Consider the following 288,358-nt stretch of genomic DNA (forward strand, 5'->3'; position numbering starts at 1 on the left):
CTGCTACCTCAAGGTGATTTCAGGGCATGGGCCCCCTCCACACTGAAGACTGGGTTGGTGGTTAGGGCTGAAGGGATGTGTGTGTATTAATACTATGCCTGCCGGTCCTGCGCATTTTCTGGAGCAAGGCGGAATATGACCCACCCCGGGACCAGTACTGGGCCAGGACCCAGTTCAGAGGATTAGGGGCACCATGGTTGGCTCTTGGGGGAAAATAGACCTGTCGAAATTCCTTCATTCCTCACTGGCTGTTCGCAGGAGACCTTAGTTCTTTACCAAATGGACCTCTCCACAGGCTGCAAGATTCTCACAAGGTGGCAGCTGGCTCCCCCCAGAGCAAGTGAGCCAAGAGAGTAAAAGGGAGAGACCAAAACAGAAGCCACAGAGTCTCTTATAACAGTCTGAGAAGTGTCATACATCACTTCTGACACATTCTGGAGCTCACATAGACCACCCTGGTTCAGTATGAGAGAGGCTACATGGCGTGTGAATACCAGGGGGTAAAGATTATTGGGGACCATTTGAGAGGCTGGCCACGGAAAGACTGGATGTCCTTATAATTTAGCTATCTCGAACTTAAGGCCAATAGGAGTGCAGAGATTTTTGTCTGTTTGGTTGATAGATAACAGTATGTCCATGAAAATAATCAATAAACAATCTATAATAGGAATAGAAAAGAGTTTTATTTCAGCCAAATTAAGGACTATAGGCCAGAAGACAGCCTCTCAGATAATTCTGAGGAACTGCTCCAGAGAAGCATGGTTTTCAGCACAGTTTTATGTCTTGTCAGAACAAAGAACATTAAACAAGTCTGGGATACATTTCTTCAAGGTTTCAAAAAACAGATCAGCACGTACATGGTGAGTCAATATGGCCTTGGCACCTGGGAAGGGAATCTTATCAATGAAGGAGTACCAGTATTGGCATCCCAGGAGGAGAGAGATTTAATTTTTATTTTTAACATGGACATTCTTTACTTCTGGTCAGTGCACCCTTTTCTTTAATAATTAAAGCAGATGTACAATGTACATATGATAGGCCACAAATAGGCTGTTGTAGTTAGCATAAAATTCAAGTTAACTCATGTATAAGCCAGAATGACTTCCCCATACCTCAGTATGTAAAAATCTCTTTTATCCAATAACTGGCACATACTAGATGCCCAATTCATATTAAAGGAATGAATTAATTTTAATATTAAGGGAAATGTGAACTTCTCTTGCAGCCACAGGCTGATAATATCTGGGCATTGGTTTCCGTTTGTTTTCCTTATTATATTTAGTTCCAGATTCAGTTCATTGCATATGGCAACTGACCTTAAGACAAGGGGATCTCCCTTTTTTTAGTGGAAAATAAAATTAGATTGAGAGTAAAACATTTACTAGATAAAATGTACTCCTATGAATATCACGCTTTGGTTTGCCTAGTTCTCTGGAATCAGCAATAAGTAAGGTATCTTCTAGGGTACCATTTAATTGAGAAAAGTCAAAAAGAGTTCATCACAGGATCTATTCGGAAGCAAAATAGCAAATAAACCAGAAACAGAGTTTTAGTGTATGGCCTGACACCTGAGAGGCAGGTAACCAACGCTTCACTGGTAGACTTGGCCACTTCTTCTGACATGTCATAAAGCTCTCAGATTTACCTCATGTTGAAATTGGACTAGCAGGGCCTTTTGGATGAAGAACTAAGACGGACTCCTTAATGGAGACAAACCATTCAGACTCCTTGAAGCCATGATTTTCATATATATTACTAATTATAATTGATACAATGATTTGAGTACCTAATTAGAGCCATGTGCTTTTCCTCAGTTTTCACCGCTTATTCTTAGAGTAGTCATGGGCTGTGTCTACCTCACTCACTTTAATCCCCTTTTACTGAGAACCACGCTCATCCAGAAACAGGTCCTATAAGTATGTTGCTACCACATGACTCCACCTTCCTGGTCACAAATGATTGGATGAGGGATGGTCACCTGAACAAAAAGGGCTACTCAGGGGCTTCCCTGGTGGCGCAGTGTTTGAGAGTCCGCCTGCTGATGCAGGGGACACGGGTTCGTGCCCTGGTCCGGGAAGATCCCACATGCCGCGGAGCGGCTGGGCCTGTGAGCCATGGCCGTTGAGCCTGCACGTCCAGAGCCTGTGCTCCGCAACGGGAGAGGCCACAACAGTGAGAGGCCCGCATACCGCAAAAAAAAAAAAAAAAATGGATCTGATTCCTGCATCAAACCTGTTTTACACATGGGAACACTGAGAATTTGAGTAACCTGAGCTACCAGGTTAGAAAGAGGCAGCCGAGCTGAGATCAAACCAGTATCGCAGTGACTTTTCAGCTTATAATTTATCCCTTATACCACTGGAAGAAACTGTTTCCCTTTCTCAGCTGTCTAAGGGGGTCCACACCCCTAAAAGTTAATTGCAGTCATGTGACTTGCTTTGGTGGAAGAAACATAAGCAGAGGTGACATGATTCATTCTTAGTGGAGACAGTGATTAACTATCCACTTCACTTCTGCTTCTGCAGCCCTGAGAGCATCAGTTTGGAGGAACTGTAGGATCAAAGGAGCATGTGCTACTGAGCCAGCACCTGGAGAACACGGTGGGAAGCCATCTGAACTGATGGTGGACCTCCCATGAGAAGGAAAGAAACTTTTGTTGTTTTAAGCCACTGAGATTTTGGAGTTGTCTGTTTATGCCAGATAACCTATTTTATCCTCATGTATTCAACTAACCACACGTTATTCTCTAGGCCTACTTCTGTCCTTGATTTCATATCAAATCAATTCCAACTTCCCATCCTCTTAGAGTTATTATTTCACTTTATATGGCCGCATAGCAAACCACTCCACAACTTAAAATGACTTACTGTTTCTTATGACTCTGTTGGCTGATTGGTCTCAGCTGCATGGTTTATCTGCTACACATAGGGCAGGAGAAGTTCACTTATGTGGCTGCATTTGCTGGGGAGCATGGCTGGGGCTGGAACGCCTAAGATGGTCTTTCATCCTTGGGGTCCTCTCTCCACGTGGCCTCACATCATTCAGAAGGCTAACGCAAACTTCTTTACAACGTGAAGCTTTCTAAGAGGACAAGTCCCCGGTGCAAGTGTTTATCAAGCATCCAGTTGCATCACATTTGCTACTTACTATCTCACTGGCCAAAGCAAGTAACATAGCCAAGGCCAGAGTCAATGTAGGTGGGGCTATGTGAGGACATGAATTCCAGAAGGTATGGTTCTTTGGGGACCTTCAATAGAACAGTCTATGACAGCCACTAATTAAGCATTAACAACTAATATTCGCAGTTTTAAAAGAATTTTCACATTTATTAGTTCATTTTGTTTAACAGTAACCCTTGAGAAACAAATAAATGCCACCCCTATTTTACAAAGAAAGAGACTGGGGCTCAGAAATTTAGACACCTAAAATCACACGACTAGTAAAAAGCAGAACTGAGACTTGAACTCAGGTCTTTTTACTGCAAAACCTGTGTCTTTCTATATCACCGCTACCTTTGGCCAGCGCAACCTGTGTTATCCAGCTATGATTTCCACGTCTGATCTTTAGAGTTTTTGAAAATTTGTTGACAAGTAAACGAGAGAATCATTCACTTTTTCCAAATACTTTTTCTAGAGCTTAGATTGTTTATTTATTTATTTTTGACGTGTTTGGGGAGAAATGCACCCAACTCTCAAAGACTGCTATGTTGAAACAGAGTTATTAGCAATGTTTGCTTATTGCAAAGCAAGCCCCAAGTAAGCCAACATAGCTATTGCAAAGGACACCCTGAAAGGATTTAGACTTCATAATGCCCAAAGTTTCTTTTGAGGAACAGAGGGTCCTTTTCTGCACCCTTGCCACGTGACAAAGAGTTTTCAGCCTAAAACTCCTGTGCCCAAGTTCCTTAAGGCATTTATACTACTGTGCAAATGTCAATACTAGTAGCCCACAACTGACGGACAGGACTTATATCACTGGGGTGGAGTTGGGTTGCTGGGCTTATAAATAAAAATTTACATTGAGAGAGAATCCACAATTGTTCTTATGGTTGTTTACAATTCCTGGCTGCTGGAGAATAAATCACAAAGAGATTGAGATCAGATCTGGCTCAGAAGTGCTACCTGTGGTGCTGTTGCCTTGGTAATCAATGACCGAGGATGAGAGATCCAGGGGAACTATAGCCCCGCTGCCCATTAGGAGCTGGAATCTGCCATCAGGCCCTCGCTGGTTGAGATACTCCACCGAGGAATGCCCTCGGCAATGTCCTGTTGTCTCGTTCCATACTCTCGGGCCCCAGCCTCCAGGTGACACTTTTCATTGGGAACATTGGCTGGTTGGGCCTTTGATCCATTCCCTTCACTTTCCTGATACAGAGAGAAATAAGGAAATGTTTAACAGTAAACCCAATACCTCTGATCTCCCCCTCTTATAGAGACAGCCTTATAAGAAGCCTCCCCTTTATGCGATCTCAGGCTTCACACTCGACTACCATCTACGAACTATCTCAGGACCTTCTAACTTCACACAAGAGAGGCAAATACGAATAAGCATCATGGGGTGAGGGGCATTGGAAAAAGAAAGTCTGACCATGGGAGCTCAGTGAAACTGCAGTTACATGAATTACCAGGTGGGAAAATACTCCTCTGTAAGGGCCCAAATCAGGAACAACCAACATTCCCATCTCAGGGCTCTTGGTGTCCCCAGCGGGATGTCACATACCTTATTTTGTGTTCTATAGTACTCATTTAACACATACTGGTATTTGGGTTGATTAAGACCAAAGAAGAGAGCAAATCTTCCACCAAGGAATTCACATGCTAGAAGAAAGAAAAACGCTTTGGTAAACTGAATTAATAATTAAAGCTTAGGGCTTCCCTGGTGGCGCAGTGGTTGAGAGTCCGCCTGCCGATGCAGGGGACGCGGGTTCGTGCCCCGGTCCGGGAGGATCCCACATGCCGCGGAGCGGCTGGGCCCGTGAGCCGTGGCCGCTGAGCCTGCGCATCCGGAGCCTGTGCTCCGCAACGGGAGAGGCCACAACGGTGAGAGGCCCGCGTACCGCAAAAAAAATAATAATAATAATTAAAGCTTAAACTCAAGTTTCAACTTGCCCTCAAATGGTCTATTACTATACTTAACTTCAAGGCTGACAAAAGATTTCAATTGCTCCAGACCCTCAAAAAGTCCTAGGACTCAAAGGGAATTTGTTAAATCTTCTGTCTTCACATAGGATTACATGTAAACTATCCTTTCCAGATGAATATATCAGGGGAGATTTTCAAAATACTTAATAACAGGTACAGGTCCTGAGCAATCAGAACAGATGTTGCTTATCCCCATGTGTATCATCTGATCATCAGCTGTGAGTATGTTGCAAAGTATACCCCAAATTAAATCCAATGTTGCTGAGACCCATGTCAGAAATTTTTCCATGCATCAAAACAAACTCCTTCCTAGCAGCAATTTAAGACCTTCCTTGTCTGCCTTCAGTTACAATATCAAGGTGGCCTGCAGCCTCAGGGATTGTTAAGAGTTAGGGATAAAGGTTTAGCATGAATAATGAGGGGTTTCCAAAAAGGTCTCTCCTAGAGATGTTCTCCTGTAAAAGTATAGGGCTTCTGATGTGCCTCACCCCGTTATAGGACTTTCTGATTCCCATGATGCATTCCACTTCTGAAGAAATTGCTCATACAGTGCATCAAAATGATGCCGTCTATTCTTTTTTAACGTGCTTTATCCTTTCAAAAATACTCTAGCTCTGTAATCTGTTTGTTTGCCACAGTGCCTAGTACATGTGCATAAGAGAAGTTTCTAAAACATTAGAATAAATCTCAGGAAGTTTTCCTGTTTATGACCTACTAGAATCTTACATGGAAAAAATTAATTACCAGTGTCGTCTGGGTTCCAGCTCTAACCAAAGTCTCTGTGTAAAGATCAGACTGTTAGCGTATTTATGCCTTCACTAAAATCTGGAAGCCCCCGGCAGAAGCCCTTTCAGGCTACAGTTCCATTTGGAACCCTGAAGGCAGACTGATTCCCTGTGTGTCCTGCCCCTGTCATCTGAAGTCAAAGCCCAACATAGAAATCACTGTAGTCCCTGTTCTCCTTCACACGCTCATATTGCTGTACTGAGTTTTGCTTCTTTTACCTGATCTAATCTCTAAGGCTCCCTCCCTCCAAAATATTTCACCTCTTCAAACAGTCTTGCCCTAACTAAAGCATAGAAGTCTCTGGAAGGCAGCATTTCTTCTGCCAACATATTTTGGTTGAGGTAAGGTCAGTATTCACCTGGGTCTCTAAAGTAACTTCCAAATTACAAACCTTCCACCTTGATCAAAAAGCACTTAGGGCTCATACCATCTGACTAAATCTCCCTTATCATTACTTTTAATGTGATTTAAAGACCCCCTGGTCACTTTCATGGTCCCCAAGCTGGCCTTGGCCAGACATACTTTCATAGCATCCTTAAGATGTCTCCTCTGTACATCAACATTCCTGAGTATCCCAGTCTATAGTCCCTACACTCCTCCTGCCATGGAGGTTGTAACAACAAATTATCATCATGGGCATGTTTACCGGCCTATATTACCCATTGACTATTAAGGCCCTTGAAAGCAAAGACTGTCATTTGTCTTTGTGTCCCAGGGTCCTGCACAGTGCTGAGCGTACATGAGGACTCAATAAATGTTTACTGAATGAATGAATGAAGATCAATTCCTAAGAGCTATATTTTATATTTTCTCAGATTCTTAAAGTTGTTTCCCCCCATCACATACACAAGCATATGCAAGTTAGAAGGAAATGAGTAATTACATGTTGCCAATTGTGATTTTTAAAAAATTGATGAAAGTCAAACAAAATAAGATTTAGTATTTTGTCTCTTGTAAGTAGCCACTTAGGCTATTCATTATGTCCTTGGGAGGGATCACTAAAATTGTTTATAATAGAGTGATTATGAAAAGGGAACTTGGAACTGTGTCAGGTAACAGTTGAAAAAAGAAAAAACTTGGAAGTTTATTCAGGTGAAGAGTCACCTCAGGGAGGACTGACTATTGTCTTCAAATATTTGAAATTCTATGAAAGAGGAATCTGGACTGGTGTTGTCTGGCTTTTAAAAAGACAACTAGGACAATGGGAAGAACTTTAAAAGAAGACAGAATAGAAGATAGAATTTACTAAAAAGAGTTGAGAAAAGATGGCAGGGTCTGCCTGAAGATGTGAGGTTCTATGCCTTCGGGAATGTTCAAGCGTAGATATGGAAGCGACCAGTTCTTCAGAATGCCACGGAGTGGATTAAACCACTGGAAGTCCCATCTAACTCTGAGGGTCTGTAAGTCTATATTTAGGACAGAAAAAAATAACCTTAGCAGTACTTACTAGAAAATGAGGTCCTTGCTATTCGCCCTGCCCAAAACCATAGGTAGGACCCCCATGAAAGTTTAGACTGAAAAAAAAAGAGAAACCAAATCAGCATAAATTAATAACAGGAGTGGTGACTGCAGAGTCTGCAGTGTAGAAGTTTCAAAATACTTTGTAATAGGTTCCATTTTCTCCCATAGATGAGAAACCTAAGATTATCAAAATTATAAGTTGATTGTACTTGGCTGTAGAAAGCAAACCAAGGAGAGCAAGGAATTAGCTTAAAACTGTGTTTTCCACAAACCTCATCTGCCTTAATTTCGCATTCACTCAGCCCCCATGTTCGCTAATAATGATATTCTAAGCTTACAGGATCAAGTGTTGAATTTGTACTCTGTTCCTCTTTTTCTTCCTCTTCCTCTGTGCTATATTCTTCCATGATGTCACCATCAACAAAATGGATAACTCTTTTGGGAGTCCTCCTTTTGGAAGGTCTACCCTTTTCTAGTTCTAACTGCTGGAAACTGTCTTTTTCCATAAGGAAAAAACTGGTAAATGAAAAACAGGACGCTTTAAGACAATCTGCCCAGGACAGTGTTTATATAGCAGAGACGTGTCTAATCATTTTCAATGGATTGTAAAGACAGAGAGTTCAGAGGTAATTGCAGCTATGATCTCGTCAGTTCTTCAAATCCAAGAGAAGACAGTTTAGTTCTGTACCAAAACAGAAAAGATTCAATTAGTAGTGAAAATGTGAACTTTGGGTCTTCAAACAAAAATGTCAACAGGATTCCTTATTAATTGCAAAAGCTGCAGTTGCTGGTAGGGGTAGGAAGGGGCCATCGCCCTACGGAAATTCCTCAATCATTTCGATAAATACTGAGGAGCAATATAAGTAGTGGTAAAGAGTACAGGCTTTGCACAGACAGGTGAAAATATTAGCCAAGTATATGTCTGATAAGGGACTTATTTTCAGAATATATAAAAAATAACTGCAATTTATAAAATATAAACAACTCAATTAAAATAAGGGCAAAGAATTTGAATAGACACTTTCCCAAAAATTTACAGATGCCAAATAAACTTAGGAGAAGTGCTCAATGTCATAGTCATTAGACAAATGCAAATAGAAACCATATGCGATATCACAACATAGTCACTAGAAGGAGAAAATTAAAAAGACTAACAATACTAAATGTTGAGGGGTAGGTGAAGCAACTAGAACTCTCATAAATTGCTTGCCAGTGGGACTGCAACTAGTATGGCCACTTTGGAAAACAGCTGGACAGTTTCTTAGAAGTCAAACATATACTTACCATGTAATCTTGTAATTCCATATCTAGATATTTTCCCAAGAGAAATGAAGATATATATCCATCTAAAGATTTGTATGTGAACATTCATAGTAGCTGTATTTGTAAGAGCTCCAAACTGAAAACAATCCAAATATCCATTAACTGGTAAAAGATAAACAAAATGTGGTATATCTATTCAGCGGAATACTGCTCAGCAATTAAAAGTAATGGACAACTAATGTTTGCAATACCCTGAAGGAATCTCAGAAGCATTATGCTAAGTAAAAGAAGCCAGACACTGTATGATTTTACTTATGTGACATTTTAGAAAAGGCAAAATTACAGTGGTAGAAAACAGATCGGTGTTTGCTAGGGGTGACAGGCTGTGGGAGGAGATTAACTACAAACGGGCAAAGGGAACTTTTTGGGGTGATGGAATTGTTCTAAGAGATAGTATGATTGTAGTAGTGGTTACTCGACTGTGTATATACATTTGTCAAAGCGAATCAAAATCTAGACTTAATTTTATTTAAGTTAAATCTTAATAAAGCTGATGAGCTTGGAGCCAGACTGTCTAGGTTCAAAATCCTGTTGCTTAATATTCCAGTGTCTTGGTTTCTTCATCTATAAAATAAGAATAATATAATTTGAAAATGTGTGTGAATATATACCAACCTTGTAAAATTAAGGAGTAAATGAGTAAAGACACATACAGGACTCAGAACAATTCTTAGAAAACAGTAAGTATTTAATAAAAGCTAGCTATTGTCAAGTACTTATCACTTACTTAATGATGTCTATATATCAGGCACTGTTCTAATGTAGTAAGTACACTCTTGTCTTAATATATTTTAAGATTATATCAGCAAACATGACAGGCCGAGCTGATGTGGAAGAGTTTTTCTTCCTGTTCCAAACACACAGAAATGCGGGATAAAATGAAACAAACAAAACATTCAATCAGGCTGCACTAAGGAAGTAAGAAAGAGAGTCATAGAGAGGAAGGGGAAGGAAGGGAGTGAGGGAGGGAAGAAGGAGGGGAAAAAGAGAAGGAAAGGAAGAAAGGAAGAAAGCTAACCCAGGTGCCAGAAAAAGAGAGGAAACTCAAAATCATACGGGTGAGCTGAAGCGGAGGTAGTTCCTGGGGTTTCAGAACCAGGTACAGGCCTTGGGGCTAGAGTTTTAATACTGGCGCAGAGAGGAGAGAGCCTAAATCACAAATCCCATGAGTGTGGGGAGCTGAAGTAAAGCTACCTGCATAACACGAAGATAATCAAGTACTATCTTAGCTACAAAATATGGACGAGTAAGACTACCTGTTGGCCTGCAAAAGTGGCAAAATAATTTGTCATCTCCTGGCAACTTGGGTAGAAATAGTCACCTGAAAAAAAATTGGAGCCCGAGGCCAGGACCCCATACTGGTACGTGGCCCAAATTCACAGCCCTCATACGGTATAAGGACCTATAAGGACCTGAAGCGAAGCTGAGTAACCTGGAGGCAGTGCAGCCCACAGAACTCTCAGATGCAAACGCAAAGTCACCCTGGAGGGAGGCTTCAACAGGACAGGGAACACTGGACCTCCACTACAAATAACCCTGGCCAAGGATGCGCTCATTGCAAAAACTTACAAATCACATGAGGAAACCAACCATCATGAGGAGGGTTCAGCAAATGAAATGAAAAAAATGGGAGAGTCCTCATCCAAGAATTAGGAATAATAGAACAACATGAAACTTTAAAAATGAACATGGTTGGGCTTCCCTGGTGGTGCAGTGGTTGAGAATCTGCCTGCCAATGCAGGGGACACAGGTTCGAGCTCTGGTCTGGGAAGATCCCACATGCCGCGGAGCAACTAGGCCCGTGAGCCACAATTACTGAGCCTGCGCGTCTGGAGCCTGTGCTCTGCAACAAGAGAGGCTGCGATAGTGAGAGGCCCGCGCACCGCGATGAAGAGTGGCCCCCACTTGCCGCAACTAGAGAAAGCCCTCGCACAGAAACGAAGACCCAACATAGCCATAAATAAATAAATTAAATTAAAAATAAAATTAACATGGTTGATATATTCAAAGAGATAAAGGAAGCAAAACATTATAGTATCCAAAAGGAACAGGTTGATTTGAAAAGGAACCAAACAGAAATTCCAGAAATGAAATATATGGGAACATAGGATAGGTTGGATGTAGATTAAACATAGTGAAGAAATCTGAGGAAATCTCTCATAAACAGCATAAAGATATATATATACATATATATATATATATATATACATATATATATATTCTGTTAACATGAAAGAAAAGTTATGAGCTAAGAATAGATGAGAAAGTTCAATATACTTTTAATGGGAGTTCCAGAAGATGTGAACAGAAATAATGGGGGAGGTGATGTTTGAAGAGGTAATGGCTATGGATTTTCCGTATTTGAAGAAAGACACAAATCTTCAAATATGAGAAACATGAAGAATACTAGAGGGATAAAAAAATAAAATCAAACCTAGATCATAGAAATTATAGAAAATCTTAAAATTTATAATAGATAAGGCAGATTAGGCTAAAGGCTAACTTCAAATCAGCAACAACTGAGCCCAGAAGACAGTTGATTATTGTCATAAAGAATTCAATATCCAGTTGAACAATTTTTGAGAGTAAAACAATGACATTTTACGACCTATAGAAACTGAGTTAAGCATTCCTGCATCTTCACTGAACAATGAATAATATAAGATTCTGTGTCAAATAGAAGGAAAGTGAACGCAGAAGTAAGAGTGAGATGCAAGAAACAAATGTAAATGAACAAGTAAACAAAGTGAAACTCTTAATAGTGACTCTTAAAAACACTACTTTGGTAGGGCACAGTATAAAAACAAAGAAGTATTAAGTATTAGCTAACAATAACAAAAATATGAGGGGTTGACCTCTTTAAGTATTGTTTTGGAATACTTTGGAGAGGATAAGTATGCATGCTGACAATTTAAAGGTGACTAGCAAAATAATGGAATTAGAATGTATGGCTTCAAAGCCAGTAGAAGAAAAATAAAAAAGGAAATAAACACTCCAACAGAAGGCAGGAAAAAGGGGATAAAGAGAGCAAAGGAAAAGCATGATTAATGAAAACACCAATAAAATATTAGAAATAATTCCAAATAAGTCAGTAATCATAAATATATATGAGTGAATCAATTATCAGCCATCTATCAAAATGAAGACCAGCAGATTGACTTTTTAAAAGTTTTATGGGCAATAAACACAGGATTGAATATACATATAAATATAATTCATACATAAATCTTATTTGTACAATGCCATTGTTAAAGGTCAGAGTTACAAAAAGCCTGTCAAGGGTTAAATTTGTTATCCAAAGCAAGGTGATGTGAGACCTTCTCAGCCCAGGGTCCCCTGAGGAGTCTTAAAGGATATATTCATGGTTTTCCCTGAGTGACTTAGTGGCAGTGTATCACAAAAGAACCTTGGTGAGAAGTAAACTAAAACTATTTGGTGAGAAGTAAACTAGAACTACTTAGTTTCTGATGCCAAAGAGCAGAAAAAAAAAAAAAGATCTTAACTTGGTGTTTAAAATATGCCGAGTATAACAGTATTGCAAAAGTAAATATTTTCAATGCCATGAGAAATAAAATATGCTCTATAACAATCAGAAGAAAATAAAAACATTTTCAAAAAACAACTCACCATTATTCCTCTGCTTTTTCTTTCATTGCTGTAATTGGCTTTGGTTTTGAAAGTAGTGCAAAATTTGGTGTTAGAATTTGTTCGGTAGATGACAAATTAATACAACTAGCCTTTGTGCTGACGTGGAAAGGTTCTCTTGCGTGTGTCTTACAGGGTGGAACAAATTCGAGTTGTGGGAAGGTGAGTTATGTTTACACGTGCAGCATTAAATAAACCCAGTGGCCCTCAAACTTGTCTTCATGTTAGGATTACCTGGGAGTCCTTTTTTAAAATTCCAAGGCCAGGACACACCCGAGACCCACAGTCTATTGGGGTGGGACATGGGCCTCAATTATTTTTGAGGCTTCCCTGGTGATTGCAATGGGCAGGCCAGTTTGGGGACCAGTGCCTGAAGGAGAGCAGGAAGAAATGTGACTTCTAAATTGAACAGACTTGTGGGATTTCTCTGGTGGCTCAGTGGTTAAGAATCCTCCTGCCAATGTAGGGGACATGGGTTCGAGCCCTGTTCTGGGAAGATCCCACATACCCTGGAGCAACTAAGCCCATGCGCCACGACTACTGAGCCTGCGCTCTAGAGCCCCCGAGCCACAACTACTGAGCCCGCATGCCTAGAGCCCGTGCTCTGCAACAAGAGAAGCCACCACAATGAGAAGCTAGCACACCGCAGCGAAGAATAGCCCCCGCTCGCCACAACTAGAGAAAGCCCGCGCGCAGCAACGAAGACCCAACACAGCCAAAAGTAAATAAATTTGAATTGAACAGACTTGTGATTTAGTCATGTGGTGTACTGCAGAAAGCTCCAATAGCCAAGCTTGGGCTAAGAAGTCTTGCTTATTTTCTTACAGGAGGATTTTTTTTTGCTTTCTGCTTTCTGAGGCCTCCCTGCTTTGCCCCCAGCTGAAAAGCTTACACATCAAAAGTTTAAGAATAAGGCCTAACAGTCTCATAATAGTCAATTTACTCCTTTCCAGACCATCTCCCAAGTCATACATTTCTGAACCAAATGAAGTACCCCAAGCCCCCATTCACCTGGCTCATCCCTGTTATATTACAGACTAGTGATATCTGTTGGCTTTCTGAAGAAAACAGTGGTTTGTTTTGCAAAATAGTGTTGTGCATTAAATTGACATATTCGTCTTTAAAAGAGAGTGCTAAAGGAGCAGAGTGGGCAAGAGAGATGGGGGAGGAGAAAGGAGGGGAGAGAGAGAGAGAGAGAGAGGGAGAGAGAGAGAGGAGAGAGAGGAGAGAGAGAGAGAGAGAGAGAGAGAGAGAGAGAGAGAGAGAGAGAGAGAGAGAGACCTACCTGGCTTACAGTCGATTTAGTGAATGCTTTTCTGCCACCTAATGGACATTTCAGGATATGCTATGCAAAATTCATCTTTGTAATCACAGTGTGTGTCAATATAGAGGGGGCTCAATACTGAACTGCGTGGAATCTACTTATTTTTTATTTACCAAAATCTTGGGAGCGTTGCCAACTTCACACCAAGTACCTAGACTGGGATGTTTTGGAAGTGATATTTCAGAGGGTCAAGTATTCCCCACAACATGCTTTGTACCTCAGTTTAATTCGTAGGAGAACCTCTAGTTTTTTCTTTAAAAACCCAAATCTAGTTTATCAAGGATTGTTCCCAAGTATATAATGTAATTAACATACCGTATAATCTCCCTGACATTTCAATATTGGAGTACACCAGGGCTCAGCTCTTAGACTCACCTACTCCTCATTTGGCCCTATGGCTTTTTTTTTTTAATAAAGTTATTTATTTATTTTTGGCTGCATTGGGTCTTTGTTGCTGCTTGCAGGCTTTCTCTAGTTGTGGCGAGCAGGGGCTTCTCTTGTGGAGCACGGGCTCTAGGTGCACGGGCTTCAGTAGTTGTGGTGCACGGGCTTCAGTAGTTGTGGTGCACGGGCTTAGTTGCTCTGCAGCATGTGGGATCTTCCTGGACCAGGGCTCGAACCCGTGTCCCCCGCATTGGCGGGCAGATTCTTAACCACTGTGCCATCAGGGAACTCCCAGCCCTATGGCTTTAAATACTATCTACACACATATTTATAGCCAACATTTTTATCTCCCTGAATCTCAGATGCACAGATCTACCGTCTACTTGAAGTCTCTTCTTGACGTCTCTTTTTGGACGGCTAATAGACAACTCAATCCATGTCTAAACCTTTTGCTCATACTTTCAGTGCACCCTTCTCCTTCCTGAAACTACCCCACCCACTCACCCAGCTCCCACTCACACACTCACATCTACTCCTCTGGCAGTCTTCCCATTTCAATAAATGGCAACCCTATTCTTCCAGATCCTCAGGCCAAAAACATTGGAGACATTCTTGATTCTTCTCCTTTAATCACACCTCACATTAAATCCAACAGAAGTTCTCTGGGTTATTGCCAGAGTCTTAATACCACCATTCCACTGCCACCATGCTGGTCTAAGCCATCATCTGTCACCTGGATTATTGCAGCAGTCTGCTAATTGGCTTCCTATCATCTACACTCAAAAAGCAGTAAGAGTTGTTAAATGTTAAATCATACCATGTCACTTCTCTACTTAAAACTCTCCAGTGGGTTCTCGTCTCACCCCGAGTAAAAGCCAAAGTCCTTACAATGGCCTACAAGGTTGTAGATCTGGCCCCAGTACTTTTCTGGCCCCATTTTGTTCTACTGATATCTTCCCCCTGAGCTGCCCCTGTCTCATTCCAGCCACTGGCCCTCTTACTGCCGTTCCCTGACCACACAGGCTCTCTGCCCTGCAGGGACCTTGTGCGGGCTGTTCTCTGGATGAGTCTGTCTTCCCTTAGACTTTGTTCCCTCACTTCCTTCAGGTCTTTGGCTCGAGGTCTTCCCGGGGCTCCAGTCGTTCAAAGAACCAGCTGACTTCATTCACCACCACCACCACTCGACAGCTTACGTCATTGTTTTGTCTCCTTAGTACTTATCAACATTGAACACAATCTATATTTCACTTATCCTGTTTTTGTTTCCCTCTTCCCTTCCTTCTCTGACCCGCCCACCAGCCAGGGTGGAAGGGGTTTTACCTGTGTGCTCCCTGCCTTATTTACTTCCTGCCACTACAGTACCTGACACAGCTGGAACTCAGTATTTGTTTAATAAATGAATCATACGGTCAGTTCACTTCAATGGGTGGGGGAAGGTACTATATAATAGATTGGAAAAATAAAGAGAACAGTCTTAAAAAAAAGTTTTTTTTTCCAAATGAACCAGGTTAACGGAACCGGCCCTGGGTAACTACCAAGAGTGCGTCAGCCTTGTCTGCCTGGGCCTGCGGTGCCCCCTCCTCCCTTTCCCTCTTCCCCTGAGGGCGTCTGAAGGCTGAGCCTCTGGTAAAAGCAAGGATGGGACAGCCAAAGCCCCACTTCACAGCTTCACAGGGCAGCATTCACTGGCAGTTTCTCCACGCCATTTCACCTGAGGACATGGGCCCACTCCAATTGGTGACTCACCCCAGGCAGGCAGAGTGAGGCATTCTGGGGAGGATATATGTGAAATCTGAATAAACAAACACATGTATAAACAAACCACTGCTCCTTGAGAAATGCTGACAGAACATCACCTGGCCGGACTCTTCTACCTTTATTTTCAGTATTAGACCATAAACCTGCACCCAGCCACCAGGAGTAAGAGTGACATTACTGACATGCCTGTCCTATTGGGGTGTTTCTCAACTTTTCCTACATCATAGCAGATGATCTAGGAAATTCATTGTTTGACATTCTGGAGGTGACCAGCCTGGGAGCTCCAGCCACCTTAGGCCCTGCCCAGTCAGCCCCAGAAGGCTGAGATTAATAGCTTGAGGCAAACGACCAGAGAAGCTCTGGACAATATCAAGCTGCTGGGTGATCTAACATTTTCTCTGGGGAGCACTCTTAGAGGGAGCTATGAGCTTACACCCACCTCAAGCACATCACAGTCATCAGATACGCTGAATCGCATAAGTGATAGCTCTGGCCTTTTGGGTAAATACAATCCAACACCGCTTTCTGTTCTACAATTCAGAGTAGGCGCCCCCTCCAGATTAACTATTTTAATCCCTTTAGTTTACTACAAAAACATTTTTTAAAACAAGAATGTAAATTCGAAGCAAATTACTCAAATATCAGATTAAAGTCTTTAAATACAAAAGTATAGTAAACCAAATGACACAAGTTTATTTTTACGCACATATCGAGACAAAAATGCCTCATTTTCTAAAGCATGATTACTCTAGAAGGAAATATTTCTGAATATGATTTTATCTGAGTATATTTATATAGTACTGAAAATGCTACCTCAAAGTTTCCAAAGTACAAAGTTTTCTGCAGAGTACTGTACAGCAATAATGATAAGGTCTCTAGCTTAGCTCACCACCGTATACAAGACTGCAGCATGCTGGATAATACTGTGAATAAAAATATATGCAGGCTGAATGAAACCCTACTTCAAGATTAACCAAACAGGTCAAGGAACGTTGAGTGTTTAATGAATTCATGTAGCATAAAACAACTGATGCAAATGCATCTGTCATTTTAAAATACAACTGTGAAGAAATACGATTTTACATTGTATTAACCTTGTTACTGGCTTAATAAACATAAAAATATTTATTGAAAAACAAAAATTCCAATGAAATTGGAAGTAGAATCACTTTTATTTTCATAAATAGATAATTCAGTATATTAACAACACTTTTAGCAGGATATGTTAGTTGTCATTATCTGGTTTAAACTAAGTATGCGATAGTTAACAACAAATAGTTATTACGTCTATGACATTCATGCAACTTCTTTACATTTATTCACTTCCCCAAATTTCGAAGACGATTTCAAAGAATATTATATATAATGGGATAGTTAGTCAAAGTGTCACCTTTGCTGAGTCAACAGAATATTTACTATCTGCTTATCTTAAAGTTGCCAATTATTGATTAAATGTAATACCAGTATTTACTGCACTTTATAGAAGCACTGAGCATATTAGATGTTTTCATTCCGTATGACCCATAAAAATGTCAATATGTGAAACTGACACATATTGTGTCAATAAATTTAGGCTAGTTACTAAATTTTCAAATGTGAAAATTTAGTAACTAATAAGCACTTGTTTCTAAAATAAATAGATCTTACAGGCCAAGAGTAATAAGCTCACATCAAATACAGTTTAAAGTTTTGTCAGTAAAAGGCATAGAGCACAAAAATACAGGGAAATTAAAGTGTTTTTTCTATAAACAACAAAATAAATGTCTGTTCAGTTATTACTCCACTGATTCTGAAAACTGCAGCTTCAAATATTAAATGTTATATAGCAAGGAGTAATTAGCATTTCCATATATAAAAAAAAACCCCTCACTGATTCTATGTAGCTTTTTTTCCCATGAGTATAAACTATGATTTAAGTAATCATTTATTTTAGCACAATATTCAGATAGGTATAATCTATTTTTCACAATGAAATGTTTATTCCTATCTCAATACTTTATGCAGGTTTTACTTATTTGTCACAGAGTTGCTGTGTGGATTCAAAGGTTTATCTATGTAAGTGCTCAGCACAGTGCCTGGCACAAAGTAAGCTCTCAACATACCCTACTATTACTACTTCTATTATTTGAACCAATCTGTCATTTACAAGAGAAAAATTAGGTGATGCCCCAGGAGAATAATCAAAAGAAGATAAACCTACATGTGTGATTTTTTTTTATTAAAGTATTATGTATCCACTATTTCCCAGGTTTGTGTATATACTAAACTATTTCAAATATTACAACGTATTTTTAAGATATACTGTACCTGTTTGCTCTCTAAGTTTCTGCTATGGCCTTTGGCCTAAAGCAATACAATTCTGACAGGATAAGTGTATTAGAAAACTATATAAAAACATGTACACTGAAATCAGGTTAACAAAGGCATTTTACTCTAACTTCTGTAACAAAGTAGTAGAGATTTACCAGTGTAATTCAGGACAACCGATCTTGTTTAGGCTTAAAGTTCTTTCTTTTCATCATGCATTATTTGACTTCTGCAAAAACATTTTCACTGTCTTTTCACACAAATACTAAGAGCTGTTACCAAGTTCTGTCCCCTAAGTAAAAAATCCATTAGAAAAAAGTACTTTAAAAAATATTGCAGGTTTGCTTACTGAGACTGAAATGAAGTACAGGGCTATCAGCATAAGAGTAAGCTCTTTAATGGTTTCAACATACCTATAAACACTGATTTCTAAGTAAATTATAGATTCTAACATGTATAAGGGATTTGGTATGAAGATTTTTTGATCTTTAACTAAAAGTGATTTTTTTCTTCCCCCAACCAGAAAAGGTAACTGACACAGAAGATAACAAGTCTCTGCTACAACTGACATATCGGAGAGGGGTAAAAAACCTTGTCTGTTAAAAACTGACTCCTGTCATCCTTCTGGTATCAAATAAGAGGAAGGAAAATAAACTTTTTTTTGTGAAGATAGAAAAACACACCTGAAACCACATGATTCTGGCCTGTAGTGTATTAACCTGAAACTTACTACTACCCAGAGTTCAGGAAGAAAAACCCAACCCCCAAATATGCCCTTTAGAAGCACAATAAAAATTTTTCACAGGTTGTCCTGATTAAAAAGGAGTTCGGAAACAAAGCATGAAACACTTCCACTGTGTTAAAAATCAAGAACAAATAAACTGAAGGCAGATTCCCTCTGAATGTACTAAATTAATCTATAGGCTTCAGAGAAATCATTTCAAGAAAGATGAAGTTCCATGGTTTATCTTATCTGGAAGAAAATTCAAAGTGCACACTGTATCAATGTATTTTAGGAGATGTAGCACCCAGTGTCCTTCTGAGGTTTGATATCTGGTTCTTTCATAGGTTTCACCGCTTCTTCTGGTTTGGGTTTAGCCTATGGAGAAAGAAAAATACAGTGTAAGTACATAAACTAAGATCTGGAAAACAAACACTAGATCTATTCCACTTCAGACTAATATAAAGGTGATATACTAAAATACACAGCACGGAGACTAACAAAGCTGTGCCAGAAGCTACATACAAACCAATTCAATTAAAGACATAACAGGAACGCAACATTTCAGTGAAGATGCAAACCTGATGGGTAGGCAAAAATCAAGCTAACGGTACTCTTACTCTTTCTGAGGAGGGAGAAACTGAGCCATCAACCTGTGCACATGGAACCCTCAAGTTTGAAGATTACTTGTGACAGTAACAGGCTACCTCTTAGGACATTATTTAAGAGGCTGAACAGGATGCAAAAACTGTTATTTTAAGGAATAATGGTTTTAGTATGGGTAGGAAATTATATTAAAAAAAAAATTTCAAGGAAGCAGCTATGGCTACAAAATAATTCCCATCCCTTTTTCACAGACCCCCTCTCTTTTGGTAGCCAAACCTCAAAATTTCCACTTAATCTACCATTTGGTTTAGTACACTAAGATGTACTTAGATATAAATGAATAAAGCAGTCTAATTTTACCCCTGGATGATGTCACAGAATGTTGAAATTAGGTCAAATCTTCAACTACCATGCACTATGCTGAATCAAAAACAACATTGCTATAGCAATATAAACATGGATGAGCCATCCTTTTTAGACCTGTCCTCCCACACTCTTCTTAAAGGAGGCTCTGACGAATTGTAAAAAGGCAAGATAATGTGTTGAAAACAACATCACTCAACTATGTAAAAAATCAGAAGACAATTAGCGCCTAGAGGTTTACCTCTGAAAGAGTTCAGATTTTACACCAAGCACTGTAATTAGCTAATTTAACATTTAGACAAATACATGCATCTATTTAAATAGAGGACAATATCAAACTGTGAAGTCTGAATTCTCTTTTGAAATTTTTGTGAATGAATGGAAAAAACCCAATCCCGTACACTGTCATCCTTGGGTCTTTGGGTGAGATCAAAAGCAGCCAATGTTTCTGGTGTCCAGTGCACACTTGTAGGAGGAAATTCGAAAGGTACAGGTTCTACGAGACCATAAACTGCTTTGAGTTCCAGTTGTGGGGCTTCTGTTGGAACTTTTTGAAAGTAACTGCAAAAAGCAATGGAAACAGCAATTCATTCAGTTATTTGTTAACTATTTGAGTGTCTATTTATGTCCAAGACCTTGTGCAAGGAAATGACAATTTAATGATGAATTACATAGAGAACAATTTCCTGTCTCACGTAGTTTACAGATGAGTAGGTGACAAAGTCAAGAAACCCTGTCAACAACTGTGCAATGTAACTGAAGCTATGAGGGATGTGGAGTGCCGTGAGAACACAAAAGAGGGGCAATTAAAAGAGGGGCAGATTTGGGGGGTCAGGGATGCTTTCCAAAGGAAGTGATAAAAGTTAAACTGGGCACGTTCAAGGATGTGAAAGCACAGCATGACCAGATGCAGAATATAAAGGGAAGAATGCAAGACAAAAAGCAGGGACAAAATTAATTCTACAACCTCCATAGGTACTGATCTACAGTTTGAACAACACTGATTTAATAACGGAAAACTGCTTGACAGGCCTAAACAGAACTGACAGAAAATTAATTTCCCTGCTTTATACGTGGCTGAAAAGAGAATGAGATGAGTATGCCAAGAGCAGGTATGTATATATAACACACAGAGAAGGAATGGCAGGGAAACAAAGGTAAGAGAAAGTTAGGACAGTAGAAGTGGGCTATATATTAATAATTCATGTTTGAATTTTTAAACCTGCTTTTATATGTTATCATCAAAAGCAGAATAAAAGTTAGGTCTAACACAAGTGAATTCTATCACCAATTTAAATAGAAAATTAATGCTCAACTTCAATGCAACTTGATATAAAATGTATGGGAATAGAGACTAACAAACTGTGATATTATTAAAACGATATTATTATTTAAACATTATAAATACGTTCAAACCTCAGTATCTTCGGCGGATTGGTTCTGGGACCCCGGCAGATACCAAAATCCAGAGATGCTTAAGTCCCTTACGTAAAGTGAAGTAGTATTTGCATATAACCTACGCACATCCTCCCGTAAACTTTAAATCATCTCTAGGTTACTTATAATACCTAATAGAATGTAAATGCTATGTAAATAGTTGCTAGCCTGCAGCAAATTGAAGTTTTGCTTTTAAGGACTTTCTAGAATCCCCCCTCCCTGCCTCCCCATATACTTTCAATCTGCGGTTGGTTGAATTCCAGATGTGGAACCCACAGATTACAGAGGGTCAACTGCACATACCATACCGACTACTAAAATCATACTGAGCTGTACTCACATAAATCCATTTTCTCTCTGACATTTTTCAAGGGTGTTCTTCACAAGATTTCCAAGTTTCCTAAAGAACAAGTGTCCTGAAGGTTTGACTGTTGGTCCAGGGCCTTTGGTTTCTCCATATTCTTTGCATAATGCTTCTGCCTTTGCATAAACTGCATGTGAAAGGGATATACAGTCATTTGATTATAATTATTGATTATTTATACTAAAAAGGCTATTAATCAGAGATGCTCTTTAACTAGCATAAGAGCACTACCAACAATAGTATAAGGGGTAGGTAGGTATTTTCTACAAGTTCTAGGTTTTCGAAGCACTTTTTTCTTTCCTCCAATTACTTCACTGATTCTCATTCCCTTTCATGAACTCCGCCAACATCTCTTTTAACTGCCCATTCCCTTTATGATTAAACATTAGTTTTTAAAAGAGGAGTTAATATTCTGGCAGGAATACTTACATTTTTCTGCCTCTTGAAGAGACCTGATTGCTTCACCACATTTATCACTAGCCAACAAAGTCTGACCATGATAACAATAAGCCTGATAAAAGAAACAAATTTTTATTCATTCTCTCCTCAAATGATGCTTTCCACTATCATCGTTTTCTATATGCATCAGACAAAGAAATGCCTTTGTCCATTGTTTGAAGTATCAATGCAGTCCCTTACATCTCTTTACTTGAATAAGCTTCCCCCCATCTCTGTTGCTATATAAAGTGGAATTATGTCAAGTCTTGAGCCAAACTAGCCTTCTAACCATGGACTGAGAGCAAAAACTATTTGCTGAAACCTGTTTTTAAAATTAGGGCAGAGGGGATAAAGGAGGGAAATTAGTGTGCTAATACAGAGGGAGAAGGAGGAAGGATTTGAGGTTAAAGACTAAACAGGTCTTAAGAAAAATGTTACCAGGCTGGAATAGAACATGCTTATTCTTTAAATGTCTATCATCAATGCAGGGATTGCACATGGTCTTATGCAGTGTGTTTGAAAGCAGATTATAAGGTATAAGAAATCTTATTTATGATTCTTCACCAACCCAGGTGATACACTGTATGGCTAAGTCTTTAGATTAGCATTAGTAAATATCTTTCTCAGTGAACAGGATGAAACGAGAGAATTCTCATGAAGTTTGCAGAAGGTTCCAGCTTAAAAGTGGGTTTGAATCAAACAGTAATTCCATTGCTATAACCCAGCTCTACATCATCTCCTTCCACTCGCTTTACTCCACAATGGCTGCACTGACTATCAGGGAACATTTACTGAGAGCTGTCCATTATCTGTAAAATGCTAACAAAGAGTCAGGCGAGATGACAGAACTGGTGCTCGAGGGGCTGGAGAGACAGTAATTTACATTGTTTCTGGGCTAAAAATACTTACATAAGCTGTGTAGAAACACATTTTCAAGTGAAGATATTTTCTCCATTTAGCAGAGTATGCAGGCTCCAAACTGGATAAAGCATGATCTAAAGTTACATTTTAAAAAGCAAAATATAATTTCACCCTGATTCACTAGGAGACTTATAGCTTATGTGTTCAGATGCTAAAAGACCATTCAAGTCTAAAACTCAAGCATTCACACTTTAAAAACCTTGCTTTGGGCTTCCCTGGTGGCACAGTGGTTGGGAGTCTGCCTGCTGATGCAGGGGACACGGGTTCGTGCCCTGGTGCGGGAAGATCCCACATGCTGCGGAGCGGCTGGGCCTATGAGACATGGCCGCTGAGCCTGCGCGTCCGGAGTCTGTGCTCCGCAGCGGGAGAGGCCACAACAGTGAGAGGCCCGCGTACCACAAAAAAAAACCAACAAAAAAACACAAAAAAAACCCCCTTGCTTTATTTAAAGTGATTTATTTTATTTACTTATTTATTTATTTAGATTTGATGGTTAATGCAATTTAAGTTTGAGATAATGATAAAAATAGCAATGACTAAGAACTTCAAAGTAAATATGAATACTATTATAGTATCTCTTTCCAACCTTTTTCATAATACAGCAATGCCAAGAATAGTCTAGTCACCCAAGTCAGAAGCAAGGATACTCTCCTAATCCTCATTCACAACCCCATCCCTGCATCTTGTATAAAACACACATGCTCATATATCCTGCCAAACACCTTTCGAATGTATTTCTTCCTCTCCATTTCCTACTCTGCTATCTTTATCAAAACCTTCATCATTTCTTCCATAGTACTTAGGAAGAAATGATTATAATCTAAGTAGAGTCAGCCTACTACTCCTTCACTAGTAAGCCCATTTCTCATCTTGCAATGATAGGGACCTTTCTTAAATTCAAGTCCAGTCAAGTCAGATCGACTTTACTATACCTTTTAAGGGGTCCCAAATACCTACCGAATGAAGGCCAAACTTCTCAGACAGGCTTACAGACCAATTCATAGCCTCACATATGCACACTTTCGTAACCTTTGCTCCTAGCTCTCATCCTGTTTCAGCTAAAACATGTCTCAGTCCCAGAATGTGCTAAGTTCTTTCTAATCTTTGTACATACTACAGAATGTTCTACTCTTCCCATATGCTAAAGCATCCCAGCAAACCTAGAATTTCTATTTCTATTTCAAAATAAGGCTAAACCACCACCTTCCTCTAGAAAGCCTTCTCTAGCATGCCCAGATCCTTTAGGTTTTTACTTCACCCCTGTAACCACACCTCATTTCATACTATAATAATGTGGTTACATGTTTGTCTCCTTCCCTAGACTGTGAATCTGTATACCCAGCAACTAAAAGAGTAACCATCTGATAAATAGAAACATATGCATGTTTCCTAAATAAGTGACTGAAAAGAATAATACGTTAAGGAGAAGATCTGAGTGCTAGTCTCAGCCTCCCACCTGCTAGCAGTTAAATTACAGATTAGTTATGTTAATTCTCTGGATTTCAGTTTCTTGTCTAAATAAGGATAGTAACTACAAGGTTGTTATAAAGACCAAAAACATTTCAAAAGAAAAACAGCTGTTTAATTATTAGATGTAACTGGTTAAAAAGGATAGCATCATCCTTTTCACTACAAGTTATGGAGCATATTAACCGTGAACAGCTCTAATTCTTTTATTTTCTTTTAAACAACATTAATAAAATAGTGCAGCTATTACTACAGCTTTGCAAAAGATGAAACAATCTGAGAGTCCTTTTGCTTTGCTTGTTCCCTACTAAGCCAAGAGCTTAATGTGAAAATCTAAAGACTAAAAATAGAACTTACCAGCTTTTTGATAGAAATTGGCTGTTTCATATGCCAGGGCAGCAATTAGTACAGGAGCATGTTTCAGTTCAATTGCTCGAGCAATTGTTACTATAACCAAAACACAATGAAGTGAATGTATGATTAAGTTCACTTGCATTTACCTTAAGTTCAATTATAATAGCAAAAGACAGTCTGATATCTATTCGGGACTTTAATACAGTTTGTTGAAAGTTTTAACATGAAAAGTAAGCTACAGAAAATGCAAACATAAACAAGCAGAAAACACTGAGCTTGTTGGTTCTGATACCACTTCCTTAAATAAATCACTAGCCAATTACTAATCACAGAAAACCCCTACTACAAAATCGCATGATGTAAGAGGAAACAAATACTTTCAGGGCACTGGAGTTTGAAATAAAGAAAAACAAAAGCCAACAAAGTTTCTTTATTGTTTTCACATAAGTCTTCATTTATTTCCTGCCACTGAAAGGCAAAGATTGCAAGGTAAGCCAAACAGTGGAAGCAGAAAAGAAATGAGCAAGGTAGAGTGGGGGGAAAGATGAGTTATAGACTTAATTATGCTGCCAGAAATGGCATGAAATCAAAACCCTCTTAAAAAGAATCATTAAACTGTAAGGCCTTTTCCAGCTAATGAAAAATGAAGGCAAATGCTAAAGGTAAAAATCAATTTTTTAAATTCCTCACTATAAATTTCTCAAATCCTGAAACTCCAGCAATTCCAGCTAATTCTGATTTTAAAAAAAAGAACTAAATGCCAATATAGACTTTCTTAAAAAAAATCTTACAATATTTAAGATACCTTCTTGAGCTTCAGCTTGACATTGGATAATGTAAGCTTCTATGAGTCGTGCCTCTAAATCCCTCCCCTTTTCTGCGGGTGTAATTAATTTTGGGATATGACTTTCCTGAGAGAGAAAGAAAAAAAACAACAAAGAAGCCAAATTTTATTTTAACTCAGCTGTTAGAAAGAAAACTGAAGTTACGAAATATTCAATTTGGGGTTTTTCAGAAATTTAGGGTACAAACAAAGTGTAAAATGGAGCAATGTTAAGCTTACAGAGAATAAAAGTTCCTGTACACTAAAACTTTTAAAGCTTCTTATAAATTTTTGTAAAAATAAGAAATTCAAGAGCAAAATTTGGGTCATAACAAATTGCTTAGATATGCAAGTCATATTCTCAACTTAGAAAATGTTTAACTGAAACGGAAACCAAATTTCCCTTTTGCATGACAGCCGAAACTGTTCATTCACATTAATAATAGCAGATATAAAGAAGACTACAGTTCTGTAGCTCACTCAGGATCACAGCTTTTTCATCACTGTAATACTATCTTATCATGAGAAAATGCAACACTGGCCTCCAGGAGCCTTCAGTAAATAGTAGTTTAATTAGAATAGGGTGGGGTTAATTCTGGTTGGAAAATACGTTAGTCTTTCCCCTAATTCTCATCACATCTCCAAGCAATTTAATGTAATTAGTGTGTACTGATTGCCCCGCTGGCATTTTCAATGAAATACAGAGAATATACTCAGAAAATCTGGTTTTGCAGAATCATGATGGCTCCTGGCAACTGCTGCATACAGCAAGGGAAATGCTCAGAACTATCAATTTTTGTGCTTTGTTTTCTCTCATCTTTTCAGAAGAGACTGAAAAATAAGCAGTGAAGTACCACTTGCATCGTCTAATTGTAAAATTCACTGATGATTTTCTGAAGTGGAAACACTTAATATTCTGTAATTGGCTGCACTCATCAACAAGGTACTTAACATAAGGAAAACAGAACACATACTAGTTCTTTCTACATGATGAAATAATTCCTTCACCCCACCCCGCAAAGAATTAAATAAAAATTATTCAAGAATTAAAGCATTAAGAATATATTTTATTATTATTATTTTACCTTTAAATGTTTAAAAATCCCAGCTGCAATTTTTAAGCTTCGATGGACTTCTTTTGCTTCATCCTCTGTTATGCTGAAAGATAGTGGTTACATTAGTTACAGGATGAATCCCGTTTCTGGTATTCTCATAAATCCACAGAAGTTAGTCATTTGTGTTTTTCACTACGTTTTCTTCTTTTTGACACTTAAGAAACTAACAAATGCACATGAAAAATATCCAAAGAGAAGATACTACAAGTGAAAAAGAGAGCTCCTGTTTAGGGGTCTGGAAAAGCCGCCTTGTTTTTCCTTCCAGATAACCTTCTGTGCATAAACAAGCATAAAAATCAATATACATTTAATGCATGCACATACTTAAAAAACACATACATACACAATATTCACCACTCTGCTCTTGTTTTAATCACCTAAATTACTTCAGAGACAATTTTACATCAGCACATAGAATTCAACTCCATTCTTAAATGGCTGCATATTATTCCCATGTTCAGGCGCATCACAGTTGGTAGTTGCCAGTTTCATATTGCTAATATCCAATTGTACTATTATAAAAACTGTATCTCATTTTATTTCACAGTTCCTTAATCCTTCAAAACATCTTTCACAAACTTATAAGGCTTTGTATTTTTCTGTGAATTGCCTGTTTATTTTCGATTTGTTGATCTTTTCCCTGTTGATTTGTAAAAGCATTATAAAAACAATTTGTCACATGCACTGCAATTTTTTTGACCAATCTGTCATTTGTTTTCTAACTTTGTTTATGGTACTTGATGTGGTCAAATAGTCAACCCTTTTCTTGGTTTGGGGTTTTATTCAGGAAGACCACCCCCATGACAAGATTATTAAAAATTTTTTCCCTTTTAACAGTGGACTCCATAATTCTGATACTTAAAATATTAACTTTATGAGGCAACCTTACAGTTATTAGAAGTGATACTTTTTATCAGTAGCCTAGACTTTTTAATAATGAAGCTCCATACGTTTGAAAAATAATAATATGCACATAACCCTTCCCTTTTAACTTACTTTTCTTTGCCAGCCAGTCTTGAAGCATATTTGGTATACCATAAAGCTACATTAAATCCCATGGAAATTAATTCAAAAACAGCATCCTGCTGGGCACTAGAATTATAAACATGATCGTTAAGTACCGTCAATGACTGAGACATCTCTATATGAAGCCTGCTATACATCTTACACAAAATCATAAAGAGCTAAATGCTAACTGAAAAAATGAAGAGTTCTTGTGTTTAATATAGGTTGGGAGGTAAGACACAAGCGCACACACACACACAATTAACACTGAATGACTAAACATAATGGTCCACGATGTACTTCATAATAGTAAACATGAGAATAGTAGTTCCCAAAGGTTACAGTACGTTGAATAGTTTTAAAAATACAGATTACTGGAACTTATCCCACAAAGAAAGTCTGGGAAGTGCCCAGAATCTGCATTTTTAACAAGTATCCAGTTGATTCTGGAGCAGGTGATTCTTACACCACATTTTAAGAAAATGGATTTCAGAGGAGAGATCATTTCAGGCTAGAATGGTTAAAGAAGGCTTAATGGTATAAACAGAGTTTGAATTGTGCCTTGAAAGATGGCTAGAAGGGAAGCAGAAGGACATCCCAGATGAGGGAATGATGCTGTTAACGCACAAGACAGGATAAAGATTTTTCTGGTGGCAGTAACCCAACTAGCTTGATTGAAGTTGCCAGTTCATAGAGAGAAATCGAGGAGCAGGAGAGCAAAAAGCCAAGCTGATGTGAAACTGTAGAAGATTCTGAATGCCAAGCCAATTGGTATACTACAAAGAAAAAGGTCTCAAAAATAAGTGTATTTTATATCTTATTTGTTTCCTTCAGATTCTATAACTAAACATGACACAAAGATGGCAAAAAGCTCACAAAGCAAATAATATTTTTATTCACTGTTGTTCTGATGAGACCCTGAAAATTCTTTATACACATTATCTCACTTATCTCAAATGATGAAGTAAAAAACCTGAAGTAATACCCTTATTACACATATAATACTAATAAAGATACAGAAAAATTACCCAAAGGGAAGAAACGAGAATCATGATTCTGCTTTGTATTTTTTATTTAATTGCTGCCTCCATCTTAGAAGGAACAGAGACATGGAAACTTTTTAGATTAAAAAAAAAAAGATTTGTTACAAAACATGTAATTAAAAAATACCTTATGAACTATCCTGTTTAATATACATTATAACATACAAAAATATGACAGTTATGAACAAACTTCTTAAAACAGTTTACCATGCCAAAAAAATTTAATGCATAGTTTAACGGCTTATTCTTTCCACCACTGGGAACTTTCCAATGAATTACATCTACTAATTACATCTAGTAATTCTAGTAATGGTGATCTAAGAGGCATATCTAATTTAAAAGTTTATCTTTAAATAATAAGATACTTTTGCTAATTTTTATGGGGGTCTCATGAATAGCTCTCTCCTGTTTACCCTTCGTTTATTTCAATCTGCCTTGCTCCCAAACACTCCATTTCTATTGTACCACATCTAGTTAGTAGTTAAGAGTGTATACAGTTGAAAAAACATCTTTCAGAAGATATACTCACAGCACACTTTTCATTGAGTAAGTAGCAATCAAGGATTAAATAACTTAAAAATCTCAGATGTACTGAATACTCAACATTGTAACTTAAGGCCTTTATCACATAATTCTTCACTGTCTCATAAAACTATGCTGAGAAATGCTGTCACAAGGAATGAAAATTTAGCATGGTGGGGAACACTGCCAAATTTATGTAATACAAAACACTTTAGAATCTGCCAAAGTTTTGTAATGTAACAATGGTAGAGGTTTGATTCTTTAAAAAAAGTTTTTAAGGAAAATATTCCTTAATTTTAGATGAAGTACAAAGGAGTACATAAAGCAAAACAGAAAATGAAGACTTACTTGGAAAACCTTGGTATCCCAGAATATTAAAATTTGGAAAGGACCCACAGTCCACAACTTCCTACCCAATTTATGAATTCTATTATATACAATATTCCCAAGGAAGGAAGGAAGGAAACTAACATTTATTGAATGTCTATTAATGCCTGGCATTATATCAGCCCCTTAATACAAAATTTCCTATTTTGTTCCTCACAAAAGCCCTATACCTGTAACCCCAACATACAGCTGAAGAAGCAGATGTTCACACAGGAGAAGCTCTGAGGCTGATCTACGTGTGTATGAATCCAAAGTCCACACTCCTTCCACTGTAATGCCTGCCTTGGTTGTTTGCCAATCCCCATTTCCTTCCCTTCTGATTTTATAAAACGGTTAATTCTAAAGCAAATTGAGATAAAGATATATAACTATTTAAACAACCCAATGGTGTTTAAAAAAAAAGTAGTTAAAAATTTAGCACCATTATGATTGGTTTCCTGTTATAATTAGATCTAACTAGTTTCAAGTGAATGATGAGAAAGTTCTGAGGGGAAGTTGTTAAAAAGAGCAGAAACAGTGAAATTAGGAAGAAAAACAAATACAGTACTGTCAGTCAAAAGAGTATGGAACTGGGGTGGAACTGGGGAGAATGAAAGAAGGAGACTGACCAGAGACATCTGAACTATCCATCAGAAAAGGAAAGTAGTGGAGAAAGCAAAGTTCTGCTCTGCTTGGATGGAGGCAAAGACCAAAATCTAGGTTTGGGTTTCAAATTCCCAAACCATTCTTTGTGTGTTATTAAAAGTCAAGGCTGCTCAATCTAGTTAACGTTTATATTGATTATCTCAAAAATGATTTGGTCCAGAAGAAACAAATTCTGTTTGTACTTAATAGACTGCATTAGGAGTTTAGGTCAAAAGTTTTACATTAATTTCCTGATAAGGCAAAATGCTGATCAGACTTACATTTTACTTCTTCCACACAGAGGCTATGAGTTAATCGCTAGCTAAACAGTTACAAAAATGGCTTGAATTTAGTACTGTTGGTGCTGCTTACCTTGGAACCTGTCCCTGTAATGTATCAGTCCACTTGAAATTTTGAATATATCGTAACTTGCTTTCTTGGGTAGATTCATCCAATGAGTTAATGAAACCTATAAAAAGGTAGAAAACATTTTCAGTTTTACAGGAAATATCACGTGTCTGTTTAGAACATTTTTCGGAGAATGACTTTTTCAGATACCCGAATGAAACTCCCAGCCCCTCTATACCCTTCTCCTAAGGTAACATAATATGAAATATGCACACATTTAATTTTCAAAATGTTAGAAAGACCACATACTACCTTTACATTCTCACATTTCTGATACTCAAGCATACTGAAGAATATAACCTAGAAGACTAAACTATTCAAATCTGAAAAGTCTAAGAATCAAATATGAACTTCTACATAGTTGACTTTTAAAAACTTAAATTGATTTAAATAACTAACCTTGTAAAAGTGAAAAATATGAATCTGCTGCATTCTTCATCATTTGTGGATTACAGTTCAAATCAGTGAACAATTCAAGCAGTCGTGCTCTAGATGATCTCAAGTCACTTAAAGGAGACAGAGAGAGAGAGTAATGTGAAGTAAGCTGTATTACAATGAATCTATGTAAAAGTGGCTTAAAAGTTTCAACTGTAAAAGCTTAAACACACACACACACACACACACACACACCTTCCTCTAAGATATTACTAAGTATACAGGAATGAATTTAATTGGACTAACACTGGAGGTAAGTGAAATTTCCAGTAACAGTTGTTTTAAAAGTTGTACTAAAATAAACTCAGTCCAACTAAAGGAGCAAATCATGAATACAATTATATAATAAAGATACACAGCAAGTTTTAATTTTAAAAAATCAAACTAACACAAGCTTTTAAGACAGGAGGAAAGAATTACGAATGAGTAAATTAATCTGACCAGTTCACAACAGAAGTTTTTTGAAAAATGGAAATTTAACATTTGTACATAATTTTAGTATCCCCTTACAATGTCAAAATTTGACATTATGTCAAAATGTACTTAAGTACAAAACCATATTTTAAAATTGCATTCTATAATACAACACACACACAAACATGCAAAAACACGTGACCACTAGTCATTTTAAAACTGCTCCCTCGTCTCCATTCTCCTTTGCTTCTCTGCAGCAATAAATGTTGCAGACATTTATTGTTTCTTTCTCAAAATTCTTTTCTCCCTTGATTCCAATAATGCCAAATTTTCCAGATTCTCCTCTTCTCTCTAAAAGTTCCTTCTCTATTTTCTTCCATGTCCCCTTCATATTCCCACCTCCAGCAATGTTCAGTCTTTGGCTTTCTGCTCTTCTTTCTTCTGAGGTCTCATCTACAAGTATAACTACATCTAATCCTAGATCTACATTATCAGCTCTAACTTGGTCCTGTTCCAGTTACACATGTTCTTTCAGAAGGCAACTTGCTTAGCGAGGGATCCAGAAATCATATTACATGGACCATGACTAAAGACAATTGGGTGTAAATGACTAAAGACTAAATTTAAATTGTAAGCACCAAGACAGTAGGAACTGTATACCCAGAACTTAGTGTCTGGGATAAAGCATATACTCAAATTTCTGTATCGAGTGAAGTAATACTAACATTTCAAATATTTTAAGATTTAGAAGGACTGTAAGTAGCACTGATGTTTACAAAGGAGTACAAACTTAAACCTGAATGGTCTAGATGGAATGTCTATTGGTACCAGCTCTAAGGAGGCTGATTCCAAGAAAGTATATAGTAACAACTATATACAGCTGACCCAAAATGGGATGGGCTACCTTATGAATCTGTCATTGTTGAGTTATTTAATTAAAAGGTGGGAGGGGTAATTCTTGGACTCGGAAAAAAATCTGAATTTTTTTCCTTTTGGCCATGCCACGCAACATGCGGGATCTTAGTTCCCCAACCAGGGATTGAACCCGGGCCCCCTGCATTGGAAGCGCAGAGTCTTAACCACTGGACTGCCAGGGAAGTCCCCAGAATTTGAATCCTTAAGGCCTATTCTAGACTCGAATACTTTGCTAGCTATTTCCAAGTAGGCATTCAATCATCACCTGCAAACCAACTTGTGCAAAATTATATTCATATTAAAATGACAGAATTCGAGAAAAGTGTACCTTAGAAGTATCTAATTTAGGCTATTAATTTTACAGATGAGTAATTTTACAGATGAGTAATTAGTAAGAGACTTGCCCAATGCTACAGATAAAACAGTTAAGCTGGGACCAATGTCTAGGATTAGGGGTTGGCAAAGTACAACCTGTAACTTGTTTTTATACGGCCCATAGCTTAATTTTGCAAAAATGAACAAAGAAGAATATCCAATAGTGACTGTGTGTAGCCCACAAAGCCTAAAATATTTACTATTTAGCCCTTTACAGAAAAAGTTTGCTGACCCCTGGTCTAGATCAACCTTTTACTCCAATTACTTCTTTTCACAAAAAGTAGCAATTCTCTTGGTTTTCCTTTACTGGTACCACCAATGTCTTGATCATCTAGGTTCTGTATCTCATAGACTAAATGAATCCTTTTCAACTTTCCAGAGCAATGAGACATCTGGCCAGTTGATGCTTCCTGCGAAATCTCTCTTGCATCTATCTCTTTTGTGCCAGTTAAACTGCTCTACTCATACTCCCTAGAACAAAGGTTTACCTAACAGAAATGACTTTCTCCTCTCCCTTCTTACTATCTTAAGTCAGGGGTCAGCAAAGGACCTGAAGATAAATATTCTAGGCCTAGTAGGTCATAAAGTCTCCCCTGGGAATACTCAATCTTACTGTAGAGAGGAAAGGCAGCCATAGACAATATGTAAATAAGGGGGGGGCGGCGTGTTCTAATAAAAACTTATTTTTATGAAAACAATCACTGGGCCAATCTGCAGGACACAGTCTGGCAACCCCTGATCTAAGCCATACAATGCATTTAAACCCTAGCTCAAGTCCTCTCTGCTACTGAACACTCTGAAGGCTATTTCAGGTCATAGGGACCTCTCCCTGCTCAGAACTCAATTAATTTACTATCTGGCCAATGAACAATATCCATATATGACTTTGTGGAGTCTCTTGTACTGTTGTAACATATAGCTTAACTCTTTTAATTGTGACTGTTTAGCCTCTCTGGGACTCACTCACTGACCTAAACTTGAGAACCCAGTTTAAATAATCTATGACTTAACTTTTCACATGACATTTGTAAGTTTATAAGGAGTCTAAGGTTAGGGACAGTGTGTTACATACTTCTGCACTGTGCATGACCCTAAAAAAGTACCTCATATCCATGGGGGGCTCAATCAATACTTGTGAAGACTGACAAACTTACCTGCAAATTTTTGAAGCAGCAGGGCCAGTGACTACGCCATAATAGTTAAAAGGGACAGGAGCTGTGGCTTTTAATGGGTTCCTATGAAACCAATGTGTCATTCTCTCCAGGTGTTTCCTACTGACAAAAAACAAATGTATAAAAATTAAACATAAAACATTTAATAAGCAGTGTAAATCATATTAAAATATTTTTTAAAGTAAAAGTTGAAAATTACTACAGGATATATACATTCTAATATAAAACATATATAAAACAGACATATACATAAATAAAATGCTTCACTGCCATACATCAATCTCGCTTTAACTGTTTATAGCAGCCTATGCTTAGATCAGGCCTATTAAAAAAACAGCATTTGTAAATGTGCTCACAGTAACTGCAATGCTGAAGATACTGGAGCAGTAATGTTTAAACTTTAATGTGTATAAAAATCACGTCGGGGCAGGAGGTGGGGGCTTCTTGTTAAAATGCAAGTTCTAATTCAACAGTCTGGGGTAGGATCTGAGACGCTGATGCTGCTGGTCCCCAAACTACACTTTTGAGGAGCGGAGTACTTGACTTTGGTTGGAAAGCTGCAAATGAGAAGGGCACAGGAGCAGAGGAACGTAATTCCGAAAGAGGTTTAAATGGTGACCCTTATTTAGACTGCTAAGATTACTTGATAGAAATAGGTTTTAAATTAACTGTATCTCCCACATGATATTGCTGATGCCAACTGCTTGGCTGTAGCATGTGTTCTATAATAAATATACTTTCCACAGAATAGCTAATAAGAATCAATATTTTCATGATAAAAAACCCCACATGATACTTGATCAATAAAATCTATCCTTAAAATGGTAAAAAATGGCTGAATTATGAACATATTTAGCATGTGTAACTGAAGAAACCTCAGGTAGAGTTGGAGTTGGGACAGGCCTGTAGGGGGGGCTCTCAGGTCCCGCTAGGAGACCTCAGTTAACAGGAGAGAAGTAAACCTACATCTCTGACAGGAAGGTACCTCTAGGTTACTATCAGAAGGAAGAAGAAAACTTCTCTCCATCCATGGCAGCTCAGCCAGTCAGACTGTAGCAGGCCAACCAATGAGAAGCCTCCATACTCTGGACTCCCAGGTTCCTCCAATGGACTCTCTGGTTATTACAGCCCCTCCCAACTCTCCTCTTTTCCCTATAAAAGCATGCTCCCCTTGCTTGTTCTCTGTATTTGCTTATGGTCACCCATCTTTGCATGTCGCTGATTGTGATTTCTCTTCTAGTCCCTAATAAACTCAGTTTAGTTGGTTAAAAAAATAATAATAATATCTATCCTTAGAACATACTTGTGGTTGACACCCAGGGGGAGGGCAGGTAGGGGAGGGAAGGACTGGGAGTTTGGGATTAGCAGATGCAAACTAGTATATACAGGATGGATAAACAACAGAATCCTACTGTATAGCACAGGGAACTATATTCAATATCCTGTGACAAACCATAATGAAAAAGAATATGAAAAAGAATGTATATATGCATAACTGAGTCACCTTGCTGTACAGGAGAAATTAAACACTGTAAATCAACTATACTTCAATAAATTAAAAAGAAAATAATGTCTATCCTTAAAACCCAAAACATTTAAAAAACTACCTAAGTGAAATGCCAACTTAAAAAAATTAAGTTCCACACCTTTCAGGTTAAAAAAGAAAAGAAAAAAGGAGTGTGTCACTTGCTTAAAAGTGGGAAGATATCGAAGATAATACAGGAAGGTGTAGTTGAAGACTTAAATATGGCAATTAGATTTCGGGAACTGGGAGACAAAATCGGTAAGATTTAATTAATTTGAAAGCATTATATACAATGTTGTCCATGGATTTTTCTTATCGGGGAAAAAAACGTGGGCTGCACAGTGTAAAAAATATCTACTTTATGCACCTCCCTTACCATACTTATTCATGGCAAAACCGGCTTTGGAGAGCACCAGCTATTTAAGGATGAGGAAATGCACTGTGTATTCAATGAAAAATTGAGCAAGTTCATTTGAGTAACTCAAAACATTTAACAAGTCCTTCAAAAATATATAACCTTCTAAATATCATCCACATAAATCTCCTTTATAACCTAAGTAAACTAATACTGCATCTCTGTGCATATAAACCAAGCCTCCCAGAGATAATGGCACACAATACACTTGACCGTGACAAATTTTCCACAAATACTCTTTTAAGGCGGCCTCCCACGTCCTGGATGAAAATGTCTTAAGTTCTGCATATCTTTACTTCAGGACCGAAGACGGTAAGTACCGTGTTCTCTACCCCTCCCTACCCAATCTGTCCGGTCAGAGACCCGCACTCCAGTTTTCAAGAATTCGAAGGGCGGGGTAAAATGACGACACACCCACCTGCAGGTGCAAGGAAGGGTGCCGTTGAAGCCACCAGCACAACAGTCGGATCGAGGCTGCCACCTAAGCCGAGGCCACAGGAACAGTCCGATTACCGACAAGGGTTCCCCACTCCGGAGACCCTGGGTCCCGCGACGAACCTACCGCCCCCGAGCTCCCAACGTCCACTTCCTGTTTACCACCCAGCCTCTTCCTCCCGGGCGCCGTCCGGTTTAACGCCGTTAAGACCTTGCGCAGGCGCACACCTTAGCGTGCCCCTCCTGAACAGGCATTTTCGTGGAAAGCCGATACTATCTACCCGGGAGAGGCGGGCAGAAGGTGCCTAAACAAACTCCTATGTAGCCATAAGACCCTCCCCCCGCCCCCAACCGCTAGTGGAGACGCGGGCAAGGCGATTCAGTGAATAGAGCTGTTAATACCATTGATTCGTGGGGCTAACGTGAATTTCTTTCTCTCGTTTGTTCCAAGGCACTTTTTACACAAGTTCCATAGACTCCCGGATAGTGGTCCCCAAAAATCTCCTTCTAGTGCCTTGAAACACTTGAAGGAGTCTTTTGGGGACCACTATCCGGGAGTCTATGGAACCTGTGTAAAAACCTTGACCCTATTGCTTGGGACTCCGGGGAGACAACAGGGGTAGGGATAGTACTGGGAAACGCCCATCCTCATGACATACTTACCGGATTTCTCGATGTCTGTACAGCACCCCTCCAGAGGGAAGAAAGGCAGTGTCCGAATCCGCAAACGAGAAAGGGAGGGAGTCGCAGAGCCCGGATTACCGAACTTGAGCGACGGAAACCAGGCCTGCGGGAGCCGATCACGTGGTCAGGGCGGCCATGACAGCTACCGAGGCGGCAGTGCGCGCCGCTCTTGGGTTGAGGCTGCCGCGTTGTCGCAGTCCCCTTAAAACACTCCGTTCCTCAGCCCTTTCTTAGATATTCCTCCACAGTTTTCCCTCTTGAGCTACGGTCTCCTCCAGAAACAAAGAGCAGAGATGGCCGGGCCTCCCACCCCGAGGAAGAATGCCGCAATAACAATGGCGGCCGCTCGGTGGAGCGGGGCGGCCTCAACCTAACACGAGGCGGGGCCTCGGGGGCGGAGCCTCGGCGGGGCGGCCGCTTCAGAGCCGCAAAGTTTGGCTGTGGCGGCAAATGGGCTTGGGCGGCTCCTTGGCGGGTGGTGGCGGTGGCCGTAGCGGTTCCTCTTGGCCCTGTTAATGTCGGGGCCAGGCCCGGGGAGGATGGCGCCCTAGAGCCCGGCCTTGCTGGGGTAGGGGCGGGAGGGGACGGGGTGGGGACCGGCCATGTCGGAGGTGACCCGAAGTCTGCTGCAGCGCTGGGGCGCCAGTTTTAGGAGAGGCGCCGACTTCGACTCTTGGGGCCAGCTGGTGGAGGCGATAGACGAGTATCAGATGTGAGTGACTAACCGCGGGAGCGGGCCAGACCGGCTCCAGTCGGCCGCCTCCCGCTTCTTTCTGTCGGTGTCTCTCATCACTGTATCTGCAGCCAAGGCTTCTCAGGGTGGGGCCCCGCAGGCGCTGGGGCTGAGATCCCACTGGCCCTGGAGACCAAGGTCCAGTCTCTGGGGTTTTTCGCTCTCCGACTGAGCAGGGCCAGTTCCGTGCAACAGGTAGCCCTTCTTTCCTGGGGCGCCAGCCCATTCAGGCTACCTACTGAGTTCCTTGCCACCGTCTCATGGGTCCCCCGCTCTGCAGTCAGTTTCCTTTTCCCCTCTCCTCCGCCTCTCTCAGGTTGCCGCCCCTCAGTTTCTCTTTTAGAATCTCGGAGGAATACTTGTGTGTTCTCCGCCCACGTCCCCGGGATGAGGGGCCTCGCTCTGTGTACGGTGCCTTCCTCCTCCCCTGTGTAGGGCAGGAGGGAACTGGTGGCGATTGAGGGGAGGGGAGGGGGTGCCCCCAGGAGGCAGCGAGGCCGGAGGTATCTCCTCAGCCCAAAGAAAGGTCTCCTCTCGCGCCCCTTCTCCACCCCTCTTTCTGGGGAGCCGTGTTTTCCCAATTCACCTCGATTCCGTTTCGGTTTCTGGGACTGTTATTTGCTAGGCTGGGTGAGTCCCACCCACCCCCTCGCTCGGTTGCTCTGGGTGGAGTCCCTGCAGGATGTGAACAGAAGAGAGCAAAATGTGAATTAATAGACCACGCACAGGAGTCACCACCGCCTCCTTGGGTCCCTCCTCCTTTTCCTGTGTATAATGTATAGCCGCAGGGTACATGTGAGCACCAGGTTCTTTGATCTACCCAAGTCCGATTTCTTTCCCTTTATGGTTTCCTCCCAAAACTTCAGCGGTGTTTTTAAAATTAAAAGACAAGGTTTGCGTATATATTAAACCTTGCTTATAGTTTTCTTGCACATTTTACTGAAAATAGGAACTGCCTGCTGAAATGCTGTTGTTTGCAAACTGTTGCCAGTAATTACTTACTGGTTTAAAGCAAGTTATTGTTCGAAACCATGTGTAAGTAAAACCCACCCCCCCTCCCCCCGCCCCAGCGTCTTTTGGAAAGAATACACGATTAGTGCTTGGAAGATCTAAATCCTGTATTCTTTTTCTACAATAGTTACTTGTGTTTATCTGGCCATTAAGATAATTTAAATGCGTGGATGTTCTCTATCTCATCTTACTGACTTTGAATTGCCTGTAGTTTTCAAAAGCCCTGAAAACCACCATGGTTTGGGCCATTTTGCCATGTGTAGCAACTACTGTCATTTGTTTTGCACTTTCACTTGATTTCACTTTACTCTTGCAACTGCTCGGTGAGAATATTATTATTTTCATTTTGCAAATGAGGAAACTGAAGCTCAGGTTAACCGGATTACCTAGGGTCACAAAACTATACTGCTGAAGTCTGGGTTGTTTTTTGTTTTCCCAGTTCCAAATCCTGTCTGCTCTACTATGTAGTGTTTAAGGCATTTATTAAAGATGTGTTGTATAAGTGAATTGGACAAATTAGAAGACTTCCTTCATTCCCAGAGAATGTATCCTTCATACTGTAGCCGGTTAGATAGTGAGCACCCATGTATACTCATTCTGCATTAACTAAACTTGCGTAGCCTGAAATCTAAAGCTGCCTCTCACTTGTGATGGTGGGACATCGCAGCTGTTGGCACTCAGCAGCAGACCTCACAATGGAAAGTGAAGAATACCATGTCCAATTGAAATTACAAAGGAAAATTGAATATGCAAGCTGTTTAGCTGGAATTTCTAAAAATATCTCAGCAAGAGAGTAATAAGCACCAACAAATCTATTGTTGAACCTCATTACTAACCTTGAACTTCATGATTCAGAGTAATTCTAAAATTACTATAAAAACCACCAGTGTCAAATTTGAATAGAAATATGTGATGATTGGCTTAAATTTTGTAAACATACAGGCTACATACACGATGTTGAATTTAAAATTAATACACTCAAAAATGAAGGCCAGTTGTCTTTTTTTAATTTGAATTATCTGTGAGAAAAGGAGACCATTTGGGGGCCACTAAATGATGTGACAAAGAATGGATGGGATTTAGTAACTGACTAGATACTGAGCGAGAAGAAGAAGTCTGGGAGAACTGGCCTTTCTGACCGCAGAGGCAGCTGTGTCTTTACAGCTGTGCAACACACAGGAGTGAATTCATGGGATGGGGACTTTGTGGGGGAGGGAGTGGATGTGTTTGTACTTATCGTAAGGTAAGAATATCACAGCTTAAACAGTTTCATCACTCAGCAAGTGAGAGCTGGGCGTATAGAAATGAATAAGATTTGATATCCATCCTCAAAGTATTGAGTCTAATGGAGGATTTTATTTATTTATTTATTTATTTTTCATTGTGAGAAATGCTGGAGGATTTTAGAATAAATGGGTATTGCTATTACAGAAGTAGGAAAAGAGTAAGTGCTGCCACACTCCTTGCTGTTTCCTGAAGCATGCTTCTGCCTTAGGGCTTTTGTACTTTTTCTGGAACACTCTTCCCCCATTATCTGCTTGGACCGATTGATCACCTCCTTCAGGTCTTTGTCCAAATATTATCACTGCGAGGCCCTCTTTGTCCAGTTAAGTATGCTGTCCACTCCCACTCCCTCTACCTCAGTCTTGCAGATCCAACCCCCAATCCTGCTTAATTTTTTCTATAGTATTTATCACCATCTAAAGTACAATATATTTTATGTATTCATTTGGTTGGTTGTCTCTCTCCCCACTTGAACGTAAGGTCTTTAAACAGGGTATAGGAGGGGTTGTCTATTTTGTTCTCTACTGTATACGTAGTGTCCAGAGTAGCACTAGACTGTTATCAAGTAATTATTTATTTAGATATTATATAATTGTTGTATTCTAGTGAATGGCTTGATTCAGGAATATGCTGTGGGAGCATTAAGGAGTTGATGCCACAGTACTGTTGGAAGATTTCAGCAAATTATGTCAAAACTAAAATTGCTATCTAAAATATACATGATCAATTAAAAACAACTCCCTCTAGCAGGCCACCTCTTTCAGCAACCTGGGGGTACCTGCACCCTAACTTAGGGTAGAGTGGCATGGACTCTGCTGCCTAGAATCAGCTATTTCACAGGATCAGTCCTGAGGCATTAATCTGGCACACAGATGCTCAATAAGTATTTGTTAAATGAATGGGTGAGTTTGAAGATTGGATAAGCCTTGTTAATCATCCTTATTATGCCTTGTGTCAGTGCCTCTCAAGGTGTGGTCCCACGTCCTTGCTGGTCTGCAACGAGATAAATAAAGAAATGGGGATGTAAAATTTAGGAATTTCATTGTGGTGTGACATCTTAATGATAGTTTTTATTTTATTTTATAAAAGTATTAGCCTGGAACAGATTGCAGGGGAAAAAACTAGTTCTTCACTCTAAATAGTTTGAGAAGCACTTGTTTCTGTCATGGATTGCTGTGGGGTTTCTGTGGGTCACTTGTTTATGTGCTTTAAGGATATTTAAAACTTCCCCTTGAGAGCAGTCCTATATTACCTGTAGGCACCTTGGAAACTGAGGTTATTCTCTAGAGAAAAATATTTGATAGGTTTTTTACCTTTACTAATAGAATGTCAACTCTTACCTGCTCATCTGATACCCAGAGCAGGTGGATTTTCCCTCAGTGGACAGATTTATGTCTCACTTTGTCTTAAAATGGTGCAATCATTTATGGGCTTAAAAATTTTAAATTTTTTAAAAATTAATTTTATTTATGCATTTATTTTTGGCTGAGTTGGGTCTTCGTTGCTGCGCCCGGGCTTTCTCTAGTTGCGGCGAGTGGGGGCTACTCTTCGTTGCGGTGCGCGGGCTTCTCATTGCAGTGGCTTCTCTTGTTGAGGAGCACAGGCTCTCGGCACGCGGGCTGAAGTGTAGTTGTGGCACGCGGGCTCAGTAGTTGTGGCTTGCGGGCTCTAGAGTGCAGGCTCCGTAGTTGTGACGCACGGGCTTAGTTGCTCCGCGGCATGTGGGATCTTCCTGGACCAGGGCTCGAACCCATGTCCCCTGCACTGGCAGGTGGGTTCTTAACCACTGTGCCACCAAGGAAGCCCTAGAAAATTAATTTTTTTGCCTAGGTTTTACAAAAAGTTTTTAAAAATAACTTTATTGAGGTATAATTTATATACAGTGAAATTCAGCATTTTACGTTTACAATTCAGTGAACTTTTAGTAAATTTACCAAGTTGTGCAGGCATCATTACAATCAAACTTTAGAACATTTCCATCACCCCACAAAGATCCCTTATGCACATTTGCAGTCATTCCATGTTCCCACCCTAACCCCAGGCAGCCGTTAATCTATATTCTGTCTCTAAAGATGAAATGAAACTTTTTCTGGACATTTCACGTAAATTGAATCATATGATATGTGATCTGTATGTGGCTTCTTTCATTTAGCATAATGTGTTTGAAGTTATCCATGTTGTTGTATGTATCAGTACCTTGTTCCTTGTTACTGCTGAGTAGTATTGCATTGTATGGGTATACCACATTTTGTGTATCCATTCACTACTTGGTAGACATTTGAGTTGTTTCTACTTTTCGACTGTTATCATTAACGCTGCTGTGAACATTCACGTGTAAGCCTGGGTGCACGTATATTTTCATTCTTCTTGGGTAGAGATGTAGGAGTGGAATTGCTGGCTCATATGGTAAATTTATGTGTAATTTTTAAAGGGAAACTGGTTGGTCAAACTGGGTGCACCATTTTACATTTCTACCAACGATATATGACAGTTCCTGTTTCTGTACATTGATAGCATTTGTTATTGTGTGTCTCTTTGATTATAGCCATTCTAGTGGGTATGTAGTGTACTTCACTGTGGTTTTCATTTGCTTTTCTCTTACGACTAGTAATACTGAGTGTCTTTTCTTATGATGCTTATTTTCCATGTAAATCTTGTTTGTAAAGTGTCTCTTCATACCATTTGCCTATTTTTTTTTTCCTTTTGCCTATTTTTAAATTGAGTTGTTTGTCTTTTCCCTGTTGAATTAGAAGAGTTCTTTGTATTTTCTGGATATCAGTTCTTCATCAGATAGGATATATGATTTGCAAATATTTCCTCCAGCCTGTTGCCTAATTTTTAAAAACAGGATTCTGTTTGAATTTAACATCATTGTCTACTGACTGCTAGCATTTGAGCAGGAGTTTAGAGCTATATCCTTTCTTCTGACAGTGACCTGCTTAGGTTTACAGTCACTATTGGCATATTGTGTGTAGAACTTGTCAAATAAAGAAACTGTGCAACACTGTAACTTCCCTGAATTCAGGGATGTGTAGTTGACATTGTTAAGTGTAGACTGTGATTCCTGAAGAGAACTCTACGTAGATGGTAGGCCAGCAAGAGTTAGAAAGGAAACCAAGTACGGGACAAGTATGGCTATGGCTATTTCTAATTGTACTTACTCCTGTATAAAATCCACAGAGTGGGTCTATGAATGACATTTTAGGACAAATATTCTGGGGTTTCCAGTTTTGGGGGAAAAGAAATAAATGGATGGAAGCACTTTGATTAAGTAACATGGTGGAGCTATCCTGGCAAACGTTATGATTTTATGTAGGAGTTTCTTGCGTTATGATAAGGAGGATGCAGACCTTTCATAGATTAGATAGAGGTCATCAAGTGAACTTTACTCTTGATCTTTAAAGACATGATTGTATAGATTAAAACTTCCATCTAAGGCTTTTTGGAAACTTGGTGAACTGTCTTTTGCAACGGCTTGGTGGGAAATCTAGCACTTGCTACCCTTTGTATCCCTGCCTCCGTTCCCCACCTAGGATAGTATAGTATGCTTGGGAATTATAGTTTAAAATTCTTTTGTAGTTACAAAATGTCTCACCAAAAAAATCCTTTCAATACTTTGTTTTCTTTTTTCCCCCCTGCAAGTTTTTAAAAATTAAAATAAATATCACGTAACATGAAACTTATCACTGTAAAGGTGTACAATTTGTTAGTTTTTAGTATGTTCACAATGTTATGCCACCATCACCACTATCTAATTCCAGAACATTTCCATCACTCTCAAAAGAAACCCTTTACCTGATATGGGTCACTTCCAACTCTCTCATTTCCCCAGCCCCTGGCAACCACTAATCTGCCTTCTATCTCTATGGCTTTACCTATTCTGGATATTTCATGTAAATGGAATCATATAATATATGATCTTTTATATGGCTTCTTTCATTTAGCATAATGTCTTTGAGGTTCATTCATGTTGTAGCATGTATCAGTATTTCATTCCTCTTTATGGCCAAATAACATTCCTTTGAATGTGTGCGCCACATTTTGTTTATCCGTTCATCAGTTAATGGACATTTTAGGTATTTCCAGTTTTTGGCTAATCACGCATAATGCTGCTCCTGTGATCATTCGTGTACAGTTTTTGTGTGTGTGAGTGTGAACATGTTTTCTGTTCTCTTGGGAATATACCTAGGATTTTGAAACTGCTGGGATATATGGTAACTCTAAGCTTAACTTTTTTTTTTTTTTTTTTTTTTTGCGGTACGCGGGCTTCTCGCTGTTGTGGCCTCTCCCGTTCTGGAGCACAGGCTCCGGACGCGCAGGCTCAGTGGCCATGGCTCAGGGGCCTAGCCGCTCCGCGGCATGTGGGCTTTTCCCGGACCGGGGCACGAACCCGTGTCCCCTGCATCGGCAGGCGGACTCTCAACCACTGCGCCACCAGGGAAGCCCCCTATGCTTAACTTTTTAAGGAACTGCCAAACTGTTTTCCACAGTGACTGTACCATTTTACATTCCTACCATCAGTTCCAGTGGTAGGGTTCCAATTTCCACATCCTTGCCAATACCCATTGTACTTTTTCTCCCTCTTTTTAAAAATTATACCCATCCTGGTGGGTGTGAAGTTGTATGTCATCGTGGTTTTAATTTGTATGTCCGTAATAACTAATGAGATGATATTCATGTACTTATTGGCCATTTTTATATATTCTTTGGAGAAATGTCTGTTCAGTCAAACCTTTTACTCATTTTTAAATTGAGTTATTTTTCTTTTTATTGTTTAGCTGTAAGAGTTGAGCTTAGACTTGTAACACAGATCCATCCTTGAAAACTCATCCGAGGCCTAGCTGCTGTTTTTAAGGATGATGATAACTGAGCAAACAGTGATTTCCATGTCTGATTGGTAGAGGATTTTCTTTATTTGCCATGAAAAATACGTTCAAAAGTATAATTTGATAGAGTATCATCACTTTGTCATGGCTGTAATTTGAACTAATCTTATCAGCAAATTAATGATAGACTGATAAAGTACCTCTGGCTGGTACTATTAATTGGTGCTCACTGGAAGTGTTTAAGCTGAATCTGGACAAACTGCTCTTGGCTTGTTGTAGAAGAAATTTGTGTGTACTAAGGAAAGTTGAATTCGATGTCATTTGAGATTCTTTCCACCTCTATGATTCTGTTTTTGCTGTCTCGAGCTGAAATTTGTCCCAGTGAAATGGTATGAAAAGTATCTTATTTCCATTGTCATTGTATAAAGAGTTAGATTCTAAAGATAATGTAGATTTATACTTTGAAAACAGAAGAAAAGTGTTATTGTACTTCACTCTTTTTTAAGAATTAAATTATTTTACCGTGTTTCACTTGAAATAGTTTGCTTTCCTTCAATTTTAAAGAATGTTTTTTTTCTTCTTACAGATTAGCAAGACACCTACAAAAAGAGGCCCAAGCTCAACACAATAATTCTGAGTTCACAGAAGAACAAAAGGTACCATAAAATAATCTCTAGATACATCAGATTCCAAATGAAAAGGGTTCTGTCTTTTGAGTCCATTAAGCAAAAACAAACAACAAAAACTGTTATACTTAAGTACAAAGAATGATACTGATTATGCTTCGCTGAACATTAAGTAATTACTTTAGAGATACCACATGATTTACCATGTAATGAATTTCTCACTTAATGAATTTCTTTACTCAGCCATTTAGACATTTAGTGGAGACCATCCACACTTTGGTTGGGAAGGAAGGGGTACCAGAGACTGGAGTTTGATTGTGAGTAATTGCATCCCACCTCAGTACTTACTTAACTCAGAACTTCCTTACCTCCTTCTCCACCTCCTCTGAAAACAAACAAAAAACAAAACAAACGAAAAACAAAAAAAGCCACCACTGAAAAATAATTAGTTCAAGTCAAGAATTTAGCATAAGAATCCATCAACAAAATAAATGCATAAAGTTGCAAAATGTTTCAAGGGTGCTCTTTCTCCTTGAATTAAAATTTTAATGTATCAAATTGATTCCCTGTACTGCTAGAGATTGTGAAAAATGGGATATTTTAAGAAGTCTTACTGTAAAACAGTGGGAAGAAATGGGAGGAAACAATTCTTATTTTTCCTGGCTCAAGGTATCTAATGTTAAGTTAAATTTTAATCTCGTAGATAATGAAAAAATTCATGTCAGTTTTCCTCCCATTTCTTAAGACATTGTAAAAACTATGGTGACTTAATTTGCTTTTATTCTCTTTTTGTACAAGGAGTGGGAGTGGGAGTGATTCTTTGCACACTCTTTAAGTAAGCCTAAACAGATTGGTTTTAGTCTTTAGGCCTGTATTCATTTGATTCATCTTTATAAGTCTTTGAAAAGAAAAAAACACCAAAAATTAGGGTCAGTCATATTTCTTATACAAGTTAGTATGTTTGCATTTTAAAAATATTTGGGGTCTGTTGAACGGGTTTGCAGGGCAGAAATAGAGACACAGATGTAGAGAACAAACGTGTGGACACCACGTGGGGAAAGTGGCAGGGGCAGTGGTGGTGGGACGAATTGGGAGATTGGAATTGACATGTATACACTAATATGTATAAAATGTATAACTAGTAAGAACCTGCTGTGTAAAAAAATAAATGAAATTCAAAAATCAAAAAAAAAAAGAACCTGCTGTACAAAAAAATAAGTAAGATAAAATTAAAAAAAAAACCTAATAGAACGTTTTTGGGTCTGTGTCATCTAGTGTATCTTTATTTTGTATTTTAAAGGGTAATAGAAGTTTTAAAATTTTAAAGTGTATTTTTCTTTAATAATTGCTAATATCCACAATAGATTTAGGAAACTTAGGATTTTAGCCCTGGAAAATAATTACCACAGAGGAATTGTCCGGTTTGCAAAAGGAAAGGAAGAAGGACTATATGCTTTATCACCTCTAAGATTTGTGAAATCTGTCTACGAATTGCTAAGGAAGTGATCAGCTGGCATCACAGAATTGAGAGTTTAAACATCTATGTTTTGAAACAATCTCAAATATCTGAGTATGTAAATTAACAGCTAACAAACTGTGTTATGACTATGGAAACAAAATGAAAGCTTAGGAAATTAAAAAGTTTAATGACAGCCATATTTTAATCACCTGTTTGCCTTGTCTCCAACATCTGTTGCTTAGGTATAGGTTCTATGAGCAACACGACCTCAAATATAAACTGATTTGACCTAAAACATACTAAAGTTTTTAAAAATGTCATCAAGAAATGAGCTTTGTCGTATTCTGATGATTAGGCTAACCAGAAAAAATTAGCTTTTACTTAATTTTCTTTAACTTTCTAAGGATGAAGCTGGGATGTTTGACAGTGCTGTGTATTCAATCTTTAATTTATAGCTGTTCTTAGTAGGCACCCGGCTGCTGTCATTTTCAGCTTACACAGATCTCACCCTCCACAAGGCCCAGGAGGCACCATGACCTAAAGGAATGAGCCTGAGATGTGGAGTCAGAAGACTTGGTCTTGAATCCAGTCTCTGTCTCTGGGCCTTAATTTCCTTATGTATGAAATGAGGGATTAGATAACCCTAAATGATCTTGAAACGTATCCCTAAATCTTCAAATGACCTCTACCTTTGAGGTAGTCTGTTCCTCCTCCCCTCCTCGAGGCCTGATTTCTGAGGTATTTATTATTTATAAACCTGCTTAGGAGGCAAATGTGGCTGCCAGTAGTGACTACAGAGAGAGGTTGTGCCTGCCTCCCTATTCCTTGGGCTTGGAGAAGGACCCCCAAATCACTCTGTACTACATTATGAATATAAGGCAAGTCGTATGTATTTACAAATTCTTTAAAAAAAATTTCTTTAAAAATACAGGTGAAACATTCACAATGGGCCAGAAACCTCATATTGACATTGTAGGCCTTATTTCAATGTCACATAAGGAAAAACTTAGAGGCTCTAAGTTAATAAATGATTAGAAAAACAAAGATTTCCCAGGCATTATCTGGAGAACATTGACTCTGAAAAATTAATAGATGTTATATGAACAGAGTTTGTGACTTGTCAGGGCTTTTAGTATGTTAATGTGTATGTTGGAGTTTTAAAGAGTTTGGGTAATGGAGTATTTCTCAGATTTGTTGGCTTTTGAAAGTCTCCCTCCTCCTCCCTTTATAATATTTCATTGGATCTAAAGAACATGTTATGGGAAATTTTGAAACCAACTGTTAGGTCTGCAAAATTAATTGAATGCCAGACCTGGCATGTAAGCCAAAGGAGAAGAAATTCGATTGTGTTTTCCTTAAAAGAGGAAAATGGAGAATGTTCCTTACATTATTCTAAGCAAAATTGTTCTATATGTTTTCTATTTGGAATTATATTCTTTATGCTTTTACAATTTTAAATGTTTTTGTAGCAGTGACAAGTTTTAGAATTATGCCAACCATTTAATAATTTGTGGAACTTTGAAAGAAGATTTTTAAAAACCACTATATTTCTAAAGTGCTTTCTTTATGAAGCTTTCTACTGTTAGTTCACAGTAAGATTTCAAAAATATTTGATGAATAAATGCTTTGTTAGATCTTAAGTTATTGATATTTATTTGTATATGATTATTATTTTAAGATTAGAGGAATCCTATTTTTTTAGAGAATAACATATATATCTTCACAATATTTATTTTAAATCTGAAGAACTCTAAAGCAGAGCTACTGATCTCTCTAAAGTTTATTAGTTGATGGTAAAAAATCTTCATATGGCTTTTCTATTCAAAATATTCTCAAAGATTTCTGGTGGAAAAAAAAGCAAGTTTATAATTCTTATTTGATGTTCCCTCATGATCAGTTGACATAGCTTTCATTTCATTTCTTAATAGTTTTGTCATTATAACAACAGGGTTTAGTAGCCAAAAAAGAGCTGCCAAAAGCTTTCATTCCGTTGAATTCCCTGCTTTGGTGTAGTAGATTTTCTCATGTAAGTTTCTGGACAGACTAGAACATCCTGTCTCATGATATGCTTAGAAAGTTTTTCCCTGTTTTGAATCAAATTTAGTGGTAATGAGAATTCCAGCACTATATGCTTGTTTTACATTTTATAGGTCCCCACTTTCCACTGCCTCCTCCCTCTCTTCCTTTCTTTCCTCCCCACCCCCGCCATCTAAAGAGTAGACGGCTGGCTGTCTAAATGTAAAAAATTAAGTCTGGATTGAGACTCTACTACTTTAACAATGTGTATTTTTTCAACCTATTTTTCCTTGATATGTTTTAGCAAAATTACTTTTGCTCTTTATTTGTATATTTCTATTTCATCTTTTCCTTTCACCGCTCTTTTTGAGTTGTCCATTTCCCCAGCAAGTGACAAAGTAAAGTAGCCAGTATTCTGAAAATGACATTTTCCATTTCTATACCACAGTAGGTATAAGCAGTTAATTTGAATGAAGTGCTAATTATTTAAATCTTTCTAAAATTAAACTTCACTTTGAGTGCTTAGTCTTAATGTGTATTAGTTAATAGTCAATATTTATATTCTGACACATATGACTTTGTGCTTCTTAATAATTTTTCTGAACCATTTCTTTCTAAGAAAGTTGAAATAATTGCAGTAGCAAGCACTTGATTTTGAAATCAATAAATGCTGCATGTTTTGCTACAGCTGAAAATGATAGTGTTTCACTCCTTTTTTAATACTGATGTTGGGTGTGGTCCCTTAAAATAGTTATGAATAATGCTTATTGGTATTTTGCCATAGTTCAGTAGATTCTGTGTAAAAAACTGTTGCTTCTGCTTAACGTGAAGAAATATTTAAATTTAAAATAGATTATTAGCGGACTTATAGTTGTTAAACTACATTTTACCTTAAATGTTAAAAACATCAAATCAGATGGATTGTATAGTAAAGAAGGAAAAGGAGTTAACTAGTATTTTTAAAGACTTACTCACTAGTACGTGTCCCTTAATACAGACAACCCTTTTTCAAAACCATTTTTTAAAGAACATAAAAAGTATGGCCAAATGGTATTAAAATAAGTGTATTACTTTGTTGTATATATTGCTATTGTATAGAATACACTGATGTCCAGGGCAAGTTGCTTAACCTGTCTTCTGTTTTCACATCTATAAAATAGTTGTATCTAACTCATAGGGTTGTAGTCAGGATTAAATGACGTAATGTGTGTAAATCACTTAGCAGAGTCTGTCATTTAGTAACTGCTCAATAGTTGTTAGCTATTACTATTACTATATAATTATATATATATTTAAAATTATTTACTAGTTTTGTCAGATTTGAGTGATATATATGAACAATGATCTGAGGTTATTAGATTTTATGTAGAAAAGATTGTTGCTGGTTCCTCCACAACAGCTCTTTCAGAGGGTAAATAAATCTGTGAGTATCTTGATTCCTTTTGCAGCAGTTCTATTAAATATAATATTTAAATGTAAAATTTCAAAATAAAATTTGACATTTTCTAAACTCTTATATTAAGATTAAAAGAAATTTTTAAAGGTTGTGGAGATAGTTAAATATTGTTACTTGTTCCTTGACCAAGAGTCATGTCTTTTGCTCAGTTGTGGTTTATTTATTTATATATTTTTAAATTAAAAAAAATTTTTTATTGAAGTATACTTGATTTACAATGTTGTGTTAGCTTCTGGTGTACAGCAAAGTGATTCAGTTATACATATTGATATATATATCAATATATACATATTCTTTTTCATATTCTTTCCCATTATGGTTTATAACAGGATACTGAATATAGTTCCCTGTGCTGTACAGTAGGACCTTATTGTTTATCTGTTTTACATATAGTACTTTGTATCTGCTAATCCCCAGCTCCTAATTTATCCTTCCCCCTTTCACCTTTGGTAACCATAAGTTTGTTTTCTATGTCTGTGAGTCTGTTTCTGTTTCATAAATAAGTTCATTTGTGTCATATTTTAGATTCCATAAATGATATCATATGGTGTTTGTCTTTCTCTTTCTGACTTACTTCACTTAGTATGATAATCTCTAGGCCCATCCATATTGCTGCAAATGGCATTATTTCATTCTTTTTTATGGCTGAGGAGTATTCCATTGTATATCTATATATATATATATATATATATATACACCACATCTTCTTTATCCATTCATCTGTTGGACATTTATTTACCTTGCTTCTGTGTCTTGGCTATTGTGAATAGTGCTGCTGTGAACATTGGGGTGCATGTATCTTTTCTAATTATAGTTTTCTCCAGATATATGCCTAGGGGTGGGATTGCTGGATCATATGGCAACCCTATTTTTAGTTTTTTAAGGAACCTCCATACTGTTTGCCATAGTGGCTGCACCCATTTACATTCCTACCAACAGTGTAGGAGGGTTCCCTTTTCTCCACACCCTCTCTAGCATTTGTTATTTGTAGAATTAGTGTTTTATTTTGTGAACTATCCCAGCTGTTTGTGGTCCACATGATAATTGCGTAGTGCCATCTAGCCTGGGTGCCAGGTACCAGGACGATAGTTGTTACTCCTCTTTGCTCCTCATTTATCTTCCAAAGAAAATTGATGAAAGAGAAAACCACCAAATCTAATTGACTAAACTTTTGCAGGTCGTCAGTATGTATAGAAAAACATCCTTTTTTTTCCCAGAATATTTTTTTTGTGAAGGCATTGCAAATATTGTACATATATATTCACTTTTATTGTCAGGATTTATTCCTTTTTATTAGGAAGGATTTAAAAGTCTTGATGGGCATAATCCAGCTGCTGCCTGCTCTCGCACATATTTGTTCTATGGGTCTCCTCCTTTTCATTTCAACCCTAGTCATTCATGTTCTTGTTCTGATTACTGTTTACATAGACAGTTGAAATAACCTGATTGATCTTACCTTTATTCTTTTCCCTTTTCTCCTTCACCCTATGGATACTGTTATCACAACAGTCTTCTTTGTTTTTTTTTTTTTTTTTTTTTGCGGTACGCGGGCCGCTCTGCGGCACGTGGGATCCTCCCAGACCGGGGCACGAACCTGTGTCCCCTGCATCGGCAGGCAGACTCTCAACCACTGCGCCACCAGGGAAGCCCACACAGCGGTCTTCTTAAAGGGCAAATCTGATAGTCATTCTTCTGTCCAGAAACTATCTGTATGATTTATTGCTAAAGTAATAACAGATTTTGCAGCTGGTCCTAGAAGATCCCCTTTATAATGACCTCCCTCCCCCAACACACGCATTTCACATTTCAAACCTTTCTCCCCCTGCTTCAGTTTGGGACTTCAGACAGATGAACCATGACAGTTTTCCTAGTACGTTAGTTTTAGAAATTCTCCCAGTCACTGGGGCTTGAATCCTAATTCCGATTCTTGTCCTGTTTCTCCAGGACATATTACCGCTTAGTTCGCTGAAGCCCTATAGAATCAAGTGCCTCTGCTTTATGTTACAGTGATTCTGAATGTGTCTTATATAATAGAAACATGAGCTTATTAAAGACAGGGACTACACCTTATTACTTGTATCCATTTTATAGCTCAGATCTGACTGTAAAATTTACCACCATTTATCACAAGTATTGATTCTGCTTAATATTGTTGATATATTTAATTGAACAAGTCAAGATTGGATTTGAGTCAAAATTAAATTATACCACTGTGCTAACTTTCAGATATTTTTGTTTTTAAGTCTTTTAGTGAATATCAGACTTTATGGAGAAGAAGAAAAGGTAAAGCTTAGGAGGGAAGATGCTTGAAGTCCTTTTCATTGACCTTTAAATCACATCTAAAGCTATCATCAAAGCAAACGATTTAAAATTGGTTGTGGCACATTAGGTTAGGAGCGAATACATACTCACCTTCTCTGCCCGATCCCAGTCCTTTACCTCCTGTTTCTCATCTCCAAAGTCTGCAAGATGCTAAAAGAAGTAAAATTTAACTTATTTTTTAAAATTATAGATTGCTTACCAATGAAAATTAACTTGATGATTTGGACAGCTAACAGTTATGATATATTTGGTATTTATAGCTTTTTCTTTTTCCTTCAGAAAACCATAGGCAAAATTGCAACATGCTTGGAATTACGAAGTGCAGCTTTACAGGTAAATAGGTCCCCCCCTCCAACTTTTTAATATAAGGAAAAGAAATTATTGTGAACTATTCTGATAAAATATTAGCATTCATGCCAAAAGCAGTATCGTCTCACAAAGGTTTTATAACAGTAAGAATTCATGGGTTAAACTCATATTAAAAGATTTAGTTCATATTATATAAACTGTAAAAATAAAAGATATGACTTCAATTTTTTTCTGTTATTTTTAGCCTGAATGTTCCAAAAAACACAAAAACAAAAACCAGTTTGGAATTTTTTTTTTTTTTTACCCTGAAAGCAAGAAATAGATTCATTTATTTTGGCTACTTTTTGAATATGTCGTCAACCACTTAAAAGACATAGGGTGCAGTGAAATCTTTGTAATAAAAATATGTAATGCACATGTTTTAAATTCAGTCCACACAGTCCCAAGAAGAATTTAAACTGGAGGATCTGAAGAAGCTAGAACCAAGTAAGTTTTGTTTTATATTTTTTAGTGATACTCCTTTAGAAAAATATTTGAGCTGTTATGGATATTAAGGTTATTTAGCAGAATGCTGATTTGAGTCATTTCTGTTAATATCTAGTCCTATGTAATTTTTTTGTGCTTTTATAATTCCTATAATATTTATAGTAATTATTCTTTGGTTCACTTTCATTATAGAATATGAAAAATTATTTGATTCTATGTCGTACCTCATCTATCTGTTTTAGCCTTTATTTTGTTTTAATCTCTTTAATAAGACTATAATTAAATTACTTTGGTAAACATTTACAGTAGAGTCTACTGGAGAATATAAAGTTATAGTCATTGATGCCTATTTATACAGCATGTCACTGAAAACTGCAGTCCAGCTGTTTGATCTGCTCTATAAAATATTTCCTTGTTGTCCTCGTTTTCCTTCCTGAAAGTTTTTTTGAGGTAAACAATTCCTTCAAATATTTTGGTGGTTAGGTTGCTGCTAGATGAAGCTTTTTTGCTGGTTCAAATGAATGTTCTCTTAGAGGAAATGTTTGAAATATAAGCAAGGGCACAAGTATTGAATATCACCACAGTCAATTTTAGGACATTTTTATCACCCCATAAAGAAACCCTTTATCCGTTAGCATTCAGTCATTTCCCTCCAGCTTCCCCCAATTCCCAGCCCTAGGCAACCACTAATCTACTTTTTGTCTCTATAAATTTGCCTGTTCTGAACATTTCGTATAAATGGAATCATATAATGTATGGTCTTTTGCAACTGGCTATATATAAGATTATTTTAAGAAAAGCACATTGATGGCTTTAAAAAAAAGATTTCAGCTGCAGTTGGGATGTCTGAGTCGTATAATGTTTCTAAAGAAAATCATAACGTTCACTTTTAAATGATAAGAATAATTTGGATTTGGGATCCTTACCTAGTCACTATTTTCCATTTCTTTTCAGTTTGTTTCCAAATAAAACTTAAGAACCTGTTAGGTATGTAGGGTGACTGTAAAGTTTGTAAACGCTTATACTCAGATGTTTATTATCTCTTTACATAGACTCGCTCAGTTATTCCTCCTATGGCCTCATAGACTTTCTCGTTGGTAATAACGGTTGCCATTTTTTCGAGTAGCAGCAGTATGCCAAGCACTCAGATAAATCGTCTCAACGGCATTTTGCTTACTGACACTTGCCCGTGATCTTACAGCTTGTAAATGCCAGAACCGGATTTTGACCAGGGTTCTAAGTGATCTCAAAGCCTGCATTCCTACCACTGCACTCTGTTATTAATACTTGGAATGGTGCAGTATTGGCATCAACCCTAAATATCATGGTTCTTCAGGTCAAGTTCCTGAGAGATTTTTGGCCCATATCTTAGTGGAAGATTGGACTAAAATCTGCATTAGTCTTCTACTTTGTTTATTTGTTTTTGTTTTTTTTTAAGATTTGGTGTGGGAATGGAAAGGAAAGAGTATTATTGGGATTCATTTCGTTATAGTTTGAATTTATATAGTGCTTCTCATTTGGACTTCTCCCTTCCTGGTACTTATTATTTTTTTAGATGATTTTAATTTGCTGTTGCCTCTAAAAGGAACATAAATGTGTATATTGTATCTCAGTAGGATATACTCTGTAATTAATTTTGAATTTATAAAATCTAGGCACTTGTTATGAGTTAATTATTTTATCAGAATTAAACATTTTCTATAAATTGGTGTTTGACTATATTTCAGATTCAGTGTTCTTAGTCAAGCTGACCTCTGCCTCTTCTAAGAATGTTAAGGAAAGGAAAATTAATGAATGACTGTGTCTTTCAACATGTTAGTCCTAGTTGGTTTATTTTGCTAATGTATTTTTCCTTCAAAGTTTTAAAAATATAATCCTGTCTGAAATTCATACTAAAACTAAGATCTTGAAAGTACTAGTTACTTGATTTTCTTACGTTAATCCTTAGTAGCAGACTACTTCTTACTCAAACTTGTTCCCCCGTGACAACCCCATAAACTGTGAAGTTCCCTTCCATTAATTCATCTTTGAAGGCCCCGAAGAAATCCCACCTTTCTCTGAAAGCTTTCCGTGCTTTCCCTAGCCATAATTAAACTCTACTTCATGTCCTTTCTAGGAGCACTTTTTATAGCCCCCATTGTAGTCTTCCCTGTATTTTTCTCACTTATATTTATTTCTCTCCTCAAGATTGTGAATAGCCTCTGTATTTTCCCCACAGAGCCTCATTCAACGCTCTGCCTATAGTATGAACTCGGCAGATTTTTAGGTTGAATGTCTTCAGGGAATCTTCTCACATAATTAAAAAAATAACCTTTCAGATGGGAAGCACTTGCTCATTTTTGCCTACCACAAAAATGAAAAATGTCAGCCACAAAAGAAGAATACATCTGGGGTGTGTGTCTGTGAGATTTTTAGAGTGTCAGCTTCAGGAGGTTGCAGGGCCTGCTCCATGACAGCAGGCTGAGACTGCTGAGTTCTTACCAGTAGAGGGTGGGCCTGTGTGTGTGATTTCTACTGGATGAGCCAGTTACTCCCCAATGGTGGTAGACTCCATGCTCATGCTAATACCTTCCATGGAATTATAAACTTGCTTCTCTCTTCTCTAAATTCTCCTAAAATATCAATATTAGTGTCAGAAGAAAAAATCCTATGTAAAATTTATGTAGAACCCTATTTTAAAAGGACGTTAGAATCCCTGTTATTCCATAGTTGGTGAAAATGGAAACCTATCCTACATTTACAGAAAGGGAGAAAGGAGCTGTTATTTTTCTCCCAAAGTTATTCACACAAATTAAATATCTAATATACTCTATACTTACAAATACAAAATAAAGGAGAGGCTATTACTGCAAAACAGACATTTCCTTTTCAAAGCATTGATGCCTAAGGAAAGAAAATACTGTTTAATTCTTCTATTATAATACAAATTTAAGATATTCTTAATGACTAATATGATTTTCAACTTTTTAACTGATGTTGTTTTGTACATATTTTAAGGTTTGATTTTTCCTTTTTATTATTAAAATGTGATCATTTCTGATATGGATATACATGATCTTTTTTTTTTTTGTCACCCATTCCCTGTTCTCAGTATCTAGCATAATACTGTGTAAGTGATTAATTCAGGGGTCCCCAACCCCTGGGCCGCAGACCAGTATTGATCTGCGGCCTGTGAGGAACCGGGCTTCACAGCAGGACATGAGTGGCCAGCGGTGAGGGAGCGAGGCTTCATCTGCTGCTCCCCATCGCTCCCCGTCGCTCCCCATCGCTCGCATTACCACCTGAACCATCCCCCCTCCCTCACCCACGGTCTGTGGAAAAATTGTCTTCCATGAAACCGGTCCCTGATGCCAAAAAGGTTGGGGACTGATGAATTAATTGATATTTGCGTTGAATGAATAGCTTACAAGGAGCATTCATGCACCAAGTTTAGAGAGGATAGTCTTATAATTTTAAAAATAGTCCTTCTTAGTGAGATCTGAAACAATAGGATTCTAGTCAGCCAGATAGGGAAAACTATGGAGAAATAAATTACCATATAATAATGTAGACTTATACTTTTATGGTACTTTAAATGTTCCCATGCAATGTCATATACTGTGTTATTTAATTTAATTTTCTCAACAGTCTGGGAAGGAAATGGTATTCTGATTTTAGAACTGGGGAAACGGAGATTCAGAGTAGTTATGTGAATGCTCAAGTCATTAACATCCTTGTAGGGCTAAGATCTGATTTCAGAGCTTTTGCTACTTCCCCCTTGCTTATCAGACTTTAGCTCTACAGTCCATTCTACTCCTTGAACAAGCTCCTGCCCCAGAGCCTTTGTTGTTGCTCTAGCTTGTTCTCTAATTCTTGGAGAGCCCTTGCCCCAGAGCTACTTGTGGACATTTCCTCTCATCCAGGTCATGGCTCAAATGTCTTCTAGTAATTCAGGTTTGAGAGGCCTGCCCTGTTCACCTCAGCTGAAGTTATCCCTCTATTCCATGTACACAAGCATCCTCTGTGTCCTTCATTACACTAATTGCAGTCTTAACATTATCTTGTTTATTTGTTGCCTTATTATTGTCTGCTTTTCCTGACTAGGGTCTAAGATCCACATATGAGGGCAAGAACCCTCTGTCTCTATCACTGCCATATCTTTAGCACTCAGTGCACGTTTGTTGAGGAGAAGAAAAAGAGAGGAAGAATGAGGGTAAGAGTTGGAGAGGGAGCGAGAATAAGAATGAGTGAGAATCTAGACCCAAGTCTCAGACTTCTCTCCCCGAAGGGCTTAGTAGGAGTGCATATGTTAGAAGAAGTCTGATAAACACATCCAACTCCGATTGGAGTAAGGCATATAATTGCAACCTGTACACAGGGATTTCCTTTTTGGGGATGACAACATCCATACCTATTTTAGCTCTCAACTGCAGGACTCCAAACTTAGAGAGACTGAATAAGTTGAGTATAAAATCATAGAAATATTTTGGGTTGCCCAATTAATGCTATTACTTCACCTTCATATAGTTGCAGGTAGTTACTGGGAATCCATAAGACCAGATATGAAGCACTAAGTTACATATAGCACCTCTCTTTAAGTTTACATGCCAGGATATAGTCATTGACCACAACCATAATACAGGAGGTGGTACCATGTTGTTTGAAGACTTCTCTTGAGGATAAATCCCTCTTTGTGTTTGTGTGTGTGTGTATGTAAGAATGTATGCACATATATGTATGTATATATTACACATTTGTAATAAACTATGGTAAAATGCGTATGAGAATTATAACCTCACTACTATAAACTTTACCAGTTTTATGGAGTTGAGGGGAAGTTTCATCAGGACATAGAATAAGATATGCTCATGTCCCTCTCATTGGTCATCTTTGACACCAATCTTTTAATTTAAATACTCCAGGGAGGAGTTACTCTCTTCTCTGGTGCCCCATGTCTCACCTAGGACTTTGTACATAGAACTATTTTGGGGTTCATTTTCCATAAGGACTCTGAGACTCTAGAAATAACTCTCCTTGGAGGTCTAACAATACTCTGAAATTACTGGTACTTGGAGTACGGATATTTTCATTTTGCTAAGATAGTCAATGGTTTATGGCTCTGGATGATGATAAGATTGGGAATTTTTAAAAAAGTATTAATAGGCGTAGTAAAATTGACTAAAAATCAGTCATTGACAATAAAATTGTTTATTTTGATTCATGAGATAATTCATACGTCTTTCTCTTTTTATTCTAGTCCTAAAGAATATTCTTACATATAATAAAGAATTCCCATTTGATGTTCAGCCTGTCCCCTTAAGGTAAAATAAATAAGCACCAATATTTGTCTTCTTATTCTATCATCTTATTTTATACCTGTTTTTCAGAGATTCTGGATGTTTTATATCAATGTTGGTATACTGATATCATTAGTAGTAACATTAACATTTTATGTCAGCATTTTTTATATCAACATCTTACCTAGGAAATGAGTAGCTATGAGGCTTCTCTAGTATATTTAGTTTTGTAGCTCACTCTTTTCTCTGTCCTTTTGCATGTAGAAGAATTTTAGCACCTGGTGAAGAAGAGAATTTGGAATTTGAAGAAGATGAAGAAGAGGGTGGTGCTGGAGCAGGGTCTCCTGATGCCTTTCCTGCTAGAGTTCCCGGTGAGTATCACTTGTTAAAAATATACATTACTTAACTCAATACAAGGTCAAGGTGTTTGGAACTTATTTTGGTATTTGCTAGTAGAGAGTAAAACCTCTCCAGGGTTCATGCCAATCTTAAGCAAATGGTCGTGTTTTGGGCAGTAGCTGTTTTATAAGTATAGTCTGAAAGTATCTTACTATCTGTTTTGGGGTTCCAAAGACCACCTTCGCATTTGGAGATTCACTAGGAGGACTCACAGGACTCAGCATGTGATTGTACTCACAGCTGTGATTTATTCCAGAGAAAGAATACAAAAACAAAGTCAGCAAAGGGAAAAGGTGCATGAGTGAAGTCTGGAGGAAGCCAGGTGCAAGCTTCCAAGAGTCCTTTTCCAGTGGAGTCACATAGCTTGTGCTTGATTCCTCTAGTGACAGATTGTAATGACACACGTGAAGTGTCCACTAGGGAAGCGGGATGCACATTAGAGACTCCATGCCCAGAGCTGTTACTGGCGGCTGATCACATAGACACCCTCTGCCTAGCACTGACCAAAATTCCAGACTCCTAGAAGGAAAGCAGATAATTCAGCATAAACCATGTTGTTTGTAAAAATAACTTAGGCACAGTGACCATTCTTATCAGGGGATAGTAGGAACCCTCCTAAAATCCAGATTCCCAGACTCTAGTCAGGGGTCTACCTTGTACTCAGGCCTTTCTAAGAGTAACAATCTCAGACCTGCTATGTTAACTCTTTTCTGTACACTTTTGTAAGTACTTCTTTAATTAATCAAATTGTGGTCATTAAAACTGGACCCAGGGGCTTCCCTGGTGGCGCAGTGGTTGAGAATCCGCCTGCCACTGCAGGGGACACGGGTTCAAGCCCTGGTCTGGGAAGATCCCACATGCCGCAGAGCAACTGGGCCCGTGAGCCGCAACTACTGAGCCTGCGCGTCTGGAGCCTGTGCTCCGCAACAAGAGAGGCCGCGATAGTGAGAGGCCCGCACACCGCGATGAAGAGTGGCCCCCGCTCGCCGCAACTAGAGAAAGCCCTCGCACAGAAACAAAGACCCAACACAGCCAAAAATAAATAAGTAAATTTATTTAAAAAAAAAAAAAAACAAAACTGGACCCAGGGAGAATGAATACAAAGCAAATGCCCTTTTCTTCCCATCTTGTTTTAGGAAAGCAAATAACGTATGGCAAGGCATTTTTGTTTACAGAAGATCTTCCCTCTCTGTCAGTAACCTAGGCAGCCACCCTGGATAAATTTCTTGCCTCTCCCAATTACTGTTTTACTCTGTTCTGTTCTTATACAGGACACAGTTTTCATTTCTGGTAAACTATAATAGTTCACTTTAGTGTACTATGCTGATATATTGTGATGTATTTTAAAATAGACGCCAGAAGCTTTAAAATACAGCTAGATACAATTTATGTGTTATCCTGATAACTTTCTTGGTAATAAAAGTACAGGCAGACCTTGGAGATGCTGCAGGTTTGGTTCCAGACCACCGCAATAAAGTGAGTATTGCAAGAAAGCAAGTCACACAGATGTATTGGTTTCCCAGTACATATAAAAGTTACGTGTACACTATAGTCTGTTAAGTGTGTGATAGCATTATGTCTAAAAAAACAAGGTACATACTTTAATTAAAAAAATACTTTATTGCTGGGACTTCCTTGGTGGTCCAGTGGTTAAGAAACTGCCTTCCAGCACAGGGGACTCGGGTTCGATCCCTGGTCAGGGAACTAAGATCCCACATGCCGTGGGGCAGCTAAGCCCACGCGCTGCAACTACTGAGCCCATGTGCCACAACTGGAGAGCTCATGTGCTGCAACTACATAGCCCACACGCTCTGGAGCCCACACACCGCAACTACTGAGCCTGCACGCTCTGGAAACCACGCTCCACAACTAGAGAGGAGCCCGTGTGCCACAGCCAAGACCCAACACAGCCAGAAATAAATAAATAAACAAATATTAAGAAAAGAAAAAAACTTTATTGTTAAAAAAATGCTAGCCCTCATCTGAACCTTCAGCTAGTTGTAACCTTCTTGCTGGTGGAGAGTTTTGTCTAACGTTGATGGCTGCTGACTGATCAGGTTGGTGGTCGCAGAAGGTTGGGGCAGCTGTGGCACCTTCTTCAAATCAGAGCACAGTGAAGTTTGCCACCTAGGTTGACTCTTCCTTTCAGTTTCTCTCTAGCATGCAGTGCTATTTAATGGCACTTCACCCATAGTAGAACTTCTCTCAAAATTGGAGTCAAGTCTCTCAAACCTTGCCACTGTCTATCAACTAAGTCTATGTAATGGTCTAAATTTTTTGTTGCCATTTTAACGATCTTCACAGCATCTTCACCAGGAGTAGATTCCATCTCAAGAAACCACTTTCTTTGCTCATCTGTACGAAGCAATTCCTCATCTGTTAAAGTTTTATGAGATGGCAGCAATTCAGTCACATCTTCAGGCTCCACTTCTAATTCTAGTTCTCTTGCTATTTCCACCACATCTGTGGTTCCAATGGTAACATCAAAGATCACTGATCACAGATCACTGTAACAATAATGAAAAAGTTTGAAATATTGCAAGAATTATCCAAATGTGACAAAAGAGACACAAAGTGAACAAATGCTGTCAGAAAAATGGCACCAGTAGACTGGCTTGCTTGCTTGACACAGGGTTACCACAGATGTTCAATTTGTAAAAAATGAGATATCTGTGAAGTGCAATAAAGTACTACAGTAATAATAGTGATATTCCAGTGTTTATAATGCCCCTTGGGGAGGAGGCATTATGGAGTTGGAGCAACATAGACTTGAACCAACAGACACTGGGCTTGAGTCTAATCTCTGTCCATTACTAGTTGCACCTATTCTTAAACCAGTTTAACCTCAATTTCTCTATTTATAAAATGGGATGATAATCATGCCTACTCATAAGGTTCCTGTGAAGACTAAACAAGGTACAGCTTATAAAGCTTTTAGCACAGTACCTGTCACATGCTGAATATTAGTGAGGTGATTATTCTCATCATCATCATCTTTCAATGGAGATAACAATACCTACACTATAGGATTATTGGGACAATTACTGTAGATGGTAGCTCTTATTGTTAATAATGTTTCTTTGGTATAGGGCATTATTCCTAATGTACCTTGCTTTATGAAAAGAGAGATGTATTTTTCTTGTTTTTGTCATATATGTAGGAAATTTCAAAATTGCTGAGATGGTGAGAGAACTTATCTCGCTGTTTTACTAACTGAATAGTTGTTATTCCCTTTGCAAACCACGTATTATCATTGCCGTAGCTTCCAGTACTATAAATTTCTATCTCACTTGGTTGTTTGCTCACTTGCTGTACTTCTGTAGCAAACAAGATCTTTAAAGCAGATGATGTAAGCCATGAAACATACAGATCAAGGTTTTTATGAGGTTCAGGTTGCTGAGTTGAAAGGAAACTTCTGCCATAAATTAAATCCATTTGCTATGTAAGAGTAAGCCCAAACTGAATAGATTTTTGTAAACTGATATAGCATTGTGATATTTCATTTCAGAGGTACAGAAGGCTTACTGAACCCTTCTATTCTCTGAATTTCTTTTTTGAACGAGTACATGTAGTTTAATTAGCTGTTTTTAGTTTGGGGTCATTATTGTCCACGACCTATAGGTGTCATTAAAAAATGACTCGTAAAATTATATTCATTGACATCATCAAAATAACAAGATGGCATTTAACCTTTAACTTAACTGTAAAGCAGGAAACGTTTTATTTTCCTTGTTATTCTGAGAGAATCCAAGATTTTAGTTATGCCTAGGCTGTGTTTGCATTTGGTGGCAAGATAGTTCTGGGAATTGTTGTGACTTTTAATTTATTATCTTTGTTTTTATATAAGTTACTGAATTGTAAGTTTGTTGTGACTTTTTTTGAAAGTCACGTTTATTGAGGTGTCACTTACATATACAACATTCACCCTTTTTAGTGTGCAGGTTTATGCATGCTGACAAACGCCTACAGGTCTGTAACCAGCACCACTGTGAGGCTGATGAGGAATAAGGTATGGTGTGCAGATGTGGTAGGACCCAGAATTGTTTTTTCCCATTTAAAACCAAAAACGACTTTTTAGCCAGCCTTTAATGGGGGGAGGGGGGGAGGTAGATATTATCTTACCTTTTTTGATATTAATCTTTTTCCTCTTCAAAATTTAAAAAACTCATACGGCAAACATCATAAATTTTTGTTAAATAACTGGATTAAGCCAAAGTAGGATTTAATTCTTCTAAAGGTAGGCTTGGTAGATTTCATTTAAATCAAGGATATAAATTTATAACGTGTTTTTTATGGCCTAAAAATGTATTGACATTGCTGAATATAAAGCTCTTAAAATCATAAGCCCAAGAAATATGAATAAAAAAATAGCCAAGACACAATTTTCAAGATTTTAAAAAACATTTTTTTACTGAATGACGTGATTAAACTCAAACATAGGCTTAGCAGGTTCAAAATTATACAAATGTGTTGGTGTTTTGAGCTCTTATATAGGCTTAAATATGCATAAAACGTGTTTATTTTTGAAACCGAAAATAAAGGATGAAATTTACTTCTTCAGCGTGAAACCTGTGCTTGGGTTTTCCTGCACAAGTACTCAATTCTGAGTTGAACTTGAGAAATAAGCAAACATGAATTTCATTTTCAGCTGAAATGAAGTTTTTTCTTGCTCACACATATAAGAAGTTGAAAATTGCAGCAAAATGTTCATTGCTTTCTTATGACTATCAGGGCATCCTTCTTTCACGGAAATCCAGAGCATGCCTAGGAGCACAGCGGTGAATCTCATCTCAAGGGTACGGTTAGACCACAGCTCGCCAAGTTCTTTTTCTTCTCCCAAAGTCTCAAGTTCTCAGGCTGTGCAGAGGAATCAGAGAAAGTGTTCCTCACCCAGGCATTTATTAGTATGTAAAGGGAAGGAAAATACTCTTTGATTTTGTTCTCTTGTTCTCCAGGCTGGTTTTTAATAAGATGTAAGACTTATTTATATTTTTTCTCTCTCTCAAGCCCAAGCAGTCGTGGAAATATTTCAGGATTTCCTTTTAAAGTTAGTTCTTTTTCTTTTAAATCCAAGAATCCTGTCACTTGAAGTTAAAGGGTTTTCTTCAGAGCTTTGCAGAGACTGGTTCATATGAAATGTCTGTTAAGTATGCTACCTCCTGCAGCCCTCATCTTCAAAGCACCCGGCAACATCTGGCCTCCTCTTTCTTGAAAGTACTCTGGCAATTCAACCTTGCAACTCAGACACCTGTGGGGAACTCTCCCTTGTTTGTTGTAGGGAATGATGGATTGCCCTTTTTAAACTAGCATTTCTAAATGAAGCACATGCCCACTGACTCCTTCTAGACTTTGTGGATGTGTGTTTATTAATTTTTTTTCCAAAATGTGATAGTGACGCTGATATACTCTTTATGTATGCAAACAACTTCAATCAGCTATAATTTTAATTTCATAGACCTAGATACAATATTATTTAAATGATAATGGCCCCTAAGATTTTTTTCAAACTTTTAAAGCAGTTTTAAACACGAACAAGCATCTTAACAGTTTTTCAAACTCTTTTTCGTGAAAGCTTAGAGGAACCCATTTTCCTCAACTGCTAGACAATAAATTACTTGCTAGGAGAACTTGTATGTGTATTTTAATGTTTTACCACAATTTCTACCTCTAAATTGAATTCAGTATTTCAAAACAAATAAATGGTCCCTCCATAACTTTTTATCTACCTGCAATGTCAGTTGCAAATATTATCTATTGCCAGAATTTGAAGACACATTTAATATGTTACCTATCTATCAAATATTGTGACTGGTTTGAACAATATCATTATCTTAAATCGTGTTTATAATTATCCCAGAATAACTAAAGTATTTTTCTTGAAAGAAAGAAAATGCTACTTAAATGCAAAGTATATCATGTATGTCCTTTTTTTTTTATCATGCTTTAGCAGCACAAAGAAATGTGCACTTAAAAAATATTGGATGACAGGGATTTCCCTGGTGGTCCAGTGGGTAAGACTCCATGCTCCCAATGCAGGGGGCCTGGGTTTGATCCCTGGTTGGGGAACTAGATCCTGCATGCATGCTGCAACTAAGAGTTTGCATGCCGCAACTAGGAAACCCATATGCTGCAACTAAGAAGCCCACTTGCCACAACTGAGACCTGGTACAGCCTAAATAAATAAATTAATTAATTAAAAAAAAGAAAGAAATTTGGATGACAGATAATCTGTGTCAATAGTACTAGATATGTGAGTTTAGTTACAAGTATTACAAATTTAAAGCGATGAAAACTAACAAGATTATATGTATTATCACATATATATGATATTGCTTAGTCTACATTTTGGACACCTGACTGAACTCTGCTGTAAGTGTGGATAAAAAATTAATATACTCCTTGTTAGTGATGTTTAATTTCCGAAGCACTAAGGCAAAATAAGGACCAACTCACCTCTTATTTTAGAACCAACACCCGTGGGAACATCTGTACAATATCACATAAAATGTCAAGCAAATAAAGTTACTTAATAAGCAAACTCAAATCACAGGGTTTTCAAAAGAGATAATTCTCAGTAATTATCCAAAAAGTCATTGCCTCTTTAGGAGTCTTGTCTAGGTGATGATATACTACTGTTTTGGAACAAAGACCATCATGCCATTTTTCATTATAGACCAGGAAGAAAAATCATGTGAGGACAGAGTCTTAAGGGATTTCATTGACTTCAGTTTCCATGTAACCTCTGTTTTCTTCTGTGGACTTAACACGCAGACTCCTGGTCTCTGGGCTGGCGGTCCATTCCTAGTCTGGTTCTCCGAAATCTCTCTCTTCCAGAGTGCCTTGGCCCCATTACAGAGAACCAAGCAGTCCATGTGAGGAGATCCTCCTTACGGTAGGTTCTGCAGTGTTATCAGCTTCCCTTGGAACAGAGGAGTTGTAGGTGAAGGATGAGGACTGCAGCTGCTCCTCTGCTTCTGCCCCTAGGTTCTTCAGAACCATTTTTTTTTTAGATACCATATATATGTGTTAGCATATGGTATTTGTTTTTCTCTTTCTGACTGACTTCACTCTGTATAACAGACTCTATCCACCTCACTACAAATAACTCAATTTCATTTCTTTTTATGGCTGAGTAATATTCCATTGTATATATGTGCCACATCTTCTTTATCCATTCATCCGATGATGGACATTAGGTTGCTTCCATCTCCTGGCTATTGTAAATAGAGCTGCAGTGAACATTTTGGTACATGACTCTTTTTGAATTATGGTTTTCTCAGGGTATATGCCCGGTAGTGGGATTGCTGGGTCGTATGGTAGTTCTATTTTTAGTTTTTTAAGGAATCTCCATACTGTTCTCCATAGTGGCTGTATCAATTTACATTCCCACCAACAGTGTAAGAGGGTTCCCTTTACTCTGTTTATTTTAAATGGCTGTTAGAACCTCAAAATATTAGCACCTTGTCAATGGTTGTGATTTGTAGTTAAGTGATGTTTTTTATGTTTGTGGAGCCATAGCTGCGTTCATAAATTGTCTTCTACAGTTGATGTACTATGGAATAGGACAACTTGGATTACTGGTCCAAATACAACATATTGATAAATAGTTTTCATCATCAAGGTGGACTTTGGTGTGTCCCCTATTGCCCTAGTGCAGTAAAATGACCCTGGAGCTTGTGATTCGTTTTTGTTACCTTATCAGAATCATCTGTAGGCTTAGGTTTGGAATCCTCCTCTCCTAGCTCGTACCTCTTCTTCAGAAGCCACATTGAATCAAATAATTCCCCCCAGTTTTCTTTGACAGCAGTAGGACATGTTTGCTCCAGTTGGTGGTACACTGGGGAGGTAGGGCAGGTAAATCAGAAGAGGCTGACAGCACCAGGCGGCCTTCCTCCATGCGCTGTAGAGCTTACCAGCTGCCAGTGGCTGCCCCTTTCTCGCATGAAAAACTAAAAATGGATCCAACCAGATGAACGTGGTCCTACTGCCCATTGCCATATGAGACTTAAAGACCAATAATAGAGTTGCTGTAGGGACTGCCCAGTCTCTGGCCCTCACAGTGAACACGCATTGCTCAGTGCACAAAGTTCAGGTGGCGTTTATTCCTTCTTAATCACTGTCTTTTGTGGAGCTCCTAGCCATAGCTCCAGCACACCCCTAGGATTCTGCGGAAACCTGGTTGAGAAATCCTGGTTTAGGCAGTTACCTGTATGGCTCCCTGAAGACATCCATATTCCAATCCCCAGAGCCTGTGAGCATGTATGTTACATGGCAAGGGGACTTACGTTAAGGACCTTGAGACGCAGATTATCCTGCAGGTCCTTTTTAGGCTTTGTGGACAATTAAATTACAAAAGTGGCAAATGGGACATGGCAGTTAGAAGCATGGACTCTAGGGTCAGACTGCTGTGTGATAATGGACAAGTTACCTAACTTTTCTGTGCCCCAGTTTTCACCTTCTGCTAACTAAATGGGACTGACATTAACACCTATATCATAGAATTATTGTGAGGATTAAATGAGTTGACACATATAAAGTTAGAACATTGCCTGGCACGTAGTTAAGTGTTCTGTAAGCATTGATTATCTGTTGTTTATGCAGTGCTACCACATAGAAGAACATTTGTTATTTTTGATCCTTGCTCTAGATTTAATAGCAAATTATTCTAGCTGGAAAAGCTTAGTCTATACCAGATCATGTACGATCATTTCTTTTCTTATCCTGATTATAGTCTTCAAGTTTTACAAGTGTAGTTGCTTGTTCTCCTGTTACTTTATATAGTTGAATATTTTAATTGTTCATTTAGAAATCTTCTTTTAATGTAGTGCTTTGATTTCTGATTATCGTATGGTTTTACCTTTGGTACATAAACATGCTACCTTTCTCACCTAACCCAGGAGCTGCAGGTGGTATGGTATTATGCTAGTATTTTATCTTCTTTCACGCACATGTCATATAAGAGAGTGCATCGATACATATATAATATATTATCTAGCCATTTGTTTACTAGAACATAATATAACCTTTAGAGCTGTGAAATTCATTTATTTATTCAACAATACATTAACTCAAAAAGGATCTGTTTATTACTAATGCCAAACAATAAAAAAAATGAGTGGTTACCCAGATTTGTCTTTCAAGAAACTTACTATGTAGTCAACAAGACAAAGCCAACAGTACATAATTAGGGTTAGAGATGTGCACAGTGTGTTATGGATAAGCAAAAAAAAGAAGGCTAAGGGAGTTCAGCACAGGGAATCTAGCCTGAACTGAGACTCCGAGTGTGTAGGAGTTGGTCATACAGGGAGAGAGCACATTGGAAACCATCATGAAATACCTTGAATATTCACCTTTTTAAATCATTTGTCGTCTTCATTTTATTGTCAGCTTGCAGATGCTCTTTAATAGGTGTAATGAGGGTGAAACTGAACCTTCATGATGGAATGTTTTCATACTACCTTGAATTATAGAATAATGAAGCTGAATAAATTAACTTGCAGCTTGAAATCACTGCCTTTATATTGAATTGTTAGAAATATATTTAGTGGTTAGATTAGATTTTAGTGTGGTCTGAGGCAAAAAGGTTTGTTGGTAATGAGGAAAGAAATGTCATCCCATTCATTCATTTCAACTAAAAGAGCTAGACAGTTATAGATTATGAACTGATTCATCCAAAGGTAGAAACCAGTTTTAATGTTCACTTGGGAAAAACATAGTCTCATATCATTGACTTTGAATATTGGATAAGAAATTACCTTTTGACTGTCAAAGAAAGAAAGCCATAGTCAAAGTAAAAAAGACAAGGGGCTAACATCCTTAATATATAAATAAAAATTTTAAGTTGCAACAACAAAAACCAACAAGCACATTAAAAGACTGGGCAAAAGACATGAACAGACAGTGCACACGTACATACAGACACACAAAGATGTACAAATAGCCCTTAAACATACGAAAAGATACTCAACTTATAATAAGAGACATGCAAATTAAAACTACTGTTGCTTAGGCTGTGACAGATGCTCATTCATCACTGGTAGGAATACAAAATAGTACAGTCCCTTTGGGGGGGAATTCAGCAATATTTAACAGTAACATCAGAAGTACACATTTACTCTTAGGCCCAGCAATCTCCTTCTAGGAATTTATTCTCAAGATACACCTCTAAGAATATGAAGAAAATATTTGCATATGCGCCAGGTTGTTTATTATGGTGTAATCTGTAATAATAAAATATTAGAAACAACCTAACTGCCATATGTAGGTTAGCTGAATAATACTGTAGAATACTATAGATAATAATCAGGAAAATCTCCATGAACTGATGATTTTTCAGAACATATTGTTCAATAAGTAAAATATGTCAAGGCAATTCACATTAGCAGATTAAGGAGGAAAATCTCATAATCCTCTGAATAGATGCAGAAAGGTTTAAATTCTAAATCTCTTCGTGATTTTTTAAAATTCTAGCAGACTGAGAACAGAACAGTTCTCTGGGTGTTCTCTAAGGGATGCTTTGAGCCAAAATCATACTTGAAGCATTCCTTTTCAGATCAATAACAAGACATAGTGCCTACTATGACCTCTTTTCATCAGTGCACTAGGACCAAAAATAGAAGTAAAAGATAAAAATTATTTGTAGATTTTATGAATATGTGTGTAGAACATGCAAAAGCGCCTATAGGTAAATAATTAGAAATAGTAAGAGAGGGGCTTCCTGGTAGTCCAGTGGTTAAGAATCCACCTGCCAATTCAGGGGACACGGGTTTGAGCCCTGGTCCGGGAAGATCCCATATGCCGCAGAGCAACCAAGCCTGTGGGCCACAACTATTGAGCCTGCACTCTAGAGCCCGCGAGCCACAACTACTGAAGCCCGCACGCCTAGAGCCTGTGCTCTGCAACAAGCGAAGCCACTGCAATGAGAAGCCCGTGCACTGCAACGAAGAGTAGCCCCCGCTCGCCACAACTAGAGAAAGTCTGCGCACAGCAATGAAGACCCAATGCAGCCAAAAGTAAATAAAAATTAAAAGAAAAAAAAGATAGTAAGAGGGTTTAGCATGGTTCCTGGATGTAAAATCTGTACATAAGAATTGATTCTATAGGCTTATTGTGATCATTTTGCAATATACAAATATCAAATCATTATGTTGTATACTTGAAACTAATATAATGTTGTATGTGAATTGTACCTTGATTTTTTAAAAATTATGTACCAAAAAAGAATTGATTTTATCTTTATAAACGATCAACAGTTGCTTAGAAAATGAAATAACATTTATGATAATATCAGAAAATATCAATATAGTTTAATAAATCCAATGAGAAGTATAAGACCCATGTGAAGAAAGCAGTAAAACTTTATTGAGAGAAATTAAGAAGTCTTAAATAAATGGAGAAATATATTCCAGTTCATGGGTTGGAAGAAGCAATTTGTAAAGATGTGACTGTTTCTAAAATTGATCTGAACTTCACTGCAGTCCCAACAGTGTTTTTGTTATTTGATGTTTTGTGTTTTTTTGTTTTTTTTTTTTAAGAACTTGACAGCTGTTATAATTTACATGGAAATGCAAAGGGCTAAAAGTAGTTAAGACTCTTGAAGAATAATGTCAAGGCGGGAGAATTTGCTTTACCGAATGTCAAGACTTTTTGTAAAATTATAGTAAGACACTTACGGTAGTGGTGCAAGGGTAAGAAATAGTCCAGTGAGAGAATGCGGAGCCCGGAAAGAGACCCACACTTGATTTATGATCAAAATGCCACTGCAGATACATGGGTGAGATGACAGTCTATTAAGTAAGTAGTGCTGGGACAATTGAGTGTCCATGTGGATTAGAATGGGATTGGGCTCCTACCACACACCATAGCCCAAAATTAATTCTGTGTGGATTATAGAATGAAGCGTGAATGGCAAAACAAACAAGCTCTTATAAGAATACCTTCATGACCTTGGAGTGGGGAAAGATTTCTTGAATAGGACACAGAAAGCACTGACTCTAAAGGAATTTAGAGATTGAGAAATTTGAATACGTTAACATTAAGAACTTACCATAATCAGAAGACACCATAAACAGAAAAGGCATTCTAAACATGCAAAGACTGATCTTGGTATTAAAAGTCAAGAATAGCTGTTATCTCTTGGGAGAGAGTGATTTGGGGGCACAAGTCAAGCTCCTAGTATGCTGGTAATATCTTTCTTTCCTGGATATGGTGCTAGTCACACAGGTGTGTTCACTTTGTGAAAATTCATTAAGCTGTGCCTAGAATTTGTACACATTTTAATATGTTACCCTTCACTATACAGATTTTTTTTAAAAAAGGAAAGCCACTGATAAATTATTTGTAAAACATGTATCCAACAAAAAGCTTATGTCAAAATATTAGAGGACTCCTACAAATCACTAAGAAAAAGGTGAACATTTCAGGGACTTCCCTGGTGGTCCAGTGGGTGAAACTCCATGCTCCCAATTCAGGGGGCCCGGGTTTGATCCCTGGTCAGGGAACTAGATCCTGCATGCATGCCACAACTAAGAATTCTGCATGTTGCAACTAAGACCCAGCGCAGCCAAAATAAATAAATAAATAGTATATATTTTTAAAAGGTGAGCATTTCAGTAGTAAAGTGGGCAAAATAATTGAATAGGTACTTTAGGAAAAGGGAAATACAAATGCTTATTTTTAAATGAAAAGGTGCTCAACTCATTAATCATTGGCAAAATGAGCTTAAGACTAGATTGGTATTTCTCTACACCTAAATTGGCCAAAAAGAAGAACCTGACAACTCCCAAGTGCTAGTGAGGATGTGGAACAATGGAGATTGTACTAGGAGCAGAAACTGACACGACCACTTTGGAAAATAGTTTGTAATTACATAGCAAACATGAAGGTGGTATATCATGTGACTCAGTAAGTCCTCCCTTGGGGAATGTGTGCATAGGTGGAGCAGAGCACGTATCCAAGAATGTTTGCAGCAGCTTTGTTAACAATTTCCAAAAACTTGAAGCAACTCAAATGCCTGTCAACAGAAGAATGGATACAAAAACTGGTGTATTTGTACAACCTCTATATTATACTAATTCTGGAAAATCATAAAAATGAACAAATTACAGAAACTGACAACAATTGGATAAATCTCAAGTTCAAAAGCAGACAAAACAATTATACAGGGTTGCTTTTTAGTAGTGATTTTAAAAGCCAGGGTAGTGAGGAGGAATTCAGAAGAGCATTGGGTGGGGATAGAAGGGGACTCCTGAGGTCATGCTTTATTTTTTGACCTCATTGGTGGTTACATGGATGCTTGCTTTCAGGCATTTCATTAAGCTGTACACTCGTTTTATTTGCTTTTCTGAATATGTGTTAGATTCGCAATTTAAATCTTTTTTAAAGAATAGACAGTGGGTGCAGTAAAGACCTTTTATCTTTAATGTAAGAAAACTTGTGAAAATTGAAAATGTGTTGAAATATGGCAGAATATTTCATGTGAAACAGTATAATTTTGAAACCGTATTAAATACTGCTTTGAATGTCCCATTTTGGTTTTTCTGCTTTTTATACTTCTACCTTGTCATTAGTCAAAAAAAAATTTTAACAGGTATCACCAGTTAAGACTCTTGGATTTCTATAGTAATTTTCAGGTCATAAAATTCACTCATTCTAAGTGTACAATTCAGTGACTTTTGATAAATCTATAGTGTTGTGCATCTATCAGTGTGATCCAATTTGAGAACATTTTCATTGCCCCCTGAAATTCCCTCTAGCACATTGCAGTCAGTTAAATGTATTGATAATATATTTTGAACATGGTAAGTTGATTGATTCATGTACTTCAAATACTTCCTCATTAAAAGTAGAATAACACATTGTTGGATAGAAACTTGAAGAGTGTCAACCAAAGTCCTTTATAAATGTTAGATTCTGTAAGTTGTGGTACTGTATACATATTAAATTAAAATCAACTTTTGTTTGCATCTGTTCTTCATCAGTTATTTGAAATAAATGAACAAACTACAGTCGATTTCTTTTTTCACGTCATTTTCTTGGTGGGGAATGCTCTTGTGTGGTTCTGGGTGGTTTTTCAGTTTTAAAAAATTTAATTGATCTATGGAAAAGATTTCAAACATACAATTACTTTTGTGGTTTTATGTGGCATTCTCAGTAGGACTGATTTCTGAGAGGATAGAGCATACAGAATAGGATGAAGAAAGGAGTGGGAAATTACACTGTAAAGTTATTCAATTAAATATATAAATATTAAGTTACTTCCTGAAAGGTTAATAGTAGCTGAAAGATTTATTGATTCTGGTATTAAATTTTTCAAACTTTAGAAATACATAACAAATGTTTATAAAGCTTTTTGTGTCCTTGTTCTACCACTTCATGTTGAGATATGGAGTATATTATATAGGAGTAAATGTGAAGCATATATATTATCTACATTCTCAATTACGTGGTAATTTGTAATTGGGCTTCCTGGATTGGAATTTTAACAAACTTGAGTTAGTAATTTATGCTTTAGTGTTGAATATGAAGTATGGAGGTGTAGATGTATCTTGTGTCTAATTAAGCATTTGTCTGAGAAGAATAACATCAAGTGTCTGTACGTTTTGGAAACCAAAATGATGCCTGGCTAGTTACTAAGCCAGTTAAGAGCAAAGCTATATCTTCTCTATGTTGTTAAAATATTTACTTTGAAATTATTGGTGGAGCTCATTTTTATTGCTATTTCTCCGTTGCCAGGTACTTTATTACCAAGGTTGCCATCAGAACCAGGAATGACATTACTCACTATCAGAATTGAGAAAATTGGCCTGAAAGATGCTGGGCAATGCATTGATCCCTATATCACAGTTAGTGTAAAAGGTAAATAACTATGTATATCTATCTTCCCTCTGGGGAATTTTATAATGTTGCTTCTCATTTGGAACTTTTTTGGTGGGGAGAGGGAGGGGATGTTTTATATCTGTGACAACTTATTTTAGTTGATTTTACAGTGAGGCGAAATCCCTGGGAAGAGGTGGTCATCATTCCCTCACCAAATATTTCTGAGAGATTTACTAAAAATACTTCCCTATCCATAACTTACACTCATATTTGCTTTTAGCTTTTTCTTTGTGTATATCCTTTTATTCTTAAAATTCTGTCAAGGGTGCTGACTAGACAGACACACTGTCTTTAACAGCAGATGCATCCTTCAGAAAACAGGTTTAAAAAATGTCCCCCACCTTCCAAGGGTGTGTGGTTTTCTTTGCAAAGCCCAGTGTTCCGTTTTCCCACGCCTCCGCTTCAGGTCCTCTCGTTCCTGTCCAAGAGAGGTTTGTACATAGGACAGCTGTGCAGAGGTGGATGAGAATCAGGCCTTCAATTAGTCATGAGTGGAGACAGGGAAATAGGACGCGTCCATAAACATCCGTGCCCTGAACATAATCCTGCGGGACATTAGACGAGTGATGTATTTCTTATACTTAACTATGTTACCGTCATTATTAAGCATGATTACTCTTAGGATTTGTTTTTTTCTATCCAATGGCAAACCATTTTTTTCCTTGAAAACAACTTTTTTGGTCATTGGTTTAAGAGGGAAGCCACAGTGATTGAACTGTTTTGTCGTTGCCAAGCATTTTATACAGCACTTTATTTGTAAAGCACTCAGCAGTCTTTTAAAAGTAATTATTGGGTGATTGAAGATGAAGTTGTCATGCTATTATTCAGAAATAACTGCACAGTTAATCCAGTCTACAGTTAATAAACCTGCAGTTTGAGACAAATCAAACAGGTATGGACTGAAATTAAATGGAGGGAACTTTTACCGATCATAGAAATATTCAGACCCATGGGTTCATTAGTACCAAATAAAAGAAAAAGGATTTTGGCCACAGGCAAAAGTTTTAACATGGAGAGACCGTGATCCATAGCACTAATGCTGTGATACTTTAACTTCTGATGTTACTGGTTCTCAAATCCATGGTCTACTGGAAAGTATTTACACCCTACACAAAACTACATCTCTCATTCAGGAGCGAACACTGTAAAATACGAAAAAATGTAATGAAATGTAGATATTATGTTACCTTTGCATATGGTTGAACTGAAACATGTTTTATTTAAATATCTTTAGGAACTGAAGTAATCAAACATACTCTCTTGCTTTAAGGTCCCTAGATGGGTCTGTTGAATAATACATGAACACTGAGTAGTCATTAAATGAGTCTGTGTTGAATTAGATTAAACTGGATGATTCCTGGCTCCAGAGATTACAGCAGTATACCATGCATAGTGTGCCATCTGGTTATTGTAAATCAGCTTATGTTACAGCAAATGGAACCAGAATTTAAGTAATATATGTAAGAAGTGTTCATTCGTGGAAAGGTTTCCTTGGCAGCTGTCGTGTCCATTGTTTGGTCCTCTGACTTGAATACAGCAGGGGAATTCTGATAATGTTAGATTTATAGGCCTTTCCGTGTCATGCACGCGATCAAGGTTGGGAAACGGGTAGGAGCACCACTGTGGTATATTACGTCCCCAAATGTAATTCACAAAACTATACTGGCCTGTGTCATCAGAAGACACCTCTTAACCAGGAAGGATCCAATTTTGTGATGTGTAAGGCGGCTTCCTCCTCCTATCCATGGGGGTCTCCCACCCTCTCTACTCCGTGCCCTGCACATGACCCTGGAAACCAGCCACCTTCAGGTACCTGCTCACCCCAGACATGGGTCTTTATTGGCCTCAGAATCTCCTCTCGGCTTTTGCCTCTTCAGGAAACACAACCCTTTGCAGTTTTTACGTCTTTGTATTTGAAGGCTCGAAGCAGAAACTGTTTTTTCCTCTCTAGATCTGAATGGCATAGATTTAACTCCTGTGCAGGATACTCCCGTGGCTTCAAGAAAAGAAGATACGTATGTTCATTTTAATGTGGACATTGAGCTCCAGAAGCATGTTGAAAAATTAACCAAAGGTTTGTGATGCTAAAAGTAGAACTATATTCAGAATGTGACTCTTTATTCTCCAGCTTTGAATCTGTTATGTACAGTGACTGTCATTTTAACTGAGACTAATGCTAATGAGTATACTTTATGTTTATAAGCATTTAAGTTAATCTTCCTAGGCTATTCTCATTTTACATTTTGTCCTTTCTTATAAATGCCATGAAGTATAGAGCTGTGCATACCAGCAATGCAGGAAATATATTATCTACAGATGATGCAGATGAGTAATAAAATTTTTTTAACTTCCTTAAAATGATGGTATCATATTTGGACTTTAATGCTGTTTTCAAATGTGACTTTATTTTCACATTTATTCAGACCTCAGACACAATCACGATGACAAGGAGATGGGTTCCATAGCTGAAGAGACTAAGAAATGTGATCTGCTATCTTAAAGATCTATGAGGTTTTTAAATAATAAAATGCCTCTGTTATTGCCGTGGAAGGGAGAAGAGAAGCTACTCTTTTGTGGACATGGCAGGGTCATACACCTGGGGACCGAGGTCACCGGTAACCTAACAATTGTAATCCTTTCGTGTGTGTTGGTAGCAGATGCTAAATATGCCCATCTCTGGAATTCCCTGGCGGTCCAGTGCTTAGGACTTGGTACTTTCATTGCTGGGGTCCGGATTCAATCCCTGGTCGGGGAACTAAGATCCCGCAAGCCACGCGGCTCGGCAAATAAATAAATAAATACGCCCATCTCTCCCTCACGCACATCCCTTTGTCTCCTAAGTGATTGGCTTTTCTTTCCTTCCTTGACATGTGAAGCGCTCCGTTTGGACCCAGGTGCCAGGGCTGCGCACACATTTCTGAACATTGTTAAACTTCTGGTCACTTGTGAGTTTTGTCATCAGTGAAAGTATTAGATGTATGTTAGTTATCTTTAAAAGCAAAGCAAGATCCAGCACCGCTCTGGTTAAGCCTTTGTTAATAAGGAGCCAGATAACAGGGAGACCCTGACGTCCTTCCGTCTCTTTCGTTGCCTTTAGAAATTAATTGTTCTTGGCTACACAGAGGAGGCGATTTATTATTCTGTTTTTAGCTTTTCTCTGTGGGGAGGGGGAGAGAGCTTATCTGTTGGGCTTTGGGGAGAGAAAACTATCTACATGTTTCATCACCATTTGTTCACTGGGGGAGGGGTGGGATAGGCGTGCTCTCTAAGCCCTTGTCTTGCTCAGCGCTGTCTTCACACAAGCACATGTCATTCCAGGAAAAACAAAACAGGGCTTTGGACACTGAGAAAGGTATTAGGAAGCAGTTAACATTTAAAAACTGAACCAGCTGTTGTTCAGACTCCAAACTCCAAAAAACTGAATTTTTGAGTTTTTGTTTCGAGAAACTATTTGAGTTTGGATTTTTTGATGAACTCTTTCACATGCCTTTTCTACTTAATGCGTTTCTATGAGTAATGTTAATACTTAACAAGTATCTTCTGTGGGGGGTTTTTGGTAGTATTTAGTATTTTCTATTCTTAATATTTTATAATTCTACCTGTGGATGAACTTATTTACATTCTTGAGTCATTCTGGCTCGAGAAGTTTTGCTCTACTCTGTAGAATAGGATGATACGGAGACATGTCCCTCTATTCAGGTCCAGATGAAGTTTTGGGGTGACAGCCATAGTCAGTCGTATCATCAGAGAGATTGTTTGACAGAGGTTACTTTGTGAAATTATGACAACTGTTGCTTGTTCATAGGCTTCTGGTGATCAAAGAAAATTTATTGACACTAGAAATGTGCTGTCTGTGGCTAATCTGCTTTGCTTTAATTCCTTAGGTGCAGCTATTTTCTTTGAATTCAAACACTACAAGCCTAAAAAAAGGTTTACCAGCACCAAGTGTTTTGCTTTCATGGAGATGGATGAAATTAAACCTGGGCCAATTGTAATAGAACTGTAAGTGATGCACGTTCAGAATCAGTACTAATTTAACGGTGACTGCTCTCTCTTCTTAATATGTCACCTTGGAATAGATCAGTTATCAATGGTTTTTCTATTGTGGTTACAGATACAAGAAACCCACTGACTTTAAAAGAAAGAAATTGCAGTTATTGACCAAGAAACCACTTTATCTTCATCTGCATCAAACTTTGCACAAGGAATGATCCTGACATGAATACCCTGGAACTTCTGTGAATCTTACCACTCAGTAGAAACCATCCTAGCTCTGTGTAGCACATTCGCCCTTCAACAGGCAGGAAGCAAGCCGTACCCAGGCCAGCAGGCCAGAGTGAGTCCATTACACAGCTGTAGCACAGAATTCAAAGTCCAACACCTCACTGATGGAAAAGACTCCTTTGGATACAGGCTTAATTGTAGATCTTAAAACATTTTCACTTTTCTATTAATTGTGCAATGAATAGCCTCTTTTCTAATTTGCCACTATTCCTGCCCTGCTTCCTGGAACGACACTGTTGTGGGTGGAATGTGCTCACCTTCACACTTAATACAGCAATAAGAGTGTGCTACAGTTTACACACCTGTCCACTTCTGCTCCAATATGCTCTTCGGTTTTTTGAGTTAATGTCCAACTTTGGGTTGATGTGGGTAGGACAGTATGAGACTGCTTTGAGAGGAATTGGACCAATTATGCTGCCCAAGGTCAGTCTGGAAATTTATAGGCTGCTCCTCAGAGACGGCCTTGATTCACCCTGATCTCATGGTTCTCCTGCTTAGGAATAGTGTGCCTTGGCCAAATCAGTATCCCGTATGGGCGTGTTCGCAGGTGGTAGCTGTGATTTTTCCAGATGACCGGATCGTTTTACTGAAAGTGAGCATATTTTTAGTCATGTTGATTAGCTTTTTTCTACATCACATCGTTACTCTTTCTGATAGTGATTCTGGGGTTAGTGATGGAACCATCTCAGAATAATTACAAATTCTTGGTGGGTTTATAATGTCTTCTAAATCGTGTAATCTAAAAATAATTTGAGTCAGATGCTAACAAGATACCGCAGGAATAACTGCTGTTTTTCTGACAACTGATTGTGAAACCTTAAAACCTGCATACCTCTTCTTGTAGTGATGAGTATGCAAATCTGGAGATACTCTATTTTTTTTTTATATAGGTAGATAGGATTGCCATTTATTTCCTATGTAGATATACTGACATTCATCCATATGGAAATATTGCAGGTCATTAGCTTTTTATAATTTGACTATTTACATTCTTTTGACTTAATAATGGGGCATAGATAAAACTTTCATAGAACACACAAGGTGGATATTTGATACACAGAACATTTAAGATTTGGGGTGGGCATTCTCTGGGTTAGGTGTGGAGCCCACATATTTAATATTCACTATTTTAAATGACCAATGCTAGCATGAGGGGAACGCAGTGCCAGTACTTGGCCTACTTTTAAACTCGTGTAATAAGCCTAGTCAATACCGTTCAGTATGTTTGCTTTTTAAAATAAGTAACCACAATTAAGTTCTAGCCCTTGCACTTCAAGAGATCTAGTCTCCACTTTCAGTTGTCTGTTAGGTCAGTTCTGTTTACTATGATGGATGTTAAAAAACTATATGAGCCTGAAGAATTCTCAACCCAATTTAGTCTTGCTTCCCTCTTGATTAGTTCAATTCCAGATGATTCCATCCACAGTAGCTTGAGGGGATGAGGAATTTGCCTTAATAAATTACTTTGTTGTTCACTCAACTCTTAGACTGTGAGTTGTCAGCCCCGTGCCCTGCCCGCCCCAGACTGTAAGCTCCTCAGGGGGCAAGAACCACACGTTCTCCATGTCACGTCCATTTTCTGAGGTGCTTGGCAGCGCTCTGTACCCTGTGGAGTACTCAGTACCTTTTGTTTGATGTTGCTGACAAGACCTAAAAATAATCCCTTAAAAAACCTACCATTAAAATGTAGCAAAACTGATACATTGTTCTTTCTCTTTTCTCATAGACCATAAGACATGTATATCAAGGTGATAGTTTGTCACATCTGCTGTCATTCACAAAAGTATGGTTTAGATGAACTACAAATGCCTTTCATCAGTGTTAAAGAAGCTTAAATCGAACACGGCTGATTAGCTTAGCTTTGTAATTCATACCTGAATGAAATAACAAAACGAGCGACTGTCTCGAAGCAGTAGACGCAGAATACTCCACATCCAACAAATTATTTACTTTTCGATGAAAAGATCAGCCATTGAATAGTAACCACAACCACAGCAGACTTCCAGGCTGAAACGCTGCTGCTCCGTAACTGAGATGACTTTAGCAACTAAGCCCAGAAAGACAGTCAGTTAGCTGGAGATGACTTCTGAAACAGACGTAATTTTCAAGCCAGTTGGGGCTGATGTGACTCAGGGTGATGCCCCCCACACCCTCTCCAAATTGGCAGCTTGCCTGGGCTGGGCTGCCGAAGGGGTGCAAACAGAGGGCTCTGAGAGGCGGCAGGGACGGCAAGTCTGGGGCCGCTCGGCTAAGCCACAGGTGGCAGTTCTCTACAACTCGATATGAAACGCAGAATAAACACCAAAAAGGCTTTAGAGGTTAAAAAAGAAAAAGAAAAAGACTCCAGGATTTGATGTTGAAATAGATTTAATTTACCTTTGCTACTATATTATCTTCCTAACTGGTGTAATCTATATTTAAATACTATTTAAAAAATTTATCTTAACTTCACTATTATTTCACGTCCTAAAGAGATTGATATACTCAAAAGCTGTATTTGTGACTTAATCTTTTTATTTTACATGGTTAAAAATAACCTATGCTGTTAACTATGGAGTTTTCCTCTTAAATTTCTTCTATTCTTGATAATAAACAGGACACAGAGATGGAATTCTCTTTTCCTGAAAAACTCCTTATGTATTCGTTATGAACTTTGGAAGCGTTGTCTTCTTTCAACGGTCCGTATCTTTCTAAAGTGGCATCTTTTAGTTTAGTATAAAGAAAAAATTTTGTTTCACAGTGAAGCATTTGCTTTATCTTATAAGGTATTCTAAGAGGATTAAATATCCTAATGGTGACAAGTCACGGTGCAGACTTCAGTAGTATCATTACATCACAGAACTTCAGAGGATGCGAGAGTATGATCTAGCCGTGAACAACAATATCAACCTTTGTAATTCTGATTTAATTGAAATCTTAAACTTCTTGAAATGTGCTACCAAGTTACTATAGTTTAAAGTGTCTGATGAGTTAGTTCTTAGAAACACTGTTGAAAAGACCTGGTACAAGTAATGGGTATAGCAAGTATGATGCAATCCTAGCTTCTCAGATTTACTGATTTTTAAATATAAGTGCCAGTATTCAAACATGAATTTTGGAATAGGATCAATCAACAAAAAGAACTGAGTTCAGCCCATGGTTGCTGACCTAGGGCATGTTACAAGCCTCACAATCCTAAATCATTCTTTCTCATCGTATTACCTACTCTTTGCCCTTTTTCGCCATATTCCTTGAAAGTCAGCGGCAAGGTATAGGAGAAATAACAGACTCTCTACGTTTTTTAAAGAAATTTTCTTACTTTTATGGTCATGACACATCATTTTCATTTTTCTGTTATGCACCCTAACGCAAGAACGGTAAAAGCAACAGAATATCAGGTCAAACAATTCTTGCTACATGTAAACGCATACTCAGAAAACCATTCTCAACCAGGCAGAGCCACAGAAAGCACGTGAATGCTGTCCAAATTGGCGAACTGACTTCTCTGAAGTAGAAGGAAGACATATCAGTTGTGGTGCTTCCCGGTGACTTTGAGGTTGAACTCAGGAGCGGTGAGCCAGGGAAGTGTGCTGCCAGGTCACCGTCTTCAGTTCTGGGAGCTTGAGTTTACATGTTTCCAAAATGGTACAAGTCTCGTGAGAAAACAATGAATCAACAGACACTTGGGAAATATTAATAACCAAATTTTTATGAACTGTTACTACAAAGAACTTCAGCAAGAGGGGAGATAAAAGTTTAGTGATCTTTTAGTAAACACTTTTAGCGTAACAGTCGTTGCGACCAGATATTTTTTAAAAATCAAGCTTATAAATACGGTTGCTCTGTATTCAACTGGTGTACACTAAAAATAGGATAATAAATGGAAATACATGTTCTTATAGCATTTCCACAGGAAATGTTCATATTTTTCACGACATCCTAAATCATTTAGCAGTTACATATGCTACATTAACTAAAACACAGGTATTCTTTATTGCACATTTCAAAGTTTTAAGGAGGCTCTAGCTTACAAGGTGATTTTTACTTTGGGGCAGGGGAAATGATACTTTTTAACTGTTTGGCTCAAAAATGCACACTGCCAGGGCAGCTTAGTTCTAAAAACAAACCTTTTAAAATCAACTTTTGGATTTTGAAGCCAGTGAAAATCCTCTACTGTCATGAACAGTGCACAGTCCACTTTCTCTCAGACTAAATGTCCAAGGTCAGTTACGGGCTCTGTTTGAAAGCCTGCGAACAGCCCTGGCTAGTGCTCTGAGAGGCAGGCGGGGGCTCACCTCTGGAGCCGGAAGCCGGTGAGTCTCTTGCAGCAGAGGAAGGTGGATAATCCTGGGGGCCGTGGGTTGGGGGTGGTAATCGGGTACCAGGGATAAAGTACTCTCTTGGGCCAAGAGAGCCTAAAGGTCTAAAAGGTGCGTGTCCTGCTAAGAATTCTCGAGGGTCAAGAGGCAGGTCCCGTTTTCCTGGTGGAACGCCTGGTGCATATTCTCTTAAGCCTAGTGGTGGACGCAAACCAGGACCTGGAAAAATTAAAATTCAGTCACGTAACTACATATGAACATATCTAAATTTAGATGATTCCATGTATGTTAATCTTTAATTCCTCATACCCCTGGAAGTTAGGTGGTGGCATCCCCACTTTATAGATGAGGCAAACTGAGGCTCAGCAAGTTTAAGTTACATGCCTGTAGCCAGCCAGCCATGAAGCAACATAGGCTGGATTTAAACGTGGCTCTACCTGGCTTGTGGTTTTTTTCGACAACACAATTCTGCTGTCTTTATCTCACAAGAGCTTGATTTGTACTTAGAAGTACTATATATCATACTAAGACAATAGATTATGAAATAAGGGCTTCACTGTTAGTAAATTTTGATAAGGGAAATTCCACTGTTACTGTATCAATTAAAAACTCATGCAGTAGTCAGCATGGACCTACATATGCCATCAAAATCAAGGTGTCTGCCCTGCTGGGAAAGGCCTTCCAGCTCCACCTAATTAAATTCAGCAACATTCTACCTAGTAGCTATTACATTCTACCTTCTCTTTAACATTTCCTTCCTATTTACTCCCAAGGTGGGGAGTGATGGATTAATCTTGCCTTCTTTTATACTCTGTGACCCGTTGCTTATACTTCCATTATGGTGATTACAAGTTTTATGTTGTATATAATGTATGTATGTGTCCTACAGGACACCTTAAGCTCCTGGAGTTAGGAGAGTTAATTCCATCCATTACGGAGCCTAGTATGTAGCCAGAGATGTTCAAGAAACATAGGCAGAAATAATATTTCTGACTTTCTATGAACCGCCCATTTTCCCTTGTCTACAAGAGATACCTACTGCCCATCTCAGTACAGGGAGATTATGCAGCACCCCATGTGTCCTGAGAAACTGGCAGAAAAGTTCAAATGTACTCAGCCACCTTTACCCTTTCATTGCACAGCCCTGCATAGCAACTGTTAAAATTTCATCAAGGATTAGAGTGAAAAGATGAATACACTTCACAAGTCCATTACTACCGTTCAATCATCGTACCAAAGGGCGGAGGAAGTGGCCGAGGCCCAAAAGGCCCGCAGAGTTGAGGAGGTGGTCCGTATCGAATGGGCGGCAGTAGAGGGCCTCCCACGGGGGAGCTCATGAGGGGTGCCCCTGGAAAAGGCGGGGGCCCTTTTGCAGCCGTATTAACCTGCAAAGGAGAAGTAATGAAAGTTCTGAAACGCTTGGATATGACAGATAAAAGCACCAACACCAGTAAAAGCTAAAACCCAATGAAGCAGATGTCAGGCACTTGTCCAAAGAGCGAACTATGGCAACAAAACTCTACCCCTCCTATCTGTCCCACTGACAGCTCAGGCGGGTTCAAAGAATGTCAGAGGAGTGAACACTTCCACCATAATCATATTATTGCTCGTATGGGCAAACAGAAGAGGATGCAAGAGGACTGTCAAAGGATATTAACAGAGGCGATTCCCAACTAAGAACTAACAATCATACCATACACACAGTAAACTGCTTCTAGGGCAGCCCCTCCCTCCCGTCACCACAATAGCTCATTTCTCCATATTAAGAGTGGAAAGAACAAAAGGGAATGAAAAATCCATTTTCTACATGTAAGAAGAGCTAATATTCAGAGTACCTTCAATTTCCTTTCATGTGTTGTAAGATCTCACCTTGCTTTAAACATGAGGGAACAGAGGCACAGAGAGTATTAGATACCTTGCCGAAGGTCACACAGCACATAAGAGGCTGGGCTGGAACCCACTATCAGCCTGACTCCAAGCCAGTGCTCTTCCTCCTCTGCCCCTGCTATCAGAGGAGGCTCTACTCTCTTTGAAGTCAGTCTGCTACTTCAAAGGGGTCTTGGGTCTTAGCCAGGCTGCCCTGGGACACAAAGAGCTCTCAAGCGATGTGTATTCCTGGAGTCCTGTACTGGAACTCGCAAGTATTTCCCAACAGAGATAACGTTATATATACAAGTTCAGCAGGCACAGCTCCAGCACCCACCCCCATTCACCAGTAATGCCGTCCTTCACATTACGAGGTGCTGACCAATCCTTCTCTATAGAAGCTGGGTTGGAAATTCTCAATAATGAAAATATGTATCTTGATGTCAACACAGTAAAAGCACTGTGAGGTACAATCAGAGGACTTACCAGCTGTCGCAGCTACACAAGTTACAAGAGAATACACTTATGTGAACATAATTTAAGGCTACTGCTGGGAACTAGCACAACAGGTAATTAAAGATTTCCACTATTCAGTACTTCACTTATAGCAAACATCCTCTGTTACTGATCTGTAATTTCAGATTATTCAAAATAGGGCTTGCCTGGTATACCACTAGAGATATTCTTTTTTTTTTTTTTTTTTGCGGTACGCAGGCCTCTCACTGTTGTGGCCTCTCCCGTTGCGGAGCACCGGCTCCAGACGCACAGGCTCAGCGGCCATGGCTCACGGGCCCAGCCGCTCCGCGGCATGTGGGATCTTCCCGGACCAGGGCACGAACCCGTGTCCCCTGCATCGGCAGGCGGACTCTCAACCACTGTGCCACCAGGGAAGCCCAAGATATTCTTAAATAGCACACTTCCAAACAAATACATAATAATGATGAATTTACACAATATATGATGAACTGATTTGCCTTAGAGCACTCAACACCGAAGCACACAATACAGAACTGAAGTGATGACTTTTCACATTTTAAGGTTAACTACAACAGATGCTCTAAAGAGATTAATCACCTAACCAGAACAGGAAAAAGGAGTGAAAACCAACCAACCAACCAGACTTCAGCAACCCAGCAACACTTCCAAGTCAACAGTAAGGTCAGTATTGCCATGCAATTTAAAGCAAAGCAGATTAGTGTCATGCTCCTCAGCTCCTCTCCAGAAACACACCAAGTAAAAAGCCCAGTTCAACCTACAAGTACTTAGTGCTACTGGATGCTCAGCCAAAGACATAATGCTGGGAACTGAAGGGCCTTCAGGCTCTTGGGGAACAGTCTGCTTTTTCAAAAAGTAAATGAGATGGTATAGACATAACAGAACACACAAAAGGGAGATGAATGAGGCAAAGAGAGGGCGTTGTAGAGAAAGTTAGATGTTTTCCTGAAATACCTAATTACAACTCAAAATGACCACAGAATTTACCTTGCCCTCATCCATCACCTTAGAGGGGGAAGAGCTTCTTGAGCTACTGTTCATCATGGGAGCTGCACCAGATTCTGGATCTGTGGGAGGCCAGAGAACTGATTTAGACTTATTCTGATTTGTATACTCTGTGAAGAAGAATACAAAGTCCTCTACCCACCTCCTCCACAATTTGAGACTCTTTGAACACACTTAGGTCCCTTACCAGAGGCAGAGGGTTTCCCAGATGCCTCAGATGACCATCGAGGACGAGGTAGAGGCCCATCCACTGACCCTTGAGAAAGAAATAACAGCCCTTGCATGAATTTTTCAGAATAAACCAATTGTGGACAGGTCAGGTTTCAGTTCTACCCAGAAAGCAAAACTTAAAGCGGGTCTCCCAATACGTATGAGGAGAAATCACTAACAATTTATGCACAAACTTAAAGAATTAAAATAAGAACTATCTTGGATTGAAAGACCTGCACGTTAATAGCACTGGTCAGGTACTTCAAGCTACAGGCAATTGTATAGGCTGTTTTTTCAGTCTATATGTAATCTGACTTCCATATCTTACCAAGTATTATATTTATGATTAGAAACAGACTTATAGCATTTCACATTAATGAGAAACAGATGTACACTGCATAAATTATATAGTTTTAAGGCTACTTTTATATAATTCAAGAGAAGAACTCAACAGAAGTTTAAAGATAAAGGCCTATACTTCACAGCAAAAATCTGAAAAGAAACAATATAAGAATAAATGATATTTATATATTTGTTTTACACATACACTTATACATGACAAATAGTATTGTTATAATAATAAGTGCTTTTTGTTCTAAAGCAAATCTAAAGTAGACTATCCACCAAGACAAAATTAAGAAATCTCCTTCTTTATATATTGGACAGACCCAAATTCTCAACTGCTGCTTGCATCAGAATTCTCGAAGAAGGAAAAAGCTCTTGAAACAGTTTACTGCAAGGTAACACGTCAATGCTCACCAAATTCACTTCGAGGCATCTCTCTTCGGTTAAGCGTAGCAGACAGAGGTCTTGCGGGTGGGTCTGCTGTCAGTGGCGGAGAGCATTCTCCACCACTCACAGGAGATGGGCCAAAAGAGCCATTCTGGCTCAGAGGACCTGAAGACAACGGGCAATAATTACCACTTTAAGTGAACCTTCTTTTTCTAAATTCTTGGGATTATTTCTAGGGCATCATAAATATTACACACATATTCAGAAATAAAAAGTAGTTTAAACACATTTTCCACCAAAAAATAGACTGCAGCCCTTTAAAAGTGCTCCCTACCTCTCCGTGGAAGGTTTTGTGTGTTGGGTCTTCCTGGCATTGGTTTTATGATCACAGGTTCTTCTTGCAGCATTGCCATCTTTTGGGTTAGTTCCAGTAATCTTGAATATAGAGAAAGAATGGATTTAAATATGAAACAGAAAATTAATTCCTTATTGGATACCACACAGCACAGCCTTTAGAAACTCTAAAACACACTGAAAATATGTTTTAAAATCACATACTTGTGTCTCAAGTTGGCAGCTTCTCTTTTCTCTTCAGCTATGGCTCTTTCTGCAGCACGAGCTTTGAGCTATTGGAGAAAAAAAATATCCAAAATAAGCCGTGGTAGACAACACACAAAATAAAGAAAAGAAAAAAAAAATCTTACCCAGTTATCGTGAGCTTTTTTCTCATGAGTAGCGATCTGAAAAAGATAACACATAAAAAAATATGTTCAGAGATTCATTATAATATGTATTAGAAAGCAAAGAAGTCTGCTGCTGCAGGGCAGTATAATTATTACCTGGTTTTTAAATGAGCGCTCTGTTTTCTGTAATTCTTCCTCCATTTCTTCAATTCTCCGCCTAAGAATTAAACTTGCTTTTATCATTTAGAGCACAACTGAATAATATTTTAAACAATCTCGCCATGTTCCCTTTACTCTAACAGCTACAGCTGTACCCTTTCAGACTTCATCCATATGTATAAAAACACATTCTACATGGCTGTAATAAGAGTACAGTGTGATCAAAACTAATACTGCATAATTTCCTTCCTTATTATTTAATAGCTGGAGATTCTGAACTGATACCTTATAATTTCCTTAACTGTTCTCTTCAATATGTTCTCAAACAATCCCACTATAAATATTTTTCTCCATAAAGCTTTTTCTTCCTTTAATTATATCCACAGAAAATTTCCCAGAGCTATGATTACTGAGTCTATCAGATGGCATGATCATTTTTTAAAAATTAATTAATTTTATTTTTGGCTGCATTGGGTCTTTGCTGCATGCGGGCTTTCTCTAGTTGCAGCGAGTGGGGGCTAGTCTTTGTTGCAGTACAAGGGCTTCTCACTGCGGTGGCTTCTCTTGTTGCGGAGCACGGGCTCTAGGCGTGCGGGCTTCAGTAGTTGTGGCACGTGGGCTCAGTAGTTGTGGCCCACGGGTTCTAGAGCGCAGGCTCAGTAGTTGTGGCACATGGGCTTAGCTGCTCCGTGGCATGTGGGATCTTCCCGGACCAGGACCTGAACCTATGTCCCCTGCCTTGGCAGGTGGATTCTTAACCACTGCGCCACCAGGGAAGCCCCGGCATGATCATTTTAATGTTTTTTTAAATACATCATACAGCAAACTGCCTTCCAAAAAGAATTTCTCTGATATATAAAACCACTCAGAACTGTTGGCATGAACCAATTTCCCTTACAGTCTTGTCAGTATTGGGTGTAAGGAAATTTCTGTGAATTTAACACTTTTTCCTTTGTTAACTTAAAATTTATTTTTTCTCATGTTAATTAAATCTTTTGACCACTTATTTCTGCCTCTGTGCCATTTTGTTCTACACAGTGTAAAAAGAAACAGTTTTTTTTTTTTAAAGCCAACAGTAGTTTCATCAGCCACTGACACCCTCCTCAGAAGCTGAACTCACTTGTAAGTTTTCACTTCCTCTGCCGCCAAAAGTGCCTTTTCATCTGCAGCTGACAGCCGCTGCTCTTTTTCTTGCCGCTCATACTCTTCTTGACTCAATTTCCTAAGATAAAATCAGTTGTCAAATGAAAGTGTTTCTCTTGCTCTCCCAGCCATCTGTCTGAATGCCTTGTTACTTCCCATCCTCTCTAAAACACACATACAAACAAGTCATAGGAAGGAATTCAAACCTGCCACTTACGGATAAAAATCAGACTCTGGCCTGTTGGCAAATCACCTGCATTTTAAAACTTTTCCTCATAATTCTCTATGTGGAAAGCCAGGGCTGATCAACCTAACACAATTAAACTTATTAGGATAGAGCAGGGGATAATTATTGCTCTTATTTCTACCATGGAAAGACCTGTAATTACTTCTCTTACTTCAATCTTGGAAGGATTATTTTTCAATCCAAGACTGGTACCATGATAATTAGCCCCCAAAAAGCCTTTTAGAACGTCTTCTAATTGTGGAATTAACCATAGATTAATTCCACACTTCAGATGTGGGACTCCTACTGCCTATTTCAATAGAATTATGATTAAAGGAAAGAGAAAAGTCTTAGAATTGGCCATGTCTACTGGATAGAAAAAGAATCTAAGCTGTCCCATAATCAGAGTATCATCTACTGGAAACTGGTTTTAACCTACTAACCTTGGAGCTCAAGATATCAATCTACCATAACAGAGATTGCAATGGTAGCAACATGGCTTTAAAATGCTATTTTCTTGTTACCCTTGTACTTCTTTGACCATAGTTCTGATTCAAAAGAAACCTGAGACAATTTCTATGAAACAGAAGCATAATCAGAAGAGCTATAGTAAAAACAGTTAGTAATCAAAGAGAAAAAGGGTTGTATATTCTTTTGTAATTGTCCATTCAATACTCAGCATGTCTTATGAATAGCTATAACATACTTTACCTAGTAAGATGCTAAAGATAAAAATAAGGGCAAAGTACTATCCCTACACTGAGTTTGCAGTTTAATGTGTAAACGATGTACCTAACAACAGAACAATCCCTAACTCAGGAAGAGATGTGAGAAAACTGGGTCTTGAAAAAAGATCAGAGAGAATTTTGCTTCCAGGAATGAATGAGTTAGTCTGAGAACACTGAAAATAAATAGAACATTCGACAAAAATATAAAGAACATGCTTGAAAGCATCAGAGAGCTAATATATTAGCTAGTAAGCTAATATATGAGGCCAAGATCTAGTAAAAAAAAAAAAAAAAAAAAAAAAGGAATCTCAGAATTACAAATAAGCCTGGCATCTGAAGCCACTTTTCCCCTAGGTTCACCCATGCACTTAAGACAATGTAGAGATATAAGGAGGCTACTGAATAGAGTTTTCAAAATATTCCTGGATCATAGAAAATGAAGTGGAGCTCAGGGCTACCACTGAGAGGGACCCTAGTAAAAGCCCTGGGCTTTATGTTGAGGCTAGAAAGAGTACTTGGAGTACCAAATGAGCAATGCAGTGTCCTTTGAAGGAACTAAGACCTTTTTTTTTTTGACTGCGTTGGGTCTTCGTTGCTGCATGCAGGCTTTCTCTACTTGTGGCGAGCGGGGGCTGCTCTTTGTTGAGGTGTGCAGGCTTCTCACTGCAGTGGCTTCTCTTGTTGTGAAGCACAGACTCTAGGCATGCTGGCTTCAGTAGTTGTAGCATGCGGGCTCAGTAGTTGTGGCTCACAGGCTCAGTAGTTGTGGCGCACGGGCTTAGTTGCTCTGCGGCATGTGGGATCTTCCCGGACCAGGGCTCGAACCTGTGTCCCCTGCATTGACAGGTGGATTCTTAACCACTGTGCCACCAGGAAGTCCGGAACTAAGCCATTTTTGAATGACCTCTATTGCTGACTGGATTAAAATAATGACCACCTGCTAGAAATAAACTCAAATCTTTTCTCTAGGAAAACAACACCATTCTAGGCCTCCAATTCCCTCTACAGTGTTTGCCACTCAATCAAAACTGTCTAGGCACTGTCTAACACCCACAAGACACTGTGATTAAAATCTAAAAGACAAGAGGAATGACCCATCGAGGATCCACATAATGGAATTATCACACAGACTTTAAAATAACTGTGCCTTATATATTCATGGACGCGAAAGTCAAGATTACAAATTTCAGCAAAGGATTAGAAACTATAAAACTGAAACACAGTAACTGGAATTAAGAACTCAATGAATGATTTTAGTAGCAGATTTGATAACTGAAGTGAGATGTTAGCACACTGGAAGACAGGTCAGAAAAAAATCCGGAATGAAGCAAATATAGGTAAGAATGTAGCAGACATAGGGGAAATTATTTTTAAAAAGGTTTAAATGTAATCTCAGAAGAAGAGAGAATGAGGCAGAATCAACATATGGAGAAAGACCCCAAAATTCAGGAGGTGCTGATGACCTCAAACAGCATAAATGCAAAATAGTTAGGGAAGGGGAGGGGAAGGAGAAGAGAAAGCCAAACCCAAACATCCACACCTAGGCACCGCCCAATAAAACTGCTGAAAAACTGAAAGCGAGCTTTTAAAGGCAGCAACAGCAGGGGTGAGACATCCGAACAGGGAAAATAAGAGTGACACTGGATTCCTTAAACTTCAAAACCAGAAACTAACTGGTTATCTTTAAAGTGCTGGAATTAAATAACTGCAAAAATCCCAGAGCCAGAAGAATATCCTTAAAAAATGAAGTCAAAATAAAGACGTTTTCACACAAAGATAAGGTGATGAAATCCGTCAGTAAAGGACATTCTTCAAGTAGAATGAAAGTGATCCCAAATGGAAGACCAAAGGTGTAGGAGAGGATAAAGAACTACAGGAACTACAGGCAGACCTCAGAGATATTGAAGGTTCAGTTTCAGACCACCACAATAAAGCGGAGAAAGAAAGTGAGTTTCGGAATTTTCTGGTTTCCCAGTGCATGTAAAAGTTATGTTTACACTATACTGTAGTCTATTATAAAGTGTGCAATAGCATTGTGTCTGAAAAACAACATACAAGCCTTAACTATCAAATACTTTACTGCTGAAATATGCTAGCCATCGTCTGAGCCTTCATAATCTTTAAAGTAACATTAAAGATCACTGATCACAGATCACCATAACAAATATAATAATGAAAAAGTTTGAAATACTGCGAGAATTACCAAAATGTGACAGAGACACAAAGTGAGCAAATGCTGTTGGAAAAATGGTGCCCAAAGACTTGCTTGACACGGGGTGGCCACGAACCTTCAATGTGTAAGAAATGCAGTATCTGCAAAGCGCAATAAAGCAAAGTGCAATAAAACCAGGTATGCCTGTATAAATATGTGTGTAAATCAAGTGAATATTGGCCGGGAAGCACTGTAACAGACAATAAAAACATCTTGTGGAGTTTAAGTATACAAAGAATTAACGATGCAGGAGCATCTTAACTCAGGAGGGAGTTAAAGCCCAGAAAGAGGTAAATCTATTGACTAAGTCCAGGATACATGCTGTGGTCTTTAGGGTAAGTATATGAAGACAAGTAAAGCAACCAATAACTACCAAGTTTACACAGGGGAAAAATAGAATTATTAAAAATATTCAAATAATCCAAAAGACAGAAAGAAGAGAAAAAGGAACACAGAACAGGCCATCAAATAGAAAGCAAATACCAATATGTAGATTTAAACCTAAATATACATTTAGGAATTACATTATAAGGAAAAAATGAGTACTCACCTATTTATTTATTTATTTATGCCACAACTCACTCTAGAAAAGATTTTAAGGAACATAAACATTTGAGTAGGCAGGAGATTGCCAGGTGGAAATAATGTAAAAGGACATTTTTACTACAGAAAAAGCAGCATGCATAGCTACACAGAATCTCAGAGTGGCATGAAGGAACTGTGGTCAGGTCAGGCTGCATCAGAAGGAGCTGCAGGAGATGCACCTGGAGAGGCAGCTCAGGACAGCTGAGGGGCCCTGTGTGCTTGCCAAACAGTCGGAAATTGACCCTGAAGGGAATGGGGGGGGCTCCTCGACAGATTTTAAACCACATGATGATATACAAGGACTTGTATTTTAGAAAGTTCCTTCTAGCAGCTGTAGACTTGGAAGAAGAGGTTTAAGAAAGAGAAACTGGAGATAGGTGATTAGTTAAGGGCTGGCAGAAAAGATGACTTGGGCCTGACCACACACAGTGGCTTTGGGGATGAAGTGCAAGCAATTTGTGCCCGGACATGGTGACTGAATGGATGCTGGAGGAATTGAATAAAATATTGCCACACTGACTATATCATAAAGAAAGACAATTGCCATTTAGGTGATTCAGATGACTACTGGTGGCAGAGAAGTGCCTTTTTTCCCCCCAATATTTATTTATTTATTTATTTGGCTGCGTGGGGTCTTAGTTGTAGCTCGCGGGCTCCTTAGTTGTGGTTCACAGGCTCCTCAGTTGTGGCATGCAAACTCTTAGTTGTGGCATGCATGTGGGATCTAGTTCCCTGACCAGGGGTCGAACCCAGGCCCCGTGCACTGGGAGTGCAGAGTCTTATCCACTGAGCCACCAGGGAAGTCGCCAGAGAAGTGCTTTTTAAAAAATAATAATAAATAATGAAATGGAAAATATTTATCTGAAGCAAGTCAGGTATTTAGAGCTAGCCTGAACAAAACTTGGAAAATCTAAACTAATTTCTTGGTGAGCAAAGAATTAGAGAAAAAGTTAGTGGTATGGTTCCAATGTTTAATGGCATCTGGCAATAGCAACCTAAGCATATGAAAAAGATTAAATTTGCTTAGCAAAATAAGCCTGCTCATAGACTGCTATAAATGCCAAAGAGTGAACTATAGGAGCAAACACAAATTGCAACCGCCACCAATAAACTATTTTAGAGGATTCAGGTATTTTCGGTGGAGAAAACTGGAACTATGAAAGTATATCTTTCAAAAGATATCTAACTCCAAATTTGAGATGTATATTTCAAAAGATTAATACCTACACGTACACATGAAACAGGTATTTCTTTTTTTTTTTTTATGGTTTCCATATGGTTGTCATGGAGAACACATGCAGTTAAAAAGTTAGGGGCATGTGCTATAGAGTCAGAAAAACCTAGTACAAGGCCCTGCTTCACTACGATGTGATACTGGGTAGGTTACTTAGTCTCTCTGAGCCTCAGCCTCCTATACTTAATATACAAATAATAATTGTACCTATCTCATAAGTTGCTCTGAGGATGAAACAAGCATTTCTATATCCCAAACTCCCAACAACCTTGCCACAATTACATATTATACATGTATAGTCTGAATATTGACTACATTAAGTCCAAAACTTACAATACTGTCAGTAACTAAGTACTCCTTTTGAAGTATTTATTCTATTTAAAATCATGTCATACAAATCACTCAGGATTTTTAAAGGCTATGTTAAAAACTAGTAGAACAAATGCAAGACAAATCAGAATGATATAACTAACAACAGCAAAAGAAAAGTGGAGTAAGTGGTGGAGCCTCAGAAAGGGTATGAATCGTCAAAAGAAGCACTTCCAGAACAGCAACTCTTAGTACCTGTTAGTTAGCAGCATAACTACTATGGGGTATCATAACTACTACTACTACTACTACTACCATTATGCTACTATAGTAGCATAACTACTATGCTTCAAGTAAATTACAGGCAATAATTGCTGACAATTAGTTAAAATGGAAAAAAAAATTGCAAGTTATGGGAAACAAGGCAGAAAGGAAGAAAGACAAATCTATACTAATTATAGGCAGAAAAAACTATAAACAGTCTTTAAAAAAGACAAGATTATCTATAGTAGTACAGACATTTAGCTAGATGACAATATTGTTAACAATGAACCACGAAAACCTTACTTTTGCAGAGCCATCTCCTTCTGCTGATAGAGCTCATTCAGAATCTCCACTTTCTGCCTCAGTGTTTTGCATTCATCTTCCAGTACAGCTTTGGCAGACTGCAGGGAATTGCGATCCTCCTCTAATTTCTTTATTTGGTCTGTAAGGGATAAAACATTAGAGCTTTGTGTGCACAAGAACTGGAGAACTTACTGAGGAGGCCAGAGTTAAGGGGGGTGAGAACACGGAAACAGGAAGCCACTCTTTATTTTTCAAGTGGCAATTTCTTTTCAAGAAGCAACCTACCTTCCAGGTTACATTTAGTGGACATGGAGGCTCTAAGTTTAAATTGTAAAAGTTTTAGATCCTCTTCAACTACTGATATTGCAGTCTGTGTCTAAAATTTGCAGAAGAGAGAAACAGTCTTAAAAGTGAGGCATAGTAAGAATTCACAGGCACTTATAGTACTCTATAAAAAGGATTATACCCGAGAAATGTCCATCATCTGCTTAATCTGCTTTTTCACCTTCTCACTCCGGTCACCTAAGAAACAAAAGGATTTCAGTGCTCTTTCCTTCCTTGCTGTTTAACTATATTTTCTTAATTTCCCCCAAACAATTATCATGTTCAAACATTCAATGAAAAAACAAACTAACGAAAAGAACTGATTCAGCTATTTGACTTTTAAGAGATGTGCAAACTTAGGTTGAAAAAAAGAATTCCCAGTTTGTACAATAAAAATATTATCCATGCTGTACTTGAGCAAGAAGGGATATGTGAAGTAAAGCTCTTTCTTCTCTCTCAGATCTACCTGCCCCCAGTCAAATATCTTATTTAGAAAGACTCATTCCTCTGCTTTCCCCTTGAATCTGCTACCAGGTGTAGGTTAAAACACCCACAATGTGAACAATCTCCAACTTGAGATAGAGTGTCTACAAACATTTCTCTCATCAGTAAACACTCTTTCCCTTTAGCCTACACTCTAACTGCTTAGTTAAGTTTACGGCTCCAACCACTCGATACTTTTGAAATTGGTTGTGGCCCTAAAACCACAGAACTACAGAAATGATAAAAGCATGAAGTTCAGAAAGAAGTTTCTCCTACTGAGGATTGTTCAGTACACAGAGCTGGGAGACAGGACTGATGCTGCTCTGGCTCCAGTGCATACCTACTGCTGTACCACAAACCAGCAACCCACCTCTGCCCAATGCATACAGACCTGTATCGTCGTCCCTCGGTATCCACAAGAGATTGGCTCCAGGACCCCCTCCCCCACCCCCCACAGGAAACCAAAATCCGTGGATGCTCAAGTCCCTTATATAAAATAGCACAGCATTTGCACATAACCTACACACATCTTCCCACATACTTCATCTCTAAGTTACTTATAATACCTTAAACAATGTAAATGTTATGTAAACAGCTGCTGGCACGCAGCAAAATAAAGTTTTGCTTTTTTGAACTATCTGGAATTTTTTTTCTCCAAATATTTTCAACCTGCAGTTGGGTGAATCCACGGATGTGAACGCACAGATTCAGAGGGCCAACTGTACAAATTCAGTGACAGGCGTCTACAGCTTTAACCCTAAAGAGGAAATTCAGACTGCTGAAAAAAGCATCCGTGTACTTAGAGACTAGAAGGCAAAAAGAGGTCCTACCTCCCTGAAACCAATCTTACCTCCCACTTCTCCATTTGCTAATTCATCTGATTCATTTCCTCCTTTATTTTGACCCTCAGATTCAGATTCACAATCTAACTGATTCAACTGTGTAATGCAATTAGTCAAAGCCTAGAAAAGAAGCAAAAGGATATTTATTAGGAAGAGCCTCTCAATTTCAATTACCCAGATTCATGAGAATTCATGAGAATTAAGCACGTATTCAGGAGAATGAACTCACATTAATATTAACATCTTTGTGAGTGAGAACCACTTCCAAATCTTTCTGAGACTTCTCAAATGATCTGATTTGTTCACTGAGCTCAGCATGTGATTTACTCCAGTCTTTGATTTCTTGCTGCAACTGCAAAGTTAAAACACATCAATTTCTAAACGTTATGGCTTTTTCACTGGAGACAGCAAGACCACAAAAAATGAGCCAGGGAAGCAGGGAGCCATGCTTCTCCTTGGCTCGCCATTAGGGACTATACTATGGCCTTGGTTAAGGGATGGAGAGTGACTCCATCCCTCAGAACTGCAATGAGAACCTAAGAGCTGTCAAGGATACTGATCTGGTGTATCGCATCCTTCAGAAAATTGCAGCCAGTTCAAATAATTCACTTCCAGTAGGAATAAAAGAGCACGTCTCCCTGCCTACCAAGCCCAGACTCCAGATCATGTAACCGTCCCTTGGTCAGAGAAACAGTAACTGCTCAAAGGAGGGTAATAAATACCTAATTCTTTGGGTCTAAGAAGCAAGTCCATCGCCCTCTTGAGGCTATTCAAGTTAATATTTGGCTGGTGCTGGATGAGACAAAGACTAAACATTCTGATAGCTGCAAGGAATTGTACAAAAGAACAGAAAACCTAGAACAGATGGAGAATGTACACATGCACTCAATTTGGGGAGCGCAGTTTAAACTCTGCATATCTAAAAATTGAATCCTGCATACGTACTTCATTTCCTTAAAAACCATATCCAAGAAAAGATATTCAAGCGGTAATGATATCTGGTTTCCTAGTTACATAATCTATGATGTTAACTTTCCTTTACCTGCTCCTTCTTCTTCTTAAGTCTAGCATTTTCTTCTTGAACCCGATGGCATTCAGACTTCACTTTCTCTTCACTAAGTTTAGCTTCATTAAGGGCAATTTGAACCTAATGCAAAACACTTCTATTAATGCAATAATTCCAAAGAAAAACACATAAAAAGTTACTTTCCCAATTAGACATACGGTTTTTGTCTTTTGCATTTTCTAGCACACATCAAATGTTTGCTCCTCAAAATACTAAGACATCACATTAATGTATCTTGCAGGAATTGTACAGAGCTTTACCTCTGAAAATTCTGAGGCATTCATTGAAATAACATCTTTTAACTTCTCTACAGATTTCTTGTTTTCTGATATCTGCCATGGGAAAAAGAACACAAAAATGTATTAGAATTTCAGTAGAAACACTGGGATATATGATAAAAAGAAGAAACATTAACAAAACACATCGCAGAGCCATCCCCTAGATAGCAGGTAAAAGCAGATGATCCAGTCTTGGCCTAGGAGAAAAGTCAACAATGTAAAGACATGAGGAAAGAAAATACTGAAGACATAAATATTTCATACCATCCACAACTTTCCTAGTTATGAAATAATGTGGTACATGATGAGACAAAAAAGTCAAAGGAAAGAAAATGAAAAAAAATTCAAGTAAACCAGTTCAAATCAATGATTTTTCCTAGTGGTAGAGAAAAAAATCCCAAGGTCACTTAAAAATTCTCTTGCTAAACTAAAAATGGCTGGACTTGAGGGGGAAGAGCCAAATCTCAGATACAGAATTCCAAAACTTATCAAGGAATATGTCAAGGAGGTGGAGCATAACTCTTCACTCTTTAACTATGGGTTGTGCACGGTAACTTCCTTCCAAAGAGTACAATATGCAGAGGATGGAAAAAGGGTAACTTTATAGCAGAGAAACCTGGCAAATACTACCTCAGCCAGGTGATCAAGCTTAACTGGGTGTGCAATATATGGGAACCCTCTCTACTATCTTTCCAACTTTTATATAATTCAAAAACTGTTCTAGGAACTTCCCTGGTGGTGCAGTGGTTAAGAATCTGCCTGCCAATGCAGGGGACACAGGTTCGAGCCCTGGTCCAAGAAGATCCTGCATTCTGCGGAGCAACTAAGCCTGTGCGGCACAACTACTGAAGCCTGAGCACCTAGAGCCCAGGCTCCGCAACAAGAGAAGCCACAGCACTGAGAAGCTCGCACAACACAACGAAGGGTAACCCCCGCTCGCCGCAGCTAGAGAAAGCCCGGGCGCAGAAATGAAGACCCAACTCAGCCAAAGATAAATTAAAAAAATAAAACAAAAAACTGTTCTAGCATTTAAAGTTTATTTTTAGAAAAGAACCATGCAAAAACAAATCAAAACAAAGTACTAAGACCACTCAAAGGGGCAACTATTTCTTATTTGCTCTACATGTTTCAAAGGGCAGAGCCAACCAATATGAAAATTACCCAGGGCTGAGGACAAAAATACTTCTGAGGCCTGTAAAATTAATAACTTGGGGTATTAGCATTTAAAATTCCACGAAAATGCACAGAAGTAGGTTCAACTTCCCTGACTCCCAATGTTGTTTGAGTTAAAGCATGGGAAAATGCAGAGTTCATCTCATCCAACCTACAAAATAGTTGAAAAGCCAATTTACAGTAACAGTTAACAGCAAAACTCTTACCAAGTCCTGATTCTTCGCATTCTGTTCCCTCTCAGATTCTAACATAGCACGCAAACTTTTAGCTCTGTCACCCAGAATTTCATTAGTTTCTTCAAGATTCTTGATTTTATCCTACAAAAAAAGGTATTAATAATAATTACTCATTATTTTTCTTTTGTCTTTAGAATGCAATCTCAAAAAGAGAAGGGATTTTCACCTTAAATCTAATTGCTTCGTCAGAGAGAATCATGTTTTGTTTCTTGGTTTCTTGAACATGTTTCTTTGATTCCTTGATCTAAATAAAATAAAGCATTCAAAATTTAGAAACATAAATTATGGTGCTACCAAAACTTATCTCCAGGACTCCCCCGGTGGTTCAGTGGTTAAGACTCCACACTTCCACTGCAGGGGGCACAGGTTCGATCCCTGGTCTGGGAAGAACCCACATGTCGGGCCATACAGCCAAAAGAAAAAAAAAAAAACTTATCTCCAAATAGGAGATCCCTCAGAGAAGAAAGCAGTACTTTACACATATGATGACTACTTCACATTTGGACAGTTTGTAGGAGATAAAAAAAATTTTTTTTAATATGATTTAAAAACACCATAACAGGACTTCCCTGGTGGCGCAGTGGTTGAGAGTCTGCCTGCCGATGCAGGGGACACGGGTTTGTGCCCCGGTCCGGGAAGATCCCACATGCCATGGAGTGGCTGGGCCCGTGAGCCATGGCCGCTGAGCCTGCGCGTCCGGAACCTGTGCTCCACAATGGGAGAGGCCAGAGCAGTGAGAGGCCCGCGTACCGAAAAAAAAAAAAAACCAAAAAAACCCACCATAACAACTGAACTATAAGACAGGAGGAAATAATTCGAGCTGGAACCACAGGGGGAAAAAAACTAAGAGAATAATTAATACCTTCTGCTCATAACTTGATAATTTTTGTACAAGCTCTGCATTTTCTTTCATGATATTCTTCAACTTCTCAGAAATTTGCTGTTCAGTGACTGAAAAGGGGGGGAATCCATAAAATCATCAAAAATTGAATTACCCAATGCATTAGCAGCAAAGACATGCTATCTGGCACTCTGAGGGAAATGAACTCAGCATTAACTATTATGCCTTTAAAAAGCAAACTGTAGTTAACAGCACTAAGGATGTAAAAATATTAAAATTTAAGAAAAACATAATAAGAACCCTTACTTCAATGAGATTCCAATTTAAATTTATTTCAAAGACAGGAAACACAGTAAAATGTTTTAGCTCAATGTCTTTCCCCTTCATGAGCACCTTTCTTCTCAGAAAATGTGATCATTTCAAATATATGCCATTTGTAAATAGAAATAGAAAATGCAAGCATATTGACATACCTCTATTCCTCAAATTATCTACTTAAATACGTATTTACTGTACTGAATAAACCATTAGCACAGGAACACTGTTCACAGGTAATAAATTGCACTACTTCAACATTCAAAGTCAATCTGCCCAAGCCGAATCCTCTTCTCCCTGCTGCCACCTCAACTCCTATCTCATCTACTCGCATCACCACCTACTCTGTCATCTAAGCTAGCAACCTAGGATTAGTAAATTGTTCAGGAGTTAATAAGTCAATCAGAGATCAGAAGTCACCATATCTACTGTTAGCTTACACAAAACTCATATCAAATACCAGTACTGAGGGAATAGTACAAATAACAAAATAAGCCTGAATATTTACCTTGATATACTCTATTCTTTACCTAAAAGAGAGAGAAATAAAATTAAACTTGATATCAAGACATCTTATTAATAGAAATATTATAGTTCTTAAGACAATAGTCAAATCATAACAGAATGAAAATTTAATAATGGATTGGTTCAGCATAAGGATCCACAGGATTAAAAAATAAGAAAAGGCTAAAAAAATTTCAAATTTAATTGGTAGTGATACTTCATTAATAGTTTATGATAGATAAAAGCACTAAGGTAAATACTTTATTTTTGCAACTAAAGATACGTTCACGGGGACTTCCCTGGTGGCGCAGTGTTTAAGAATCCGCCTGCCAATGCAGGGGACACAGGTTTGATCCCTGCTCCGGGAAGATCCCACATGCCATGGAGCAACTAAGCCCGTGCACCACAACTACTGAGCCTGCGCTCTAGAGACCGCGAGCCACAACTACTGAACACGCATGCCACAACTACTGAAGCCCGCGTGCCTAGAGCCCGTGCTCTGCAACAAGAGACGCCACCACAATGAGAAGCTTGCGTGCTGCAATCAAGAGTAGCCCCCGCTCACCACAACTAGAGAAAGCACGTGCACAGCAATGAAGACCCAACTCAGCCAAAAATAAATAAAAAAGATACGTTCATGTATCTTTTCAATGAGCACCAATCTTATTAAAAGAGGACTTAAGTTCCATAATGGAAAGGGATTATTATATACATGGAAGTTGCTAAGAGAGCAGATCTTAAAGGGGGGAAAAGGGGAAAAAAGATCTTGTAACTATGTATTGGTAACGGATGTTAATAACTAGACTTATTGGCAATCATTTTGCAATATATACAAATATCAAATTATTATTTGTACACCTGAAACTAACATAATGTTACTAGTCAATTATTTCTCAATTTAAAAAAAGTGAAGAGGAATAGTGGTTTCATATTAAACATACTAATGCTTCACTTATCCAAATCATTTACTTGACAACCCCAAATAGCCAGAATGAGATCTAGAAACAATGATAATTGAAAAAGACTCTGAGGAAACAAAATTAAAGGCATGATTGTTGTCCTAAGATATGCCTCTTTCATGAGAAAACATCTTAGAATTCCTAATCAAAGTTGGCTATTGGGTGAATTTAGAAATCTAACAGACTGCAGCATCTGATTTTCCCAACCCCCTAAAAATAGCAGTCATAAATCTAAAAGGGAAAAGAAGACTGCTACAGGAAAATACACAAGCAATGAGAGAAATAACAGCTAACATCTTCTAAATCATCTCCTAAAGACAGCACCGAATTACAGGAGAATAAAATACAAGCAGTACTCAATTTTTAAAAAAGTGTTACTAAATGTCTTTGTAACCCAGAACTTACTTCCCTTGTCAAACATCATAAATGGTGATGAGATGCTCAGATCAGTCCACAAATCATCCATGATCTCAATATTATTACAGTATCTGATACCATTTTTAACGATGCTGTTACAGGCAACTGCATTCAGAGTTCCAACACAGAAATAAATAACTATTTCTCTAATGTCACAGCCTTGCTAATGAGGGAGTAAGCTTCCTTTATCCTCCTTTCACCCAAATCAACAGGCGAGGGAAAGCAGGAAGATGCAACAAGCAGGCAATGAGAGTAGGGACCAAGGTCCCAAATGCTGAGGCTGCAGGGCAGCAGTTAGGACATAAAGCCTACATAACCTTGTAAAAATCTAAGCCATGTCAGGGTTTTTGAGATGGGAGAATTAAGAGTGGGAAACAGAAAACGTTTTCACCGTTTTCCCTTCTGTTCACCGTTTCTATTCTTTTTCCCTGTATCTGAGGAAAAGCCCCATGAGGTTTAAGGAGTCTTCACAAGAATCCAGGCAAAAGACCCTTCTTTTTAAGTGATTTTACAATCACTTGTGCAAGGAGAGAAAGCTTATTAGCAATGATATGTCTGATAAAATTAAGAAATCAGAATACTCAAAGTTTAGAATGGTACTCATCCAATGCTTTTGGCCATTTAACTGTTAAGCTTCAACTGAAACTGAAAGCTTTTCATCTGCAAAGCTCATTTACACAGAATATCTTCTTCCTCAATTATGTTAGATGACCACGAAACAGAATCATAAGCATGTATCTGTACGAGAATACATATATATATATAAAGCATGAAAGACAAATTATACACAGAAAAAGACCCTAAGGAATAAAAATTTTAATAGTGTGTCTTTGGACACTATATAATATGTATTTCCAAATAAAAAGATGTTTTCTGAACACAACAGCACATGATCAAATTAGAAAAATCTGTGAAACAGATATATATAAGGAAAAGGACTGAAAATTTACCTCTTCTCCTGATATATATTTTTACCATTTGCAGCATTTTTTCTGTACGTATATATGCGTTTATATAATACACAGTTTATCTTTAAAGTCTTGGTTTCTGCTTTTTTCCACTTAACATTAAATTGTGAGCACTTTCGGTGCCCCAATGTCTTTGGAATACATAAATTTTAAGAGCTGCCTAATATCTCATTATATAGATGAACAATAATTTAATAACCCCCCCATGATGGATCATTTAGGTTCTGTGAAGTTTTCACTCTAATAAACACGGTTCCATTTTTAACACCCTATACAAGATCTCTAATGTATGATCGGTTACTTCTTTAGAATGGACTATTAGATATGGTATTATACTATATAAAAGGACATGAACATTTTTAATGCTTCTGATTTATAAACTGAAGTTTTCCCATTGAGATTATCCACATGCCGTCTTGTTCACCTATGTCTTTACCAACAAAGATTACACTGTTAGCTTGGATTATAAATATTAATTTGTGTTCAACTTAGTAACTAAAAAAGAAACACAAAGGCAAGTGATTATAAAACAGTCCTGTATTTATGAGTCTAAAGGTATACGTTAATTTTATTTACTCACAGCAAGGACAGTTCTCCAGAAGAAAACAGCAAATGAAACAATTCCTAAGAAGGCAGTGGTAAGTACAGGCTTCCAGGGCAGTCCGTAAAAATCAGGCCCAGGCTGAACATCATCAGGCAATGTAGCAACTAGCTGAAATAGAGATATTAGAAATTGTGGGAAACCTGACAGAAATTTACAATAAAGCAGTCACAGAGAATCATCCGCAGAAATCTAATTCAAACTCCATTACATAGCAATCCCCTCAAAGTTCTTCAATAGTTTCCACTGCTTCAATAAAAAGAGGATACTGGCGGCTTCCTATTTCTTGTTTGGCTTGACGTATTTTAAAACATTATAAATCTGTCTTTACATTGAGCATATATTTCCATTTTGCAATAAGCCCTACACATTATGTTGTCCAACACATGGCTCGAATCCCTCTGGATCATACTTTTCTCTTAGCTGGTTTTTATGACTTAAGCCACATAAAACAAAAAGTTGAAACATACTATAGAATCTTTTATGGCTGCAAATAAAACCGAAGCGATAATGAACAACGCAAATATCAGCTTTTCCTCTAAGATTTGAAATCTTAATTGTTTTCTACTCACAGAAAGACAAACGCTGAGAAACTGCAAACACTTCCTGATAACTAACTGGTTTAGACAGACTGCTCTGAATTTAACTGTCTTCTATAAACCCAATGTTTTCATTTTAAAAGTTTCCTCAAAGACAGCGCATTAAACTCCTGTCTGCTTCTACACTGTTTTCACGGCCCTGTAGAAGTTAACTATCATATTGGCCCCATCCCCCAAAGGTGCGGAGGATAACATGAAAAGAAGCCGTATGATGACGCTCGCTTGGTTTGATTACGACTGTGTACCAGAAAGTAACACAGTGCCTGGCACATCGTAAGTAATTAAAAAATGAACACGCGACAAAACCTTCTCAAATACACTCCCATCATCTCCTTAAACAGCACCGAAACGTCCCGCCCGCTTCGGGCCTGACACACTCTATTTCCTCTTCGCCTCGTCAGTCAGTGTACCCGTCCGCTCAGAACCCGTCCACCCGCCTGCCAGAGCTGGGGGCGGGGGCCCATCACCTCCAGGAGCCTGCCGATGAGAGCAGCGTAGAGCACCGACAGGGGTCCCAGAAGCTCCGGGTCCCCCGGGGAAGAGGTGACAGAAGGCACAGTGGCAGGAACTGAGTCCATCGTGACGGGACAGCGAAGCGGAGGCGACACTTCCCCGCGGGACGACACCGGACCCCCTCTCTGTCACCGTTTCCTCCTTCGGAAAGGACCCGGCTCAGGGGGCGGAACCTGGGACTGAACTTCGCCTGCCCCGGCAGCTTGCACTTTCGCCCCACTCCTCCTGTAAAACACGTCATCAGACACGGCCCCGGGCGGAAGTACACGAGTCTACGGAGGCCGGCCCCGCCGTAAGCGGGCCGTAGCGGAAGAAACCAACGGTCGAGCGAGGCGGGGGAGCAGAGCGAAGAGACCTACGCGGAAGAAACCAAGTAGCGAGGCGAAGATGACGGGGCTCACCTGCGGCAGGAACTGGGAGAGAAAGCGCTGTTCCATGGGCCTGGGAGCTTCGAGAAGGAGGAGAGTGGGCGGGGGCTGGGGGAAAGGAGAAAGGCCAGCCACTTAACTCCTGCCCAGAGCTGGATCCTTTTGTCACCAGGTACTGAGACGCCGGGTACCTGCCCTAAAATGCTCAGACAGATCAGCCGTTCCCGCTCCCTCGATGGACCACCCCCTGCCTCGGCCGCCGTCTCCTGGGCCAGGTTCCTTCCCAGCTCGCTCCAGTCCTGCTTGCTTTTGCCCTTCCTGGACTCCAGATGTCCACACTGTCCCACATTCGTGCCGATGCCCCTTTAAAAAGTGTAATTCTAGGGAATCTTGTCATTACCACACCTATGCCAATGAGGTCAGTTCTGGGTCCCACATTTTAGGGTTATAGGACTTGTGGAAAAGGGCAAGGAAGAGTCTGGAAATTGCGTTCTGAAAGTGGAAGAAACTAAAGATATTTAACCTGGGGCGGGGGAACGATGTTTGCAGATCTTTAAAGGTATGTCTATGAGTTGAATATAAAGCCAATTCATTAGAACAATCAAGCAGGAAAAGCCTGAAAAAGAAGGGCATGGCATGGGTGGAAGGTAGGCAGGCGGTTTAAGCAGGCTCTGTAATTAAAACAGTCTGGTACTGGCCCAATAATAGACAGACAGACCATGGAACAGAACAGAAAATCTAGAAATAGGCCCAACTGCGCTGGCAACTCAGCATACAGTAAGTCAGCTGGGGGAAAAACAGACTTTTTATTTAATAAGGTGGTGTTGGCCTAACTGGATAACCAAATGGAAAATAATAAAAATTCGATCTTTTTCTCACTATTCACAAGAATACATTCCAAATGGGTCAGAAACCTGTATGTAAAAAATGAGAACAAACAACTACTGCAAAAAAAATATGGATGTATTACGAGTGAGCAAAACCTTCCTAATTAGGTCTCAAAATCCAAACGAAAAGATTTGTAACCTTGATTACTTGGAGAAAAAAAAAAAAAGTGTCCAGCCGTGGACACAAAAATACAAAATAAGCAAAGCCTGACTATGAAAACCTGCGGAAAACATATTTGTAACATATTACAAAGGGTTAATATTCCTAAAATATAAGGAACTTTACAAATAGAGAAAATGGCCAGCAAACCTATAGTAAAATGAGCTGAAAAAATGAATAGATAGTCCTCAGGAAAAGAAGTAGGAATAGCTCACAAACAGGGAACCATGCTCTGTTTCATAATGAAAGAAATACAAATTAAACCCACACTGAGATACCATTTCTCACTTATATTCGCAAGATCCAAACATTTGACAACATATTCTTAGAGAATGCAGAGGAAATGGGTACTCTTATGCACTGATCATTATACAAAATGATAACAACCCCTATAAACAGTAATCTGGCAACGTCTCCCAAAATTACCTGTGTAATTACCTACTGATGCAACAATCCAACTTCTAAAGTTCTATCTCAAAGATACTAGAAACATAACAAATGTTGGAAAGATATATGCACAAAACCATGTTATTCTAGCATTATTTATAATAACAAAAGACTGGAAATAACCAAACTGTCCATCGACAGAAGAGTTGTTGAATACACTAAAGTATACAGTTGACCACTGAACGACACAGAGGTTAGGGGTACAAACCCAATGAGTAGTCAAAAATCCCCGTACAATTTATAGTCAGTGGGCCCTCCTTACGCGAGTTTCCTTGGTATCCTCCTTCTGCATCTGAGGATTCAACCAACTGCAGATTGTGTAATACTGTAGTATGCATTTAGTGAAAACAATCCGCGTACAATTAGGGATCCAAACGATTCAAACTTGTATTGTTCAAGAGTCAACTGTACTGCGAAACTGGAAAAAAGAAATTAAATAATTCTATATACTGCTAGGGTATGATGTCTAGAATATACATATCTTTTTAAAGGGAGTGGAGAAAAGTATATTTTTATCTAAAAAATAAAAGGAGAAATTATTTTTTTTCCAGCTTTGAGGTAAAAGTGACATGCAATAAATAAAACTGCACATATTTAAAGTGCACATCTAGATAAGATGAGTGCATCTGTGAACCCATCATCACATTCAAGATAATGAACATATCCTTCACCTCCAAAAGTCTCATCTCCTTGGTAACCCTACCTCCCACCACTTGTCACAGAATTTCTGTCCTAATGGATTAATCTGCATTTCCTGAAGTTATATATATATGGAATAATTCACTATGTATTCTATTTTCTCTGGCTTCTCTCACTCAGTATAAATTGAGATTCATCCATGTTGCTGCATATATCAGTAGGTCATTAGTTTTTACTGCTGAGTAGTGTTTCATTGTAGGGATAAACCACAATTTATTTACTTACTCACCTGCTGATAGACATTTGGGTTTTTTCCAGTTTTTGACTTTTACAAATTGAGCTGCAATGAAGATTGACATACAAGGCCTTCTATGGATGTATAACTTATTTTTCTCTGGGGTAAATGCTTAGCAGAGGGATGGCTGGATCATCTGACAGGCGTATGTCCACCTTTTTAAGAAACTGACAAAGTGTTTTCCACGGTGGTTGTACCATTTTAATATCCCCACCAGCAGTGTATATTTCCAGTTCCTCCACATCTTCTCCAACACTTGGTCTTTTTAATTTTAGTCATTCTATTGTGTGCAGTGATAACTCAGCGTGGTTTAAATCTGCATTTCTCTCATAATTAATGATGTTGAGCTTTTTTTTTTTTTACTGTGCTTATTTGCTGTCCACATCACATATCTTCTTTGGTGCTGTCATTTTACTGGGTTATCAGTTTTCTTATTAATGAGTTTTGAGAGTTCTTTATATATTTGGGATATAAGTCCTTTATGAGATATATGCTTTGCAATGATTCCTTCCTAGTCTGTGGCTTGATATGATTAAGTTTAAGCCTAGCGTCTTTTTTTTTTCTATTTGTCCCATCTGTTCTTTGTTCCCTTTTTCCCCAATTCTTGCCTTCTTTTGAATCAAGCCTTTTAATGATTCTATTTTATCTCCTTTGTTGGTTTATTAGCTGTAACTCCTTGTTTTGTTATTCTAGTGGTTACTTCAGAGTTTATACTATACATCTTTAACTTATCAGTCTACCTTCAAGTGATACTATACTACTTCATATATGCAATAAGAATTTTATACAAGAGTTATTACCACTTTTCCCTCTCCTGACCTTTAAACTATTGTTGTCATACGTTTTATTTTTACATATTTTCTAAACCCCATAGTACATTAATAATATTTTTCTTTAAACAGTAAATTAACTTTTAAAGATATTTAAATAATGAGATAATCATTTTATATATTTACCCATATGGCTACCATTTCTGCATTCTTCACTCCTTTGTGTAGCTCCATTATTTCCATCTGTTGTCATTTTCCTTATGCCTAAAGGTCTTCCTTTAACATTTCTTATGGTGCAGACGTGCTGGTGAATTCTTTCAGCTCTTGTATGTTGGAAAAAAAATCTTCATTTAATCTTTGTTTTTGAAAATTATTTTGCTGGGTATGCTATTGGAGATTAACAATATTGCTCTTGAAGTATATACATATATTTTTTAATTAATTAATTAATTTTTTGGCTGTGTTGGGTCTTTGTTGCTGTGCGTGGGCTTTCTGCAGTTGTGGCGAGCAGGGGTTATTCTTTGTTGCCGTGCATGGGCTTCTCATTGCGGTAGCTTATATTTGTTGTGGAGCACAGGCTCTAGGCACATGGGCTCAGTAGTTGTGGCTCACGGGCCCTAGAGCGCAGGCTCAGTAGTTGTGGCACATGGGCTTAGTTGCTCCGCAGCATGTGGGATCTTCCCGGACCAGGGCTTGAACCCGTGTCCCCTGAATTGGCAGGCGGATTCTTAACCACTGCGCCACCGGGGAAGTCCTTGAAGTATATTGAAAGATATTATTCTACTATATTCTCCCATTCCTTGTTTCCAACAAGAAACCTGACGTCAACCTTATCTTACTTCCTAAAATCTCTTTTCTCTAGCTGCTTTTAAGATTGCTCTTTATCACTTATTTTGATCAACTTGATTATGATATGTCTTGGTGTAGTTTTCTTCATGCTTCTTGTACTTGGGTTTCATTGACTTTCTTAGATCTGTGGGTCTATAGTTTTCATAAATTTTGGAAAATTTTCACCCATTATTTCTTCAAATAATTTTCTGGACACCTCTTCTATCCTTTCCTGCAGGGATTCCAGTTATACATTTATTACAGTGCTTGAAAGTGTCCCCACAGCTCACTGATGACCTGTTCATTTTTCTTGAGTCTTTTTTCTCCTGTATGTTTCATTTTGGATAGCTTCTATTACTGTATCTTCAAGTTCACTAATCTTTTCACCTACAATGTTTAGTCTAGTATTAATCCCACCCAGTATATTTATCACCTCAGGCAGTTCATCTTTAGAAGTCTGATTTGGGTCTTTAAAAAAAAAAAAAACTTTCACATCTCTACTTAAATGGTAATAATAACTGTTTAGTATTGTTGCCTAATTCTAACATCTCTGGCAGTTCTTGGTTGTTTTTTTTTTTTTTTTTTTTTTTTTTTGTGGTACGCGGGCCTCTCACTGCTGTGGCCTCTCCCGTTGCGAAGCACAGGCTCCAGATGCACAGGCTCAGCGGCCATGGCTCACGGGCCCAGCCGCTCCGCGGCATGTGGGATCTTCCCGGACCGAGGCACGAACCCGTGTCCCCTGCATCGGCAGGCGGACTCTCAACCGCTGCGCCACCAGGGAAGCCCTCTTGGTTGGTTTTGATTGGCTTATTTTTCTCCTCATCATGAGCCATCTTTTCTCACCTCTTCACATGCCTGGTAATCTTTGAGTGGATGCCATACATTATGAATAAATGTAATGGTGATTTTTTTATGTCAGTTTGGCTAATCATGGGGTACCCAGATTTTTTTTTTTTTTTTTTTTTTTTTTTTTTTTTTTGCGGTACGTGGGCCTCTCACTGTTGTGGCCTCTCCCGCTGCGGAGCACAGGCTCCGGAGGCACAGGCTCAGCGGCCATGGCTCACGGGCCCAGCTGCTCCGCGGCATGTGGGATCTTCCCAGACCGGGGCACGAACCCGTGTCCCCTGCATTGGCAGGCGGACTCTCAACCACTGCGCCACCAGGGAAGCCCGGGGTACCCAGATTAAATGTCATTTTGGGATATGTCTGTGTGTGTTTCCAGATGAGATTAGCATTTGAATTGACGGAATCAGTAAAGTACGTTGCCCTCTCCAGTGTGGGCATCATCCAATCCACTGAGAGCCTGAATAGAAAAAAGTGCAGAAGAAGGAATCTGTCCCGTCTTCCCTGATTTCTTGAGCTGGAACATCAGTCTTCTGTTCTTGGTGCTCCTGCTTCTCAGGCCCTCAGACCTAGACTAGAATCTCATCATCGGCTCCCCAGGCCGCTGGACTTTGGACTGATTACCACACCAGCTCTGTGAGGTCTCCAGCTTGCAGACTGCATACTGTGGGACTTCTCAGCCTCCATCTCTGTGTAAGTCAATTCCCTGTAATCTCTTCCTATATGTATATCCTCTTGGTTCTGTTTCTCTAGAGAACCCTAACTAATACAGCAGATATTCTTAAGCTTTGTCCTGGGATGCAGGTAAATTACTGGGAAACAATTCGATTCTTTTGGGTCTTGCTTTTAAGATTTGTTATGTAAGGCATGAGCAACATTTAGTCTGAGGCAAGACCCTTCTGAAACTCTACCCAATTCCCCTAGAATTAGGAGGTACTGTTCCTGGCCCTGTGTCAGCACTGATGTGTTTCTCTGACCTTGAATAGTCTTGTCACACTCATGTGCTGATCAATACTCTGATGAATACTTGAAGGGGACCTCTCAAAGATCCCTAGGGTTCTTTCTCTGTGTAGTGCTCTCCTTTTGGTACTCCGCGCTGTGAATTGTAGCTGCTTTGCTTTCCCTGAACTTTCAGCTCCATCCCCTTAACTCAGGGTTCCTCCTTTCTGTGCCACAGGCTGGGAACTTTCTCAAGGCAATAAAATGTAACAATCGTAGCCCTCATGGCATCTGTTCCCTATCTTTCAGGAATTACTGTCCTTTGTTACCTGATGACTTGAAAACTGTTGTTTCATGTATTTTGTCTGATTTTTTTTTTTTAGCTGTTTCAGTTAGGAGGGTAAAGCTGGTACCTAAAAATCTATCTTGGCTAGATGCAGAAATCATTTGCTTATTTTTTAATGGTAGGGTAGATAATGAAATTAATTTTTAAAATACATATAGAGGAGGGTATCAACAGGTTGGATAACACTAGGACAAAAGTTAGACTTCTCTGAATAGACCTTGTTTTACAAATTGACTTGGGCTCTTGTAAATGTTAGATCATAATAAAATAAAAAATCTTGAAAAAAATCCCTAAAAATTGAAAGCAAATATGAAACAATTAACCTAACTGTGTATCAAGTTGGTGGCAGAACAACATTAAGGAATTATTTCAGGCATACCCTAGTGGGATATAGGTTAAAGACAAAAAGAATTGCAAAACATCCTTGCAATATTTTCAATAACGTATCGCTGGTGGCAGTGTTGCTATTGGTATTTTTAATACTGTTATGTGAACATTGTAAAATAAGGTAAATAATTATGTTGATGTTAGTAAAAACTGAGATTTCCAACACTGGAGGAAGAAAATACAATGTCAGATAGATGTGGTTAGCTTAAATTCCACTAGCATCCTTAATTCTGATTGGGAGCATCCACGTGGCATCATGATGAATATTCACATAAGAAAATCCCCACATATTTCCTAGCTTTGTCCTCTAAAAAAGGCCTAGACCTGATGGCCAACTCAAAAGCAATAAGCAACCTTAGTACCCAGAATGTTGCCTCTAAATACCATTTCCCACTAAAAGGAACCAGGGCTCTTTAGAGAAATAGCTCCTTCGAGATCTGGGCAGAAAATGTACAAAATGAGCTTGGAACATCTAGTTACACTGGAAAGCAAGGAAGGTATCAGTGACCACGAGGTGGTGTCAAAAGGGCCCAGGAGCCAAGCTGAAGAGGCTCCCACTGACCAACAATGGGAGAAACTGAGCACTGATAAGAATAATAACTACAGTGGATTGTAACGCACTAAATATTTTCAAATTCACGACATCATCATGATTCTTAAAAAAGAATTAGAAGAGACGCACACACAAAAGCCTCTGGGAATCTCTGGATAATGCTGGGAAGACAACTCATTATTTTGAAAACTATTTAAACAGAAAGAATCAAATATTTATACTGCCTTAACTATACACACCAAATCTCAGTGTAAAGCATAGCTGATTGTAAATTTCTCTTTGTAGAAGTATCCCAGCCTTTACATGAAGTAGGAATAATACAGTCAATTACCATTCTGCAGCCTATGATACAGATTTAGTCAATGTCACCAATGACTAGTAACATCAAAAGAAGAGGGACATTTAGACATTAGCTGCCTCCTGATAGAAGTATACATCTTCTATCAAGTATTCTTGCCAAACAAAATTGAAACTGAAAAACAAAAAATTGAAACTGAATCTGACTACCAATCTGACCAACCAATTCCCAAGAAATATAAAGAACAAGGGAAAATGTTCCACTGTACTAGGGGAATGCAGTTAGCAAAATCCACACTATGATACCCCCTAGCAGCCAAACCTGTTTCTTCAATGAATACATTGCAACAAACAAAAAGGAGACATCTACAAACAGAGTAACTAATCGGATACTTGCCCTCCCACTGAAAATAACTAGAAAACTGGACAAAATATGTGAAAAAAAATAGTTTTTCAGAAACAGAACAATAGGCAGCACACAATTGTGACTCCTGAGAGAAGGGAAACAAATGAGGTGAGCCCTGTGATCACCCAGCTTTCTACCTAGAGGCACTTTCTAGACCTCAGTACAGGCAGGGAGAACCAAAGCAGAGTACACCAGTCTCACTAGGAGGCAGAGATCAGAGCTCAGGGAGACTGAGGTGCCTGAACTATGCAGGGAAAGTTACCAGAAAGATGAGAACCACAAAGAAAGAGTTCCAGAAATCTGCACGGATGACTCCTTCAGTCTTGGGCTGAACTCAAAGCAGCACCTGTGTAAGCAGGATTCCTTGAGGATCAGCAAAGAACAATGATAGGCAAAAAGAACAACTATACGGAGGCTGGAAGCTGAAGAACTCCCAGTTAACACAGGGCTGGGAGACATTTGTATCTCAGCTAGTCAGCATGAATTAACGTTAATGAATGCTCAAGGCATTTAGTACATTACAGAAGAATAACGTCATCATAGTAGGGAGAAACTAGCCCTGGAGTAAAGACTATACATATACTACACCTCTTAACACATCTTAAAAATAAGACTAGAAAGGATCAAGCTGATCATCAAGTAACTTAACAGCTTAGCAAAACAAACTTCAATCCTTTTGAAAGGAAGCCAGCAAAACCCAGGCACCCAACAACATTCACATTCACGGCGCCTAGCATCCAAAAAACAAACAGAAACCAACCAACCAAAAAAAAAAAAACTTTAGACATGGAAAAAAGCAGGAAAATGTATGCCATAACTAAGAGATAAGTAAAAACAGACCAAGAAATTGCAAGAGATGACAGAATATTAGCTTTAAAGGGCTTTAAAAGAATCATAAAATATATTTAAGAATTTTTTTTGAATGACCATACTAAGGAGAGAAATGGAAGATATAAAATAGGACTGAGTGGAACTTTTAGAGCTAAAAAATAAAATATCAGGAATAAAAAATTCACCTGATGGGCTTAACAACAGATTAGATTCCACAAAAGAAAAGATCAATGAACTTGAAGACAGCAACAGGAAGTACTGAAACTGAAGCAAAGGCATAAAAGGGCTAAAAAACAACAACAATAAAGAACAGAGCCTCAGTGACCTGTGGAACTACATAAAGTGAGCTAACATATGTATAGTTAGAGTCCTAGAAGGAGAGGCAAGAGAAAGGGGACACAAAAATTTTTTGAAAAAATAATCTGAAAACTCATAGAACTGTACACAGAAAGGGTGAATTTTACGAGATGTAAATTATGCTTTAATTAATCTGACTTTTTAAAAAGGTGTGTTTATTCACAGATGACATGATCATCTACACAGAGAATCCTATGAAATCTACAACTCCCTCTAGAAATAATAGATAATTTAGTAAATAAGTACTAAGATAAGTAAATAATAAGTAAATGTAGTACGGTACAAGGTCAACATACAAAAGTCAACTGTATTTCTACACATCAGCAAAAAAAGTAATTGTAAACAAAATGTAAAAAAGATACCATTCACAACATCAAAAACCATGAAATACATGGCATACATAAACAAAATACACATGAAACTTGTACAGTGAAAACTACAAATCATTGTTTAGAGAAATTGAAGATCTAAATGAATGTAGAGATGAACTTAATTAGAAGCCTTAATATTTGTTGATATCAGTTCTTCCCAAACTCATCTATAGATTCAATATAATAACAATCAAACTCTCTGCAAGCTTTTTTGTAGAAACTGATAAGTTGATTCTAAAATGTACATGGAAATGCGGTAGCCAAAACAATTTTGCAAAAGAACTACCTGACTGCAAGACCTATTATAAAGCTGTAGTAATTAAAAGCGTGTGGTATTGTCTCAGGACAGAAATAGAGATCAGTGGAACAGGATAAAGTCCAGCAAGAGACATGCATATATGGTCAACTGATTTCACCTCAAGGTGCCAAGTAATCTGAAGGGGAAAGAAATGGTATGGGAGCAAATGGATATCCATTTGAGAGGGGGGGGGAGGGAATGAAACCTGACCTTTACCTCACATCATTCACAAAAATTAACTCAAAATGGAACAAAGACTTAATCATGAAAGGTATAACTATAAAACTTCTAGAAGAAAACATGAGAAAATATTCATGTCATTGGAAATGCCTAAGATTCCTTAGGCAGGAAATAAAAAGCACTTTACATAAAAGTAAACATTAATAAAACAGTTAAAAAGTTAAAAATCTGCTCTTTAAAAGGCAATGTTAAGAGATTGAAAGGCCAAGCCAGAGTCTGGAAGAAATTATTTGCAATACGTACTGACAAAGGCGTTGTATCTAAACTATATGAATATAAAGAACTCTTAGACCTTAATATTTAGTAAGAAAAAACCCCAGTTTAAAGGAGGGCAACAAAATAATGCCATTTGCAGCAATATGAATGGACCTAGAGATTGTCATACTGAGTGAAGTAAGTCATTCAGAGATACATGATATCACTTATATGTGGAATCTAAAAAAAGGGTACAAATGAACTTATCTAAAAAATGAACTTATCTAAAAATAGTTAAAGATGTAGAAAACAAACTTATGGTTACCAGGGGGTAAGAAGGGGAGAGGGATAAATTGGAAGATTGGGATTGACATATACATGCTACTATGTACAGAATAGATAACCAATAAGGACCTGCCGTATAGCACAGGGAACACTACACAATACTCTGTAATGGCCTATATGGGAAAAGAATCTAAAAAAGAGTGTATATATGTATATGTATAACTGATTCACTTTGCTGTACACCTGAAACACACAACATTGTAAATCAACTGTACTCCAATAAAAATTAAATTGAAAAAAACGTAAATAAATAAATAAAGAGGGGCAAAAGATTTGAAGAGCTATTTCACACATAAACCCACAAAAAAGTATGGCCACATGAAAAAGCGCTCAACATCATAAAGCATCAGGAAATACAATTAAAACCTCAAAGACACACCCACTAGAATGTCTACAATTTAAGACTGATAATACCAGGTGTTAGCAAATATGTGACCAACTGGAAGTTTTAGAAATTGTTAGTGGAAGTATAAAATGGTACAGTCATCCTTGAGAACAGTTATGGCAGTTTCTAAGATAAAATAAACTTACCACGTGACTGAGCAAATTTCAATCCTAACTATAAATCCATTTATAATTGTAATTCTACAACAGGAAAAGCTAATCTATATGAGAAAAAGTTCTGTCAGTGGTTGCCTGGAGTTTGGGGGATATATTGGGAAGGTACGCAAGGGAACTTTTTCAAACGAAGGAAATGTTCCGTATTTGCTTATGGTTGTTTTTACACGGGTGTATACATTTGTTAAAACTCACTGAGCCATATTCCTAAAATGGGTACACTTTGTTATATGGAATATATATCTGATTAAAGTTGATTTAAGGCATATATCAACCCCTTATAACTTTTGGACTTCAACAAGATCCCAAATTAAGTAAGAATAATTTTAAAAGGGGGGGGGGATTTTGAAATGTGTCAAATAATGGGTGATATTAAGGAATTACCATTAAGCTGAGTGATGGGCCCATGATTTCATTTTACTCTTCTCTCTCTTTACTATTACTATTTTGAAATTTTTCCATGCTAAAACACTAAAAAAAAACCCCAAAATTAAAGCAATAACTTCAAATATTTAAAAGATTACTATATAGAAAAGGAATTAGATTCTAAGAGAAAAAAAATCATATGGAGGAAAATTTGGAGTCAATATAAGAACGAACTAGCCAACAGAGCAATGTGTAGACTTATAAGGTAGGTTGATCACACTAGGAATTTTTGATGCCCAGACCTCGTAACTACTGGTCAGGGCTGTAGTAGAGGAAATTACTGCAGTTAGTGAGAAGTTGGACTAATTGTTCTCTCAGATCTCTCCAAGCCCTGAGATTCCATTAACTGTTGATCTATGCATCTGACTTCTGGTGCAGTTTTTCCAAACAAGTCAGCAACCCATTATTCCCCAGCTCTATCAAATAATTATCTATACTACTTATTTGATAATTCATGAAAGCGATTTCATGTTTTCCATTTTTCCAACTTTCATATAGATTTGATACACCCCTTTTAAGCCTTTCAGAAATCAGAAAGATGCTTCATACCTCTTAGACTCTTTTATTCCTAGCACAACACTCTGTACATACTGGGCCATCAAAATACTTTCCTGACAATACCTTTCAAATCATTGTTAGTTTGTAACATGCGCCCTTTTCTCTTGCTATTCATGTCTGCGTCTTCTCCCACCATCCCTCAAGCAGAGACTGTATCCTCTACCACATCTGTGTCCCCCAGCCCAGGACTAGAACAGGGCTCTGTGCCTATCCACAAATAAAATGAATGAAGAATTCCTCCCACATTTGGAGGCTGTTAAATTTTAGAGGTGATGATGATTCATGCTGATAGCCAAATTTGAATTCTAAGACTGCCTTAATCACTGAAAATTTCATTATTCTAACCGCACAAGTCATGCACACCATCACCGGGGTGGCTGCCACTACCACAACCATGGAGAAAACTGAAAAATGGTTTGGTTTTCCTCCATCTTTCCCATCCTGGTGGCCTTTCTCCTGAATTCCCCAGGTATTCAATGTCTTTACACTGCACTCCGACCATCTAAATGAGAAGTAGGCAGGGGATGAGATCCTATAAAATGCCAGGCACTACACGAGACACCTGACATTATCAATTCATTTAATTCTTACAACAGCTGGAGTAGGCATTATCTGCATTTTATAGATGAGGAAGCTGAGGTTCAAACTTAGTAATTTGCCCAGGCTTCTAAATGATAAACATGGGATTTGAAACCGGACCATCCTCACTCAAAGCCCCTGTGTTTGAAATAACAAAAAATAACCCTTTTCCTACAAAAGCCTTGAAATAACAGAACCTAAAGGAAAAATATTTTTGTTGGAGACAATACTTTCTCTATAGCTCCAAGGGCAACTTTGTCTCCAAATTCGGAAAGCTTGCTCATTCCCATACTTACCAAGAGGAACGTCGAATTTCAACAAATACCACAAGGGGGCGCTAAGTCCTAAAAAGCTTAAGCTTCTGGACAGATTAAACGTCTCATTTGGATCAGGACTCAGACAGATAAATCTGAACAAATATTCTGCCATAAGTGACTCTAGGAACAAATATGACCATACTTCTTTCCTCCTTAAAGCCTTCAAAGGATCTCCATCCCTAACATCACTTATCATGACACACAACTTCCTTTATGTGTGACCATCTCCCTCCAAAAGACCATGACCCTCTAACTCTATATTTGGATAACGCCGACTAACGCTTCCCTGGCTTCCCCAAGTAACCATTTCTTCATGTCCCAACTCTTCACATATGCCTTCTTCCGTGTGACTGCATCTCCCCCAGTCCTATTCAACAACAAACTACACATCCAACTCACACGGGTCCTTCAACCCTGCTCAAAACATGTCTCAGCTAACTTCTGACCTTCTCTGACCGTCCTCCCACCTCAGTGAATTAATTTATTCAACATATTATTCCACCATCAGGTAAATACTTCTCTCCCTTCCCATATCATACAGTGTTTCAAGTCAGTGTCCTTATCTCCCTGCTAGACTGAAAGGTCCTCGAGGGAAGAACCGCGTTTTACAGGTGTGCATATGTCTAGTGCTGGCAGGCAGCACATCCTTCTCAAGTGCTGAACTGAGCTAAGAACCCACCAATCAACATCACACACCTGCGGCTTGTTTCAGAGGCTACCTTCAAAGGCTCAGGAGTAATTTTCATACAGACATTTTAAGTTCTTCATCTCATGCTTAAAATCAACTTGAAAACTGTAATGATCAACATTCTATTTGAAGAAATTGTATGTCAGACTTACCGTCTTAGTTAAATAAAACACGAATGAATATATGAAAAGAATTGCATTTTCCACAAGTGTGACACTTGATGGTTCTTCAGCATTTGTTTCTAGTTGCTTTTTTGCATCAACAGCATCGATAGGAGGGACTTCTGTTGTAATTATCCCTAAAATTGAGGGAGAAAGCTAATACTTTATTTATGCTTCAGAATAAGATTTGTTTCTCTTCATGTAAAATATTTATTGAGTGCCCACTAAATATCAGTCACTCTGCCTGGATATGTGCTTCTCCTGAAGACAATTATATAAAAACATTTCAGAACCCCCATTAGAGCCATCACATTCTCAATTATAAAGTGAACATCATCTCCAACCCACTCTACCCACCAGCAGTCCCTCCATCACTTCCCTGGCAATGCAACTGCTATCTGAACAATATAGACTCATGGGGACTGAGAAAACCAGAATTTTACGCTTTTCCCATATACACACTGTCACATTTAACAAACATTTATTTAGTGCTGGTGAAGCACTGTATTAGAAACTTCAGGCAAACAATGAGTAAGAAAAGAGTGTTAGTAAATCTATACCAATGGATGATCTTTTTTAAATCCGAAAAACTGTAATTCTGAGTTGGTTAAAAACTGATGGATTTCTGTTTCCTTTTATGTGAGAGAATATGTAAATAAACAAAACTGAAAATTAAAAACAACAAAAAAGAGTGTTAGTTTGCAGACTTGCACCCATAGTCAGCACCAGCATCTGGCACCTGGCAGGCACTCCGTGACTGCTTACTGAATGGATGAATGACAGCTACACAAAAGGGAATATGGTAAACACCAAGAGAGATGAAAGGGAACTGCTTACAAGGTGGGGGCCTAGCTTGTAGCTCTGTGAAAAAGCTCGAATTCCAGCTCTTCCTGAAAGGATCTCCACATGACAGGGTGGTAGGGAGGAGATTTCAGGATGAGTTATTTGGGTCTGGGGTGCTTCTTATAAACAGCTAGGAGTCCAAGAAGCAATTAGTGAGAAGTTAGACTAGTTGCCACTCAGATCTCTTCCAGCCCTGAGATTCCGTTGCTATTGACCTATGAATCTGACCACTGGTGAGGTTTTCCCAATCAGGTCAGCACCTCAACACCTGAGATGCATGAAGGACCATTTGGGAAGATCAGCCTCTAAAGGTAGTTGATGCCATTTTGTGCTGGAACTTAAAGGACAAGGCAAAACCTCTTTTTAATTCTGCAAGCAAAATCTTTCCTAACCCTGAATGTTTTTAAGCAAGAGAATAATAAGTCTTATTGATATCTGACTCATTCTCAACAAGCAGAACCTTTTTGAGTTACAAGAGTTTAGAAGTAGAGTATTATACATGAATGCAATATCCTCTGGAACACAGGAGACCTCTAATATGCCGTTTCTTCTCAAATTAGCTGAATTCCTCTTCCTGCTGTGACCTCTCCTATATTTTAAAGGGGGTAAATCAGGGGGGCAGCCCAGTGCTGCCAGGCCTGTGGTATCACAGGGTAATGCTTTACCTATGGTTAGAGACCATGACCCCTAAAAACGTAAAATGGTAATGATTCATATTGCCATATTGGATAGACAAAATAACACAATCAGCTGTTCTGATTTATTGGTAAAATGAGTGACTACACAAAAATCAGAAAGCTGTTGATACTAATACTTGGGTTGCATTCTTTCAAACTCTATTTTTAAAACAACTTTCTCAATCCAAATGAAATGAGTTGCTCTCCCACTGGATGTTTACTGTGCTCAGTGATTTAAGTACTATTCACAGGGGTCCCTCTACACTGGGCCGTTATGTACTGCAAACATTCTGTACTGCTTCCTCTCATCTTATAGTATATCTAGACATAAATATCCCCTCACTGTTTTAAAAAAAAACTTCTATGTCCAGGTGGCAAATTAACAAAAGAACTAAGCTACAATGTACTCTATTGGAGGGGAGGGGCAGATGGAGGGAAGACAGAATTGTGAGTTTCAGAGCAGTGGTTCTCAAACTTTAACTTGTAACAGATCAGAATTCCCTGGACTGCTTGTTAAACAGATTGCCGGTCTCCACCCCCAGAGTTTCTGCAGCTGTTGGTCTGGCAGAAAACTACTGTTTTTGAGCATAAGGCTTTTTAAGAATAGTATTTTAGATTTAAGTTACTTGCATAAGCTAATGCTAGCCAAGCACTGGTTGGTAGGTTAGTTATGGTCTCTGACCTGCTTCGTATGATTGACCTCCACCTGTCTTGACTCCTACTTTTTCTGTTAGTTCTGGTATTTCCTATTTTTTATGCATTCACGCCTGTGTTATTCTCCCCTCTATTTCCTACCTTTAGCAACAAATCTCCTCAGAGGGCTTCTTTAGAATAGGCTTCTACTTTGTAGAGAAAAATTAGCAAGCTTTACCTGGGTCTCCAGCTGTCTCAGTATTTGGCTCCTGGGACACTTCTAATGTACCCATGTCACTGGTCACAGGCTGATCCATGTGGCTGGGCTCTTCAGGAATCTGCATTATAAGAACTTCTGTGTTTTCCCATGGAATATTCTCCTCCAGCGGTGGTTGTATGTCTATAGGGGAGAAGAACGCACTGGGCTGGCAAAGCTCGAAGACAGCCCCCCCTCCAGCAGCCCCTCACCACACATCTCCAGGGCCCCTCACCCCTTGCCCTCAGTGTGCTAGCATCCCGTGGGGCACAACTGGGCAAGGAAAAAAAAGAGTTTCAGTTGCTTTCCTTTCACTTCACAAATGCCTAAGCTACACAATGAAATTGACAAAGAAACCCTCATCCCGGGAATTCCCTGGTGGTCCAGTGGTTAGGACTACTGTGCCTTCACTGCCATGGCCCAGGTTCAATCCCTGGTCCGGGAACTAAGATTACACAAGCCACGTGGCAAAACACACAAACAAAACAAAACAAGAAAACCCCTCATCCCAAAGTATTTCATAAATAAATATATTTATGGTAGGGACTTCAACAAGCCTCACTTCTCTTAGCAAACCAACATATGCCCACATAGATAAATGTGCAAAAGGGAATTCCAGGAAGAGCAGAAATAGGAGACGTCTATTCTACCCAGAAATAACAGGCCCCCTTCATACACAAGCATGCTTGTTTCACAGAGCTAGCCCAGAGAAGGGCATTACGTACAAAGGCAGCTCGCTGAAGTGCCTTTCAAATATTTTCAAAGTACCTCCAAGAGTCAGAAGGAGTGAACTCATTTCTGTCCCTAAGAGGCTCAGAGCACACAGCCCAATGCGACCCACAGCCAAGGTGAATTTCTTTGAAACCTCATAGTTTACCCTGAAAGTTCATTTGAGTTTTGCATTCTAATCCAAAATATAGCTGCTTTGATTAAAAGCAAAAATGTTCCCGTCTCCAAACTGGCATTCTGGGAAGATACATTTTTTCTGTGGCTTTATGTCCCCCTGTTAGTCTGCCGTATACCCTCAGTTCAAATGCCTCCATTTGAAGAGCATGGGGACAGAGAAAAGAGTATGGAGCTAGGAATCAGCTTATCTAGGATGCTGGCTCAGGGTCAGTCCAATCACTACTTCCTCAACAGCTTCTCTGCCAAGCGCTGTGTTAGAAGGCTCTGCATCCTGGTTGATCCTTGATCAAGCTGCACGCGAGAGCCCGAGGGCCTGGTAGAATTTAACTACCTAAGTGACTGCCCTAAAGAGGCAGGAAAGAACGTGGCATCCATCAAAGATGAAAGCTGGAGGGAATGAAGAAACTCGGGCAAGGCATCGAGTTAGAAGTTATGCCAGTCCATCCCTGGACAGACAGCAGTTATTCTACGTGTTCAAAAAAGCCCTTTCGTGAAACTTGTATGCTGTTAACAGGTCTACTTTGTGCGTCATTTTTTGTCCCTTTCTCTTTTTATGATGTTTCTTTTTGAGAATGCTACCAGTCTCACTGTCTAAGGGAAAAGCAGGGCAAGAAATCCTTATCCACGCTCCAGCCTCCAAGAAAGAAGGCGGGAAGGGCCGTGTGGGCGTCCCCGTGCTGCCCCTCACCTCTGGGCACGCTGGGACCTGTGGACGGAGCTTCACAAGCACGGCACGAGGTGCTTCAGCAGTCCCCTGGTCCCACCACCCGTTTCTCAAGCCCAACCCTACAAGGCCATAGGTGGGCACCTCACCTTCCGCTGGTCCACCCCAGCCTTCCTCTGCAGGCTGTGCCGCTGCCAGGGGTGCAGTCTCCTCCACCGTGGAGTGTCTGTACCTGACAAAATATATCAGGTCTTGAACATCATCTAGCACCGCAGCCTCTTCAAACATGCTACTGTCCTTCATCCCCAGGTCTCTATTTTCCGTCACACGAGCATCGAGCATCTTCTCTGCCTCGCTCAGAATGTGTGACTCCCAAGCACGGAAGACCTTATCTAGGACTTTCTCCACATTATAGGGCAGGCTCTCCCGCTGTGCCGACTTCAGCTTGGATGACATTTCCTGGAACATGGCTTCCAGCTTATGGACGTCAAAGTACTTCTGGAACCGCTGCAGAGACTGCTGATCTTTAAAGAAACTGCTGATTATGGGCAAGTCCTCCATGTGGATGCTGTGCTCAGGCTGTATGGGTGTGTGTGGAGCCCAGGGGAATGGGTCGTCATCACGGTCCTCAGAAGCGGACCCCTGGCTTCCTGCATCCACGAGGTTCTGTACATCCTTCTCATCCTCTTTCGAGAGTTCTATCCCAGGCTTCTCTGCGAGCCCTGAGGTCTGCAGGTGTTCCCCAAGGCTGTCTTCTTTAAGAGAACCAGGATCTTTATTCTGAGATGCGTCACTGAACTCTGGAGTCTGATTTTCTTTCTTGCCAGGAAAGTCACTCCCTTCAGGGGGTCTCTGTGCTTTCTGATCCACACTACCTGGGTCCCTGCCTAGACTGTCTACCCCTTTACCTGCAGTCTCATTTTTTCTTTCATTTTCCAATATATTACTAGTTTCTTCTTTGTTTTCTTCAGTTTCAGGATCGGTCTTAATGGCACCTAAAACAGCTTTTTCAGGGACTTGAAGGTCAACATCTAACCTCTTGTCCTGAATCTCAGGGCTTTTTTCTTTAGACCGTTTCGCACTCACGGCATTTTCATCCTCCAGTAGCTCTTCGGGGCTGTAATCGTCATCTTCTGCTTCTGGATTTTCAGTGTGGAAACCTGGTCCTTCTGTGCTATCAGTTTGGCCCGTTCTTCCCACCTCCTGTGTGGCCGGCAGTGGCTTGTGCCCTTCATCTGAGGTGTCCGCTGTGACCTCTGTGACCTCTTCCCCAGAGAGGCTTCTCTTCTCCCGCGCTTGCTTATGAACTGCGGCAGCCACATCTCCTTGCTGCCAGGAAAGATTTCTTCCCAGAATGGGACCCTCTTCTTCCGGTTTTCTTGGCAAACCAGTTTCACCTGGGGGGGAGGACCTAGTCTGATTCTGAGGTTTGAGAAGCCATTCCTTTATAAGTTCCTCACCTGGATGCTCCCCCGAAAGCATGCGTGGTTTCGGTCTGTTTACCAAACCATCTACTTCCTGCACGCTCTCTTTGGAAGCATTATGCTGGTGACCGCCCAAGACTGGGGCCACACCCACGGACTCCTGTGTAATCTTTCCCTCGTCCCTCTGATTCCCTGCCGCTTTAGGTACCGATTCCCTCTCCGAGGCACCTTCCAAACTCCGCCCCCCAGGCTTCTCTTCATGGAGCATTTCTTTTGCGATATGAACGGCTGCTCCTTTTAGGTCATTCTCCTGGTTAGCAAAGGCTGGTTTTAATGTTTCCGTACCCTTTTCAGCAGCTGGCGAAGAGCTGAGGTGGCCGCTTTGAGGAGAACCACGCACAGCCATGCCTTCTCGCATCTCATCCTCTAATCCTACCTCACCCTGCACCAGGTCCCTCTTGGGCTCCTCAATCTTCCTCCCTTTTCCTTTAATGTGAAGTTCTGTGTCCACTTCTGGGTCTTGGTCATTATTTGCTTTAGGGACTTCTACATTCAAAAGGCCGTCTGCTGCCTTTTCAGGGTCAGTATGATCTACTGCTGGCTGTGGTTTCCCCAGTTTGCTGTCCAGGACTAACGCATCATCCCCTTCCTCTCCTTCCTTTGATTCAGTACTCTGTACATCTGTACCCGTGTTTTCTTTACCTTCTGTGACATCAGAGAAGATGGTATCTTCCCAGGTTGTTAGTATATTTTTATCACCGTTTTTGACGCCAGGGGTCTGAGTTTCCTCAACTTTCTGCTCTTCATTTGAATTCTGCTCTTTCTCTGTTGAATGTTTCTCAACTCCAGAGTTGGCTGGAGCTTTCCTATCTTCTCCACCTATAAAGGTTAGTAATGGCAGCTCATCCAAGTTTTCTTTACTCTCCTCTTCTTCCTTCCCCACTGTGTAATACTCAGCATCCAATTCCTCAACAAAATCATCCTCTAACGAAGTAACAAGTCTGGTTGTCTCGTCATCTGACACAAGTGCGTCGGCAGTTGAGCCAAATTTGGTTTTCAAGTCCAGAGTCATTTCTGTTTTCAAAAGTTTGTAAGCATCAATCTTCTCCTGTTCATTCGAGACCTGAGAACTATTGCTGGTTTTGTTGTTTTCACTTTCTGGCACTTTTAACTTATCTTGCAGCATTTCTTCAAAAGGTTCAAATGAAGATCGCTCTCCCTGAGCATGACCCGTCTGACTATTTACATGGGGGTGGCTCTTCTGAGCCTCATGTCTTTCCCTGAGTTCCTTACTGTTTTCTGATAATATACTTTCACTTTCCTCTGAGGTGGGTTCTACTGGCTCAGGTTCAGGGTCACTTCCCTTAGACGCTTCAGGAGGTTCTTCCACATGCTGAGAAGTTTCTTGTTTAACTTCCGCAGAATCTCCAGTGGCAGAATCGTACAATTCCAAAAATCCTAGAAGTTCTTCTACGTTATAATTATCAAAATCATCTCTTCCCCCATCAAAACAAACAAAATCTGTCTCCTGAAAGGGAAAGGAAAACATTAGTGTGTCACTAACCGAGTGTCACAAGAGCAAAGACTTACCCAGGCTAATGGCAGCGATGATCTCAAATTCACGTTTGGCTCTAGAGGGGCTTTTGTGCCAACCTTGGGGAGTCAGGAGATAGGAGGATGGAACCCACTTTTCCCTGGCTTCCTGCTTCCATGAGGAAGGACTCCTACCTGAGCAATGCTCCTCCTGGCTTCCCCTCATTCTCTTTTCCCCAGGGGAGGAATGATTCATGTGGCTGGTGGGTTTGTTCTGCACCATCCCTGCCTTCTGCTTGAGACTGGATGGAAGGAACACACGCCCTCTCTCTTCCATGCTGTCAGTTTTACAGGGACAGCCCCCCTTGGGGAGACCCCCCACTTGGCCAGCTCTGCCTGTGGCTGGGTAAGTCTGTCTTATTCTAGACTGCAATGTTCAAAAGCCCATTCATTTCCGCACACTTGAGCCATGTTCTCCAAAAAGCTTTACCCGTAAGTAATGGTGACATTCTGGTCCCCATCTACCTGACTCCTGGGTTTCTCGATTTGTTCTAAGCACAAGTAGGGAAACGTAGGGTATCATTTATTGGGTCCCCCGACTTCCAATACCTATGCCTGATGTTCTGGGAATTCACCTCACACTACTTTGCCCAGGAGAAGCTGGAAGACCACCCAGCGTCTCCATCATCCTCCCCTCTAGGCTGTGCTTCTCTGCTTACCCAGCTGGAAACTGGGAGAATCACCTAGCTGACAGGCTCTACGTCTACAACAGATTTCTGGGTCATTTTTTCCTTGGATTGGGAAAGATAACTCAGCTTAAGAAGCATCTTACTGAAATACAGGTGCAGGGGAAGTAAAAATGTTAAGGAACAGAGAATGGTGTCAAGGGGCTCCCCACTTAACTATCACCACAAATACACCTTGAAAACAAGATTCAGTGAGGGATATATTCTACTCTAAATCAGGGTTCTGATTAGCTGTCGATAAGATCTGCTTTTAGACTACCTGTAAGTCTATATTCTTCCTTTCCTCTTGCTAGTAAACAAATTGACATAAAATGGGTCGCAAACAGAAGGAAAAGTTAAAAAGCCAACAAAGATAATCTCCTTCTCCTAACTAAACTCTCACAATACTCTGGAGAGACCCGACAAGTGTGGTAAGGATGAATGATTCCTCTTCCCATCGCATGCATTTCTAAGCCATTTCGTAATGTTGAAGGAAGCATGTAGTGAGGGGTACAATGAGAAGGCAGAATCCCCAACAAGTGAGGTCTCTGTGACCAGTGAGCTGCTGTCTCATGCGTATTTCCCTCCCAGCAGCATCTTCATTAGGAGTGAAGCCTAACAGGCAATAGGGCTGATTTCACGTCCCTCGAAAAGACAAGGAAATTTCAAGAACAGCAGTGGCTCTATGACTTCATCCATTCTGCCGAGCTCAGCTGAGAAGTGCCCCAGGCCAGCACCTCACATGCTCTTGCAGCAACACCAAAGAGTCATTCAAAGGTTTCTGTTTGAAGGTGGGCATCAATTCTTATACATTTTAAAACTCCAGAAAATAATCAGCTGGAATGAGGATCCCAGAGCACAAAATCCTTGTCATCACAAAGCTATTTTAAGTTGGTGCACCCTGGATGAATGCTTTACAGACTGTGCAGTCAGGACCTTGCAGATTTGAGGCTGGACCTCATCTGAAATGCTCAGGTTCCCTTTTCCAAAATCTATCACATAACTCTAATCCCTTAAATCATTACAGTCAGTAAGAAAACCTAGTATAATTTGGGGTTTGATTAATTTAACCTGATCTCTATATACTTAAAATGTCTAAAAGCTATTCAATGAGTAGTTTTCAAAGTGAGACACCTCATCTTACTTGTAAAAAAAGTATTTACCTCCTAAATTTAATAAATAAATACAAAGATATTGAATTCTTCGTCCTTTTTTCCTCACATAAAATAGCAAAGAAAAATCCTGAGTAAGTATACATAGCCTTGTATAAGAACACCTGCTTCAACATATAACTATCAGATTATGATATAAAGTCTCCCGTAAATTCTTTTCAAACTTTTCTTCCTTCCTTCCTTCCTTCCTTTCTTTCTTTAAAGGTGTCTAATAAATTAAAATCTGATACACAGATGTTAACTTTGTTTTTGATCAAAACACATTCAAAGACTTGCAAAAATAATTAATTGAATGTAACTGATGAAGTTATAAACCAATTTATAATTGAGAACAATAACAACAAAAAGTCCACAACTTACATCTGTTGGAACTTGTAGCTCTTCTTGAGTATATTCATGGACTACGCGGATTAAATCCTTTGGAAAATATCCAAAAGTACGCCCAACCTATATTAAATGGGCAAAAGAAATGAATATCAATCAAAATTCTGTAGAAGAAATATAAATGAGAGACTTCTTAGTAGTGAGAGGAAATATAAAGATAGGTAGATATAACCACAAGAGATGCATGTTGCTATTATGATTACAGAGATTATCATTCCAATAAAAATTAAGTACAGAATGTTGTAAAGGCAACTTTTCTAAAACCACTGAAGTTTTCTTTCAACATTCAGCTTAATTTTAAACACAGGGCACATAAAGTGAGATTTCTGAAGTAGCTAGAAGATCTGCATAAGAGAAAATTATTGTATATTATGTGATTAAAACTATGTAAATCAAGGCTCGTTAGAAACAATTCCAAATAACCTCTAACAAGAATTTATCTGCACATTTCACAGTAGCACTCATAAACCAGTACTTAGAAGTCTTTCTTAAACCAATAAACAAAAGCCATAAGGGGACTTCCCTGGTGGCACAGTGGTTAAGAATCTGCCTGCCAATGCAGGGGACATGGGTTCGATTCCTGGCCCAGGAAGATCCCACATGCCGCGGAGCAACTAAGCCTGCGTGCCCTAGAGCCCATGCGCGGCAACTACTGAGCCCATGCGTGGCAACTACTGAAAGCCGCCCATGCTCCGCAACAAGAGAAGCCACGGCAATGAGAAGCCCGCACACCTCAATGAAGACCCAATGCAGCCAAAAAGAACCACACCGACAAAAAAAAAAGCCATGAAAATTAATAAGTAAAAAAAAAAACATTTCTGAAATGCATGACCACTACAACAAAAGGCAAATATTTATTGATATCATGGGCTATACTAGGTTTTTCAACAAATGGATTTTCAAGTATTTGGGGAGAAAATAAAATTCATACTAACTACACAGCAAGCTTAGTTTCTTGCAAAGTAAACCTCTATAGAAGATTATCCCATTTATCTATAGCACTAACCGCTAAGATATATTAAGTTTGTCCTCTTGAGAAACATACGCTGTCTTTTACTAGCTACAGTCTGAAAGGGAGAAGCAGATCTCTTTCCAATTATTAAAGGAGATTGACATGCAGATCAAATGCACAAAAAGAAAAAAAAAGGCTATCTTATCACTAACTCCTAAAATATCCTCATTACCAGGGCTCTTGTTATATCTGGCAACTATGTGAAAGCCAGTTTTAGTAGAATACTGCCTTGAAGATTAGATAAGACAAGGCAATTTTAAATTGCTACATTGGCAGTTAAAGTCTGAAACTCTAAGAAACAAAAAGAAGCTGCAGGATGAAAACTAAGAAATAAAAACAAGAACCATTCTGAAAGCTCAGGAGAGATAGTTTTTAATTTCCTTAACTATAAGGTTCATGAAATGAGACAGGAGACTGAGGGAAAATACATTTACTTCCTTCTCAGGAAAAGTTTATTTTATTGAGAGAATATGGAAAAGGGAAGGAAATCAGAGCTATGTGAAGAGAGGAAATACATTTATCTTTGTATAATCTTTGTCAACTGAGAGCATAGGTCATAAAATAACGCCGTATTTTTACATTGAGTGGGTCCCATTTCTTATGATCTGACAAAAAGATGCAGAATCATGGGCCCTCATGACTGAAAGTAAGCTTTATATCTAATTTTGCTTCCGTATATCATCTCTGCCAAGGAACTGCTGAGTTGATTTGGGAAAAGAAAGAAAAGGGGAGGGGAGGGGAGGGGAGGGGGGGAAGGGAAGGGAAGGGAAGGGAAGGCAGGGGAAGGGAGGGGAAGGCAAGGGAAGGGAATTGTTTCAAGAGAACAAAATCTGCATAAGCTACTATTAGGACAAATGTAAATAAGTGCCCCTGCCCTGAAAGGAAATATTCACAAGGAAAATGGGTAAGATACGGGCCCTGCCAGAGCTTTTGACTCCACAGGAGGTAAGACTGTACACACATTAACTACAACACAAGGCAGTAAAAGGAACGCCACATGAGCAGTGCAAACAAAGTGCCACCTAAACAATTATTAGACAGCAAAGATCCCTTCTGGCTGGGAGCTGAGGGCAGTGCTTCCCTAGGAAGGCAGGGTCAGAGTTGGGAACCAGAAAGATTGGCAGGCTTTCCAGGCTTTTCGTGAGCAAAGGTGTGGAAGAGGGAAAATGCAAAGTCAAGTGCTCCAGCTTCACCACTACATGAAAAATGCAGCCTAGGGACTTGGAAAAAATGTTCCAAGAGTAGAAATCTCACGCAGTAGACTTGAAAGAAACAGAACAGATTCTTCTTTGAATATGGTGATTCAACTGGGATCCCGCCTAAATACAAGAGCTGTACCTGACCAGCTGGTCTTACAAGACTCCTCCCTAGGAATCTGGACTGCCAGCAAAATAAATCGAATCTTCCCGATGGGGGATTCTCAAGCCCTCTTTCCTGTTGTTTGTTTGGTGTTTTATTGAGAGTAAAACTTTTCACATTTGGGACGGGGTGTTTCTCCGAGTTTGTACAATCCTAAGGGCATTGAGGACTCTTATTACTTTCAGTAAATAACCAGTCCACACATCACATAAAAAGGAAAGGACAAGAGCTCATAAGCCTCCCAATCAGGTCACTCGTAGTGAATCTCCTCATTAAAAGCATCAAAGCATGACAAAGTCATTGATTTCCATGTCTGCTGTCCTGGCACCCACAGAGCTGGCTGGGAATAGTGCTGCTTCAGTGAACCTGGGGGAGCAATTGTCCAAAAAAGCAGGAAAAGGATGCCCCAGCAGTTGCAAGCAAAACAAGCAAACAAACAAGAAAGCACACAGTGAAAATGATACTTTGCTTTTTTAATAGGAACAGCACACATGATTAGGTATGTGAATAATTTAGAAAAAAATTATTTTTTTCCTCCATACGTGAATACCTGAAACACTATCTTGCCCATACTTTACAGGATTAAGCCCACAGATACTTCCTTTTTGAAACAATGAAGTTAAGATTTTTCAGGTTTCACCATTGGTCACTACTAGTTTGTTTCCGGCATCTGTGAGTCTGCTTCTATTTTGTTACATTCATTCGTTTTACTTTTTACAGTCTACTTATAAGTGATAACATACAGTATTTGTCTTTCTCTGCCATATTTCACGAAGCACAACACCCTCCAGATCCATCCATGTTGTTGCAAATGGCAAGACTGCAGTCTTTTTATGGCTGAGTAATACTCTATTGTATATATATCCACCACATCCTTATTTACTATGTATGGAGCATCTGTGGCTGGTAAGGCCTAGAACTTGATGCCAGAAGCAGCTCAGTTCTGTTTAAGTCCCTTTTCTGTGTCCCCAGCTGGGGACACAGAACCATCCTCTTTTTCCACAGTCTAGCAGAGAGGACAGGTTAACTCCATCAAAGACCCCAAGAAACAGTTTCTTAAATTTACAGTGCTGGCTTCCCCGGTGGCACAGTGGTTAAGAATCCGCCTGCCAATTCAGGGGACACAGGTTCGAGCCCTGGGCCGGGAAGATCTCACATGCCGCAGAGCAACTAAGCCCATGTGCCACAACTACTGAGCCTGCGCTCTAGAGCCCGCGAGCCACAACTACTGAAGCCTGTGCGGCTAGAGCCTGTGCTCTGCAACAAGCGAAGCCACCACAAGCCCGCGGACCGCAATGAAGAGCAGCCCCCGCTCGCCGCAATTAGAGAAAGCCCGCGCACAGCAACGAAGACCCAATGCAGCCAAAAATAAATAAATAAAATTTAAAAAAAAATCTGCAGTGCTAAACAAGCCAATACAAAGGAAGAAAATTAAGTATGTCAAATTTTTACTTACACTTCCAGCCCAAACTTCAGGCGATCCCCCTGCCAGTTTATAGTAGACATATACAGGGTCACCTTTTTTAAAATTCACAAAACGACAATCCGGGCCTGTAAAATCTTCCAGAGCCTCACCCCGGTACATTAACACTGTATATAAAGAGAGAAAAAAAACAAGCAGATATCAGGATTCAACTTCCACAGTCCATAGTGGCTGATCAGGAAATATAAGAATCCACTGTAAACAATAATAAAGTTTCTCCAGTACTCTCTGGAACCAATCACTTTCAACTCATATGCTCAAAGCATCTATAGAGCTTTATTCATTGTAAATCATGAATCCCCCTGCAAGTAGACAGGAGAGAGGGAAACTTTCCCAATGCGTCGACCACCACACATGGCTGGTCTCAAGTGAAACCCTTGGTTCCCTCTCTAACCATCTAGTCCTCAGTCTTTGCTGTTTCATAATCATGAAAAGCTTCATTTTACAGTTGGGTAAATTCGAGCGCAGATGCTACTAGTGTAAGCATGACTAAATGCAGAGGTAATAGGTAATTGGGGAGAGCACCCAAGAACCCCCAAGGGGTCAATTAACTTGAACTAACCACTAAAAGGCCCTATCTTTAAGTGGCTGTAACTGCTACCATGCAGCAGTAAACACTGTCCATTTCATTTGCAGTCAAGTTGCTCTCTCCCTCAGTATATGGATAATGGAAAAGGACATCACACCCTATTATGGATCCAATCACATTACAAGATATTATTTTTCTGAAAGTATATAATGTTGACTATACCCAACATTAAGGTTTATTTATTTCTATAAACAAAATCAAAAGTAGGCAAGTGGGTTTTGTTTCTATAAACAAAATCATATGTGGCAGGGACAAGCAAAACTATGAGAATTGTTTAGTAGTTACCTTCAGTCTTAAAATGCAGGACAAATCCCACTCGATCTAGAAATTGGTAGAAGCAATATTTTTCTTTTTGTTGGCCAAATACACAGTTTCTAATGTAAGATGAAATGGACAATAAATGCAATTAAGCAGCAGAGAAAAAGAAGAATGAAATGGAAATAACACTTTCTTTAACAGCCAATTAGCAATAAGTACATTAAAGCACATCTTTAAATACGTATTTGAGGGACAAACATATAGATTTAAAGGGGGTTATTCGGATTTTAAAGCTAAAATCTTATTATTTTAATACATGTCAGCATCCTAATTCAGATACAATTAGGTGAGAGGCCAAGTTGAAGGTGATGGACAATTTAAGACTGGGAATTCTATCAGAATTGGAAACAGCAATGTATCTCTTATTCCCCCTTAAAAGAGATCACTGCAGATTTGTAATAATAAATCAGATGACAACATATGCACACTGAGGAACAGCTATCTGAAAAGCACACAAGGACAGCTCACAGGCACACACCTTACTAAGTAAACACTTTATGCAACAGAACACAGACCCAGAGCCTGCTCTAGCTGCTGCCTGTTGTGTTTGGTTACATCTGTTTCGACACATGCCACTTCTCAAGTTATGTGACCACCATGGGCCCTTCCAACACCATGTCTCCATACTAAGGAAGCATCAGTGATGTGATTCTCTAGGTAACTGGTTTTGAGGAACCCAGGTAGGATACTGCTTGAAAGCAATGAATAGCAAACATCTGCTATATCCAACCCTGCTTGCTAATAACCCGGATTTACTCTGAGAAAACTGCAGGAACAATTCATGGAAGTTGCTCCATTTTCGTGGCGTTTATTTACATCAGTCCTAGGGTTACTTCTAGGAATGGCTTAACACAAATCAAAGACTGACTCCTTTCTTTCCTCTAACGGCTGGCAGTGCTACAGTTCTTCAAATTGTGAAATTTGGTTTCGCATAACACCCATTTTGAATATAAATAGCTAAACTGTAGGCTTCGGCCTCCTCAGAACGAACATTTTTCTATAGGTACTGGTTACAACAGATGAACAACCGTTTCTGAAGTGGTTATCGGTAAGTTTACAAGGTTATTTGAGACCGGCTGGAGGCCACAAGGATGATACTTGTCCGGCAAATACACAGGAAGACAGCCCAAGAGCAGTAATGATTAAGGCTGAAATGAGCTGGATTTATAAAACTCTTGCAGTATTTACCGTTTTTACTTTAACAATCCTCTTCACCTGAGTTTGGGGCTCTCTGCCCTCCTCAACGCCCACGGTCCACCCTCCCACCCCCAATTCGCGGTTAGGGAACCATTCCGCTTCCTGCGCAAAGAGGAGGCTGCTGGTCCCAGGTGGCCTCTTTCGAGAACGAAAGATTTTGGCCTTTCCGGTGCCCTCCCTGTCTGGCTGTTTGCAGGAGCCTTCCAAGCACAGAAATGACAGAACTGAGGCAGAGCCGGGGAGGAGACCTTGGAACACACCGCAAGCCTGGACTCCGGGCTCGTCCCAAACCTAAACTCCAATCCCTGTTCAAAAGGCGGTCCGAGCCCCGAATCCCAGTGAAGCAGAGGGGCGAAGGGGCAGCGCCAGGAAGGCTTTCCCGAACCCCACCAGCAACCTGCCGCTGGGAATGCGCCCACCGAGCCCTTAGCGCATCTGCCCCCGGACTGCACCCAGCGAGGTCCCCGCCGAGGGAGCAGGATAGCGCTCGCGGGCAGCGCGGGGAGCCCAGGGAGAGCGGCGCGCCACCCCATCCTTCCTCGGAGCCGGGGCGGGCCGGGGGAGGGGACGCTGCGAGCGGTCCCCAGGGAAACCGGGGGCCACCCCCGACCCCCCACCCACCCCCGCCTCCGTCGGCGAAGGAAAAATGAACAGCTGGCAACAAGTGGGAGGTGCAGCCCCCCACGGCTGAGGCCGGCTGGCCCGGGCGCCGGCAGGGCCGGAGGAGACAGACGCAAGGACCCGGGGCTCGCCCACCTCGGCGCTCCGCCCGTCCGGCCTGCGGCCCCCCGGCCGGCTTGGTGCGCGGCCGAGACCCCGCCCCCGCGCCGCGCTCCTGGGCACTCACTGCTGCATTCGTCGTCCGCGCAGAGTTTGTGCTGCGAGAAGCGCCGGACGGTGTCCGGGTTCGGCTGGCCGGGTACCCGCCAGAGCGGCCTGAGCAGGAGCAGCCACAAGAGGAGCCCCGGCGCCGCAGCCATGTTGTGGTCACCTCGCGGAGCCGGTGACGCGGAGGAGGCGGCCCGGGCGGGGCGGGGGGCGGAGCGCGGGGGGCGGGGGGACGCGCGGCGGGGAGGGGCGGTGCCCGCCGGGGTGTGAGTCCCTGGCGGACACGTCAGCATGGCCTCCGGGAGGGGATGGAGGGGGTCCGGGAGGAGGAGGAGGACCAGCATTCGCACCTCCTTCCCAAGGCTTTCTCCTCCGGCTGCTGCCTTGGCAACCGGGACTCTATCTTCTCCCTCGTCCAATCGTCTGCCTTTGCCCCTGTCCATTAGCAGTCGACCCTCCGCAAGACTCCCTCCCTCGCCCACCCCTCTCTGCGACTTTGGATCCCTCGACCCCGCGCCATCCCAACAGCAGGTCTTCTTTGACACCTTCTTGCAGCTTCTGATTTCTGGTTCGTCCCCAGCTTGCTCACCCTCAGCCCCCTTCCTGGTTTGGTACTTCCTTTTCCGAACTACCAAATCCCACCCACGATTTACCACTGATCGTCTCCAGTTCGAGATTCCCTCTTATTCTGACTCCCAGGGGTTTTGGGGGGCCCCATCCCATGACCCCCTTATATTAGGAAAGGGAGGTGTCAGTGGAATGGTGGGTCGGTGACATACAGTAGAGCCAGTGGCCTGCTTGCTCTTTTTCCCCACCCCCGGCCCTGGGGGTTGGAGGTGGGCAATGGGTCCTCATGCTGAGATCTTCAGATTTGGGGGTCTTTATCCATAAGGGGAGAATAATTTAATTCAATGCAAATATATTGAGCTTCCCTTTTACGCTATTATTTCAGGCCAGACGCTGGACAAAGCATTAGGATGGTGAGGGGAAACACGTAGATCAACAGACAAGATATCAGGCCTTTGTCTAAAAAAGCCCACAATTTAGTGGAAACAACTCACATCAAAACGACTAAAGAATAAACGTCGTCAGGAGGAAAAAGCTAATCAATAGCGGCTAACATTTATTGAGCGGTTTCTTAACGTCCAAGTGTTATTCTAAGGTATATATACATATATATATACATATCAATTTGTTTAATGTATCTTCACAACAATAGTAGGTCCTATTACTATCTTCATTTTCAAGATGAGTACATTGCATTTGTCTGTGACCAGGGTCTTCTCACTGTTGTCTCTGCCAAGGCTATTTATCAACCTTGAATGCCAATCGAATGCATTAGTTGGTTTCCCAAACTGACTGCATTCTTTAAAAGCAAGAGGAAAGAATGTGGCCCATCCATGCAAACCATAATGCTGAATAAAGGAAAAGATGAGAGATGTTCACAGTTGTTTATCTATAGGGGCCATGAGATGTCCCATTGGTCCAGTGTCGTTTCCATGCTATCTGGAGAGAATGTACAATAGATTAGGTGACTGTCCAAATAGCAGTGCCATGAGGAGTTCTTCTTTTCTTTTCTACTCTGTGTTTCATTGCTTTAGAATCTTAGGTGTGTCTAATAGGCATCTCCAACTTCATATGTTGAAAAGCAAACTTCTTATTTTCTCTCTCAAACCTGCTCCTTTCAATCTTCCCTATCTCAATAACTGGCCATTTAATTCTATTTTCCAGGTGTTCAAGTCAAAAACTTACAAACTGTTCTTGACTTCTCTTTGTCTCATACCCCAAGTCCAATCCATCAGACAATCCTGGGCACTCTCTTTGAATTGCTTTACTAAGGTGTAATTGACATACAATAAATTGCACACATTTATAGTTTACAACTTGATAAGTTTTGACACATACACACTCGTGAGACAACCACCACAATCAAGGTAATTAACATATCGATTACCCCAAAGAGTCCTCATGCTTCTTTGCAATCCCTCCCTCCCCTCCCCTGCCTGTCTCCAAACAACCTTCTGTTGCTACAGATTGATTTGTATTGAGTAGTTGCTAGAATTTGATATAAATCGAATCATACATTATGTATTCTTTTTTGTCTGACTTCTTTCACTCAGCATAAGCATTTGAAATACGTCCAGGATCTGACCACTCCTCACCATCTCCTATGCTAACATTTCAGGCCAAGCCACCATCATCTCTCAACTGAAAGACTGCAGTAGCCTCCTCACTGTTCTCCCTGCCTCTGCCCTGCCCTCCCAAAGCCTATTGTCTCAATAGCAGCCAGAGCGATCATTTCCTGATATAAACGTCTCTTCTCTACTCAAAACCTTCCTCTAGCTTTCCACTTCCAAGCCAAATGCAATGACTTTATTATGGACTGCACTGTCTTATTTGATCTGACGCGCTCATCCCTTTTACCCCCATTTCCTAGCACTCTCCCCTGGCTCTGTTAGTTTCACTCAAATACACCAAGCCCACTCCTGCATCAGAGCATCTGCACTTGGAATTTTCCCTCAGCCTGGAACAGTTCCCCTAAATAGTCTGCTTGGCTAACTAGTTCGCTCACTTCATCAAGAGTCTGTAACAATACCATATCTTATTAGAGGTGCCTTCCCTGTTCACTGTACATAAACAAGAGCTCCTTCCCATGATTACCTAGCCCATCACCCTGCTTTATTTTTCTTCAGAGCAGTTACCACCTGCCTTACATTTGTTTATCTATTTGACTGCCCCCCTCCCCCAAACATGAGCTTCACGGGAGAAAGGAATTTGACTTACTCATTGTGTAACATAATCTCCAAGGAAAATGTCTAAAATGTCTAGAATGTATGAGGTACTCAACAAATGATTTGATAGATGAACCCATAATTCCTCACGTATTGTAAATATACTACACTATTAACCTACATGGAGGCTCCATATATAAATAGCACCGAGAGGGAATATGCCATGAGAGCAAGGCATTTTCTGTTTTCCCTTCAGCGGCATCCTCAACACTGGAAACAAAACTTGGAATATATGCACTGTTGATTGAGGGCATATTTGTTGTGGAGGGAGTGAATGAAATTGCACTGTACTCTTTTCCTGTATCTTATCGGAATATTAAAGCAGATAAAGAGGTCATTTTAATTTTTCTTATTTCTATTTAGAGTAGTATTAATGACAATTCATTGGTGGAAAAAACAAAATTCCAAAATGACCTGAGTGTCACTTCACTAATATTTAATTTGACTGATTTGCACGTATGCTTTTGTATGAGGAGTGGGAGTACTCAGTTACTAAGGAACTGGCTGCTTAGTTTGTAGATTTTCTAGGGGTTTATGTGCATTATTTTTTACTATTATTATTGCCTTAAAGAGATATTAACAAGTTTGGTGGCTAATCAAAAGAAATCTCAGCTGACCACAGTGAGAGTGATGGTAGTAGTTCTTCCGGCCTGCATATATATAATGATAGTGGATGAATCAGCATTCAGTTTTACTCATAGCATTTAAACACAGATGTTCAGGGCTTCCCTGGTGGTGCAGTGGTTAAGAATCTGCCTGCTAAAACAGGGGACACGGGTTCGAGCCCTGGTCTGGGAGGATCCCACATGCTGCGGAGCAACTAGGCCTGTGAGCCACAACTACTGAACCTGTGCGTCTGGAGCCTGTGCTCCACAACAAGAGAGGCCGCGATAGTGAGAGGCCCAGGCACCGCGATGAAGAATGGCCCCCGCTTGCCACAACTAGAGAAAGCCCTCGCACAGAAATGAAGACACAACACAGCAAAAAAAAAACAAAAAGCAAAAAAAAAACCAACCCACAGATGTTCAACACAAATTCTAATCTCAAGTGCATTATTTGTTAACACCTCAAATGGAATTTTCACTAAGTAAAGGTTGAGTAAAAGTCAAAATATAAATGTGTCTAGTTTGGTGGGGGGCTGAGCATAAAATATAAGGTATGGAGGGTCCCTGACCTTAGAGAATTTGCAATCTGATTGAGAAAACAACACAAGTACATCTGAAACAAATAGAAGACAGCATAATAACATATATCATTGTAAACCTCCCATCGTGCCTACCCAGGAACATCCATAAGGCCTAACACTGAAGTTATCAGAAATAAGCCTGTCTATTCCCAATGCTGAAACCACTCAGAGTCCAGGGAATAGGATAAAACATTTCTTAAGGACTACGGCTTCCAGTCTAGAGGGAGTAACAGGGTGCTTCAATTCAATATCTAGAAAACTAGACAAAATATATGAAATGATAATTTTTAGACTTTGGACAACAAGCAGTATAGGCAGTGACCTCTAAAATAAGTGGAACAAATGAGGTGAGTGCTATGATTGTCCCAACTTACTTCCCATATAAAGTTTCCAGGACACAACCAGAAAAGGGAAACTCAAACAGGTGATCTCCTTGAGTTGAAGAGACAGATTTGAAAGTTTGGGGAGGCCAAAACAGCTGGAATGCATAAGGGAAGAGTACAGGAGAGAAGAGAGCTACATGGAAAAAAAGAGAACTTTGCAGAGAGAGCTCCAGAGATCTGCAGAAGGTTTCTCTCAAGTCTTCAACTGAGTAATGATAACTGCCTGTGTGTGAGGAGCTACCTGAGGCCAGGGAAAGAACCAATGAGAGGACAAGGAGAACAATCACTGCAGTAGAGAATAGTTTGTATTTTCACTAGCCACAGTGAAAAACCTGTCATATTCAGTGCATCAGGTAGAGTACTCAGTAAAGGGAAAAATCAGTCTAAGATCTAAAGCTACTCTTATCCTGCCTAATAAGGCTTGAAAACAAGCCTTGAAAAGATAAAAATGTTTTCAAGTAAATTAACTGCATTCCAGAACAGAGGTCAAGATTATTTAAAAGAGTACAAAATATCCAACACTCAACAAGGTAAATTCACAATGTCTGGAATACAAAAAAAAAATTATGAAGCATGCAAAGGAGCAGGAAAATACAAACCATAATGAAAAGAAAAATCAATAGGAATGTTCCAAAATGACACAGATGATAGAATTATTACACAGGACATTAACACAATTATATTTCATATGTTCAAGATTCTGTAGGAAAGCATAAACGTGTAAAGGAAAACGCAGAGGATAGAAAAATGATCCAAATCAAACTTAGGTGAATAAACCAATGGCTGACATGAAAAATACACTGGACAGAATTGACAGCAGATTAGACACAGAAGAAAATATTAGTGAACTTGAAGACATAGTTATATAAACTCCGCAAAATGAGACAAAGAGACTGAAAGAAATGAACAGAGCATCAGTGTGGACACCTTCGGTTAGCCCAATATTTATGTAATTGGGGTCCCTAAAGGAGGTAGGAGACAGAAAAGGTGTTTGAAGAAATAATGAATGAAAGCACTCCAAATAAGATGAAAACTCACAGATCTAAGAAGCTCAACAAACCCCAAACACAAGAAGCATGAATAAAATTAGATCGATGCATGTCAAGTTGCTTAAAACCAGTGGTAATGAAAAAAAAATTGAAACTCATCTAGAGAAAACAGACACACTATGTACATAGGAGTAAAGATAAATTTCTCTTTGGAAACATGCAAGCCAGAAGACAGAAGACCAATATATTTAAAGTGCTGGGGGTAAAATATGAAATTCTGGAGTTGTATATCACATGAAAATATTTTTCAAAGATAAGGTGAAGTCTTTTCAACATGTGGTGCTGGGATGATTGAATATCTACATGCAAAAGAATAAAATTGAACCCTACCTTAGCCACATACAAAAATTAACTCAAAATGGATCACAGTCTTTTTTTTTGGGGGGGGGGGTAGGAGTTTATTAATTAATTTATTTATTTTGGCTGTGTTGGGTCTTCGTTTCTGTGTGAGGGCTTTCTCTAGTTGTGGCAAGCGGGGGCCACTCTTCATCACGGTGCACGGGCCCCTCACTATCGAGGCCTCTCTTGTTGTGGAGCACAGGCTCCAGACGCGCAGGCTCAGTAGTTGTGGCTCATGGGCCCAGTCGCTCCGCGGCATGTGGGATCCTCCCAGACCAGGGCTCGAACCCGGGATCACAGTCTTAAATGTAAAATTGGGAAGACTGAAAATCCTTGAAGAAAACATAGGGAGAAATCTTGGAGTAGTCAATGATGACTTAGGTATGACCCTAAAAGCATAAGCAACCAAATAAAAAATAGATAAATTGCACTTCATCAAATTTAAAACCTCTTCTCTTCAAAGGATCTAATCAAGACAGTGAAAAGCCAACCATATTTGCCATTCATATATCTGATAAGGGACTTAGATCTAGAATATATAAGGAACTTTTTAAGTTCAATAATAAAAAGACAAATAACCTAGTTAAAAATAAGCAAATAATTTGAATAGACATTTCCCCAAAGAAAATATATAATGGTCAATAAGTAGATGAAAAGATAATTAACACGATTAGCCATTAGGAAATCAAAACCACAATGAACTATCAAAACTACAATGAGCTATCATTTCATATCCACTAAGAAGACCATAATAGGGAGACCTTCAAGATGGCGGAGGAGTAAGACGCGGAGATCACCTTCCTCCCCACAAATACACAAGAAATACATCTACATGTGGAACAACTCCTACAGAACACCTACTGAATGCTGGGAAGATCTCAGACTTCCCAAAAGGCAAGAAACTCCCCACGTACCTGGGTAGGGCAAAAGAAAAAAGAAAAAACAGAGACAATAAATAGGGACAGGACCTGCACCTCGGGGAGGGAGCTGTGAAGGAGGAAAATTTTCCACACACTAGGAAGCCTCTTCACTGGTGGAGACAGCGGATGGGTGGGGGGAAGCTTTGGAGTCACAGAGGAGAATGCAGCCACAGGGGTGCAGAGGGCAAAGTGGAGAGATTCCCGCACAGAGGATCATGCAGACGAGCACTCACCAGCCCGAGAGGCTTGTCTGGTCACCCGCTGGGGTGGATGGTGGGATGGGGCTGGGAGCTGAGGCTCAGGCTTCGGAGGTCAGACCCCAGGGAGAGGACTGGGGTTGGCTGCGTGAACACAGCCTGAAGGGGCTAGTGCACCACAGCTATCTGGGAGGGACTCCAGGGAAAAGTCTGGACCTGCCTAAGAGGCAAGAGACTATTGTTTTGGGGTGCGCGAGGAGAGGGTATTCAGATCACCGCCTAAATGAGCTCCAGAGACAGAAGCAAGCCACAGCTATCAGCGCAGATACCAGAGACGGGCACGAAACGCTAAGGCTGCTGCTGCTGCCACCAAGAAGCCTGTCTGCAAGCACAGGTCACTATCCACACCTCCCCTCCTGCGAGCCTGTGCAGCCCGCCACTGCCGGGGTCCCGTGATCCAGGGACAAGTTTCCCGGGAGAACACACAGCGCTCCTCAGGCTGTTGCAACGTGGCACTGGCCTCTGCGGCAGCAGGCTCACCCCGCCCTCACCCTGGCCTGAGTGAGCCAGAGCACAGTAATCAGCTGCTACTTGAACCACGCCCTGTCTGGGCGATGAACAGACGCCCTCAGGCGACCTACACGCAGAGGCGGGGCCAAATCCAAAGCTGAACCCCAGGAGCTGTGCGAACAAAAAAGAGAAAGGGAAACCTCTCCCAGCAAACTCAGGAGCAGCGGATTAAATCTCCACAGTCAACTTGATGTACCCTGCATCTGTGGAATAGCCGAATAGAAAACAAAGCATCCCAAAATTGAGGCAGTGAACTTTGGGAGCAACTGTAGACTTGGGGTTTGCTTTCTGCTTCTAATTTATCCCTGGCTTTATGTTTATCTTAGTTTAGTATTTAGAGTTTTTTATCATTGGTAGATCTGTTTATTGATTTTGTTGCTCTCTTCCTTTTTTTTTTTTAATATATAGACATATAATTTTTTTTCCTTCTCTTTTTGTGAGTGTGTATGTGTATGATTCTTTGTGTGATTTTTGTCTGTATATCTTTGCTTTTACCATTTGTCCTAGGGTTCTGTTTTTCCTTTTTTTTTTTTTTTTAGTATAGTTTTTAACACTTCTTAACATTGGTGGATTTGTTTTTTGGTATGATTGCTCTCTTCCTTCTTTCTTTATTTCTTTTTATTACTTTTAAATTTCTTTTATTTTTAATAACTTATTTTCTTTCTTTCTTTCTTTCTTTCTTTCTTTCTTTCTCTTTCTTCCTCCCTCCCTCCCTCCCTCCCTTTCTTTCTTCCTTTCCTTCTTTCTCCCTTTTCTTCTGAGCCGTGTGGCTGACAGGGTCTTGGTGCTCTGGCCAGGTGTCAGGCCTGTGCCTCTCAGGTGGGAGTCCGAGTTCAGAACATTGGTCCACTGGAGACCTCCTGGCTCCATGTAATATCAAACAGCGAAAGCTCTCCCAGAGATCTCCATCGCAACGCTAAGACCCAGCTCCACTCAACGACCAGCAAGCTACAGTGCTTGACACCCTATGGCAAACAACTAGCAAGACAGGAACACAACCCCACCCATCAGCAGAGAGACTGCCTAAAATCATAATAAGGTGGCAGACACCCCAAACAACACCACCGGACACGGTCCTGACCACCAGAAAGATAAGATCCAGCCTCATCCACCAGAACACAGGCACTAGTCCCCTCCACCAAAAAGCCTACACAATCCACTGAACCAACCTTAGCCACTGGGGGCAGACACCAAAAACAACGGGAACTACGAACCTGCAGCCTGCAAAAAGGAGACCCCAAAAACAGGAAGTGAAGCAAAATAAGAAGACAGAGAAAAACACAGCAGATGAAGGAGCAAGGTAAAAACCCACAAGACCAAACAAATGAAGAGGAAATACACAGTCTACCTGAAAAAGAATTCAGGGTAATGCTAGTAAAGATGATCCAAAATCGTGGAAATGGATGGAGAAAATACAAGAAACGTTTAACAAGGACCTAGAAGAACTGAAAAGAAAACAATGATGAACAACACAGTAAATGAAATTTAAAATTCTCTAGAAGGAATCAACAGCAAAATAACTGAGGTAGAAGAATGGATAAGTGACCTGGAAGATAAAATACTGGAAATAACTACTGCAGAGAAGAATAAAGAAAAAAGAATGAAAAGAATTGAGGATAGTCTTAGAGACATCTAGGAGAACATTAAATGCACCAATAATCGAATTATAGGGGTCCCAGGAGAAGAAGAGAAAAAGAAAGGGACTGAAAAAATATTTGAAGAGATTATAGTTGAAAACTTCCCTAATATGGGAAAGGAAATAGTTCATCAAGTCCAGGAGGTGCAGAGTCCCACACAGGAAAATCCAAGAAGAAACACGCCAAGACACATATTAATCAAACTCTCAAAAATTAAATACAAAGAAAATATATTCAAAGCAGCAAGGGAAAAGCAAAAAATAACATACAAGGGAATCCCCATAAGGTTAACAGCTGATCTTTCAGCAGAAACTCTGCAAGCCAGGAGGGAGTGGCAGGACATATTTAAAGTGATCAAAGGGAAAAACCTACAACCAAGATTAATCTACCCAGCAAGGATCTCATTCAGATTTGACGGAGAAATTAAAACCTTTACAGACAAGCAAAAGCTAACAGAATTCAGCACCACCAAACCAGCTTTACAACAAATGCTAAAGGAACTTCTCTAGGCAGAAGACACAAGAGAAGGAAAAGACCTACAATAACAAACCCAAAACTGTTAAGAAAATGTTAATGGGAAAATACATATCGATAATTACCTTAAATGTAAATGGATTAAATGGTCCAACCAAAAGACATAGACTGGCTAAATGGATACAAAAATAAGACCCATATATATGCTGTCTACAAGAGACCCACTTAACACCTAGGGACACATACCTACTGAAAGTGAGGGGATGGAAAAAGATATTCCACGCAAATGGAAATCAGAAGAAAGCTGGAGTAGCAATTCTCATATCAGACAAAGTAGACTTTAAAATAAAGACTATTACAAGAGACAAAGAAGGACACTACATAACGACCAAGGGATCAATCCAAGAGGAAGATATAACAACTGTAGATATTTATACAGCCAACATAGTAGCACCTCAATACATAAGGCAAATGCTAACAGCCATAAAAGGGGAAACTGACAGTAACACAGTCACAGTGGGGGACTTTGACACTCCCTTTCACCAATGGATGGATCATCCAGAATGAGAATAAATAAGGAAACATAAGCTTTAAATGATACATTAAACAAGATGCACTTACTTGATATTTACGGGATGTTCTGTCCAGGACCAACAGAATACACTTTCTTCTCAGGTTCTCATGGAGCATTCTCCAGGATGGATCATACCTTGGGTCACAGATCAAGCCTTGGTAAATTTAAGACAATTGAAATCGTATCAAGTATCTTTTCCGACCACAGCGCTATGAGACTAGATATCAATTACAGGAAAAAAATCAGTAAAAAATACAAACACATGGAGGCTAAACAATACACTACTTAATAACCAAGAGATCACTGAAGAAATCAAAGAGGAAATCAATAAATACCTAGAAACAAATGACAATGAAAACACGATGACTCAAAACCTGTGGGATGTAGCAAAAGAAGTTCTAAGAGGGAAGTTTATAGCAATACAATCCTACCACAAGAAACATCGCAAATAAACAGCCTAGCCTTACACGTAAAGCAATTAGAGAAAGAAGAAATAAAAAGCCCCACAAAGTTAGCAGAAGGAAAGAAATCATAAAGATCAGATCAGAAATAAATGAAAAAGAAGTGAAGGAAACAATAGCAAAGATCCATAAAACTAAAAGCTGGTTCTTTGAGAAGATAAACAAAACTGATAAACCATTAGCCAGACTCATCAAGAAAAAAGGGAGAAGACTCAGATCAATAGAATTAGAAATGAAAAAGAAGTAACAACTGACACTGCAGAAATACAAAGGATCATGAGAGATTACTACAAGCAAATGTATGTCAATAAAATGGACAACCTGGAAGAAATGGACACGTTCTTAGAAAAGCACAACCTTCTGAGACTGAACCAGGAAGAAATAGAAAATATAAACAGACCAATCACAAGCACTGAAATTGAGACTCTGATTAAAAATCTTCCAACAAACAAAAGTTCCAGGACCAGATGGCTTCACAGGTGAATTCTATCAAATATTTAGAGAAGAGCTAACACCTATCCTTCTCTAAGTCTTCCAAACTATAGCAGAGGGAGGACCACTCCCAACCTCATTCTACGAAGCCAACATCACCCTGATACCAAAACAAGACAAAGATGTCACAAAGAAAGAAAACTAAAGGCCAATATCACTGATGAACATAGATGCAAAATCCTCAACAAAATACTAGCAAACAGAATCCAACAGCATATTAAAAGGATCATACACCATGATCAAGTGGGGTTTATCCCAAGAATGCATGGATTCTTCAATATACACATATCAGTCAATGTGATAAATCATATTGAAAATTGAAGGACAAAAACCATATGATCATCTCAATAGATGCAGAAAAAGCTTTCCACAAAATTCAACACCCATTTATGATAAAAACCCTGCAGAAAGTAGGCATAGAGGGAACTTTCCTCAACATAATAAAGGCCATATATGACAACCCACAGCCAACATCGTCCTCAATGGTGAAAAACTGAAAGCATTTCCACTAAGATCAGGAACAAGACAAGGTTGCCCACTCTCACCACTCTTATTCAACATAGTTTTGGAAGTTTTAGCCACAGCAATCGGAGAAGAAAAGGAAATAAAAGGAATCCAAATCGGAAAAGAAGAAGTAAAGCTGTCACTCTTTGCAGATGACATGATACTATACACAGAGAATCCTAAAGATGCTACCAGAAAACTACTAGAGCTAATCAATGAATTTGGTAAAGTAGCAGGATACAAAATCAATGCACAGAAATCTCTGGCATTCCTATACACTAAGGATGAAAAATCTGAAAGTGAAATCAAGAAAACACTCCCATTTACCATAGCAACAAAAAGAATAAAATATCTAGGAATAAACCTACCTAAGGAGACAAAAGACCTGTATGCAGAAAATTATAAGACACTGATGAAAGAAATTAAAGATGATACAAACAGATGGAGAGATATACCATGTTCTTGGATTGGAAGAATCCACATTGTGAAAATGACTCTACTACCCAAAGCAATCTACAGATTCAATGCAATCCCTATCAAACTACCACTGGCATTTTTCACAGAACTAGAACAAAAAATTTCACAATTTGTATGGAAACACAAAAGACCCCGAATAGCCAAAGCAATCTTGAGAACGAAAAACGGAGCTGGAGGAATCAGGCTTCCTGACTTCAGACTATACCACAAAGCTACAGTAATCAAGACAGTATGGTACTGGCACAAAAACAGAAATATAGATCAATGGAACAGGATAGAAAGCCCAGAGATAAACCCACGCACATATGGTCACCTTATCTTTGACAAAGGAGGCAGGAATGTACAGTGGAGAAAGGACAGCCTATTCAATAAGTGGTGCTGGGCAAACTGGACAGCTACATGTAAAAGTATGAGATTAGATCACTCCCTAACACCATACACAAAAATAAGCTCAAAATGGATTAAAGACCTAAACGTAAGGCCAGAAACTATCAAACTCTTAGAGGAAAACATAGGCAGGACACTCTATGACATAAATCACAGCAAGGTCCTTTTTGACCCACCTCCTAGAGAAATGGAAATAAAAACAAAAGTAAACAAATGGGACCTAATGAAACTTAAAAGCTTTTGCGCAGCAAAGGAAACCATAAAGAAGACCAAAAGACAACCCTCAGAATGGGAGAAAATATTTGCAAATGAAGCAACTGACAAAGGATTAATCTCCAAAATTTATAAGCAGCTCATGCAGCTTAATAACAAAAAAACAAACAACCCAATCCAAAAATGGGCAGAAGACCTAAGTAGACATTTCTCCAAAGAAGATATACAGAGTGCCAACAAACACATGAAAGAATGCTCAACATCACTAATCATTAGAGAAATGCAAATCAAAACTACAATGAGATATCATCTCACACCAGTCAGAATGGCCATCATCAAAAAATCTAGAAACAATAAATGCTGGAGAGGGTGTGGAGAAAAGGGAACCCTCTTACACTGTTGGTGGGAATGTAAATTGATACAGCCACTGTGGAGAACAGTATGGAGGTTCCTTAAAAAGCTACAAATAGAACTACCATATGACCCACCAATCCCACTACTGGGCACATACCCTGAGAAAACCATAATTCAAAAAGAGTCATGTACCAAAATGTTCATTGCAGCTCTATTTACAATAGCCCAGAGATGGAAACAACCTAAGTGTCCATCATCGGATGAATGGATAAAGAAGATGTGGCACATATATACAATGGAATATTACTCAGCCATAAAAAGAAACGAAATTGAGCTATTTGGAATGAGGTGGATAGACCTAGAGTCTGTCATACAGAGTGAAGTAAGTCAGAAAGAGAGAGACAAATACCGTATGCTAACACATATATATGGAATTTAAGAAAAAAAAAATGTCATGAAAACCTAGGGGTGAAACAGGAATAAAGACACAGACTTACTAGAGAATGGACTTGAGGCTATGGGGAGGGGGAAGGGTAAAATGTGACAAAGCGAGAGAGAGGCATGGACATATATACACTACCAAACGTAAGGTAGGTAGCTAATGGGAAGCAGCCGCATAGCACAGGGAGATCAGCTTGGTGCTTTGTGACCGCCTGGAGGGGTGGGATAGGGAGGGTGGGAGGGAGGGAGACGCAAGCGGGAAGAGATATGGGAACATATGTATATATATAACTGATTCATTTTGTTGTGAAGCTGAAATTAACATACCATTGTAAAGCAATTATACTCCAATAAAGATGTTAAAAAAAAAATAAAATTAAAAAAAACCATAATGAGATATTATTGCATATCCGCTAGAATGGCTAAAATTTGAAAAACTGATGTCTGATTTAAAAGACTGATAACAGATGTTGCCAAGGATGAGGATAATTGGATCTCTCATAACGCTGCTGGTTATATTTTAAAATGATTCAACCACTTTGGAAAACAGTTTGACAATTTCTTTAAAAATTACACCTTATCATATGAATGCAGTCTTTCCACTCCTGGGTATTCACTCAAGAGAAATAAAAGTATATGTCCACACCAAGACTTGTTCGCAAATGTTCATGGTGGCTTCATTGGTAATAGTAAAAAAACACAAAAAACAAAAACAAACAAACAAAAAACAGCTGTCCATCAACAGCTAAATAGATGTTAAATTTTGGCATATTGCTCAGCAATAACAAGGAACTATTGATACTAGCAACAACAAAGAAATTCTGAGTGAAATAACACAGACCCCAAAAATAATACACACTGTAAAACTGCATCTATATAAAATTCTAGAAAATTCTAACTAACCTATGACAGTGGTTGCTTACTGATAGAGCAGGGAGACTAGGGATGGACATAAAGAAACATAAGAGAAAAGACCACAGTAATGAGACCTAATCTTACTAGAGTGAAATGATCCTGTTAAAAAGTAGCGGGAGATAAATTTGGGTGGCTAGGGTAGGTCGGATTTTGAAAGATTATTAATCAAGCATAATGATTTAGACTTAGAATAAAAAACAGAAAGCTATCAGACTTTAAGTAAAGGGATCATATAACTGAAGTGGAATTCAAGCAAGTATCCTGTTCTAAAAGCCAAGGAGAATGAAGATTTGTGTTGGGCATGGCCAGTAGAGTTAAATCCTTTCCCTAAAATTAAAAAGCCACGTCAAAGTCATGTCAAAGGGTATGTTCTCCTGGGAGTGCGTCATATACAAGGCAAGGTCTCCTACCACCGTGTACTATTTGTCTAGTCCTGACAAACATTATTCCCATTTCTACTGAACAAAGAAAGAAACTCAAACATCTGAAATTGCCAGTAACACATAGGCTTATATAGAAGTTCTTGTTTCTGGTTCTGCCTAATTTACCTTGGCACTATTTTCACAGAAGTCAAATATTTGGTGCTTTGAATAAATACAGAACAAATTCCAGGGTAGGGCCTGGACAACACTATTTCCACAGTTTAAACTGGCTTTACCTATTTATGGTTTTCAAATAGGAATTACTTCCTTACTAGGACAATAGCATAGGCAGAGAATGTAGTCAAAAGCATTAAACTAGGTATCAGAAGTCTAATTGTGTGACCTTAGGCAACTTGCTAACTTTTCTGAGTCTCAGATTCCTTGTCTATAACATTGGGGCTCATGGTAAAACTTCATAATGTTTCTATAAGAAGCTATGGGAGGGACTTCCCTCCTGGCGCAGTGGTTAAGAATCCACCTGCCAATGCAGGGGATGGGGGTTTGATCCCTGGTTTGGGAAGATCCCACATGCCGTGGAACGCCACAACTACTGACCCTGCACTCTACAGCCCATGAGCCACAACTACTGAGCCCGCGTGCCTAGAGCCCATGCTCCACAACAAGAGAAGCCACCACAATGAGAAGCCCACGCACCGCAAGGAAGAGTAGCCCCTGCTCACAGTAACTAGAGAAAGCCCACGCTTAGCAACAGACCCAACACAGCCATAAATAAATAAATACATACATAGAAGCAATGGGATAATATATTAAAATGTTGCCCATTTATGTTGTTTAAATAATTAAACAGCAGAACTTCAGGCTCTTACAGCCAATAGGAATGGTTGATGGTACAAGACTCTCTGCAAATCAATGACTTTGTCACAGAGGAGACATTTTTTGATAGTACCTCTACCATGGAAACTGTTCCCTTCTTACTAAAAGGTAGCATGGAGGGTAACAGAACCCCCAAAGTGTGCTTGTGAGGTCAAATGTGCCTTCTGGAAGGAGACATTGAGATCTGAGAGGGAGAAAATATGCCCTTGATGCAACATATAATCACAGCAGATGTTACAGATCATACACAGCAAACCTCCTGAAGGTTCAGCATTTTGATTGATACAAGCAGTATAAATTAGGAACCGGAACATAAATACCATTATGAAGACTGCACTCAAGAGTGGATCCTAAGCAATTGCAAATGGAAGAGTAAGAATTCTCTGCAAGTACAAAAGCTCATTCCAATTTAATTCTACATGGGATTTGAAATGGTATGGAATACGTAAGAGGATGAATTAATGACATCAAACTAGAATGATTAAACAGAGAATCTAAATATAACTTGATATTTCCCTTAGTTCTCACTGATTCTCTAGAACAATGCTGTCCAATAGCAATATAATTCCAGCTACATATGTCATTTAAATTTTCTAGAAGTCACATTAAAATCAAAACAGATGAAATTAATGTTAATAAATTTTATTTAATTCAATATATCCAAAATATTATCATCTCAACTTGTAATAAACATAATAATTATTAATGAGGCATGTTACATTCTTTATTTCATATGATATCTTTGAAATCTGGTGTGTATTTTACACTTACAGTACATCTCAATTTAGGTACATTTAAAGGCAGCACAGCTCTAGAAAGTAGGGATTAAATATTAACACCAGATCCAAACCATATATTATACATATTTGCACATTATTTTGTATACATTTTAAAGAAAAGCAAAGCTTAAAATTGTGTTTTAGGATTTAAAATATTTTTGGCCAACCTCTCTTGGAACTTCTGTGGAAAGAGAAAGAATGATGGTGATTATCTCAAAACCTCCCAATTTTTTTGTTTGCAATCAGACTTCTGTTATTTTGTTATCATTTATTTTTCATAATTACCTTAAACACATTTACTATTCTTGGCAAACATAAACAAACCAAAAATGACATCTGAATGTGCAATAAAACAATTTGCACAAGAGCCCTTATCCCCTTAGGTTGAACTGTAGGAAAACAGTTGCAGAACATGTTACTTGTTTAGGCAAATGTTTCTCACTAGAGCTCTATTGTCATTTTGGGTAGAACATTCCTACCAGTTGCAGGATATACAAAAACCCTAGCCCTGGCTATGAAATTTTAGTACCATCCTTAGTCATGGTAACAAAATAAAAATTGCCCCCACGCAGCCACAACCCCCGGGGTAGAAAGGACACCAACCTCCCAGTTGAGAAGCACTGCTTAAGACTTTTGTTAAAATCTGATCAGTTAACAAAGCACCTGCGGTTGTGAATATTCTGTAAAAGAAACAAATTATAATATCAACCTAAGAAAAAAATCCCTATATATCAAAGTTACTTGGATCTACAAGGGAGATTTTATATATATATATATATATATAATTAAAGCTAATACTACCTTACTAGATGCCTTACATGTCTGAATTTAATTTTCTCTTCTCTGAGAGGGGTCTTATATTGTTCTACTTCCACATTCCCACATTTGTTCCCTCTTCCACACTATCTTACCTTAAATTTACACCTGAATTAATTGTATTTTTTTCTTTGTATTAATAGTCAAATCATGGATATATTTTGAATTATTTGGAATGACTGTAGAGGATTTTTTTCCCTTCATTCTTAACAAAAGAACATGCTTCTCAATTAAAACTTAGGAGAATATAGGTTGAGATGCAGTATATAGAGTTATTTGGATAATAATTGTCATTAAGTGGGAATTCCCTGGTGGTCTAGTTGTTAGGACTTGGCTATTTCCTTGCCGTGGCCTGGGATTGATCCCTGGTGGGGGAACTAAGATCCCACAAGCCGCGAGGTGGGGCAGTAAAAAAAATATTGTAATTAAGTAAATATACATCATCTTCATGATGGCTGATCTCATTTACCCCTTATAATCAGGTTTCTCCACAATAGAACGGAGTTACTCCTCGGCATTAACAGCTACCAGTTGTATGTTAAAGCACCCAGGAGAAGCAATATAGTCAGTGACTACCATAATGATTGAGATGTATGATGATACCAGTAATTATTTTTAGTATAGATATCTTTTGGATACAACAATCATCACTAATATGATCATGTATCTTTAAAATTTTATGTATGTATGTATACTAATCGAATCTGTTGTGAGCATAAACATTACTTGGTACTCTAGAGCAACTGTTGGCAAACTATGGCCAATAGGCCAAATCCAGCCTGCCACCTGTTTTTGTAAATAAAGTTCTATTAGAACACAGACATTCTCATTCACTTACATTTATCTATGACTGCTTCTGTGTGGCAACAGGAGTTAAATAGTAGTGGTGATAGAGAGACTGTATCACCCAGAGTCTAAAATATTTACTGTCTCTTTAGAGAAAGAGTTTGTTGACCCCTGCTGCAGATTGTAAGCTAAAGGTCAGCAAAAAACCTACACAAATGATTTTTCTTTTATGGCGAGAATGAATTTTATGGAATGAGATCAAGGAGCTGTTAGTTGTCTTGGGCCAAGGTCTCTTCCTTATAGAGGAGCATTTAGGACTGGAAATCTTGACACTGTCTCATGTCAGAGGTGAGAAAACCTGGTGAAGTTCATTTTAATGAGATTTAAGAAGTATCTCTTCTAGAGAATTTTCAGGTGAATCTAATCTTTCTAATTGGTGTCTGAAACTATTAGATTGCAGGGAATCTAATAAAGCTTCACGGGAATAACTGAAAGGTTTGTGGGAATAATATTGTCTAAATAAGAGTTTGCAGTTTTAAAAAAAATGTAATTCATCATGTTAAGTTGCTCTTTGGCACAATGCAATTGTAAGAACATCTTTTTGTTCCTTAGAACATGTTTTCGCTTAGATTGGAATCTAGAAGTCTTTGGTATGCTTTGCTTTGTTTTATGTTTGCATTTTTGTCATGCCATTTCTTTTTTTTAAATCTTGTTTATGCTATCGGTAGTATAGTCATTTTCTTTTTACTCTCTTCTCTCCAACACATTTTCTACCAGAATTGTACCATGGAAAATGAAAGAGGTAGGTAGAACACAGAAAGATATCAATGTTAGTTCTTAACTTTCTGTCTTTTGTCTACTGTTGTCTACAGTTGTCTGATAATGTTAAGGTAAATTGGAAAAATCTTCCCCACATGAATTTCTAGCCAGATAAAATCCATTCTAGCTTGGCTTTGGTGAAATTATACTTCATAGCAAGGGAAGAAATGTAGCCAGACCAAACCTTTATACTAGAAAAGTATGGCTATATTATTTTCTGTGTGTCCTCTTGGACCACAACTGTCATTTATCAGCCTTGCCTGTGGAGTTAGAGCAGGGGCTTGAGTGAGACCAAGGATTTATGACACAAAAAGCAGCAGGAGAATTTTTCTCACAAGCCCATAGCTACTGCACAGTATTTATGAAGACAACATATAATCAAGTATTTCAGCATTTTAAGGAATCCCTGTACAAACTCTCACTAGACCCTTTAATCACCTGTACAATATTGTGATTCTGCTCAAATGCTTCACTTTCAGGGCAGGGGAAACTCAAAAGATTCCTGTGGGAGCCCATGCCATTATTTGTGCAGCCTTAGTTATGAACAAAACTCTTGTAATGACTTTAAAGCTGCTTCTCTTTAACTTTCACTACTTAGTCCGAGTTCCGTTCTCTGATGCTACGAAAAAAGTCTTACTCTTCCTTCACAGATGAACCCCCAAATTTTGGAAATATTGTGTTCCAACGAGTCTCTGCTTTTCCAGGATCATCTTCCCTAGAGCCCCTCAATTTCCCCTCATTTCACATTTAACCATCTTACTTTCAACCCTTATTTCATAAGTTCGTCAACGTTCCTCATGAAAAGTGACTCCAGACCAGTGCACAGAACCACTGCCGCTGAGAAGGAAAAGATATTTTCGTCCAAATTTTGGGGAAGCAGTCAGGGTCATTTAAATTCAAAGCTAAACCTTTAATGAAAAAGAAAAAAGATTTCAAGGAAGCAATTAACAGGCTATGCATAGATTTATCTTGTTAGGGCCACGAGCCGCGCCTCCGAGGCTCGCTGCTCGCGCCAGCAAGCCAAGCAGTAACTGAAAGGTCGTCGTACAGGGAACTACTCGGGCAAAGTGACATTCTGCTATTTGGACTGTTACCCTCATCCAGCGGACCTCACGTTGCATTAATCTTCATTTGCAATTAAAGTCTCCCACTTCTTTCCGCTCAGACAGATTAAGATGTACACCTGGGTCCAATCCAATGGGAAGGAGGCTGTACACGGCCACTTCCGGGTCACTTCCGGGTCGAGGCGCCTCCAGCGTCCAATCGGGAGTTAGGGGCGGGGCCGCGCCTGCGCGCCGCCGGAACGCCGGGTCAGGTGTTGCACTTTCGCTCTCAAGTCGCTAACTGCGTGAGAGTTTGCCCACGCTCGTCCGGAGTCTGGAGACTGAGTTTGGTGTCGCAGAAGAACTCTGGCTTTAGTCAGGTAAGTCCCGCGGTTGTCTTCCACCTCATTGCCTGCGTTCACAGTGGAACGGGAATGGCTGTAGTAGGATTCACCTGTGTTCTCCTCATATTTTCTCCTGATCCTCTGAAACCTTGAGTTCTGAGGGCGAGCCTGGAGGGGTGGGGCAGCTTTGGTTACCGTGACAACTGCAAGACACCAGTTTAGGCCTTGAGAATTTGGGAAGGGAGAGCTTCTTCTGGAATGACTCCTTAAAATACGTGTGAGTCGGGTTCAAACTCAAGTGTTATTTCAAATTCTGTGCTCGTAACCACAGAATTTGATTGTTGTTTGTTTGTTTTTTTGCGGTACGCAGGCCTCTCACTGTTGTGGCCTCTCCCGTTGCGGAGTACAGGCTCCGGACGCGCAGGCTCAGCGGCCATGACTCACGGGCCTAGCCGCTCCGCGGCATGTGGGATCTTCCCGGACCGGGGCACGAACCCGTGTCCCCTGCATCGGCAGGCGGACTCTCAACCACTCCGCCACTAGGGAAGCCCCAGAATTTGATTTTGAAAGGTTTATTCGGGTTGTGATGTAGAGAAGCCAAATTTGAGGCAGGGTAATTAGTTAGAAAGCTAATGTAGCAATTTAGACACAGTTTGAAGGTGTCCCGAGCCAGGGGAGTGGTGTAGAGTTGCGGAGCAGAGAGAAGATAGGAGAAATACTAGCAGGTAGTACTAGCAGGACCTAATAATCAATTGGATATGTGGAAGGAGGGAGAGGGGTCCTGAGCATCTGGACGGTTAACTCCAAACTCAGCTTGGCACAAGGTTGTTTTTGTAGATTCTTTTCCCGCCATCTGCTTTCCGCCCCCCTCCTCCACGCACACCCCAAACTCTGTACATGCCAAGTGTGTTTGATGTTCTAGTTACCAGAATATTGTCCTCACCTTTTTGTGACACTGAGCCAGGTTACATAGTTTCACTGAGCCCTTCAGTTTTTTTCAGCATGAAAATGGAAGAAAGTAATACCACTTACTTCCGGATTTCTGTAAGGATTAAATTAGATACTTTGTAGCCCTGGTGTATAGAAAGGGCCCAATAAATGTTAACTACTACTGTTATTATTTGTCATATTGTTTTATTATACATTATTTTGATGTTTCTTCCCCTAGATGACTCTTTTTAACTTAAAAGGTTAGTATCTTATCTATCTTTGTATCTTCTTGAAATATAGTAGTAGTTGCAGTTGTCTTTTTTTTTAAATGGGTCATTGATTTTGGCTGCTGCTGACATAATTAAATTCATTTCTTACTTTAAAGGAACTACCAGGTACAATTAGTTTTGTTGATCATTGATATTTATTAGATAAAAGGTGGCTGTCTTTCTGTATAACTGAGAAGCCTGTGGATTAAGATGTACAAAAAGTAACTGATATTCTCAGTCTGGAATAGGTATGAGTGATTTCAGTGAAGAATTGATAAGGCCCACAACAGAGGATGAACAGGGGGAACCGCGTGCGCCCTCTGGTACAGGGATGTGTTTTCCTTGGCTCCAAAAGCATATAGAAACCATAGGTAAGTAAAATCACATATAACCATTTCAGCTCTAATGCAAGGAGATGATAAGATTCAATATGGATACAAAAATGGATAACCAAGCTGGTTCAACTTTCAAAATAAGAATGTATGAGGATTTTTTTTTAGGCTGTTAATAAAAAAGAAATAATAAAAATAGATTCTTTTTTTCTTTTAGAATTCTTTTCCTTTGAATTAATAACAGTCTGTATTACGATAGATACACTTTTTTCCCCCCAATAATACTTAGCATTTATTATATCCCTGGCATTGGTTAAATATTGGGGATACATAGTTGAAGAAAATATGATCTCTACCACTGAGGAGTACATACCAGAAGTTTCTGTTGAATTGCATTGAAATAAGCCCTAACAGAATTGATCTATAATAGATTTCAAGAAAGGAATATTTTCTTCTATTTTCATCTAATGTAGAAATAAACAAGTTTTTCTATGGAATAAATTCCTTATCAGAATATATAAAAGAAGCAGTTGTCTGTATGTTGGCATGTTGGGTCGTGTAGTCCTGGGAATACATTTGAACCAGCACTTTTCTAATTGCCCACAAATATATCTTTCTTAGCCTGGCTTTCTTTCCCCTTGACTGAGATTCCCTGGCTCCTAGAGTTTAGCTCTTATTTCTTTATTTTTTAATCTAAATACCATCTCATTTAATTATCTCAGTAAATTAATCCTCAGTAAATCTATGTGCTAGGCATTTTAGAGATGAGGGAACTGAACTTCAGAAGAAGTTAAAATTCTTATCAGGAGTATCTTATCAGGAGTATATGCCGGTATTAGGAGTCAAATCTAGGCCTATCTGATCTCAAAGCCTACATTGAGATACATATATTGAAAAAAGGGATAATATATGTAAAGTGCCTAGCATAGAGCCTCATGCATAGTGAGTGTTGAAAAATAATAGTTTACTTCCTCTTTCCTCATTTTATTTTTGCTGAATTAATGTACATGGTTTGAGCCAGGTTTGAATGAATGGTACTTCAGAGGGGATGCTACCACACCCCTTGTAGGGAACTAGTAATCTAAAGTTTCTGCTAGTTTTAAGGCATACCTGGGCATGTGTCTGTCACCAGTGTTCTATAGAGAGCTTGAGTCAGTCCACAAACAAGTAGGTTTAAGACCAGAATTTACATGCTTAGACATGTTTTATATATTACAGATAGCCTGTTAAACCCCAAGTACTTCCTGTCTGCAATGAGACTATAGTTGCAGTAATATTGACATTGTAGTGGTAATTAACCATAACAGGAAAACACAATTGCCTAACAGTTATTTATATTTTATTCTCTTAAATTTCTTTTGGCGTTTTGAAGGGTGTGTCCCCTAGAATAAAAACTTTGAAGGTGGGCACCAATCTGGAATAAAGCTGTATGTTGAGCACTTAGAATAGTGCTTGGCTGTGGTAGTGCTCAAAAAATATTCGTTGACAGGCTGACAAGTTTCCAGGTTATTTCAAGGAAATTAGAAATTAGGTTGATGGCACTGGTTCTTTATTGTACCTCATTCCATCAAATTTATTTTCCTTGACAGTTATTCTTAAAGTTTATCAGCAACAAATAAGATTATGTTTTGCTCACAAAGGGTGAAGTGAGAGCTACTCTGAGGTAATTAGGCTCAGCTGGAAGACAGGAGGGGAATTTTCCAAGGATTTATGTATCCTAGTCTAAAGTTGATTTCCAGTTTGAGCTGTGAAAACTTGAGAGGTAGAAGGGAGTCTGGCCTGAGATCAGTTTTCCTTTAGGTGAATAACCGAGGTTTTAGGGAAGAGGTATTTTGTCACTTTCTTGGCCTAGCTGCCTGGTGTTGCTGCTGATACTGGGAGTTTGGGTGTAGATCCTGTTAAATGCAGCTTCTAATTCAGAGAGGTGGGTGGGACATAGTATTCTGCATTTCTAATAAGCTCCCTGGGGATACTAAGACTACATCAGGATCCCCAGGTGATTTGTATGTACATTTAAAAAGTTTGAAAAGCACTGGTCAAGAGAAATAGTCTTTGGGACTTCCCTGGTGGTCCAGCCGTTAAGACTCTGTGCTCCCAATGCAGGGGCCCCTGGTTTGATCCCTGGTCAGGGAATTAGATCCTGCATGCGGCAACTAAAAGATCTGGCACACAGCAACTGAAGATCCCGCATGCTGCAATGAAGATGCCGCATGCCACTACTAAGACCCGGCACAGCCAAATAAATAAATAAATAAATATTTAAGGGAAAAAAAAAAAGATATAGTATTCTACTTTTTTTTCCCCTGAAGAATTAGGTACTATCTTGCACAGTTCTAAGGTGCCATCTAAAACTTGTATCATAAGTTTGAGAGTTGCAAAAGGCATAATTTTCGGCATATATTGGCACTTTTAAATGAAATTATCATGTGACTTAAAAAAATAATTTGGTGGAATCTAAATAATATAGGGATGTGATACCTTTATCATCCATTTAGTATTTATGAAAAAGCTTTTAATAGATGGAAATTTTATATTGTTCCTTTTTCTTTTATACTTTTATTCTTGCCATAAAGTATGTATCTACATTTAATTAATTTTTGCTAATATCCTGTAAGGTTTTAAGTATTAAAATCTCTTCTGATTGAGAAATCATTGTAATTGATTTTTGTACCCACCGAATCAAAATAACATAAGTAGTGTTACAAGTTTTGTTAAATTTTAAGTATTAAAGGTAAATTTTTATTGCTTATTTATCTCAATAAAATGGGTAAGGTTATCACTTTTTTCCAGTTCTTATATCTGTGGATGAATATTACGTATTCCTAGAATGAGGAAAGATTTAGCTTCAATTCTACCGTATTTTGTTTTAATTGGTGGAAATTCTGAGAAAGTTTAGTCACATAAGTAACTAGCTGGCAATGAATGAGTTTAATTATAGCAATGTATCAGGTCTTTGGATTCCTTCTGAATTATTTATGAAAAAATTACATAGTGATCTAAAATAAAAAATTATTAGGTTCTCCTACAGTTTTGATAAGCAAAGAATTAAAAATCACCTGACTTGCAAATGGATGTGTTAGAGTCGTTCACTTTCTCAACACTCAACACCTGTATTTTCACCTTAAGGTAAAATACGATTTTGATCATGAAGCCTCGTGTATAGGCACAGTTTCCTAGGAGATCAACTTTAGGAAAGAGTGTGTGAGAAAGTTGAAGATCTGCAAGTTGATTGCTGTAAAACTATCTTTGTATGGTACTTATTAGTCTCTGTGTACTCCCAGGGGTGAGGGTACCCCAAATGGGAGACGGCTGGCCTGTACGCGTCTTTAGTAGCGTGGGAAGAGAAGAGGTGGCAATATGCCACCTGTTACTCATAACCGGGGTTGTAACTAAGCACAAATACTCTTAACAAGAGGATTGTCAGTACTTTAGAGATATAAATGCCAATGTCTACAGTTATTATAATCTCATTTGCATTTACACCATTGAGTTACTGGGAACTCAGTCCTTAAAAAATAAAAGTGCACCTCTTCGTGTTTTCAGAACATAGGTAGGTAAAAAAGACCATACTTTCCTAGGATGACCCTGATGATTTTTACCCATTCTAAATACTTGGGACTGTGCTTTTGGGGCCCTCTTTAAGAGATTCTTCCCAGATTGTTTAGTGCAAGGATGAAAGGACAGTTGAATCAGATTTGAAGGATCTGGTGATCTCGGTAGCCCAAGAATGTCAAATTAGACATCTTCTAATTAGACATTTTTTTCATTTGCTAAAACTAGTTAAAATGGGTGGAAGAGTTTGTTTCAAATGGAAACAGCTTTGGAATTGGGGATGGGTTGGGTTAAGTAATACCTACTGCTCTACTTGTTAAAACTATGCTTATCAGAAATGTTTCTTGAATTGTTGATTTGTGGTCACTGTGGGTCAAGACTCTCCTCTTTAACCCTGATAGCGACTGGAGGAAAACAGGAGAAGGATTTTGCTCAGACAACAAGTGCTTGTTTAAGTCTTATCCAAGAAGCTCTGCTGAAGCACCAGTGGCAGCGAGCTGCAGAATACATGCACAGTTACTTTCAGATCTTGGAAGATTCAGATAGCAACAAGAGACAGATTGCACCGGAGGTAAGTAAGGTCTGAGTCCGCTGGAAGATAGGACAGAATCCTGGGAGTTTTCTGCCTTTTGAACTTCACCCAGAATAGCTTTTGCTATTGATTGATTTTACTAAAAGCTACTAAAAGTGGTTTTGGGTAGAAAGTTTGTATGAGGACGTTTTTTTGCACACTTCTTTTTCCTATTATCATTTTAAAGGAGACAAATACAGTTTTAAATCTGAATTTTCAGATTCCCCAATACTCATTCATTTAAATAATTCTTTCCCTGTGTCCTTATTTTCCCCTTTCTGTAGGACGTTCCCCATCTTCAAGCAAACATGTTGTTATTTCTCCCATTTAGCATCATCTCTTGACCCCTACTTCTTCCACAGGCTGTGCCCCATTTCTCCATTCTGCCTTTCAGCAAAACTCCTTGAGAGAGTTGTGTGTACCCGTCCATTCCAAACCCTTTCCAGTTAGACTACCCACCAGCCATCACCATTTTTACCAAGTTGCTTTGTCAAGGTCAATAGTGATCTCCATGTTGCTGAATCCAGTGGCAGATTCTCAGTGCTCATCTAACTTGATCTGTCAGCAATATTAAACATAGTAGATCATTCCCTCCTGTGTGACATAGCTTCTTTGTCTGGCTTCCAGGATGCAGTACTCTCAGTTTTTTCTCCTGCCTCACTGGCCATTCCTCAGTCTCCTTTTCTGATTGCTCCTCTTCTCCTTTGCTTTCTGACGTGGGATTACCCACGAACTCTAACCCTTAGTTGTTATCGTTATCTGAACTCACTCTTGATGATCTCATTCAGTTTCATAGCCTTACATTCAGTCTGCGTGCTGGCGATCCCCAATTGTGTATCTGGGGTCCTGACATCTCTCTTCAAGTCCAGATTTCTGTATCCAACTGTCTTCTCAGCGTCACCTCTTGATGTCTAATATCAGCTAGTATGGTATGTCATATCATAGTAACATATCTAAACTAGCTCTTCTGATATTCCCTGTCCAGCCTAATTTTCCTCATCTCAGATGACATTTCTTTTATGTATCTAATTGCGAGGGCCAAACACTGGGGTGTTTTTTCTTTTATACCCCATATCCAAACCATCAGAAAACCTTGTTAGCTCTACTTTGAAAGCACGCTCCCTGCATTCTGAGTACTTCTCACCTCCTCCATTGCTGCGCCTGGCCTCAAGTCCCTCTCACCTCACTTAGATGACTGCTTGCCCTCCCCCACGCCCGCAGTCTATTTTAAGCATAACCAGACTGATCCTTTTATTGAGATATATTAACACACCATACAACTTGCCCATTTAAATTGAACAGTTCAGTTCAGTTGCACAGAGATGTGCAACCATTACGGCAATCTAAATTTAGAACAGTTTTTGTCTTGCCCAGAAGATACCCTGTACCCACTTGTAGTTGCTCCTTTCCAACCCCCAGCCCCTGGCAACCACTTATCTACTTTCTATTCTGGACATTTCATATAAATGGAATCATATAGCATATGGCTTTTTGTGAATGAATTCTTTCACTGAACATAATGTTTTCAAGCCTTTCCATATTGTAGCATATTAGTACGTCATTTCTTTTTACTGCAAAATAATATTCCAGTGTATGGCTTTATCTCATTTTATGTATCAATTCATCAGTTTTTAGACATTTGGGTAGTTTCCACTTTTGGTTACTATGAATAATGCTGCTTTGAACATTTATGTACAAGTTTTTTTTTTATGTACAAGTTTTTGTATGGATGTTTGTTGTAATTTCTCTTGGGTGTATACCTAGGAGTGGCATTGCTGGAGCATAAAATACATGTAACCTCTTAAGGAACCACTAGACTGTTTTCCAGAGTGACTGCACCATTTTACGTTCCCACCAGCCATATACGAGGGTCCCAACATCCCTACATCCTCGCCAACCGTATTATTGTCTGTCTTCTTGATATCTCATTGTAGCTTTGGTTGGCATTTTCCTAATGATTAATGATGCAGCATAGTCCTTTTTTTTTTTTTTGCGGTATGCGGGCTTCTCACTGTTGTGGCCTCTCCTGTCGCGGAGCACAGGCTCCGGATGCACAGGCTCAGCGGCCATGGCTCACGGGCCCAGCCGCTCCGCGGCATGTGGGATCTTCCCAGACCGGAGCATGAACCCATGTCCCCTGCATCGGCAGGCAGACTCTCAACCACTGCGCCACCAGGGAAGCCCAGCATAGTCCTTTTAAAACATAAGTCAAATCATGTCACTCCTCTGCTGAAAACACTGCAGTGTCTTCCCATTTCAGTCAGAGTAAGAGCCAGAGTCCTTCTGATTGCCTGCAAGTTCTCTATGCTCTGCCCACTCCCTTTCCCCCTTTGACCTCATCTCCTATTACTGTCCAACTTGCTTTTCCTTCTCCAACCTCACTGGCCTCCTTGCTCTTCCTTAAACAACCATACTCCTTCCTGATTGCCTTTGCCTTTGCTATTTCTTTTACCTAGGAAGGTCTTTCTTCAGATATCACTATGGTCACCCTCCTTCAAGTCACACCTTCAGTGAGCCCTACCTTGACTATTTAAAATTGTAACTGGGGCTTCCCTGGTGGTGCAGTGGTTAAGAATCCCCCTGCCAATGCTGGGGACACGGGTTCGAGTCTTGGTCCGGGAAGATCCCACATGCCGTGGAGCAAGCCCATGTGCCACAACTACTGAGCCTATGCTCCAGAGCCCGCGAGCCACTACTGAAACTCGCGTGCCTAGAGCCCGTGCTCCGCAACAAGAGCAGCCACCGCAATGAGAAGCCTGCGCACCACAATGAAGAGAGCCACCGCTCACCACAACTAGAGAAAGCCTGTGCGCAGGAACGAAGACCCAATGCAGCCAAAAATAAATAAATAAATTAATTAAATAAAATTGCAACTGCACACCAACCCCCTTCACTTTCCAGCTGGCACTCCTGATCCCTTTATCCTGCTTCATTCTTTTCCCATAATACTTGCCAATTTAATTATTATATTTCTTGGTTATTGTCAGTCTCTCTACAATAGAATGTAAATTCCACAAGGGCAAGGATCTAGAACAGTGCCTGGCATATATTGTTAAATTTATTCTGTAAAAGACAGTTTATCCACAAATAACTTCACATGAATATCTCAAGTAGCTTTTACTATTACAGTAACCATTGCATCAGTTAGATATTTAATAGAGCCAAAAAATATTAAAGAAAAAAATTTAACCATTGATTGAAAGTTTAGTAATGGACTAAAGTTATATAGATTTGTAAAACATTGGGCAAGTTACAGTCTCTTTTGGTCCAGAGTTTGTTTTACAAAATGAAAGAATTAAATCAGTGGTTTCCAGACACTTGTTTGGGCTCTGTTTAAATCACATAGGGCTTTTGTTTAAAATATAGATTCCTGTGCTGCAGTCCAGTTCTACTGAACTGAAGTCTGAATCCCTAGAATATTTATTTTTAAGTGGTGTCCCAGGTAATTCTTACATACAACAAGGTTTAAGAACCACTGTGATAGGATAATCTCCACATTTTCTTTAAGCATCAGAATACTGCAATTTGGTGTTCTGTAAATGAAATCTTGGTCTTTCTGAGTTGGGAAGATGAGTATTACGATTACACAAAACAATCAGTATGTATGTTCAGAGAAAGAATTGATTTAAAATCCACTTAAATTTACTTTGAAGTCACTATTATTGAAGTACTTTAAATTGGGGTAAGAGAATAGACCATGCAAAAGAAGAGCTCCAAGTTCTGTCACCAAAGTTTTGGTGGTCTGGGGTGAAAATATTTTTATTAAAATTTGTCCATAGCTGATGAAAATTCTTAAATTGGAGCTCTAAATATAGTCTAAATATAGTCAATAGTTGTAGATACTTGATAGGATCTCAAGAAACATCTAGTCCATAGCTCTCATTTGGTAGATAATAAAGATGAGGCTGAGAGCAGTGAAGAAGCCAATATTAATAGAACCCAAGTTTTCTGACATTAATATTCTTCCTGCTATACTAGTTAAAAATGTTATTTTCAATATGTATCTTAACTGCTTACCTTCTTTAGACTACTAACTACTATTATAGTTACCTGGTATTTTCACTTAATCAGCAGAAAAGATTTTTAGCCCATAAGATATAATATTAGTTTCACTGGGTAAAGTACAGTAAAATGTTGACGGTAGTGGTGTCTAGAAAAAGGAACTATAGGTGGTTTTTTAACACTGTAATCAGTGTTAAAATCAGCTTTCTTAGATATTGGTTAAGGCAAGGATTTTACAGTTTTGTTAGTAATTTCTGTTTTGACAGATTATTTGGAGGCTTGGAAGTGAAATTCTTTATTATCATCCCAAAAGCAGTGTGGAGACTTTCAATACCTTTGCTGACCGGATGAAAAATATTGGTGTCATGAATTACTTGAAGGTGAGTATATAGGTTTTGTGAATTTACATCTGGGGCATTCATTTCTAAAACTGCTAGTCTCAGTGATGAGGTAGGTAATGTAAAAAGCATGAGAAACGGGGTAAGACACCTGGGTCAATAAGAGAAGCTGAAAGAAAGCAGCATCGTGAGAACCATTTACTTTTCCATTTCCTGTTGCCTACCACGTTGTCTGAGTGAAAGTATCTTCTCTTTGTGTATCTCTGGCTGCCAGAATCAGTCCTTCAGAGGTGGCAGTTGTGCTTCATTATGATGATGGGCCAAATTCTAATATGTTTACTTAAGTCAGTTGAGATCTCTGAGAATTGATGCTTTTGGAAAAGGGAAACAGCTAAACAAATTGGGAATTTGAATACTTGAGAAAAAAATTGTTTCCAGCTTTGTTGAGATATAATTGACATATATCATGTAAGTTTAAGGTGTAAAATGTGATGATTTGATGCATGGATATATTGCCAAATGTTTACCATAATGAGGTTAGTTAATGCCTCCATCCCCTCACATAACTACCATTTTGTTGTTGTTGTTATGGTGAGAATGTTAAAGCTCTATCCTCATAGCAGTTTTCAAGTTAACAGTGCTATAGTCACCATGCTGTACATTAGAGCCTCAAACTTACTCATCTTATGATTGAAAGTTTGTGTCCTTTGACCAACATTTCTCCATTTCTCTACCCCTCAGCCTGTGGCCAGCATTTTACTCTCTTTCTATGGGTCGGATGTTTGTAGATTCCACATAAAAATGAGATCATACAATATTACAATTTTCTGTCTGACTTATTTCACTAAGCATAATGCCCTCAGAGCCCATCCATGTAGTCACAAATGGCAATATTTCATTCTTTTGTGTGGCTGAATAATATTCCATCATGTGTGTGTGCGTGTGTGTGTGTGTGTGTGTGTGTGTAACATTTTCCTTATCCATTCTTCCATCAGTGCTCACTTAGATTGCTTCCATGTCTGGGCTTTTGTGAATAGTGCTGCAGTGAACATGGGAGTGCAGATATCTTGTCGAGATAGTGATTTCACCTTTGGATATATATGCAGAAGTGGATTGCTGACTCATATGGTAGATCTATTTTTAATTTGTTTGAGGAACCTCCATACCATTCTGCATAGTGGCTGGACCACTTTACATCCTGAAGAGAATGTACACCAGCAGTATACAAAGGTTCCTGTTTATCCACATCCTCACCAACACTTGTTATCTCTTGTCTTTTTGATGCTAGCCATTCTGACAGGTGTGAGGTGATGTCTCATTGTAGTTTTGATTTGTATTTCCCTGACAGTGATGTTGAGCACCTTTTCATGTGCTTGTTGGCCATTTGTGTATCTTCTTTGGAAAAATGTCTATTCAAGTCCTCTGCCCATTTTTAATTGTAATGTGTTTTTTGTTGTGTTTGCTATTGAGTTGTATGAATTCTTTATATATTTTGGGTATTAACCCCTTATCAGATACTTGATTTGCAAATATTCTCTCCTATTCAGTAGGCTGCATTTTCATTTTGTTGATGGTTTCCTTTGCTGTGCAGAAGCTTTTTAGTTTGATGTAGTCCCACTTGTTTATTCTTGCTTTTATTGCTTGTACTTTTGGTGTCACACCCTAAAAAATCATTGCCAAGACCAATATCAAGGAATTTTTTTCTCTATTTTCTTCTAAGAGTTTTATAGTTTCAGATCTTACCTTTAAGTCCTTAATCCATTTTGAGTTAATTTTTGTGAGTGGTGTAAGTTAGGGGTCCAGTTTCATTCTTTTGCATGTAAATATCTAGTTTTCCCAACAACATTCATTGAAGAGACTGTCCTTTGCCCTTTGAGTATTCTTGGCTTCCTTGTCAAATATTAGGTGACGATACATGGATGGGTTTATTTCTGGACTCCCAGTTCTGTTCCACTTGTCTGATGTGTCTGTTTTTATGCCAGTACCATCCTGTTTTGATTACTGTAGCTTGGTAATATAGATTGAAATCAGGAAATGTGATACCTGTAGCTTTGTTCTTTCTCAAGGTTGTTTTGGCTATTCAGGGTCTTTTGTAGTTCCATACAAATTGTAGGATTATTTTTTTCTATTTTTGTAAAAAATGCCATTGGTATTTTGATAGGGATTGCATTGAATCTACAGATTGCTTTAGGTAGTAAGGACATTTTCACAATATTGACTCTTCTGATCCATGTGTGAAAATGTTTCAATGTTTCTAATGTTTAGGTGGAACTTTCTCCTTTAATAAAAGCCTTATCCAAAAGAATTGACACACTCCAAAATGTTATGACATCTCCCTCTCTCTGGTATATATGAGACTAAAAGCACTTTCTCAATAAAATTTTTAAATGCTTTGCTTTTTAATTTTTTTCAGTGTCTCCAAACAAAGTTTTATTGGAACATTGCCACACCCATTCATCTCCATATTGTCAGTAGCTGCTTTTAGTAGGACAATGGCAGAGTTGTGATAGAGACCATATGGCCTGCAAAGCCTAAAATATTTACCCTCTGTTTTTTTTGTTTTTACTTTTCCTATTTTCCAAATATTTTTATATTGCTGTAAAATATGTATAACATAAAATGTGGTATTCTAGCCATTTTTAAGTGTGTAATTCAGTGGCATTAATTACATTCACATTGTTGTGTAACCCTCAGTAGTATTTCCAAAACTTTTGCATCACCCCAAATAGAAACTCTGTACCCATTAAGCAATAACTCCTCATTCCCTCCTCCTCCCAGGCCCTGGTAACCTCCGATCTGTTTTCTGTGTCTATGCATTTGCCTATTCTAGGTATTTCATATAAGTGGAATTGTATAATATATGTCCTTTTATGTTCTGCTGTTTCGCTTAGCATAATGTTTTCAAGATTTATCCATGTGTTGGCATGTATCAGACTTTATCCCTTTCTGTGGCTTAATACAATATAATATTCTATTGTATGTATCTGTGAAATTTTGTTTATCCTTTCATCTCTTGTTTGGTTGTTTCCACCTTTTGGCTATTGTGAATAACACTGCAGTGAACATTGGCGTGCAAGTATCTGTTTGAGTTCCTGCTTTCAATTCCTTTGGATATATACCTAGGACTAGAACTGCTGGATCGTATTTTTTGTCATATATACAAATACATATATTTTATATATATATATATATATATATATATATATAAAAAGTATGTATGAACATATAATTCTATGTTTAACTTTTTTAGGACTCACCAAAGTGTTTCCCATAGTGGCTGTAGCATTTTATATTCCCACTGCTCTCTAATTTTGAAAAATGATATTACCTAGTTTAGGATTCTTTTCAGATTTTATTAATTTAGGAAAAGTTTTTTGCTCCTTTTATGTGCCATGTTCTCCCTTATGATCTTATTTTCTGGTAGACCACATACATTACAAGTAGAAACTAAATGGAGGCAGCATATGGTTCTACTTCAGGAAGAATTTTGTAAGTGAACAATTGGAAAAAGGGAATAGTCTGCCTTGGTGTTGTGTGCTCCCATTTTCTTCTTTCAGGGAGAAACTGGATAGCCATTTGATTGGGGAGGGAAGGTAGAGTTTTAAGTAAATTATTGGCTAGATCCTTTTAAGCTCATGGAATCTATTCAGTTGAAGTAAAGAAACCTGAGAGGAACCTTATTTCATACTCTGGAGTCTGAGGGTGGTAGTTAGGATAGGCAATAAAACATGTTTTGCTGTTAACAATTTTAAAAACACCTGCTGCTGTTTTCCAGACAATGTGCTAGCCGTGGTTCTTGCAGTAGGGGGAGACAGGCATGTAAATGGAATAAATGGTTATGGGTGCCATAGTAGAAGTGTACTGTACAGGGAGAAGACAAAGTGGAAAATGGTCGGCTCTCTGGAATTTTGGAAAGGGCTGGGATTGAATGAATTGGGGAGTCGGAAAAGAAAGAAGTGAGGCTTGAGATGAGTCTGATAAAGCTAGTGGGTATTCACAGTGCATACTGCGGGAAAGAGTAGTCTAGCATGGCAGGAGATAATAAAGAGTTTAATAGCTCTGTGTCTAATGCTTTAGTTACTCTAAAAATCATGTGGGTAGAAGCCAGGGGAAGCTGAACTCTGTGTGCCATTTCTAAGGAGCTTAGATTTTTATTCTATAGGCAATGGGAACTGTTGAAGGATTTTACACAAATGACTAATGAGATTTCCTTGGCGGTCACGTGGAAGATGGATTAGCGGGGGCAGGATTAGAGACACCAGTTGAGAAATTATTACAGTAGTTTAAGATGAAGGTTTGAACTCTGACTCTGTTCAGATGATTAACTGTACTTCCCATTATTCTCCTCCTTAATGTCCTCCCTATTTGTATTACTCGTTCTTTGTGTAATTATTCTTTTTTTTTAATTGAAGTATAGTTGCTATATAATACTGTGTAAGTTACAGGTGTACAGTATAGTGATTTACAATTTTTAAAGCTTATACTCCATTTACAGTTATTGTAAAATATTGGCTATATTCCCTGTGTTGTACAATGTATCCTTGTAGCTTATTTTACACATATTAGTTTGTACCTCTTATTAAGATTACCACACCTATATTGCCCCTCCCTTCTGTGTGGAATTATTCTTATTGCTTCTCCTGTATCAGGCATACACTTTCCATTTGAACCAGTGCCATTCTTCAACACCCCTTATTAAGATGTTTTCTCTGAGTTTATAGAACATGTATAAAATAATTTATTGTCTGCTATGGGGTAAACTAGGTATTAGGTGGTATACAAATATATCATCTCACTTAATCCCCTTAATGCCCTTCAAAAAGGTTAATAATAATTGTTCCATATAAAAGAGGAGACTCACAAAGGGTGAGAGTAACTTACTCAGGTTTATGTAGCTTTAAAGTAGCATTTGAGCCTGGACTCTGTCTTCAACGTCCCTGTTCTTTTCACACTGCCTTCTGTTTGTAAGTTTATATAATTTAGTTCTCATTTACATAATGATAATTTTTCATTTGTCTTTCTGTTAGATTGAAATTTTTGATAATGAGGACAATATTGCTCCAACATTTGTGTCCTACCAAGGTCTTAGCCTGAATGTATCATATATTTACTGAGCTTTTTGACTAAGGGTTATCTAATGACCTATATGACGGTGGGCTTTTTCTTATTATTGCAGATCTCCTTACAACATGCATTATACCTTCTGCATCATGGTATGCTTGAGGATGCGAACAGAAATCTCAGCCAGGCAGAGACATGGCGATACGGTGAAAAGTCGTCTTCTCAGGAAGTGTTAATCAACCTTATTCAGGCCTATAAAGGGCTTTTGCAGTATTATATTTGGTCTAAAAAGAAGATGGAATTGTCTCAGCTTGGTGAGTGAATATGAGTAATAAGTAGTAAGACTGACTCAGAGGGACAGAAGGGGTCTGGAGGAGTAATCTAATTCCCCTACTTCCAAGCTTGGCTTTATCCAGATAGTACAGAGAACAGACATTTCTGTGGATGTAAAATTCTTGATCATCCTTTATAAAATTTCTGATATTTAAAAAAACTTTTCAGACATCAATTAGGTGATATATAGATTGAGTTCATGACCATTTTAGATTCACTGCTTTCTTCAACATGATTTCTACGATAGGTTACAAATTTTCTTCAGCAGGCATTATTGCATATAAGAAGCATTATTTCCTCTGTGTTTACAGTGGAGTTTAGTTTGTTTCATAATGTTGTTTCTTAAGAAAATACGTTTAAAGAGTAGGGCAAGATAATGTTGTTTCACTTCTGTATAAAGGTCAGAACAGACAGTTTTCTTGATTTACTGACCACCCCAAAAATTGACTATGTGTTCTTCTCAAACTGACTTTCCGTGGTGATGTCATCCTCTCCTGTCCCTAAATTTCTGTTCTTTGGAGCTGTGTGATCATTCTCTGTACTTTTTTTCCCTTGTATAGTTTTTCTCCATAACTCCTCTAGGAATGACCCCTTCCTTTCTATTTTCACATCCTCCACCCAAGTCTCAGTTCTGACATTTATCACGTCATTTGTGTTAAGCAGTGTTTCCTTACTGTCCTTATGTGATAGTATTTCCTTGGTCTCTGGGCATGTGGGCTCACTAATCTCAAAATTCCCTTCCTGTTTCCCATCTTTTTTTTTTTTATTTTTTTGCGGTACGCGGGCCTCTCACTGTTGTGGCCTCTCCCGTTGCGGAGCACAGGCTCCGGATGTGCAGGCTCAGCGGCCATGGCTCACGGGACCAGCCGCTCCGCGGCATGTGGGACCTTCCCGAACCGGGGCATGAACCCATGTCCCCTGCATTGGCAGGTGGACTCTCAACCACTGCACCACCAGGGAAGCCCCTGTTTCCCATCTTTGATCTCCCCCAAGACACTTCTGAAATGCTGTCTTCATCATGATAATATTGTGAGGCCTTTGTGCATTCTCCTCCTCTAGAATGCCATCTGCCCTTCAAGACTCATTAGACCCCGCCTTCTTTTACCTTAAGTCTAACATATCAGCTGCATGTTCAGCCTATATCATTTGACTCTTCACCTCTTGCTTTTTAGTCATTCTAAGATTTTTCATGTGTGTTTTTTGTTGTATCTCCCTGTCTAGACTCATCAGTCTTTTGAGGTCATATATCTGTCCTCTGTTTCTTTTGCTAACCTTGCCATAATGCCTGCCGTAAAGGCTTGCTGATACTGATTTAGGTAAGTTTTAAAGTCAGTATTTACTTTTCTTCTTACACTTTAAGTAGAACTCAAGCAAATATATGATGATTAAAGCAGTTGGAATGTGGCATTTACACCATCACTCCCATGGATAGATAATTCAGTACCTTCTGCAGCTGACACTCTTCTGTAGCAACAAGAGATAAAGATGGGATAATATGTGGCGCTCTTTAGATGGTCTTTAACCTCATGTGTCTGTTTAATGAGAAAAAAAAGTTAGGACTAGTTCTGTATAACCAACTCATAAGAATGGAACATGTGAATGTATGCTCAGAGCTGGTTTGGGATTTTTCCTTGCTGCTGTGGCCTGTGCTCATTGGCTTTGATGCACTTGGTGGCTGGGAATCCCCTTCCATGGTAAATCCATACCTAACTTGTACTTACTCAGGGATCTTAACCACTTTTTTGAATATCATTTCATACCTACTTTCCTGTTACCACTTCATTTCCAGGCTCATATTGATATTTATTCAATTGACCCACTGGGAAGAGAATACCAATCCCTGTTTGGGGGTGGGGGCTACTTTTTTGGCCAAAAAGTGGCACTGGTACCAAAAAGTGTTTTGTGCTTCTATCAGCTGTTGCTTTCGAAAGACTGATTCTCTTTTTAAACCTTTAAGATGGTGAAATATATCCTGAAACAGTGTGTAAAACAAATGTCTGGTAGCATGGATAATTATAAAGCAAACATCCATGTAACTACACCCAGATTAAGGATCACAACATTGCTGACCCCCTAAAAGTTCCCCATGTGTGCCTAATCACACCTCCTCCCAGTGTCTCGAGAAGACTGTCCTGACTTTAAGGGTAATTACTCTCTTGTTTTCTTTAAATACTTTTACCACTCAAGTATGTATCTGTAATTTAGTTTTGCCTATATCTCAGTGTCATATTTCGATTCACACTGTATATATTCTTTTGGGGCCTTGCATATTTTGTTCAGCATTTAACATGTGTTCATATAGTTGAATTAGCTCTAGTTTGTTCGTTTTTATTGTTGTAAAACCATACATTGTATGATATTCATGCAGTTTATTTATTCCTTCTATATATTGATGGCCATTTAGGTTGTTAATAGTTTGGGGCTATTATAATTAATGCTGCTTTGAAATTCTTGGGCATGTGTAGTGATACACATATGTGTGTATTTCTAGGAGTAGAATTGTTGTCACAGAGTATGTGTGCCTTCAGCTTTACTGTATAATAGGCTGAACTCTTTCCAAAGTGGTTACCAATTTATATTCCACTAGTAGTCTGATTTGGGCTTTCTTTTGTCTGTCTTCTCCTCATTATTTGTTATTGTCAGAGTTTTCATGTCACCCAATTTATTGGGTGTGGTAATCATGTTTTTTTAAGAACAACAGCTTTATTAAGAATTGAGATCTGATTCTTAATATGATTCACCCACTTAAAGTATAAATTCAGTGGTTTGTGGAATATTCATAGTTGTGCATCCATTACCACAATCAATTTTAGAACACTTTTATCATCCCAGAAAGAAACGCTGTAGCCATTAGCAGTAACTCTCGACTCTTCCCAGTTCCTCCTGTCCTAGGCAACCACTAAACTACTTTCTGTCTCTAGAGATCTATCTATTCTGGACAGTTCATACAATGGAGTCCTAAAATATGTAGGACTGACTTCTTTGTTACTGACTTCTTTCACTTAGCCTTATGTTTTTAAAGGTTCACCCACATTGTAGCATGTAATGGCACTTCATTCCTTTTTATTTATTTTATTTATTAATATTCCATTGTATAGATATACCACATTTATGTATCCATTATCGGGTGATGGACATTTGGGTTGTTCTCCGCTTTTTGGCTATTTTGAATAACGTTGCTGTGAACTTTTGAGGGACCTCTGGACTGTTTTCTTTCCAAAGCAGCTGTGCCATTTTCCGTTCCTACCAACAGTGTATGAGGAGGGTACTAATTTCTCCATGTCCTTCCCAACGCTTGCCATTATCTGTCTTTGATATAGCTGTCCTGCTGGGTGTGAAGTAGTATCTTGTGGTTTTGATTTGCATTTCCCTAGAGGCTAATAATGTTGAGCATCTTTTCATGTGCTTGTGGGCCATTTGTATATCTTCTTTGGAGAAATTTGCATTCAGATCCTTTTCTCCTATTTTAATTGAATTACTTATTATTATTGAGTTGTAAGAGTTCTTTATATATTCTAGGTACAAGTCCCTTTTCAGATAGGTGTAGGATTTGGAAGTGTTTTTTTTTCTATTCTGTGGGTTATCTTTTTTACTTTCTTAGGTGTTTTTTGAGTCACAAAAGGTTTTAATTTTGATGAAGTTGTTTGTTTTTTCTTTTGTTGCTTGTGCTTTTGTTGTCGCATCCAAGAAGCCTTTGCCTACTCCAAGGTCACGAAGATTTAGACATGTTTTCTTCTGAGAGTTATATAGTTTTACAGTTGTTTTCTAATTCATTTTGAGTTAATTTTTTTATATCATGTGAGGTAAATAGGGGTTCAACTTTATCTTGCATGTGGGTATTCAGTTGTTCCAGCATATTTATTGAAAAGGCTATTATTTTCCCACTGAATTGTCTTGGTACCCTTATCAAAAATCAGTTGCCCATATATGAAGTTTTATTTGTGGACTCTAAATTTTCTTCCATTGATCTATATATATCCATACTTATGCCCATATCACAGTCTTAATTACTGTAGCTTTATAGTAACTTTTGAGGTCACAGTGTGAATCCTCCAAATTTGTTCTTCTTTTTAAAGATTGTTTTGGCTATTCCTGGTCCCTTGCATTTCCATATGGATTATAGGATCAGCTTGTCATTTATGCAAACAAGCCAGCTGGGACTTTGATAAGAATTGCATTAAAGCTACAGATTAATTTAATAAATCTTCCAACCCATGAACACAGGATGTCTTTTCCATTTATTTAGGTCTTCTTTAATTTCCTTGAACAATACTACTTTTCAGACTATAATTTTATGTCTCTTTTGTAAAATTGATACCTAAGTAGTTTATCGTTTTTGATGCTATTGTAAATGACATTATTTTCCTAATTTCATTTTTGGATTGTTCATTGCAGGTGTATAGATATACAATTGACTATTGTGCGTTGATTTTATATTATGCAACTTTCAACTCATTTATTAGTTATAATAAGTTTTTAATGTATTCTTAGGATTTTCCATGTACAAGATCATGTCATCTGCAAGTAGAGATAGTTTTACTTCTTCCTTTCCAATCTGGACATTGTTTGTATTGTTTCCTTGTTGAATTGCCCTGCCTAGAACCTCCATTATAATGTTGAATAGGAGTTGCAAGAGAGGACATTCTCTCTTGCATGCAGTCATTCACCATCAATTCTGATATTAGTTGTGGGTTTTTCATAAGATGCCCTTTATCAGATTGAAGAACTTCCTTCTTTTCCTAGGTGTTCAGTGTGTCTATCATGAAAGGTTATTGAATTTTGCCAAATGCTTTTTCTGCAACAATTGAGATGGTTATGAGGTTTTTGTCATTATTCTGTTGATTTGGAATATTGTATTAATTGATTTCAGATGTTAAACAACCTTGCATTCCTGGAATAGGTCCCACTTTATGTGTTGCTAGATTCAGTTTGCTAGTATCTTGTTGAGAATTTTTGCATCTATACTTATAAGAGATATTGGTCTGTAATTTTCCTGTGTTGTCTTTGTCTGGTTTTGGTATCAGGGTGATTCTGATCTCATAGATCAGTTGCGAAGTGTTTTCTCTCTGTCCTTTTTTAGGGGGAGAGTTTGTGATGAATTAGTACTATACTTGAAGTGATTGTTAGAATTCACTAGTGAAGCCATCAGGGTCTGAGCTTTTCTTGTGGGTAGGTTACTGAGTACTGATTCTGCAGAAGTCCTCAGTACTGAATACTTTAAAAAATCTTTTGTCTTTGGACAGATGAGGATGATTATGCTTACAACACAGCGTCCCAGAATATGCTCAACCACAGCTGGAAGACATCTATAAACCTTTGTGCATTGATTCAGATCCCTGGAGTTTGGGACCCTTTTGTGAAGAGTTATGTAGAGGTAAGTAAACTTTTCATAAGGTTTTATTAGTTTCATTTTGTTATAAGCTTAATCTTTATTGATCAGAAAGGAACTAATGGAAAAAATTGTTTAAAAATTAAAAGAATATGATGCTTCTTTTTGGTCTGAATAAGTTTTGTTTATTTTACCAATATACTGTAAACGTTACTGTGTTTATTTTCACCGTTGGATAATGTGTCATGGCCAAATACAGTAGTCCCTCAGTATCCATGGATACTGAAGTCCCTTGCTTTTTGAAAGTTTCATTAGTGCTAAAGTGATAATTATGCTGTCCGAAGATAATCTCTGAAACCGTATGCTAGTGAATCTGGAAATTCCTGTGTCAGGACGGGAAGGAATGAAAGGAAAGGAATTATAATTCCTTATGCACTCCTTTTGTGGCTAAAGTTATGTAGGGCACTGAGGTTAGTTGCATCGTATGGTCTTTTTTTGGTCCTAATGTGCCCTACTTTGAAGACTTTATTTCTCATAGGAACACTTCTTATGTTGAAGTTGCTGCATTTTTCAGTAACGAAATATGATAAGGGAAAAATGGGAAACCATGTAGGCCTTTTTTATGATCTTCTGTGTTCTATGGAGGTTGTAACATATGCTGTTGGAAGCAAAAACTGGCATCACTATTGTTCCCTATATAGTAAATGCTGTTTTTCAGTTGTATGACTTTTTTTGTGCTCATCAATAAAGTTAAGTTGTACATGATATTTCATATAGCTATCTTACAGAATTTAGCTAAGATATCATGACTTATTTTATATAGATGCTGGAATTCTATGGGGATCAAGATGGAGCCCGAGAGGTGCTTACCAATTACGCCTATGATGAAAAGTTCCCATCAAATCCAAACGCTCATATCTACTTATACAACTTTTTAAAGAGAGAGAAGGCACCAAGAGAGAAACTGATAAGTGTGCTTAAGGTAGAGAATTTTTATGTCAGTGTTTGAACAGGGTTGGGGATCTACTTTAAGACATTCTTAGGTCACTGCTTCCCAACTTTCATGTTGTAACATCCAGAGAAAATGACAGTGTATGTATGGCACACTGAGGTAAAGACAGGAGGCTGCAGCCTCCCGGCAGACCCCCCATCACTACCATTCCCCCATCTTCTGCCCAAGTGAGACGGAGGGGAGAGGATCAATATTTCAGAAACTGTTTTGTCACCCTGGTTGGAAAGTTCTGCATTGCTTTTTTTTAGGAAATCATCTTTATTGAAATTTAACTTACATACAATAAAACAGATATTTTAAATGTACACTGGGATGCATTTTTACAAATATATGCATCCATGTAACACCATAATAATTAAGATATTGAACATTTCCATCACCCTAGAAAGTCCCTCATTTCCCTTTGCAGCCAAGCCACCCATGTACTCTTGGCCCCAGGCAGTCACTGATCTGTTTTCTGTCACTATAGATTAGTTTTATCTCTTCTAGAATTTCATATAAATGAAATCTGACAGTATGTACTCTTTTTTTTTTTTCTTTAGGTCTGGATTTTCTTGCTCAGTAGAATGTTTTTGAGATTTATCCATATTATTGTATCAGTAATTTGTTCCTTATTACTGCTGAGTATTATTCCATTTTTATACATTCACTTCTTGATGGACATTTGGGTTATTTTCACTCTTTGGCTATTATGAATACCACTGTGAACATTCATGTACAAGTTTTTGTGTGCACATATATTTTCATTTTTCTTTGGTAGTTACCTAAGAGTGGAATTGCTGGAAGGTATATGTTTAACTTAAGAAACTGCCCAACTGTTTTCTGAGGAGACTATACCGTTGACATTCCCACCATCAAAGTATGAAAGTTCAGTTTCTCTTATTTGTCTTATTGATTTGTCTTATTGTTTTTTTTATATAATCTGGGTACAAGTCCTTTGTCAGGTATATGGATGGTAAATATGTTCTCCCAGTCTGTGGCTTGCCTTTTTGTTTTCTTTGCAGTATCTTTCAAAGAGCAGAAATTTCTAATTTTGATTAAGTACAAGTTACTCATTTTTCATTTACAGTTAGTATTTTTTGTCTAAGAAATCTTTGCCTACTCCAAGATAATGAAGATTCTCTTCTGTGTTTTTTTTTTGAGAAGTGTTACAGTTTTATGTTTAGGTCTGGGACAGGTTTTGAGCTAATTTTTTTGTGTAGTGTGAGGTAAGGGTCGTTGAAAAGACTATCCTTTACCTGTTGAATTACATTGGTAACTTGGTTGAAAATCAATTGACCATGCATATAGACTCTATTGTGTTCTAGTGATGTGTATTTCCATTCGTATACCAATACCACACATCCTGACTATGGTAGCTTTACAGCGAGTCTTGGAATCATGTCATGAAAGTCATACAAATTTGTCCTTTTTCAAAATTACTTTTAGCTTCTCTAGGTCTTTTGACTTTTCATGTACATTTTAAAATCAGTTTGTCAGTTGCTACAAAAAATATCTTGTTGGGATTTTGAATCTGTAGATCAATTTTGAGAGAATAGACATCTTAGTAATACTGAGATTTCCAAACTGTGAACATGGTATGTCTGTCCATTAATTTAGGTATTTTATTTCTCTCTGAAATGTTTTGTAGTTTTTAGTATATATATTTTGTTAAATTTACCCCTAAGTCTTTCAAGTTTGGGATTGTTACTGTATATGGTATTCCTTAAAATTTTTTTTTATTGTGGTAAAATATATGTAATATGAAATTTACCATTTTAACCATTTTCAAGTGCACATTTTTTCTTTTTTTTTGGCCGCGCTATTTGGCATCTGGGATCTTAGTTCCCTGATCAGGAATTGAACCTGTGCCCCCTGCATTGGAAGCTTGAAGTCTGAACCACTGAACCACCAGGGAAGTCCCTCAAGTGCACATTTTAATGGCATTACCATTAAGTACATGCACAATTTTGTGCAACCATCACCACTGTCTACTTCCTGAACTTTTTCATCATCACAAACAGAAACTCTGTATCCATTAAACAATAGGCTCCCCCAACCCCTAGTAACCTCTATTCTACTTTTTTTAAAAAATATATTGAAGTATAATCGATTTACAATACTGTGTTAGTTTCAGGCATACAGCAACCTCTATTCTACTTTCTGTCTCTTTATAAATTTGCTTGTTCTAGGAACCTCATCTAAGTGGAATCATACAGTATTTGTCCTTTTATGTCTTGCTTATTTCATAATGTTTTCAAGATTCATCCATGTTATAACATGTATCAGAATTTCCTTCCTTTTTAAGCCTGAATAGTATTCTATTATATATATATATATTATACAAATATATTCCACATTTTATTTATCCATTCATCTCTTGGTAGACATTTGGGTTGTTTTCAGTTTTTGGCTCTTGTGGATGACTCCACTATGAGCATTGGTGTACAGTATGTGTCTGAGTCCCTGCTTTCAGTTATTTTAAGTATATACCTAGGAGTGGAATTGCTGGATCATATGATACTTCTTTGTTTAACCTTTTGAGGAACCATCAAGCTGTCTCCATAGCAGCTGTACCATTTTACATTCCCACCAGCCGTGCATGAGGGTTTAAATTTCTCCACATCCTCACCAACACTTCGTTACTTTTCTTTTTTAAGAAGTTGATAATAGATCTCCTGAGGTGTACGAAGCGGTATCTCATTTTTATTTTGATTTGCATTTTCCTGAGGGTAGTGACGTTGAGCATCTTTTCATGTGCTTAGTGGTTATTTGTGTACCTTCTTTGGAGAAATGTCTGTTTACATCCCTTTTTTGAACTAGGTGTTTCAGTTTTTTGTTATTGAATTTAGGAGTTCTTTATATATTTCATGGTCAGTTTCTAATCATATTTTAGAGGAAAAAGAAAGGTCCTTTTCAGCCTATACAAATGACTGAGAAAAATCCTTTTCTACCAGTCTTCCTTTTAAAAAGCCAATTAGCTCTAATCTGTACTTGTATAGTCATCAAAATTGACATTATCAAACCTTCAGATGTGGAAACTGTACATTTTATAAAGTTTTCAACAGGCTTTGTTTTACTGCATAATACTTAAAAAAATGTTTTTAAAGAAAATCTGGTTTATTCTTGATTCAAGGCACTTTACATTTTCTTAACAGCTTTTTTGAGATTGAATTTACATAACATAAAATTCACTGTTTTAAATGCACAATCCAATTTTTTTAGTATATGTACAGTGTTGTGCAACCATTATCATAATCTATTATAGAACATTTAATGACCCCCCCAAAGAAATACTGTGCCCATTAGCCCACACCTACCCTCTCCACCCAAACCCTAGGTAACCACTAATCTGTTTTCTGTCTCTATAGATTTGTCTATTCTGGACATTTCATATAAATGGAGTCATACAATATGTGGCCTTTTGTGAATGGTTTCTTTCACTTAGCATATTTTTAAGTTCATCCATGTTGTAGCATGTGTCAGTACTTCATTCCTTTTTATGTCTCAATATTATTCCACTGTATGAATATACAACATTTGTTTATCCATTAACCAATTGATAGACATTTGGGTTGTTTTTACTTTTCAGCTATTATGAATAATACTTCTGTTAACTTTTGTGTAAAACTTTTTGTGGGACATACGTTTTCAATTCTCTTGGGTATACATACCTTGAAGCTGAATCACCAGAATATGCTAACTTTATGTTTCACTTTGTGAGGAATTGCCAAGCTGTTTTGCCAAGGAGCTGCACAACTTTACGTTCTCCCCAGCAATGTATGAGGGTTCTAATTACTCCACATCCTTGCTCATATTTGTTACTGTATTATTATTATGGCCATCCTAGTAGATGGGAAGTAGTATCTTATTGTGTTTTTGATTTGCATTTCCCTAATGACTAATGATGTTGACCAACTTTTCATGTGCTAATGGGCGATTCGTTTATGTTCTTTGGAGAAATATTCCTTTGCCCATTGTTTAATTGGGTTGCTTACCTTTTTGTTGTTGACATGTAAGAGTTCTTTATATATATAAAGAACTGGGTACTAGACCCTTCTGGGTACTAGACCCTTATCAGGTATATGATCTGCAACTATTTTCTGTTTTCTCCCTTTTTGTGGGTTATCTTTATCTTTCTTCATAATGGGTTTTTTTTGGCTGAGTGGTGCGGCTTGTGGGATTTTAGTTCCCCCACGAGGGATTGAACCCAGGCCCTCGGCAGTGAAAGTGCCGAGTCCTAACCACTGGACCACCAGGGAGTTCCCTTAATAGTGTTCTTTGAAGCACAAAAATGATTCATTTTGATAAAGTCCAATTTACTGTTCTTCCTTTGGTTGCTTGTGCTTTAGTTGTGTCATATCTACGAAACTATTGCCTAATCTAAGGTAACACATGTTTACACCTAGGTTTTCTTCACAGTTTTATAATTTTAGTTTTTACCTTTAGGTCTTTGATCCATTTTGAGTTAATATCTGTATGTGGTGTGATGTAGTGGTCTAGTTTCATTCTTTTGCCATGTGGATATCCAGTTGTCCCAGCACTGTTTGTTGAAAGGAATTTTCTTACTCCCATTGAATTGTCTTGGCACCATTGTCAAAATCAATTGATCATGGATATATATGGTTTATTTCTGGACACTGAATTCTGTTCCATTGATTTATATGTCTATCTTAATATCAGTACCACAGTCTTACTTGCAAACTGCGTAATATACTTTTAAAGTTGCTATTTTAATTTTACTCTTCAAGATTTCTCTTTACCCATTTGTGCAAGAAAATACTAAGGACAGTTACAACAAAAGCAAGATGCTGAACTTCACTCAGGTTGTCATTCATTAATGGTGTTCTGAAAAGACTTCAAAAAAATGGAATAGAAAATAACTGTATTCAACACTTATCTTCAAGACAAGATAGATTTAGAGAAATTCTGGTTTTCCTTTTGAAAAATACAGTATTTGAAATTAACTCAATAAATGGGTTTAAATAGATTGAACATAGCAGAAGAGAGAATTAATGAACTGTGTAGAAAATCAGGCTAAAGAAGGAAGAGCAAAAAGGATAAAAAGTAAAGAAAAGAGTGTACAAAGGACTTGGTGAAAGGTCTGAACTACTTGTAATTGGAGCCCAGGGAAAGGAGAGAGAATGGGATTCAAAGGCAAACAAACAGGCAAAGACAATAATGAGTCAATGGCTAAGAATTTTACAAAACTGATGAAAGATTTCCAGAGTTCTGATAGTGTTCTATCTTTTGATCTGGGTGCTGATTATGTGAGTGTGTATAACTTGTGAAAGTTTATTGAATGGCACACTCATGATTTGTGTACCTTTCTAGTATATATGTTATATTTCAATAAAATATTTTTTAAAAATCTAAGTGAATTGAACCATATACAAAATTCCCTAAATCAAAAAAGAAAATGTGATTTTGTAAAAACTGAGTTTTAATAATACTCTCTGATATTGGTATATTGATCATGTTGTTTGATCTCTAATTTAAAAACTATTAAGAGAAATTAACAAATTTACTTTTCATTTTGTGGGAAATTATTTCAGTGTAAGGTTAAATTACCTCAGCAGCAGACAGAATAAATTCATCTCTAATATTAAATGTGTTTAAGTGAGAAATATACTTTCAGTCCTATTTTTTGCATATTCATAAAAATTGTCCATCCTATTTTTAGAAAGAAAAACCTTTAACTTGTCCCTATTGTGTAAAAAGATTGTAAAAATATTGACTTGAATACTCTTAATGTACTGTGTTCCTGAACACAATCTTCCAAAATAACTAGCCTTGCCTTTTTTGGGTTTTGTTTTGTATATTCTGTGACCTTTTGTGATCAATAAATATTAAATATTTTTCCTATGTGATATTGATTCTCTTTTTATTTTTTTCCTCAGTCCTGGCTACTGAAAAGAAATTAAGTTTTTAAGTGTGGTAAACAGTATAAGTATAGAGAAAATAAAATGTCTCCATCTATCCACATCCCCCCACCCTCCCAACCAACTATCTTGTTATTAGGAGGGATTTTTTTTTTTAAATAGCTTTACGTAGAACACCTTTCTATACCATAATTGAACTGGATAAAAGCAAAGTATCTTTTGGGCTTCCCTGGTGGCGCAGTGGTTGAGAGTCCGCCTGCCAATGCAGGGGACACGGGTGCGTGCCCCGGTCAGGGAAGATCTCACATGCTGTGTAGCGGCTGGGCCCGTGAGCCATGGCCGCTGAGCCTGCGCGTCTGGAGCCTGTGCTCCGCAACGGGAGAGGCCACAACAGTGAGAGGCCCGCGTACCGCAAGAAAAAAAAAAAGCAAAGTATCTTTTAAATCCTTGATTCCTTTACCAAGGGCATATTAGATAGTAAGAACTTTATTTGAAAGTAAGCTGAAATTAGAGAAACGCCTTTCGAATGTGTAAAAATTACAAGATTATCTTTTCTTCCAGATTTTGTATCAGATTGTACCATCTCATAAACTGATGCTAGAATTCCATAGATTACTGAGAAAATCAGGTAAGTAGTTTGTTTTAAATCTCTTTGTGCAGACAAGCTGTAGACTGGGGCTCAGCATACTGTGGCTATGGGCCAGAACCACCTCTTGCCTGTTTTTTTTTTTTTAATATTTCTATCTTTCTTCCTTGCTTCCTTCCTTTCTTTTCTTTCTTTCTTTCTGCATTGGGTCTTCGTTGCTGCACCTGGGCCTTCTCTAGTTATGGCAAGTAGGGACTACTCTTGGTTGCAGTGCGTGGGCTTCTCATTGTGGTGGCTTCTCTTGTTGCGGAGCATGGGCTCTAGGTGCACGGGCTTCAGTAGTTGTGGTGCACAGGCTCTAGAGCGCAGGCTCAGTAGTTTTGGTGCACAGGTTTAGTTGCTCCGTGGCATGTGTGATCTTCCTGGAACAGGGGTAGCACCTGTGTCCCCTGCATTGGCAGGCGAATTCTTAATCACTGCACCACCAGGGAAGTTCCCTCTTGCCTGTTTCCATAAATCAAGTTCTTTTGGAGCACAGCCATGTCCATTTATTTATATACAAAAATATAAAAGCAGTCTATGGCTGCTTTTGCCCTATGACAGTAGTGTTGAGTAGTTATGACAGCCTGTAAGGCTTGCAAAACTTAAATGTGTCTGGCCCTTTACAGAAAAAGTGTGCTAACCTCTGCTATAGAATTTAGGCAATGGTTGCAAAAGAAAAACGGCTTCAATTTATATGATTCAGCTCATCTTAATCTTTACTGGGATTCACCTCAGTATAGAAAAGAACATAATTCTTCATAGGAAATCTGCTTGCTAAGTCCAGTAGGTACTGGGACTACCTCGGTTCTTCTCGTAATAGAAGAGAACATATATAAAATGCCCAAATAGGGCCGGTACCTTAAGTAATGTTCTCAGTAGTATAAACCCATATAGAGGTCAGACTCACCACCCTGCCTTCATTAATGTGGACTAAATTATCAAATTCTTCAGATTCATCACAGGAGAGTATGATCATAATGAATTGTTTTAAACTGTTAACTTAGAAGGCTTATGATTCAGTGATACTTTATCAGTGGAATATAATCTTTTAGCTTTGTGCTCTTCAGTGCTTTCTGTAAACTCTAACTGTTGTGACCATTGCAGAAAACAAAGAACACCATAAACTGGGGTTGGAGGTATTATTTGGAGTCTTAGATTTTGCTGGATGCACTAAAAATATAACTGCTTGGAAATATTTGGCAAAATATCTCAGACAGACTTTAATGGGGTAAGTAAGAAACATACAGTGTTTATTACTGGATCAGCATAAATAATGTTTTATAATATTTTAGCTAATACAGTTCTTTGTTTATGTTTTTGGGTATCTTGAACTGTGTCTTCAGCTGTTTTCTTCTGAGTACGTCAGAAGAACAGGAAATAGGAAGTCACAAGTAAAACATACAAAAATTCTATCCAGATTTTTTGTGCTATCAAAATGGGTAATAGCCCTTACCACTACTCTGCTAAGAGCTAAGTTTGTGCTTTCTAATTGGAAATAGGGACCAGAAGGGGTCACCTCCACTCTTCACTAGATTCTTTGTAAAGCTGTTTGTGTCATCAACTTGTAAGATCACATGGGAAGCAGCTTTTCTCCCAACAGTTCTCAGTCATTTTCAGTGGGTTTTTTTAGAACCTCATAAAATCGTCACGGTTATTCATTCAGCAAATATTTATTAAGTCCCTTGTGAGCTGGGTATCTAAAGCTATCCCTCTGATCAAAATAATCATCAGTGCCACATTTTGAGTAAAAGAAAAGGAGTGGCCCTTGTCATTTTTACCTTGTGTGTGAGAGAATAAAAGATATCACAAAAATTAAATTTCATTGATTTATTATATCCATTTTAGTTGCTTAGGAAATTCATTATCAGTGGGAACTTGCTTCAGGTTTCAGACCTGACTTGACCTTAGAACAGTCTTGATTAGGAAGTATTTTTGGTGTGATATGTTGATGTACTCCCTGTAAACCACTTTCCAAATCTAAAGCACTGTACAAACCCTTACTAACCCCAAGGTTCTTGAAGGCAGAGAAATGTGCTGCTCACTTTTTAAACCTCTAGAAGTTTTGCCACAGGGGCAAATAGGTACTAAATAAGTCTTTGCTCTATTAAATTATTGAGGAATACTTAGCAGTGCCTGGGTTCAACTGTCAAACCTATGTGTTCCTGTGTTTGTGGAATAATGCCATCTCAATTTGGATAGTAATTCTTTGTAGCATATAATTTTAGAGTAAGGTTTTAAAGTAACTTTTAAGGAATAAATAACAATAGCTAACATTTGTTGAAAATGTACTTTGTACCAGACAGCATGCAAAGAGCTTTATATGACACTTGCTATACTATGGACCAGTTTAATCCTAATAACAGTGCTGTGAGAGGGGCACCATTAATATCCTCAAGGAAATTGAGGCTCAGAAAGATTAAGCAACGTGCCGAAGATCACATAGATAGTAGATGGAAGATCTGGGATTTGAATCTGAGATTTTGACCTTAGAGTCTATGCTGTTAACTGCTGTGCTGTACTGAACTGGCTCTTTCATTAAATGGAAAATGGGACGTGGAGATCAAAGAGGACAAAAAAGGATTTGCTTTCATGCGTGTGCTATGCCATGGCTATACTTGGAAGCTAGTTTGGAAACATCTTCCTTGTCATCTTTCCACAGACCCTACTTAAGTTCAGATTCTGACACTATAGGTCTGTCTCCATCACTGACCTTCCCTTTTGACACTTTTCTTTTCCAGGAGGCATCTTGCCTGGGTTCAAGAAGAGTGGAACTCCAGGAAAAACTGGTGGCCAAGCTTTCACTTCAGCTACTTTCGGGCAAAAAGTGATTGGAAGGAAGATAAAGCTTTAGCTTGTGAGAAAGCTTTGGTAGCTGGCTTATTGTTAGGAAAAGGTACATGTTTTGTTTTCTTTTTAATCTAGCCATAGCTTTCAGGTGATTTTGAAATTACAAAGTGTGACCATTCATTCATATTAGAGTTTACCTAAACAGTATCTAAGGGTATTATATGATGGAAAAATAACTGCTGAGTGGAAAAATGAATACTGAATTCGGGCCAGGTGATCTGCTTGTAGGGAATTTCCATGGATTAGAAACAGTGATTTCACATTGTTGATCGTCATTGGTTTTTATGCTCTAACTTGAGTATCTTTAGGGGCCATTAAGATAAAGGATGCACCGTTTTCACAGCAAATGACCATTTGGCTGTGCTGTAGAGAAAGTTTACTGAGATTATCTACTATATTAGACATAGAAAAATATTCTTTATTGACCTCATTTTTTTATGACAGCTTTATGTTATTTATATTTACTTACCTGTTGCTGTAAGGATGAGACATTTTCTTCCCTTCAGAAAAGAAAAAAAAAATACCTCCTATTAACTTACTTAAAAGTCCTCTTAAAAGAAAGGGAAATTGGTCTTTTCTTTGGGGAATATCTTGACTGTTAAAACTCTTACCTGCTTTGTACCACTGAAATATAGAAAGGTAGCCAGTACTGAAATGAGACTGCCACAGAACGTGTCCAGAGGTGAAGAAAGTGACCTCACAGTGGCCATGAGTAAGCACTATGTGGCCAGAGAGTTTAAAGTATCCTAAAGAGATTCTTCAGGTCGGTTTAGGTATAATTTGTATTGATTTGGAATTAGTATTCTCAGTTAATGTTTCAGATGGTTACTTAGATTAGTAAAATACTGATTTTATGGGAGGAAAAGGATTAGCAAACATGAAAGTAGTTTTTAATATTTCTCTCTGATGTACTGATGACAAGAAACAAATGTGATTTGGACTGTGACTTTCTACTTTATGAGTGTAGAGGTTCCTGGTACAGATATCAAAAGGTACCTGTGTTTGAGTTGGGTTGGGAGACCTGGGTTAACTTCCAATTCTGTCCCTTACTTGCCATGTCACTTAGGTCAAGCAGTTAACCTTTGGGATCCTTCTGTTTGAGATGGGCAGTGTAACACCTGCCCTATTTGCTTACAGGATTGTTAAGCATCACACAAACATCACATCAAAGTGCTTTATACATTCTGAGGTATCCTGCAAATATCAGGCATAAAATGTCTGAGAATGGACTCACCTTTTCTTCTTTCAGGGTGTTAGTATGGGGGTTGAGTCAGTCTATTGGGAGTTGTGCTGGGTTTTGTACTTGATCTGGTTACCCTCAGTACATCCTGGGATTCGAATTTTAGTCATGGCCTCCCTTTGCTTTGAGCTTGGAGTAGGGTACGGTGGCTGCCCTTCCTCCCATGCTCTGCTCAAGGTGAACCAGGCCCATTTCTCCTTGGAGGGGCCTTTCCTCCCAACAGTTCAGGCTGCTTGGCTGCCCTGTGACTTTAGCTTGGTGGGCTTGAAGTTAGGAATTGTAGTTTATTTGGCTTTTTCTCTGTGTTAGATTGGTAGCAGAGTTTTTTCCAGTTTTCTGTATTCTAGACTGAAGCAGAAATCTGTGTACAAAGTATTTTGTTTTTGCTAAAGTGGTAGATGTGTTTAGAAACACAAATTATTATATAACACCACACACACCACTGCTTCCCAGCTAATAAAATATTAGCAGTTCTCACCTTACTATTTTCAGGGATAATAAAATTGTTGCTCTAGGGCTTCCCTGGTGGCGCAGTGGTTGAGAGTCCACCTGCCGATGCAGGGGACATGGTTCGTGCCCCGGTCCGGGAGGATCCCACATGCCACAGAGCGGCTGGGCCCGTGAGCCATGGCCACTGAGCCTGCGCGTCCGGAGCCTGTGCTCCGCAGTGGGAGAGGCCGCAACAGTGAGAGGCCCACGTACCGCAAAAAAAAAAAAAAAAAAAAAAAAAAAAAATTGTTACTCTAGGTACAATATATATTCTAGCAAGTTCCCAGAGAATATGAATAAATACAAACTGAGACTGTAATAAAATTAATTTTTCCTATGTTTTTTATGGTCTCATTTATTAAATAGAGAAAATCTCTTATAATATCCAGTTTATGTTTTTCTTACAGGAATTTGATTCATGTCTCTGAAATACTTAACTAGTGATCCTCTTAGCATTGTAAGACTACGAAAAGCAGGTAGAACTTCTGATGAGCACCTTTGGCACCTTTGGCATATCTGCATGATCACCATCCAGCTGCCTGCTAGATGGCGGGAATGACTAGATTAAATTTTTGATTTCTTCTAACCTATGATTTGTTTATTCTAATTCTTCACATCAGGGTTTTCTACAGACAACTTCCTTATTGTCATAAATGCATCTTTGGCTCTTTTACCAACTTATCATTGAGAAGGAAGCTCTAGTAGTTTGCTTCTGGAGAAGGCTCATTTAATATATGAATATATATAATATGCATATCACCTTAACTAAGGTTTAGGAGGGAAGGTAGAAAACAAGCTAAAGTATATGCTTTAATTATGATGCATCAGAAATATTTTTGTATGTAGGAAGCAGTACATTTCATTGGTGACAGCTCTGAGAATGGGCTTAGACATATCAGTGTAGATAATACAAATCCTTCTACTTTTAGAATCATCAGTATGCCAGAGTTGAAGCAAAATTTTTAAAATGTAGAAATATACTTGAAGAATTTGATGATAAGTATTAAAACTTTTTATTTTGCCTTGTTTTGTTTCTTAGGTTGTAGATATTTTCGGAATATTTCAAAACAAGATCATCAAGTCTTAAAGAAGAAAATTAAGCAGATAAAGAAATCAGTGAAAAAATACAGCATTGTAAATCCAGGACTCTGATACTGAATTTTAGTTACTTCAGATTAGTAGCTACAGAGTAGTAACTCAGTTGATAGCTTTAAATGTATTTATTTATTTGATATTTTAAGAAGGTAGCTTATTTGGCTATGAAAAAGTTATATTTTCTTTTACTATCGGTTATAGCTGAAGAAACAGTCTCATTGCCTTTGCTCTTTGTAAATATATTTTTCCTTTTTTTTGTACTGTTAAATGTAACATTTATTAAGGAATAATCTTCAAATAAAAATATATTTGTTTAATCAGAGCATATAGCTCTACAGCAGTTATTGCTGTTTGCAGATAATTTGCCTCTGATAATTGTGTAATGAAATATAACTTGTGGGACTGTTAAATGAACGTGTGTATTCTTTTAGATGCAAATGATCTATGTTAGGTTTACCACCATGAAGAACATATTGGTGATGAGTTCTGTTGAGGAAACAGAGAGGATTTAGAAAAGAACTCCTCCTCTTTCTCTTTTGGTAGTAAGACATGGCAGTGTGGGGTTAAGTGACCTCTGGTAGAGAGCTACCTTTGACTCTGGAGGACTCATTTGGGTCAGAGAGGGTAGGAGGGGCCTGGTTGCTTTTAGCTGGCACTGGCCTAACTTTAAAGGATTCTAGCTTTGTTGGTTTTGCTTGTTTGCCTTGCACAGCAATCTAAGACATGTTCTAGAACTACTGTGTCCCTCTCCTTTCTCTTGGAAACCAGAATGCAGCAGTAGGTAGCTGGACAGTGGAGAAATAGTGTCCCAGGGTCATACAGGAAGCCCATTGGAAAGCTTTGCTCAGAAGCCAAGAACAACTTTCTTGGAATATCAGCTGAGCTTTCTAATATGTTGTGGTAACTGGTGGAGTAAGTGCTTCTTGAAAACTGTCTTGGCTCATATACATTTACTGTTCAGATAACTAGTATTTGAGTTCCATGAAGGCTCCTTAACTTCAGAGCAAGTCCGATATTAAGGTGGCAAACCACACGTTTTCCCCATTGGCTTATATTCCTACCAATTTCAAACCATCTGTCAGAAAATTAGGGGACAAATTATGCTTTGTCAATAATTCGATATTTTATACTTCATAAATAAATGACTATCAACAAATAACTACCCAACTTTATAATATTTGTGTGAAACAAGTAGGTGCCCCACAGAACCAAAGTAAAGCAAGTGAAAACTACCAATGAATAGGGTCAGCTTCACCACTGAGAGTCCATGCTTGGGTGGTAAAGGAGTTCCGTATAAGATCAACACTATAAGGGTGAAATTTCCAGAGGATGTGGACAGAATCTCAAAGCCTAAGCCAAGATCGTCAGGGCATCTACTCCCTGAAACCTATAGTCAAAAACTCTAAAATAGGATTTATGAATTCTCATGGTCCCTAGCAGGATGGAGGTGAGAATGAAGGAGAAATGAGTAGATATGATTATCAAATATTTGTATCTAATTGTGCAATAAGAGCAATGTGAAACTTTTTCCAACTGTGAAATTTTTTTAAGCCCACTAAAAGCTAGTTTCATGAGTCATAATGGCTAAAATTTATCAAGCACTTTGGGCTTTACATTTCATCATCTCATCACTGCAGTCCTATGAATTATCCCTATCTTAACAAGAAAGAAAGTGGTGTCTTCAGAGATTAAGTCACTTGCCCAGGGTCACAGCTGGTAGGTGCTGGCTCCAGGACTATAACCCGATCAGTGTGGTTCCAAAGGTCACACTCTGTGCTATGTGTACTGCCTTCCAGTTTAGTCAGGTTTATAACCTGTAGCGCCCTGAGCTAGGGAGCAGGAAAAATAATAGAGGGGATCCATCATCCATCCTTTCTCCTGGGCATGGAAGGTTCCCTCTCTGTGTCCTCACTGACCCCTCCCCATACAGACTCTTGTGAAATCACCACATTGTTTAATGGTCTTTGTACATCTGTCTTTCTCAGTAGTATATTACCTACCCTTAATAATCTCCATATCACCAACACCTAACAGAATTTCTGGCTTATTAAATATTGAGTAGAACTGAATGAAAATTTATGAAAGCTATGGACTGAGTGCACCTGTCCCATAGGCAGTAATAATCTTGGTGAATTTCTGCCAAGGGTAGGGCCTCAGGAGACTGTTAGGTTTGAATCCTGGGTTTATCATATGCTTTCATTGTTTCTTTACCTACAGAATGGAGACAAGTAAAATTGATTGCTGTACTTTCTTTTTTATTTTTATTTTAATATTTATTTATTTTGGTTGTGCTGGGTCTTAGTTGCAGCATGCAGGATCTTTCGTTGCCATATGCGGGCTTCTTAGTTGTGGCATGTGGACTCTTATTTGCGGCATGCATGTGGGATCTAGTTCCCCAACCAGGGATCGAACCTGGGCTGCCTGCATTGGGAGTGCAGAGTCTTACCCACTGGACTACCAGGGAAGTTTGTGTACTTTCTTTTTAAAAAAATACTTTTATACATCATGATGGAATGAGAAAAATCTGGGATGTAATTCAGAACACCTAAACTTCCTTGCCATCTTTTGCGGTCACCTAAAGCATGACCCTAAATGTTTCATGAAACCTCTCAGACTTAACCCACTTGTCTATACATTGGTAATGGCATATCTACCCTGCTTAGCTAATAGAATTATTGTGAAGATCACATGAGATGAAGTGAGAAAATACTTCATAAACTATAGTACATAATACAAATGAGAAGAATTGTTAATACTTTCCCTAAGCTTAAATGTGCCTGCTCATTTTCAGACTGTGAGAGAAGGCAGATAGATGCCAGAGAAATCAGTAAACTATATGCAAGAGTACTGAGCTGGAGCATTTCTTTTTATATTTTCTCAATTTTATTCCATGACCTGATTCTAGGATAAACACCAGAACTTAACCTCACAATATCGTTTTTAAAAGGCACTTAATGGGCTTCCCTGGTGGCGCAGTGGTTAAGAATCCGCCTGCCAATGCAGGGGACACAGGTTCGAACCCTGGCCGGGGAAGATCCCGGATGCCGCAGAGCAGCTAAGCCCGTGCGCCACAACTGCTGAAGTCCGTGCGCCCTAGAGCCCACGAGCCACAACTACTGAGCCTGTGCTCTAGAGCCCACGAGCCACAACTACTGAGCCTGCATGCCACCACTACTGAAGCCCGTGTGCCTAGAGCCCGTGCTCTGCAACAAGAGAAGCCACCGCAATGAGAAGCCCGCGCACCGCAATGAAGAGTAGCCCCCACTCGCCGCAACTAGAGAAAGCCCGCGTGCAGCAACGAAGACCCAACGCAGCCAAAAATAAATAAATAGATTTATTTAAAAAAAAAAAAAAAGGCACTTGCCATAGGAAACGTGTGTGTGTGTGTAACTGATATGGGATGAATTGTGTGTCCCCAAAAAGACGCATTGAAATCCTAACCTCCAGTACCTCAGAATGTGACTTTATTTGGAGATTGGATCTTTATAGAGTTAATCAAGTTAAAATAAGACCATTAAAGTGAGTGCTAATCTGACTGATGTCTTTATAAAAGGGGAAATTTGGACACAGACATGCACACAGGGAGAAAGTTGTATGAACACAACGACAGATATTGGGGTGATGTTTCTACAAGCTAAGGAATGCAAAACATTGCTGGTAAACCCTGAAAAGCTAGGGGAGGGACAGGGGCCAGATTCTCCCTCCTGGCCCTCAGAAGGAACCCACCCTGCCGACACCTTGATCTCAGACTTCCAGCCTCCAGAACTGTGAGACAATAAATGTCTGTTATTGAAGCCTCGCAGTTTGTGGTACTTTGTTACGGCAGCCCTAGCAAATTAATACAATAATTTTTAAAGGAAATATCATGCCTGCTTCAAAAGTGAGAGCTAAAGTGATTTCAGATACTCGGTCTTGGCCCAGCTGGTGGTTCCAGGTTTATCTCCTAAGCTCACCTCACAGTCAAAATTTGTCCTCCGTTCTTCCCTATCTGTACCTTATCTCAATACCCTGATCAACCTTCATTAAGACTTTTTTCTTTGTCCCCTCCAGCCTGATGTCATCTCTCCCTCCTTGGAATCCACTGGCAGTTTGCTCCTTCCTTATTATCTTAATATAATCTGCCTTGTATTATTTGGAAATTTATTTTAACTTTTCTTCTCAGAGCATAAATTTCTTGAAAAAGTTTGTTTTGTGCATCAGTTTTCTGTTCAACATTCCTCTTCCAGCATAATGCTTTACACATGCTCATACAAACCTACTGAACTGACATTGAGACATCTATGATAAAATTAATTACTGCATAATTATTACATAACCACATGTATTATGGTATTATATCTAAAATATTATGCAGTCCCATCTGAAATATTACATATTTTAATAATGAGAAATTCATGCTGTCATTACATCTGATGGGACCTGCAAGCCAGTCTCTCCCTGCTAATTTTGTAATCACTCTGCCCAAAGCAATAAGATCTGATTTACATGTCCTGGGTAGGTAGGAAGACTTGTGTTTTCATAAGTCCAAGTTAATTTTTTTAATGCCGAGTTCTAATTCTGTAAACAGAATCATTTAAAATTATTTTCCAAAAAGGAGGCATTCCTTTGGACTCAATTTTTTTATTCATGGCAAAGGAAAACTGAGACAAACGTTAGTACAATCAAAAAGTACTCTCAGGTCCTACACGGAACAAGAGGATGCACTCATTCTTACACGTCACAGGGTAAAGGGTCACCTCCCATTTCTGAGGCCTCAGGGCTGTAGATTCACTGGCGGAAGTTGGTCCAAGTGTAGCTCCTCCCGCCCAAGGCTTCCAGAGCAATGACATTATCTGAACTTCGAGCAAACAACCCCGTGGAATCAGCACAGCCACCAATGAATTACTGATGCTGTATTATGTTTTAAAAAGCAACATTCAACGAGGTATGATGTTGAACAGTACCCCAGGGATCATTCTAAGGACTCCCTCCCCTTGACTTTTCTCTTAGTTACAAAAACGTTTGTGTTTTAAAAGCCCTTTAGAAGCTTGCTCACCTGCCAGCTGCCTCCACCTGGGGCTTTGGGCTCTGCACAGACACACTGAGGTGGAGTTTGGTTTCCACACGTTTCCCAAAGCTCTCCCTCTGGGGTTCTGCAGGCCCTGATGCTTTCTCAGGCCCCAGAAGAATGCGATTGGTATTCTTCATGGAGCTGTCTGGGCAGCCATGGTCTGGGTCCTCCCTGCAGGGCTCTGAGAGCTGAGCACAGCACACACCTGTGGTGCTCACAGAGCGCATGGAGGAAGTGGTGGCATCCGTGGGGATGCAGCCCTCGTCCTGGTCATTTGTGCCAGGGGGTCTCTGGTGTGATGATGGGGGCTCTCCCCAGCTTTCCAGACCTGGCCTAGGAGAGCTTCAAGCTGCTGAGTGGCAATGACTCAGAGGTTCTGCTTCTCCTGGCTCTCCAGTAGCCAAAACCCACATGCTTGGCAGACATCACCTCAGTAGGTCTCAGCCCCAACCCACGCTGGATGCAGACTGCACACACTGACTTTGTGGGAAGAGGGCTTCAGGGGTACAGGGGAGAGTCTGTTGGAGAGCAGGTGAAAGAGGTTGCTGTGAGGAGGAGTGTTCTCATGATGTGCTGGGGGTGAGACACAGCAAATCCAGGCAGACCTTTAATCTGAGACCCGCCTGGGCATGTCAGCACAATTACTTGGCTCTCCTGCTGTGATTCCAGAGCCAACGGGCCACCCCAACTCCCAGTGAAGGGAACATAGCAGAGGCTGGCACAGAAGCCAGCCACCTGTGAGGCATCGCTCCGGGCTGTCCTCTCTTACCTCGGGTTCCACCCCTTGGCTGTTTCCTGGAGAATTAACTCTGGGAAAACCATCTGGGCAGAAGCTAGGCTCTTATGAGCAGCACCGAGACTCTTAATTTCTGAGATATTCCCCTGATAAAAATGTCTCTTCCTTCCCGCTCTCCTGCCTCCCCCTTCCCTTTTGGGTGAGGTTTCAGAAAGCCAAATTCAACAGCTCTCCAGTTTTAAGAATTTGAGGAATAAGAATAACCTACACATGTCTATAATGGGAAAGAATGCGAAAAAATATATATATGTATAACTGAATCACTTTGCTGTACAGCAGAAATTAAGACAACATTGTAAACCAAGTATACTTCAATAAAATTAAAAACGAAACCAAAAATGAAACAAAAAAGAATAAGCTACAAGTGTGTATTAAAATTCACAACTTTATTCTCCCTCTTTCTTCCCCCCCACACGTGGTGTGTTCCCAGCAATGATCCTGTAGGCAGCTACTAGGACCCCCATTTTACTGATGAGGAATCAGGAGTTTTAAAGGACTTACTGAAGGTCAAACAGTGTCGGGGCACAAATCCGGAGGCTCAGGCTCCAAGTCTCGTGCCCTTTTGATCACACCATGCCAAAGTAGAGTCACAACAGCCCTGGCCCATCCACTCGATGGTTCTCTAACCTGGGGCAAGCGTAAGGTCCATTAGAACAGAGCCTTTCTGCACCTTGCTCACTCTCATAGCCCCCGTGCAGAGGACAGTGCTTGGCACACAATAGAGACTCTTCCTGGGCCTTCATTTTCTTTTTTTTTTTTTTTTTTGCGGTATGCAGGCCTCTCACTGTTGTGGCCTCTCCCGTTGTGGAGCACAGGCTCCAGCCACGCAGGCTCAGCGGCCATGGCTCACGGGCCCAGCAGCTCCGCGGCACGTGGGATCTTCCCGGACTGGGGCACGAACCCGTGTCCCCTGCATCGGCAGGCGGACTCTCAACCACTGCACCACCAGGGAAGCCCGGGCCTTCATTTTCTAAGACAGAGAAATGATAGTTACTGAGCTGATTGAGTAAAGGCAACTGTGCAGACTCTAAATTGCTGCATAAGAGTGTGCCATGGTAGTGATTATATGTCCACAGCCTCCTTTGCTCCTGGGTATTTCATCCTTATTTTTGTCTTCCATCTCTCTTCTTTCTGCTCCCCAGGGGTGGACAGCTCAGCCAGGGACTCAGAGCGGTTCATATGGCTTCTTGTCAGCAGCTCTGACACGTATCCTGAATAGAAGCAGACAACAGCCCAGGGAGAGATGCTGTGAGTCTCTGGGCTCTTTCTTCTGCTCTTTCTGATAACCAAGAAGTCACTCTGCAGTCTGCAATCAGGGCTGAAATAAGAAAGAATGGGGAACTCAACATATCTGAGAAACACTGCTGGTCCCTCTGTTAAAGTGATGAGAGAACAGACATGAATGAGACGGCCCTGGGGAGGCATCAGTGATCAGAAGCGGGTTCTGGGCCAGAGGACCCTGCCCTACTCCACAGCCCCAAACTACCCCCTTTAAATTGGTCTTTCTTACTTTCCTCATCTCACTTGCCTCTGCCTTTCGTCACTATTGAGAGTTGGTTGTCTGCCCACAATATTCTATTTTCCTCCTAGAAAACGCTATAGTTTAGGGAGGCCCAAGAAGCAGATATTCCTTTGGTTCACAGTCCTTGTATGTTTGTGAAGAGCAGTCATATGGCCCCATAGCCACAATTTAAATTTGTGTGGCTCCCAGCATGGTGTTTTGTATATTAAACACTTCAATATTTTTAATAAATAAGGGAAGAAATTGCTAGATGCCTAATCCCTGGGAATGATGTAGTGTGTTCATTTTGATCATTTTATTTTTAAATTATACAATATTTTGAACATACGGAAAAGCACAGAAAATTAAGTAATTAACACTACGAATCCAACACTGAGATTCAACAAATGTGAAACCCTCACCACATTGCTTCAGATGTGCAAAAAGAAATCAAATCTTACAGACACAGCATTTAGGATAAAGGGAAAGATGGAGACATTTGGTACTCTCTCTTTTTTAGAAAAAATTGATCGTTTAATAAAACTCTATATGTCAAGAATGAACTTAAAATGCTAGAGATGGTGTAGTGAAGGTGAGGATTTTTTTTTTTCCTTTCTGCTTTTCAGAAGCATTAACTGGGTAGAAAATTTGGGTCCCAGAGAGGAACTTTACCAGTAGTTGGTAACAGGAGCTCCAGAATCCTGGTTCTTTCCCAGATCTTTTTTCCCACTGTTTGCTCAGAAACTGGTTCCAGCTCCACTGTGGTCCGTCTGCCCGCTGGGGCTGAGCTGCCTCTTCTTTTCCAGGAGTGCTTGCCCTGCGCAGCCCACCGCTATGATGCTGAGAACCCGCGGACGCCCCTCCGGAACCTTCCCGACCTCTGCTCTGACTACTGCTCTGCATTCCACTCTAACTGCCGCTCTGCAGTCTCCCTGCTCTGCTCACCAATGACCGCCGCCTCCAGGAATCCCATGAAAAGGATGGTGCGCGCTTCTAATGGCTCCTCAACCTTCCCGACAAGGACCACTGCTTCCCTAACGTCTTGAGGAGTGACCATCTCAACCGCAACCTGGGGGTGGTGGCCGAGAACCCTCGGGGCTGCCTGTGGCCAGCGGGCTGAGGAACCCGGTCTCCATGGTCCACGCTGGGGACGGCACCCGTCGCCTCTTCGTGGCCGAGCAGGTGGGGGTCTATCTGCCTGATGGGAGTCGCCTGGAGCAACCCTTCCTGGACCTCAAGAGCATCGTGCTAATCACTCCCTGGATGGGGGATGAGAGAGGCTTCCTGGGGTTGGCTTTTCATCCCCAATTCCACCGCAACCGCAAGTTCTATATTTATTATTCATGCCTGGGCAAGAAGAGGGTCGAAAAGATTCGGATTAGTGAGATGAAGCTTTCTCGAGCAGATCCCAGCAAAGCTGATCCCAAATCGGAGAGGTGAGGCATACCCACGAGAATCTGCAGCTGTGTACTGTGTTTCAAAATGTTGCCCATCAGTCCTCTGAGATGATACAGGAGAACTTTCCTGGGTTTAGACCTACTAGCTTATAATGATGATAAAGGAGTCATTGTTGATTACTGAGGTTAACCCAAGTTAGCTTCTTGAGTCCATGGCTTCTTCATGGCTACAACCACCCACCTTACAGTTATGCCTGGAACCATGCTTGCTTGAGTTTACAGAGGCTAAGCAAAGGCCGGCAGCCGTAAGGGTTTGAGAAATGATTTTAGATAATATTAGTATATTAAATATAATAGCAGCCTCTGATTATTGCGTGACCATTAGATCCCAGGTCCTTTACCATGAACATGGGAATTCTCATCTTTGCAGGAAGCTGTGACGCAAGGCCGTTAAGTTACTGATGCCTGGTCAGATGAACGGCTCAGTTCTAACTGACCCCACACTCCTGCTCTTTCACTCTACCATGCTGCCTTTTTTCCTTTTCCTTTCTGCCTTGTCTCTCTCTTCCCATATAGACAGGTTAGGGGATTGAAAAGAGCATGAAGAAGTGATAGACTGACTCCTGTGTGGTTGCCCGAAGGAAGGGACTGAGAGTTCTTGTAGAGCGGAGAGTAAGGCTGAGCCCCAGCTACTGGGTTTTGAGCCCTCACTATATGCCAGACACTTAGTGAGATATTTATATATATTATCTTATTTAACATTCACAATGCTTGCCTATGGTAAATTCTCTTACCATCCCCCATTTTATAGATTGATAGATTTTATAGAGGCTTAGAGGTGTTGAGCAACTAACCAGTTAATAAAAATTAGATTAGTCTTTTGTAGTGGTGCAACCTTCACAGAGCACCAAGCTCCTCTTATAATAGCAAGTGAACTTACCCATCTAGGGCAAGTGGGTGACCGAAATATCTCTGCAGCAGCTTTTTTGATTCCTGAGGGAAGCTAGTTATTGGTCTCCTATGGGAGACTCACTCCTGATAGTCAAGGATTCCTTGATTCTAGGAGGAAAAAATATCCTGCAGGGTGGAAATATGGATTCCTAAAATATAAGGTTTTGCTTTTCATCTAGTCGACTTATGGCTTTGCAGGAAGATAGAAAAACCAAGAAATGGAGAAACAGGACATTTGCCTGGGCAACACTGAGTCCTGTGCCTTCCCAGGGTTGATCAGCACATACGACAAATTTATCATCTCCTTTGCTGAAGGTGAAGCAGGTAACAAACGTACAAGGTTATTCTGTTTCTGCTTACTGGAACTTAGATAATCACAGGCATTGTGAACTGAACATTTATTATCATAATAATCATTATTATTACTATTGTTATTATTACTCTTATTATTGTTATTGAAAATGCAACTACCACTTTTTCTATTTTCACTGTCATTTAGTCACCTTTTTTTCTGCTGTATGCGCGCCTCTCACGGTTGTGGCCTCTCCCGTTGCGGAGCACAGGTTCCGGACGCGCAGGCTCAGCGGCCATGGCTCATGGGCCCAGCCGCTCCGTGGCATGTGGGATCCTCCCGGACCGGGGCACGAACCCGTGTCCCCTGCATCGGCAGGCAGACTCTCAACCACTGCGCCACCAGGGAAGCCCTAGTCACCTTTTATAATGTACTGGATACTGTTCTAAGCACTTTACATTTTAAAATCTTATTTAGTAATCACAACACCCCCATGATGTGATTGTTACGTTTATTTCACCAATGAGGAAACAGATTGACTATGCCGACTTACCCCTTCTTTGTTGAAATGCACAGCTCACTGTGCAGGGCAGGCCAAGGTCTACACTGTAGTCTTTTCAATTCTTTGACTATGAAGGAGGTGCATGTACTCCTTCCTTCCTGATTTTATTCTAATCTGCAATTATACAAACGTGGACAGGGCCAACAGTGGGGCAGGCAGTGGGTGTTTATCCTGCTGGTGTTGCCTGAGAGAAGGTACCTCTGATGATCCACCGACTGGGCTGGGCTCTTCCTGACGCTGCCAACAGTTTGTTAGGCAACTTCTGTGAATGAACAAGGGAGAATTTCTTTCCTGAGAGATCTGAGAAAAGGGTAGACAGCTAGGTAGGAGGCTACTCACTAGAGAGATTAGGCATATGTTAAGGGCATCAGCAAAGCAAGGCATGCGTGCACATAAGAGCGGGGGGGAGGGAGGGAAGGAGAGAGAGGGACTCAGCTTTAATAAATATACTCAAATTTTGAAATAAGAAAATGAGGTTTTAATTTCAGCTTTACATAAGTTATGTGTCAATTTGAAAGTTAAAATTTTCTTTTGTTTATGTCAGTGGCAACAAGGCCTGTGATCCTTCCGGTATTTGGCACTGCACCTAGCCATGCTTCGAGGCAAGGAAGAGAATAAAATGATCTCTTAGGGGTCCCTTCGAGACACAGGACTCTACAAGTGTAAACCAAAGCCTTGATGGTTTCCCACTTTCCACTCTGAGCCACGGGTGGCTGTACAGGAGCTTCACCTGAGTTGGACATAAAGAAAACCAGTCAGCAGCTGCACCGTTTCCTCTCAGCTAGCTTATAAATAGATAGTTCAGGATGAATATTTTTTTGTTTTGTTTCGTTTTGCTTTTGCAGTACGTGGGCCTCTCACCGTTGTGGCCTCTTCCGTCGCGGAGCACAGGCTCCGGACGCGCAGGCCCAGCGGCCATGGCTCCCTAAAGCCAGGGAGGCTGTCCCTGAGGCAAGTTATTTTCTTCCAGAGTTGCTTGCTTTTGTGTTTTTGCAAAGAGCGATTCAGATTTTCTGCATGTGTTATAGTCTTTCCCATTATTGACCTGTTTAGAACTCAGTTTATTTCATTATTTTACTATTAGTCACCAGCTTGAGATAAGCCACATTTTAGTTGCACCAGAGCTCTGCCTTCACTGTTGCTACAGTTTATTTCCTGAGTTCTTCTAACCAACAGCTGGCACAAATAAACGAGTGAATAAATAAATAAGTGAGTGGCGGGTGTGGGGCTACCCGTGGCTGAGTTCTGAAGGGTTGGATTTCTGAATGTCAGTCACTGAAGCACATCTTCAGGAGGACTGGCTGAGGTCACAAAGCTTGCAGTAAATTCACATTGCATGCATTTTGCTTTACATGGCCTGTTATAGTTTTTTGGTGTGTTTTTTGCCCTAAAATACATTTTTTAAAAATGTCAGACCCTACAAATGAAATTCACTTCTAGCATTGTCTTCCCCTGAAAACACATGCATGTCCAAATCTGTGGCATGTTGGAACATATAATTTACACCAACTGTAGTCACGTGTAGGGAATATGCAGCAATGCAGGCTTTCCAGTTCTCCTTTTAGACCAGAAATTGTTTGCGTGGTTTGGAGCGACCCTTGCCCGAGGGTGACCTGTGCACATGAAGACAGTTGGTAGACACCTCATTGATCTAATGTCAGCATCACCTTGGATAGTACCTGGGGTTTCTAATCAGAGGGGCAAACTGGCTCTAGGGAAGGGTTTGTCCTAAGTCCTCAGACTCCCTTACAAGGGGAAGATTATAAATACAGTTTGTCAATACACAAAACCAAAGTCTATTAGTCAGTTGTTACCTTGTGTGTGTTACCTCTGCAAAGAACATCGGTCTCACACTCGGCCTGAGACAAACATTAGTCACTGCTCTCCACGAATTCAAGGAAGAAGATTGTTTAACTAGCTCAGAGCTGTCTAAAGCTCTAGACTTTTCCAATTTGCACCTTATTAAGCCATTTCCTTCCATAAGGTTGAGAGAGAGCTTGTGTAAATCACACAACAGCAAGTGCATTAAACCCAGTGCGATAGCACAAAAGTTGTGTCAGGCTCACAAAACTGTCACGGTGCCAGGCTTTAGGGAACAGAGACATAAGGAAGTAAGAGGAACTGCCGATGACTGAACACTTTCTCATTTAATACCTAATAATCAGGGAGGATATTCTTATCTCCCTGTTACAAGTGAATAAATAACACGAGGGTTACCCAGGTGGAGAGGTTGCCCAAGACAACACAGATGGTAATGGATGTTATCAGATTTCAAACTCAGTTTTATCTACCCAAAGTTGGGCTCATAAACCCTACGCTGTCCCTCACAGGGAACCGTGAAACGAGGTGGAATGAGGTACTTACCATGAGAAGGGAGCAGTGTTTTCTGGAGTTCAAACATGAGGAAAAAGGGGCCCCTGGTAAAAGAGATGAGGAAGACAGTGGGTGGAGGTGATTTCTGTGGGGTGTGGAGAAGACCAAGGGGGTGCCGAGGAGTGGAGGGTGTCACAGGAAATAAGGAACCCAAGACTGAAGAAGGTGGAGTTGGAGGACACGGTGAGATGGGGGAAGGGGGACTAACACAGTAAGGAAGGGGTAATAGAATATAAAGTATCTAATAAGTGGGCCTCAGCCTGTGGCTTGCCTATCTCTGGGCTTTACGGAGACTCCTTATCAGTAGTGGAGAACTGGGGAGGGACATGGAGGCTCACTGAGGTGAAGTTTCTGAAAGCAAAGAGGTGATAAATGAGATGAGAAGCCCTTTGGCTCAGGGAACATGAACAGAAACGTGCCTCTGGTGGGGGACACCCCAAGCTGGTCTGGGGGGCTGAGATGGACTTTCTCCTTGGGGAGCTCACAGACCTTGACGCCTCACTGTCAGTCAGGATTTCAGGGACCCCTTCCTGGGGCTCACGCATTTCAGGGCCACAGCCCCTGGTGATGATTTTCTGTGTGTTCAGCTGTCTTGGCCCAGCCTTGTGTCCTGTCCTTGATGGCCTGTTCCTGTTTTATCAGGGGAGCTCTACTTCCTGGCCACCTCCTACCCAAGCGCCTACACACTGCATGGATCCATTTACAAATCTGTTGACCCATCGAGGTAGGCCTTGGGTTACCTTTTCTTCTCAGGTGATTGGAGCTTGTCTTTATCGCCATGGCAGGTCAGAAAAACAGTCCTCACTCCCCAAGAATTACCAGATACGATCAACGGAGCGTATCTTTCTTTTAGATGCAAAGCAGACTGGTCTGGGACTTCCCTGGTGGCGCAGTGGTTAACACTCTGAGCTCCCAATGCCGGGGGGCCGAGTTCAATCCCTGGTCAGGGAACTAGATGCCACATGCACGCTGCAACTAAGGAGCCAGTGAGCTGCAACTAAGGAGCCTACGTGCCACAACTAAGACCCGGCGTAACCAAATAAATACATGAAAACAAAAAAAAAGCAGATTGGGCAGACAGCTGTGTAGGACGATGCATCTGTAGGAATTATGGACTATTGGGGAAACGGTCTCTTTGTGGTTGGAAATGAAGATCTTGAGCCTTTCTAGGATGACTAGTCCAGACCTGTGGCTCCTGTCTTGTTTTTTTTTTTTTTTTTTTTGCTTCTGGGGACTTCTGTCTGGGATCATCTGACAGTGGGTGTACACCTCTGCCCACCTGAGTAGATACTGCCACCCTATCCCATGGGCTGGTCTTTGGCACATACAGTTGGCCCTCCGTATCCATGGATTCCACGTCTGTGGATTCAACCAACTGTGGATCAAAAATATTTTTAAAAATTCCAGAAAATTCCAGAAAGCAAAACTTGAACTTGCCATGCCCTGGCAACTATTTATGTAATATTTACAACTAATTACATAGCAGTTATATTTATCTACAATTATTTACATAGCATTTACATTGTGTTAGGTATCACAAGTAATCTAGAGATGATTTAAAGTATATGGAGAATGCGTAGGTTATATGCTGAACACCATAGCATATTACATAAGGGACTTGAGCATCAGTGGGTTTTGGTGTCTGTGAGGTCCTGGGACCCATCCCTGGGAGCTGTATCTAAAACTGTCGGGTTTCTCAGTGTCTCCACCTGATCCTTCCTGGAATTCAGTGAGAGGATTTATTCACTTGGTAGACTCTACGATGTTTAACTCTGCTTCTCTGCCCACCTTTCTCAGAGACTAACCAACCTTCAACTCATCAGGCAAAAGCCATACTACAGACTCCCATTTGTGAGGTTGTTGAAGATGTGTCCGTATCTGTCCCTGGGAGAGTGATGCAGTGTATCCATCCTGAGAGCTCTGGGCAGTGTGCGGGATTTATCTCAGGATTCTTACCCAAAGCCAGAAAGTCTCCTCGTGAATCAGCTTGAAGGTAGACCTGCAGACGAAGACTTCCCTGTGAGGCGTCTGTTACCATATCTGGGGTGGTGTTCAGAGTACATTTGCTGCTGGTGAGGGCTCAGAAGCCCAGCCCAGCACAGCTCCCCTTGGCAACCGGGCTTGGGTTTGGTGTTCTCAGACGTTCCCAGAAGAGACTCAGTCCCTGAGGTTGTGCCCAGGGACTCTCCTGGTGGAGTGCAGGGTTGTCAGGGGTGAATTAGGGACTGGCTGTCTCCACTGCTGGGTCTACTCCATGCAGATCTCCTGTGCTTGAGGGATGAAGCAAACCCAGGGTCTTTAAAGTGCTTCCAGAGGCTGAAGGTGCCTGGGTGGGGAGTTTTCTGTTCTTTCTATCAACAGGTTTCCAATGTGAATCCCTTTTTCTTTCCTTTGACAGTTTCCTGATTTGGCTGGGGGATAATTTAGCTTACCTCTAGTGGCATGAGAGATCAATCATAAAGCAACTCTAAAGGCTGCTCCACGCGGAAGACACCCTTTCTCATGCGCCTTTCTCTCAGTTGACATTTCTGGAGTCATTTCTGTGTCCCAGGCACTGTGCTGGGTGCTGTGTGTGCAGGCTGACATTTGATGCCGACAGAATCCCAGTGAGACAGGGTAACACCCTCAATCTACAGATTAGGTAACTGAGCCTAGCTACCTTTGATCACTTGCCCGAGGAAGAGCTCGGAAGAGGTGACAGAGGATAGGAACGCATGCCTCTTTCTGGCTCAGTCATTTCAGCACTACCTATTCACTTCAGTTATAATGACGACTTGAATTGTACAGACTTCTGTAGCAGTGGGTCCAGCTTCCGCTCTGCTTACTTCTTTAGCCCGTCTTTGCACTAAATGCACCCTCCCCAGCATTCTAAGGAGCAGTTGGTTTATTTACGTATGCTTTTCCCCTTCCATCTTTTCCTTCTGCCCTTCCCCTAGAATCATAGACCCTGGATGCTGGGTTTGAATCTCAGCTTTACCACCAACTAGCCGGGAGTGTTCCTAGTCTGCAAAGTCCCTTTTGTTTCGAAGGTGCACCCAGGGGACAGCAGTTTGAGAATCAGAATACTAGGAGGCAGAGAGGCTGCCATTACTTAAGGGGCCGTGCCAGGAGTATCTGAAGAGATTTTCTTTAAAGGGAATCACTTTTGTATGTGCTGAGCACTGCTCCAATCGTTTTTTAAAATCTCATTTAAAAAATAATTTAGGGCTTCCCTGGTGGCGCAGTGGTTGAGAGTCCGCCTGCTGATGCAGGGGACACAGGTTCGTGCCCCGGTCCTGGAAGATCCCACATGCCGCGGAGCGGCTGGGCCCGTGAGCCATGGCCGCTGAGCCTGCACGTCCAGAGCCTGTGCTCCACGACGGGAGAGGCCACGGTGGTAAGAGGCCCGCGTACCACAAAAAACACAAAAACAAACAAAAAAAGAATTAAAAAAATTATATATCAATCACTTATGGTGTGCCAAGCACACAGTTCTTATTTAATCCTCCTCGTCTCCCTGTGAGGATGGGTGATATTACTTTTTCTATTTTACAGAAGCGAAAATCGAAACTTAGCAAGGTTTACTTGCCCATGGTCCCCAGGATTTGTACCCTATTCTCTCTGTTGCCAAGCCCATGCTCCAACCCCCCCCCGAAGTGCCTCACTACAGTGTCCCTGTGATGTCCATGTCCTTTCTCCTCTCTGTCTGAGCTCATCGCAGATTTCCTGTTACATCTGTCCCATCCCTATGGATAAGGGAGGGCTGAACCCAGCTCTTGCACATGTATGCCTTTTGGTGACCGGAATTTCGTGGTTCCATCTTCAGAGTCTTGTATCCTCACTTTTTCTCTCTGTTTTTAGGCGAGCACCTCCAGGCAAGCGCAAGTACAAGCCAGTGCCGGTGAAAACCAAGAGTAAGCGGGTCCAGTTCAGGCCACTTGCTAGTGAGTCCCTCTCTGTCTTTAGGCTCAGGCCTTGGCATCCAGGTGCCGGCACAGTGCCCTCTGCAAACAGCGGCAATCCCGGGGTGGCAGGTCTTATTTCCTCACCTAAGGCTTATCCTCTGACTGAGGACTATTACCTGTGGTCTGTATGTCTCTTCTGTGTACCAGGGTGAGAAGGGGCAGCATCTGCTTCTGCTGTGACCTGCTGCCATTCATTCTTTCATTCATTTGTTCGTTCAAGTATTCATTCATTCATTTAGTACTTACTTTGTGGCAGTCTCTGTGCCAATCCCTGAGGATACAGCAGTGAACCTGACCTGTAGGAGTCTAGAATCAAAGGAGAGGAGGACATGTAGTGCAGGCAAATGAAGAAATAAATATAGCATTGAGGTTCTGGCTAGAAGCATGCCCAGGGGACTGAGAAGGCCCTCAGAGTGAGAACTTCTTCCCCCCGGGAGGGTAGTCAGGAAAGACTTACAGGGGAGGGACAGTATCTTAAGGGAACTATTCTAGAGCCATGCATCTCTGGAGTGATCACATTACAAAAGTAATCTATTTAGATCAAGGCCAGGGAATTAAACATATTAACTTCAAAAGAATTTATATTCAAGAACCCTCAAGTGGGCATAGGATTCCATAGGATTCTTCAAGCTACTTTCCAGAACTAATATTTCTCCTAAATAAACGCTTGTTTCCCAGAAATGGTCTTGGACTTGCTAAAGAAGAAGTCCGAGGAAGCTGCTAGAAAACTGTCCAATGCAAATTTAGCTTCCAGTCCAGACCGGACCTCATCTCAGAAAGGCTCATCCAAGAAGCCGGCTTCTCCCACAAGCAGCAGGAAGACGTTTCCAAGGTCTGGTGCAAAGCAGAGAGCCAGAGCGTGGTCCCCAGGCCCCCAGGGGAAGAGGAGGAAGAGCCCGAGACGCCCCCGAGGCAGAGGCAGCCAGTCGGCACAGTGGAGGCGAGCTGGCAGAAGTGTCCCTCTGCCTCTTCGGTCACGGTGACAGGTCAGGGGATGAGTGCCCAGAGAACCACCTTGCCACGTGGAAGCTTCTACTGCTGAAGGTGACCTTAGACGCATGGGAAGCCGGGGGTGGAGGTGGGAACCGGCGGAGAGAGCTTGATTTAGGCGGCACGGTTGTCCTGTCCACGGGAATTTTTCCATCTAAACGGATGCTCCTTGTCTGCTTCTGCGGGGAGACCAAACCCCATGTTGCCAGGGCACCTGGCTACTCATGTGCACTAGTCTGTAAACCTGCTTGGAATTCCACTATGTGTTTATGTTTTGCTTTGTAAATGCCTGTGACCTAAGGTAGTAGATCAACACTTGCTCCAATAGACAAGCTTCTTTGAGCTCGGAGAGCCCCTCTAAAATGGTCATCTCCTTTGCCCCCTGTAAAGATCAGGGTCTGAATAAGGTTAGGTCCTGTTCTGTACCTCCAGTGCCTACTATTTTGCCCTGGCAAATAACATAATAAACGTGACTACTTCTTGCATACCTATTCTGTGCTAAGTTTATATATTATATTATCTGAAACCTCAAAACCTTGCTTCTTATGTGTTGCCACATAACTTATGTTGACGGTGAGGGAAGTGAGGCTTGGTGAGGTTAAGCCACGTGCCCTAGACCACAGCAGCCAGGGAGCAGGGAATTGTTCATCTGGACTTGAGCCAATGCGCCTGTCAACCTCCGGTGAACTTGCCTCCCTGGAGGGGCCTCAATGAGGGTTGGTAGCTTTTAACCAGGTATTTGAAGAATGAAAGGGCTAAGAGAGGAGATGACCCCTGTCTTCAAGAAGTTCTCCAAATTGTGCAAAGCATCCAGAACGGTATAGGCAATTTGACTTAAGCAGAACAAAAACAAAAATGCCTGGGTTGTTAAGGACTTTTAGAGGTCACGTAATCCTTGCTTTAGATGAGGTTGGACATATCCTGGACAGGTTATTTTAGACTTCCAAAGAAGTAGATTCCATTTTGTTTCTTTAGCAAACTCCATTTGTTGGGTAACCTAACCTAATCTAAATACACCAAGCCTCTCTGATTCTCTTCCTCTTGTTTTGTCTTTATTAAAGACGCAAAACACTGGTCATCACTTTCTGAAGATCATTTTTAGATCATCTCTTAGCTACCTTCCTTTGCCCTGTCTCGTGGTTTTGCTTTTCTTTACTTTTGCCTACCTTTGTAGCTCTTATGAACACTCTAGTTGACTGAAAAAAATCGCACAATCTAAAAGTTGAGAATTATACTTTATTTGGCAGACTTACTGAGGACTATAGCACAGGATAGCAGCCCCTCAGGTAGCTCTGAGGGACTGTTCCAAAGAGGTAAGGGAGGAGCCAGGATATATGGGAGTTTTTGCTGAAAACAAACAGAGAAACAAACAAACAAAAAACATGTGGTTGAACATCAAAAGATTAATGCTAATCACAACAAAGAGACATTTCAAGTTGAAGATCTTAGTGCTTTTCTATGTATGGGAAGATGCAAGAGTCTGGGCTCACTGAAATTATTCCTTAGGTATGCATCTTAACTCTCTAGAGCCAGTCTCCTGTTTTTCTCCATCCTGAATTCTCCTCAGGGTGCACTGTCAGGGGAGGCTGCAGAGGCTGATGGCTTATAGCCACAACATCCTTTGTTTACTGAAATGGCAGGCGACATTCTCTGTACACACTCTCCAGGATAGAAATGAATTTCAGGGTCTGACCAACCCTGATATTTTACACTTTTAGCTTCTCAGATGAAGATATCAACATAAAGATGGGAGGGCTTACACCCTGCATCATTTTGTTGAAAGACGGCTGAAAATCCTGGTGCAGTTCAGGGAGACTGGATCTAACCTCTGGAAAGAATATATGAGCTCACTCTGTCTCATTTTTTTCCTGTACAATCTTTCTTCAAAGACGTGTGGCAAAAATAGGGTCTGGCCCTATCTCATGAATATAAATGCAAAAATCCTCAACAAAATATTAGCAAACTGAATCCAGCAATACATAAGAAGGATCATACAACATGATCAAGTTGGATTCATTCCAGAGTTGTAAGGATGGTTCAACGTATGGAAATCAATCAATGTGATTTACTACATTAACAAAAGAAAAGACAAAACCATATGATTTTCTCAATAGGTACAGAAAAAGCATTTGATAAAATTCAGCATCCATTCATGATAACGACTCTCACCAAAGTGGGTAGAGGGAACATATCTCAACAAAAGCCATGTATGACAAACCCACAGCCAACATCATACTCAATGGTGAAAAGCTGAAAGCCTTCCTGCTAAATTCAGGAACATGACAAGGATGCCCACTCTCACCACTTCTATTTAACATAGTATTGGAAGTTCTAGCCACAGCAATCAGACAAGAAAAACAAATAAAATGTATCCAAATTGGAAGGGAAGAGGTAAAATTGTCATTATTTGCAGGTGACATGGTCCTCTATACAGAGAACCCTAAAGACTCCACGCAAAAACTATTAGAACTAATAAATGAATTCAACAAGGTAGCGGGATACAAGATTAATTCACAGAAATCTGTTGTATTTAACACTAACAATGAAATATCAGAAAGAGGAAGTAAAAAAAAAACCAAACTGTTTAAAATTGTGTTAAAAAAAAAACCCAAACAAACCTAGGAATAAACTAAACCAAGGAGGTGAAAGACCTATATGTTGAAAACTTTAAAACATTGATAAAGAAAATTGAAGATGATTCAAGAAATGGAAAGATATCCCATGCTCTTGAATTGGAAGAATTAATATTGTTAAAATGGCCATACTACCCAAAGCAATTTACAGATTTAATGTGATCGCTATCGAAATAACCATGACACTTTTCTCAGAACTAGAACAAATAATCCTAAAATTTATATGGAACCCCAAAAGGCCCAGAATTACCAAAGCAATCCTGAGGAAAAAGAACAAAGCTGGAGGTATAACCCTCCCAAACATCAGACAATACTACAAAGCTGCAGTAATCAAAACAGTGTGGTATTAGCACAAATCAGACATATAGATTGATGGAATGGAATAGAAAGCCCAGAAATAAATTTACTTACCTATGATCAATTAATCTATGACAAAGGAGGCAAGAATACACAATGGAGAAAAGACAGTCTCTTCAGCAAGTGTTGGGAAAACTGGACAGCTCTATGTAACTCAATGAAATTAGAACACACCCTCACATCATACACAAAAATAAACTTGAAATAGTTCAAAGACCTAAATATAAGACATGACATCATAAAACTGCAAGAAGAGAACATAGGCAAAACATTCTCTGACATAAGTCATGGCAATATATTCTTAGCTGAGTTTCCTGAAGCAAAAGCATTAAAAGCAAAAATTAAAAAATGGGGCCTAATCTAACTTAAAAGCTTTTGCACAGCAAAGGAAACCATCAACAAAACTAAAAGACAACCTATGAAATGGGAGAAAATATTTACAAATTATGTGACTGACAAGGGGTTAATATCCAGAATATACAAACAGTTCACACAACTCAATATCAAAAAAACAAACAATCCAATCAAAAAATGGGAAGAAGACCTAAACAGACATTTCTCCAAAGAAGACATACAGATGGCCAACAGGCATATGAAAAGATGCTCAACATCGCTAATTATTAGAGAACTGCAAATCAAAACTACAATGAGGTATCACCTCACACTGGTTATTAAAAAGTCTACAATAATAAATGCTGGAGAGGATGTGGGGAAAAGGGAACCTTCTTACACTGTTGGTGGGAATGTAAATTGGTGCAACCGCTATGGATAACAGTGTGGAGGTTTCTTAGAAAACTAAAAACAGAGTTATGATATGATCCAGCAATCCCATTCCTGAGCATATACCCAGAAAAGATGAAAACTCTAATTGGAAAGACACATGCACCCCAATATTCATAGCATCACTATTTACAATAACCAAGACATGGAAACAACCCAAGTGCCCATCAACAGACAATTGGTTTAAGGAGATGTGATATATATAATATATATATATGTGTGTGTGTGTGTGTGTGTGTGTGTGTATGTATACACACACATACACACAATGGACTATTAGTCATAAAAAAGAATGAAATATTGCCATTTGCAGCAATGTGAATGGATCTTGAGAATATTATACTAAGTGAAGTTAGGTAGAGAAAGACAAATATTATATGATATCACTTATACATGGAATCTAAAAAAATAATACAAGTGAATCTATATATAAAACAGAAACAGATCGCAGACACAGAAAACAAACTTATGGTCACCAAAGGGAAAAGAAGGTGGGGAGGGATAAATTAGAGTATGGGATTAACAGATACAAATTGCTATACATAAACTAGATAAGCAAGAAGGATTTACGTATAACACAGACGACTATATTCCATATCTTGTAATAACCTATAATGGAAAACAATCTGAAAAAAATGTATATATATAACTGAATGACTTTGCTGTACACCTGAAACTAACACAGTATTGTAAGTCAACTATACTTCAATTAAAAAAAAAAAAGGCTCTGGCCTGGAAGTGGGTTTTTTTGGTCATGCTTTTATTTAATTTAATGAATTTATTTATTTGGCCATGCTGGGCAACTTGTGGGATCTTAGTTCCCCAACCAGGGATTGAACCTGCACCCTCAGCAGTGAAAGAGCAGAGTCCTAAACACTGGAAAGTGCTCAGAATTCATCTGTTAAAATAGAGGACCACATCCATTAAATTCAAGGCTTTCTGAACACAGCTTTTCAACAGGAGGATAGCGGGTCTAGAGAAGGGAACTGAACAGGTACCCTGAAATGCTGGGAACCTTGGGGAGAGGCAGGGTATTCCTCTCCGGCAAAGTGCCTTTATTTTTTGGAAGATGGCTGGCAATGCCTGTGAACTTTCATGAAGGGGTAGGACTGTGAGAAAACAACCACTAGGTCACAGCCAACATGTATTCAACTTCCTTAGAGCCTGAGGAGTTGAAAGGTTCAGAAAAATGCACACATGCATGTGCTTGTTCTTTATAGAAACTGGCGGGAGGAGGGGGAAGGGAATGAAACATGAGGACTGGGAATGGCTGGAGGGAGATGGGACTGGATTGCATCTTTTTCTTACTAACTCTGTTACTTGATGACCATGTAAAGCCAGGGTAAGGAGTCTTGGTATTAAGGTATTTGAGGATTTGAAATGGCTTTGCAAAAAGGCATTCAGCGCCAATGAAGTGATGCCCCTTATGTGATAATTATGTATATTTTTCCTGCATAAATGGGGCCTATTTTCTCAAGGCACTCTGACCACTTGTCTCCCAGCACTCCTAGCAGCAGATACCCAGACCATAGAAGGGCAAAATAACCAACAAAAGCATGTGTGTTTTTCCAGAGCTAAAATCTTGCAAGCCAAGGTAGAAATTCTTACAGTTACATCATTCTCAAAACTAACCCACTTTAAGAAATACATTCTCTTAATGGACTTGAGGACACCATGGGGCAGGGGGAGGGTAAGCCGGGACGAAATGAGAGAGTGGCATGGACATATATACACTACCAAAAGTAAAATAGATAGCTAGTGGGAAGCAGCCGCATAGCACAGGGAGATCAGCTCCGTGCTGTGTGACCACCTAGAGGGGTGGGATAGGGAGGGTGGGAGGGAGATGCAAGAGGGAAGAGATATGGGGATGTATGTATATGTATAGCTGATTCACTTTGTTATAAAGCAGAAACTAACATACCATTGTAAAGCAATTATACTCCAATAAAGGTGTTAAAAAACAAAAACATTCTCTTGTTCTTTGTGGAGTTTTAGATTACGTTGGGGAGATATGTGATTTCATTTCAACCAATGTCATGCTTACTGCTTGCCAGGCACAGTACTGGCTCTGGGAGACCCAGAGATGAAAGGTTTACCTGGTGTGAGCACGGGTTAAGAATTAACCTTGAACTCAAGGTCACAGGACCCTGGCTCCTTGAACCCACACCATCCAACAGAAATATGAAAGCTGCAAATGGGAGCCACACATGTAATTAAAATTTTTCTAGTAGCCACATTAAAAAAATAGGTAAATTTAATGTACTTATTTTAATTAATCCAATATATTACAGTATTATCGTTTCAATAGGTAATCAATTAAAAATTACTAATGGGACAGTTCACTTTTTTTTTTGGTACTAAATTTTCTAAATCCAATGTGTATTTTATTCTTTCAGCACATCTCAATCCGGAATATCCACGTTTCAGGCACTCAGTGGCCACATGTAAAGTGGCTACTTTACAGACAATCCTTTATCAAGAAATCCTGGGTGGAGAGAATTCATTTATTCAGAAAAGGCTCTCGTGACCTTACTGTCACGCGACATTCTGGAATTCAGGGAAAAAACGGAGAAATGAAACCGGTTGCAAAACTTGGCTTCCCAAACCGCCCGAGACTATTTTTATGAATCGCTCCCCCTTCCTCTCGAAGGGGGCAGGACCTTGGAGCCAGGCTGGGCTCCGAAGCCAGGGCTGCCACGTGTCATCGCAGCGCGGGCCTCAGTCCAGGCCACGCTGGCCATTCTCTGAGCCCCGGGAATAGTGTCGGAAGGTGCACTCGCCGGCCGGGAACAGGAGAGGGGGAGCCTGGCCACAGCGCCGCCCGCCGGCCGAGCGGCGTAACTGCAAGCGCAGCAACGCCTCCGCGCGCCCCGCGCGCCCCGCCGGAGGTCGAGTTCCCAGCGCCGGCCGCCCCTTTTCCTTTTGTAACTCAGTGCTGGGAGTCTGCAGGGCGTTGAAAACTAGCTGGTGGAGGCTCGCGCCTCCCTTTTGCCGGTTCTTGGGCCGCAGGTCCGGGTAGCGCTGGGTCGCAGAGGACCGCTTTTCTTTTCTTTTTCCTGCTCTTTGTTGCATTCCAGGATTTTCTCTTCCGGGTCACTTCTAAAGCACAGTAAGGATGCTCATGATTTGCATTTCAGGAGTAACTTTTAATCCTGCCAGAAGTAACGTTTTCAGAAATCACTTTGCATTTATTTTGGTGTTTGTTTACGCAGGACGATTTTAAAAAATAGCACTAACGAACACGAGGCCCCAGCGAGGATCGAACTCGCGACCCCTGGTTTACAAGACCAGTGCTCTAACCACTGAGCTATGGAGCCTGTCTTCTACGGGCACTTCTCTAGTTCAGGGACATTGGAAGCAACATTGCTTTCTGGCAGTCTGAAACTGACCCTGTGCATCCTCTATCAGTGACAATTATAAAGACAACACAATAAGTAGAAAAAAGCCCAGTCGCAAAATTTTATGATTACAAAATACTAAATCACACCTACGATAAGTTATGCATACAGATAAGTGCTGGAAGGGAAAATGCAAAAATGAAATAATGTTCCGACGACGTTATGAATGGTACCTTTACGTCTTAAAAAATTCTCCAATCTAGTGTTTATATGACAAATTGTATCAAGTTTCGCACTTATAGGGAAGTTATAGGGGGAATGTCTTTGGTTCTTATAACTTAAATAAGTTATTGATTATGGATGAATTAATTGATTCAACACATTTATTGAGTAATTACATACTATTAGACATTAGAGTGAATAAGTAAAGCTCTGTCCCTGCTCTTTTTTTAATGATTGGGATCATGAAACGATGCCTTATTTCCTTTTGCTTAATTAACTCTTTACTGAGGGAATGAAATTATGCCCGCAGCATGACCCGTCACCGCGCGAAGGAGGACGGTGGTCACCCGCTCGCAGTGGTCTGCAGGCTTCTCTCCCTCACCTTCTTCAGGTGTCTGCTCACATTCCGTTTCTCAACAAGACACCCACCCCCTGCCCCTTTAAAGCTGCACTGTCCTCCTTATCCTGCCCTTCTGCCTCATGCTACTTAGCTTTTTTTCCTTCTAGATAATGTGCTTATTATAATTATTATTATTTGCGGTACGCGGGCCTCTCACTGTTGTGGCCTCTCCCGTCGCGGAGCACAGGCTCCGGACGCGCAGGCTCAGCAGCCATGGCCCACGGGCCCAGCCGCTCCGCAGCATGTGGGATCCTCCCCGACCGGGGCACGAACCCGTGTCCCCTGCATCGGAAGGTGGACTCTCAACCACTGCGCCACCAGGGAAGCCCTGTGCTTAATATTATGTCTATTATTCTCTCCAGGTTAGGATGTTCCTTCTTCGAGGCCAAGGGTTTTTGTTTTATTCCCCGCTGTATTCCCAGCATCTAGAATAGTGTCTAGCATACAGTAGGTGCTCAATAAATGCTGAATGAATGACATCTACGATGATGTTCATTTTGTGAGCCAGGAGAAGTCAGGGAGACGTTTTGGGAGGTGTCGTGTCATCATTTTCCTTTACTTCCACTTCCACAGCCTCTCCATACAAGTTGGAATTTTTAACACCCTTTAGTTTCCTTGGCCTATCGGATTTTCTTATTGTCCTGTTTCCCCGCCCTTTGCTCTGAGACTGACTGGCCTATTGCGAGGCTTTCCTCCTTCCTCTGCTCCAGGAGCCTCCAGGGGCTTCTCATTGTTCTAAGGATAAAGGGCAAACTCCTCGGGTAGTTTCATTGTTTGCATACAAACTTCTTCTCCCTCTCCAGCAAGCCTAGGAAACCCCTCCATTTCTCATTTTACGTGGTTTCTTCTGCCTGTAACATCTTAGCCTGATTTTAATGTCTCACGTCATCTTGCCAAAAGCACCAAGAACTGGCTTATTTTCCATCTGAGGTGATTTTGAGGAGTGCATTTGTTTCTAGCCCTGGCAAAATATCAAACACGGTGGGGCTTAAACAATAGAAACGCATTGTCTTACAGTTCTGGAGGCCACAAGTCCAGATTCAAGGTGTCAGCAGGGTTGTTTCCTTCCGAGGGTTTTGAGGAAGGATCCCACCCAGGCCTCTCTCCTTGGCTTGTAGATGGCTGTCCTCTCCCGGTGTCTCTTTCCTCTATACGTGTCCATTTCTGTGTTCAAATTTCCCTTTTTATAAGGACACCAGTTATGTTGGATTAGGATCCACCCTAGTGATCTCACTTTAACTTGATTACCTCTGTAAAGACTCTGTCTCCAAACAGGCCACATTGTGAGGTACTGGGGGTTAAGACTGCCCCATGAGAATTTTGAGGGGACACAAGTTAACCTGTAACAAGTAGATCAGGCATTGAATCAAGGCAGCAGCAAGGCACCCCTCCATTCTCTTGATCCCATGCTGCTTCTGGCCAGTGGGAGCTTCACCAGCGATTTTCACCTGCATCAGCCTTCCCCACAGCCCTGGTGAAGAGGATCTGCAGGCAGCCGCAGGTGGGATGTGACGGAAAAATGGACCCTCTCCTCTCAACTCAAACTTCTGAACTGTAGGATGAAAGATCAGTAGGGTGGGCATCCTATAAAGAATGTAATTTGCTCATAAGTAACACGGCATTAGAGGACCATGTCTGGGAGGGTTTTATATTTAATTTTATATCCCTTCCTCCTTCTCTTGACCCCCTCCATCGAGCTCTAGCTCAAGCCCTTTCACCACCTGTAAAATGGAGGCCATCATCCTGGCTCTATCTCAGAGCACTCTGGGGGATTCAACACAGTTGTGAACTTGACAGTGGTCAGAGATTGTGAAGTACCAGATACAAACATGACAGGCGTTGTTCTTCATAGGCTGAACATCTCCCCCTAGTGTATGGTTGACCCAGAGCAGAACATCTCAGGGGGAGATTCCGGCTTGAGGCACTGGGAGCAGGGAAGGCCTCCAAGGTCCAATTTGGGTGAAGGGAGAGGAGGACATAGAAACAGAGGTCCCTCAACTATGCTGTGTTTTTTTTTTTTTTTTTTTTTTTTTTTTTTTTTTGTTGTAAGGCAGCAGTTTGCATGGCAGTTTGCTTTGCTTGGCGGTCACCCACAAGCTCTCCTTTCTCTCCAGCTGTGCAGGGCTGAGTCTCCTGCATCCGGGAGGTGGGGATGTAGGACAGAGGTCGGGTCTCCACCCACCTGCGGCAGCGGCTCTGCTGCACTGTCCTCGGCATCACTGTTCCTGCATCCGCTGTCCTGGGAGCAGGCCTTATTCTGTCCCATCCAAAATCAGGTGAGGACGTGAGGTGTAAGGGTCAGGGGGGACTTTCAAGTTTATGTAGCCTGCACTTCATTTTGAAGATGAGGAAGTTTGGCCCCAGGAGGGGAAGGGGCTGACGTCCAAGATGAAAGGTAGGCTCTTCAGTGGGTACCCGAGGGCCAGGATGTGAAGAGAGGGAGGAAATTGGAGGGTCCTCCCTGGGATCTGGTCCCTCTGTACACCCACCCACAAGTGATCTAGGGGTGTGGGGTGGGAATAGGACCCCTTAGCTGGGAGAATCCCAGAGTCTGGGCTTGGAGAGAGAGAGGAAAAACACTAAAGAAGGGGAGGGGCAGGAAGTCGAGGACCCTATTGCTTTATAAACCCAACACAGATTCACAAGTGGAAGTGAGAGCAGTTAGGGACTGTGGCCCCATGTCTCAGGAAGCATAGAGCATACAGGGTTGTCTAGTTACAGGAGATTCAAAATGAGCAGAATAGGAATCCCTGCCATCCAGGTTTCCATTTAGTGCTAGAGAGGAAGGGTAAATACCTGAGTGCATTGCAATGTTCTTAGTGTCCAGTGAAGCTGGCTGCCTGGCCCAGGTGTCTGAACTCTGACCCGCACCTCCCCCCCACCCCCAGGTTGATGGGAACTCAGGACACAGGAGGGGCTCAGGGGCTCAGAATCTGGGATGCTGGGGTCAGGGACCCTGAGTCCTAGATGACCCTCTCCTCTATTTGCCCAGACCCTTGGTGGGAGGGGCTATAGCATCCTCTAGAATGACTCAGGGCACACAGCTCTTCTCAACAGCCCGGACCCATACCGCTTCCAGCTGTCAAGGGTTCAGAAAAAAAAAACAGAAGTAAAACCAATGAATCACTGAAGCAGTAAATAGTAAGAGTATTGTGCACGCACCAAAAAGATGGTTTGCAAATGGGGAGCACTGAAACCGAACCATGGAATGAGCTCCAAGGAATATTGCTATAGAGCAGCTTATATAGTGTGGAGTCTGTGACTGTTGATTCTTCACAGCGATTGGTTACAGTATTAGAATTGTTTACAATATTAGAATGTTCTGAAATGAAAAAGAATTGGTTTCTTGGTTACTTCGTATCAGTTTTGGGGAACAGTTTATGTTTTGCTTCTGATTTTCAGCAGCATAAGGAAGAAGTGATCTAGGTCAAGTTAACCTTTTGCTTGTTTTGCAAAAGAAGCTAAATTAAGCTTTGCTTGTATAAGTAAACTGGTCTTGTCTGCTCAGGGACTTTGTGAGTCTGGTCTCTGTGTTTGATTTGTTATTTATTTATTTATTTTTTTGCGGTACGCGGGCCTCTCACTGTTGTGGCCTCTCCTGTTGCGGAGCACAGGCTCCGGACGCGCAGGCTCAGCGGCCATGGCTCACGGGCCCAGCCGCTCCGCGGCACGTGGGATCCTCCCGGACCGGGGCACGAACCCGTGTCCCTTGCACCGGCAGGCAGATTCTCAACCACTGCGCCACCAGGGAAGCCCTGTGTCTGATTTTAACAGGCCAGATGTGTCCCACACGTGGGTGGGCGGACTCTGACCTTCCTGGGGGCAGTTCAAGAGCGAATGCCTCCCTGCCCTATGCCCGATGGATTGCACCCGCTTATTAAAATCATTGTAACAAAATTCATCTCCTGGATGTTGGTCCCATCTCATGCAAAATAGACCTCTCTCAGACAGGATTTTAATCAGATTGCTGGCCTTTTGGATGGGATTGATGCACGCACTTCAATTCTGAGTCTGGAGCTAGGTGTGCACCAGCCGTGCGGGGGTGTCATTGGCTCAGGGTGCACGGCCAGTTAGTGGTGGGACCGGGGTTGCTGGTGTTTAGGTTGTTCTGGGAGGGAGGAATCTGGAGGGGTGAAGACCAAAGAGGCTGGAGAAGATGCACCCCTAGCCCCACCACCTGCTGAGCTAATTTACTAGCTCAGACAAGGTCTCATTTGGTTGGTGCCGCTGATCCTGGCATCTGTTCATGAGCTGCTGAGCCAACAAAGACTGGCTCACTCCGGGAAGGTGAAGGTTGATCACTTGTAGATCAAAGTGCAGGGGGAGGGCAGGGCAGTGGGAAGACCGGGGACTCTGGGGTCTGGTAACTGAGTTAGAATCTAGTGACACCTGGTCCTGGTCACCTTTTGCTGACTGCAGAGGGCTCCAGGCTGCACCATGGACCAGCTCAGTCTTCATTGTCAGAGGGGCCTGGTGCCCAGCCCAGCTCCGCCCTTTGCTGGCAGCACCGAAGTTACCTAACTTTTGAGGATCCGTTTTTTTCACTTGTGCAGAGGGGCTAAAGTGTCCATCCTTCTCAGGGTGGTCGTGAGGGTAGAACAAAATTCTGGTGTAAAGATGCCAGCCCAGGGCCAGACTCACTTCCCCTTCAGGTACCACCACGTGGACCTGCGAGGTCTGGTCGGCCCTCTGGCCTTCCCTCTGGCTGTGGCAGAGACAGCCGGACACCTGCAATACCCACTCTGCCCTCTATCCCTCCAACGTTCAGCCTCTCAGTCTCCACTGGACACTTCCCATCAGCTTTTAACGTGCTGGAATCTCTCTCACAAAAAGCATAATAAAACAAGAGAAAACAAACCAAAACAAACTCTCCCTCCACCCCAGGGAGTTGTCTTCACTTGTTCCATAATAGGGAAGAAACTTTGTATTCTGTTACAAGTTAATCACTAAAGCTTAAATTATACATAATGGCCCCTCTCTGGGAACCCTGCCTCCAAGGTAATGAGCATTAAGCTAAAATACCTTTGTTTAGCTCACAGGACCAGGCCCATGTGTGAATGGCTGCAGGGAGGAAGCAATTAACACATCTCCTCTGGAGTTTGGCTGCAACCAGGACTCTCCCCCCTCCTCTTTCAGTATAAAAGAAGCCTGAGTTCCAACTTGAGGAGGATGGTTCTTTGGGACACTAGTCCGCCATCTTCTTGGTCTGCTGGCTTTCCAAATAAAGTCCCTATTTCTTGCCCCAACAATTTGTCTCTCGATTTATTGGCCCGTCTTGTGGAGAGCAGTACAAGCTTGGACTTGGTAACAGTTCTTTCTGTTCCTCACCTCCCACTCATTCAACCCTCCAGCTCCCTTCTACCCCAGAGCTCCCCTGAAATGACCCTCCCTGGCCTCGTCATGGATAAAACCTCGGTGTCTTGGCAGTACTTGACACCACTGGCCATTTATCCTCCTTTGATACTCTCTTTCGTGTCTGTCATGGTCCACACTCCTGACAGGTTGCTCAGCTCCCAGGAAATGGTTTCTCAGCCTTCTTTACAGACTGTCCAGGCACGCAGGGCCCAGCCTACCTGAGCCTGAATTCTGGCTCTTTTCCTGCCAGTCTGGGAGTCAGTGGTGAACCAAACTGGATGTGGTCCCTGTCCCTGTAGAGCTCATGGGCCGGTGGGAAACCGCCGTCATTCAGATAGTTGGTGGCATCATGGGGACCAAGGCTGAGGAACAGGAAGGGTGAATGCAGACAACTCGCTTTCCTCATTTGTAAAATGGGGATAATGATGATGATGATGTTAATAACAATAATGCCTTCTCACGTGGGTATTTGGGAAGAAGAAATGAAGCAGTGCGTGTAAATACTCTATCCGGAGCCTGGTGTCTGGGGACCGCTTACTGATGTAAATTACTTTTATTACTCATTTGTACCTAGAAGTACTGAGTGAAGTCCTCCTATCGTCTGTGGGAAACGGAGGTGTCAGGAGGCAAAAGAAGGGATGCAGCCCCATTTCTGCATCCAGAGCTCCTCTCGGGGACCTGCTGAGTGAGATGTTATCACTCTTCTCTGAGCTGATATAGGAGGCAGTGAGTCATGTCCAGGAAGAGGAGATTCTCTCACCTCCCCAAAGACCACGGATTAGAATTAACCTTATTAAAGTCAGACTGGGCAAGCGCTCAGTGAGGCCAGGCGGGGGATAGTCTTTCTTGGACGCAGCTGTCAGCTGTCTTCTGTCATGTTCCCTGCTCTTTGCAGCCTTTTGTAGAAGGAGTTTCCACCCACCACCTGCCATAGACAGTGGGGTGGGATTTCCAGACTTTGGGTTGGTAGGATGAGAGGCTGGAAATGTTGAGTTCAGGGACTGGAGGGCAGTTGAGACACTGAGGAGGTCCCAGGAAATTGTTCAAGGCTTTTGGGACAGTCTTAGGAGACAGAGAAGTTGGCACCCCCGAAACAGCTTTGTGTGTTGTGGAAGGGGGAAAAGAGGACCTCCCATCTCAGGGGAGTTGGGTCCTAAGGTAGAAACACTGAACTTGAGGGGCTTAGTCCCATGAGTCTCAGTTCTGGCCGCACACTGAGTTACCTGGGGGCTTAGAAATGTTATTGCCCAGGCCCCAGAAATTCTGCTTTAATTGGTTTCGGGTGACTCCTAGGCATTCCTTTCAGTATGCTCCCCGTGATTTTAGTGTGCATCCAGGGTTGAAAACCTCATTTAACCCATCCTTTTTATCTTGTAGATGAATAAACAGAGATTTGAGAGCTTAAATAATTGACCCCAAATAAAGGCCATATAGTCAATTATTGGCCACAGGGTCTGAACCCAGACCCAGGGCTTTCCCCTGGAGCAAAATCTCCTCTGCCATGACACTTTGGATTGATTTTCTTTCAGAGAAGAGCTACAGCCTTTATGTCTTTAAACCTAAATCTGGATATATTATTTTAATGGTGCTAGCACACTCTAGAAGCACTGTGGACAATCAAGACTGTTCCAGAGACACTTGTGACCTGTGGTCCCAGGATCTGGAGGTGGTGATGAGCTCAGGGTTTGGAGTCACAAAAGCCTGGTTTTAAATGGTAACTCTGCCACTGCCGGCTGTGTGACCTTGGCCACATTACCTGACATCTCTGAGCTCCAGTCTCTTTATCTGTAAAGTATTTCCTCAGAGAGTCAACACAAACTGGTTTCTGGGTTGTGAAGATTAAATAAGATAATGTCATAAACCCCTTAGCATGCAATTTGTGCCTTTTAAGTGGTAGCAGTGGCAGCAGTAGTTGTTGTTGTTAGTATTACTGTCTTATATTTCTGTGTACTTGCCTTCTAGAAGAGTGGTTCTCAACTAGGGTTGATTTTTCATGCCCAGGAAACATTTGGCAATGTCTAGAGATCTTTTGATTACCATAACGGGGGAGAGGGATGCTACTGGCACCTAGTGGGTAGAGACTAGGGATGCAGCTAAACATTCGTGGTGCACAGGACAGGCCACCCAGCCCCCAAACAAAGAGTCATCCAACTCCATGGTGCCAAACTCTGGTTTGATGGTCGAGAAACTCTGCTCTAGATACCTGAAAAGAATGGGGAGCTTGAAGGCCAGCACCACTGAGTGATAATGGGATGATAGATTTTGGTTCTCACACTGGCAGGGGAGCAAAGGGGCGCTGAGTTTACAGGGGCTGTAAACAGCCCCATCTCTGGGTAGCTGCCACAGAGGAAAGACTTAGCACCTCTTACATATGAGTTCCTGCAGGTAATAGTTAACACTGAGATTTATACTCCTTGGGGGTGCTGTGAGGATAATCCTGCATCCAGAGCTTAGAGTCGCTGGTATGAAAGGCTAAGTGAAGCCAGGACGATTGCATCAGGTCCCGCGGGAGGGCTGCCTTTCTCCACGGTTGTGCTTTGGGCACCTGGGGGTTGCATTAGTCCTCCTCTCTCATGAGCTCATCGCTTATAAATGACAGCCACCCAAGTTGGAAAGTATGACCCGGAGTTGGCAAGTAGAAAACTTACTCAGCTTTCTTGTTGGAGCCTTGTGTCTTACTTATTTATATTAAAAATAACACACATATAATACTGCTAGGCAAGCTCTATTATGCGAGAAGAGAAGAATGCGCGTAGAAATTCTCCTTGAGAGCACAAAACTTTTGTCAAGGTTAACCACCGTTACTTATCTCGGCTGCGGTTGAGAGAGTGGACACTAGGTGGCGCTACGTTCTCACGCGAGAGGACGGTGCCTTCCGTGTTAAGTTATTAATGTCAGTCTTGGAGTACATGCACCCCAGAGTGAAAAATATAGTAACAGGAAAGATTTAGTTCTTAAAATAAGTCAGCAGCCCAATGAAGCAAATACTACCATGGCAGGTACATTTTCTTGCTGGAACTGATGGAAAAGGGCATTTATTGCTTACAGGCATCTGGCTACATATATCAAATGATAAAAATACACAATTAAATGAAACCTCCCAGCAGGCCTGGCCTCAGAAGAGAATGAGAAGCAGCTGAGCTCAGCCATAGGCCTGGGATCTGGCACTGATGTGCCTCTGTCACGACTGTTGCATAAAAGTGTAGTCGTCATGCGAAGACCCTTCTAATTGTCTGGTTGGCTCTTCCTGAATTATGAGCGGCCTGGCCCTGCACTTAGGTAGCCATGCCACTTTTTTTGACCCTCAGGTTTTTTACCAGTTAGAATAGGGATCACTTTTCTGGCCCACGTTAGAAGGTAAGCAGAGTGAAGATCACAGGTGGCCATGGATGGGACTGGCAAGGAGGAAGTGCTGTTTGCATGTTGTCATGGTGATGGGGCCAAACTTCTCACTGGCCCCTCTGCCCAGCAGTTACCATGCGGTCTCTCCAACCCAACTGTAAATGGATTTGGACTCACTGGCTCTGATGCAAATTCACAGTCATCTTGCCACTGGTCTCCACCATCTGTAGCCGCTACTGCGAAGTCCCATGCGGGTCAGGGCTTTAGAAAGAAAGGTACAGGATTGAGAGGGTGGCTGCAGACCCAACCGTCCTGCATTCTAGCTCTGCCACCAACTAGCCCTTTGACCTTGGAAATGTCATTTCACTGATGCCTTCGTGTTCTGCTGTCATCTGTAGAATATAGATTGAATGGGCAGGATGGTTGCGAGAGGGCCTGAACCTCTCCAAAGGCATGCACATCGATCAGAACCTAGAAGGTTTGCAAATCAGGTGGCCAGACAGCCACACGTGATGTCAGAAGAAGTGTTCAAGCCAGTAGAGGGGCCTCAAATCGAGATGGGCTGATGCCATTCCCACCAATTCAGTCCCTTTTCATTTTTGCTTGTGTCTGCCCAGACTCGGTCCCTACATAGGCTTAATAAACGGTTACAATTTAGTCTCTGCTCTTCAGTTTCCTGACATGTAATAATGTACTGATAGCTCTCATGGATGGCGCAGTAGGGGCACTGCTAGCACTTTAGGGACATCAGCTTTCTCAGTTAATGCTCACGGCACGTGCAAGGTCAGTACCTCTGACGAAACGAAGGTGAATCACTTCGGAAAGTCCTGGGGCAGGTGGGTGGTAGAGCTGGGAGGCTAACTTAGGTCTCTGAGAAAGCAGGTAGGCAGGAGACTCAACTGCCCCATATGAGAAGCAGAGACTCTGCCTTTTCCCTCGGATTAGAAAGTGCCTAGAGGCTGCTCTGGAAAGAATATGCAATGAGTTCTCGTTCAATCACTGATGATAATTCAAAGGACATACAGATATACATCTACTCCTCCACGTAGGTGCAGGGCTTTATTTTTATCCCAAGTTGCACACATTCATCGTGTTATAAAGAGCCATGGACTCAACTGGGTGTCCCACAGGGCGGCTCTCCTAAGGGCCAGTTTAAGACATCTGTCAGCATGGAAGGGGGACATGAGCTTGCTGGTCCAGGTCTGAGCGAATGAGCCTCCATCCTACCCCATTTGGTTTGGGACAGGCCAGTCCCCTTACTGCTGGGCTATTAAACCAGGGCTTCTGGGCCAGTGATTCTTCGGGGCTGAACATTCACCTTCCTGCCAAAGTGACAGAGTGGTGGACAGTCTCCAGCTCCCTGCTGAGGTCAAACCTTTGAGATGCAAATGATTCTTGAAATAACTCTGATTTTGAACTTGCTAGCATCTCGCCATCTCCCAAACCTCGTTTCAGGCCTCCCGAGAGTCAAAGAGCATCTTGTCTTCCGTATATTGTCAAAAGAGCTGAGCCCCACCGCCCTCCCCGGGGCCAGGATCTTTGAGCTTTGGAATGTAAAGTACATTTGTCAGCTTTGCCTGTCTCCTCCCAGGTCATTCTGTGTCGTCAGTTTCAGGTAGGGTGGCTGGGCAAGGGAACTAACATTTGTTGAGGGCACACTGTGTTTTAGGGACCCACGAGGTGCGTTACATACCTTTATCTCACTTACTACTCACAACCGCCCTGTCTGGTAGCACTCATTAGCCTTGATTTAGAGATGTCTTCAAGGATGACCTTGTCTCTGATTATGCAGCTTGAAAATGTTGTAATTGGATTTTAGGCTCAGATCTGAACTCTTCCTAGTACATTGTACTATTGAAGTTCATGCCTCAATCAACATGTACTTATTTAGGTCTCTTTTCTGCAAAAAAGTGCGGCCCTAGGTAACCTAGAGAGATGCAAGGAGTACAGGACATGGTTCTTGCCCTCAGGGAATTAGAATAGAGTTGCGGTAAGAAGACTTACACAGATGGAAGTTAATGAATAATATGAAGAAGTATCACAAATGCCCAGTAGGAATAGATGACATGTTCAGTCTGAGGGAGTGACACCTGGGTGGACAGTAGAGGTTCACGGAGAAAATGGGAAATGAGTTAGGTCTTGAAGTATGTGTAAGATTTCGGCGGGGCCAGAGATCAGATAGAATCTAATTGAAGCAGACCTGCATGGTATGTTCTGAGAGCAGGAGTTGTTTCATGATGGGGGGTTACTGGTGGGGGAGTAGGAAATTTGGGGTGGGAGCCTTAATGCCAGATTCTGGAGTTTGGACTTTGCCCTGAAGGCAACGGGGGAACTGTCAAAGTTCTCCAGATGGGGTGGGGAGTAGGGAAAGATTTGAGAAAAGTAGAACTTTCAGAAATATTAAAGAGGAAACAAAGGGTAGAAAAGAATAGAGAGAAGACAGATCAGGGAGAAAGGAGGAAGGGAGAATAGTTAGGAGGCTAGTCATTTGCCCATCATGTACCAAGTAATATGCTAAGAAACTTTATAATCTCTTATCCTCAGCCTGTCCCTCTAAGACAAATATCATTATCCCAGGTTAATAAGGTATCCTTGTGGCATTACTGTTCAACAAATCTGTTTTCTCTTCTTCCTGGGAATACAGTTAGATCAAAATTTCCAGATCCTCTTGCAATTAGGTGTGGCCACATATATCACCTCCAGGCCTGGCTCATACCTACTTCTTGGGAAATTGTCTACTTTCTCTCTTCCGTTATCAGCCAGGTGGGTGTTGAGGACCAAGGTGACCGAGCTTTTGTCTTTGTTATTCATGATGGGCCCTGGGACCACAGCTGGGTTTGTGCTAACGAGGTGACTCATTATGGGCACGCTGATAGTTTCAGGTTGGCGGTTGGCCATGGGAAGGAACAACCATGGGATCAGAAGATGGAAGTTTTGAGTCCTGTGATATCAGCCTGATCTCCTGACTTCTGGGAAAGGGATGGGGGTGGTGGTGCTGGAGATTGAGTTCCATCATGTGACCAATGATTCAATCAATCATGCTTTTGTAATGAAACCCCCATGGAAACCCTGGATGCTGAGATTGGGTGATCTTCCTGGTGGGTGAACACACTGATGTGGCATTAGGGTGACACATCCTGATTCCCTGGGGAGAAGACATGGAAGCTCCACATTTGAGACCCTCCCAGACCTTGCCTTCATTTGGCTGGTCTTGATTTGTATCCTTTATAATAAAACTGTAATTGCAAATACAGTAATTTTCTAAGTTGTGCAAGTCATTCTAGTGAATTATCAAGCCTGAGGGGGTTGTGGAGACCTCCAAATTTGTAGCTAGTTGGGCAGAAGTGTGGGTGGCCTGAGCTGGCAGCTGGTGTCTTAAGTGGGGGCCATGCCCTAAGCTTGTGGGGTCTTTGCTGAGTCTAGATAGTTGGTGTCAGAATTGCACTGCAGTGACCTTGGAAGCCGGGTATTGAAGATGCCTGACGCTCGCTTAGCCTGGATCCTGAATGACTATATGGACCAGAGCTCCATCCAGCTCTCCAGTACCCAATGGATTTTATGAGAGCAATAATTAACTTCTTTTGGATTAACTCTTAATATTTGGGGGTTTATCTGTATAAAATTTAGCATTACCTTCATTGACAAGCCATTGAGAGGCCTGAATAGCTTAGACTTTGGAAAATATACCCATGTTGGATTATTTTATCGTTGAGCTCCTAGAAAACGGCCAGGTCCTTACAGGTAGGGTTGGGATTTACTGTTCAAGAAATTGATGTTTCAACGGTCAATCATCCTGGGCAAGAGTAAGACAGTCCTTGGGCTGGGTGAAAGAGCACCTTCCTCCTTTCTCAGGCCCAGACTCTGATTGTGTGAAGTCCTGGGGCACCTCCAATGCTGGGGATGAGCTACCCTTGACCCTGCTGTGGCAGTGGGGGAGCAGCTTCAGCAGTGTTTGGCTTGTGCCTGCCAGGTGCACACCTCCATGCAAAGCCACGGGAGAAGCCAGGACTGATTTTAGGCATCCGCAGAGCTGTACTTGTTCCCTAAAGAATTTGTGGCTGGAAAGAGGTCATTGCTAAGAGCCATTGCCCCTGGTCTAGGCTGTTTCTGCTGAATGAGCAGGTCAGAAGATAAGAGGTCTGGTGGTCTTGGGATCCGTGGATGAGTGTGGAGAGCACCTGTCGCAGCAGCTGTGGCTCCTGGGGGCCTTCTCTTTGCCCTGCTTTCATTCTCTGGGCTCCATCAGGGAGCCCAGATGGGCAGGAGGCAGCGGAGACCAGCATCTGGAGGGCCATGATTGCGGAAACAGGCCTCAAGGAGCGCCCCTTCTCCACAGACCATGTCCAGCGATGGGGAGAAACTTCTTGGCCTGCTCATCTGGGCAGGTGAGGGCTCCCTGTGATTGTGCTTTGAACGCTGAAGCAAACATATTTTATAGAGTAGAAGACTTGTAATAATAGAGCTGTGAGTGAGGGCAGTGAGAGCAAAAACCAAGTGGTGGAAGTGATCGACAGTACGGGGTAAATAAAAGACCATGTTTGGCCATTGATTCAAGACTGAAGAATCTGGAGTGTAGATTAGAGGCGAGATTAGGGCTTTAGGGAGGTGTCAACGAGACCCTTTCCTGCTCCTCTTGAAAGCACGCTGTCCACAGGCGCGCCGGGTCCTAAACCTTCTCTCCCATCAAGTGCTTTGCTTCTGCAACGACCTCTTCTCTTTGCCCCACACAGTTTCCTCCTCCACTGGATTACACCAGCATACAAATAACATGCGGTAACCTCCCAACGTAACAAACCCCACCCTAGATTTTGTTTTCTTTTAGCTGCTGCTCCAGTTCTTTGCAAAGCTCCGCGGAAGACTTGCTGTTTCTAGCTCGTCTCTCACCTCTCGTTCTCTCACCCGTCTCCTCCACACGCCACTGAATCTACCCCTGTCTCGTCTCTGTGACCTCCATGTTGCCGGATCCAAGGGTCTATTCTCAGTCTTCACCCCACTGGGGCACTGGTCTCGGTTGACCTTCCTGAAACACTTTTCCTGCCTTTGCCTCGAGGCCCTTATTCCTCGTTGTCCTCTTACTGCCCTAGCAGCTCCTTCTCGGTCTCCCAGGCTGCCCCCCCCCTCCTCTCTAGACATCAATGCATCCCGCGGTGAGATCTTCTCCTCTTCTGTCTCCAGACTCACTTATTGGAGGAGCACATCTTGACTGAGAGCGATGAACATCCGCGTAAAATAGAGCCTCTCGCTGCAGCTGTCTCTGAAGCCTGCTGTATTTTCTTTCATCACCATCTGCGTTGTAGTTTATATCTATTTCTTTGATTACTGTCTGAGTTCTCTCATCCCTGAGGGCGGGGGCCGGATTCTGCCCGCTGCTGCATGACCTGCCCTGTGCTTGCGGAACAAGTGGATGGACAGAGACGTGGCATCTCTGACTGGGAATGTGCTTTGGGGAAGATGATGAGGAATCCAGTGTTAGAAACATGGAGCTGGCAGGACGCCCAGGTGCAGGTGTCCAGGGCGCTGCTGGAAATTCCAGCCTGGAGCCTAGAGGGGCCCGAGTTGGAGGTTGTGTCCTCATGAAGGGGAGGTGGGAGCCAAAGCATGAGTGAGCTCTTCAGGAATGAGGGGTCAGAGGTCTGAGGCTGGCACTTGGGGGACAGGGGTGGGTTAGGGATGAGGGGGAAAGGGAGCCAGGAGGTGCTGTCCTGTCCCGGCAACCGAAGCAAGAGATTCAGGAAAGAGGGGTTGCTTAGTGGTTTGAAATCTTGTAGAAAAGTCCAAGAAAATGCTAACCAATCTGGCAGTGGGATTGGAGGATGCAGCTGAATGGGAGAGGGTGGCCCCCATTTCAGGAGCTTCAGGTATGGGAGGGCATGACTCAAGTTACTGTGACCAGGGTTTGATAAGGAAAGGGAGGTGAGACCCAGGATGACAGTTTAAGAGGGCAGCATGTGTGACAGGAAAGGCTTCTGTCCCTTAGGATTGGGGAGGTATGGGTGCATGAATCACACATCAGGGTTTTTAGAGACTCAGGATTTACAGACGAGTAAAGCCAGCAAATTGGTATAACGAATTATTTATACTGACAAATAATATGTATACACCCGCGCAAAGAAATCAGATTTATATAACGCAACAGCATAAAAACTCTGTTCCCATAAATGACTGAAGTCTTATGATTGATCAAGATCTATTACACATTGATGAGAGTTGTGAATTTGCCCAGCAGCTCAGCTCTGCCTAGAGATGTGAGAGGCTTAGGGATGGCATTGCTACCTGGACGATAGCATCACATTTTGATCTGAATCTAAAAGGCCCTTCCATGACTTGGCTATTATAAATAGTGCTGCAATGAACATTGGGGTGCAGGTAGCTTTTTGAATTATTGTTTACTCCGGATATATGCCCAGTGGTGGGATTGCTGGGTCATATGGTAGCTCTATTTTTAGTTAAGTAATCTCCATACTGTTCTCCATAGTGCCTGTACCAATTTACATTCCCACCAACAGTGTAGGAGGGTTCCCTTTTCTCCACACCCTCTCCAGCATTTATTGTTTGTAGATTTTTTGATGATGGCCATTCTGACCGGTGTGAGGTGATACCTCATTGTAGTTTTGATTGGCATTTCTCTCATAATTAGTCATGTTGAGCATATTTTCATGTGCTTTTTGGCCACCTGTATGTCTTTTTTGGAGAAATGTCTATTTAGATCTTCCACCCATTTGTTGATTGCATTGTTTTTTTTTTTTTTTGATATTGAGCTGCATGAACTGTTTGTATATTTTGGAGATTAATCCCTTGTCGGTTGCTTTGTTTGCAAATATTTTCTCCCATTCTGAGGGTTGTCTTTTCATTTTGTTTATGGTTTCCTTAAGCAACCTAAATGTCCATCGACAGAGGAATGGGGAGAGAAGATGTGGTACATATATTCACTGGAATATAACTCAGCCATAAAGAAGAATGAAATAATGTCATTTTCAGTAACATGAAGGGACCTAGAGATTATCATACTGAGTGAAGTAATTCAGACAGAGAAAAACAAGTATCATATGATATCATTTATATGTGGAATCTAAAAAAATGGTACAAATGAACTTATTTACAAAATAGAAATAGAGTCATAGATCTAGAAAACAAACTTATGGTTACCAGGGGAGAAAGGGGCTGTGAGGGATAAGTTGGGAGATAGGGATTGACATTACACACTACTATGTATAAAATAGGAAACTAATAAGGACCTACTATATAGCACATGGAACTCAACTCAATACTCTGTAATAAGCTGTATGGGAAAAGAATGTAAAAAAGAGTGGATATATGTACACATATAACTGAATCACTCTGCTGTACACCTGAAACTAACACAACACTGTAAATCAACTATAGTCCAATAAAAAATTTAAAAAAAAAGACTCCTTCTGAGATAAGGGGCCCAGCCGGGATATTCTCACTTGATTGGGAGTGAGGTGTTAACGTCAAATGCTCTTCCTCAGAGAAAAACTGATTCAATTAATATGGGAGGTTTGATGAATTCATACTGGGACTTACTCATTAATCTTATGTTTGTCTCAACTATTGAATACCTACTATATGCCAGACCCATTGCAAGATATTGAGGAATGCCCAAGTAAGAGTAAAAATAAGTGATCTCTGTTCTCAAGGAGACCTAACGTTATCTGAGAGATGGGTTTTATTCTCTTAATGTTTATAGCTGAGGTTAAGTGAATTGTCCAAGGTTGCCCTGGGCAGAGCTGATCCTGGTAAGCAAAGGAGAAATAATTTATGGAAATTTAGAGGGGAAGATGCTGGAGGGAGAGAGCAAGATTGGGAGAAATCAAAATAAGGAACAGGGTCCTGAGCCCAGGAAAGGGCAGCCTTTGGAAAGAAGAAGGCTGGGTTTCCTAGCAATGTGGGGAAGGGGGGAGGATGGGCGTAAGTGGGAGAAAAAGAGGCATTCACTCTGGTGGCCCCAGGATAATGGTAAAATGTGCCATGAGGTGGTAGGCCTTGAGAGACTGTGCAGTTTTTAGGGAGGGCAAAGAAGATTTGAACTATGTGCTATGGGCATATGGGAAGGCCTCATGAAACCGAGCAGGACCCTGTGGGCCTCCTGGGCACAAAAGCCTTTCTGTGTCCTCCATTTCTTGATTACAGGTCATAGGCTTCATTCAGCCTCCATGACCTCCCCTGAGTTCCAAGGGCAGGTTCAAACAGTTGCTAATTAGGGAAAGGAGGGTTTTCAGAGACACGGGAGGAACAGTCAAGAGAAACAATAGTGCATCCTTGGGGCAGGGTCCTGGTTCCCCATCAATGGATACACAGAACAATATCTTTGAGCTGTTTTGCAGATACTGAACCCCCCTCCAGGTGGGAGAAGTTAACGATTAACAATGGTATGCTGCCCACAAGCCTGTAGACCCCAGACCAGTTGGAACCTGAAGGTTGATGATGCTGACTCCTACTTACCTCACCACCAACCCATCAGAATAATGTCTGTGAGCTGATCACGCCCTCTTTGAACCATTACTATAAAACTTCTCACTATCCTCTCCAAGTGGGGAACACATAGTTTTATGAGGCAGGAGCCCGCTGTGTTCCCCCTTTGCCTGGCAAAGTAATAAAGCTATCCTTTCTACTTCACCCCAAACTCTGTCTCCGAGATTCAATTTGGCACCGGTGTACAAAGAAGCTGAGATTTTGGCATCAGTTTTGGGGGAGGGGAATTGAATGGATGATCTCCTGTTTCTTTAAACAGGTTCTTGTAAGAGGCCAGAGAGCCTCTTTCTCCTGGTTGCTAGCCTAAATTCTCTTTCATTTATTCCACACTTATTTACTGACTCCATACTATATGTGAGAGATTATACTGTGGGAAACATACGGATGAATAACATACTGGTTCTGCCCTTAGGGAGCTTCAAGCTAAGGTTTGGGTTATACAGTATTAAATGCTATATGAGAGGAAAAGTGAAGTACCCTGTGAATTGAGGAGGGGGCCACACCCACGGGGATTAACCTGGAAGGCTTCATAGGGGAGGTGGTTGGGAATTCAAAGAGTTTGGATTTGGCCGTGCAGAGAAGGAAATCTGGTCTAGGTGGGAAAGCTCTGAGGGCAAGTACAGAGATGATCAGGGAGTTCAATTTATTGTGCACTTAAGAGGTATCTCTTAAAAACAAATATCATATAGTGACGCATATATGTGGAACCTAGAAAAATGGTACAGATGAACCGGTTTGCAGGGCAGAAATAGAGACGCAGATGTAGAGAACAAATGTATGGACACCAAGGGGGGAAAGCGGCGGGGGGTGGTGGTGGTGGTGGGATGAACTTGGAGGTTGGGATTGACATGTATACCCTAATATGTATAAAATAGATAACTAATAAGAACCTGCCGTATAAAAAGTAAATTAAAAAAATTCAAAAAAATAAAAAGAGGTATCTCTTGAATGAATGAAGGAAAGTTGAATGAACTAGGGCTAAGAGAGTTTGATGCCACTTAGGTGATCAGAAATGTGGACTAAAATCCAGATAATGACAATAACAAACTTATGACACTTACCATGTGCCAGACACTGTTCCAGCACAGTTATATACGGTTAGTAACTTCATCCTCATGGTGGCCCCGTGACATGCAGTCATGATAACCCAGTTTACAGGCAGGGGCTTGCCCAAAGTTTCACAGCTCGTACATGGTGACCTGGGGTTTGACTCCAGTCTTGTTGGATGACTGAATGCTAGGCTGTGATACTGTGATTTATAATAAGAAATATATATTTGGTCTTTGTCTCCATTTCCAGCACAGAGCTCCTAAAACCCTTGGAATATCCTAAGTGATGAGAGTGATAAAGATGTCTTTTGTTGTATTAATGAGATGACTTTTGGTCCTCACCTAAGGATGGGGGCTGGTTGGCAATGGAGCCAACCATATGATTACAGGGTTGGAACTTTCAGTCCCACTGTAGACCTCCAGGGAGAGGAGAGGGATTGGAGGTTGAATCAATCAAGGTTGGCCAATGATGTAACCAATCATGACTTTGTAAAGAAGCCTCCATAAAAAACTCAAAAAGAGAGAGTTAGGAGAGCTTCCTGGTTGACGAAGACATGGAGATTTGGGGAGAGTGGTGAGCCTGGAGAGGGCATGGAAGCTGTATGTCCCTTCCCCATACCTTGCCTTATGCATCTCTTTCATCTGGCTGTTCCTGAGTTATAACCTTTTTTTAATAAACCAGAGATCTAGTAAGTAGAATGTTTCTCTGAGTTCTGTGAGCTGCAAATTAATCAAAACTGAGGAGGGGGTTGTGGGAATTTCTGATTCATAGCCAGTTGGTCAGAAGCACAGGTAACAACCAGGGCTTTTGACTGGCATCTGAAGTAGGGTGAGGAGGGCAGTCTTGTAGCACTGAGCCCTTAACGTGTGGGATCTGATGCTATCTCTGTGTAAATAGTGTCAAGACTGAGTCGAATTGTAAGACACCCAGCTGGTACCTGAGAATTGCTTGGCAGTGTTGAGTTCCAAGTCCCATTGGAATTGAGGTGCTCAGAACGTTTTACAGGCCAAGAAGTCAGGATCCTTCTTATACTTCTATCTGCTGTCACCAGGCTGCTCACACAAGGCCTCACCTCCATTGTCATCTCATTATTATATGCACCCTCTCCCTCTCTCACACCTCACATTACTACCCTCACTCTCTCCACCTTACTGAGGATGGAGATGGCATCGGGAGGCTGCAGGTGGCACCAGAGACCTCATCAGGTGGCATGCAGAGCCCCAGGGGAACACTGGCTATTTCTGCACAGCTCACTGCAGACTCAAGCAGTAAGTGGTAATTGCAAGTAACTGCAGGAGTGGGTCTTGGTTTAAACTTGCCCGTTACCAGAATTCTGCACTTCTTTTTTCATTTTATTTATTTAGTTTTAAATTGAAGTATAGTTAATTTATGATGTTATATTACTTTTAGGTATATATAGCAAAGTGATTCATATATATATATTATATATATATATTTATTCTTTTTCAGATTCTTTTCCATTATAGGTCATTACAAGATATTGAATATAGTTCCCTGTGTTATACAGTAGGTACTTGTTGTTTATCTATTTTTAATATAGCAGTGTGTTTCTGTTAATCCCAAACTCCTAATTTATCTTTGTTTCCCCCTTTCCCCTGTGCTAACCGTAAGTTTGTATTCTATGTCTGAGTGTCTATTTCATAAATAAATTCATTTGTATCATTTTTTAAAGATTCCACATATAAGTTATATCATATATTTGTATTTGTCTGACTTACTTCTATGATAATCTCTAAGTCCATCCATGTTGCTGCAAATGGCATTATTTCATTTTTTTATGGCTGAGTGATATTCCATTACATATATATGTGTGTGTGTGTGTGTGTGTGTGTGTGTGTGTGTGTATACACACACACACCACATCTTCTTTAGACATTCATCTGTTGATGGATATTTAAGTTGCTTCCATGTCTTGTAGACTTTGCAGCGTGGTAATAAAGCCAAAATAATTTGGATAAATTTAAGCTGTGCAAACTCCTTGGCCTGGGATCAAGTTTTTCCTTTTCCATATCTAGTTTTTCACGTGCACTGGCGAATAGGCCAATCTGTGTGTCTGTATTAATGAGTCATCACAGTGATGAAAATGCTTCATTGTGGGGCTTCCCTGGTGGTCCAGTGGTTAGGACTTTGTCTTCCAATGCAGGGGGTGCGGGTTTGATCCCTGGTTGGGGAGCTAAGATCCCACATGCCTCGTGGCCAAAAAACCAAAACATAAACCAGAAGCAATATTGTAACAAATTCAATAAAGACTTTAAAAATGGTCCACATCAAAAAAAATCCTAAAATAAAAAAAAAGAAAGAAAATGCTTCATTGTGCTTCTGTGGGTCAGAGACCTGGGGATGAGAAGGCTGAAGTGGTGGGGACAACACTGAAGTGTCTCAGTAGCCTGGTGTCTAGGGAAGGAAAGTTGGCCTAAGAGGGATCCCATGTATTCTGATTTATATTTTAACAGCTTATGCTGAACCCCTGTAAAGGCACAAGGACCTTCTGACATCTAAGACCTCGGTAATGTTGCTCACTTTGGCATGATGGTTGGACTTTAACCCAGACCACCAACGTGAGGACAAATCACATGCCAGGAACAGGGCAAGATGTTGGAGATCTACTGATACCGAAGACCTGGACCTTGCCATGAGGGTATCCCAGCTTAGCAGAGGAGACAGATACATACATGAATGACTCATCTGCTGTGTGCATGGACTCGTTCAGAGATGTGTGGGTATAGGGTGCTCAGGAGCACAGGTGAGGGGGCATAAGGAGGGAGGGAGGAAGGGAAGGAGAGAAGAGCTGACAGTTGCAGAATGGGTGAATGTGAGCTTCCTACTGATCACGTGTTAGTAGATCTACAACACTATTTCGTTTGAAGGGTCTGCTTGGGCTATTAAGTTGTTCTGCAGGTGAGTGACTGGGTGAGACACGAATATTCATACCGAGGTTGATTACAGTTGCTGTAGTCTGAATCATGCCACAGTTCCCTCCATGACCTCACCATTGCCTCCACCCCAGCCTCCAATGACCAAGTGCAGGTGGTCTCCGTGGTGTTGATTTCTTCTTCTGTGATGAGGGAGGCTGACACAGGTGGGAGAGACCCAAGGAAGGTGGGGACACTTCTCTCTAGAGTCTTGCTAGAGAGATTGGGAATCAACTGAATCACCTCACTGACTCCATCCTGGGCTCCTGGATCTGGGAGGATTGAGAGAATTTACCATCACAAGGTCATATTGTTGCCCTCAACACCCCGAACCTGGGGTAGGGGGTGGAGGACCTAGTCTGTGGTCATCCATGCTCTGTTTTTTCTAGTTCTCCCTGCAGCTGTGAGTCTCTAATCCAGAGTATTCCATACCTTGCCTTGGAGGAGTGTGGTGAGAAGGCACAGACTCCACATCAGGCAGCCCCACCATTTACTCACTGCTCGACTTTGGCCAAGTTACTTTATAAGCTGTAGTTACCTCATTGGTAACATTCAAGCCTAGTTAATACTAGTTTCTACCTCTTTGTAACTCTGAAGCTTTTAGTTACTCTGAAGCTTAGGTTAGATTGTGTATAACTACCTATTTATACAATGCTGAGCACATGCCTGGACATTACATAAAATATATGAAATCATAAAAATATGTAGCTTTTTTAAGCTCTTAGTTGCTCTGATGAAATGCTTGTTTATTTATTTATTATTATTTTGAAAATTGATGGTATAGTTGATTTACAATGTTGTGTTAATTTCTGCTGCACAGCAAAGTGAATCAGTTATATATATATACACATTCTTTTTAATATTCTTTTCCATGGTTTATCACAGGGTATTGAATATAGTTTCCTGTGCTATACAGTAGGACCTTGTTTTTGTATCCATTCTATATATAATAGTTTGGAAATGTTTGTTGATTGAGTCGAGTGCTTTTGGAATATTTGTGGCCTTAGTCACTTGAGTTATTTTCCTCCCACAGACTTTTTGAGAATTTGTTGACTGTCCTGCTTGAAGTGTTCCCGATATTATGACTCATTTGACATATATTTATTGAGAACCTACTATGTGCCAGGCATTGTTCCAGGCCCTGGGTGTGCAGCAGTGGACAGTTCAGACATTGTGTTGTGAGCATCCCCTGGGGTTCCCACCGTGGGCTGTGCTGGCTGGACTGTTACCAGGTGTCCTGGGGTGGGGCTGGGGGCAGAAGCTGTTTCCATGTGGTGGGCTGGGGAGTGCCAGGTTGACCCCATAGATGGTGAGCCGGTGATTTTTAAAGTCTTCACCTGCCACTGACCTGTCTCTGCAATGGACTTACCTCAGCTCTCTGCCTTCTCGGTGGGCAGAGGTCAGCCACCCACCAATACACCTTCTGTTTGTGAAGATGCCCTGAAAAACTGAATGAAAACGCAACACCATTCCAAAGTGAGGACCTATGCTTTGGGCTGTATTTGTAAGGAACATTCTTTGAGTCTTTTCACCGACAAATCTGTCCCGCTCTGAACGCAGTATATTGAGGCTTGACCTTGGCTACATTTACCTGCAAGCTTTTAAAAGAGGCTGATGTGCCGGAGGGGACCCCACCCCCCCGCCTCTCCCCGGACCAACAAAATTGGCCTCTGAGTGGGCCTGAGCATCATTTATTTGAAGTTTCCCAGGTGGTTTTAGTGGCAGTCAGGGCTGAAGCAGGTCTTGTCAAGATCTTGCAGGATAGACGCTCCTAGATTTTCTTCAGCCCTCAGCAGGTAGTTTGCTGATGATCACTGGTGAAAGTGAGTCATATCAATTCCCCAAACAGCTTCCCTAAACTTCCTCCTGAGAGTTTGGTGTGTTTGTTAGGAAGAGCTTATTTTCAGATGTGGCTTCTGCTATTTTGTTCCAGGTGGACTCCCTTCTTATTTTTTGATGAGTTCTGAAAGCTGTTTGGAAAGAGATAAGGTAACCTCTTGCCTATAAAAATGGGACCAAAATAATACATGATTTCTCACTTACAAATTAGGAACATAAAAGAGACAGTCAGGTAGAGTTAACTAATGTAAGAATTAAAATTTTACGAGGCACTTATGTGCCATGTATTGTGCTAAGGGTGTGTTTGTGTGTTTATACATACACATATATACAAGGTGAATAAAATTTGGTCACTACGCTTAATCTAATGAGAAAAGAAGTCCTCCCTGCCATGAGAGTAGAGCAGGAGGACGGGAAAATGGAGGACTTGGAGTCTGTGTGGGCTCTGGAGCCAGGCTGCCTTGTCTGGATTTGAATTCTGGCTCTTGCACGTTTCAGAATTCATTTGACCTTAATTTACTTTAGTCCTCTCCTCCCTGAAATGAGAGACCAAGAATCATACCTAGTTAATTGTGTTGTTGTGAGGATTACATACGTAACATATATAAATTATGCAGAATAATGCCTGGCAAATAGGAAGCACTTGATGGATGAGGGAAATTATTGTGTCAAGATTACAAATGCAGCATTACTGTTTCCCATTTTCAACGATATTCGAAGTTTCTGGAATGGCAACTCAACAGTGACTGAGTCAGATGTCCACCACTTCAGACATGGGGAGGTTGGCTGTCCAGTTCCTCAGTCCTCTCTGGCCTTGCCTGGGATATAGATGCTGCGAGAGCATCCTTGGGTATGTTTTGAACGTGTCTGAGCCATGATTTTATCATCTGTCAAATGGGAAGACTATCTATTTAGAAGAGCTGGTGTGAGGATAAGATCCCCACACAGGGCTTCCTAGCATAAGAGCTCAACAGATGGTTCTTCATTCTGCAGAAATGACTGTGTGTTTTGTTGGAGCAGGTACTGCTCTAGGCATGGAATGATACTGAGAAGAAGGCAGCTGGAGGGAGCTGGGAGGGGTACGCGGGGACAGGGGGATATTGAGGTTGCAACTTGGTAACATTAACACTTATTTTTAAAGCTCTCGCCTCCACCTGGCCCAAGTCGATACCATTATGCTTTGCATTTGATTTAGCGGCGGGATTAAGTGTGCCCCGGGATTCAGGGGACGGTGGTGATGGCGAGCCGTCTGACATTCTCATCTGCATGAAGGGATAAACTGTCTTTGCATCTAATCCACAACCTCGTGTGAAGCTTGTAGGCAGGTCACTAGGCAGAGCTTGATTTGACCACAGCGTGGAGAGGGGCTCTTCACACCTGGCAGACAGTTTTGGAAAGACGGAGCATGCATTTTAATTCCCTTCCTCTACAGGGTGAAATTTACTTACAAGCAGGATTGGCCGCGTTTCACGACTTGCCAGGATCCGCAACTGATGAGTAGAAGTGACGATGACAATAGAAGACAGTGTTAAGCCTCTAAACCAGAGCCTCAGGGAGGCTATGCCCTCCTCTCATGGTGGTTTGCTCTCCAGCTGCACTGTCTGGCTGTCGGTTTCTAACTCTGCCAACCGGGCACGCAAATCTTTAGACTGCTTCCTTTACAAGCGTGTGAAAACTTAATAAAATGGCTGAAAATTTCTCTGTTACTACAAATTGGGCCAGAAATCCCTATTTAGAGTACATTCATATATGAGGCATCCAATCAGACAAACACCTAAAAAAATGCTTAATCATTCACCCCTCTGCTTTTATTTTTGGCCCCTGATTCTTCCAGAAAAGCAAGTGCTGGGAAACATCAGCAGAGATAATTAGCGGTGAAGCTGAGGCAGCGGCTGCTGCTAGATGGTCCATGTCTAGCAGAAAGTTAGGGCTGGGATAAGCACTCCTTTTATGCAGTAAACTGAGTTTGACTTCTCTACTTTGATGATGGTTTCCCTAAAGGGAACCAGTGGCTATTTACATATTCCAGAAGAGGTCGTCTGAACAGTGTGACATCTAGTTGCTATATTCTCTTTAATTTAAAGCATCTAGTTGCTATATTCTCTTTATAAGCATCATTATAAGCATCATTATAAGCTATATTCTCTTTATAAGCATCATTTCCAGAGCACTGCCCCCGAGTGGTGTCTATGAAGAGGGTTTTGTGGTCACAGTGGTCTGGGAAGCCTCAGTACTATAGTACCTCCTGGAGATTCACAACTCATGTTGGCAGGTTAAAAACTCTGAAAAGTCCTGCAGAGAAGAAATGGGTTTAAAGTTGTCTAACCAAGCATGTTCCAAATTTATTTGCCTCTGAAGCCCTTTTTACACATGTAACACCTACCTTCTGGGAACCTGGGTCAAAGTGAAGGGAGTAGCATTTACTGAAGTTCTTCCATTGCAGGAAACCTGCTAGATGCTTTATAGACATTAGGTTGTTTCTTTACATTAGCCTTCTGAAATGTACACTTTCATTCGCATTTTACAGATGAAGAAAATGAGGTTTGGCAAGATCAAGGAGCTTGCTCCAGGTTACACAGGTAGTAAACGGTGGAGCTGAGATTGGAACCTTGGTCTCTGTTACTCCGGATCACATTCTCTTTTTACTTCACCAATTCATAATGCCATTCCCATTTTTAACCAAAGGCAGAAAGGCAATAGATGGGAAACACTGAAGGACTTAGTTTGAGGGTCAGTCAGGTGCAAGTTTGATGTTTTTTTCTTCCTGATGGAGGCAGTCAAGACCTTCCACCTTGTAGGAACATCCCTCTGCTAAGAGAAATGTTTGAGAGGTGGCCAGGTCCCATAAATTTAGGAGTTATTGTGATGAAGAGGCGGCTGCCCTTGAGTCTGGAGTACAGAGATATTTAGATGGGTTAACAGAGGCCCACAGCCTATATTATGACCCTCCTATTTCGAGTGATTCTTTTTTTTTTTTTTTTTGCGGTACGCGGGCCTCTCACTGTTGTGGCCTCTCCCGTTGCAGAGCACAGGCTCCGGACGCGCAGGCTCAGCGGCCATGGCTCACGGGCCCAGCCGCTCCGCGGCATGTGGGATCTTCCCGGACCGGGGCATGAACCCGTGTCCCCTACATCGGCAGGCGGACTCTCAACCACTGTGCCACCAGGGAAGCCCATTTTTTTTTTTTTTAATTTTTATTGGAGTACAGTTGATTTACAATATTGTGTTAGTTTCAGGTATACAGCAAAGTGAATCAGTTATACATATACATATAGCCACTCTTTTTTTTTTTTAGATTATTTTCCCATACAGGCCATTACAGAGTACTGAGTAGAGTTCCCTATGCTATACAGTAGGTCCTTATTAGTTGTCTATTTTATAGATAGTAGTGTGTATAAATCAAACCTTATCTCCCAATTTATCCCTCCCCCTTCAAGTGATTCTTTCATCATCATCCCCATCAAGTTCTCCATCTGCTGAAGTTCTGGTGGGTTATGAAATGTATCGTCTAGTTCTGGTAAAGAATAGTTGGCCACCAGCAGGCAGCAGGGTAAACATGTCTGATGAAGCAGCCTGTTCCCTGTGGGCTGCCCCCCATCCTCAGATGCCCTGTGTGGGAGGTGCTTCTGCCTAAAGGCCCTCGGGGGGAAGGGTCTGCCCTGGGGCTTGGGGAGCTGGCACAGGGCTGGCATCCTCAGGGCATCGCTGCTGCTAAGTCAGGATCCGAGGTCCTTCTGCTTCTCCCTCTTCTGACTCTCTCCTAGTGTGTTGTTGACCCTCCTGGTGTGACAAAGGGGTTTTGCTACCAAACCTGGTTTCCAAAGCATAGTTTAAAAAGATTTCTTTTAGGTGGCCTGTCCTAGGAGGTTATCTAGAGTGAGAGGTGTGATAGAAAACTGTCAGGAATGATGAACACCCTTCACGACTTCCCTCCGTGCTCTGAAAAGCAGGGTGGGAACGCAGCTGCGGCTGAATAATGCTGGTCTTGGGAGAGAGTTGGAGAATTAAGTAGAGAGACCAGGGTCTTGGTCAGTGTATTCAATGCATCTAAAATGCTTCTCATGCTGGCTGGGGGCAGAGCAATGAAGAAAATAAAGATGAACAACATCAGATACTCCCGGGAGGACACATGTAAACATGTAATTGCAAAACAGTGTAGTCAAGGCTTTAGGAGAGGCGCTTACTTCCAAGGTGGGAAGGCAGCGAGGGGTCAGCACAGCCTGGGAGCGGGGGTCCCAGCTGAGCTTGGAAGTGGGAATTTCTTGTTGGACAAAAGGGCAAGGAGGGAGAGAAGGACATTCCAGGCAGAGGTAACAATGTGTGAAAGAGAATAAGGAGGTTTCTGTAGCCAGTGGGGGTTGGGGAGGAACTTCCCTTGGATGGAAAACACAAGCTCCTGGATGCAGGCTTGGGGCAGGGAGTAGAAAAGCAGAAAGGAAGACCACAGTTCAAGGATACAGGGTAGGGAAGAGGACGTTCAAATACCTTTAATATAACAGATGTTATGCCGAGTCACTGCATGGAGAACGAAATTATCTTTGCCGGAGAATCATGGGCTTGGTTTTGTCTAAGGGGCATAAGATTTATCATCTTAACCTCCGTCTCTTTTCCCGGAAAGACAGTGGGAGAGGGGATGACAAGGCCCCTGTCCAGACTTTTGCAAAGCCATATGCTGCATCTAAAGCTGAAACTTAATATGATTGTTCACCACGTGGCCCAGGCAGTGTGGAAGTGATGGCAGGACCCTTCAGGATCCTTACTTCTTCCCAAACCTGCGGGGCAGACAAGTGAGCCCTTTTCCCAGCTGTGGTTGAGCCACCTTCCTGCTGGTGCCTGAAGGCCAGCTCTGTCCCAGCTTCGAGTCGCAGGCTGCAACAGAGAATACCCGTGTTGGGTGGGGAAAGGCATTCTGTGGAGCTGTCAGGGCCTGAATATTTATATACAGCGACTGGGTTGCAATATGTCCAGAGTTGCCATCAAAAAGAAAATAAGGGAGGGGGCTTCCCTGGTGGCGCAGCGGTTGAGAGTCCGCCTGCTGATGCAGGGGACACGGGTTCGTGCCCCGGTCCGGGAAGATCCCACATGCCGCGGAGCGGCTGTGCCCATGGGCCATGGCCGCTGAGCCTGCGTGTCCAGAGCCTGTGCTCCACAACGGGAGAGGCCACAGCAGTGAGAGGCCCGCGTACCACAAAAAAAAAAAAAAGAAAAAAAAAAAAAAGAAAATAAGGGAGATCTCCACATTTGTCAAGATGTCACACCTTGTGTATTTATAGCTGGACAGGGTGACTTGCTGACCTCTACACTACTCACGGGGGCCGCATCCATCTTGCCCTTCTCTAATCCTTCAGCCTCCCTTTGACGCTGCCGCTGGGCCAGGCTCTGCTGATAAACACGGGCCTGAGGCCGCATGTCACTCTAGCAGCTCTGCCTGCGGACTGAGGCCCATGCGTCCCCGGACACGAGGGCTTTGTTTGCTTTTTCCTGTTTCTCTTCATCACCCTCAATGACCTTCATCACAGTTTTTATCGAATGGAAACAGTAGGAAAATGTATGGAAGAGAACCTGGGACGATGATGACAAACAACAGCTCCGTGGTCTCATGAGTTCCTTCTTGTGCTCTGAGTCGAGGCCGTTCACTGAGGTCTCCCCAGGATCAGCTGGATCAAGGGGTGTTTCCAATGGACAGGACTGGGATACAGCTGGGTGAGCACAGCCAATGAGCATATGGGCCTACAAGCAAAAGGCAGGAGGGAGGAAAGGCTGGGTACCAAGGGACCTCGGAGAGAGGGGCAGCGAGGAGTGTACACATGTCGCAGGTGAGGCCAAGGCCAGGCTGTGTGGGCCCAGGGGTTGAGATGGAGAGGGCTTCCAGAGAGTCAAGGGCAGGGAAGGAGCTACAGTTTCCTTCTAGCTCTTTCTCAAAACCCTTAGAAAGGCTATGGTGGAGGACGATGGTCATGAACTTGCAAAAAGAAGACTTGCCTTGGGTCTTGACCCCAAACAGCAGGGTCTTATGAACTAAATTTTTTCTTTTTTTTCTTTGTTTTTAAAGGATGACTCCCTTCTTTTTTTTTTATTATTTATTTTTGCTGTGTTGGGTCTTCGTTTCTGTGCGAGGGCTTTCTCCAGTTGCAGCGAGCGGGGGCCACTCTTCATCGCGGTGAGCGGGCCACTCACTATCGCGGCCTCTCTTGTTGCGGAGCACAGGCTCCAGACGCGCAGGCTCAGTAGTTGTGGCTCACGGGCCTAATTGCTTTGCGACATGTGGGATCCTCCCAGACCAGGGCTCGAACCTGTGTCCCCTGCATAGGCAGGCAGATTCTCAACCACTGCGCCACCAGGGAAGCCCCCAACCTTTTTCTTTTTCTCCTCCTTTCCTCCCCCTCCTCTTCCGGGCTGCCCCACTCTGCACAACTCCAGGTTTGAGGGGAAAACCTGCATTCTGTTCCCACCCTCAGGCATGAGGTTTCATGGGTTCAAAGGCTGAGGTTCTAAGGTAGATACTTCAGGCTTCTGATGATGGGCTGGCGCGTGTGTGTTTCTCCCCTCAGGGTAGGAGAGGTGGTGAGACTGCACGAGAGGTCTCTTGTTTGCTGCCTTTTCTCTTGCAAACTGTCCATCTCTATTTGGGGGAATTGGGTGGGTCCGGGAGCTGAGGGGCAGTCACGGCCATCAGTGGGAGGTGTGAATGTTGTGGACAGGCCGGGAGAGGGCAGGTGTGTCACATGGGTGAAGCCAGCTTGCAACACTGAGTCAAACTTTGGACCCCCTCCCTGTGAGGAGGGTGAGAAATTTCGATGTAAAAGCAGAATTCCAGGTTACAGAGGCTCTGGTGGTTGACATCTGTCTCTGCTTGGAGGCAGCAGCGATGGCCACCTGGCTGTCTGAAAGGCAGGAAGGGGCCCAGGTGCCTCCAACGACTTGCTCCCTATTCTGCTTTGGCAAAGGAAAGTGGTTCCACAGCCCAGAATTAGAATAATTCGATTCTCTCTTGGCATCATTGAACCATGAGCCCAGGGTGTTTATCGAGTGGAGTAATCAGTCACCCAAATCCTTTCTCTTCCTCCTTCTATTCCCTGGTTTTTCAAACACACACTCAGATGAACAAACTGGGAAAAAAAACAAAAAACAAAGCAAAAAGGGTACAGCCTGGAGGCAAATCATAAGCAGTTAGAATAGAAATCGTCTTCTTCATAGGGTCCCCCGATTTAACTGCCATCTCTCCTACCCCACCCACTTGGAATGATGTTGAAAGCTGGACTTTTCATTGTAGGAAGCCAGAGTCTGCTTTCGGATGGCTTCATGAGGTTGGGGATCGTGTACTGCCAGGGGATATCAGCTTGGGGGCAATGGAGACCATCCTTTGCCTCCCACTGGACTGTGGTGCAGAGGAGGGTGGGGTGTGAGCGTGAGACTACAGTCCCTGAGCTCAGAAGGGGCCCCTGGGTGAATGGGGGTCTTTGTTCTTGACATCGGCTCTCTGGTTCTATTCATTTCTGCCATTTTGTAAAACACTTTTGAAAGCACAATTTATAATTTTGAGGTGTTTTAAATTTTTTTTTTTTTTTTTGCGGTACGCGGGCTTCTCACTGTTGTGGCCTCTCCCGTTGCGGAGCACAGGCTCCGGACGCGCAAGCTCAGCGGCCATGGCTCACGGGCCCAGCCGCTCCGCGGCATGTGGGATCCTCCCAGACCGGGGCACGAACTCGTGTCCCCTGCATCGGCAGGCGGACTCTCAACCACTGCGCCACCAGGAAAGCCCTCTAAATATTTTAATGCTGGGTAAACCCTGGTGGCCTTGTCCTTGTCATGGCTCTGGATGCGGAAATAAAGAATTTATGCAACGAGCTACATTATTTAAAACAACTGAAAAATAGTCAAGAAATATTTTATATTAATACCAAATCCTTTAAATATGTCAAGTCCTTAAAAAGTCCTGTGGGGAGTCAGTAAACTTCTAGGAATTGCATACCTTCGTCCACCACTAAGGCAATCAGTGTTAATGGTTTGACACTGGCAAATCGTGTCTCTCCCCCATGACATGGTATCCTTGGGGACAGGAGGAACTAATAGTTGTTCATTTCAGCCACGCTTGGATGCTTCTTATTTGTTATCTCAGTCCCTCTGCCCTGTCTCCCAGCCCTTGACACAGGTAGGTGTCTCTCCCTACTGTGCAGGTGAGGATGGTGAAGCTGTCCAGCTAATCAGTAGTAAGCGGCAGGAGTTAAGAAGGGTTAATGCTGGGATTTGAGCCCAGGCCAGTCTGACTCGGAAAACTTTGCTCTTTCCATTACCCCCATGCCATCTTTCTATGGCTTTGGTTCCTGTTTTAAAGGTCACACACAAAAAAATTCCATCTTTTCAGGTCAGGTGTGCCAAAATTCCTGGTTTGGCATTGGACTCTTGGACTCTGTGAGTGCCTTCGAGGGGAAGCCGTGATCTGTGTGTATGCCCCCCTCTGCTTCCCACAGGTGTGGGCTTAGTTGGGTTGGTAGGGCAGGTGGCACATAAGGTGGATAATTGCTTTTCTTCTCATGAATATTTATTTGAGGTTACTTCTCCAACTGCTCTCCTTCTGTAATTTCAGAACGGTCACTGAACACAGCACAGGAGCATACCTGTCCCTCTCCTTCTAGGTCACTCCTCTCACCACTGGAGGAACAGGGCTGAGCCAATGATCACTGGAAGGCCTGAATGGAGAGCACTGGGTACACTGTCTGGGCTTGGGGCCTTTCCAGATTGCATATCCTTAACTGCACAGAGCTCTTTGGAGCCATCTGAAGAATTGCTTCTCAGCACGGCCATCTGCACAAACATGCAGGGCTGCTTGCAAGACTACGAGGCAGTTATGCCCGAGTTACGTGGCTGAGCCCCTGGGCAGCTCTGGAAAGAGGAGGATACATAGGTCACCGATAATAGCTTATGATGGAGAGGAGGAACCATCAAGTGCAGGAGGCTCATTAGTTTTGATGGATTGGGCTCAAATAATACAACATTTTAGTCCCTTGTGTAAAATCTAGGCTAAGTACAGAATAGAAATGTCTCTTCGGGCCCATGGTAACTGCCTTTTGGGGAAAAGGAAAATTGCTGATCCTTTTATTATGGTTCAGGGGTTCAAAAGTGACTAAGTTCGTGTAGAAACCATGCCTTTGCCTCAGAAAAGGCTGTTTATCCGGTGTTCTATCAACAAGAACTGAATATCAAGCGACTCATCCCCCATGAGTGAAACGTGATAATTGATATTCCTACTATGTCTCTGAAAGATGGAAATACCTTAAATGTGCCCCCCTCCCATATTATTATGGATGGACAAACTATGTTCACTGAAGTTTTAATTTAAGATGTATTTCATAGGTTCAATTCTGGGACCGATTACAACGTAGGGGCTTTCTTCTCCACGCCATCAAGCAGTTCTCAGACACCAGCAGGCTGACCTACAGTTCAACTCCATTCTGACACTATCTACATGGAGGTAGTGTCAGATGCCTCAGGCTCAGGGTTCAGTCCCACAAGACTGCCCGCCACTTCAGATGCCAATTGTAAGTCCGGGTTGTCATTTGTGCTTCTGACCGACTGGCTATAGATCAGAGGTGCCCACAACCCCTTCGCTGGGTTCAATTAATTTGCTAGAGGGGCTCACAAAACTCAGGAAACCAGTTAACTCACTTGATTTCTGGTTTAATACAAAGGATGGTAAAGGATAGGAATTAACAACCAGGTGAAGAGATACATAGGGTGAGTTCCCGAGCAAAGGAGCTTCTGTCCTAACGGAATTTGGGTCCCAATACAATGGCACATGGAAGCGTTCTGGTTCACCAACCTGGAAGCTATTCAAAACTTGTCCTTTTTGGGGGTTTTTATGGAGAATTCATTACATTGGCATGATGGATTAAATCATTAGCCACTGGTGACTGATTCAACATCCAGCCCCTCTGCCTCCCCAGAAATCAGGGGGTGGGACTAAAAATTCCAACCATCTCTTCAGGTTGGTTCCCCTGGCAACCAGCCCCCATTCTTAGGTGATTTCCCAAAGTCCCCTCATTAACATAAACTCAGTTGTGGTGGAAAGGGGCTGATAACGTGATACCCATTTCACCTTGAGGGCTCTGAAGGGATTTCAGGAAATGAGGACAAAGGACAAAATATTATAACAAAAAGTGATCCCATTTCTCTTATTTTTCAGGAAATTCCAAGGGTTTTGGGAGCTGAGCCAGGAACCCTGAAGGATGACCCAAATATATATTTATTATAATCACAATATCACAACAGGGTACAAATTCTTTACAAATTGTTAGTCTTTGCATTGCCTATTTAGGAATATGCTCAGTATTGAGATAATTAGTATAATTCTGACCATGATGGATAACATGTAGCTTATATCAGGTTTCCCATTCAATATTCATTCATTCATTTCTCATTAACAAGTTACCCTTTCATTCTTTCTTAACACAGTGCCTGGCATGGGGTAAAAAGTTAATAAAATTTAGATTTTAGTATTATCAAAAAAAGAGTATTAATTGAGCACCAGTCTTAGGCACTGTGATAGGTGTAGGCGATGGAGTGCTGAGTAAGATACAGCTAGTGCTGGAATGGAACATACATCTAGTGGGGGAGACAGGCAGGAGGCCAGGCAATGAATGCCTCTGTGGGGGACACATGGGAGGGGCACCTTTCCCAGACCTGAGGTGCTCAGAGAGTCTGAAAGACAATTGGAAATTATCCAGGCAAAGAAGACAGGTAGCTGAGGGAGCAGAGTATGCCTGAAGGTGAGAGTACATTGTATTCCCAAATAATGGGTGCGTTCCTGGAGAGAGACCACTGACCTCTAGTTTGGAGTGATCACGTTGTAGCCTCCACACTTTCCTTCTAGGTGTCGTCTGTGTGAACTCTTGGTCTACACCAGTGGTCCTCAACCAGATTTTGCTCTCCCTTCTCCCCATATCCAGGGATACTTGGCATCATCTGGAGACATTTTTGATTGTCACAAGTAGCGGGAGGTGGGGTTGCTACTGGCAGCTAGTGGGCAGAGGCCAGGGATGCTGCTATGTCCTATCTATGCACTGGACAGCACCTCAACATTCTTCAGCCCCAAATGCCAGTAATGATGCAGCTGAGAAACCCTGGTCTGCATTAAATCTCTGTACTAAGTCTTTGGCCCCTGAAGTGCCTTGATGAGCAGTCCCTGAATGAGGAAGTGGGAGGTGGGCCCTGGTGGGTGAGATACGGGGGCACCAACCAGGAGCCTTTTGTCACGTTCTCCGCTAGATGCTGGAGGAGGAATTTCCTCTCCACCCTTCGTGTTCCTGTCTGTACTAACAGAGAGCAGTTGGCTAATAACTCTAAAATGTATCAGAGTATTGTACAAGCTGCTGCCTTCCCAATGGCATTTTAACCCTAATCGTCATCCTGAAGAGTTTGTGTAAAATGAGATAGTGATGTCACATTGAGTGATAGTGACAAGTAAAAGAGACAACATATGTGAAGTGTGTGGCATGGAATGATCCACAGGTGCATCTTCTTCTTCTTATTGTGTTTACTATGGTGTGACGGCTTCTTTGATGTGTCAACTTGTGTAGGCTACAGTCCCCGGTTATTCAACAAACACTAATCTAAGTCTTGCTGTGATGGCATTTTGCAGATATAATTATCTATCATGTTGCCCCCAAGGAGGTGACTTTAACTAAGAGAGATCATGCTGGATCACCTGGGGGGGGACATGACTGAATCCGGTAGAAGGCCTTAAAAGCAGGGCTGCGGCTTCCCAAGGGGAAGAAGGAATTCTGCTCTTGGATGACAGCTTGAGCCTGTGCCTGTGAGTTCCAGCCCCACGTAAGCAGCTTTGGGCAGGAAAGAGCTCTCTGCGGGAGACCCCTTTGGTCTTGTCACTAACCTTTAACCAGGCCCCCCCCTCCCCGCCATGCTCCACTCATCTCTGGCCCAAGCACACCTTTCAAATCTTTTGATCACACAATACCTTGCCTAAGCTGTTGGTTCTCTCCATAGATCAAGTAAATGGAAATGAAGAATAAGTGATTAACAGGTGACTAGATCTCTTCCCTAGCTTCCCCTTCAGTAATCTCCCAAACTGTGTGACTAAACTGTGTGAACAAGATACTATATAGAGGAAGATACAAGGCGTCAACAAGCCTGCATACAGGCCCGCACACAAGCTCGCACACAGTGGGGCACGGTAATGACTCTGACCCCTTATCTCAATGATTGAGATTACTTCCCTTTTTCCCTTTAAAAACTTTCATGGCCGAGCAGAATCTTCGGAGATGGTTTTTGGGGGACACTGAGTCCACCATCTCCCCAGATTGCTGGCATTCTGATTAAAAGCATCTTTCCTTTCTACCAACATATGTTTCTCTCTCGAGTATTGATTTTTTAGCCGTGAGCAGCCCGACCTGAGTTCGGTAACGCTGAGATCTTTCTTTCCTGACTCACTGCCTTAGGGATATCGGTGTGCTCAGCCAGTGCCCACAACTGCATAGGTAATTTCTTGTAATGAATCTCTTAATATAAGCTCCTACTGCTTCTGCTTTTCTGATTGAACCTTGACTGAGATGATTAGTTTTCAAAGTATTTGATGCCCACTTGGTAAGAGGTATTTCAAGGTTCTTGAAATGTATTTAAAAACAATTTCTGCTGAAACCTCTGTCCCCTCCCACTTCTGAGTGGACTGGTGATGATCACAGAATACATAAAATAAAAGGAAAGATCTTTTTGTCAAATCTTTCAGGAGTGGAAGCCAAGAAGGTAGATTGGATGTGGAATTGGTCTGGCTGGTTAAGTGGACATGATCTCTACCCTCTATGAACTTGCAATCTATAAGTAGGTTTCAGGGAAAGCTTACGTAATTTTGATATATAGTTCAGCTTTCTAATGAGGGTGGATCCCAAGGTGAAGCATTTATTTGTTGGGCTGGGTGATGATGGGGCAAATGCAAGTTGGAATGAATCTTTGCTACCTAAAGCATGGAGATGGACAGAAGCTGAGGAAGGGCTGAGAGAGGAAGGGGGCTGTGTCCAGGGGGCTTCCGAGGCTGGAAAGGGGGCCGTGAGAAGAGAAGACGGGTGATGTGGCTATTAGGACAACTTCATGGGAAAGAATAGAAAAGTATGCAGGGGATTTTGAAGAAAATTTTCCTTATGGTATGAGAATGTAAACCTCATTCCTTGTCTTCCCGTGAACTCTTCAATAAAGTATTCATTTTTATTAATGAAGGATGAATTTTAATCAATTTTGGGGGTATATTGAGGTGTTGAGCCCTGCTGTAAGGGGAGTGGATAGTGTGATGGAGGCTTCATATGGGACCTGGTCACACATGGCTTATAAATTTTTAAGGATGCACATTACATCGTTTTGTTAATGCAGTCAAAAAGCTTGTTATTTATGATAAAATGGCTCATCCATGCATTTCTCATCTATTTATTGCACTGTCTGGGGGCACTGTGATGGGCACTGGACATAATGTCTGAAGCCAAGACTGCCATGGGAGTTATGGTCTGGTTCAGGGAACATGGTACAGATAAATAAAAGGCAACTATAATATAATGATGAAATGGCGAGTGAGAAGGTGTTATAGGGGCCCTTGAGAGCTTACAGCCTGGACCTGGTGGGTCATGGAGGCTTTCTGGGGGAAGTGATACTGAATCTTAAACCAGAGGATAGGTAGGAGGTAAGAAGATAAAGATCTAGGGACAGGTGATTAAAGCTCTTAGTCTAGCAAACAATTTGTTAAATAGGTGCCATGTTCCTTGTTGTCACTTTTCTATTTATGTTCTTTCCTGAAAGTTCCATATTGACCTCATACCTTGATATAAAGTGGGAACTTAATGTGAGGCTAAGGCTTTTAAAGTTGTTTTTTTTTTTCTGGTAGAAAATCATCCACTGTGAAACCCTTCCAGGCAGAAATAATAACAGTCCAATCTGTCTGTTTTTCTGGCTGTCCTGTATGTACAGGTTGAGGGTGGAACACCAGAAGTTAAGAAAACTATAAGGGAACAAACATAGCACAAACATAGACTTGATGGTAAATTTCACAGTAACAGAATTTAGAGGCAACCCTTAAAGCCTGAGAGAAACAGTTTAAGGACAAACACAAGCAAAATCTTCACTGACTCTATGATATGGAACTATTATTCTCTAAAACACATCACAGATTGAGATTACAGAAAAGTCCAAGACGTTGGACAAGTTAAGATATGATGGATTCATAATGAGCTACTAGGGGAATCAAGGGATATTGGGAATAAATCACATTACCATCAAGTTTTGACATCATGGAAGTCTTAAAATGCCTCAAATGCTACCAAAGGGAGACACTGGAAGAGATGGTCATGAGACTCCAAAAGACAATGACAATGCTTTTTCCCTAAGCAATATATATCTAGAGTGTTTTTATTTGCACACTCTCTTGAACTTCTCTCTCTCTGCCTCTCTCTTTATTGAATAGTTGACATACAATATTATGTTAGTTTCAGGTGTACTACATAGTGATTTGACATTTTCATACATTATGAAATGATCGCCACGATAAGTCTGGTAACTATCTGTCCCCATGCAAAGTTATTACAGTATTATTGACCATATTCCGTATGCTGTATATTACATCTCCATGGCTTGCTTATTTTATGACTGGAGGTTTATACTTTTGTGGGCACACTGTCAGGCAGGGATGAACCCCACCGTGGTTTGCTACAAGGCCATGTCTTGTGCAATGGCTGCAGGTCTGCTGGAGGGTGAGTTACGCTTCTTTTGTAGTTGTCTGCACAGTCCAGAGGGGCTCCGGGCTGGTTCCAGCCTCTTGGTGGGTGGAGCCATGTCCCTGATGCTTATAGGCTAGAGGGAAGATTCCAAAACTTGTGGCTTGCTACCATTTGTGTTATCACAGTAGAACAAGCTCCCCAAAATGACTGCTGCCAGTGTCTCCATCCTTGGGCGGGGGGGTGTCCCAGTTGCCTCCTGCCTCACCAGGAGGCTGTCCAAGATCAGCAAGTGGGTCTGACCCAGGCTCCTTTCAAACTACTGCTTCTGCATTGGCCTTGGAGTGTGTGAGATTTTGTGTGCACCCTTAAGAGTGATGTCTCTGTTTCCTATAGCCCTCTGGTTGTCCACATGCAGGCCCTGCTGACCTTCAAAGCCAGACATTCTAGGGTTTCATTTTCCTGATGGGAGACCTCAGGATGGGGAGCTGAATGTGAGGCTCAGACCCCTAGCTTCTTGGGGAGGACATGTATGATTGTGATATTCCTCCCATTTGTCAGTCACTGACCTGGGGTGTGGGTCCTGACTATACTAGATCTTTGCCCCCTTACTAATCTTGTTCTGGTTTCTTTTCTGTGTCTTTAGTTGTGGGAACTCTTTTCTGCTAATCATTAGGACATTCTCATAAATAGTTGCTCTGTAAGTAGTTGTAATTTTGGTGTCTGTGGGAGAAGGTAAATTCAGGGTCTTCCCACTCTGCTGTCTTTTTTTTTTTTTCTGGAATAGGGACTTATAGCATCAGAGAGCTATGATTAACTGCAAATAGCAAACTGAAGCTCTGTTACATGTCTCACTACTCATTTCCACCCATCATGCTTTATCCATGTCCTCTGACTGTCTCTTCTTTCCTTGCTTCCTTTCCTTAGACCTTGATTCCATACAGCTGACTTTATTTATTTATTTAAGCAGAGGGAGCTTTTTTTTTCTTGGGAGGGTGGGAAGGAAGACCGTTAATCTTTATGGTGGGACAACACACTGAGACTGTCCCCAGCCAACCCCACTTGTTACTTGGCCTATTTCAGGGATTGCTAGAGCTGACTTTCCATGTTCGTCCATCTGAGGGCTCTGGTTGAGCTGAAGCTCTTTGAGGACAGAGACCCTTAGTGTTCCCCTCTCCTTGTGCCTCACACCATGCCGTCACGGGGTGGTGTAGCATTTATTTCAGTATGATGGATGTCCCAGACTGCCCTTTACTCTCAAGTGGTTGGTTTAGGGAGTTTTTTAAAAAAATTATTTATTTATTTATTTTTGGCTTCATTGGGTCTTCATTGCAATGTGCAGGCTTCTCATCACAGTGGCTTCTCTTGTTGTGGAGCAAGGGCTCTAGGCGTGTGGGCTTCAGTAGTTGGGGCACACGGGCTCAGTAGTTGTGGCTTGTGGGCTCTAGAGCACAGGCTTAGTAGTCATGGTGCACAGGATAAGTTGCTCCATGGCATGTGGGATCTTCCTGGACCAGGGCTCGAACCTGTGTCCCTTGCATTGGCAGGTGGATTCTTAACCACTGCACCACCAGGGAAGTCCCACAGCTGACTTTTTAAAAAAGTCACCAGTGTCTGCTGATTTATTCTTTTCAGAACTCTGGTATTGAGTCATTATTGTGGGAGTCTCTTTCACATGTTAGTAAGAGAGTCTGCCAGAGCAAAAGGCATTAGCTCATCATTTGATATGGCTCATGGATGAGTTGATTTGTAAGTGGAAGTCTCTTATGTTGATTATAGCAGGATATGGAGAATAATCTTCAGGAAAGGACTATGGAAAATAATTTCAGCTGAATGGGAAAAGAGTTGTCATGCTATCTTTCTTTTATTATTAAGATTTTACTTTTTAAAAGAAGTTTAAGGCTTCCATTCTATCTTGTTTTTAAGGGGCCTGCTTTCCTAACCTCAGTGGAATGGAGAACCAGTTATTTAGCCAACTCTTGTTTCCAATTAATTTCTCTGCATCATCCAGGTGTATGTTTTAGGCCGTATTTTTGTCAGCATTTTTATTGACACAGTTTTCCATTTTACTTTGCCGTGTGCAAAGATTAAGCCATAATTTGATGAATTACAGGAATAGGAAAAAGATTTGTCAAGGGGTAGTGGTGAGGGTGATCTTGAGGATCTACTCTGAGCCCTCCTTGAACTCCTTTCTCTAGCCTTTCCTGGCCCGTCTCTGCTGGGATGGGTTTGGGCTTGGTGATCCTCATCTACCTTCAGAACTATATTGATACCCTGCTGTCCACTATCCATTTCTCAAAGTAGCCTTTGGCCTTGGTCTGACTGGGGCAATGTCTTTTTACTTCTTCCTGCTATTAACTGACTTGTCAAATTCTGGTGTTTTCATTTGAAATGTGAAGAGAAACTTGGGTTAGGAAGGCAGTTGGTTTGGAATGAGATTCCTGGCAAAGGAGTGACCTTTTAGCGCTGGCTATATCTGGTAAGACACCAAATGTTTCCTTTCAAGCTGAGGTGGAAGAATTTCTTTGATGGGGCAGGAGGAGGAGGTGACTTCTGATTCTCCAATATTCTTTGATTCTAAAATTCAAATAACAACTTATTATTTTTCTACATCATCTCCAAACAGATTTGTTTTTGTCATTAAGTGTGTTGAGTTAAATATAAAATTTCTTTAATTTGCTTTCTTTCTGAAAGCATGTGCTCTGATTGCTATATCAACTAAAATTCTCCTCTTCTTAAACCCATTGCCCCCCAACTTTTGCCAATCTATTTGGTAGATTGAAGACAAAGTAAAAAATTAATACAGACTCATTGTAATGTGTGAAACAATACGAAGATGTATGTAAAATAGCTAGTAGTATTCTATCTACCACCCAGCCCATTCAATTCGTATTCTCATGAAATAACCAGTGTTAAAAGCCTGATGTATATACTCTTCAACATCTTTCTTCATATTCATCCAAGCCTACATAAATACACCTGATACGTGTAGATTCCTTTTTCCCCTTAAACATGAACTCTTACTATCTAATATCCTCTACCTTGCACTTCCCCCTTAAAAACACACCATGAGCATCCCCTTGAATGAATAGATTTCTCTAACCTTGCTCTGTTCCATACAGTAGCCACTAGCCACGCGTGGGTATTGAGCACTTGAAATGTGGCTAATCCAGATTTCCAGGACTTAGAATGAAAATAAAAAGGATGTAAACTATCTTGTTAATAATTATTTTGTTGATTACATGTTGAAATAATATTCTGCATGCACTGAATTTAAATAACATATATTATTAAAATTAATTTCACCTATTTCCTTTTACTTTTTAAAATTGTGGCTATCAGAAGATATGAAATTACTTGCATTATATTTGTATTGGACAACACTGCTTTAATCCATTCTTTTTAATAGGTAATTATATTCCAAAGAACTTCATGTAAGTTGGTGATCTATATCTTCACAAAAGTATTTTGTTTAAAACTCTTTCCATGGAGAACTCTTTGACCATTATAGTCTAGAAAAGTGGCCTTTTTTTCCTTAAAGACCATAGCAAAACAGTCATAGGTAATGCCAAATACACATTTCTAATAGGGTACTGAGCTCCTTGCAAAATCCCAAACTACACCTGTTGTACCAGCAATTCCACTGAGCCCTGTTCTTTTTGAATAGCTGTCATACAAACTGAAAAATTGTACAGAATTCCATATATTTAGTACTGAGACTGGAGACACTGAACCTGTTAAAACAGGTAGAGCTTTAAAGTCAGGGAGGCTTTAAATTTGATATAGAATTTGCTCAGCAAGATCCATGTGGTGTTGTAATTTGGAAGAATATTCTAGGAGGGGCAATAACTGGTAAGTTTCAGTGATAAGTTGTGCAGAACCTGCAGCATTTTCCTTTCGTAGAGAATGAACCATATTTTTGAATCAGAAGACCTGGGCTGGAATTTGGACTTGACCATTTAAAAGCTGTGAGATCTTGGATAAGTCATCTAATTTCTCTGGGTCTTGGATTTCTCACTGGTGAAATGAATTTAGATGACTCCCCATATAGTACTCTTTCCTTTCATGCCATGATGCTTCTCAAAGTTGATGGAAGGAGCAGATGATTTGAAATGAATAAATTTAGTCATCAAATTATTTAGTTCTTTTTATTAAAAGTAAGGTCCATTTTATACATATGCAGCAGTAATAATGTCATGGATATATATGTATATATATATTCATATATATTATATATGAATTATATATATGTGTGTGTGTGTGTGTATATATATATATATATATATATATATATATATATAAAATTTACTTCTAGTTACCTGTACTGTGTTCCTAGTTCTCTAATTTTTCTTTATTTTGTGGTCACGGATACAGAGAACTCCAACTTGGTCACTGTTGTACGTACATTAGTGGTGGAGACAGGTCCAGGTTCTCAGTCCTGTCCTTAATTGGGTTCCCTGCCCTTTAATACATACCACCACACTGTTTCCCAATAACTTCAAGCCTTATTCATGCATTTCAGTGACTAAATCCTTCCAAGAAGGAAAACTATTTTAGGAGTGGAAAATCTGGGGGCTATATATCTTGGACATAAAGTTTGGCTAAATCGTATAAGCAGGAACTTTAAAACATGGCTTTACTTTACTAATGACTATTACAGATGGTCTCACATTCACTGGCAGGAATCTTCTTTGGGGGATTCTGGCTGCCCCTGTGCAGTGGTCCTCGCTCTTAGGTTCCAGTGTCTCGCTGTGTCTCGCATCTGTGATGCTGTAGGCTAGAGGAAAAGTGGAGTTAACTCCATGGCTAATAGAGAGCATCAGCCTTGTGACTGCTGCATTGGGTTTGGCTGACTGTCCAGGATTAATGACCTTGTTGCAAGGCCTTTATCAGTCACTGTACAGGGTTGGATGACTTCCATCAAGCAGGCTGGGCAAATATCAGGGCTTCAGACTGAGTCTCCCAGGGAGAAATGAAAAAGCAGAGGAAGGGAGAGAAGGACATCAGAGATTCTGGCTGGGGCAAAGTAAGCTGTGTGTGTATGCGTGTGTGTGTGTGTGTGTGTGCGTGCGCGCGCATGTGCGCGCACACGTGTGAGTGTATGTCTTACTCTCCAGATATGGTTACTCTCAGATACCAGGCAAAGATCACCCTACTCTCTTGTAAGTTATCTTCAAGTCCTCCAAGAAGAAATTTATCTATTGTAACTCTGATAGTCCCGGGGCTGACTGTACTTTCCCAGAGTTTCACGTTATTCATTTCCAGAAAGTAATTTTAGTTGATTGCCTTGTGGTCTTTTTGAATGAGGCATTTTAAGAAATAGGAGACAATTGAAAGGTTTGGCTCACCGTCAAAATACATCTCTTCTGAATGCTCCTGGGGGAAGTTCAACTGCCAATTTGGAATGGAAACTTGTTGGAATTTCCATCTCTGGAGCATTTTAATGGGCGATGAGACAACTATCTTTCTTGGTCCATTTAGTTGGATGCCTGCCTGGAACAGAGGCATTTGATGACCTTGTAGTCCCTTTCAGTACTGACTTTTTATGATTGGGTAGTAGATTCATGAGACAATACTAGGCTGAGGACTTTACTCATCTGCTTTATTATTTGGCCCAATGTCTCTCCACCTTGTCTTTCTAAGCAGATTTTAAATTATTTGAAGGCTGATATGCTGCTTTTTGTTTCTTTCATGTTCTTCATGGAAGGGGGGGGGTTAAGTTATGGAGGTTTCTGGAGGAGACCATGTCCAGGGAGATAAGAGCAAGGTCCTAGGTGGAAGGATACCACATCTTCTGAGGTTGGAGGGAAGGAATCAAAACTGATATGGGTGTAAATAAATGAACAGATAATTGTGAGAAAAGATGAGGAAGATCACACTTCATAACCTCAGCTTCACTGATGAAGAATGAGGTAAGATCATCTACTGAAAGAAAGAAGTCTAAGTGATAGAAAGAGAATGGTAAATATTTGGAATAATTATTGCAGAGAATGGAAAAAGGGACCGACCAAGGACAAGTCAAAGGTTTGCTGGTTGGTGTTAGAGCTCAGATGAATTTTGAAGCCATGAATATGTAGTGGAACCAACCCTGAGAGCTGCCTGACTTTTGTCAGTGGTGCAGCTGGTGGATACAGGGATGGAGAAGGAGGATTGGAGGGTTGACTCAGGGTTGGAATATTCCTAAGTAACGTGGTAGACAGATAACAATGCAAGGTAATCAAGGTTAACAGACAGAATAGTTCAGGTAACCTATTCAGGGATGTAGACTTGGATGGGAAGGAAAAGTACTGCTGACTGCAAAAGTTTGAGAAGCCAAGAGACTAGAGCACTCTGTGAGGCCAGGGAGTAAGTGTAGTAGGAATGAGAAACTATGGGAACTTAAAGGCTAGCAGAATGGCCAGAGAGTAGAATATTGGAGTTCAAGATTTTTGGGTGATGACAAAACCAGGTGTGGCCACGAGGATGGGTGGTCCAAATGCAGTGGAGTAAATGAGCAGAGTTAGGGAGATCCATGAACTTCAAGATCACATTGCTGGATGTATCATCACGTGGGTGGTTTATCTTCATGGACATGCGTATCATCTAGGATTTGGTGAGGAGTAAGAGTGGAAAGGACTGTGAGTGAGTGAGGACTTAAAGGGCTATAATGGGGGGAGAATACAGTGCTTTGTGGGTCCATAGGCAGGTCTTCTAACCCAGACCTGGGAAGTCTATAGACGTCTTGGGAAAGTGATAGCTAACATGAGCCCCAAAGGATGAGTGAAATTAGCCAGAGGAGGGAAAAGTAGGGCAGGGAAGAGAGTATGATTGTTTCAGGTGGAGAGAAGAAGAATGTTAAATAGATCAATGTTTTATAAAGTGCCTAGGTTCATAAAATTAATGATAATCTGGAGATGTAGAGCCTATTATTAAATAATATAGTCTATAGCTTGGCAATTTTTCCCACGTACAGTAGCCCTTATTCTGTTATTTTTAATTAAAAAAATTTTTATTAACTCAGACTTCTGGGGGATAAAGTTTATATTCTCACATTCATAACATCTGGTGAAACCATTTAATATAAGGAGGGAGATGAAATGTTCCCCAGGACCTGTCCTCCTCACATACTGTACGACTTAGCCCTCTGTTTTCAGATTAATTTTCAATTGTAGAACAAGTGTATTATTTATCCTACATGGCTGAATTGGAAAAAGGAAAAAGAAAAAGAAAACATGGAACTGGTAAAGCAGAGGAGAACATACAGTGGAAGATGGATAATATACCCAAGAGCATTTTGACTTGTGTCTTGGTAAGATGCAAATGAGGGGGTGTTATTTATATGTGCAAATATTCTCATGCTAAAAGTAGATTAAGAAAAGAGAAAAGCACTCATATAAGAGTGCCAAAATGTCTGCAAGGGAAAAAAAGTCATAAAAGAGGCCAACTCTATTTCAACCAAGTACTGGGGTCATAAATTACATCTAAGGAGATTTAGTTAACAGACAGGTTGGACTTGGAACCCACATTCCTTTTTCCACCTCGTTCTCACTGTGAGAAGGGGTTGGTTGTGGCACAGTGTGAAGAGCCCAGGCATTGGACCAGAATGCAGCTGGACCTGCATCCTGGCTCTGTCTCTGCTGGTGAGCAGTGTGACTTTGATCATGTGTCTAAGCTTCTCTGAGCCTCCATTTCAGCATCAGTAGAAGAAGAAGCAAAAACTCAAGTCAAAGCGTGAACGTGATGATTGGAAATTATGGATGTGAAGCACTCAGAACAATATCTAATACATAGGAGGCAGTTAATAAATGGTAGCTATTAGCTATTACTACTGATGCCACAACTACTTCTATTCCTAAGGATACCAGCGCTCTGTTGGATAAATGAATCTGTGCAACAGAGAGAATGCCTACCAGGGATATGTCATATGTGTGTGTGTATGCTACACTTTTAACAAATTCTTGCCCTAATAAAACAATTCAAAATACAAATGGAACCTCTGTAGTCTTGCAGACAGTGTCACACTTCCTCCAGGAGGCTAACAGACATTTGTCCATGACCTTATATGTGTGTGTGTGTTTGTGGGGAGAGAGTACTGGGGAGACAGGAAGGTGATTGGGAAGCTGGAAGCAGCTTCCCTTCCTCTAAATAGAGTCTGGAAGTTTAGCACCATAAGACCCAACCCTGGTATCAGTGCACACATGTCTCTGGGATCCATTTTTCAGATGCAAGATGTGATTCTTGGCAGTATCCCCAGCTCCTTCTTTGAGGAAGGACCAGAAAAGGAGTGTCATTGGAATGCTTGGCATAAGGACTGTGACCTGCTGGAAGGGGAGATTAGTGCTGAGCCTCCTTGTAAGAGCTCGTGTGTTACAGGTCTGGATGGGGCTCCAATGCTCACTTTCTTGGCTTAAGCCATGGCATGTGTCCAGCTGGACTGAGTACAGTGCACCTTTTGGTTCTAATTGTGCACATGTCCTGAGTTAGGTGCCAGGGAGCTTCTGTCTTCCTGCCTGATAAACAAGTCAAGTTTAGACTTGGCTGTTTACATAGTCTCTGGCACATACATTTTTAAGTGTATAATATCTATTTTGATGCCACTGGAAATAAAAAGCAAATTTGGTGTGTTAGAAAAGCTACATGGGAAGGGGTCATTAGGAAAATATAGCAGAGATCAAGAAAAAATGGAGGAGGGAAGGCAAATATGGGCTTGGTGGTTTTAGAACTGGGAAGCACAATCCCAGGAGAAGTCTCTTCTGGTAAACATGATTACATTTATAGGAAAATTACCTGGGGAAGCTGTGAGTTTGTCTTCTTCAGACTTCTTGAGGATAGACCTTTGTCTGCTTGGAATAAATGAAGGAAGACTACCTATAGGCAGGGAGATTGATTAGATAATTGCTAGTCCCACCTGTACCTTTTTGATTCCATATTAAAGAGTAGAGAAGCACATTTTAAACAAGGTATTTTAAAATATTTAGATGAGCGGATTTCTGGAGTCATGCAACTCACAAAGTATTACATCGTCTTAATTCACTTAGGTGATCCTGGCGCACATTGGCAGATGGATGCTAGCAACTGATAAGATGGTCCCATAGATAGTGACACTGGGACATATTCTCATTGCTCGACGTCCCTTTTTGGCCCATTGTCTTTATTCTATTGCTGGCTAAATCCTCAGGGTTGACAGCTTGTTCTGACATCCATTTCCAATTTGGCTCCGGCTCTCCTGCAGGACACGGCACATGACTCTCCTCACTGGTCTCAACTCTGTGACGCCCTCCCGCCCTCCATGGGCTCCACCCTGGACCCCAAGGAACTGAACAACCAGGACCAGTCAAGCTCTTCTCCCTTAACACTCTACTCTGTCAGAGGAATGAGAAAGAGTTGCATTAGTCTTTAGGGTTAATATATCTGTTAAAGGAAGAATAATCAGGTACTTTATATAAAATAAATAAGTAAATGAACACTGGGGTACATGTCTCTTTTTGAACTATGGTTTTCTCTGGGTATATGCCCAGGAGTGGGATTGCTGGGTCATATAGTAGTTCTATTTTCAGTTTTTTAAGGAACCTCCATAGTGCTCTCCATAGTGGCTGTACCAATTTACATTCCCACAAACAGTGTAACACTATTTACAATAGCCAGGACATGGAAGCAACCAAAATGTCCATCAACAGGGGAATGGATAAAGAAGATGTGTACATATATGCAATGGAATATTACTCAGCCATAAAATGGAACGAAATTGGGTCATTTGTTGAGACGTGGATGGATCTGGAGACTGTCATACAGAGTGAAGTAAGTCAGAAGGGAAAAACAAATATCGTATAATATTGCTTATATGTGGAATGTAGAAAAATGGTACAGATGAACTTATTCACAAAGCAGAAACAGAGACACAGATGTAGAGGACAAACTTATGGACACCAAGGGGTGGGTGGAGGGTGGGATGAACTGGGAAATTGGGATTGACATATATACAACTACTATGTATAAAATAGATAACTAATGAGAACCTACTGTATAGCACAGGGAACTCTACTCAATGCTCTGTGGTGACCTAAATGGGAAGGAAATCCAAAAAAGAGGGGATATATGTATATGTATAACTGATTCATTTTGCTGTACAGAAGAAACTAACACAACATTGTAAAGCAACTCTACCCCAATAAAAATTAACTTAAAAAAATAAAATAAGGGCTTCCCTGGTGGCGCAGTGGTTGAGAGTCCGCCTGCCGATGCAGGGGACACGGGTTTGTGCCCCGGTCCAGGAAGATCCCACATGCCGTGGAGTGGCTGGGCCCGTGAGCCATGGCCGCTGAGCCTGCGCGTCCGGAGCCTGTGCTCTGCAACGGGAGAGGCCACAACAGCGAGAGGCCCACGTGCCGCAAAAAAACCCCAAAAAAACAAAAAAACCCGATGAATATGATAATGAGGACTGTGGTAGGTCTGGGAAGGAAGGACGCTATCAATCAATCGATCGATCCATCAATCGTCACTCTCATTGTGTCATCGAAACCACTTTATGTCATATCTCCGAGTTCATAAAACACTGTCACGTGAGTGATCTTGCTTGATTCTCCCAACAATCTCAGAGGTAGACAAGTCAGGTATCATTTATCGCCATTTTGCAGATAAGTAAACTGTGGCCCAGAGAGGTAAAACGCTTGCCTGAGCTCTCACAGCCAGAAAGTGGCAGGTCTTGGACTGGAAACCAGCTCTTTGAAGTCTGAGCCTATGTTTTTGCTCTGTGCCATCCTGCATTGAAAGTGTATATATTAACTCTGCAACGGTCTTGCTAAGTGCTTTATAAGGCTGATGAATCATCGTACTAAGTGCCTAGGAACTATCCAGCATTATTAATCCTTTCACTTCTGATCCCTGTCTTTAGGCTCTCCCGAGAGGGAATCCAGCCTATTAACACTCAGCATCCTTTGGTCATGCCCTGCATTAAGCTGATGGCGGTTCATTTGTTCTTATGCGGAGCCTGCTGCTCTGGGGTCTGGTTCTGGCAAGACATGAGCTGCCCCGGCCAGGAGAGGCAAGAACACAGGACCACCATCTATCACACAGATTGACTGTGGCTCTCTAATCCTGGCAACTCATGTCTGCAGCTAATGATTGTAGAATGAAAACAGTGCATCCAGGGGAATTAAGCCACCACAGGAAAATGGGGAAAATAGAGTCACAAAAGTGGGTACATGATAATGATACACTTTGCTACATCTTTTACTCCAGTCCAGAGATGATAGAACATGGCATTATATTATGTACTGATGTCCACAGCAAAAAACAGGATGTAAATGACTAGAAAAAGCCCTCTGAGCTGGCAGCCAGCAGCATTCTGGTTCTGGTTCTCCTTGTCAAGTGCCTTCAGCTATAACTATAACCGCCTGCCCCTTACATACTTCTCTACTTTCCCATACTTTCTCCATAGGTAAACTGGGGAAGATTTTGCCTACTTTCATCTTTACTACAGGATGAAGCAGATTGCAGATGTAAAGTGCCTGAATGAAGTGTTGCATAGACAAGATGATAACAAACATCTCTGGCTACCTGGGCATATGTGAGGGAATATTTGGAAGGTATCATTAGCTGGTATCACAGTACTTTATGTAACATTTCTTCATAAATTTTTCCTCTGTATGCTCCAAATTATTATTCCTTTTTGCCTTTTAGACATCAGGAAACGGGGCTAATGCTCAGGTCAGATCACTGGTAAAAGGCAGGGTTGCAGTGGCTCCTGACTCTGAAATACCTGCCCTTTCCACTCAGGATGCTCCTCCCCCCATGGAAGGTCCAGGTCAGGTTTTGGGCTTTCCTCTGATATAAGTATTCTGTGTTTTGGCCAACTGCTTGGGTGTTTTATTTCTGTGTTCTCTGTTGTTTTGATATACTGGGAAGTTTTACCTTCTGCTTGGTTTTGGTGGGAGGGACAGCTCCCTGATTGGGGTCTGCATCCCTGCACTGAGCAGAAACACAGACCCAAGATGCTTCTTGCAGAACTTTGTGAACACTGCTGGGGCACAGACTCTGAGGCTGTCTCAGGGCCAATATTGTGAGGGTATCTGTGATTCTACCATGGCTTTGGATGAGGGACGAGAGATAAATGAGGTGCTGGTGTATGATACTCAGACCTTGGGGTTTACCCTCGTCATTCACTGTAATATTGCTTTACTAAGAAAAAAATTGGCAACAATGTAAATGTCCATCAAGAGGGGATGGATTAAATACATTATGATATATCGTTAAGGAGATTAAGGTAAATTTGTACGTGCTAATATGGAGAAATAGCCAATTAATAACATTAAGTAAAAAAGGAATATATATTTTACTATGATTCCATTTTTATAAAGAAAAGAGCTATCTATCTCTCTGTCTATCATCTATTTTACTGTCCTAACTGAATGATATTCTTAAAATAAGGAAGGATTCACAATGAAATTTTAATAGTTATTAATTTTAGTGAATAGTCTGAGGGTCGGAGAGGGAGGGGGATTTTAACTTATCATTTAATACCTTTCCATATTGTTTGAAATTGTAACCATAATCCTTATTTTCTCTGTGCCTTGGTCTCCTCATTTATAAAATGGGGATAATAATAAGTGGCTGAAGTTTTGGTTCATGACACCAAACCTTAGGACTTACCCTTGTTTTCCACTGTAATACTGCTTTTGTTAAGAAAAACCTCAGAAGCAATCTAAATGTCCATCAAGAGGGGATTGGTTAATATCTCATAAGATATTTGAGGGGCTTGAATAATTAAATACATATAAAATGCTTAAGTGCTCATGAAATGTTAGTGATTGGTTTCAGAGTCTAAAGTAAAGAGGAATAACTGCTTACATTTGAGTTCTGCCAGAACCATATGTCTATTAACAGAACAAGCACAGGGCTTCATTCCTAGGTCTGTCCTCACTTGAGCCTAGTGAGAGATGATGACAGAACCCAGGCTCAACGATTCTGTCTGTCCCTTTCCTTTTACTACTGCAGATGGCATTTACTTACTACTTGCATGTAGCAGAGTACTATAGAAGATACTGTGAGGTCAAGTTGATGACATTTTTTAAAAGTTTATATCAGATAGAGGAATAACTGAGTGCGTCCCTGCCTAGGGACGGGGTGAGGCCAGACGTCTTGGGTTCCCTGTAAAACATCTGTGCTTGTCAAGTGTGTGGTGAACACAGGAGATGGGACGGGACTGGGTCGGTGATGGAATTTGGGGGTGTTTGTCCCTGGTTCCTGGCACAGAGCTTCAAAAACCCTTGGAATTTCCTGAGTGAAGGAGTACCTTGGTAATGCTAATGAGGTGAATTGTGGTGGATCCCTCCTTAGCTTCAAGTTGGATATTGGTCACCAGAGAGACCAGACACGTGATCAGAAGGTTGGAACCTTGGACCAACTCACCCTCTGAGGAAGGGAGGGGGCTGGAGATTGAGTTCAATAGTGTGGCCAATGATTGAATCAGTTATGCCTGTGTAATCAAATGCCAATAAAAACTCTGTCCACTGAAGCTCAGTGGAGCTTCCTGGCTAATGAACACAGTGATGTGCTGGGATGGGGATGTGCCTGATTCTACAGGGGAAGGGCACGGAGGCTCTGACTCCCTCCCAGACCCAGCCCTGTGTGGACCCTCTGTAATAAACTGCAATTGTAACTTAGCACTTTCCAGAGTTCTGTGAGTTGTTCCAGTGAATTATTGAACCTGAGGGGGTCCTGGGAACCCCCAAATTTGTAACAATTTTGTCAGACATGTGGGTGGCCTGGGGACCCCTGAAACTTGTGTCTGGAAGCTGGAATAAGCGTGGTCTTGTGGAGGGCTGAGTTTTTAAGTCTGTGGAGTTTGATAATAACCCTGGATGGTTAGTGTCAGAATTGAGTTGTTGTAAAATACCCAGCTGGGGTGGAAACAGAGACAGAGTCACTTGGTTTAACTAATCATTAGCAAGATCTCTCGCTCTCTTTCCTATCAACTAGAGAGCCCATCTCACTGTAGTCGTTATGGGGTAGAGTAATCCAAACCAGAGGCTGGAAGTAACTTGCTGTTACCATAAGCCCTTTTCCCTCACTTCTCATCTTCTGCCTTTTGATACTTGTGAAAAGTCATCAGTAAAAATGATGGTGAAACCACTTAAGTGCCATTTTTCCATTTGTACCCAGGAATTTTTCTACACATAGATCGAATGCAGTCCTTCTTGGTGTACAAATTGCAGTAATTGGTTTTCCTTGTTTTTGTTTTCCCACTGACTGTCCTCCAATAGGGACCACCAAGGACATATGTTTGCTGAATAGCAATTTCATTTACAAGACCTCCCCGATCTGTTAGACTTGGAGATCACACGGAGTTGCTGCTCAGGTTTAAATGTAACTCATTAATTGTAAGACACGTTACTCATCTCACTGCTTAGATTTTTAAGGAATGCAAATAGCATTTTATTTCAAAGCTGGGAAAAGCAACCCAAAAAGTGCCAGGAATTGTCTTGACTGGTTTTAGGTAATTGTTAGTGCAAGACATACAAGCCTTCTCCCCATGGATTAAACAGCGTCCTGTGTCCTGATGCAAAGCTTTTTTTTTTCTTTTCTTTTCTTTTTTTTTCTGTTTTTAATCTTGATCATCCATCTGCAAACCAGCCACCACTTCCCATTACCATCAGCACATTACAGCATTTCCTCCTGTCAAAAAACAAAATAAAACAAAACAAAACAGGTGAGTACTGAGGAAATGCATACCCATTCCATTACCAGCATCATGAAACGAAATAAGAAATGCAAATATGTTAGCAAACATGTATAATACACCAGCACCTCAGGGCAAATAGGTACAGGTGTACAGAGACTCATTAAACCCTATGGCTCTCCTTGGGGGATCAGGATGGGGATGGTGGCAAACCATATCTGTGAAAACCACACAGAATTAAAGCATCTTAGAGGTGAAAATATCATCTTAACTATGAACCCTTTGTACCATCCCCCTTATAAAATGTCATCTAGATTCTGTAGGAACAGTCAAAATACAGTGAAGGGTCTCATGGACTTCTGGGTGGTCCACACTCAGTTAGGTAAGCAGCTCTAATTGTTACATGATTCTTTTTATGTTGAGCTGTGTCTTGCAACCAGTGATCCTGTTTCTTCTTGCTGACTCCACACAGAGGTAGTATACACCCTGTTTGATGTAGCAGTCATTCTCATGTGGGGAGACAGCTTTTCCATGGTCAGCATCCATACTGGTTTCCTATGGTTGCTGTAACAAAGCACCATGAACTGGGTGGTTTAAAAAACCAGAAACTTATTCTTACGTAGTTCTAGAATGTAGAAGTCTGAAATCAAGGTGTCAGCGGTGTTGGATCCTCCCGAGGGAGAATCTGTTCCATGCTTCTCTCCTAGCTTCTGGTGATAGCAGATGATCCTTGGAGTTCCTTGACTTGTAACGGCATCACTCCAATCTTTGCTTGCATCTTCTCATGGCATCCTCCCTGTGTCTCTGAGTCTTCACATGGCCATCTTCCCTTTGTGTCTCTCTCCCTTTTTTATCAGGACACCAGTCATATTAGATTAAGGGTCTACCCTATGGCGGTATGACCTCATCTTAAGTAATTATATCTGCAACAGCCCTATTTCCAAATAAGGTCCCGTTCTGTGGTTCTGGGGGTGAGGACTTAAACATGTCTTTTCTGGGAGAGCCAATTCAATCTAGAACAGTGCTTGAGTCCCCTTAACTGTTCTTGATAGAACAAATCTTCCAGGCTCCTCCTTACTCAGTTCATCTTCATTCACAGGGTCCAGGTTGTCAATGTCCCCCAGGGAATTATCTTTTACTCTCACTTTTTCTGAGTCTAGGAATAAAACATTTCTAGTTATAAATGGTAGAAAGGGTCTGTTTCAAAATAATGTTTTCAGGCAAATGAAACTTTAAAAAGTCCTGTTTATCTGTTAATAAGAAAGTGTCTACATGTCTCATGGAACTGAAACCTCCTTTGCTCAAAGGCTGCTCCCCCCCTGCCCCTATCCCTGGCTTTCTCAGGATCCCAGAACACTGTATCACCTGCTCTTCTGTTTGCAAAATGATTATTCTGGAAAATGCATGAAAGTGAACCATACTCAGAGGGCAAAGGAAACCACAAGAGGGCAACCTGTGGGGTGAAGTCTGGATGGGAGGATGTGACCTTCTGGAGCATTTATGTTGGTGGGGTGGGCTGTTTAAGATTGATTTGTGGCCACGATGAATCCTTTCCACAGGGAGATCATCCCCCCCCCGAGCCCCAGTTGGTTGTGGGGCTCCAAACCACGAGTTCAGGGGAGGAGGACTGTTGTCCGTTAGCTGTCCTATCACTGTGGCTCTATCCATGCTCTTTTCTGGAGAGCCATGTACAACGTTTTGGAAATCTTCCCTGTTTTTGTCCCATTTTGGGACCCTGACTTGTTACTCACTTTGCCATGCCCTAAGCCTCTGGCTATAAGAAAAGGATCCTCTGCAGAGAGTGGGCCACAAGTGAGGATTTGGTGGTGGAGGCATGGGAAGGGGGTTATGGAGAGTGGGTAAAAACAAGTGAATCACTGCTTATGCTGAGGTAATGGTGCTTGTAAGTATCCTGGCATAAATATGCCCAACGTTACAACAACAGTGCATTTGAATCAGAAAATCCTCAGGAAAAGAATCTAAAAAGAGAGTGGCTATATGTATATGTGTAGCTGATTCACTTTGCTGTACACCTGAAACTAGGACAACATTGTAAATCAACTACACTCCAATAAAAATTAAAAAAAGAGAAAATCCTCAAATTTATTTTTATAGCAAACATTTTAATTCTTGCCAACTACACTACCCTGCATTTTTAATAGGAGGGAGTGTAATTACTGAATGGGCATTCGTTATACAATGCATCAATAATGCGTTGGATTTTGTAATATTTTTCCTGTTGTTATCATTGTAGTGATAGATTGTGAGTCTAAGGAGATTCAGTTAATGCCACTGTGATTTATGAGAACATGCTGTGTTTGGAAACATCTAGAAGTACTCTTTACACAGAGGTGGAAGGAGGATGTTGTCATGATGCTGGCAAGGGGGTGGTAACTCTGTTATTCTATTAAGGATTTACAAATATTAACTGTCTCCTGCCCAGTCCTTAATTAGCCACATGTTTTCTCTGCCTTTCTGCATCCCCACGAAGTTGTTGCAAGTATTCATATTTCTATTTACAGTGAGGTCCAATGGAACAAAGCATTGTTTTGTGTCAATACTTCTGGGAAAAGCAGAAATTGGAGTAGAGTTTTGGAGTAGAGTTCATGGGACCAATGGGACAAATATATTTTGATCACTAGAATGATTGTTTTTACTCATTGACTTGAATTTAATGATATAAATTTAATTTCATTTAACTATAGCACTATTGAGTGCCCACTACATATAAAGTACATAGCAAATGGTGTGGGTGGATCCATCAGAAATAGCTTTAACACAAAGCAGAATGAAAAGAGTATCATCAATGAGATGTTAAAAGTACCATTTGGGGGCAAAGGAAGAAATCATATTTATTTAGTGTGTCAGCTGAAGTTCTAGGAAAAAAGAAACAAAATCTTATAATGCAATACTCTATTGGGGGTGCAATCCCAGGGAAATAGCAGTGAGGCAAAAAGGGAAGTGAGGCAGGAAGGGAAAGCAAATGCAAGATGGTGCATTGCTAAGCTGGTTGCAGCTTTGCAGGGAACCAGATGGCTGCTCCATCACATGGGCCATATCCAGAGATACTGCATGGAAAAGTCATAAAAAAGGAAGAGGGGGCTCTTACCTCTCTCCTCTTTGTCTTTAGCTAAAGTCTGCTCCGTGGACACCAACTTCCTCCCAATTTGGGTTTGTGCTATCCAGCCTTCAGGGGGTCGCTTGGGAGGCCAGAGCTTCAGTGGGTCCAGTCTGTCCAGTGCACAGATATGGTCAGTTTTTAACCATGAGTGCCTTTTGGTCTGTGGTGGCAGCAGTGGTGGCTTGGGCTTTGTAACCATAGAAACAACATGAGCTATCACTAAGGTAAGTCTGGCCTGGATGTAAGACAAGTGAGTAGGGCTGGGGGTGAGGAGATAGGGTTGAGCCAGTCTAGGGTGGTTCACATCTCTACAGTTAGAATTAGGAAAAGCTTTAGAGGAAGGTAGCACATGAGATGAGTAGGATTTTGATAGGCAGAGATAGAATGATGTTGGTAGTGAGATTTGAATCAAATAAAGACACGAATGTGGGAAAGTAGGGTTGGTTGAGGGCCCAGTGAGTAGTCCACTTTACTTGGACTGTAAGATATGTGTAGAGGAGAAGTAGGAGATAAGGTTGGAAATGTAGACTGTGGGTTGATTAGGGAGGGCCTTGAGAGCAAGTGTATCAGTCAGCTATTGCTGTATAACAAACACAAACACTTACCGGCTTGTAACAATAGGCATTTATTTCTTGTATATCTGCTGGTCAGCTGATGTTCCTCCAGGCTTCAGGTCCATGGATTGGCTGGGAAACTCTGCTCTATACATGTTCATTCTGGGTCCAGGCTGAAGGGGCAGGAGGTCTGTGGGGGAAGCTCTTCTCATCAAGATAGCAGAAGCTCAAGAGAGCTTGTCCAACCACACAAGCACACTTTAAACTGCTGCTTGTGTCATGCATAAAGAATTGTGACCAATTCAGTCTAACAGAGCCAAGGTGAGCAGTTTGTGGACTCAAGGAAAAGAATGATATTTTATTCATTATATTTGTACTCCTAGTGCCAAGCACAGTGCCTGGAACATAGTAGGTACTCCATGTTTTCTGAACGCATGACTGAATGAAGGCCAACTGCTGTGCACACAGCACTGTGAACACTGCAAATTGAGTTTGGGGCTTACCTCTTCCAGCATTTTCTCCAGGTTAGGCTTCAAGATAAAACTCATATCCAATTAGATTAACACACTTATTTCAAGATGCTCTTTTCAAAACTTTGCTTTTCTATGTCCTTTCCTTACTCAAGAGCTAATTTTTTTTTTTTTTTTTTTTTTTTTTTGCGGTACAAGGGCCTCTCACTGTTGTGGAGCACAGGCTCTGGATGCGCAGGCTCAGCGGCCATGGCTCACGGGCCCAGTCGCTCCACGGCATGTGGGATCTTCCTGGACCAGGGCACAAACCCATGTCCCCTGCATCGGCAGGCGGACTCTCAACCACTGCACCACCAGGGAAGCCCAATCATAACCTCTTTTGATGACCTTGTTAAGCCTACCTTCTCTGCCTGACCTTCCTTAATCTGACTCTGTTTCCCACCACTCCTGACACAGACTGTCCACACCATCATGCCCCATCTTTGGTGTTCCTTCCATGCTCTCAATTCCTGTTATGGCTGTTGTTTCCTCAGTGCCTCTACCCCAACTGCTGTCTTTGTAAAGTGTGTCTTCTTTCTCAGCTCTGCCCAAATACTAATTATTCTTCTGGCTTGGCTAAATGTCTCTTTTTCCATAAAACCTTCTAGGACTGTTCCAGACCTCACTGACCCCTCCTTTTTCTGAACACCCATTCCTGCCTGTGAAACATTTTGACTCTTTGTTGCTCAACAAATGTCACATGTGGGTGAATCCCATTTGCCCAACCAGCTTGTGAACATTTTCAAGTCAGGTCGCAAATCTTTTGCTTCTTTGAGAATCTCATAGTGTCTAGTGTGGTGCTTGATACAAAGTGGATGAGTAATATATAATTATTGATGGATTGATCCTATATGCACTATGGACATTTAAAAAATAAATTTATCTATTTATTTTTAGCTGCATTGGGTCTTTGTTGTTGCACGTGGGCTCTCTCTAGTTGCAGCTGGCGGAGGCTACTCTTCATTGTAGTACACGGGCTTCTCATTGCAGTGGCTTCTCTTGTTGCAGAGCAAGGGTTCTAGGTGCGTGGGCTTCAGTAGTTGTGGCATGTAGGCTCAGTAGTTGTGGCACACAGGCTTAGTTGCTCTGTGGCATGTGGGATCTTCCTGGACCAGGGATCAAACCCATGTCCTCTGCATTGGCAAGTGGATTCTTAACCACTGCACCACCAGGGAAGTCCCCACTATGGACATATTTAAAGGACTTGGCTATTGACCATCTTGCATGCATTAGAAGGAAGACTCCTTGAGGGCAGCAATAAAGCCTTCTTCATATGTGTGGCTTCCACCCAGTTGTCCCAACCTTGCCCTTGGATCAATAATTATTGAACTTCTGATAAGTATTCAGCCCATTCATCATAGTGCATTATCATTTAGATGCCCCATGATTTAGAGGATGATGGGAGCCAATAAAATTATTATCAACAAAGCAAGCTAATGTCTTGGTCCCTGCTGTACGTGAACCTGTGGGAGTAGGTCCTCCCTCTGCTGGGCTTCAAGGATGGAGCAGATCCCATCATCCCAAGGACCTGAAGAGGATGCCCATTTTCCTCTGGGCTATGTGTTCTCTCTTGTCCATTCTGGAAATGAGGTATGAAAATAACAGGCTGTTTTTATTTCTCTCCCTGCAACCTTGAAAATAATGAGCATATGTTTCTAATTCTGCCTGGGATAAAAGGAGAGGTTGAAATTGTCCTCTCTGGTGAGGAAGATTCAGTGTTTCTCTTGCCACCTCCTAAAGTGACGTTCTTGCTTAGAGCACTCCTGACTCAGGGGCTAGTTTTGAAGCTGTCATTTCAAAGGAGGCTAGCCTTTGGGTTATGCTCCTTAGAAGTATGAATAAAAGCATTAGCTCTGTTTCCTCCCTATATTATGTGCTATTGACTACAACTTTGTTGATCTGGAGGATGACTGTCCAAAATCGTGAACAATCTATCCTTTGTATATTTCTACTGCACCCTTCCTTCTCCTCTTGCCATGCCTTCCTAGTGCCTTCTTTCTCCGGGTATCTCCAGGATGTTTTCCCCCACAACTGTCTAGGACTCCATTACAACATCCATTTGTAATGGAAGGGTTGTATGTTCCCAACCTTCTTATCCACCTTCTTCCCAAATTTAAAACTTACCTAACTTATGCTTCATTCTCTCAGGGCCTGTGCTCTGCTAAGTCTGACCTGATTGCATGTCATGTCATGGTTTTTAATGGCTTCGTGAGACACTTTTTAAACAGAACTTCCTGGTGAAATGCAAGGAGGTACTCTAAGTCACAAGATAATCCTGACATTTCCTCTTTGAGAATCAATTTTATTCAGTGGCAGGTGATTTTAAATATCTTAGAAAACTAAGATGGATGCTGACAAACTGCAAAATAGAAGGCAAAGTTCAAGTGAAAGTTTAAATTAAAGCATGAGACAATAAATTTGTGCTCTTTGTGGGGTGTTCTGGGCCTCTACTCTCACAGGTTTTAGTGCCTGAAAACTTTGGAGGTGGAAGCCTAAAAAGCATTTTGTAAACACTTCCTGGCATAAGGGGAAGATTGTGCGGAAAAGCAAACCAAAAGGGTCAGGTGAGTTCAGGGCATTAGTGAATCAAAGACTGAGTCAGTTCATATCCCAGAGGCAAAGCAACCAAGACTTGTACAGAAATTGCTGGAAGAAACTTGGAGTCCAGCAAGGTGGATGCTAGAATTAAATCAGGAAGGAAGGAAAGATTGAAAATTGGGAAACAAAGTCAAAGTCTGGAGGACTCTCAGCTGGTTCTGTTGAATTCAACGGCTCTGCATGGGGTGGCTTTTCTCCCAGTTGACTTAAAGGAATGCTCTTCACATTGTGCACATATGCTCATGAAGGTTCACAAAGACTTTCCAGAGAACTTTTAAGGGAATCAATATCAATATTCTCCATTCCTACACATGTTCTCTCCTAAAATTTCTCTCTCTTTAAACAGGCCTGTAGTGTTTCTCTCCTACCTTCTTATTTACAAGCACCCTGCTTCCACTTTACAAAGTAAATGAATAACTTTCTCCCATTCGGAGTCTTTCCCTGGGGCTCAAAACTGAAGGAGGACTAAATTGAGTTTAGTCCTAAAACCATTAAAATAAATGTTGATTGTAGATTATTATATGATTTTTGACCTATACTCAGAACATCAGATAGAGTGACTTTGCTGTAACTAAACTTCCATTCTCATCTACCTATCATCTATCTATCTATCTATCTATCTATCTATCTATCTATCTCATATATATGAACAAATTTTTTAGTGCTTTTGTCTATAAAAAAAGTAGAAATATAACTGATTTTTACAACATAATTTTCAAAAAGGAAAAATCCTGACATACATATATACAGGCAATCATAAATGTTGTAATGAATCTGCTAATAGATGCAATACTGCTTATAATCTTCTAAGGTAATGGAATCTAATGTTTGGATTCATGTTTTCTAAAAAGCAGAAATCAATTGTATCTCTGTTGGACAGAATTAGTTTACATTTTCTATGGACAAGAATAATTTTTATTACTTTCAATGTGTTACAGTTTGCAGAGTTGTCAAGTAAACTGTGAAAGACAACCAAAGTCATGTAACCCTATAGAATCAGATAACCTTCGTGGGAGCAGGGGCATCTTTCTAGGCAACACACAGATTTTCATTGAAAGAACACCCCAAAATCTCTTTTGCCCATGTCAAAATCTTTCACAATTTTCCTAAACAGATCCTAAACTCTGTCTCAGTCTAGCTATAAGTAATTTTATCCGCATATAGAAGACCTAATTGAAAAAAACCAGCCTCATCAATCTTATGAAGAGATGTAATTTTAAAAATGACATGTGTTTAATAATTATTTAGTGAAAATTTTAATATATTCATGTTCTTTTGATCAATTTTATATTAATAAATATAACAATAACTCAATCCAGGAGAAAATTTAAAAACTCTTAAAACCTTATAGTTATCAAATACTTAAACATATTTTATTGCAGTGAATTATGATAAAACACTTTTATGCAAATAAAATATTATATTAATTAGGATAAAAACTTGCAGAGAAATAGAAAGAAACTAAAATCAAGGAGGAAAAGGAGTGTTGCAAATATTCTGACATAAAGGGTTGCTCATTTATTTAAAAAAAATGGATAATGGTGGCTATTAAATTGTTACTTAAATTCCATCTCATATACTTACAAGACTAATATTAGTATTTATCTTAAAATATTAATATTTATAACATCCCATAAATCACACCCTTTGTGATTCTAAACTTATGATGAAAAATTTTAGATGTCAACTAAAAAAATACATAGATATTCAAAAACTTTTTAGGGAGCATGCAAATGAACGTTTGAAGAGGAGTGTTATAAGGAAACCAGTTGGCATCTAATAGGAATATTAACATTTTAATTTTGATAGTTTCTTTCAATATAGAAGTTGCATACAGGTAACATCATGATATTTTCCCTCAGTGCCAATGGCAGACATTGCTAACTGATCACAGAATTCTTTGTTGTAGAGCCTGAAAGTGACCTCAGTATTTCAACACAGTGCTTGACATAGTCACTACTTTGCTCTATAGTCATCTCCTTTGCTCCATGGAGTATCATTTGAAAATCAGGGTCCCGCCTCTAGGATTTATGGCTAGAACCTGACGCTCACTCCCAGCTTTCTAGGACGGACCTCACATGACTTGGGAAGTCAAGCACCCCAAGTCCGGAACTTGACTTTCCATCCCCCTTCCCAGCACTGAGCACTTTCCCCATGCTCTGTGGCTCAACTGCAAAACCAGAGGTTGAAGTAGTTCTTGAGATCCGGAAGTAGGTCTTGAAGAGCCTTCAAGGCAGTGTTTCACTGGTCTGTATGATTGTTTGCCTGATTAAGGTCAGGAAAGACTGTAAGTTTTGGACCTGGTACTTCTCTGATCCTTCTCTATTTATGACAATAATGACATTGTTTCAGTGGCCCCATCATGAAATGGGACTGACTACTTTTTCTTATTTTAAGGAAATGTCAAAAGACAAACAAGATTTTATCCATTAGTTCTCTAGTTAAAACCAGATGTAAACCTCTGATACTATAACTTTTTTATGCCAGACAAGGACTGAGTGTTCATATGGACCTGAGGGCAGACACAGGAATCCAAAGAATCGCTAGAGAAGTAGTGCAGGTATTTGTGAGTGGACCTCTGATTAGAAGTACCTTATCATTAGTGGGATAAATAGGCATATTATATTACCTATGTACATATATATAAATTTGCAAATATATATACATTTGTGTAATGGAAACCATATATTTTAGAATAAGCAAGAGGTATCTTAAGTGCAAAAATCCCCATAAGGCATCACCAGTAAGTAAAAACTCAGAGATTGTGATTCGTTATTACAGAGCATTTCATGCTCCCTTAAATGAATCTGATCTAGATATATAAACAAAAACTGAGTTATGAAATGTGTTAAAAGATTAGACCCTAAATTCATGAGAACGGTCTTATGACTAAGTATGCCCGTGTGTGTGCACATATGCATACGTGTGTGTGTGTGTGTGTGTGTGTGTGTGGTATGTGTCTGACTTTATGGGGGTCTTGGGGGAAGGGGAGCTCCAGAGAGTAGGCTATAGAGGATGCTTCATCTTTTATTCTGTGGAATAAAAGATCTTTTATTCTTTTATTGAGTGGAGAAACTATGGGTGTTTTTTATCTAGTTTAGTTTTCTTTCTTTTTACTTTCTGTATTTTTATACTTCCTCAAATACAAATTATTAAGAAAAAAACCCTCAATTTTGAGTGAAGCTCTGCGTTTCTAAATTCCATCATATTTTGTCTTGTCCAACTTGTTACCTGCTGTTGTCATCTTCTTAGTGTCTATTGGACTCTATACACTGACTTCCTATTTTCAATAACCCCTTTGGACACCTGATATTCTTTCTCTTGTAGAAGAGTTGCCACCATCAGACAGACTTTGATCACATGAAACTGAGCTGCTGGGAATACCTTGTACCTAGCTTCCGTTCCAGGGTAGAGAGGCTCAGAAGCAGGTGGCTGCCTCAGGTTAGAGCAGTAAATCTTGGGTGTCTGAGGAAGAGGGCTCTGCCAATGTGAGTGTAGACGTCACTCTGGCACAGAGCTGGGTGCCTTAGGGCTGCGTCTGGGGAATGGGACACTCTTGTCTTTTAATGTCTGAAGGGCTGGTCTGGCTGTTTGGAGTTAATGTTGCTTGGACCTACAGGTTTTAAAAACGTGCCTTCTCCAAAGCCATCTGCAGAATGAGAGACACAAAGAACGATGAAGTGGGACTAAAACTGCTCTTCAACAATGGTTTGGGGTAGGGATGGCTGTAGTAGATGACCTCTTAAAGTACTTTCACAGGTAAGGGATTTTAGAGTTGGAAGGGACCTTAATGGAAAGTAAATTCTCCAATCCAAACTCCTCATTATCTGAATGAGGAAACTCCATCCAGCCTGGAAAGGTTGAAGTGACCTTCCTCAGGTCACACTGCTAGTTTCTGGCCAGCCAGGGCACTGGACATAAATATGTCACTAAAAAGACAGGACTTGTTGAATCCATCTGTTACCATTGCATTTTTTCTACTTTTATCATTGTTATTATTTTAACAAAATTTATTTTTTATTAGAGTATCGTTGATTAACAATGTTGTGTTAGTTTCAGGTGTACAGCAAAGTGATTCAGTTAATGAAAAAGAATAGATACCACTGCATCTTTTTTATTTAGCAGAATCCATTATGTCCACATTAGAAAAGTTACATTAATATGGACTATTAACTGGAATGTGGAAACAACCTCATTAGAGAGAAGTGGACATTGCAATGACACCTGTTACGATGTTTTCTCATCTGTAAAATGAGAGCATTGCAGCAGATGAACTTTAAGTCCCTTTCTCCTTGAAAGTCTCTGAGCTCCCGCTCACGTGATTGAGGATTACAGTTGCTGTTAAGACACATCTTAGGCACCTATGTGAGTGCCTTTGGGAGCATTTGGTTTGGAGTTTGGAGACCAAATTCTACTTCTGTCTCTTATTTGTCTTGTCACCATGGGTGACTCACCTCTCTAAACTCAGTTTTCTCATCGGTAAATTGGGAATAATGTTATCTTCCTTGTTTATCTCCTGGGTTCCTCATCCTAGCTAAGGAACACTGAAGACAACTTGAGTGATGATTTTCTCAATTCTCTTAACCTTGGTACATAGATAGTACCATGAGAAGGAGAGAAGTCAATTCATTACGTATGATGTGTATGCTTGTATGTATGAAGGCGTCTGCCCTTTAGCCTTAGAGCATAACTGTCTCCCAGAACCCTAGCTGGGAAGAGCCACTTACAACAAACTATATGACATGTACAACATGATAAAAATGTAAGAGATTATTTTCCTTCGTATCCAACTCTTATCCTTGTTAATTCTATATGCAAATCCCTTGCCTGAAGAGTAGGGGTGAGAGTCTCATGGTTCCTCTGTTCTGAGGATGAGGTGGCATGTCCGATGGGGGCAGGTTAGGAGTGGATGGTGGGGATGGCTCCTTACCATTCTAATCCAAACTTCAGCTGTCCCATAGTGGCTTTGTTCTCCTCAACTTTACTCCTTTCCATGAAGAATCTAGGTAGTAAAAACTACCTGGGTTTGAGATTGGCTGGCAAATTAAGTAAAGCTCATGGGTAGGGACGGGAAACCTTTGGCTTGTAGACTTCTTTTCATGAAGCCCTTAAAGCAAGTCCCTCTGACAGTCCTTGTGTGGGCCTGATCCTAGATTAGGTGACCTTAAAAATAATAAGTTGGTGATGTAGACATTAAAGTAGTCACTTTATAAATAAAGGAAACTGAGGATCAGATTGTTAAGCACTGGCTCAAGTTAGTGGGTAGGACTATGGCCTGCCCACACTCTGGGGGCATCATTCACATTGCAGCTTGTGAATGGCGCCCCCTGGAGGTGACAGTGTGATGCTCTCTGGAGTAGTGCCATAGACTGAGAGCGGGAGAAGGGAGATTTAAATCCAATTCCATGTGACCTAAGTTCTGAGCCACTATGGCACGTGCTGTCCCTTCCCCATGAAAGATTGGATCTAAATGATTGATGAGGTGGGAGTGGGCGGCACTTACTTATCTCTTAATCCATGTGTGATCTACGTGTGGAGACTGATTGAGCTGGGCCACTGAGAAAGCCAGTCTGACCACAGTAGGGGGCTCTGAAAGACAGACTAGTGGTTGAGAACTTGGGGGAGGTGTGGGTGTTGGTGTGTCTGTGTGTCTGTGTGTGTAACTGGGGTTCCATCTGTCAGGGCTATGATTTTTAAGGAGAGAGATCAGAAAACCCTAGGATCTGGAATCGGTCAGAACTGTGAATCTCCCAGTGAACTATCTTCCTATCTCCATGTCTCATTATAATTTGTGTGTGTGTGTGTGTGCATGTGCTGAAACTGAAGTTCTGCACACACAGTGGACGTACTGTGGAGAAGAAAGGGTGCAATGGAGTGTGCAAGAGGCACCTCTCTATGGTTACCCACCCCTGGCAGGCCAAGTAGATGCATTGTCTGTGAGGTGGGAAGAGACTCATAAAGACAGCGCCCTATTTTTCCAAGTGACCACATAGAGCTTTGAACAAAGAACAGGGTTGGGAGTCAGAAGACTTGGGTATTGGCTGAGTCATCTTGGGAAATAGGCTGAACCTGTGTGAATTCTAGGCCCCTCAAGAAAAAGATGAGGAAGATGATATCCCTATTCACTGGACGGACATAAAATACCAGCTTTCCCACAGTTGGCCTGTGACAGAGCGATCCACATGTCATGCTTTAGAAGAGGAAATGGGCTGAGTTCTTTTGAGTGGTCTGGTTTTTTGAAAGAATTTTCTAGGTATAGGCCCCTTTCTCATCACCTCTCCACTGTCATATAGACTCCCAAACTGACATACCACGTTGAGGATACCTCCTCTCCTGAAACGTAACCTTCAATTATGCATCGTTCTAAGTATGCCCTTCAATGTAATGCAGTTAAAAAAGAGACTGTGCTTTGCCATTCAGTCTAAATGCTCATTAGAGATCTCTCTCCTTGAAACATCTCACATTTAGATTGGATTTGATTTTGGAGATTATGGAAGCAAAGACACTGTGAATAGCATAGTTGTTACCTTAGGGCACTGGGTGGATCGCCAGGGCTGTGATATCATATGCTGGGCACACTGCACTGTGCTGTGTATGCAGGGCTGGCTCCTTGCTGGCTCATTGGAGGTGTAAGTTTTAACCCACAATGTCCCTTGGCTCTTCTGCAGTCAGAATCAATTAAAGCTTTTTCACAGGGGGGTGGGAGCGTGAGTGAACATCCTTCTATTTAAGCTGAATTTCACAAAGTGTAGCTAAGTAATTCCCATCTCCCCACATGACAAAGCACAAAAGATCCTCAGGGTTCCCCCCTTCCCCTAGGTCGTAGGCAAACACCTGAATGCCTTCCAGGTGGCTGCTGTTTTCCTGAAGGTAGTTCATAGGTGGACGAATTATTCTTCTGGACTGCTGTGGCTGCTGGTTGAGGGGTGGATTGTGTGACCCAAATCCAGCTAGTGTGTTCTTCTTCCCTCTCCTTTTCTGGAAGTTTTTACAAATCCTAGCAGTTTGATACCACTCTCGAATTGTTTGGGAGCCATCCCATTGGAGGGCAGGAAGACAGAGCAGACAACTTCTCAAAGCCCACTTCCTTAAATGGCTCCCCTCCAGACCTAAACCTAGGAGATGAGCAAGGAAGTTCATGATCGCATCTTGGCTTCTGTAGATAATCAGCTTAAGAAGGTCTTCTTGAGAGTTCTCTCTCAAGCCTCTTAAGAATCAGTTTAGCCTTGGGCTTCCCTGGTGGTGCAGTGCTTAAGAATCCGCCTGCCAATGCAGGGGACACGGGTTTGAGCCCTGCTTAGCAGAGCAGCTAAGCCTGTGCACCATGACTACTGAGCCTGAGCTCTAGAGCCCTCGAGCCACAACTACTGAGCCCACGTGCTGCAGCTACTGAAGCCCGCACGCCTAGAGCCCGAGCTCCGCAACAAAAGAAGCCACCACAATGAGAATCCTGCCCACCGCAACGAAGGTTAGTCCCCGCTCGCCGCAACTAGAGAAAGCCTGAGCACAGCAACGAAGACCCAACACAGCCAAAAATAAATAAATTAAAAAAAAAAGGAGACTCAGTTTAGCATCAATCTGAAACCAAATCCTTACACTTATGAACTGAGTGTGTGTCCTTCCCTTAAGGAACTACGGGAAGCTGCTGCTGAAGGGAGGCGAGTCTCCAGGGGCTTTCTGTTTGGAGGGGTTACCTCTGCTCCTTGGGGTTAAGACCCCACTTGCCTGGCCCCAACAGAACATCAATAATTCATCGTCTTCACAAACACAGCAGCTCTGGGCAGACATGGCCTCTGTGTGTGTGGCTGACGATGGGGTCAGGAAGGCATATTGTTCAGGTAGTCAGCCCCTTGGGTGGGAAAGTCTCAGCAGAGGGGCAGGGGACAGATGGATCAAATCAGGACAGAGACATGGCTCTGCTCCTGACCTGTGGCTGTGCTTGGTCTCACAGGGCTTGTGGAAGCTCTCACTGGGGATATATGAAGCCTGTAATTTTTTTCAAGTTTTTAATTGAAGTATAGTTGATTTACAATATTGCGTTAGTTTCAGGTGTACAGCAAAGCGATTCAGAGAGATATATATGTGTATATATGTGTGTGTATATATATACATATATTCTTTTTCAGATTCTTTTCCATTATAAGTTATTACAAGTTGTTGAATATAGTTCCCTGTGCTATACAGCAGGTCCTTGTTGTTTATCTATTTTAGATATAATAGTGTGTATCGCTTAATCCCAAACTCCTAGTTTACCCCAACCCCCCACCCCTTCCCCTTTGGTAACCATAAGTTTGTTTTCTATGTCTGTGAGTCTGCTTCTGTTTTGTAAAACATTCATTTGTATCTTTTTTTAGATTCCACAAATAAGTGATGTCATATGATATTTGTCTTTTTCTGTCTGACTTACTTCACCTAGTATGATCATCTCTAGATCCATCCATGTTGCTGCAGGTGTGAAGTCTGTATTTTTGATGGTGCTGTATTTCAAACAAGGTTGTTATGGATTGAACTGTGCCCCTCCCCTGCCCCTACGTTCGTATGTTAAAGCCCTAAATCCCAATGTAATTGTTTTTTGAGGACATGGTTTTTAAAGAGGTAATTAGGGTTTGTGAGGTTGTAAGGGTGGGACCCTAATCCACTATGACTGGTGTCCTTATAAGAAGTAGAAGGGACACCTGGGACGTATATGCCACGTGCAAAGGCCTTGAGAAAAGGTCACGTGAGACACAGCAAGAAGGCCACCATCTGCAAGCCCAAGAGGGAGGCCTCAGGAGAAACTAACTCTGCTGATACCTTGATGTTGGATTTCCAATCTCTAGAACTGTGAGAAAATAAATTTCTATTTTTAAGCTCCCTAGTCTGTGGTATTTTGTTATGGCAACTGAGTGGACTAATATATGTGTCAATCCACTCCTCTCTCAGTTCATGCTATCAAATGCCTTTAGGAATTCTCAGCATTCAGGTACCCACTTCTGTTGTGATCATCATGGTCTATCCTACAGAGGCAGTAGAGAGCCCTATGGCTGGAGCACAGGTGCAGAGCCACACTGATTGGATTCAAATCCTGCCTCCACCACTCACTAGCTTTGTGATCTTCAGCAAGCTATTTAACTTCTCCGGGCTTCCATTCATTCATCTGTAAATTAAGGATCATAGTAGTACCAACAACAAAGGGCTGTTGAAAGGATTAAATAAATTAATCAGTGAAAACTGCTTAGAAGAGCACTTTATATATAACAAATGCTCAATAAATTCTTCTCATGATCATCCTTTCTGGTGTGTTCCTGTGTGGTTGTGGCCCCACTATATTCTAAGCGTTTTGAGGAAAACAATGGTGGCTGTTTTATATAGTCTAGGCACCTAGCACATATTTCATTCACCAAATATTTATTGAGCACTGACTCTGTGCCAGGCATGGTCCCAGGCTTGGGGATCAATGATGCGTAAAGGCAGACTTAGTTCCTGCTCTTAAAGTGCCTACAGTTGACATACCTTTGGTGGTACGAAAGTATTTGTTGAAATAAATGGATTATACTTTTGTTGTGTCTGTAAATCCAGTCTTGGTAAGGTAGGCCGAAGGAAAAGAGCTAAGGCTTTGGAGTCAGAGAGATCTGAGTTTAAATTTTGGCTCAGTGACTTTCCAGCTGTGTGACTTTGGAGAAGTTTCTTCACTTTTCTGTTCATCAGTTTTCTCATCTGTAAAATGAAGATCAAAGTGCTACCTCATAGGTTTGTTGTGAGGAATAAATGACACAAAGTGCCTAGTATTAAAACATCTCCTGCGCTTCTTCAGCCAGAGCTCTTGCTATGTGGGGATACCCCCTCTCTCCATTCCTCTAGAGCTTCTATACTGTTAAAATGGAGCAAGATCTGAGGATCCGAAGGTTGGCACTAAACTATTCACTCATTCATTCATTCATTGACTCCTTCATTCAACCAATACTCATCAAATTCCATCTATGGCTTAGGATTGCTCTAGCCACTAGAAACATTGCCGTGGACAATCTAAATCCTTGCCGTCAAAAGACTTACATTCTAAGTGAATACACACAATAAAAAAGTAAACAAATGGGTACCATAATTCATGTAATGTTAAATGCTATGAAGAAGATGGCAAATAAAACACAGCTCCTCAAATGGTAATGATTTTGGTTAGGATCACGGTAGGGGACCATGTCCTGGTATTTTGGTTGAGACATTCTCCAACATTCTTCTCTCTCTTATGTCACTTATGGGAAAGGACGTGCTGATGAACTTTGGCTGACCCCCAGGGCCCAGAAGATTCACTGGGTACAGATTGATCTGGAGATTCCTCACCCCTAGGTTATTCTTTAACATTTGGGGGAGCTCTCAAAAATCTACAGCATATCAAGAGACTCATCGGCTCACTCTAGTTCAGGGGTAGAAGTCCCAGCCTTGTCCTGAGAGTATGACCCTGGGAAGAATGTGGGCTTCCCAGTTCTGCATCGGAAGAGAAGATCATCTGGGGTGAAGTACACAGATTGGTGCCCTTTCCATCTCTCTTTTTGGAGGAGGAGAAAGAAAATGGATTAGGAAAGATGAGATGCTAACTCTCGATCCTTCTTCTTCAAGAATCTGAAGGTTTGTGTTCATAGTTCATTAATTACTTGTTGAATGCTAGTCTTCCCCAGTAGGTGATAAGATCCTGAGGCCAGTGACCACATCTGTCAGCCTTGTTCACTTTTGTACTTGATAAATATGTATCGAATTGAATGGAATCATGTACTTTTTAGGGATGTTACTAAATACTACTAAACCAGCATTGCGTTTGGAGGCTGCAGTTATTCCATAAGATGTTTATTGGATGAGCCCTGTCACAGGCTGGGGACTCCAGGAAGCAGAGTCAGAGAGGGAGTTTAACTTACAGGATGGTTATTAAGGAGTGCTCTTGGCATCAACATCCAAGGAAGGGAGGGGAAAGGGAGAATATTAGGGGACTAGAGGGAGTGTATTCCTTAATAGAGGAATATTAGGGGGCTAGAGGGAGTGTATTCCTTAATAGAGAGGCTAGAGGGAGTGTATTCCTTAAAAAGGTGGGTGTATTCCTTCTTACTTTAATGAAGGTCCAGTAGTAGCTGACCCTGTGGGGAGCTTTGGAGCTAGAACACCTCCTCAGGGTTGTATTAGTTATTTATTGTTCAGTAACATTGAACCCAAGGCTTATCTCACAGCCTCTGTGGGTCAGGGATCTGGGCATGGCTTAACTGGATTTTCTGCTTCAGGAGCTCTCACAAGGTTGCAGTCAGGTTAGCTGGGGATGTGGTCTCATCTGAAAAACTTGGCTCAAGAGAATCTGCTTCCAAGCCCACTCATGTATTTGTTGGCTGGATTCAGTTTCTCCTGGGCTGTTAGTTCATCACAAGCTACTGGTAAAAGTCCTGCTCTGTTCTTTGTGGACCTCTGCATACGGCATCTCACAAGACAGTGAGCAGGATAAAGGGCAAGAGAGGGTTCCAAGAAGAGAGAGAGACAGAGAGCTAGCAATATGGCAGTCACAGTCTTTGTAAGTTTGTCACAGATGTGACATCCCATCACTTTGCCATATTCTGTTTGTTAGAAGCAAGTCATTCAAGGAGAGGGGATTCCATCTGGGCATGAACAGCCAGGGAGTGGGGACCACAGGGGCTGTCCTAAGTCGGGCTGAGATGGCCAGGCCTCTGTATTCTTGCATGGATTGGTCACTGGATGTGGACCACATGGACAGAAGTGTGACCATGGTGCGGTGGCTCTCTGCAGCAAAGGCAATACCTGAAAGCTGACAGTTGAAGGCTATCTGCTTACAGCACTTCCAGCAGCTGGGGCGGGAAATCCTTCATTGAAGGGGGATTGGAGAGGCACACTTCCAAATCCACCACAAAACCCCATTCCACATTCAGACTGCGGACAACCACATCCATAGAGTTTGTCTTAGTAGAGGATTCTGTTGATCCATGTGTGGGAGGAAGAAAGGGAAAGAGAAACTATTTCTTTTTAGTGTCTGTATTTACAAGAAATGATTCTGCTTAATTGTATTCCTTCCCTTTATTTTTCTCTCTTTTGACCCCTGGGTTGGAACATTTTATGAATGCTAAATAGAAACTCTACCAGGGAATAAAGTTGTGCTGTAACCATATATCACCCAGGCCATGAGAGTGAAGCCTAGGGCTGGGGCTCAGTCAGCCACACTGCTCTCAGGGGAGTGTTTGAGGTTGCAACTCTGCAGGGCAAGAACAGTGCTGGACCCTGAGTTCTCCCTTAGCAACCTTCCCTCCCTATTATAAATCTCCCATCCCTTCTTTTGATTCTTCATTGCAAACTCACACCCTTTGGACACCTTGAATTGCGGACTCTAAGAAGCCAGTGGTGTGAGGCACCTTAGGGTTTCTCCAGAAGCACAGCCCTAAATGCGGATTCTTCTGCAAGTGGGGGAGTATGCTCCGGAGAGTGAATCAGGCAGGGGATAATGCTAGTAATAATGGGCACTCTGCTGGCCACTAGCTGCAGTCTCGTCCCACAGGATGCTCTGGAGCACGAGTACACCACAGAGTCGATCCTGCTGGGAGCTCAGGGGTCCAGCCTTCTGTATCTCTGTGTCAGCCAGTCAGTCATTGGCTGAGGTATGCAGTGTGGGGAGTCTGGTGTGGGGCAAGGGGCTAGCTTTTTGTTTGCTAGAGGACAAATCTCCCAAGAAGGGAGCAGATAGCGTTTACTAGTCAACACTCTTCAGCACCTGGGGAGATGGATGCACAACTAGGAAAGACCTTGGGGTACGGGCTGGGGTGAGGCACTGATAGCACCCGGCACAATTCTTTCTTATGTTGAATCACTATCTTCTTTCCTCTAATTTTTGCTCCTGGGGTAAATTTTCTTTTATGGAGTAATGGAAAGAATAGGGCTGGGAATCACACAGATGTAGACTGGAATGTAATTCTCTTCCAGTGGGAACTGGCTAACTTGGATAAATTATTTAAATGATCAAGCCTCAGTTTGCCTGTCTGGAAAATGGGTATGAAAACACTTACCTCACAGGGTTGTGGTGAGGGCTGAATGGTGATATTTGTGAAATGCTTATTGCAGTGCCTTTCCCTTCATTCCTCTCACTTGTCCCTCTTGTAGCTATACAGAACAACCTCTTCTCCTCCTGGCACAGCCTTTCAGAGCCCTGAAGGCCGTCGTGCTGCTCACTTTAGCCTTCTGCTTTCCTTATTAATGAACCCCTTTCTTCTTGCTCATGTGACAGCCCTCCAGAACCTGCAGTGTGCTCACTGCTGTCCTCTGGATGAGTTGTGGCTTATCACCTTCCTCTTATAAAGTGGTGCCCAGAACTGAACACAGTCTCCTTCCCTGGGTGGCTTGACAGGTGGAGGGCAGCAGGCCTGCACTGTCTTCTTCGTCATACCCTAAACTCTTAGATATGCTATCCAAGATTGCATTTGCTTTTGACAACTTTAGATGCAGCCATTATAAGTAGCAAGAAGATTTAGAGCTCTCAGGGATACGCTAAAATATTGTCCCGACTCTTTCCCAGAAGTCTGTGGAGATCTTTGGGCTCCTCCTTCTAGTTTCCTTGCCCAGGCAGCTGCGCTTCCAATCAACCTGGTATTGCACATTTCAGAGCCAGGTCCCATCCCTCCTGTATGTGTGTGTGGCAGCCCAGATTGTGGAGTTAAAATCAGTATCAGGAAGACTTTACAGTGATGACATAATGGGATCACTGGGAGCTATTTTTTTTTTTTTTTTTTTTTCGGTACGCAGGCCTCTCACTGCTGTGGTCTCTCCCGTTGCGGAGCACAGGCTCCGGATGCGCAGGCTCAGCGGCCGTGGCTCACGGGCCCAGCCGCTCCGCGGCATGCGGGATCTTCCCGGACTGGGGCACGAACCCGTGTCCCCTGCATCGGCAGGTGGACTCTCAACCACTGCGCCACCAGGGAAGCCCCACTGGGAGGTTTTAAAGTTAGGCAAGCTGGCCTTGGAGGCCTGACGTGCCTCTTAGAATCTCAGGAATGGTCATGTGTAGTTTGTACCAGCTCCCCAGGTAACTTACTGAGCTGTTGTCTCTACCTTGAGATTCACTGCTCTGCAGCTTCTGCTTCTGGAAATGAGAGCTTTCCTATGGAGGTGCTTATCCACCTGCAGATTGACCAGATGTTTTGATAAAGCCCTGAAGCATCTGAATCTCGGCAAGGACTCTAAAGCCTTAGCTCTCTCAAAGGACAAGTGGCATTTCCAGTCTGCCAACCTTTGTGATTTATGTTGGCTCCTTCCCCTTTCCTGACCCACCCCACTCCCACCAGATGCCTGGAGCCTGGGTGGGCTGCCTGAATATGCAGGCCTTTCTCTCTCCCCCAACCAATGCCCTCCAGCTCCATCCCTGGAGGGGAATCTCTCACTTT

General features: G+C 40.7%; 6 protein-coding genes, 1 long non-coding RNA gene and 1 other non-coding gene across 18 annotated transcripts; 3 read left to right on the top strand and 5 right to left on the bottom strand.

Moving 5' to 3' along the window:
- Nucleotides 1-4,193: 4,193 nt before the first annotated feature.
- FAM177B (family with sequence similarity 177 member B) lies at nt 4,194-7,894 on the bottom strand. The gene is made up of 4 exons (XM_060022051.1): nt 7,727-7,894; nt 7,375-7,441; nt 4,720-4,817; nt 4,194-4,364 (listed from the first exon to the last, which is right to left on the bottom strand). Exons 1-4 carry the CDS (start codon nt 7,892-7,894, stop codon nt 4,194-4,196), a joined length of 504 nt encoding a protein of 167 aa, XP_059878034.1.
- A 9,081-nt stretch (nt 7,895-16,975) lies between these two features.
- BROX (BRO1 domain and CAAX motif containing) lies at nt 16,976-37,451 on the bottom strand. Of its 5 annotated transcripts, XM_059998009.1 has the most exons (14): nt 37,077-37,451; nt 36,397-36,459; nt 34,021-34,137; nt 31,127-31,233; nt 30,692-30,788; nt 27,735-27,830; nt 26,709-26,781; nt 25,606-25,711; nt 24,804-24,893; nt 22,968-23,053; nt 22,050-22,131; nt 21,597-21,747; nt 20,221-20,380; nt 16,976-19,228 (listed from the first exon to the last, which is right to left on the bottom strand). In XM_059998009.1, exons 3-14 carry the CDS (start codon nt 34,119-34,121, stop codon nt 19,142-19,144), a joined length of 1,236 nt encoding a protein of 411 aa, XP_059853992.1. In that variant the 5' UTR covers nt 34,122-34,137; nt 36,397-36,459; nt 37,077-37,451; the 3' UTR covers nt 16,976-19,141. The 5 variants fall into 5 exon arrangements, with proteins under 5 accessions (XP_059853992.1, XP_059853973.1, XP_059853957.1 ...); XM_059997990.1 differs by lacking the exon at nt 36,397-36,459; XM_059997974.1 differs by lacking the exon at nt 36,397-36,459 and having other exon boundaries at nt 34,021-34,140.
- A 206-nt stretch (nt 37,452-37,657) lies between these two features.
- Nucleotides 37,658-80,160, top strand: AIDA (axin interactor, dorsalization associated). The gene is made up of 10 exons (XM_059998023.1): nt 37,658-37,809; nt 45,538-45,607; nt 53,110-53,163; nt 53,571-53,625; nt 58,862-58,925; nt 59,166-59,272; nt 74,034-74,156; nt 76,129-76,251; nt 78,062-78,179; nt 78,292-80,160. The coding sequence occupies exons 1-10, from the start codon at nt 37,700-37,702 to the stop codon at nt 78,386-78,388; spliced, it is 921 nt and encodes a 306-aa protein (XP_059854006.1). The 5' UTR covers nt 37,658-37,699; the 3' UTR covers nt 78,389-80,160.
- A 626-nt stretch (nt 80,161-80,786) lies between these two features.
- Nucleotides 80,787-135,286, bottom strand: MIA3 (MIA SH3 domain ER export factor 3). Of its 3 annotated transcripts, XM_069540105.1 has the most exons (29): nt 135,144-135,286; nt 132,166-132,299; nt 128,315-128,401; nt 123,250-126,052; nt 121,513-121,674; nt 119,113-119,258; nt 103,900-104,031; nt 100,980-101,001; nt 100,178-100,266; nt 99,482-99,559; nt 99,286-99,396; nt 97,889-97,960; nt 97,605-97,709; nt 96,792-96,914; nt 96,571-96,682; nt 95,380-95,435; nt 95,199-95,289; nt 94,914-95,052; nt 89,030-89,131; nt 87,907-87,967; nt 87,772-87,807; nt 87,626-87,693; nt 87,402-87,502; nt 87,095-87,232; nt 86,313-86,381; nt 86,108-86,187; nt 83,994-84,144; nt 82,736-82,978; nt 80,787-82,060 (listed from the first exon to the last, which is right to left on the bottom strand). In XM_069540105.1, the coding sequence occupies exons 1-29, from the start codon at nt 135,274-135,276 to the stop codon at nt 81,840-81,842; spliced, it is 5,865 nt and encodes a 1,954-aa protein (XP_069396206.1). In that variant the 5' UTR covers nt 135,277-135,286; the 3' UTR covers nt 80,787-81,839. The 3 variants fall into 3 exon arrangements, with proteins under 3 accessions (XP_069396206.1, XP_059853940.1, XP_059853946.1); XM_059997957.2 differs by having other exon boundaries at nt 81,914-82,978; XM_059997963.2 differs by lacking the exons at nt 119,113-119,258; nt 121,513-121,674; nt 123,250-126,052; ... (1 more) ...; nt 132,166-132,299; nt 135,144-135,286 and adding an exon at nt 104,987-105,262 and having other exon boundaries at nt 81,914-82,978.
- Nucleotides 135,287-140,928: 5,642 nt separating this feature from the next.
- On the bottom strand, nt 140,929-155,131 carry LOC132424853 (uncharacterized). Of its 2 annotated transcripts, XR_009519286.1 has the most exons (5): nt 155,040-155,131; nt 154,706-154,853; nt 152,128-152,204; nt 145,293-145,399; nt 140,929-141,205 (listed from the first exon to the last, which is right to left on the bottom strand). It is a non-coding gene; the product is annotated as an uncharacterized lncRNA (long non-coding RNA). The 2 variants fall into 2 exon arrangements; XR_011246447.1 differs by lacking the exons at nt 140,929-141,205; nt 145,293-145,399 and adding an exon at nt 151,459-151,705.
- Nucleotides 155,132-155,279: 148 nt separating this feature from the next.
- Nucleotides 155,280-190,673, top strand: TAF1A (TATA-box binding protein associated factor, RNA polymerase I subunit A). Of its 4 annotated transcripts, none has more exons than XM_059998033.1 (11): nt 155,280-155,368; nt 155,703-156,902; nt 160,817-160,986; nt 165,255-165,368; nt 170,503-170,701; nt 175,964-176,094; nt 176,873-177,031; nt 183,484-183,550; nt 184,655-184,778; nt 186,289-186,443; nt 189,166-190,668. In XM_059998033.1, exons 2-11 carry the CDS (start codon nt 156,782-156,784, stop codon nt 189,276-189,278), a joined length of 1,353 nt encoding a protein of 450 aa, XP_059854016.1. In that variant the 5' UTR covers nt 155,280-155,368; nt 155,703-156,781; the 3' UTR covers nt 189,279-190,668. The 4 variants fall into 4 exon arrangements, with proteins under 4 accessions (XP_059854016.1, XP_059854041.1, XP_059854024.1 ...); XM_059998041.1 differs by having other exon boundaries at nt 155,288-155,368; nt 156,770-156,902; XM_059998049.1 differs by having other exon boundaries at nt 155,288-155,368; nt 156,780-156,902.
- Nucleotides 190,674-194,731: 4,058 nt separating this feature from the next.
- On the top strand, nt 194,732-207,070 carry HHIPL2 (HHIP like 2). Its single transcript, XM_069541002.1, is given in 9 exon segments — nt 194,732-194,803; nt 197,228-197,500; nt 197,503-197,668; nt 197,671-198,004; nt 199,096-199,136; nt 199,139-199,240; nt 202,786-202,867; nt 205,984-206,066; nt 206,766-207,070. Coding segments are annotated over 9 exon segments (1,458 nt in total).
- Nucleotides 207,071-214,091: 7,021 nt separating this feature from the next.
- TRNAT-UGU (transfer RNA threonine (anticodon UGU)) lies at nt 214,092-214,164 on the bottom strand. The gene has a single exon. It is a non-coding gene; the product is annotated as a tRNA-Thr (tRNA).
- Between the last annotated feature and the right edge of the window lie 74,194 nt (nt 214,165-288,358).

Source organism: Delphinus delphis, chromosome 1, assembly GCF_949987515.2.
Source record: "Delphinus delphis chromosome 1, mDelDel1.2, whole genome shotgun sequence".
NCBI lineage: Eukaryota > Metazoa > Chordata > Mammalia > Artiodactyla > Delphinidae > Delphinus > Delphinus delphis.

Bases quoted from the DNA above. Each gene is read 5' to 3' on its own strand.
- TAF1A (XM_059998033.1), top strand. From the start codon at position 156,782: ATGAGTGATTTCAGTGAAGAATTGATAAGGCCCACAACAGAGGATGAA. The intron at 176,095-176,872 runs GTAAGTAAACTT...TATTTTATATAG, and splicing joins TTGTGAAGAGTTATGTAGAG to ATGCTGGAATTCTATGGGGA. The intron at 184,779-186,288 runs GTAAGTAAGAAA...TTTCTTTTCCAG, and splicing joins CTCAGACAGACTTTAATGGG to GAGGCATCTTGCCTGGGTTC.
- BROX (XM_059997990.1), bottom strand. From the start codon at position 34,121: ATGACACATTGGTTTCATAGGAACCCATTAAAAGCCACAGCTCCTGTC. The intron at 25,712-26,708 runs GTAAAATAATAA...TTTCTCTCTCAG, and splicing joins GGATTTTTAAACATTTAAAG to GAAAGTCATATCCCAAAATT. The intron at 23,054-24,803 runs GTAAGTTCTATT...ATGTAACTTTAG, and splicing joins CAATTTCTATCAAAAAGCTG to ATCATGCTTTATCCAGTTTG.
- FAM177B (XM_060022051.1), bottom strand. From the start codon at position 7,894: ATGGAAAAAGACAGTTTCCAGCAGTTAGAACTAGAAAAGGGTAGACCT. The intron at 7,442-7,726 runs GTAAGCTTAGAA...TTTTTTTTTCAG, and splicing joins CAAATTCAACACTTGATCCT to TCTAAACTTTCATGGGGGTC. The intron at 4,818-7,374 runs GTAAGTACTGCT...TCTTTCTTCTAG, and splicing joins AGCAAGGACCTCATTTTCTA to CATGTGAATTCCTTGGTGGA.
- AIDA (XM_059998023.1), top strand. From the start codon at position 37,700: ATGTCGGAGGTGACCCGAAGTCTGCTGCAGCGCTGGGGCGCCAGTTTT. The intron at 53,164-53,570 runs GTAAATAGGTCC...TTTTAAATTCAG, and splicing joins TACGAAGTGCAGCTTTACAG to TCCACACAGTCCCAAGAAGA. The intron at 74,157-76,128 runs GTAAATAACTAT...TTTCCTCTCTAG, and splicing joins TATCACAGTTAGTGTAAAAG to ATCTGAATGGCATAGATTTA.
- MIA3 (XM_069540105.1), bottom strand. From the start codon at position 135,276: ATGGCTGCGGCGCCGGGGCTCCTCTTGTGGCTGCTCCTGCTCAGGCCG. The intron at 95,290-95,379 runs GTATAATCCTTT...TGCAAATTTTAG, and splicing joins AGATGATGGACATTTCTCGG to ACACAGACTGCAATATCAGT. The intron at 82,061-82,735 runs GTGAGCCCCCGC...TGTAAACTCAAG, and splicing joins ACCGGCTTCCGGCTCCAGAG to CTCCCAGAACTGAAGACGGT.